Source organism: Ceratotherium simum, chromosome 10 (assembly GCF_057802395.1).
Source record: "Ceratotherium simum simum isolate JZ-2026a chromosome 10, ASM5780239v1, whole genome shotgun sequence".
NCBI lineage: Eukaryota > Metazoa > Chordata > Mammalia > Perissodactyla > Rhinocerotidae > Ceratotherium > Ceratotherium simum.
The window spans coordinates 62,737,040-62,965,903 of NC_141909.1; the positions used below are offsets into that span (position 1 = coordinate 62,737,040).

A 228,864-nucleotide genomic window follows, 5' to 3' on the forward strand; every position below is an offset into this window, starting at 1 on the left:
AACTATGTTTCTGGATATTTTAATACTTTAAAAAGTAAATGCTTTCTAAATTCATATATAAATTTAATGGTTTCCCAAAGGATTTGGGGGGGGGGCAGGACACGTGCCAAAATTAGTATAAAAATATGTGAAAGAATATATTATATATAATATAGTATAAAAAATATGTGTAAAAATTGTGAACAGTATATGCACTATTTTGGCAAAAGTCTGGAAGTAAATAAGCCACCAAGGTTTATTCTGGTGGCGGTATTATGGATAATTTTTTTTGTTTGTCCCATTTCCATTTTTCTATAATTCTGTAATAAAATGATTTTTAACAAAGAATGACAAAACTCAAAAATTGGAAAGGGAATAAATGGCGAAAAAACTATTACAAAATAAAAGAGGGGGCCGGCCCTGTGGCACAGTGGTTAAGTTCTCGTGCTCCGCTGCAGCAGCCCAGGGGTTGGCAGGTTTGGGTCTCGGGTGTGGACCGATGCACCGCTCATCAAGCCATGCTGTGGCGGCGTCCCATGTGCAAAATAGAGGAAGATGGGCACAGATGTTAGCTCAGGGCCGATCTACCTCCGCAAAAGAGAGGAAGATTGGCAACGGTTGTTAGCTCATGGCCAGTCTTCCTCAACAAAAAATAAAAATAAAAAAATGAAAGACAATCCTGAAGACAGATACTCTCTGTGACCAAATCTCTGAATATAAGTTAGGCTATATTGGTGCTATGGAAAAAACCCTCTGGACTTCACCAAATGCTGAACTGTACCTAACAAGTGGCAAAAGGGGAGAGGGGAGTCTGAATGTTCTTTGTGAAATCCTGCCTGCACAGAGCTATTTTAAAAATCTTACTAATGGTCATAAAAGGTCTTAAAAAGTGAAGGCCAGATAAATTATGATGATGGAAACGAATTAGCTGAAGGAATCTATGATCTGAGAATTGTTATATGTATGATAAATCAACTCAGCATCAAAGGCCTGTGTTTTTAGATGCAGCCACATAACCCCTGCTGGGGATTTCTTAAGGAGTGCTGCCGAACTGGCTATTTCATTTTATTACTTACTCTTCATTTCTTTCAAGAATACTTGGACTGAAATTGGACTTCCTGTTGTTATACTTCTTTAGGATACAAAAATAAATTCTAGCATAATGGGATCAAAACTTGGTTCTCTCTTGCTGTAATGCAATCAGAGATGAGTTATAACCAGCAAAGAGACTACTCCCTGTGATAGACAAAAACATGTGGCACCAAACAGACCTAAGGGAGGTTTTTCTCTTCCACAAGTGTGTGTATGATATGTGCACAGTGCATGAAACAAACCCTGGGATTGTCCAACCGTGTATTCTATACTTGGGGCATTATCCACTACATTTGCTTTTTACACTATGCCCTACCCTACACAAAATATAGAGAAATTTGCATGATTTAGTTATTTATTATTTGAATATGCTATTAATGCGATCTACTAGTGTCTTGGGTTGGGTGCCTCAGGAAACAGACTCTGTGACAGAGATTTGTGTGCAGGATGTCTATTGGGGAACCACGCCTGTAAGGGAGTGAGGGGAGCAGGACAGAGGTAGAAGTTTGGGCTCAGCTGACCTCATGGGGAGCTCAGGAGGTGGGATGGCTCATCCAAGTTGTCTCATATTGAGGCAAGAGGGCTGGATCTTTGTACTCTCTCTATTGTGCCTATCCCCCGTGGCCCCTGGAGAGGGGATCTAACCTTGGGAGAGGCTGCTTCTTTCAGGCAAGTCCTTGGGAGACTCAGTTGTATGCTGTCAGTGGCCAACACTCCAGGCACCTGGGGGTATGAGGATCTCCAACTTGAAGGGGGATCTGGGCTGGGTGCTATAGACTGAATGTTTGTGTCCCCCCAAAATTCATATTTTGAAACGCTAATCCCCAATGTGATGGCACTTGGAGGTGGGACATTTGGGAGGTAGTTAGGGTTAGATTAGGTCATGAGAGTAGAGGTGCCATGATGGGATCAGTGCCCTTATAGGAAGAGGAAGAGGGCCAGCTCTGGTGGCTTAGTGGTTAAGTTTGGTGCACTCTGCTTCAGTGGCCTGGGTTCAGTTCCCAGGTGTGGACCTACACCACTCAGGGGCCATGCTGTGGCAGTGATCCACATACAAAAAAATAGAGGAGGTTTGGCAACAGATGTTAGCTCAGGGTGAATCTTCCTCAGCAAAGAAAAAAAGAAGAGGAAGATATGCACAAGAGCTCTCTCTGTGCATCCACATACCAAGGAAAGGCCACATGAGGACATAACCAGGAAGAAGGCTCTCACCAGCATCTGGCCATGCTGGTGCCCTGATCTCAGACTTCCAACCTCCAGAACCATGAGAAATAAATGTTTGTTGTTTAAGCCACCCAGTGTATGGTAATTTGTTTTGGCAGCCCAAACTTTCTAAGACACTGGGCATTGCAGCAAACACTACGACCAGTAACACCCTGACTTATATTAGCATTGGGACATTTTCAAAGTCTGTCCTACTCAAGGTAAATGCACAGGAGACAAATTAATGGTTGAAGGTAGAATTCTTAAGAAGGCAGTTCTTCATTTTTACCAAAAAATATTTATTTAACTTCTAGAGTGGTAAAGTAGGAAATATTGTTACTCTCCACCTCCTGTCACGTTATGTATCCAGGTTAAGTAGTAAGTTATTCTGTTAATAAAGATGTGAACTCAGTGTCTAAGAGAAAAAGTTTAAATTATATTTGTTTCCCTGTGTTTCTGCCACTGCAGTATCTTATCCTACACTTTGTTCAGGATACTGAAGAGGCCACTTAAGAGTAGGCCACTTACATTTCATAGTAAATAATGAAAAAGCTTTGGTTCGAACTTTATTTTGAAAACTGAAATAAAAATCGTGAAACTATATTTATTTTACTTTATATTTAACAAAATGTAGGCTATCATGATAACTGCATGCTTACTTTTAGAACTAAAAATAAATCAGGCAATTGACTGGAATTTTTTAACATAATTTTTTCCTAACAAAATCTTGTAGTAGCACAAATGATGTTTTTCCCTTTATATTTTATTTGTGCAGCACGAAAATGAAGGCAGACATTTGTTTGAAGGTTTTATTAATTTTACCAGGGTCTTTCAGTCCTTTAATTTGCACTCATGGGGCATTGACTTCATCTTTAGAAAAATCTGTGCTGTCATCATCCTTCCAGATGTTTCTCTCTAGCTGTGGACCTCTCCACTTGGGCATGGTCTTAACCTGTCTAAAATAGAACTCTTGATTCTCTATTTTCTCTGCCCCCCCATCTTCTCTCCTCCATCCACTCAAGACATATGTCTACAAATTATCCCTGATTTCGTTTTTTTTCCTTCTCTCACACACTACATCTAATACATCAGCAAGTCCAATTGTCTCTACACACCTGAACCGACTACTACTCGCTACCTCCACTGCTACCTTCCAGTGCCAGCCACCATCAGCCCTTGCCTGAACTACTCCAGGAGCTTCCTAAATGGTCTCCCAGCTTCTTCCCTCATGTCCCTACAACCACTCTCGACAGAGCAGCTGGAGGGATTTTTGAATGTATTTATTAGGTACTACATTTATGTGGTTCAAAATTTAACACACTACAAAAAAGATATGCCCAGAGAAGTCTCGCACCCACTCCTGCTTTCCTTATCCCAACCAAATGATAATTACTTCCAATGGTATCTTTTTTTTTAATTCTTCTTGGTTTTTTACAGTCAATGCAAGCATATGCAAATATATCTCCCACCTTATTACACAAAAGGTAGCTACCATATACACTGTTCAATACTGTACTATATCTTGCTTATTTCACTTACCAATATGTTCTAAAGCTCTTTCCATATCAGTACATTGAGATCTTCCTTGTTCATTTTTAACAGCTGCATGTCATACCATCGTTTATTGAACCTGGCCCCTTTTACTGAACATCACAATTGGGTCCACTTTTTGCTCTTACAAATAATGCAACAATGAATACCTTACACATGTGTCATTTCATACATATGGAGATGCATCTGTGGGATAAAATCACAGAAATACAATTGCAAGATCGTATATTTTAGTGTACTTACCAGTTTCAAAATAAAATTTTAGAGAGAGATCTGATTGTCACTTCCGCTAATTAAAGGCCTCCAAAAATTCCCCATCCCAACCAGAATGAAAACCACTGAGACCCAGAAGGCCCACCCTAATCTGGCCTTTGCCTACCTCTTCAATATCACCCACATCTTTCCTTCTCTTCCAGTATAGACTATTCACATTGGCCTTCTTTCACCCACCTCATAAAATTCTGTATCTTTTGCAAAATGTGCAATTTCACCTTGTAGTTTGTGTTGTATTTGTACACTATGTATAGTCAAATATGTATAAAAATCCAGTCATCAGCTAGAGACCTGACAAAGAAGTTGATCCTAGAAGGGGAGAATCGATGCTCATATTTAATGGAGGTGGATATTTGAGTGGGTTTTATAAGCAGTCATTTGATACGTAAACATTTCTGGGTTCTGATAACTCTCACTCTCCTACACAACTTCAAACTTCAGGGATTCAGATAACGAATGCTGAGATAATGACCATGTTCCATCTTTCTGTGGCTTTGTGACCACGGATCCCAGACACATAAAGGTAAAAGCCTAACCTTGTACAGAAATGCAACATGGCTGGGAAAGAGCACTGGGCTGGAAATTGCAAGTGCTATGTTCTGCTGCTGACTCTGCCACCGAGTCAGCTGTGAGGGCTTAAGCAAGCCATTTAACCTTTCCCTGCCTGATTTTATTTATGGGAAAAGGAAGAAAATGGAATACTTCATCATTCTCAACCTTTTCACTCCCCAGGAATTCCTTTTGTTACCCGCCCATTTTCATAGTATGTTGAGAAATTTTGCCTACTAAAAATTATTTGTTAGTAATTTCTTTATGTTACCATATTCATTGTTAACATGTTCATGTTCATTGTTAGTTTATCAAAGATATATATAGTTTCCAATTCTGCTTAGCATTAAATAATCAATTGACATTGGTTGAGTTGATGTAATGCCATCCAAAGCAAGGAAACTTCATATTTTAGTTTGCCTTGTTTAATTCCTAAGAATTAAGAGGCTGCAGGTTGGGACTCTCTGGTCCCAGTCAACAATAAGTTTCCTTGCAAGTCTGGGAGTCTATGTTATGTATAGGATCATCTAGTCCAGTGGCTTTTTAGATGGTGCCTTGCAGAGCCCTGGGGCTCAGCAGTGTGGCTCAGAGCAGAAATGAGGTCGGGGAAGGAGAAGGCAAAGCCAGGGGTCTTAGGGCCCCCACACCTATTTTATCCAGATTAGATCCATTTTTTTCCTGTTCTATATATTGGGTTCTGCCTAACACTTTGTTTGAAGAAAGACTTTAAACTATTAAAAAATAATTTGAAAAATACGACAATCAAACTTGATTGCATAGATGAAGACAATGAGGCTTAGAAAAGTTAAACAAAGTTTGCCCAAGGTCACAGGGCTAATTAATGGCAAAATATTCATTCAATCAACAAATATTTATTGAACACTATGGAAATAAAAATTACAAACATAAAATTTTGATTTGGTCTTGGTCTAAAAACAATCTGTGGGTCACCATGGTATGCTCAGAAGCATTAGGATGGAAGAATCTTATTTTCGTAGACTGATGGTGAAATGACATTATCGTGTATGATACTACTGTTCAGTAAGACAAGGAAGAGAGCGCAGGAGAATATTTGCATTCTGGTGACCACAGGAGGGCAATGAACAAAGAGCGCTGTTAGGAGACAGGCCAGGTGGGGTCAAGGTCTATTTCAGTTTAAATCCATAGGGGCCCTGTCTCTGATTGTCACACTATTGCTCTCTTCACTGTTCACAATGGAGGAGCCAAGAGCCCCTCCTCCCCAAGATTATCTATCAGGTTTTTGTTTCATTTCCCAGATTAAGCATGTGATTACCACTAAGCTTGGGAAAACCTGTGGCTATGGGAAATGTGTTAATTTAATCTATAAAATACATTTGTAAAAGTCAATTGGTTGAATTTGTTCAACTTAAGCTGTTAATAAATCCACTGGCCCTACGATAACTTACACATAACTGGGTACTGGGTATGTTCTCTTGTTAGTCCCAAAGCTATAGATCCTCTGGTTCTAGCTTTCTGCTTGCAGACTGTTTGAAATAAATGATGTCTTTAGCAGATTCAAATACAAACATGACGCAAAGCCTCATTCTTTCTCAGCACCAATAAAGAGTCAGCCATTCTTCTAGGCATTGAGGATACAGCAATGAACATGTGGGAAAAGTTTCCTTCTTCCACGGACCAGAGCTGGTTCTCTTGATTTCTGGCCCAATGCTGTTTGTGCTACACTATGCAAAGTTGAAGACTCGTTCAACTGTTTTGCAAATACTTGTCATTACAGAGTATGCTTACATATCCTCCATATTATTTATTCATTTATTCAACAAATATTTGTTGAGTAGCTTCAATTACCAGAATCTCTATGCTAAGTGCTGGGCATTCTGATGTGAATTAGCTCTCCAGGTGCTCACAGATTTATGGGAACATAAACTTGTAAACAAATTTCAAACCAGCATAATAAGTACAATGGTGGGAGAGGAACAAGGTACAGACATACTACACAGCAGCAACTGATTAACTCCCTGTGGCTTGATATCCAAACTTGGATTTGAAAGGTTAATAGAGGTTTCCCAGGCAAACCAAGGATGTTGGGAGTGGGAAGGGCATATAGAAAGGTACAGAGACTAGAGAGAACATGTACATCCTGTGAACTAGACACTGTTTGGTATTTAAGGAGTCTGAAGTATAAGGTGAATGGAAGGCAGGAAATTGATGGAATCTATCTAGTGGCCTCTGTTTCCTCTGTGAGTTAAGACAGGCAGCATTTTTTGAGAATGAAGAAGGCAGAGGCTAGGTAGGCAGTTTGAAAGGAGGTTTAAAAGAGCTGCTGAAATCTTTATAAAATAGAAAGGATTGGAAAAAACACCAGAAGGTCCATTAATAGTGGACTGGCTTAATAGATGACAGTTGACCCATGCAATGAAATACCATGCAGGCAGGAAAAAAGATATGTACTGATGTGAAAAGATCTACAAGATATATTATTTAGTGGAAAAAAGCAAGATGCGGAACTGTGTGTACTAATTTAACTTCTGTGTAAAAGACAGTAAGCGATTAAAAAATATTTTATCATATGCAAATATCTCTGGAAGAATGCGTAGGAAAGTAATAGCTCTTGCTGCCTATGGGAAGAGAAAGTGCATGGCTAGGGTACAAGGTGGGGGGGACACTTTATACTGTGTACTTTTGAATTTTGGATCACAGGAATGTATTATCTATTCAAAAATCTCTAAAATTTTTTAAATAATTTCTGAGGGCAATGGAAGATAAAACTAAATTTTGGCCTCATAGCTATGTTCCTCTGGAACCTGGTGCTTAAGCCTAATGTGGGGACATGCAAAAGGAAATATTTATTTTCATGAGGAGTCCTATTTGGAAAAGGTGAGTTGGTTGAATCATGGACATCAGAGCTAGAAAGCCTCTAGAGAAAAACCTAACCAAGGCCCCTGGCTTGGCCCCTTGTAGTCAGGGTCTCCAACATGGCTTCTTCAAGATACTAGCAACATTGAATCAAAGCAGCACCTCAAAAAGGATTCCAATTCCTTTATTGCACCCACTGGCGCAAAACCCTGTTGGTACAAAGTGAGTTAAAACAGAACCCTGCCCTTTAGGAGCTAGGAAGTTAAAAGGACGCTAATCGTTAGTTAACACATAAACAAACAATGAACAAGACTGACTTTTGTGTGTGGATAATTGAATCAAGTTTGTTATCTTATCATTTTATTTCATTTTATCTCTAACCAAACATATGAAAAAATGTGCTAGGTAGTCAACAATGAGCCTGTGAAGTACTGTCTACACACCAGATAATGTCAGGCAATGATGATCCAAGGTTAACCAAACCATATTTCCTGTGTCTAGGACCACACAGGACAAAGAAGGAGAGACATAAGGAAGACGTTAGAATAAAATGTGGTACGTTCTATCAGGGAGGCGTGAACAGAATTCTGTGGAAGCCCAGAGGGAGGAGTGAGTAACTGCCTGGAAGAAGTTAGGAAGGGCTTCATTGAGGAGAAAATATGTAACCCAAGTCTTAAATGAGGAGTTGAGTTGAGGAAGGACGAGGACATTCCAGGAAAAGAGAATACGTGTACAAAGGCGACGAAGCCCAGAATGATGTGGTGTGTTCGTGGGACACAAAGCCGCTGGATCTGACTGCTGCATCAGGCGCTTTTCAGGGAGCGGCAAGCATCGGGGCTGGAAAGGCGGGTTCGGACAGGGTTATGAAGTGCCTGATGTGCCAGGCTAACAAGTTTGGACGTTGTCGTGTCAGTGAAATACCATGTTCTCAGTCGACCTGAGAGGTCGGTACTTTGTTGCTACTGTTTCACCGCCTTTTAAGCAGGTCGTCCTTCTGTTGGCTTCCATAATCTTGTTAGGGGTAGAACAAGGATGTGGAAGGCAGGTTTGTAAACTTAGCGTTACCTTCCACATTCTTCCTTTTTATTCTTCCCCCACATCTAATTAGTTATCAAAGTCTGTGTCTATTCTGTCACTAATGCTTTCTCTGTTTTTTCTTAGATGAACCGTTAGTAAGCATTTGCTTGTGGCAGCTACAGGGCTAAGGGCTTATATACACCATCTTATACAATCCTCAAAATTGAATGTGGGGTCATGTTCTAGTCAGGATTCTTGGTAGCAAATAGCAGGTAACTTAAGCAGAAAAAAAATTTAACTGGAAAGCTATCAGGCAACTCATAGAATCCATAGGAAGCTGGAGGACCAGGTTCAGAGGAGAGCCAAGGGAAGAAGCAGAGCACAAAGTTGGGATCCTACCTCAATTCCAATTTCCCAGGACATGCCCTACCAGACCTCTGGATTCTAATCTCACCACAGAGGCCCCAAGAGTCTCAAACTGACCACAGTGCCTTTGCATCACTACCCTCCAGTACAGAGAGGCAGGTGAACATCAACTGGCCCTGCTCAGAACACATGTCTATTCCTTGGCTGCCAGGGGCTGGCAGAGGAACAGCTTCCCCTTTATGGCTTCCCACTTACATTGGGATTCATTCAAATTAGGAAGGGTGTTCAGATATTGGACAGTAAAAAGGACAAATGCCCATTAGTGCATTTTGTACATAAGGGAATAGACTTAGAGCAGGTAGATTAGTTACCCAAGTAACACAGCTAGTCAGTGGTGGGGCCAGGATTGGAGCCCAAGTCGGTTTGTGTGCAAAGCCCACGCTGTTATGCAATCCTCTGCATTGCCTTCTCTAAACACTTCCAGCTCTATTTCACAGCCCACACACCAGTCCAGGCTCCTACCACCTCATTTGTGTTACTGCCTCCTACCTGGTCTTCCTGCCTTGTGCTCCCCTATCTTAGTTTATTCTCTACACAGTTGCTAAGATAATATTTTTTGAGTGCCATCTACATCGTGTCAGCCTCTTGTTCAAAAACCTGTGACTCACGCCTTCAAGAGCCTTTCCTGACTAATACCATTCCACACTGATCACTCCCTCAGCAACCAGTCAAATAACACTGCTATAGTGCCGTTGCAGATGTATAATTCATACTACACTATCTTATACTGACTAATAGTCTCTAGCTGTTACATTTATATGGGACTTCATAAGGTAATAAAGCCTATCTTCTGCTGTTTTTGCGACTCTACTGACAGATATTAGCATCTAACACGGTGAACCTCTTCTCTTCTTTGAATCCCAGAGCCCTCCACGATATTTGCATTACTATCATCTACGTTATTTGTAGAGCACTTGTCATTTGCTAATTCACTATTAGCTTCCCTGAAATTTCCCCATTGCTTCCTACGTTTCCCTGCCACACATACTGTGCCCCATCGAGAGTAAGTGTGTTAAAAAATTGCTGATGATGACAATAATTTGATTTCATTTTTCAGAAATGTTTAATTCTTCACTCCACCTCACATAATGTAAGTTGACGAAAGGTAAAAAAGTAGTATGCTTTTCTCAGAGCTGTGAGGCAAAAGGAAACAGTATTTAGAGCATGATCCTCCCTTTCCAATTAGGAACAATAAAGGTAACACAAGCATGGAGCATGTCATGCAATTAGGTAATCTGGTTTGCCCAGTTAGCAGCTTTAGGTTTCTATAGGAAAGCCTCTTGCCTGGTTCCTGAATTGCTTTCATATGTCAGAGGGCATCATTAGCACATAATAATGCCCTGGACCCTCGAAAACCTCTAGATCCCTCTAAATCCAGACCAAGAAGGCCAAGAACCAGAGCAATGCAGGCGTTTCACCTTCCATCTGCCTGTGCTCCAGACTCCAGCTGCTTCCTTTGAGGATCTGTCTCTTTCTAGAGTTTATGACATCAGAGGAGGTCACACGTATACACAGAGCATACAACTTGACGATCAATGCCCCCAGCAGAATTAACAAAACTCAGAATTTATCTAAAGGATCCTCATGTATGCTCTGGTCATTTCATAGATGTTAAGAGTTAAGGGCAAAAAAAATAGGATTTCTGTCCTCAAGGAGTTAACCTTCTGTCTAGGGAGACAAACCTATTAAACAAATAATTGATGAATAATGAGATAAGGCAATAAATTAAGTCTGTACTGGGTATAAGAATGGCACACAGAAGAGAGTAATCTACTCTGTTTGGGGTGAGGATCCCAAAAGGCCTTACAGAGGATGAAATGCTTAAGCTGGGGTTGAGGGCAGAGTAGGAGTTTGTCAGACAGATGAACTAGGGTGGAACATTCCAGGAAGAGGGCAGAGAGGTATACCATGGGATGAAAGGCTTAGACAACTGTAAGTAGTTTGAATTCTGAAGATGCTTATTCAGCACCCATTCTTTCATTCCCTGCAAATCTCCCAGCTGTGATGTTGAGTATAATTGATCTCACTCCCAGCTCCAGGGATGGGTCGTGATTGGCCTTAGCCAGTCAGCATAACCCATTCCTTTGTCATAGTTGGTTCCCAGAAAGGCATGTCCTCCAGGCCTAAGCAAATCAGCCACGGCATGCCTCAGGAATATTAGTCCAGGTCTGGATATGTCCAATCAGAAAGAAGTCCAAGACTTTGGTATGATGGTTGGGTGAAGAGATGCACTCACATGGAAGAGGAAGCATGTAAACCTGAGAGCTGCTGGTTTCCATTTTGTTACCTCAAGGGGAGCCGACCAGAGGATAAAGATGGCACATAGAGCTAAGGGAATTGCGGAAAAATGGAGCCAATGACCTGGCCAAACTCTGACCAGAGATTAAGTGCATGCCGGTATTCCCTTTGTTGTTTAAAAGATCAAATAGAATTTTTTGTTACTTGCAGCTAGAATCTTTCTACCTGATGCAATGTCACTGGATTTGAGGTTTGAGGGGGTAGAAGGTGGGATATGAATCGTCAAGTTAGGCCTGGACCAGATGTTTCAGTTCTAGAGACATTGAAAGCTCTTGCAGGTTTTAGGCCATATTAGGGAATAACAAGATCCGATATAAGTTTTAGAAAGATGACTCTAGCAGGAATGAGAAAGATGGCATGGGGGTAGCAAGGCTCGGGCAGCGAGACCAGTGCGGAAACCACATCACACTTCTGCTTCGTTCATCACGCCATTCAAGGGGGCAGGTTCCAGCTCCTTTTTGCACCAACCTCAAAAGGGAATCCGATTTTTGAAAACACTTAATCTGTGAACATGTGATATAGGATATATATTCTTTAGGATTTTATACCCTAGAAGTAAAGATGTATGTTTTAGAAGCCCACGAAATTCTTCAGGGCTTTAATGTAAGAGATCAAAGTTTGAGTTGTACTATTTGGGCTATCAATATTTTGGTCACTTTTTGTTTCTCTTTAGGACTTCCAACGTGTTCTATACTCCCTCTGAACTCTTTTTATTTATTTGTCAATGTAGTCTTTTTTTTCTCATTGTTTGAGGAGTTTTTTGTTTTTGCTTTTTTCCCCTAGAGACAGAACAGCAGTTGAAGAAAAAGAATAACGTTGACTCGATTGGCACAAAAGCCCTTTTCCCATGGTATCTGTTGCTCTTGAGGGAAATTAACCCAATCCTAACCAATTTGACTCAAGAGGAGGCATCTTTGGTAACAAACACTTGTCCTGCTCTCTTTAGCCTTTAGTATTAACTGCCAAGTAAATTCTATTGGTAGGAGAAATACGGGTTTTTGACTCTTCTCTGCTCCATTTCATTGGAAACTGTTTTGCAAAGATATGTAGATTCAATTAATCTTTCTATTTACTTGTCATTACTGAGCTCTCTCTTCATGCCTTGCACTGTGCTTGATACTAGGGACAGTACAACAGGAAAGGAAAGCTGGGTCTCTTCTTTTTTTGGGGGGGGTGAGGAAGATCAGCCCTGAGCTAACATCCATGCTAATCCTCTTTTTGCTGAGGAAGACCGGCTCTGAGCTAACATCTGTTGCCAATCCTCCTCCTTTTTTTTTTCTCCCCTAAAGCCCCAGTAGATAGTTGTATGTCGTAGTTGCACATCCTTCTAGTTGCTGTACGTGGGATGCGGCCTCAGCATGGCCGGAGAAGCGGTGCATCGGTGCGCGCCCGGGGCCTGGGCCGCCAGCAGCGGAGCGCACGCACTTAACCACTAAGCCACGGGGCCGGCCCGCTGGGTCTCTTCTTAAAAAGGACTTACAGCATAGATTCTGGGGATAGGAGGTGCTTTTCCTAAAACCGTGCCAATGAGGCCTAAGCATATACTCCCACAGCTGGTTCATATGTAAGATGTCTGTGCTGTGTTGATCTTTGAAGCTTACAAAAACTTTTTAAAAGCCTCATCAGATATACTCAAAGAGTTTCAAATGCCATTCAGCCAGGACTCCAGTGACAACATTAAAATTTTGGTCATTAACCACTGACCTTCAGTCAAGGTCCTTGAGATAAAGATGATCTCATTCTTTGTTAACAGAATAATTCATCTTCCTCATGTGTATAATTTTAGGTGGAAAATGAAACCAAAAGCAGGCACATGTAGAAAAATGTGTTATCCCCCAAAGCTGCCACAAAATACAAAATGCCCATTCCTTAGTAAAGAACTGTAGTTATATATGAGAGTCAGAGACTGATTCCTTCCAAGGAAATAAATCATTTTGCCTAAATGGCAATATATTTCACATCTCCCCCCACTTTTTCACTGTTTCATTCCCATAGGTCCCATGTAACTCCTTCATATATTCCATTAAATGTTGTTTGATGCAGGAGATTTACAGCAGAACTGACCATATAGTTGTGCACCAGAACCCAAGCCTAGTCCTGACCTTTATTTTTAAACCAAAATCTTATCACACCAGCTCCTCTTTTCTACTTGCTCATTGTGCCCTAGAGCCAGAGGCTCTCTAATTATAAAATCAAGATACGGGCAGAAGCGAGCTCTGCCCTTGACTTCACGAGAGAGTTAATCATATCTAGCCTCTAGCTCACTCCTGGCACATGGCAGGCACTGAACAAATATTTGCCGGAAGAGGGAATGAATGAAGATAGTGTCTATGGAATTGTGTGTTAGTCTGAATTTCCTTGAACTAAACCAAGGAGTCTAATAGATTTAAGACCCTTGAATGGCAAACTGGGAAGGAGTTTATGTTTTCATTTATGCTTTCAGTCAACAAACATTTTTTTGAGAGCCATCATGTTCTAGGAATAGTAGATCCACTTCCTCTTTTTTTTTGTATGTGTGAGGAAGATCAGCTCTGAGATAACATCCATGCCAATCCTCCTCTTTTTGCTGAGGAAGACCGGCCCTGGGCCAACATCTGTGCCCATCCTCTTCCACTCTACACGGGACAGCATGGCCGGACAAGCGGTGCATTGGTGCGCGCCCGGGGTCTGAACCTGTGCCGCCAGCAGCGGAGCGTGCGCACTCAACTGCTACGCCACAGGGCCAGCCCCCCTACTTCCTCTTGACCAAATGCACTTGGGGTTCCTCTACTCTTGGTCTTCTAGGGAGCAGACCTCACCTTCTAAGGAGCAGTCACAATTTCTGCCGCTCATTCCTGCCCAGTTCAGAGCTAGTGTGTGTGTGGGGGGGTCTGTGGTAGCATGAAACTTAATAGTAAAGAGAAAACGAAGAAGGAACAGAAGTGTCAACTCCCTTCCGCCTTCTCTCTTTCCTTTCACTATTTCACCCTGTTGCTATTTCCCTAAGGCTGGTTCCTACTCCCACTTCGTTCTACCCTGCCCTCTTCCTCTGCAGAAAATTCCAGGAGAGTTGGTTTTCCTCTGAAATATAGATAAACCTAACTCCTGTGCATTGCTGGTGGGAATGCAAAATGGTACAGCCACTTTGGAAGGCAGTTTGGCAGTTTCTTGTAAGAATAAAGATATTCTTACCATACGATCCAGCAATCAGCCTCCTTGGTATTTACCCAAATGCACTGAAAACTTATGTCCGCACAAAAAACTGAACACAGATGTTTACAGCACCTTTATTTACAATTGTCAAAACTTGGAAGTAACCAAGATTTCCTTCAGTAGGTGAATGGATAAACAAACTATGGTACATTTAGACAATGGAATAATATTCAGTGCTAAAAAGAAACGAGCTATTAAGCCATGAAAAGACATGGAGGAAACTTAAAAGGATATTACCAAGTAAAAGAAGCGAATCTGAGAAGGCTACATACTGTATGATTCCAACTGTATAACATTCTGGAAAGGCAAAGCTATGAAGACAATAAAAAGATCAGTGGTTGCCAAGGGTTAGAGGTGAGGGAGGGATGAATAGGCAGAGCACAGAGGATTATTAGGGCAGTGAAATCATTCTGTATGATATTATTATGGTGGATAGATATTGTACATTTGTCCAAACCCATATAATGTACAACATCAAGAGTGAACACTAAGGTAAACCCATGGACTTTGGGTGATAATGATGTGTCAATACACGTTCATTTTTTGTAAAAAATATATCACTCTGGTAGGAAGTCTTGATAGTGGGGGAGGCTGTGCATGAGTGGGCACAGGGAGGTATATGGGAACTATATGTACTTTCTACTCAATTTCACTGTGAATTAAGTAGGGGGGCTGGCCCAGTGGCGTAGTGGTTAAGTTCATGTGCTCCGCTTCAGCGGCCTGGGTTCTCGAGTTCAGATCCTGGGTGCGGACCTACACTCTGCTCATCAAGCCATGCTGTGGCAGCATCCCACATACAAAAATAGAGGAATATTGGCACAGAGGTTAGCTCAGAGCCAATCTTCCTCACCAAAAAAATAAATAAATAAATAAAACTGCTCTAAAATAATAAAGTCTATTTAAAATATAGACATAGATATAGATAAAGATGTATAGGTGAATCTTACTTTAGCCCTTTGAGTACAGAAAACCTATTGTAAACCTATTGTTAGCCCAAGGTTGCCTGGGCTAGAGAGGAGCGGGAAGGACTGGAGAAGTAGATTAAGGGAAAAGCCTTGCAAAAGCCTTGTGCTTTCTCCCAGCACGGGTGAGTAGGGGAAAAACCACAGGCTGTCTTCTGTTACTCAATGGGCCACAAAAAAAAGACACCAGTCTGATCAGAAACACTAGATGCTACTAGGGGAAGAGCAAGCAGGCTGGGTAGTCTCTCATACAGGGAAAGAAAAGGAAGTGGGAGATGTGCCCCATGGTTGGAGGCCCAGCCCTCTGTATCGCTGATCACTTTTCCTGCACCCTTTCATTGGATTCCCAGGTCTGTGGTTCCAAGATTAGATTAGACACCGAGGGCCACTTGCGTTAGAAACCTGAAATGCTTTATAAAGATTCAGATTCTCAGGCCAAACTCCCAGAAAACCAAATTCAGTTGTTCAGGGATAGGGTCCAGGAATCTGCATTTTCAAAAAGTTCCCAAGGCATTCTGATGTTCAGCCAGGCTTCAGAACCACAAACTCTTGCTGCTGAGGACTTCCTTGTGCCTGCTGCAAGGAAGGGAATGGGGAAAGGAGGAGGAAGACAAATGAAGGGATGTTTATCTGATGTTCCTGGATGTAACGTAAAAGATATTCTTCTGGAGAAGCATTATTCATCATGGTAGTTCTATGCCAAGGGACCATTTGTTTTACACCCTAGGGAGTTTGTGAGCATACCTGGGACCCACCAGTGCATATTTGAGTCAGCAAGAAAATTCAGAGCTCAAAACAACAAATTCTAAACAACTGACTTCCAATAAGGGTGCAAGTTATCTTTGATTCTCTATTCTCAGGTTTTTGCCCTCTCAAGTTAGGACTTCTGCTGCAAGATGGTCTGGCCCTGATTTGTGACTCAGTTCTGATAATTAGATTTTCCCTTGTTTTGAGACCAAGTTGTCATCTCCACCCCTTTTCTTCTCTCTATCTGTCTTTGCTACGGTGCCCTTCCAACTCCATCTCATCTTGCCCCTCTTCCTTTAGAGGAGCTACTTGCCTGACACTGGTCTGGTCTTTCAAATGAATGATCTTATTCATGTTTCACAACAACTCTGTAAGATTGATGCTGTAATTATCCACATGTTACAGATGGAGAAAGCGGGCTCCAATAGATTGAGTGATTTGCTAAAGAACACCCTGAAAAGTGGCTCAGCTCCAACCCTGTTTCCCAGTTCTGACATCTAAGACCCTGTCTAGGCCTCCTGATCAGAACACCAGTCCTCCAGACCCAAGCCCTGCATTGCTTTCCTATGTTGTCACCACTGATTTGAAGCCCCTGCTCTTGAACCCGAGCCTGGAGGTTGGTGCATAGCTGCCTATCAGATGTCCCTGTTGCTGACTGCCTACCTCTCTGGCTCTCAGACTAGTGTCCTAGTCCTCTCCCTATGTGTGTGTTTCATCTGATGAAGCCAGGATCCCCAGATCCCTGCTGTATTAGAGAAAAATCCAGCCCTCCTCCTGTGTTTCTCCTTTACTCTCACACTACCCCCACACTCACAATGCTTCTGACACCAGATGTGCGGGGTTTTTCCCCTACCAAGCAATTCTCTGACACCAGCTGGGTGCCTACAACCTAACTCAATTCTGATACTATCTGGAGACAGTGTCAGATCCCACAGGTTAAGGGCTCAGTCCCACAAAACTGTCCCCTACCCCACTTCAGATGCCAATCGCAAGTAGTAGGTCCTCAGGTGATCCACAACTTCTGTCCGACTTGGCTACAAATAGGAGGTTCCCATGACCCCCTCCTCAGGTTTGAATCATTTGCTAGAGAGGCTCACAGAACTTAGGGAAACCCTTATGTTTACCGGTTTATTAAAGGATGTGATAAAGGACAGAGATGAACAGCTAGACGAAGAGATACATTTGGTGAGGTCTGGGAAGATCACAAGGGCAGGAGCGTCTGTCGCCGTGGAATTTGGGTGTGGCACCCTTCCGGTGTGGATGTGTTCACCCACCTGGAAGCTCTCTGAACCCCCTACTATTGGGATTTTATAGAGGCTTCCTCACGTAGGCATGATCAATTATTAACTCCATTTCCAGCCCCTTTCCACTCTCTGGAGAAGTGGGGGGGTCGCGGAGGTGGGGGAGGGGAGGGGAGGGCTGAAAATTCCAAGCTTCTACTCATGGCTTGGTCTTTCTGGTGACCAGTCCCCATCCAGGAGCCATCCAGGAGCCAACAGAACAAAAGATGCTCCTAGTGCTCTTATCACTTAGGAATTTACAAGGTTTTAGGAGCTCTGTGCCAGGAACCAGAGGCAGAGACCAACATATATATTTCTTATTATTTCACACTTGCCCAGCCTTCTACTGCTGGGCTAGGTTGCTGAGGATGAGCCAGAAAAATGCTTGCTGTTCACTACTAGCAAGGGCTTTAGACTCTGCTCTGAGCCTTCTTTTCCCTGGTCTCACCCTGTTTCCTAATTGGCCTTCCCAGAGTGAGGAGTTAATCCAAAAGAAGTTGCCTTGGTCCAATTATTAAGCATAATTCCTTTCCTTTAATCCTCCCCCTTCCTGAAAGCTCCATGCCCTGCTACAGCAGCAGCCCTGCTTTGTTTCCTAGATCAGTTTTGTCCAAATTGTGGCCCTCAGAGCTCCGCTCTGTGAAAACTTTCACGTGGTAACATGGACACGCATCATTTTAAGGGCATCCATTTCCAGAGCCTCTACTTTTATAGGTACTTTTTCTGAAAGTCAATTTGCCTGAGGATGTGCCTGCATTTATATCAGATGTTCTCCCATTTCCTCTCCTTTATCCACCCCAAATCTTACTGTGGTGCTTTGCCCTGGGGTAAAAGAAAAAACAACAGCAAAAAAATACTACAAAATAGGGATTTGCAAGAAGAGAAGAAAAGGATATTTTGGCTCCTCTTGAGAGGTTCTGAATTCTAATATAAGGTAGAGTAGGGTGGTGGGAGTAACGGCATTTTTTTGTCTAATGACTTTGCCTCTTCCATCTATTGTCAAAGAACGCATCATTCTTTCTGTTTTTTTCTGTGTGTGTGTGAGGAAGATCAGCCCTGAGCTAGCATCCATGCCAATCCTCCTCTTTTTTGCTGAGGAAGACCAGCTCTGAGCTAACATCTATTGCCAATCCTCCTCCTTTTTTTCCCTTTTTCTCCCCAAAGCCCCAGTAGATAGTTCTATGTCATAGCTGCACATCCTTCTAGTTACTGTATGTGGGACGCGGCCTCAGCATGGCTGGAGAAGCGGTGCGTCGGTGCGCGCCCGGGATCCGAACCCGGGCCGCCAGTAGCGGAGCGCGCGCACTTAACGGCTAAGCCACCGGGCCGGCCCCCAGAATGTGTCATTCTTGAAGGAAAGCACTGTGAGAACAAATCTAAGAGACCTGCAGGAAGAAAAAGTGAAAGCTCCAAACACCTTTTCTCATGTATTTTAAACATAGCAGTTCTTTTCAGCCCTTCTCAATACTCATCCCTGGCATGAGTCATCAATTAGAAAGAAAAAGACTTTAGAGAAGCCAAAGTAGACAAAATTAGTGATGCTGATTCTTTTCCATGCAACTGGAGTATTTTTCAATACTACCAAGTTTTCAAAACACTTTGGAAAAAATCCACCATCAAACTTATTTTTTCAGCTTCAGTTACTGTTATTCAATAAGGTAGTTAGAACACATTTATCAGATCATATGAAGTATTTATTTCATTTATGATCAACACCAGCTTATTTTATTTTATAAAATTATTATTTCTACTTCTTATTAACAAAATATGAAATTATATACTAGTCCTAGACCAATTACTTTTTTCATTGATGTCATAATAGTTTAAACATTGTGAACTTCTGGTTGTACATTATTGTTTGTCAGTCACCATATAAATGCACCCCTTCACCCCTTGTGCCCACCCTTCAACCTCCTTCCCCCTGGTAACCACCAAATTGTTCTGTGTGTTAGTTTATGTTCCACATATGAGTGAAATCATGTGGTATTTGTCAGACCAATTACTTTTAAGTATATATCTTTCACTTTCATTAAATACATAAGAAATTTTGATTATGATTTTAACCAAACTAATGTAGTCATTTATGATTTTTATATTTGGTTCTTATTTAATTATTCTCAAAAGTTCAACACCAGAGTTCAACATACACACAAACACACAATTATTGAAAGAATATCATATCACATCTTTTATCACTTTTCTTCCTTCGCCAAAATTTATAACTCAAGCCACACATTACATTACACTAAGCAATAAGAAAAGCATATTGGCTTACTATTTGTTTTCATAAGTTATTAACAATTGATAAATTAATTATATTAGAACTACATCATTGAACTCGCCTACATGTAATAATCCATCTTACATGATGCATCCCATTATATTTTAATAATATCCTAAAAATGCATATTAATATTTATTTTAATAGAAAAATGAAGTCAGAATTTTTCTAACAGAAAGTAAGTCTGGGGGCCGGCCCTGTGGCTTGGTGGTTAAGTGCGCGCGCTGCAATGCTAGTGGCCCGGGTTCGGATCCCGGGTGCGCATCGAGGCACCACTTCTCCGTCCATCCTGAGGCCGAGTCCCACATACAGCAACTAGAAGGATGTGCAGCTATGACATACAACTATCTACTGGGGCTTTGGGGGGAAAAAATAAAATAAATAAAATCTTTAAAAAAAAAAAAAAAAAAAAAAGAAAGTAAGTCTGATTTCCCTGATTGGTTTAACAATAGGACTTTGATAATTAGGCTACAGGATGGACTTTTTCTTTTTTTTTTTTTAGCATTTATTTATTTATTTATTTATTTATTTATTTATTTATTTTGTGAGGAAGATTAGCCCTGAGCTAACATCCATGCTAATCCTCCTCTTTTTGCTGAGGAAGACTGGCTCTGAGCTAACATCTATCGCCAATCCTCCTCCTTTTTTTTTTTTTTTCCCCCAAAGCCCCAGTAGATAGTTGTATGTCAAAGTTGCACATCCTTCTAGTTGCTGGATGTGGGATGCGGCCTCAGCATGGCCGGAGAAGCAGTGCGTCAGTGCGCGCCCGGGATCTGAACCTGGGCTGCCAGTAGCAGAGCGCACGCACTTAACCACTAAGCCATGGGGCCGGCCCCAGGGTGGACTTTTTCCATAAAAGTCTGCAGCTCTAAGATTTGGAGAAAAATATATGTAAGCCTGTGATGAAATAAAAGCATCTTATAAAAAAAAAATTAAATTGGCAAAGGTATATTGGATTTAAAACATTCTAAATTTTCCCAATTTCTTTTTAGTATATGGGATCAGACAAAGTGCCTTTCAGTGAAAAAGTAACAGATAAATGTAATAGTCATATAATATGTTTTTGAATACTTCATAGAAATTGCAAAAATAAATTAACGAATATGTAAAAAATTCTCGCACAAGTCAGGCGGTTTCCAATACTTTGCTTTCAACAGAATAGATGGAGACACAATTTGTCATTGAGTCATCAAAACTAAGTTTAGGTAATAGACAACTGCAATTCACACAGCATAAAATACACCATTTTAAAGTGTACAATTCAGGGCCTGCCCGGTGGCGCAAGCTGTTAAGTGCGCGCACTCCACTGCAGTGGCCCGGGGTTTGCCGGTTCGGATCCCGGGCACGCATGGACGCACCGCTTCGCAAGCCATGCTGTGGCAGCGTCCCATATAAAGTGGAGGAAGATGGGCACGGATGTTAGCTCAGGGCCAGTCTTCCTCAGCAAAAAAAAAAAAAAGAAGAAGAGGAGAATTGGCAGATGTTAGCACAGGGCTGATCTTCATCACAAAAAATAAAAATAAAAAAAAATAAAGTGTACGATTCAATGACTTTTAGTATATTCACAAAGTTGTGCAACCACCATGATAATGAATTTTAGAACATTTTCATCATCTCAAAAAGATACCCTGTGCATTCCTTAGCCGGTACCCTCAGCCCTCTTTTCTCCTCCCTCCCCTCATTCTACTGGCAATCACTAATCTGTTTTCTATTCCTGTAGATTTGCTTATTCTAGACAAATTCTAGACTGGCTAAATGAAAAAGCTGGTCATGAAGTCTCATATATTGTAAGATTTCATTTAGCCATTTCAAGGCTCATCCGTGTTGTAGCATGTATCAGTATTTCATTTCTTTTTATTGGTGAATATCCCATTGTATGGATATACTACATTTCATCCATTTATCAGTTGGACATCTGGATCATTTCCACTTTTTAGCTATTATGAATAATGCTGCTATGGACAGTCATGTACAAGTTTTTGTAGACCTAAGTTTTCCTTTCTCTTGAATATATACCTAAGAGTGGAATTGCTGGGTCATATGGTACCTCTATGTTTCACCTTTTGAGGAAATGCCAGACTGTTTTCTAGGAGGCTGCACCTTTTTACATTCCTACTAGCAGTGTACGAGGAGGTTCCAAATTCTCCATATCTTTGCCAACATTTGCTATTTTCTGTTTTTTTATTATAGCCATTCTAGTAGTTGTGAGGTAGTATCTTATTGTGGTTTTGATTTACATTTCCTTGATGGCTAACGATGTTGAGAATCTTTTCACGTGCTCATTGGCCATTTGTATACCTTCTTTGAAGAAATGTCTATTCAGCTTCTTTGCCAATTTAAAAAATTGTGTTCTCTTTTTGCTATTGACTTTTTTTTTCCCTGTCTCTATGTGTTTGTTTATTGTTGTTGTTATCTACTACTTAATGAAGGAAATCATACGGTATTTGACCTTCTCCCTCTGACTTATTTCACTTTGCATAATACCCTCAATGTCCATCCATGTTGTCACAAATGGCTGGATTTCATTGTTTCTTATGGCTGAGTAGTATTCCATTGTGTATATATACCACATCTGCTTTATCCATTCGTCCCTTGGTGGGCACTTCCAAGTCTTGGCTATTGTGAATAACGCTGCAGTGAACACAGGGGTGCATGTGTCTTTATGCATTGGTGTTTTCAAGTTCTTTGGATAAATACCCAGCAGTGGAATAGCTGGATCATATGGTAGTTCTATCCTTGATTTTTTGAGGAATCTCCATACTGTTTTCCATAGTGGCTGCACCAGTTTGCACTCCCACCAGCAGTGTATGAGAGTTCCCTTCTCTCCACATCCTCTCCAACACTTGTTGTTTCCTGTCTTGTTAATTATAGCCATTCTGACGGGCCTGAGGTGATATCTCATTGTAGTTTTGATTTGCATTTCCCTGATAGTTAATGATTTTGAACATCTTTTCATGTGCCTGTTGGCCATCTGTATATCTTCTTTGGAGAAATGTCTGTTCAGGTCTTTTGCCCATTTTTTAATTGGGTTGTTAGTTTTTTTGTTGTTGAGATGCATCAGTTCTTTGTATATTTTGGAGATTATGCCCTTATCAGAGGTATGGTTTGCAAATATCTTCTCCCAATTGTTAGGTTGTCTTTTCGTTTTGTTGATGGTTTCCTTTGCTGTGCAGAAGCTTTTTAGTTTGATGTAGTCCCATTTGTTTATTTTTTCTATTGTTTCTCTTGCCCGGTCAGACATGGTGTTTGAAAATATGTTGCTAAGACCGATGTCGAAGAGCATACTGCCTATGTTTTCTTCTAGAAGTTTCATAGTTTCAGGTCTTACATTCAAGTCTTTAATCCATTTGGAGTTAATTTTTGTGTATGGTGTAAGGTAAGGGTCTACTTTCATTTTTTTGCATGTGGCTGTCCAGTTTTCCCAACACAATTTGTTGAAGAGACTTTCTTTTCTCCATTGTATGTTCTTGGCTCCTTTGTCAAAGATTAGCTGTCCATAGATGTGTGGGTTTATTTCTGGGCTTTCGATTCTATTCCATTGATCTGTGTGTCTGTTTTTGTGCCAGTACCATGCTGTTTTGGTTACTATAGCTTTGTAGTATATTTTGAAATCAGGGAGTGTGATACCTCCAGCTTTGTTCTTTTTTCTCAGGATTCCTTTACTTATTTGGGGTCTTTTGTTGTTCCAAATAAATTTTAGGATTCTTTGTTCTATTTCTGTGAAAAATGTTGTTGGAACTTTGATAGGGATTGCATTGAATCTATAGATGGCTTTAGAAGTATGGACATCTTAACTATGTTAATTCTTCCAATCCAAGAGCATGGAATATCTTTCCATTTCTTTGTGTCTTCTTCAATTTCTTTCAGCAATGTTTTATAGTTTTCCGTGTACAGCTCTTTCACCTCTTTGGTTAAGTTTATTCCTAGGTATTTTATTCTTTTTGTTGCAATTGTAAATGGGATGGTATTCTTAATTTCTCTTCCTGCTACTTCGTTGTTAGTGTACTTAGAAAGAGTTCAAAGAATTGAGTGGCACTGATATAACAAAACTCCTTCCATTTCCATGTATTTATCTAAATGAGGTTTCTCAGCCCTTATATTTACAAATGTGTGATTAGAATTGATCTTGAATCCTGCTTAATTCTAGAAATAAGTCATTATTTATCCTCGGATAAAGGGGAATATAAAAACCTAGTCTTGTTCATCACAAATAATAATTTTCATTAAACATTTTTAGTTAAAAATTTGCTTTTTATGTTTAATGATTTTTTTTTTTTTTTGAGGAGATCAGCCCTGTGCTAACATCTGCCAATCCTCCTCATTTTTTGCTGAGGAAGACTGGCCCTGGGCTAACATCCATGCCCATCTTCCTCCACTTTATATGGGACGCCGCCACAGCATGGCTTGCCAAGCAGTGCATCAGTGTGCGCCCGGGATCCGAACTGGCGAACCCTGGGCCACTGCAGTGGAGCGCGTGCACTTAACCGCTTGCGCCACCGGGCCAGCCTCCTGTTTAATGATTTTTCTGTAAATTTCTAATATATTTGTGTTGTTTTGACCTATTGTGTACTAACAATTGTAATGATCAGTTAAGGTAGAAGAAACTTTTAAAAATTAGAGCTTTACGGCCTTAGTATATTAAACAAATTATAGAATTCTAATTTATATATATTTTTGTTTCAGATAGCATTATAGGGGGATCAATAAAAGATCCTCAAGTATAAAAATATTTACAATAAATGCTAATATTTACAAGATGCTAGAACTTAGACTCTTTGAAATACTTAAACATACTGAAATTCTTCAAAATTCTTTAAGGTGTATATGAACAAAGGAGTTTGAGAATCATTTTTCTAGCAGTCTACTCCTTTCTGTCCTTCATCCCCATCAGAATACCTTTCTTGCGGGTGGAGGAGTGGGGCTGAGCAGTCTTAAATTTCCCTAGAGCAGGCAGGAGTTCCCAACCTGGCCTTCTGGTAGTTGTATGCCTTCTGAAATTGCATGCTAGGCCTTTCCCTGGGATACCAATTACTCACCTGTTGCCTTTACCATACTGATATTATCATCCGCCTGTTGTGTGTATTCTCCCAAGGATTGCCCCATCCTAGGAATTAGGGCAAGGTCCAGATTCCAGTCTCTCCACTATGCTCTAATGGAACAGAGTTAAACAAATCTGGACCTGCCTCTTTTTTCCTAATCATTCCTTCAACAAATACTTACAGCATGCTTCCTAATGTGCCAGGTACTATTCTAGGGGCTAGGAATACAATGATGAACAGGCAGACAACATCTTTTCTTGCCTGGTGTTTCTCTTCTAGAAGAGGGAGACTAAGAAATAAATAAGAAACGAACAAGATTATTTGGGGCAGAAGTAACTACTGTGAAGAAAATAAAACAGGGTAATATGACAACGAGTGTTATGAAGAAGTGCAGTACTTTATTTTTTATTTTTTATATTTTTGGTGAGGAAGATCAGCCCTGAGCTAACATCCGTGCTAATCCTCCTCTTTTTGCTGAGGAAGACTGGCTCTGAGCTAACATCTTATTGCCAATCCTCCTCCTTTTTTTTTTCCCCAAAGCCCCAGTAGATAGTTGTATGTCATAGTTGCACATCTTTCTAGTTGCTGTATGTGGGACGCAGCCTCAGCATGGCCAGAGAAGCGGTGCATCGGTGTGCGCCCGGGATCCGAACCCGGGCCGCCAGTAGCAGGGGGCGCGCACTTAACCACCAAGCCACGGGGCCGACCCAAAGTGCAGTACTTTAGAGGTGGGAGAGTAAGACTCTTTAAGGAGCTAACATTGAAGCTGAAGCCTGAGTGGTGAGAAGAAAGTAGCCAGGAAGTGAACACATCTGGTGCAAAGGCCACCAGCAGGAAGGAGGTTGGTGTTTCAGGGGCATTTCCAGGCCAGGGCTTCGGGAGTACCGAGCAGGAGAGGTGAGCTTGGAGAGCCATTTTATCCCAAGTGCAATGGTAAGCCACTGATGAGTTTTAAGCAAGGGTTTATATTTTAAAACAAAATCCTTTGGGCCACTGAGATAAAAATGGATTGTATGGGTTTTGGGCAGAAGAGTTCAAGAGAAGAAGCAGGAAAAGCAGTTAGGCTACTATGGTAGCAGAAGCCAGACATTGTGGTAAGTTAGACTAGGGTAGAGCTGATATAAGTGCGAAAATTCAAGATGTACTTTGGAGGTGGAGCTGATAGGACTTATTAATGGTTTGGATATGAGTTGTGAAGAAAAGAGAAGAGTCAAGGATGATTCCTAGGAACTTAATTTTGAACAATTGGGTAAATGATGCAGATTTAAAGATACTGTTGGGGAATGTTTGGAACACCTATTAAATAGTAAAGTGACAGAGCAGAGTAGCATTAGATATATGAGACTGGAGTTCAGGAGTGATGTTAGGGGTAGAGATAAGACTATGGGAGTCAGTAGCATATGGGTGGTATTTAAAACCATTGTGGTGGGCTGAATAATGGCCCCCCAAATATGTCCATGTCCTAATCCCCGGAACCTTAAAGAACCTGTTGTACATGAAGGCACTTAAAATATGTTATTTGTAAGCCTCACAACCACCACCCAAGGTAGGTGTTATTATCCTCCACTTAAAAGGTGGGGAATCTGAGAGAAGTGGAATGCCTTGTTCTAGATCCCAAAGCTAGAAAATACCTCACTCCCCCTTTCAAGAATCTTACAGAATTTCTGCAAAGATGGGAGGTGGCAACGAGTTGCACTGCGCTTTGAGGCAGGCCCTCTGTAGCATACTACCTTGGCTGCCAAAAACGTGCCTTAGAAATGCATTTCCACAAGGCCTGCCCCATTCTTTGCCCAGCTCTGGCATATTATTTTTCTGACCTCCAGAGCCTTTGCCAGACCAATCACCACATAGACTATGACAACTCCTCAGCTAGCTTGTTAATTCTGGGAGGACTCTGTGGGGTTATCACCTAATGAAGGACCCCGCATGCTAGGCCTGTGCTAGGCACCTAACATTCATTTAATAATCACAATAACTCTCTCCATTGTCTCTGGAGCAAGCTAGAAAGGCTGGATTGCTGGGATATGGAAAGAAGTCGGGACCAGGAGCAGGGAGGTCTGGGTTCACGTCTGCGGGGGCTATAGCCCTAACCTGGAGCTAACGTAACCTTGGGCTAGTGACTTAGCCATCTAAGAAAACGAGGAGGTTGACACTACAGATGATCTCTAAGCTCCTTCATAGATGCATGTATGAGAGATCCTCTTCTGTCTCCAGCCCTGGCGCTCCACTCTTATGGGCAGCGGCCTGAACCAAGGGTATAGAGACCGCTTGCTCAGCCGGGGGCTGCCCCTCCGTCCCCTGCCTTAGAGACCAGTCCGGGCCGCGACTCAGCCAGTGGACCTGGAGGCCGCCGAGCTTCCCAGGCTAGAAGCGCAGATGTGGGCGATAGGTCATTCCAGGACAAGGGAGAGGAGGCTCCCAGAAACTACAACTCCCAGGAGCCCATCGGGTGTCACTTCGTGGCCTGGGCCCGGTGCATGTTGGGAGCAGTAAGCAGCCTCCCACCGCGCTTCATTGTTCTGGCTTCTCAGGACAGGTAACCCGTGCGCATGCCCAGTCACGTCCCAACTAGTTCACCTTCTTTCCTTCCTGCAGGCTTCTTCTCTTTCCGGCCTCGCCCTAGTGCGATTTTCCCCTCCTACCCTCCGCCCTCTTTTCAGGGATTTTGGAGGGGCGGGGCCTCTGGCAAGTGCGTTCCCAGGGGTGTGGACACGCGCGTTCAGGGGAGCTTGAGAGGGTGGAGACTAAACCTTGGGTGTGGAAATCGGTGAGGAGAGGAGACCGCAGAGAATGGAAGGCGCATGCGTTCTAGGGCGGTACTCCAAGGCTTTGGTAATTGCAGAGGGACGCAGCGGAAAGGCGAGGGGGTTTACGCACGCGCATTGGGCCTCCAGCTCCCCGCCTCCTTTTTCAGGTTTCCCCTCCTCCTCCACCACACTTCCGGAAGTGCAGCCGCCCTCGCGCCGACCAGCGGCCACCGCCTGCGGCAGGCCCCGCCCCCTACCGGCTCCGCCCCCTGGCTCTCCGCCCCCTTCTCTGGTGGTGGCGCCGGGTTGCAGCCCCGGTTGTGGCGGTTTCGGCACCCCAAGCCGGGAGCGCGGAGTCGTTCCCGGGAGCGGCGGCTAGGCTATGGTCGCGGGTCCCTGGCGTCCCGCTCCGGCCAACCAGAGTCCCTGCCTCAGCCTGTGCCCGTGCCCGCGCGGTCTCCTCAGCCCGACCCCGCGGCGCAGTTGGCGGCGGCGCCCCCGGCGCGCCCCCTCCCCCGATGGCGGCGGAGATCCAGCCCAAGCCGCTGACCCGCAAGCCTATCCTGCTGCAGCGGGTCGAAGGGTCCCAGGAGGTGGTGAATATGGCCGTGATCGTGCCCAAGGAGGAGGGCGTCATCAGCGTCTCGGAGGACAGGTACGGACCGCTGCCCCTCGGCCGCGAGGAGGGGCGGGACGGGCCGGCGGTCCCCGAACGCGCGTCAGGGGCTGTGCCTCCACGTCGGCGCAAGTGTGGACATGCTCCCCCAAGTTTTTATTATTATGCGCATCCTGGTGGTGCCGGTATCCAGCTGCGCGCCGCCGCCGCTGCCTGGCTCGGGGAAGCGGAGCCCGGACAGTGGCGTGCGCTCTGGCCTCGCCCGGGGCCGGTGACTCCTGCCGGGGCCAGGTTGGCCCTTGGACTAGCGGTACGCCGGCCACTGGACCTTGATCCAGCCCTGAGGGCGGGAGGGGGAGAAGGAGGTGCCGCCCGGTCCTGCAGGTGTGTGCGTGAGGAGGATGCTCCGAGCTGCCTCTGCGAGAATAACTAAGGGTTTTTGAGTACTCTGGTACAGTTCTAATAGGGCTTCAAACTGAGAAGGCAAATGCCGCTCCCTTCTCCCAGACGTTCCCACGGAATCCAGATTTCCCAGATATCTTACGCTGAATTCAATGAATATTGCAAGTTGTGAAAAGAGTAACTTTGGGCTTCTGCCCAAAAGGAGAGGTGCCTTCTCTCCCTTGCCTTCCTTTTCTTATCTCTTATCTCTCAAGGGGAAGCGCCTAGAACTTGCAGGGGATCGCTGCTGCAAATAGCTGAGTTGCTTCCCTTTGCTTCTTGCTTCCTTTCTTTTTGCTTAATTTGCAGAAGTGGAGCCAGTTGTTCTGCCATTAATATTCTCTCATTTTTCAGACGACAGCGTTTTCGCTTTAACTTAATATCCTTTAATATGCAGAAATTAGGCTGACGAAGCTAATTTCCAGAGGAATGCTGCTTGAATATAGTAGTTATAGTTTTGATCTGGAATTGTTACTTTGATAATATCAACTAGCATTCTAAAAAATGTAGCACCATAGAGGTATATGACAAAGGGCTTTAACCTTAAAACAGTAGTTAGGTTTTCTTAATGTAAATTCAAATTATGCTGAGGTAGAGAATATTTATTCTCGGCGACTCGTAAAATTTCAGGCAGAGGTACAGCAACAAAATGTTTATTACTGTCTTTATAGTCACTTCAGCACTTTGCATACAGTGTGGCCTCAAAAAATTTGCCAGATAGGTCTATTAATATCATAGGTTCTTCGGTATGACTAGGATGAGCATATTAATGACATATTCTTGTCTACATCATGCTCCATACAATTGGCCAAATGGTGCTTGATTAATTTCCTAAGCAGATCCAAATGAAAACAATGTAAACATATACCAGTGGCAAGCAGTCTGCAATGAACAGAAGAAATTCATGGCTGGAATGGAATAGATGGATGTACATACCTTTTGCAATTCGGAAAGAAGCCCTATGAGTGTTTAATTTTTCAATAGAGACAAAGTTCTATTAAAGAGATTGCTTCTGGACCTAGAAATTCTTTGTCACAGAATTGTTTTTAAAGGAATGTATTAATAGACATCACTTTCCCAGTCTATAACTGCCAAAAAATGAAACTGCTTAACCTAACTGCTGTAGGAAATTCCTAAGTAAGTTTGTTGAATCAAGTAAGAGAAGGAGAAAGGTAGTTAAAGCTAAGCTCCTTTAATATTAGTTTTGAAACTTTTGTTTTGGTTGATGGTTTGGGAGTAGAGGTAGGTTTTCATAGTTTTTTTTTTTTTTAACAATTCAGAGGGGTCTTAGAGGTTATTTACTCCAACAGCTTCATTTTACGGATGAGAAAATTTAGGCCAGAGAATTTACCTGCGCAAATTCACATAGCTGGTGATTTATCCAGGCCTAGCTCTTAAGTCTTCTGATTCCCATTTCAGTGTGTTTTTCTTGAAACAGCTTTAGTGGGGTGCATTTCAAAGTATTTGGAGAAGCTGAAGTAACACATATAAAGAAAGTGAAAGATAAATTTCATTTGATTATAGGACAAAGTGCAATGTTTAGCTATATATTAAGCTTAATTTTCACTTTCCTAGTTCACAAGGTATGTAAAAGAAATTATTTTATTATAGAGTTACTGTTAAATAAATAAGTCCCACCCATAATTCTAGGATTATTCTTTACATATATTTTATTATTACTCAGGTCGACAAGTCTGTGTTTCTGTAGGTCTATACTCATATGTGAAAATAACTATGTTATTTAGAGCTTAGTTTCGATTATGGTTTTCATTAAAAGAGAATTGATCTGTATTCTTGCTTTTCAAAATCCAGTGTCACTGTCACTTGACATAATGCTAAAGATATGAAGATAGCATATTGATTTTCATCAAAACCTACAAAGCCATTTCCATTAACTGCTTCAACTAGAAACTAGTAGTCTTCATTCCTGAACTATAAGGTTAAGTCACAAGATAATGTCCTGTTCCTGAATGGCAATGTCCCATAAGTTCTTTTGTAATCCTGGTTTCCCTTTTTGACCTCTGACACCCAATAACCTTTATCAGTATCTTTGAAAACACTTAACATTTTCTATTTTAAACAGTATTATAGATAGCTGTCCATTTATCTTCTTCTCCATGAGTTCTCTAAGGTGCTATGCGTGTCTTATTCATTGTAGTATCTTTGGGGTCTAACATAGTGCCTTGTACAGAGTAGGCCCTCAATAAACATTTATTTTATCCATGACTGATCTATTTTTGTTGTTCCTGAAAGCACAGGATCTTAACTATTGTAGGCATTTAATTGATATTTGTTGAATGAATTTTATGACAACCTGTGAAAGCCCTATGTGGACAAAGGTACACATGTGGGAAAAGGATTGGACTTGGTGGCCTTTACACTGCCTTAAAACTTTGAAAGTCTATGCATTGTTTCATTCCATGAACAAACGTTTGAGTTCCTACTCTGTTCCAAGCACATGTGCACACTACATTGGTGAAAATGACAAGATCCTTTCAAGATGCTCACAATTTAGAAGAGATTAAAACAAAACCACAACCTCTAAGATTTAATATTGGAAAGAGAATTTTCGGATGGGGAAGAGTGTATGGATTCCTCGGCCTTTGTGTCCCTTAACTTTTACCTTACTTTGGAGGACTCTCACTTGGATAGCCATTTTCACCCTATGTGTGCCATCAGTAGTGGGCTGCTAATATTCTGATCTTCAGGCCCAAAAGTGGATGAAAACCTTCACCCTCAGTTCATTTTATCTCGGTTAGGACAGGCTGGAACTTTACTGGATACCAAGGGGCGGGGGAGATAAGGGAATATAAGAAATATAAAAGCATTCTGACTTACAAGTATAGATTTCAGGTGCTATCATAATACAGAGTTTGTTCTCAGAACTCCCTGGCCTTATCTGAGTCTGTTTTCCCTTTGGTTGTAGCTGGATTCTATCTCCAAAGGACACGCCCAACTTTGGTACTTTGGGTCTTCATTTCCCAGCTTCTCTCTGGACTGTCTTTTCTGAGTGAATGCCATTCTAACATTCCTTGCTTAGGAGCTTCCTCTCAGACATCTTGTCTCTATTTTGTTTAAGACTGATGACTGGTCTGCTGCTTACCAGGGGCTCCCTTGTCTAGTGGTGGCTTCTTCTCCAAGTGTTAAAGACCAGGAGGCACCTCTGTCCAGGGTGGACCTCGCCCCATCCAGACCTTTATCTTTGTAAGTTCTTTATATGCGTACCTTAATACAAATCAACAATCTTAGAATTCATACAGAGAGTTTCAGTAACTAGGTAGTTGCTAGTAGACAGTTACAGGAAATTGATCTTTCACCGGGAGTCTATACCTGTGCAATGGGTGAAAGGGGATCAGATTTTTATCTTAATATAAGGAGATGTGCTGAAGGCAGGTACAAACAGCATCTTCCGGAGTGGCCGAGGAATCTCTGCTTGTGGTGGTTAGAGAAAAGACGAAGGAGCTCTCCTCCAGATGGGTCTTGCAGGATGAGTAGCAGTTCATGTGAAAAAGCTAGGGTAGAGGAAACAGCATTCTAGGTAGAGGGGAAAGAGAAAACTCCCATTCATTGGGCAGCACTAGAATGGACTGGTGAAGAATATAGACTCAGGAGCCAGTTTGCTTGAATTCAGAACTCAGCTCTGAGTATTACACTTTGAGGAATCTGGAAAATTAGTGTCTCCAGAGGAATAACTATGATAGCAAAAATTCCCAAAACTTTGGTTACAAGAATTTGGAATTCTTTTCTGGATAAGAAGACCTGAGGGTGTGGTGGTGGGATGTTGGAGAGGAGGCTGTGGGGGAGAGAACTGTAGGGCATGTGGGTTTTAGGGAGGGGACTGTGGGGAACTGCTGCCTTATATTCTGACTTGATTGGACCAATTTATGTGACATAGTTAGCTGTGTTCTTTGTGAGCCCTCAGGTCAGACAGAACCCCTGCATTGGGTAAAAGGGAGGCATATTTTTATCTCAGTATAAGGAGATCCCATCCCGAATGCCTAGCACAAAGGAGATACGCAGCATATGTTCTTTAAATGAATTAAACAATGGCTGATCAATCATCTGTTTGGAATGGAATGGGCCTGAGGGTGCTGTGAGTTTCCAAGAGCTAAGATATTTAAGTTGAGCCTGAGAGAAATTTAGCAGCTTGCTTTAGGCCTGGGTAACATTGCAACAAGGGAGGATGGTGGGAAGGGGCCGGGACAAGAGGGGTTGGCTTTTTTGTGTGTGTGTGAGGAAGATCAGCACTGAGCTAACATCCATGCCAATCCTCCTCTTTTTGCTGAGGAAGACCGGCCCTGAGCTAACATTTATTGCCAATCCTCCTCCTTTTTTCCCCCTTTTTCTCCCCAAAGCCCCAGTAGGTAGTTGTATGTCATAGTTGCCCATCCTTCTAGTTGCTGTATATGGGATGCCGCCTCAGCATGGCTGGGGAAGCCGTGCGTCGGTGCGCGCCTAGGATCCGAACCCCGGGCCGCCAGTAGCAGAGCGCGCGCACTTAACTGCTAAGCCACGGGGCCGGCCCTGAGGGGTTGGATTTTTTAATCTCTAAGGCCTTTTTTTCCAGTCTATGATTGAAAACTACTATGATTCTAAGTGGCCATGACTACTTGACTATTTCTTGAAAAGATATCTTAAAATTTCATCTCATTTTATAAATCTGTATCCTATTGGTTCATTTACCATTGATTCTTTTGATTGTGAAATTGCACTGTCTCAGTTCTCTGGTTGAAACCATTAGTTTCACTAATACTTAGACCTTGGTGCAGTTTGGTTGAGCTCCTGGTGGTGTTTTATGTACCATGCACTTTATAACACGTGCATCAGAAAAAATTTTTTTTTAATACACATGAAAGTTTTTCTCACAATGTAAGCATAGTTCTGAAAGCTGAGGACTTCTTAGAGTGATGGTGTAAGGTCTCTAAAATCAACAAAATTAGAACCCATCTAAACTAATTTTGGGGTGTAAGTCTCTATTTAATGGCATAAAATTAATAAACTTTCAACTATGCACTTGAGACTCATCACTTGGCAGTCATAATTGCCGATTTCAAGGTCCCAAAATGGGAATTTCCCCCATATGGTTGTTGAAAATTAGACCTTTACACTGAATTCAGAACGTGAGGCAGGCTTTATGGCAGCAGATCTGTCTGGAAACAGGCTGCCTCTGTGTCTATAAAGGTCAGAATACAGATTGACTTTTTAAGAAAAGATTGCTATGGAAAAGCTTGTTGAAGGAGGCTCACGGGAGGAGGCTTAGCTTCCAGTGACCCCAAAGCTCCTGAGGGTTCTGAATTTCTTACATAATTTATAAAGTTAAACCAGATTTTTCCAGGGCCTCAAAGATCTTAATCAGGATACATTCATCTGGATATTGCAATACAATGGAAAAGGTTAGTGTAGCAAGTCTGACATTCCTAAAATGAGTGATTCTCAGATTGTGAAATCCTGACCAGCTATCTTATACCTCAAGCATCACTAAACTTACTTTGAAAAGGAAAAATAGGTTAGTAGCCGGAAGAAACTTCAGAGGGCTGATCTTTTCCAAGCAAACAAAAATTTTAAAAACAGAAATACTACTTCTTGCATAGCGTCTTTCTCTGGCTCTGTTTTCACTTTAAATTTAGATTTAAGAGGGAGACATTTCCTGTTTGTTGTTGAGAACTCTCTTGATGTCATTAAAAAATAACAGGGGTTATAAACCAATGTTACTGCAATAAACAAAAAATTAAAAAAAAATAAGAAAATAACAGGGGCTAGGCTGGTGGCGTAGCGGTTAAGTTCACGCGCTCCACTTCGGTGGCCTGCGGTTCACAGGTTCGGATCCTGGGTGCGGACCTACACACCACTCATCAAGCCATGCTGTGGTGGCATCCCACGTACGAAACAGAGGAGGATGAGCACAGGTGTTAGCTCAGGGCCAGTCTTCCTCACCAAAAAAAAAAAAAAAAACCAAAACAGTTTTGGGGAAATTAAAACACTTAGTGGCATTTAGAAATCAATAAGTAAATTGTGATTTAAGACTATTTCAAGTAGTGATCTCTTGATATCTGTAACACTAAACTAAATTATATACAGTATATACTTACTTGAAAAGAAAATGACCACCAAGCCAAGCTTTTCTTCTCAACTACAGTATCAGAATAGAAGGAATTCAAAAGGAGACTACACTCATTTCTTTTTATATGGATAGATCTCCCAAGGAGCGTGCCACAATTAGCCTAGAAATTCCCTAACACAGAAAACATACCTTCCCTTGCGCAACTTCAGTAAGCAGTCGCATTAACTCTCTTTTTTAAAGAGCAGAGGCCTCCTCATCCAAACGCTTCATGAGTCATTAGTAAAAATTAATTCAGAGGCGTAAGAAACTAACAAATAAGACCAAAAAGAAAATAACTTGTCTCTTGGCAGGGAGTGCCGCTTTGTGCTCTCATGTGCCTTTAAGGATTCTTGGAAAAGAACTGGGACTGAGAGTCTGATCTCAGCTGTACCCTGCATTGACCTTGGGCATTTCCCAGGCATTTCATCACTCTAAGCCTCAGTTTCTCCATCTGGCAAAGGAGGGTGTAGGATTTCCTAGCTGTGACTCTGGCACTATAATGTGTCCGCATCATCTTAAAACCTCAAGTGGAGGAAAGTGTGCAGAGGGTTTTTGAAAAAGCGGTGTGCGCTCGGTGAGGGAACTGTAAAACGATGCTTTCCTAGCTCTTGGATGGCAGCGGTTATTTATTCCTGGGTGAAATATTAAAGACGTGTTTGTTTTGTATTGGTGCCTAATACTTAGATGAACTGGATTCACTGCATTCCTACATCTAGATGAATCCTTGAGTTTCAAACGCTCAGTTTAGCGCTGAGTGGTTCGTTGGCCCCCCAGTCAGGGCCTGGGTTGTCTAGAGTAATGCTTTTGAAACTTTTTTGACCACTTTTGAAACTTTTTTGACCACAAATCAGTAAGAAATATATTCAGCATTGTTACCCAAGGCTTACATACTCTGGCACATACACATACATATAACTGAAACAAAAGTTTCATTAAATGGTATCCTTTTAATGTGACATTCATGCTGATATTTTCTGTTCTGTTAGTAGCCTTTATAAAATCCTGGCTGTGACTCATTCAGTTGATTTCATGACCCGTAATGGGTTGAGAACAACTGTTTGAAATACAGTGCCTTAGAGAAGCTCTATGAAGTTTTGTACCCTTTTTCTCTCTCTGTACTTTTGGTTTTTTAGAGGATGGAAATGCAGTTCAACTGAGGGACCTTCACCACCCCACCAGCCTATCCTTGGTGGCCCTGCCCTACTGAATTCCCACTGTGATCCTAGAATTGACCTTGTCTCACGAGAAGCCTCTAAGTCAGAAGATAAGAAGATAACAATTCTAAGCCCTTTCAGCCCAGAGGCAGAGAGAGAGTTCAGAAAAAACCGGGAGTGCAGCAAATTGAGCAGCTGTTTGAGTGGCTGCATTTTGGCTTCCTGTGATGTGTTCATTTATTACTGAGTTAGGACTCAGAAATGATGCGTCTCATCTCAATTATCAATGTCAGTTGCTAACTTCTCTGTATGACTGTTTTTCTTTTTGGCTGGGCAGATTTACCTATAATGTGGAACTATTTGGGGGTTTTATGCATTTTCCATTAGTTATTAATTTTTTTATCTTTTGAATTTCTAAGGATCAAGTTATATTTTAAGTAATAATAATAATCCCTCTGGAGTATGTTTACATTTTTATTATATATATAATAATTATATATAATAATATCTTTTAAAAATATATATTAATATATAATATATAATAATATCTTTAATAAAGATAATACAACCATAATAAAGAATAATTGCTCATAAACAGTACAATGACTGTTTGTGTATTATATATTTCCTTCTAGCAGTTTTTCTAATGCAGCTTTCAAAAATATGACTGTAATCATACATTTTTATGTTCTTGCCTCCATTTAAAGTTGTGCCACCAGATACGTAGTCTTTAACCATCATTTTAAATATATTTCTCCTTTCCTTCGGTATTCACTCATATTTATCTAATGTTTGTACTATGTGAACTTGGCCCTACACCTCCCATCATGAACAAGACATCCTGCTGTCAAGGTGTACTGGTAATCTAGTGGGTACATCGTAATTTATCCATTGTGTATTGTTGGCTATTTACATTATTTTCAGTTTTATAAATGTTATGATGAAGATTGTTGTGTATATAGGTATTTTTTCTCCCAGGTTTTTGGAGTATTTCTTTAGCAAAAATCGTAAGAAGATTGCCCTATTGCTTTCAAAAGATTTGTGCCCCTTTATAATATTTACAGTGACAAATGAGAATATTGGTTTTGCTGTATCTGACCAGCCATGGATATTATTATTTTAAAATTCCTCTTCATAATTTACTTGATAAATAGTGGCACTTCATTGATGTTTAATTTGTATGTTTTGGCTGACTAGTGAATATTTTTCTATTTGTTTGTTTACTTATTTTTCCTTTTGTGAATTGTCTGTTCCTGTCCTTTGTGTCTCCATTGAAGTCTCCTAGTTCTTCTGAACAATTTTTTGCACGTATAGTAAGGATATTAATGCTATGTCTCTTATATATCCAGATATATGTCTTATACTCCATTGTTTGCCCTTTTTATTTTTTACGCAGAAAACATTTACTTTTTAATTTAACCATCTATCCTATTTTATAATTGAAATTTCTTCATTATTCCTAATTTTTGAAAGTAATTCTTTCCCCAGAGATTCATTGAATATTCATTTTTCTTTCATCCTAATTATATAATTTGGTGAAAAAATAACTTTTTGGTGTATTTTGAATGTATTTCATTGGATGGTGTAAATTGAGGAATGTAATGATTTTTCTAAAATTTGCTGTGGATTATTTCAACATCATTTATTGAATGGTCCTTATGCTTTCTTTTGTATTTATTTGTAAAATTGCCTTTATCACAAAATTAAATTCTCATAATCAGCAGGGCCTTCTACGGGCTCTGTTGTGTTTTGAGGATCTCTGCTTCTTCTTTTTTTTTTTTTGTGAAAAAGATCAGCCCTGAGCTAACATCCATGCTAATCCTCCTCTTTTTGCTGAGGAAGACTGGCTCTGAGCTAACATGTATTGCCGATCCTCCTTTTCTTTCCCCAAAGCCCCAGTAGGTAGTTGTATGTCATAGTTGCACATCCTTCTAGTTGCTGTATGTGGGACGCGGCCTCAGCATGGCCGGAGACGTGGTGTGCGCACCCGAGATCCGAACCCAGGCCGCCAGTAGCAAAGTGTGCACGCTTAACCGCTAAGCCACGGGGCCGGCCCTCTCTGCTTCCTTTAATGCCAGTTCTGCACTTTAAATTATTGTAGCTAATGAGTTGTTCTTGATTGCTTGCCATTATGTGTCTACGATAATAGCCCAGGTCTCTCTGGCCAGGTCAGTGAGTTAATGGGAAAAGAATCATTTGGCTCCAGATGATTGGCTCTTTCCCAAACTTTAGGATTTTAGAGTCTCAGTTTCCACATCTGTAAATTGGGAATAATGATTCCTCCCTAGAGTTCTTGGGAGGGAGGTTTACATGAGATGATATTCCTGCAGCACCTGGAATTGTACAGGGTGCATAGATAATGCTCAGTAAAAGTTAGTTTTATTTTTTGTTTATGATACCACCATGCCTTTAAGTAGGTAAGTTTTTTCTATTGCTATGGTTCCATTAAGCCTTGACTATTTTAAGAATCACCTTGGATACACAAAGGTGGAACTATTGAATTTTTGTTTGCTTTCATATAGTTCTGAGCCCCTTGATTTCTTCTCTAGATATGTAAGGATGGGGTTACTCTGTCATCTTTTTACTGCTACTTCTCAAACTTGTCTCTGAAAGCCAGTGGTCAGGAGAGTTGTGTGGCTGGTGGGTGCTGTGTTCTCCTTGGCAGGCTTTTCTCTCTCTCCATTTGCCATCTTGTCCTGAAATGGCGTGTCCATTGTCCCCACTGGCCTCCTGGAGGGCAAGGGCTGTATATATTCTGTGTCTTCCATTGGGAATACATTGAGGTAGGAATGAAATTCTAACTAAGTTGCCCTCATTTGGAAGCCTGGGCTGAAGTTCACCCTTGGGCAGATTTTGTCCATGCACAGTTTTTAGAAGTTTGAATTAGTAGCCAAGGTTTAAAAATCTGGATTTCACATAAAAGTCTAGATTGCTGGCTTCTCTTGACAAATGGGAAGATGTAGCCTTGCCAAGCCACAAATTCCTCTCCTGCAGGCCCCTTGCTTTGCCTGCTTTGAGCTAAGGTCATCTGAGTGAGGCCATGAGAGGCAAAGCCCATGCTGCTCCTCTTAGGCCTACTGGTGGGAAAACAGCACAGGAGACCCAGAGAGCTTTCCTGTCTTGCTCTACATCTGAAGGCACGTCTTCTTTTATGGAGTCAGTAGTTGGAACTTTTTTTGGTATTTGGAAGAATAAGAAGGAGAAGAAATCGAAAGCTATCCAAAAAGCCCATATGATCAGATCATCGCTCCGTTATCTGGAGGGATTGGTTCCAGGACCCCTGTGGACACCCAAATCTACAGATGCTCAAGTCCCTTATAGAAAATGGCCTGGTATTTGCATATGATCTGTGCACATCCTCCCATATACTTTAAATCGTCTCTAGATTACTTATAATACCTAATACAATGTAAATGCTATGTAAATAGTTATTATACTGTATTGTTTAGGGAATAATGACAAGAAAAAAGTGTATGTATTCAGTACAGAGGCAACTATCGTAGGCCTTTCCATCTGTGGTTGGTTGAATCCTCGAATGTGGAACCCATGGATACTGAGGGCTGAGTGTATTTCTTAAAAATTAGGTGAGGGTGGAGGGAGGAAGAACATACATTAAAAATTAAAACAAGAGCCGGCCTGGTGGTGTAGTGGTTAAGTTTGCATGCTCTGCTTCGTTTGTGGGTTCAGATCCTGGGCGCAGACCTACACACTGCTCATCAAGCCATGCTGTGCAGGCATCCCACATACAAAATAGAGGAAGATTGGCACGGATGTTGGCTCAGGGACAGTCTTCCTCAAGCAAAAAGGGGAGTATTGGCAGCAGATGTTAGCTCAGGGCCAATCTTCCTCACTGCCCTCCCCCCCCAAATTAAGGCTTTTTTTTTTTTTTTTTTTTTAAAGATTTTATTTATTTATTTTTTCCCCCCAAAGCCCCAGTAGATAGTTGCGTGTCACAGCTGCACATCCCTCCAGTTGCTGTATGTGGGACGCGGCCTCAGCATGGCCGGAGAAGCAGCGCGTCAGTGCGAGCCCGGGATCCGAACCCGGGTCGCCAGCAGTGGAGCGCGCTCACTCAACCACTAAGCCACGGGGCCGGCCCTTAAGGCATTTTTATAAGTGATCCTGATATTGTACACAGTAAATGTATAAATAAAGGCAGGTATTGGTAAGTTAGGTATGGCATTTACCCCTTCCTACCCCCTTGCTGGAGGCATTGTAACAGTGTCTGGGGCCAGGGACCCAAGTCATGGAAGGCTGGGTTTTGACTCTTAGCTCTGCACCTCTTAGCTGTGTGATCTTAGTCACTTCTTCTAAACCTTCTCAGCTCTAAAGTGGCAGTTCAAAGAATACCTACCTCATGGGGTTATTCTGAGGGTTAAATGATGACGTTTTGTGAAGTGTTGGCACCTAGCCATTTCTTCAAGAATGTTAGGGTTTTTGCCCCTTTCCTCCAAACTGTTTATGTAATTCTTTAATAACTATCTCATCTCTCTAACTCTTCTTTGTCCCTTCTTTGTCTTTGAATCTATCTACTCTATCTAATCTAATCAGATATCTTTCTATCTAATTTAATTTTTGAATCTATCTAATTCTTTAATTCTTTAATAACTGTCTCATCTCTCTAACTCTTCTTTGTTCCTTCTTTGTCTTTGAATCTGTCTTTCCCTTTCTCCCTTAGTTTTTTCCCCGCTCTTTCCTTATATGCCAGTGCTTCTGAAAAGAGTGCTCAAGCATCATGACACTATTTCTATGACCTTTGGAAAGTCACTAACCCTCTTCAATCCTCATCTGAAATTGATTTTTTATAGTTTTTAATTACATGATATATGTGAAAATACTTAGTATACCGTAAGGCCCTATACAAATGTTAAGAGTTGTTCTCATTTAACTGGCCATAAATACAAAACATGAGTATATACTTCTCTGAATTTAGAGAGTTTTGTGTTTCTTTATCTTCATTTTAAAGTAGATGAACGGGGGCTGGCCCCGTGGCTTAGCGGTTAAGTGTGCGCGCTTTGCTGCTGGCGGCCCGGGTTCAGATCCTGGGCGTGCACTGACGCACCGCTTCTCCGGCCATGCTGAGGCTGCGTCCCACATACAGCAACTAGAGGGATGTGCAGCTATGACATGCAACTATCTACTGGGGCTTTGGGGGGAAAAAATAAATAAATAAAATCTTTAAAGTAGATGAACGTAATCTTTAAATTCTGATTTTAGAAAAACTTAAAATTACATTATTGCGTTTTATTTTGTAGATCTGGATTAATGTTTTTCTGGAGTCAGTATCTAATAGAAAAATGGCTTAACATGCTGTTAGAATCGCAGTAATCTGTTTTAGTGTTCATTGGCACTTCTGGGACTTGGAAAATACTAGCTGTCTGATATTCTATAGGTTGATTTTGTTTGGGGGAGAAGGGGTGTTGGGAATGGCTCACTTATTTCATTGTATTTTGACTTTTGAAATATATTTGAATGGCTTAAGAAATTCTCTTTACATTTCAAAGCTTAGGTTGTTAAACAGTTTAGAAGAATGAATAATTTTTCTCCAGAAGGTAAAATTAAATTAGGTTAGTTATGCTTAATCTGAATAGTTAGCTAAATTAGCATGCTGTTTGGATGGATTAAATTGGTTTGGAATTTGGTTGCATTGTACTTCTCTGACTTATTTTTCTTGCTGAGCTTCCATTTGGGAAGTTTCTGTGTATCAGATATGCACAATATAGATCTTTGAGCTTTATCTGGATATAGGGTAGGGCAAAGGCTGAGAAAGGAAAGTTCACTCAGTAGTAGAAAAGAGTAGAAAAGGTCCATAGTAGTATATAGGAAGAGGAAGAGGTCCAGGCAAGGAGCCTTTAGGCGCCTGAGAAATGTGTGGGTTATCTGTAGGTCCGTATATGGCTGTGGGTTGTATTTCTCAGGGTGTGGTCATCCCCCCCAACCAGTTTTCTTTTCAAAAATGTCCTACCTCGCTTTTTTTTTTTTTATTTAAGATTTTATTTTTTTTTAAAGCAGTTTCAGATTTACAACAGAATTGAGAGGGAAGTACATAGATTTCCCACATACTCCCTGCCTCCACACTTGCATAGCCCCCCATAATCAGCATCACTCACCAGAATTGTGCTTTTTTTTTTTTTTTTGTGAGGAAGATCAGCCCTGAGCTAACATCTGCCAATCCTCCTCTTTTTGCTGAGGAAGACTGGCCCTGGGCTGACATTCGTGCCCATCTTCCTCCACTTTATATGGGACACCGCCACAGCATGGCTTGAAAGCAGTGCGTCGGTGTGCACCCGGGATCCGAACCTGCGAACCCCGGGCCGCCTCAACGGAGCCCGTGCGCTTAACCGCTTGCGCCACCGGGCGGCCCCCAGAATTGTGCATTTTTGACCAAGGATGAACCTACACTGACTCATCATTATTACCTAAAGTCCATAATTTACCTTAAGGTTCACTCTTGGTGTTGCACATTCTGTGGGTTTGGACAAATGTATAGTGACATATCCATCATTATAATATCATACAGAGTATTTTCACTGTCCTAAAAATCCTACGTGCTCTGCCTCTTCATCCCATCCCTCCCCCACAACCACTGATCTTTTTATTGTCTCCATAGTTTTGCTCTTTCCAGAATAGCATACACTTGAAATCAGTATGTAGCCTTTTCAGATTGGCTTCTTTCACTCAGTAATACGCTTTTAAGATCCCTCCATGTCTTTTCATGTGTTGATGGCTTGTTTCTTTTTAACACTGAATAATATTCATTTGTTGAATGTACCATAGTTTGTTTATCCATTCATTTATCTTTACTGAAGGATATTTTGGTTGCTTCCAAGTTTTGGCAGTTATGAATAAAACTGCTATAAACATCCATGTTCAGGTTTTTGGGTGAACGTGTTTTCAGCTCCTTTGGGTAAATACCAAGGAGCTTGCTTGCTGCATTGTATGGCAAGAGCATATTTAGTTTTGTAAGAAACTGCCAAACTGTCTTCCAAAGTGACTGTACCATTTTGCATTCCTACCAGCGATGGGTGAGCGTTCCTGTTGCTCTACATCCTCCACATGAAATGTACCAGCATTTCATGTTGTTAGTGTTGTGGATTTTGGCCATTCTAATAGGTATGTAGTAGTATCGCATTGTTATATTTCCCTGATGATGTGATGTGGAGTATCTTTTCATATGTTTGTCATCTGTAGATCTTCTTTGGTGAGGTATCTGTTAAGGTTTTTGGCCCATTTCTTAGTTGGATTGTTTTTGTATTGTTGAATTTTGAATATATAGTCCTTTATCAGATTTTGGATGTAATATTTTGGATAATAGTCCTTTATCAGATGTGTCTTGCAAATATTTTCTCCCAGTCTGTGACTTGTCTTCTAATTCTCTTGATACTGTCTTTTACAGAGCAGAAGTTTTTAATTTTAAAGAAGTCCAGCTTATCAATTATTTCTTTCATGTATTGTGTCTTTGGTGTTGTATCTAAAAAGGCATCCACATACCCAGGGTCATCTAGATTGTCCATGTTATCTTCTAGGAATTTGTAGTGTAAGTGCCTGACATTAAGCTTTTTGATTGTAGTGTAAGTGTAGTATAAGCCTGCCATTAAGCTTTTAATTGTTGGGGCATCCATTTCAAAAGACATCCATCTTGAATAAACATATTGCCAGCTATCTGACACAGCTATTAGCAAAATAACTAGATAAGGAACTAGGCCACCCCCATCCACGAAGGTTCCTCTTTCAGGAACCTGGATGACCTAGATAACTGACCGCTTGAGTGACCCCACTTCTCCTTTCCTAAGTCCTAATTCCCACTCTTATGCTTTAAATTAGCTAATAAAGAGTGAATCCATGAAACCCTAGATGCCCAACCCTCAGACCCTAATAAAGGCAGAGTCACAGATCCTCATGTGTGCACTCATCACTTCACCTGTGACCTTGTTGTGTGGCCCCTGGGTGTGCTGTTTACCTTCCAGGACCTGTGAGTAATAAATTTTGTTCTTCAAAGTTCCCTGGTGGTTTCTTGCTGAAATGCGACCTGAGATCATAATAAGAACCACAAGAGCCAGCTATACATAGGGGCCCTGGTGGGGGAAATGTCTGCGGAGTTCACTACAAGTGATGTGTGCCTGAGCAAGGGCTATAGGCATTCCTAACACACAGCACTACCATCAATAGGCTTGGGATTGACAGGACAGAATTTTATAGTTTTGCATTTTATATTTAGGTCTATAATCCATTTTGAGTTAATTTTTGTGAAGGGTGTGGGGTCTGTGTCTAGATTCATACTTTTGCATGTGGATATCCAATTGTTCCAGCACCATTTGTTGAAGAGACTTTCTTTGTCCCATTGTATTGCCTTTGGTCTTTTGTCAAAGATCAGTTGACTATATTGATGGTGTCTGTTTCTGGGCTCTCTATTCTGATCCATTGTTCTATTTGTCTGTTCTTTCACCTACACCACACTCTTGATTACTTTAGCTTTGTAGTAAGTCTTGAAGTCAGGTAGCGTCAGTTCTCCAACTTTGTTCTTCTCTTTTAATATGGTGTTGGCTATTCTGGGTCTTTTGCCTCTTCTTATAAACTTTATAATAAGTTTTTCAATATTTATAAAATTACTTGCTAGGATTTTGATTTGGATTGCATTGAATCTGTACATCAAGTTGGAAAGAACTGACATCTTGACAATATTGAGTCTTCTTATCCATTAACATGGAATATCTCTGTATTTATTTTGTAGTTCTTTGATTTCAATCATCACAATTTTGTAGTTTTCCTCGTGTATATCTAGTACATATTTTGCTAGATTTATACCTAAATATTTCATTTTTTGGGGTGCTAATATAAATGGTATTGCGTTTTTAATTTAAAATTCCACTTGTTCATTGCAGGTATATAGGAAAGCAATTGACTTTTGTATATTAACCTTGTGTGCTACAACCTTGTTATACTACCTTACTCTTTAATAATTTATAATTATTAAATGAATCTTTAAGAATTGTATATATCTAGAGGTTTAGATCAGTATCAGTACTGAACCCAGAAGAACTATACACACTCTAAGTTGTTGATTTGTTGATAGGTGAACAAAAGGTTAATTTCTTGAAATTACTCTGATCTGAGTAGCTTCCAGTGGTCCATTGGAACCAGTATGGCCCTTTTGTAGGTGTCTTTGACTGTAACTGACATTTTTATATTTTGGACTAAGCCCTTTTTGATGTCTTACTACTAAATAATTACTGAGAGATTCCATTCTTGAGCCTGAAGGACTGAACTTGAAGCAATGGACAGTTTTTACACTGCACAAATATCAAGTTTGTCTTTTTGGGGATGCTGTTATAATCAGTATTTTCAGTGCTTACTTCTACTTTTCCAAAACTTTTACTTAAAAAATTAATCTGTGTCTTTTGTTGCCTAGTAGCCTATGCCTATATATGTGGAAAAGTGAGGTTAAAGCTAGTGACATGGATGGATTTGCAGAGAGAATGGATCAAAATGGCAAAACATTTAGTTATTTGAAATGTAGTTTAGCTAGGAGGGTGCCACAATTTGAAAATTAAATAATCATAGTACAAAAGAAACAAGGTTTTAAGATTTAAAAATCGTTGCTTATTTGGTAGTTTACTTCCCATGGGGACTAATTAATCCATACCGTAACCAAAGTTCTGAATATTTGAACAAAAAATAGCAGGTAAAAATAGTTAGGTACTAGCAGTTACAGTTAAAAAATAATTAAATTTGTTTTTAAGGTGACAGTACATGCATAGTAAAATTCAAGAGGCAATACTCAGAAAAGTTAAGCTCCTTCCCACTTGTGGGTTTTAAGATTTTGCAAAGGAAAACTGATAGGATTTGCACATGCTCTGATATGTGCCCTGATATGGATCTCTGGGCATTTCTGCTTTAGCAGCGTTTTACAGTTTCACTTGTAAAACTGCCCTGGGGATTAGCAGTGCTTGCAGATGGCCTCCTCCTCCTCTTCCTGATCTCTTGATAGCTGCATTCCCTCAGCACACTCTTCATGTATTTGTTAAAACACCTCCTCACACGCACTGAAATTGTTTGTTTATCTTGTACTCTGGGGTCCTGGTCACTGTGTTTCTCAAGGCCTCTGGCTCAAGACTTAGAACATAGTAGGCAAAATTGGAGCAATAGAGGTTTGTGATGTCTATTAGTTCACAGTGAGGGAGGGGGTCACTCTGTAAACCACTTGTCTTCTAATAATATATAATGGTGAGATCTCTTAGGTTTCTTTGGTACTGTGAACAGAAACCAGCTCTGGCATTTCCTGGCAGGAGGCTCAAGTATTTTGCAGAATTCAAGGACAGGGATGCATTTGGGCCTTAGGAATACAACTAAAGACTGGAGCATATGGAGAACCAGGAAGTTCCCTCTCCCTGCCATTCTCTCTGTCTGCTTCATTCTTTTCTCTTGCTCACACTGGCTTCCTGTGTTTCTTACTTAGTCTACATGGCAGAACATGGCTACCAGCTGCTCCCAAATTTTACTTGTTATAGTCTAGATAAGCGGAGAGAGATGGATGTCAGGCTCCCAGTTCCAGAATTCCTTGGAAGTGGATTTATTGGTCCAGACAGGATCACTCTGGGATTGTGGCCAGAAATGGGGTCATGTTGAGGAATAGGGCAATCAGTGCTGCAGCCTGTGGATGGGGAGGGGAAGGGCAAGCCTTAGAAAAGAGATGTAAGGTCAAGAATCCAGCATGTGCCCAGTGCTGGGGTGGTGTGAGCATGAGCTGAGCCCATGCCCTTGTAGCTTGGTGTGTTGTTGGTCATTGCTCTAGTAGCAGCAGAATAGTGAACACTGACTCTTGCTTTTCTCATGACTTTCATTGCCCTGTTTTCCTTGAAATCTGCACATATAGCACTTGGCATGTTCAGGTAGCCATTTCCTCCTCATTGCTTCATTTGCTGATTTGACTTGTTGACTGCTATTTTCCTGTAGGGAATATAAGATGAGGAATTCATATTTCACTATGAATGTGTGCTGAGCAAAAGCCAGTGGTTATATGACAAATTTCAGCACTAGTGAGTAGACCCCATATGGTAACCACATTTTCTAAACTCCAAATCAAAACATATGGCGAAATAAAAGATTTTTTCCTGATGGATGAACTTATATGTATTTCATTATACATTTAACAAACTGAAATTCAAAAAATGGCATGAAACTAGTCTGTTAAGCACACATGGACACGGTATGTATCCTGTTTCAGGGAGGAGGCTGAAAAGCCTCAAGGATATTAATAGTAATTAATAGTAGCTAACATTTACTGAGTACATACCATGTGCTAGGCACTGTGTTAAGCTTTGTGTGCCTTTTCTTATTTAATCCTCAAGATGATTTTATGAAGCTAGTATTTCACTCTCATTTAAAAGATGAGAGATCAGATGCAGCCAGGAAGAGGCCGAGTGGGGGTGCACGTACACCCTGTGTCGCTGGACTCCACAGCCCTTCCATTCAGCCTCGCTCTGCTGCACCACCTCTTTGAGGATCTGTTGAGGAAGGTGTAGAAGGACCAGTATGGAGCCTCCATGGAAATCACAACAGGCTGAACTTGGTTTTTCAGAGGAAAAGCTAGCAAATCAACTAACTGCTCAACAAATGATAATACAAATTAAGTAGAAAGAAGGTAGACATTCCTTTTACACCCTTGTGATGCCCTTCTTTATTTGCTCTAAGTATTGGTATTACAAAATTGTAGATACTTCTTTGATACCGGGATTTATTGATGGACAACAGGGTCTGTGAATGAGGAGGGCCTTGTAGGCTGCGTGGGAGCATTTATCAGTTAGGCCTAACCAAGTACAGGCTTATTTTTCTCACATAAAACATCTGGAGATAGGGAGTCCTTATCTCTTTCTGTTCTGCCATCTCCAGCATGTGGCCATCATCCCTGTGGTTGCCCCATGGTTGAAGATGGCTCTTTGGCTTTCAGCTTCACCTCTCGTCATAAGTCTAAAATCTACCAGAAGATCACCTAGTTACAAGGGAGGATAGGCATTTGTTTATTCATTTATGCATTCATTTTCAGGACTTGAACGAATTTGGATGTGGGGGAGATAAATAACTGGTATGACCTCACGTGAGGTCTTTGGCTAGGGGAATTACACTATACTCTTTGGACCAATGTTGGCTTTAAGTTTGGGAATAGCTTTGTCTCCAGTGGGTTCCATTTGAATTTTGTACCCTGGAAAACTGATTATAACTTTTTTTGTCCACAACTCTGCCCCTTCTGCTAGTATTGCAGGACTGCCTTTGCTGCTTGCAGCAGATTCCCAGATTGGCCTGAATGCTCTAATCTAAGTCCTTATATCTAGGGACCTTTGGTTGCTCAAGTTCATGGATATGGGCCTGGAACTTTTATCATTAAGGTATAAGTACTTTGCCATGGACCACCCTGATGTTCAATGAATCTGGCAAATAGAAATATCAGAAAGTTTGCCAATTCTTGACAGCCTTTTAGAACCACCTGAAATCATTCATTTGCTCTTCTCATTTAGATGCTGGGTATTGAACTGCTGGAAGAATTTGTAAATGCTCAACCATTGTGTGTTTTCTAAACTTGCATTGTTGGTTTCTACTAATGTTTTTATTCCAGAATATCTGGAGCAGAAGTTCTCTTATAGTGTTTCAGTTATAGATGTGGTGAGGTAGTGATGCCTTCAGCCCTCAGGGTTACCTGGTAGGACCTGGAGCAGCTGGAGCCCCTGGGCTGTGTGCTCCTGGCTGGGAGAACCTGTCTCGTTACTCAGGGTGCTGTAAAAGTTTGGGAAGCACTTCTCTAGGGACTCTCACGGCTTTTATGTTGTACTCACAACAACCAAAGCATCAAACCTGGCCATATTTTCTCAGTGACATTTTGAGCAAGATATTGAAGCATGTTTTCTTTACATTATAATGTAAGTAATTTGCCCAAAATTTAAATCATAGAATTGTTCTTGGGCTATTGTCAAGCAATGTCCTGCGGTAGAAAGAGCATGAGAGAAGAAATTATAGGACCTAAGTTAAAACCATGCTTCTGTCACTTAGTCTTAATTTTTCTGAGGGTCAGCTTCCTAATTTATAGAACAGGGAGAATGACACTACGTTCTTCATAAGATTGTGGTAAGAATTAAATGAAATACTTTGAAGAGCTCTATTAGGGGTCACAGACTCATGTGGCCATAGGCGCAAGGCATGTAACATAAATGAGGGAAGCAGCATGCTTTGGGAATAATCATTTGCAACTGAGTCAGGCCTCAGTGTCAGCAATACATGAGGGAGTAGTGGGGATTGTGGCAAACTGCAGAGTGTTTGCCTAGTGAAGGAGGACAGCTGCTTCACAGCTCTAGCAGATGTTTGCCAAGTGGGAATGCAGGCCGAGCGTCTCCAGATCACTGGTTTTTTCAAGAAGTACTAGAAATCCAGATTTTCATGTGAAATCTTTCAATTTTCAAAGTTAGTGTAAAAATGTTTTTAAAAATTCTACAGACCAAGCAAAATATTAACATGGGCTGTAGTCTGCCCTTTGTGCTATAAAGGTTAATTTCTTTTGAAAATAATGCATGCCAATTTATATTATTTATCAACAAGGTTTCCAGTTAGAAAAAGCATTTATATTAGGGTTGCCCTCTTCATTTTGTGCCCTCATAAATTTCTGCTTCATATTCTTCACTGAAAGGTTCTTCCCTGAATATGTTGAGAGGAGCATATGACTATGATCCTGCCTCTATCAAATAGAAACTCATGAGGAGAGGCTCTTTCAGTAGTTAGGAATCAGACTAAGTCATAGCTTTTAGTTAAGCAATGGAAATGCACCCAAAAGCCTAAGGAAAGGGGAGTTTATTATGAGCCTTCAGGAAAACTCCTGGAACCCAAGGACAGAGGGAATGTGGCTGAGCCTTATGAATGTCAGGGCTTGGTAACAGGAGAGACTTGAGGACTGTGTAGAACTGTATTGTCTGATATGGTAGCCACTAGTCACATGTGGCTATTTAAGTTTAAATTTAAATTAATTAAAATTAAATAAAATTAAAAATCCTTTAGTGGCACTAGCAACATTTTAAGTACTCAGAAACCCCATATAGTTAGTGGCTACCATATTAGTACAGATTATAGAACATTTCCATCACTGTAGAAATTTCTGTTGGACAGTGTGGATAGAGGAGCAAGGGCATGAAGTGGGTAGTCTAGTTAAAGGTTAAACTAAGAGGTGGTGGTGCCTGAACTGAAGCATTGGCAGTGGGACACCTTGAGAAGGATTTCAGAGTTACTGAGGAAGGTTACTCTTGGGGAGGCAGCATTGTGTAGGGTTGAGGATTGTTGTCTGATTTGAGCCCTTGCTCTGCCATTTCTTAGCTGTATGATCATAGACAAGTTACTTAAGGCTCAGTTTCCTAGACTGAAAAAGGGATTATTGAAGCCTTGGGAATGGATGCAATAATCCAGGGAAAATAGGTAGAATGGAAAGGGAAGAGGGTGAGCAGTATGATCCCATCAAAGAAAATGCTGGGGAGGCTTGCAGTGAGAAATGTTAGTCAGGGAAGAGCTCAGAAAGAGATGGATACTAACCAAGTTTCTAAAGATGAGTGGATTCTGGATTTTGGAGTTGGTCAATGTCCACATGAGGATAGCACATTGGATTGAGAGCATAGGCATTGGAGTCAGACCTAGGTTCAGCGTCAGCACTTACTAGGTCTGTAATATTGAGCAGTTAGCACACAAGCTCTCAATTACCTGAACCTTAGCTTCCTTATGTGCAAAGTGGGCATAATAATAGAATTTATCTCAAAAGGTTGTGAGGATTAAGGGATGTAATTCATGTAAAGATTTAGTAAAGAGTCTGATATATAGTAAACATTCAGTAGATGTTAGTTCTTGTTATTATGAATCCATCCTTGAAAGGTGAAAGTTCAATATTAAAGAATAGAGAATCGTGGTGGATGTGGATTGTACAAACATGGAGAATTTTCACGAAATATGTATTATTAAAACTAAAGGGCACCCTGTTGGAAATTTAGAATGTGAAGAAAATAATTTTGGTGTAAATGAAAAAAGTTTTGCTTTTGTGTCCACAATCATTACTTGTGGAACTCATTTTACTCAGAACATTATAGAGAAATACATTTAACAAAGTTTAGAGTAGTTGAATTCATGGAGATGAATCCACACTGGATGATTGGGGAGGATGCTGGGGGTGTTTGGTGCATCAGAGAGAGCATATTAAGATGCGGGAGCCGTTTTAAATGTTCTCATTGGGGATTAATGGTCGCATGCCTTACAGGGACCAGGGAAGAGGGCTTTCCCAGCGTTTAATCATGATGAGTTACTTCCAAGATGGCTTTTTTTTCCTTGTTGCTTTATGAGTTTGTTCTTCTCTTTTATTCTAGCTAAATTGAAACAATTCCTTTCTAACTTTAAATCAAAAAGCACGAGGCCGAGACAGCACAAAGCAGTGTTGGGTGGTAAAGAAAGCCAGATATAGAGCTACCTGGATTCAATCCCAGCTCCTCTGCTTACTAGCTGTGTGACTTCTCTCAGAGAGGTCGAAGTCATTTTTAAAATGTGCCGTGATGTTTGTGAGGATTAAAGGACAGAGGTAGTTGTGTGTGAAGCTCCGGGCACACAGTATGATTTTTAGACATTAGAAAATGCATGAATTCAGTTGTTATCTTCAATTCAAAAGTTTAGGAGATTTGTTTTATGGTGGGGACTTTGTGTCTCTAGTCCCAAGTATGGTGTCAGGCACATTATAAGCACTTAATAACTGTGTGTTAAATTAATAATCCAAGAATTTATGTAATTCTTTGTGCACGTGGGAGAAAAAATTGCCGAGCAGTAAAGCTGTTATTTCTATTGCTTATTTACCTTCATCTATGCACCCAAATCAGGTATTATTATAACTAGTTATTTGGGAAACAGCCACTCTGTGGATGGTAGCTATTATAATAATCCAGAAATTGGTTTTTAAAGCAACAGTTTAGGAAATTCATCTTTCACAGTGGAGCTGTTTGACCTTTTGTTAACAAGATACATCTTGTTTATATCAGTGGGATGTGAACAAGAAGGTCATAATATGCCTGTAAATGCAGTATTGTAGTAAGAGGTAACTAGAACTTCTTTTGTATTTAGAATCATTTTGGTTAAAAAATTGCAAATGTAGCAATACTAGAACTCACGCTATACCACTGTATTTTCAATTTTTTAATAAAATTATATACCTTATATAATAAAATTGAGATATTTGCCAGCATTGTCACTCTCTCTTTTTTTTGTGTGAGAAAGATTAGCCCTGAGCTACCATCCATGCTAATCCTCCTCTTTTTGCTGAGGAAGATTGGCCCTGGGCTAACATCTGTGCCCATCTTCCTCCACTTTTATATAGGACGCTGCAACAGCATGGCCTGACAAGTGCTGCATTGGTGCGCGCCCGGGATCCGAACCTGGGCCACCAGCAGTGGAGTGCGCGCGCACTTAACTGCTACGCCACGGGGCTAGCCCCAGCATTGTCACTCTTAATTTATGATTCACAGTACCTACCTGAATGACAAAGTAATAATTTTTCACTGTTTAATTCTAGAGGTTGTTAATTTCTTCCCATTGAATGGACAGGATGACTTATCTTGCTCTAATATACTGTCAGAAAGCAGAATCTGCAATGCCAGTGATCACTTATTCAACGACTTCAACTTTATGAAATGTAACTGAAAACCAGAAAATGAGCAAAAGTAACCAGCAGCCAAAATGTGGCATAAAAACTCTGTTCACTAAAATTTGTACACCTTCCTCCTAGAAACCACCCCCTTTAGACACCTACTTCAATATATTGATATTATATTGGAATATGCCTACTGAAATATCATGTCATTGATTTGAAGATCCACATTTTTTTCACCTTTAAATTTTTCTGACGTTAGGATTAAGTGGTTTCAAACAGCAGTTATTATTTGCACAAGATTCAGTGAGTTGGCTGGGGAAGCTGGTTGACCTGCCTGGACTTGTTCACATGGCAGAAAGGCAGCAGCAAGAGAGAGGGCCAGCCCCAGTGTGCATGCACTTTTTCAGCTTCTTGTTTGAGTCCCTTTTGCTAATGTCCCATTAGCCAAAGCAAGTTATACGGCCAAGCCCAGAGTCAAGGAGTGGAGAAATAGGCTCTGCCTCTTGATGAAAGGAACAGTCAAGTCATGTTGCAAGGGAGTGGACATACTGGGATGGGAGGGATTTCTGAGGGCATTTTTGCAAACAATCTACCATGATATTGCAATGAATGTCATAGTTTAATCAGTGTGTTTTCTTTCTCAGTCATACACAAAATAATGTATCTTATGATTAATGGTATCTTAGAGTTGAGGAAATATGTTGCGTGTATTGGGTTTTTAATTAAATAACACATATTCAATTTAAGAATTTAAAATAATACAGAAGTATGCGGTAAAGTGCTTCCCCACTCCCCTCCCTGCACATCTCAGACCCTAGAGGCATCCTCCAAGAATGGTTTGGCATATACTTCTTGTGGGAGGCTGAACAGTGGCCCCCTAAAGATGTCCCCATCCTAATCCCAGATCCTGTGAGTATGTTACCTTACATGGAAAAACCTTGCAGATGTGAGTAAGTTAAGGATCTTGAGATGGGGAAATTATCCTGGATTGTTGGGGTGGGCCCAGGGTAATCACAAGGGTCTTTAAAAGAGGGAGGCAGGAGGGTTCAAGTCAGAGAAGGCAATGTGAGATGAAAGCAGAGATTAGAGTGATGCAACCACAAGTCAAGGAATGCCAGCAGCCTCTAGAAGCTGGAAGAGGCAAGGGCAGATTCTCCCTGGGGTCTCCAAAAGGAGCTAGCTCTGCTGACGTCTTGATTTTAGCCCCTTAATTAAGACTCAGTTTGAACTTCTGACCTCCAGAGCTGAAAGAGAATACATTTGTATTGTTTTAAGCCACTAAGGTTGCAGTAATTTGCTACAATAGCAGATGGAAACTAATATATTTGTTTGTTTAATTTTTTACTTTTAAACAAGTACAAGATTATTGGCTAGGAATTCAAATAGAATCAAAGGATAAGAATTAAAATCTCCTATTTTTCCTCATCAACTATTCCCATGTACTATGGAGTACCACTGTTAATAGTTTCTTACACATTTCTTCAGAAAGTCACATTCATACTCTCATTTTCTTTTTTTTTTATAATTTTATTTATTTATTTATTTTTCCCCCAAAGCCCCAGTAGATAGTTGTATGTCATAGCTGCACATCCTTCTAGTTGCTGTATGTGGGACGCGGCCTCAGCATGGCCAGAGAAGCGGTGCATCGGTGTGCACCCGGGATCCGAACCCGGGCCGCCAGCAGGGGAGCGCGCGCACTTAACCGCTAAGCCACAGGGCCGACCCTGTACTCTCATTTTCGTCCAAATAAGATATGAGACATGCATGTTTCGTTCTGGAACTTGCTTATTTAATTAAATATATTATTGGACATTTTTTCATATCTGAATAAAGTGATCTCCCTCATTTAGTACCATAATTTATTTTACCATTCACCTATTAGGGAACATTTGGGTGGTTTCCATTTTTTTCCTTCTATTTTTCTTTCTTTTCCTCTATTACAAACAATGCTGAAATTAAATATTTTCTACAAATATCATTGGCTATCATCTACAAATATAATTGCAAGCAATTGAATTACTACCTGAATGAATGTCACTGTGTGTGTGTGTGCGCGCGCGCGTGCATGCACACATGCTGGAATGAGACTGAGGAAAAGTATATCTTCCCATTCAACTCTTTGCTTGTAATACGTTATTTTAACTTTTTTTTAACATTATGAACAGCACATAAAACATAAATGTGTAGTTAAGTGCACTACTGAAAAGAAAACACCTGTGTCAAGAAATTGAACATTGCTGGGCCCTCAGAATGACCTTGTGTGCCCTTTCCTGATTACAACCGCCAAGAAGTAAACAGTATTCTGATTTTTATATACTACTATTTACTTTGGGTAGAACTCTAACAAACTCATCTGGCCCTTAAAATATTAGGATTGTGAAAAGAGCTCATTAGGGTATTCATAATAATATGATTAAGAATTGACAATTGACCTTGGAAAAATTACAGAAAGTGGATATAAGAACTAATAACAGAGTGAGAGTTTGGGACATTTAGTGTTAGCACAAGCAACCCTATGTGTAAGACTGTAGCTCCTGGGACATCTGTATTTAAGGCATAAAAAAATTAATTTATGGTTAAGAACACAGGAAAATATTTTAGAAAGAGTACCATAAAAGTGATTGAAAGAAAAAAATAGAATTTGAAAAGACAACTGCCTGTTACCTTGAAAATTGTCTCAGAGAGATTGCCTCAGTGCGCTTTGTCAAACATATGCATCCGTTATACGGTGCATTAGACAACCTGATCTTCATTTTTAAAAGCTAAATTGATTCTAAGGGAGGTTCTGAGGAGACTGGATTTACAGCAAGCCCTGAACGTCTAGTTCTTCGTCTACGCTATTTTGTAAACTCCCCACAGGAGTGCTTTCTGATCAAGGCTGATTAGTTCAAAGATGGAATTAAACCTTAGTCACGTATAATTGTCTTTTTTTTCTGACTTATACCCAGGTTCAGAGGGTAGCACTAAAAATTGCAAATACGAGTTTCTACTGTAAGAAAGGCTTGGCTCGGTTCTGTGGTTGGGGTGGTGAATGCAAGGAGATGGAAATGCATGGATAGCAAGATAATGTCCCTCATCTCAAACAGCTGATAGCTGTGAATGTCTTCTGAGTTGGGTTCGGAGTTGTATTGTCTTTGCTGTTTTGCCCCCAAACTTCTTTGGCTTTCTTTGGCCTAATAGTCAACTATCTAATTCCTTCCATTAATAATTTTTATGGATATAAAGTTTCAGGGATTTGGGAAGGAAGAAAAACGTTAAAACAAAGTTTAAGAGAAGAGTGGTAAGAGTTTGTCATTTGGTTGTCACTTTGTGTGTTGCACACACTAATGGGAACAGGGGGAGTGGCTTTAACACAAAGTAATGCTTTCACACTATCCTCTACTTAAAAACAGGTATAGGAAATCATGTATCTTTTTTAATAAAAAGAGAAAAGTTGGTATGGCCTTGAGTGAATATCTCTAAAGGAGTTAAGTACATTGAATCTTTAAAAAGCCCTGGTGAACACTCATTTGTTTAGGAAATGGGTTTTTTTCCCTCAAATGTGCATAAGTATTAAGTATTTATTGTATGAAATTACTAGAGAAAATTCTTTTAACTAGAACCCAGGTGATAAATACTTGTGTAAGTACTTAATTTTCATTTCCATTTCTAATTTGTGTGACTCCTTGGTATCATAGAACTCTGTTTCTGCATTTATGAAAAGTAAGCCCTCTTTGCATCCAATAATGTTATTTATCTTGTTTACTGAAGATTGCTTTGAATGTAACATTTGCTTGTAAGGTTCCTGGAAAAATGTATAATATCGAATCTACTGTTAACGGATGACGGTTGTGGAAAACATCCGTTGTAGGTTTATTCTTAGGATTCTCTGGTTATCTGTATTTTGTGTGTATTTGATTGTTTTTAAACTGTAGATATTGATGCTATTTTAACTCTGCCCTTTGCAAGTATGTTTTTCAGAAATGATAGCTGAAATGTGGCTCTGCTTTTTGGCGTTCATCCAGAATTGGGGGGAGAAAAGCAACAAAGTGGAATCTGGTTAACTCATCCTTTGTTCTATTAGTGAGCGCCTTTATCTTTAAGAACACAGGAAAATATTTTAGACAGAGTACCGTAAAAGTGATTGAAAGAAAAAAATACAATTTTTTTAAAACCTTCTTTTTTTTTTTTTTGAGGAAGATTTGCCCTGAGCTACCATCTGTTGCCAATCTTCCTCTTTTTTTTTTTTTGCCCCAAAGCCCCTGGTACATAGTTGTAGTCCTTCTAGTTCTTCTATGTGGGACGCTTCCTCAGCATGGCTTTTTTTTTGTGTGTGTGAGGAATATCAGCCCTGAGCTAACATCCGTGCTAATCCTCCTCTTTTTGCTGAGGAAGACCGGCTCTGAGCTAACATCTATTGCCAATCCTCCTCCTTTTTTTTTTTTGCCCCCAAAGCCCCAGTAGATAGTTTGTATGTCATAGCTGCACATCCTTCTAGTTGCTGTATGTGGGACGCGGCCTCAGCGTGGCCGGAGAAGCGGTGTGTCGGTGCGCGCCCGGGATCCGAACCCGGGGCCACCAGTAGCGGAGTGTGCGCACTTAACCACTAAGCCACAGGGCCAGCCCCTCAGCATGGCTTGATGAGCGGTGAGTAGGTCCACGCCCGGGATCTGAACCTGGGCCACGGAAGTGGAATGTGCAAACTTAACCGCTGCGCTACCGGGCCAGCCCCCCAATTTTTTTTTCTAGATACATGATTTTATTTTTGGGTGGAGTGGGAAAGTAGGAGAAGTAAACAAAAACCAAAGTTATTGTAATAAATTTAAAATTATATGTATTCTGATCCTTTGAGTTCAACGTATGTTGGTGATTAAGAGTGCTTGTCTTCAGAGGTAGTTACACAGTTAAGTGTAGTTAGCCAGTTAAGCACCAACAAGGCAGGAATTTTTGCTTAGTTCACTATGGTATCCCCAGTGCTTAGAATAGTGCCTGGTACATAGTAGGTGCTCAGAAAATATTGTTGAATGAGGAATGGAAGTATATATTGGCTGTAAAACCTATTGCTGATGCTTCATATTGTCAGTTTGCATATATTTGAAAAATGCATATATTCATAGTGGTTCAAAACCTCACATTTTATTGTTACGATTTGAATAGTGGTCATTATAGTTTGCTGCTTTGTCATTTTTTTTTAATTGATGTTTTAATAGTTTTTAACATTGTGAAATTTTGGGTTGTACATTTTTGTTTGTCCATCACCATATATATGTCTCCCTTCACCCCTTGTGCCCACCCCCCACCCCCATTATCCCTGGTAACCACAATACAGTTTTCTCTGTCCATGTGTTGGTTTATATTCCACATATGAGTGAGATAATACAGTGTTTGTCTTTCTCTTTCTGGCTTACTTCACTTAACATAATACCCTCCAGGCCCATCCATGTTGTTGCAAATGGGACGATTTTGTCTTTTTTTATGGCCGAGTAGTATTCCATTGTATATATATACCACATTTTCTTGATCCAGTCGTCAGTCGAGGGACAGTTAGGTTGCTTCCACTTCTTGGCTATAGTGAATAATGCTGCAGTGAACATAGGGGTACATAAGCCTCTTTGGATTGTTGATTTCAGGTTTGTTGGATAGATTCCCAGTAGTGGGATGGCTGGATCATAGGGTATCTCTATTTTTAATTCTTTGAGGAATCTCCATACCGTTTTCCATAGAGGCTGCACCAGTTTGCATTCCCACCAGCTGTGTATGAGGGTTCCTGTTTCTCCACATCCTCTCCAACATTTGTTGTTTTTTGTCTTGGTGATTATAGCCACTCTAACGGGCGTGAGGTGATATCTTAGTGTTGTTTTGATTTGCATTTCCCTGATGATTAGTGATGTTGAACATCTTTTCATGTGCCTATTGGCCATCTGTATATCTTCTTTGGAGAAGTGTCTGTTCATTTCCTCTGCCCATTTTTTGATTGGGTTGTTTGTTCTTTTGTTGTTCAGTTGTGTGAGTTCTTTATATATTATGGAGATCAACCGCTTGTCAGATGTATGTTTTGCAAATATTCTCTCCCAGCTGGTGGGTTGTCTGTTCATCTTGATTCTGGTTTTATTTGTCTTATAGAAGCTTTTTAATCTGATACAGTCCCACTTGTTTATTTTTTCTTTAGTTTCCCTAGTCTGGGTAGGCATGTCATCTGAAAAGATTCCTTTATGACCACTGTCAAATAGTGTGTTGCCTATATTTTCTTCTATGAGTTTTATAGTTTCAGGTCTCACCTTCAGGTCTTTGATCCATTTTGAGTTAATTTTTGTGAATGGCGATAGCAGTTGGTCCACTTTCATTCTTTTGCATGTGGCTGTCCAGTTTTCCCAACAGCATTTATTGAAGAGACTTTCCTTTCCCCATTGTATGTTCTTAGCTCCTTTGTTGAAAATTAGCTGTCCGTATATGTGTGGTTTTATTTCTGGGCTTTCAATTCTGTTCCATTGATCTGTGTGTCTGTTTTTGTACCAGTACCATGCTGTTTTGATCACTATTGCTTTGTAGTATGTTTTGAAGTCAGGGATTGTGATGGCTCCTGCTTTGTTGTTTTCTTAGGATTGCTTGAGCTATTCAGGGTCTTTTGTTGCCCCATATGAATTTTAGTATTCTTTTTTCTATTTCCATGAAGAATGTCATTGGGATTCTGATTGGGATTGCATTGAATCTGTAGATTGCTTTAGGTAATATAGACATTTTAACTATGTTTATTCTTCCAATCCACGTACATGGGATATCTTTCTGTTTCTTTATGTCATCATCGATTTCTTTCAATAATGTCTTGTACTTCTCATTGTATAGGTCTTTCACCTCCTTGGTAAGATTTATTCCTAGGTATTTTATTCTTTTTGATGCAATTGTAAATGGTATTATCTTTTTGACCTCTCTTTCTGTTAAAGACTATCCTTTATTTTCAGTGAATCTATTTCATCATTGAGATTTGGGGCAACTGTGTTTCCTCAATACACAACATTCTTCTAGAATGGGGAATAATCATCTCTTACATCTGTAAAGTATTTTATACTTTCCAGTTTTTTCATGCATTATGCTTTGATCCTCACCACAGTACTGTTAAATAAGGGATTCCCAACACTTGATTATCTGCCCAGTTGTCTGCTTCATTCTTTCTTGCTGGCTGAACTGCAGTTTTGTTCAGTTGTTCACCCCCAGCTCACATGACTCAGGACTAAATCCTGATTAGTCTGAGCCTGTTACAGTAAGTTCATTCCCTTTGCCAGGATTGGTTTAGGAATAGGCATGTGACCCAGTTCTGAGATGAGAGGGGAAGTCTGCTGGGGGTAAGGGAGGGAGGTACATCCAGGATAAGTTCCTTCCCTTTTTAGAAAGGGACACACAAGGAGGAAACAACCCCTGTTTTTTTGCTGCTGTTGTCGTGACTGGGTGGGACCACCTGGAGCTGCTTATAGCAGTCTCGTGACTATAAGGAGAGGTAGCCTGAGAATAAAGCGCCATGCTGAATATAGTGGAAGAGAAAGATGGAAAGAACCAGCTACCAAATGAAGCAACCCTGGGGCTACCCTACTGCTTGACTTTCTGTTACCAGAGAATAAATTTTCCTTATTTCAGTAGAGATAATCCTAAGTGATATTGGTATCATTATTGCCATTTACCAGCAAGGAAACTGAGGCTCTCAGAGCTTTAAATAGAATGATCATCAATAGACAATGACTTCGGTATTCAAGCCAGAATTAAAACAACATGTTCTGGTTGCTTGTCTAGTGGTCTTCCTGTTCCACTGTGTAACTTCTCTATAAACAGCCCTGCCTCCCTGCTTGGGAGAGAACTGGATTACCAAATTTAGGTATTTGTGTTTTGAAATGCATTTTAGGCAGTTCCTAATTATTTGATGGTTGATAACCTGTGACAAATACTGCTTTGAAATTCTCACTGATATTGTTATCTACTTTTCTTAACTTGGCTGACATAATTAGAACTTTATTTATAAAACAACAACTTGAAAAGAAGTCCTTTTACAAACAAAGTAATTTTTTAAACTGTTTTGTGAACCAACATTTCAAAAAGTTTGTTAAACTCTACCTAAGTTTGTGGATATATATTTCAAAAGTTGTGTTAAATTTTGAGAAGTGATATGGTTCATTTATAAAGGAATTAAAATAATAACTGACTGAATGGGAGTAGGGGCTATATGTCTGACTTGAGAAGCTGTATTGACATTTGTTAATATGAAAAGTTATACGTGATGTTCTTTGCACTGCCATTCTTTGTTGACTTTCTTCTCTGCATTCCATCCCATTCTTCTCTCATCTTCCTTTCCCCCTTACTGGTAGAGGGTGAAGAGACTGTGATCAGTAGCATGTGGTACATTCCTTCTTATTACAGAGGCAAATCAGGACAGTGTTGAATCTGAGTAAAGGAGTTTATTCATAGTTGAAGAATTCAATTAAAAAATACTTAATGCGATGTGAAAGACACTTTGAGGGGGGAGTGCTAGGTATTTTAAAAGAAAATTATTCTTGGTAGAAGCAGTGGTGGCTGATAAGAGGAACCTGCAAAGATGGCTAAGATAGTCTCCAGTCTCCTGGAAAGTACAGCTTATGTCTCCTACCTCCTGTTTTCCCAAACTGAAGTGACTGCCATGTTGGAGAGGACCTCTGTCGGGGCCAGAATCTGTTCTTCCCTGGGCTCTTTTGCCCCTTCTCCAGGCTTGGAGGGCTGGCTAGCTGAAGTGAGAGGACTAAAATAGGACCGACATTTTGAGACTGTTCTTCTGGTAGTAGAGTGGTTAAATAGTTCTCTCAGCTTCTTCTTTTCCTCCCTAATCTAGTGAAATACTTTGAAGAATAGGATCTTGGACAGTGATGGGGCTTTTACTGGGCACCTTCTGGAGTGCAGTCAGCCCTCTATATCCGCAGGTTATGCATTCATGGATCCAGGCAGCCCTAGATCTAAAGGCCTGTTGCATCTGTACTGAACATGTACAGACTTTTTTCACTTGTCATTATTCCCTAAACAATACAGTGTAACAGTTATTTACATAGCATTTACACTATATTAGGTGTTATAAGTAACCTAGAGATGATTTAAAGTATATGGGAGGATGTGCGTAGGTTATATCCATTTTATATAAGGGACTTGAGCATCATGGATTTTGGTATCCATGAGGGATCCTGGAACTAACCCTCTGAGGATACAGAGGGCCGGCTGTATTTTCTTCATTCTTACTTTCATTTAAAACTACAAGTGAGCCTGAATTCTTGGGAATTGATTAATGACAAAAATAAAGATTCAATCTTGTATAATTACCGAGAGTCCCTCCAATGCTGTGATTTTATTTTTATTGAAAAATCTTTTGTCTCTAAAATTTTATTTCACAATGAAAATGAGCGGTGTGGTGTCCTGATAAGGGTAATTTAACCCCAAGATTAGCACAGGTATTACCATATGTTGCTGGTGACACCATATGTTGCTGATTACTGACTTCTCCTTAAGGGTACTTTGGATTTCTATTTGAAGTGCTTAATGATTGGATTTCTCCTTTTTTGATTAAATATATCTGTGACTGGAGAACTTGCCCTTCAAACCAGCATAGCTTTTCTTCAAGAGACCATTTCAAGCCATGAAAATGGAAAGTGTTTTAAAATCTATATTTGGGTGAACCATGACATGTAGTTTAGATATTACATTCTGCTGCAATTAACAGAAAACCTGACTCATTAATAATGTCTCAGACAAATAAAAGGGTTATTTTCCTCTTGTAATAAGAAGTCCAGAGGTGGGCATTCCAGGGCTGGTCAAATCCATCAAAGACCCTGCTTCTGCCTCTCCATTCAGCCGTCCTTAGTGATCTTGTCACTTTGATGTCTCAAGATGGCTGCTCTTCAGCCAGCATTGCATCTGCCTTCCAGGCAGGAAGAAAGAGCAGGGTGGATGGCAAAAGGCAGGTACGAGCTGTGTCTGTTCTGTTTCAAAGAGCTTCCTGGAAGCTCAGTTTGGCGACTTCCACTTAGATCTCATTAACCAGAACTGTGTAATAATGCCACCCTAGCTGTACACAAGGCTGGGAAATGTAGTTGTTTTGGCGGGGTATGTTGTCAACCTGAACACAATTGAAATTCTGTTGTTTCTAAACTAATGGGACTCAGGAGGAATAAAATAAATGAACATCTATTGAAAACCTACTGCATACTGGATGCTGTGCCAATTGCTTTGGAGGGGCATTATCTTATTTTAAGCCTTAGCACTCAGAGAAATAGGTAATATACACATTTATATTAAAGAATAAAGTAAGTTCAGAGTGGATTTAAAGAGCTAAAAAAGCAGGATTAATTGGTTTCTTTGTGGAAATGTTCTCACAGTAGATCTGTTATGCTTGGAATTAATTTAAAGGACTATATCTTGAAACCCAGATGTTATAATGGGAAATTTTGGCAAATTTAACCATATTAATTTAAAAAATCTGTGTGTTGAAACCAGCATTCATAAATGAAGGCTTGAAGAAACTATTTACAACATAGATTAAAAAGTCTCAATATTCATAATAGATAAAAAAGTAATTAAAAACCTAACCCTATTAAAAAAAACAGAAAATATGGGCAGGCGGACATTTCTCTGAAAAAAATATACAAGTAGTCAAAAAAAGTTGGAACAAAATAATTAAAACAATACAAATTAAAAGAAACACTGAAACACCTTTTTTTTTTTTGATTCTCAGCTTGACAAATATTTTTAAAAATCGATACTGTCAAGTTTTGTAAGGATCTAGGGAGAAAAGGCACTTTCATATACTATTGGTAGTCCTGTTAGATTGATACCATCATTTTGGAGATTAGTTTGACAGGCAGTACTTGTCAAAATGTGAAACGTACATCCCTTTGGACTCAGCAGGCCCACTTCTTGAGATAAATTTTACAGAAATATTAGCATGATTTTACAGGAATGTTTATTATAGCATTGCAATTAAATAAAAATGTGGAACAAGCCAAAATATCTATCACTAGGGCCATGGTTAAATAAATTATGTTATGGCCATCCAATGCAGTTATTAACTGGGAAGCTGTCTAATGGACTGTTAAGTGGGCAAGTTGCAAAGTAATATGTATATTGTTTTTGTGATATCTCTCCCTCTTAAAAAAAAGAATTTATGTATGTATATAGAAGAATTGGGTAAGAGATCTGATGATTTTTCTTATTTTTTAAATTTAATTTATTTATTTATTATTTTTTTTGGTGAGGAAGATTGGCCCTGAGCTAACATCCATTGCCAATCTTCCTCTTTTTGCTTGAGGAAGATTGTCCCTGAGCTAACATTTGTGCCAATTTTCCTGTATTTTGTATGTGGGTTGCTACCACAGCATGGCTTTGATGAGCAGTGTGTAGGTCCGCACCCCGGATCTGAACTGTGAACCCTGGGCTGCCAAAGTGGAGTGCGCAAACTTAACCACTGTGCTACTGGCTGGCCCCAGTGATGATTTTTCTTTATATGTGTAGGTATTATTTGACTTTTTTGCAAGGGTGAATTACTTGCGTGTGTGTGTGTGTTTTGCAAGGATGAATTACCTTTTTTTTTTTTTAAACCAGTAATCACTTTTTTTAAAAGCAGAATCCTTTAAAATTAAAGGAATGTAAAAGTTTTTTATTCTATAAAAATGCTAAAATGCTGATAGTGATTTTTATGACTTGTTTCCCGGGAGTGGTGGTGGGGCAAATGATGTGATAGGGAGAAAACAGTCTGGATTAATGAAGAATCTAAATAATAGAATATTGGAGGGGCCGGCCCCGTGGCATAGTGGTTAAGTGTGTGCGCTCCGCTGCTGGCGGCCCAGGTTCAGATCCTGGGCGTGCACCAAGGCACCACTTGTCAGGCCATGCTGTGGCGGCGTCCCATATAAAGTGGAGGAAGATAGGCACAGATGTTAGCCCAGGGCCAGTCTTCCTCAGCAAAAAGAGGAGGATTGGCATGGATGTTAGCTCAGGGCTGATCTTCCTCACACACACACAAAAATACTAGAATATTGGAAAAGAAATGCTATTTTTCTTTCAACTACTTTGTATGAGTCAGGGTACATGATATTGCAATGATAGACAATCTCCAAATCTCAGAGGCTTACACCACAAAAATTTTTTTTTCATTCGTGGTTCCTGACTATTGAGAGTTGTCTGTGGGCTCTGCTAACAGAGCTGGTGGGCTAACAGAGGCCCCACCAACTTGAGCATTGCCACTCACCATGACGGAGAAGGGGCTTTGCAGATCCTGTGCTAGCTTTTAAAGACTTCTTCCCAGCAGTGACGCACATCACTTCTGCTTATACTTCATCAGTCAAGGCAAGTCCCGTGGTCATGCCTAAATTTAAGGAGCTGGGGAGTGCCATGCTACCATGTGCTGGAAAGGAGGAGAATCAGAGTATTTGTGAACACCCTAATGGCTATCAGAGCACTTGAAAAGGATACTGTGACATGAGCTTCTGGAGCATTCATAGGCAGTTAGTTACTAAGTGTTTTCATTTTTATAGATACAGTAATTTACACTAAGCTGGATGAATTTCTTAAGAAATATGTAAGAAATGATTTGCGTATTTGTTGAATCAGCAGGCATTTGTTGAGTCCATGTCATTGTACTAAACCTGTGAAAGATGAAAAAGGTTTGTTCTCATCACAAGAAAAAAAAATTCTGTAATAATGTATAGTGATGGGTGTTAACCAGACTTATGTGGTGATCATTTTGCAAATATATAAATATCGAATCATTATGTTGTACACCTGAAACTAATATAATGTTGTATGTCAATTATACCTCAATTTAAAAAAATAGAAAAAAAAAGAATTTCAGTCTGGTATCTTAACATGTTATCAGTCAATTCTCTAGTCTGAGGTCATGAACAGCCAAGAAGTGGAGATGGTGCCCTTAGCACTTTTTCTGAAATTGTCTAAGGGAGAGTAAATGTCATGCCCACTGTTCCTTGTACAAAAGGTATGGTGACTTTTATGTAAATATTGTCTTTGACTTGTACAATTAATCTGCATATGAGTGGAAATGCTGTCTTCCCTGCAATAGATGAGTGATGGACTTTGATGGTATCATGGCATACAGGTCCTGCCTAGAGAATTTAAATAACGGAAGCAAGCACCTCATGAGTCACCACTTCAATAAATTTCTATAGAGCAGGTCACCAAATGTGTATCCTCTACTTTTATATTTATTTCAGAAGAGGAGGGTTATTAACATTTGTTGAACAATTCTTATGGGTCAAGCTTTGTATAGGGCTTTAATATCATTATATCATTGACTCTTCAACAACACTGAATGAGGTTTGATTGTCCTCACTTATACAAGAGGAAAATGCAGCACAGAGAGGTTAAGTAACTTGCTCAGGCTACACACTCATGTGTGTGAGTCTTAGGATTTGAATCCAAATCTATCTTAAAGCAGAGCCCACGATGTTTATCCTTCTTTGTTTCCCATTAAAAATACAGATTTTTAATTTTCTGCAGTTCTACCACTAATTACATCAGCTTTTTATATTTATAGAACTAACACTTACTGTGTGTTGACTACATTCCATAGCTTCATGTGCTAAGTGCTTGAAATTTATTCTTTTTAAATCTTCATAACAACCTTGCACAGTAGGTATGATTATTATAAATCCTTTATTATAATGTGGAAACCAAGATGTAGGAATGCTATCTAAATTGCTTAAGGTCACATGACTAATAAGTGGCAAACCAGGATTTGAACCAGGGCAGTGTGGCTCCAGAGCCACACTTGTAATCTGTCCTTGTAATCACTGTCCTCAGTTGATAGACTCTTTATGCCTTACCATCTTAAACATAAGCACAGATTTAGCTTCGACCTTGAAATGTGCCATTTAGTGTGTTGATATGTAATTACCTAATAGGGACTCAAAATAGAGCTTCTCTGGTGTCTCACTTCAGAATGTTTTATGGACTAGCTGAATCAGACTGAATAAATAACATTTTACTCTGCCATGAGTTTGACATGTTCAGAAGTCCATTTTTCCTATGTAGTAACATTGTACCTCTGAAAGACCAATTTTATTTGTTGTGTTAAAAACACAAGTGATTCTTCAATAAAAATACAATACTTAAAAAAAAAGATTTGGTTGTAGATAGGTGCTTTTAAGAAAGATTTTGTGAAAACTTTTCTTAAATATTTTTAAAATCTCCCCCTGTAAAATTGTTCATTCTAACTGTCGGAAGAAAGTATTTATTATAAAGGAAATTTCTGTGGGGCTTTTGGTATATTTTTACAAAACTCTACGTTAGTGAGGTTTTAATCTATTTAATAATAAATTCCTATTTATGGTAGCTATCAGGGATGCATTTTATAGCAGTAACTCTAGCTATGCTTGTTGGGTTTGGCTGAGTGGAAGGAACATTCCTTTAACAGAAAGGACATCGTTTTAGACAATCCCCGTGTCGTGTCCCCCTCCCGCACATGAAGTCCAAGTGCAGAGTTCTTTACTATTGTGATGTCCATCATTTAGTACGAAGTGTTCTCTTCTGAGCATCATGAATTTCCTCCTTTAATCTTTCTTTCATTTCCCCATAATCCTCTGTCTTTGTATCCTTACTTCCCCCAGGGACTTAGTTCTTGACCACAAGTTCCATCCTGTTTTCTCATAAGTAAGCAGACGTTTCAGTTTCTTAGATTCCTTAGGATGGAACATCTCTACAAGACAGACAAACCTTTCTCCTAGGATCCAGGAGGAGGGAGAAAAATCCCTCGTGCCACTTTAATAAAATGATGGGTTGAACCTCGAAATTTCAAGAAATGTGTCCATAGCCTGATTTATTTGAGATGTAGGCTGACTTTCTAGGCCTTGAGTTTTCCATGCTAACTTGTTTGATTTATTGGTTTTATTTTTCTTCTCTAGCTATAAAGTAGGAAAAGCTTTTAAGTCTTTATAATACTTAAAGAAGCTTGATTATAAAAGATGAAGCTGCCCATGTGTTTCTATTTACTGTTAATTTCACTGCCATTATTCAGCAGCCTTGGAATGACTGTAGAACTAGACTCCTATGAAGAGAGCAATCACACCTTAGCTGATGTAGAAATACACTTTGATGCCAAAATTTGGGATGCCTCTTAAGTACAAATGACAAGCCCTCTACAAATTCAATAGAATTTTGTCTTACTATTCTCGGTCCACCTGGTTTTTTTGCTATATTTTGACAGCGCTTCCTTAAGAGTATCAGTAAAGAGAGGATATGAAAGATAATTAACGTTTTTTTGAGCACTGACTATATGCCAGCACTGTGTTATTACACATGTTACTTCATTAGAACTTTGCCCTAGGCTAACAGATGGCCTGTCTCTGGACACCAGTACCAGTGACATTGATAATAAACTAAGAATTAACAGTATGGTGCTTTCCTAGTCTGTCTCTGCTACTAGCTTCTGAGCTTCTTGCGGGCAGGGACTGTGTCATGTTTTACTGTGGATCCACAGTGGTGTCCCAAAATGTGTATCAATAAAGTTAATGAATGCCTGTGTAAGTGGATGGATGAGTGAGTGGACTCAGATGTACCACCTGGTCACTAATCTAGATAACTTTATGATTTACAGATAATTAATAGATCTTGAAATGATCAATGGATATTTGAAAGGTTTCCTATGGTAGAGTATATGCAGCCTGTCTACCTTGTGTAAAGCAAACCTACCTGTTCCTGTCACTCATGACAGACCCCAAACCCTCACTGTTAGTATATAGCATCAGCCTGTGACTAATTAACCCATATTCTCATAGAATGTTGCTGGAATTTCCCTGAACAGAGAACATCACAGTTCTAGAAGATGGGAGGCTTGCCAGAGCAGAACAATAAAGGCTTGGAGTGCCTCCTCCCTGCCTGTCGCCATTGTGAATACTGGAGGAGGGCGTGTTGAAGAGGGAGTGAGCAGTGCCACATACCTTTCATCAAGCACCAGTCACAAGACTGCTGGAGCTTGTCCACCTTGGGTAAGGCTAGAGAAGGGAACAAAATACATGTTGCCTTTTGCCTCTCTGAAAATGTATCGTAATGGTGAGTTGCAGAGCTCAAAGTAGGAAAAAGCAAATGGTACTTCACTTTCTTTTTTGACTTCCCTTTCTCTCTCAACTTTATCTGTTCTCTCATTCCTCACAAGACCTACTTCTTCCACCTCCAAAAAGCAGGCAAATGAAGAACTCCAGAAGGTGTTTAGTAGAGATTCTCCCCCTGACCCTTCTGAAAGTAAGTAATGGAACTGAGGTCCTTCAAATAGGATTGGGGACTATTTTCTTCATTCTGCCTCATATTGTGGGCAATCAAAATAAGGGTAAGAAGAAACACTGGTTACTTACGGAACACACAGGCAGAGAGAATGATTCCTTATTTTCTAATAATCTAGGCTGATCTTCCTTAGAAACTCCTTCCCAGTACAGAAATGGTGGGGGAGTGGCTAAAATATGGCTCAAGCTAATAAAATTAATCTGATGCAAATTTAAACAGCTTTTAGGTAAATGCTCATTTTTAAACAGGTAAAATGCTCTGGTTCTCATATTTCCTCTCCCTGACTATGATGGCATCTGGGTGGGGGGGGGGGCGGGGAGTGGATGGGATCCATAGACCCACCTGGTGACCTCTGGATCCTTTTGGCTCTGCCAGGAAGCAGCTGCTCTGGCCTGTTGCCTGCACTGGCAATCACTGACCGATGACATACCTCCCTGGAGTTCACTGCTGAAAACTCTTGCTGGTAGAACTCTTGTTTTGCTTGTCATACTCGGTCATGCCTGGTGGTGCTCCTGGTGGGCTCCACTTCACTTGGGCTGTTAGAGACGTGCTTCCCTTCTTGGTCTTTGCCATATCCTTCATCCAGCTCTTGGCTAGTACTGTGGTCCCCTGCAGTCTTTGTAGTGGTTTCACCTCACCCATTATCAGGCACTCCTGCAGCTCTCAACCCACCCCACCCATCTGCATCTGCCCACTTCCATCCTATTCCTGTGTAGGCAGGATTTTCTGGGTCTTGTGGAAACAAAACAAAAGTCAGGGCCACAGAGGTAAAAGAAAAATTACAGCCATTGTTCTGTCTGACTTTGCTGTAGCAGAGTTTACGTTGATATGACTGACCCAGACCTGGGTTGGTGTGGTGTGGCCTGTGGGGCAGTCTTTTCCAGAATCCGAAGGGAAAGCATGGCAGAGGCCGTCCTGCCTTTGGTATTTCTTTCACTGTGTGAATACACCTTCCAAGAGGGGAGGTTGGAACACACCTCACCTGCTTCCTCTCCTGGCTCCAGCTCTTCTCTTTTCCTCTTTTCCTCCTTTCCTCTGGTCCGGGCCTCCTCCCCTTCCTCATCTTGTCAGGTGAAAACTTCCCTTCCATGTAAAACTCGAATCCTGTTGGCTTTAATATGTTTACTGATGTTAAAGGGATTTAGAAAAATACGTTTTCTCTGGCCAAAGCCTGAGATTCCTGCTGCAGAATCATGTCTCTCTCCTCTCGTCCGGTCCCCTCTTCTCAGGTTTCTGCAGTAACAGCAGCCTGGCCTAGGCAAACAGATGCCTTTGATAGACTGGGTGTGGTCATGGTCAGTGCAAGTACATTAATAGTTCAAAAATACTCTCTTCATTAAATCTGTAAGAGTTAAAGGGACCTTGTTCCCTGGGAAACAGCAGACCTTAAAGCAGTTAAGACTATTTTGAACTGAAGATTCTTATGGACTTCACATCTTAAAGAGAGTTGCAAATAATCAAGTGGCAGCTGCCTCAGCTCGCTGAGGGAGAGTTTTAAAGTATGCAGTATAGTGGCTGGCCAGATTGGTCCTTTTGGGTTCCCTCAAGCACAAATGGCTATTGCCATCAGGAAAAATACAGAGAAGATTAGATTGGTTCTGGAGCAGCCATGTGTTACTGATGACTCAAAAACTTGGGTGGAGGGGAAAAAAAGAGAACTTCAATATTAATATGATGATGATGAAACTGTTCCAGTTAGTAATACAGTGGGATTTTCTGATTTTGAATCAACTAAAAACCACATTTCCTTTGATCTTTTTTTCTTAATTTCATTTTATCTTGTTGCTCAATTTAATTTGATGTAGAAAGTTTGAGGTGTACGTGTGAGAGAGAGAAGTGAAGAGGGAGGGAGAGAAAGATCGGTTGTTTAGCTTCATAATAAACATTGCATTTTAGGTTTTTAAAATTGTACTGAAATTGGAGGTTGTTGTTATTTCTCTTTTCTCGAAGGTACAGGATTAACCTAAAGCGCATTTGTGTTGTAATTCACTCCAGGAGGCCCTAGGCCCACAGTGTGGAGCTTTGCAGTATTTGCATCCCTAAAGATAATATTTGAATTTTAAGAGAATGTTTTTTTTTTTTAAAGATTTTATTTATTTTATTTTTTCCCCCCAAAGCCCCAGTGGATATTTGTATGTCGTAGCTGCACATCCTTCTAGTTGCTGTATGCGGGACTCGGCCTCAGGATGAACGGAGAAGTGGTGCCTCGATGCGCACCCGGGATCCGAACCCGGGCCACCAGCATTGCAGCGCGCGCACTTAACCACCAAGCCACAGGGCCGGCCCTTTAAGAGAATGTTTAAGTGGAGCACTTGACATTCCTCACTGTGTTTTGAGTCCCTTCCTCTTTAGGTAGTTTCTTTGTTTTTATTATCATTCTTAATTCCAGTCTTGTGAATCTGTCCAAATATTTATAAGCCCACGCACATTTTCTTGCAGCCACTGTCTCCTTCGGCGGCCCACTGGTGGGTAAATGACTGCTTTTACTTGCGCAGCAACACACATTTACATCGTTCTTTAGACCGCTGGCTCTTTCTTTGGTTGGTCTCGGATACGGCTGGAGCAGTTTAAAAGTTTCAAATTCTGAACCTGGTGGAGGGCAGCCTCCCTCTGTAAAATGAAAATTAACCAGTAGGGATTTTAGGATAACATGTACTCATTTGTTCACTTATTAAACATTTACTAACAATATGCCCGACACGGTGCTGGGTCGTAGGCGTAAAAACACAGGACACACAGTTCTGTTCTCCAAAAGCTTACAGTTGGGTCAGGGTGGCTGGTAAGTAAATAGTTACAGTAGGGAAGTTAAAGTGGAGAAGGGTGATCATATAATTTATAGTCCAAACCGGGACACTGTTAAAAGTAAAGTAGGTTGAACTGTACACTTAAAAATGGTTAAGGTGGTAATTTTATGTTATGTGTTTTTTCCGACAATTAAAAAAAATTCGAAGGTAGGTGTTGTTAGTATTTAGGCCAGGACAACAGACACAAACCAGGGCAGTCCTGGGCAAACCAGATGAACGGGCAACCTAAGGAAGAGCTAGCTGTACTAGAAAGCTGAAGGGGATCCCGGAGGAGGAGCGGGGAGAATGACAGGGAGGTGAAAGAACACAGCACCTTACTGTCCTCATTTCAAAGATGGGGATGATTACAGCCCCTGATTCATAGCGGTTATTATGAGGATTCAGTGAGTTAATTCAAGCTCCTGGAATACTGCCTAAGAGTTCAGTACTTTTTTTAGTCTCTTCACCCAGTTTTCAGTAGTCACCTGTGAATTTCCTTGGTTGTAGATGTTGACGTTTTTTGTGTTTATTACACAGTAGCCTCTCAACAGACGTTTGTGGTTTAATCTTTCAGACCTCATCATATTCTCATCAGTGACTACCACTGATTTTTCTAGCATGCCACATGTCAGAATGCACATCCTGCAAACATTTGGAAGCTACCTTATTTCTAGCTTTTTCTCGTTCCCTCTAGAAATTCTGGATGTTCTGTGCCTCCTGCCCTCCCAGTCTTGTGGTTGTGTCTGTGTTTCTACAATAGGCAGTTACTACTAGCAGCTCTTTTCAAAGGTATGGGCCCTTTTTTAATCTCTGAAAGTAATTTCTTCACTGTCTCTTCCCTTGACCCCCAGCTTTTAAAATAAAAGGGCAGAATAAAGAGACATAATTAAATGATTATGCTCCCCCTGTTGCCTAATATTCCTTTCAAGAGCTGTCTTTGAAATGATTGAACCCTGTTTTGAGATAATGTGATAAAGGATGGAAGATTAGAGAAAAGATCAAGTTGGGAGAAACCAATATATGGTGAAATGGATTTATTTAATCAGAGGCTGCTCCAGGCACACACTTTTCTTGGAGTGGGGTTGTGGACAGATTACTGCTGGAGTCTGATAGAATGAATTTGCTAAAAGCAGGAGTTCAGATTTCATCCGAGATACTCTAACCCCATGTCTTAGGCCTTGCCTGATTATTTATAGTTCCGTTCCCAAGAACTGTGGTGTGAGCCATCGCTCTTGCACTTTTGTGACTCCTGATTTGCTTTTCCTGGTTCCATTCATCATTGGGAGTGGCAAGAATCTTGTGTGTTGGGATCTTGATGTGACCGCATTAGGCCACCTAAACTCTGCTTATTTTACTCTAATTCAGCATGTGCTCAACAAATATTAGTTGAGTTCCTGACTCTGTATCAGGCGCTCTTCCTAGAAACAAAGATCCCTGCCATTGTGGAGCTTATATTCTTGTGGGGAGAAATAAACAGTAATTATAATGGGTAAGTAAAGAGTGTGTTAGAAGGTGGTAAGCACCGCGGGAAAAAACACAGAGCAGGGTAAAAGGACTGGGAATGCAGGTATGGGAACGGAGAGGTGATGTTTCCACTTTTTAAAAAGAAATGGCCAGGCTGGTCCTCACTGAGAAGGCGATATTTGAATCCATTTTGGAAGGGTGAAGGGGTTAGCCATGGTGCTATCTGGGCATGAGTCTTCTTGGTGAAGGGAACAGCCGGTGCAAAGGCCCTATTGCAAGAATGTCCCTGGTGTTCAGCAGGGAAGCCAGTATGGCTGGGAGGAGAGTCCTAGGAGATGAGGTCAGGGGGATTGTCACAAGATGAAAGATTGCATTGTAGACCATGGTGAAGATGTTGGCTTTTACTCTGGTAAAATGGAGAGCCATTGCAGAGTTTCGATTAGAGGAGTGACAAGATTTAACTTGTTTTAAAAGTATCAACTGACTATTGTGTGAGAGTCAACCAGGTGCAGGGTGGGGTGAATGAGGACAGAAGCTGGAGGACCAATTAGGAGGCTGTCTCAGTGGGAGAGGTGACGGTGGCTTTGACCAAGATGGTGGTGGTGGAGGTAGTGAGAGTGGTGGGGTCCTGGGTATATACTTTGATAATTCAAACTTAGCCGTTTCTGGTCAAGTACATTATGATTAAATAGTACTTTAGCCACACACATTCCTAGTATTGGTGTGATAGTTTTCTTGTCTGTTAAGCATGGATGTGTATAGAATTTGTTTGTGTAAATATTTGGAGTGCAAAACATATTTCTTGAGTTTAATCTTGTTTTGATGCTGGAAAGAATGTAGTCATCATCCAGTTATTGAATAAAAGAGGAAAAATGTATCTGTTTACCTTAAAAGTAATAATCCTTTAAAAAAACAAATATTTATAATATACAAAGCAAAATTATTCCATCGCATGGCAACCACCACTAAAATTTGGTACCTATTCTTAATGAGTCAATTAAAATATTCCTCAATTTGGAGGGTTTCAGAAGTTCACTACAAAAATGGTAGTCATTTATAGAATAAGTATCTCTGGACTTGAGAGTTAAGCAAAAATATTACTGAGGCCTACTAAAATCATGTGGAATTCAGCGAAGATTAGCCAGCTCAGAGTGCAGCCAGCGCTGACTGAGGGCAGAATGCTGACAGGGTAGGGATGAGATGCATCCAGGCCTTCGAAAGGGAAAGTGGTATCAACGGAAGGAATTTTCGCCTGATATAGCATTTAATACTTAGCACTCCAGTGAGTTACTTCTTTTTGTTTTAATATTGTCATATATCGCTCATATATTTATGAATAAGTCTGGCTAAGAATTTTTAGTAAACTCTTCACTCGTAGTTTGGTGGCCCAGAGCCCCCTGGCAGCCATGCATGGCCTCGGGGTGAGGATCTGAGGGAGGAGAGATGTTGAAGGGGAAAGATTTTTAAAATCTATTTAAAATTTTAAAAGATATTTTAAAATTTCACTTGAAATTTTGAACTCTTAAATAAGTGAAGGAATGAGGCCCAAGTTTGTTTTTAGAACATAAATTCTTCAACAGCGAAACCTAGATCTTTTCTCGTTCTTCATAAGTGCTTGTGGTAGCATTTACACGGTGGAGGGAAGACAGGGTTTGGAGTGAGACTAGTCTGGTTCAAATTCCAGCTTCCCTTCCTCTTGTCTGTGAGGCTCAGTCAAGTTAAATTACCTCTTCAAGCCTCAGTTTCCTTCTCTGTACAATAGGGTTTTTTTCATATCTACTTGCTAGAGGTGTTGTAAGGATCATACCAGGCAAGATACGCAAAAATCCAGGAAGCATCTTCTACCATGCAAGGCTTATTAAAGAGCTCCTTTGTCTTTCTCCACCGATGGCTCAAACTGTTAATTTTGATTAATGATTAAATCGTAGATGTTTATAGTTTGTTTAATTTTGTATAATGAAGTATATTACACTTCATAATTTATGTGATTAGTGTTGGTAGAGCCTAAAACAAAATGAAACCAGCCTAACAAAAATTTTTATTTTAGTGAATTTTTTGTTTGCAATTTGGTGTTTACAAATTCCTCTCTTCAGTGCCTCCTGTCACATTATTGAAGACAGCAATAACCAAAAAGGCAGAGATTAATTTCCATTCCTTGTGGATGGAGAAGAGGAGGCAAGATGACCTAATAGGGCACTTGATGCACCACAGATGCAACTTAGCTGCTTTAGTCTGCACGTCATGTGTAACTGAATGGAATTTCCTTACTTGAGGATTTGTAATATCTAAAAAGGGCCTTAGAGACTGATTGTCCAGCATTTTAAAAATAGGATCCTAAACAGGATGGAGCAGCAGGATAAATTCTTGCAGGGTTTAGACCTTTTCTGAAGACATCTTTGCGTGCTCAGTGGAACATTTCTGTGATCTGTTTGTTGGTTTTAAACTGTGTATTGACAGTTTCTTTGTATATGAAATGAGAAGTTTGACTAAATTATTTCTCAGATGTCCTTCAGTTTTCAAATTGAAATTCTGTGACCCAAATTTTTAGTTCTAAGCTGTGGAGAAGACTGTCTTGGAAGATACCCCTGAAATTAGTGGATGAGGGATACTCTACATGTGGGAAGTCCCTTAAGCTGTTCGGACTGCCTCATAACATGGGGAAAGTTAACAGAAGGAAGTTGCTGAAGCACCCCAAATGGATAGTGTAGGTTTCTCCTAGCCAGCTTTGGTCTCTAAACATTCATTTCATCTGCAGTAGATTTAGGAGCACAGATGGTTACTGAATTAAATATCTAGAAGAATTTGAGCCCCTTGGAAATTGATGCAATATAACCATGAATTTGTTTTAATAATGTCTTGATGAAATATGGTGCATGAAAAGAGAATGCTATTAGAGTAGATTGTATTTAGGTTTCCCAATTTAATGTGATTTTGGGAAAGGCTCTTGAATGATTAAAGCTTCAAGTTCCTCACAGCAAAATGCTCTCTACATCTATTTTTCTTTTTATAAGAGTTGTAGTCAGTAATAAAGACTCGTGAAAGGGAACTGTTGAGTTGTATACAAGTGTTGTACTCTGCATAGATGATAATCATTAACAACAGCATAAACTTACTTTTTATACAAAACTACTGTGCCTGTGGTGGAGAATTAGAAAACTCATACACGCAAGAAATCAATTTATAAGAATTCAATTGGAAAACAAGGGGAAAGTACCTATGTCATTATGGCCAAGGGGTAATTGAGCCTCTTTCTTTGGTAGCACTTCTCTTTTATATATATATTTTTTCTATTTTCAGTTTATACACGTATTACATTCTTATAAAAGATATGGAAAGTACAAAAAAATACATGAAACAGGAGGTAAGAAACCACCCATGATCCCACCAGCTTGGAGCAACCACAGTTAACAAATGTGCTTTAACTCTTTTTTTCTCTGATTGTGGTATTTAAGATCATTTTATATGATTCTAACATGATGGCAGTAGCACACTGAAGGTGATAGGGTGGGCATATGGAACCTTGGCCATATATATATTTGAGTTACTGAATCAACCTGAAAGTGCCTGCCTTCTAGTCCTTTTGTTTAAATTAGACCCTTTTTGTTTAAATCACTTTAGTTGGGTATTCTGTTATTTGCAGCTTAAATTATCCTAAACTGAGAAAACTGTCTTGAATTTATTAATTCTTTCTATGTGTGATTTCTTACTTTTATTACATGTGAGTGTAGAATAAATTTCTACAAGTGGAATTTCTGGATCAAAGATTATATACACTTTATTAAGTTTTTGACCTCTGAGTTTCTTTCATTTTCTTGCCAGGTCATCATGAGACTTAAAAATTTTTTTTTTATTTTAATGAATTTTTTCCAGTGTTTTATTTATTTATTTATTTATTTTTAATTTTTTATTTATTTATTTTTCCCTCAAAGCCCCAGGAGATAGTTGTATGTCATAGTTGCACATTCTTCCAGTTGCTGTATGTGGGACGCGGCCTCAGCATGGCCAGAGAAGTGGTGCGTCGGTGTGCGCCCGGGATCCGAACCCAGGCCGCCTGCATCGGAGCGCACGCACTTAACCGCTAAGCCACGGGGCCGGCCCTTTTCCAGTGTTTTAAACTGATAAAGTTTCCTCCTCTTTTTTCTTCTTTTTTAAATTTTTGGTTCACCACAGTGCCTGCAAATATTATTTCTTTCTTTATATACACTTTTTTGAGAAACTACTCTATGCCTGGCACTTTTGCCCACATTGCCTCATTTAATAACCCGGGAAGTGAGTGGTATCTCGCTCTTTTCACCCGGTTTGTGTGTGTTCCTCTTTTATCGGGGTACTTAACCTACTAGTGTTTACTGAATCTTTGGTCTTACCCTTGGCATCTTGTGTTAGGTTTTCAAGTTATTATGCTTTTATTGTTTACCTTTTTCTGAGTTTTGTCTTGTTTTATTTATCAAGTTTTCTTTTAAAGAAGAAAAACACTTCTTTGTGACTTGGGAGTTATATGTCTAATTTTTATTCTAATGGTAGGTACATTTAAAATTTGAACTTATTTATCATTGAAACAGTGTCTCTGGAGTTCCCTAAGCAATACGAGTATGTGAGTCCTTCAGCATATTCTTTCTTCCTTCGTTCCTTCCTTCCCCTTACTGCCTAAATTTTGTTAAATAATTAGTAATGTTTGTTCATAGTTTTTTTTTTACATTTTGCTCCTTCAAGCATATATGCTGAATATTTGTATGATGATTTCAACACCACTAGCACATAATTTAGATCACTCTAGTTTTGTTAGCTTTATTGCTCACTGATTTTTTTTTTTATACCTCTAGATATCTTCTACTTTCTTGAGTTCTTTATCGTGTTTTTTCAATTGATTGTATATCTTCACTTGCTTAAGAATTTTTTTCTGGAAAGGATAGGTGCAAAGTATATTTTTGAGTCCTTCTATGTCCATTAATGTATTTCTTTTGCTTTATAATAATGATAATTATAGTATTGATAATTTAGCTAAATTTAGGATTCTTAGGCCACAGTCTTTTCCTATAAATCTTACTCCATTGTCTTTTTCCAGTTAGTATGGCAGATGAGAAGCCTTATGTCATCTCATTCATATTCTTTTTCTTTTTTTTTAAGGCTTGGTGGAGGTTCAGATGTCTATTGGATTTTTTCCCCCCCTGATATTCAGAAATTCTGGAATGTGTGAATTTTTTCATTATTAATTCTGCCAAGCTCTGAATAAATAATTTAAGTTTGAAAAACTCATTTTTAAGTCCCCCCCATTATTTACTTAATAATTACTTCTCCTTTACTTAATTATTATTTCTCCCTTTTGTTTCATTTTCTCTTTCCAAAATTCCTACCGTAACATATTTGATCTTCTGGATCTGTTGTTCAGATTATCTTTTTCACTGATAATTTTCAGTTTTTCATGATTTTCCTGTGAGTCCTGGGAGATGTCATTGAGCAGATCTTCTCAGGCACAGTTTGGTTTTCTGCAGTAGCCAGTCTGCATTTCACTGCCTCTATTCTTTAGGCCGCCAGTTTCACTTTTACCTTTAAAATCCTGTTGCTGCTTTCTCAGCTTTCATTGTAGTAACACTTCTTTCAGTGATTCCCTGTTCTTCTGAAGCTCACTGGGAATGTAAATTTTAAAATTTGTAAACTTGTCTTGTTTCTTGCAGTTACCCCAATTATTTAGATTATTCTACTTCTCTTAAAAATATCTGTCTTTTCTCCTGTCAGTTTGCTCTCTTCTGTTTGCTCATCTGCCAAGTGAGGTCTAGTTTGTTCAATATTAGTAACTGAAATATGCTTTGTCAAAAATTGTGTAGGTAGTTGTTCAGTTCTTTTTATTACAGGCAAAAATAGGGGAAAAGTTAGATTTATTGTAATTTGTCATCAGCAGCTTAGAGTTCCAGTAGTTTGTGTGGGTTAGGGATGGAGCTGTAGGCAGTGAGAGACTGCTGCAGGGCAGAGTTCCCCTTTGTCGCAGAACAGTCTTCCTTTTGTGTTGCCTTGGCAGCTCTGAGCCTCCTAGAGTAGTTTCCCTTCCCCCTGCATAGCTGCCTGGCCTGGCTTGCAGGCAGAAGCTCCAGCACGGCTCTTTGTCCAGCACTGTCTTGCTTCCAGCCTTTGCTCCAATCCAGGAACTGTCCGCTTGCTCTGAAGAGAGGATCCTGGTGGACCTGGCCCCTCTATAAGTAGTAGAGTGATTAAGAGTTCAAGCTTGAGTCTGATAGCCATTCTGTTCCAACCCTGGCTTTGTTACTTATTAGCTATTTAACATTGTGCATCTTATTTAACCCTCTCAGCACTAGATTACTTGTTTGTATAATAATACTGAAATTTGTTAACAGCTTAAGGCACTTAGTAGGGTGTCTGCTGCCAATAAATGATTTTTTAAAAATTTTTTTTAATTTTTTGTTTATTGCAGTAACATTGGTTTATAACATTGTAAAAATTTCAGGTGTACATCATTGTACTTCTATTTCTGCATGGACCACATCATGTTCACCACCAAAATACCAATTACAACCCATCATGCCAGTAAATGATTAATGGCAGTTTTATTGTTGATATTCTGGGGACTGGCTCCTAATTGGGCTCTTCACTCACGGTGCTCTTTCCTAAACCATCTCCTGCTGACTCTCCTTAAGGGTTCAGGTTTGTAGACGGGGCTCTTGTTAAATGGCCGGTTGGTGGTGAAGATTTTCCCTGTCGAGTTAGTTGGATCATTTTAGCAAGAAATGATGAGGAAAGGGAGTCATGTGCATCATTTTGGTTCCAGATACTCACATGTAATTCTTTAACCCAGTGAAATTTATTTTATTTTTTATTTATTTTTGTTTGTTTTTGGTTTTTTATTTTTTTTAAATATTTTGTTTATTGCAGTAACATTGGTTTATAACATTGTATAAATCTCAGGTGTACATCATTCTACCTCTATCTCTGCACAGATTACATCATGTTCACCACCCAAATACTAATTACAACGCATGCCACACACATGTGCCGAATTATCCCTTTCGCCCTCCTCCCTCCCCCCTTCCCCTCTGGTAACCACCAATCCAATCTCTGTCTCTATGTGTTTGTTTATTGTTGTTATTATCTACTACTTAATGAAGGAAATCATACGGTATTTGACCTTCTCCCTCTGACTTATTTCACTTTGCATAATACCCTCAATGTCCATCCATGTTGTCACAAATGGCTGGATTTCATCGTGAAATTTATTTTAATAAATGGTGTGAGGTAAGGGTTCACTGTTTTTGGAACCAAATAATTAAATAATTAGGGCAGCACCTTTTATTGTGTAATTCATCTTTCTCCCATGATTTGTAATAACTTTTTAGTTAATCAGTATATATGCTTGAGTCTGTTTTTAGGCTTTTAGTTCTTTCCATTGGTCGATCTGTTTAATCTGGTACAGTACTATGGTATTTGAGTCTTTCTTCAGTGGCAGGGATAGTTGTTAAGAGCATAGGGTTTGGAGACAGGCTGCCTGGGTTTCAATTCTGGCTCCTTTAATTCCTGTACCTCAGTTTCATCATCTTAAAAATGGACATTGTGATAGTGCCAATCTGTAGGACCCCTGTAAAGATTAAATCAAATAATTCTCATAAAGTAATTAAAACTTGAATTTGGCTCAATTTAAGTGCTCACTAAATGTTAGTTATTATTACATCTTAAAATCTCTTGCCACATGTAACACAGAGTTTTTTTTAACTTTTTTTTTTTCTTTTTGCTGAGGAAGATTTGCCCTGAGCTAACATCTGTTGCCAATCTTCCTCTTTTTGTATGTGAGCTGCTGCCACAGCGTGGCCACTGATAGATGAGTGGTGTAGGTCCATGCCCAGGAACCAAACCTGGACAGCCAAAGTGGAGCACGCTGAACTTAACCACTAGGCCACCAGTGCTGGCCTTCTAACACAGACTTTTTAATTTTTGAATCCTGCTTCTAAAACTAGAGATCAAAAAACTGTAAAGATTCTCCTCCTCCTCCATGAGCTTTCTTCCTTATTTCCCAGCAGACACGGCTTTAATTCTGTAAAAAACAACACCTAAACTAATAGTGTAGTCTTGCAAAGCCCTAGAGGTGTGTTTTTGAGAAGAAATGGATGAAAACCCTACTCGGCTCTGTGAGGGCTGGGACCCCATTTTTACTCTCTTTGTGTCTCTAGTACTAGTCCTGGTTTGTGATAAGTACTCAATATACGCTTTTCAAAATGAAGGAAAAGTAATACTTCAGCTGTTTAATAAACAAAGATTTTTAAAATACCATAAATATCCAGATTAGGGTCAATTAAAACTTTTATAAATTTATAATACCTAATAGCACCGTAAGAGTGTAATAGGCTGATTTGTCTCACATATTCGGTACCAGGAAATAACTTTAGTAGAGCAAGGAGGACTTTTTTGCTAAAACGTTTATGTACTGATCAAAGAAATTGGATCTGTTATGGTTGGATTAAATGGATTTCATCTGCACTAACAAAGCTCAGAGTCGGAGAAGGTAGAGAATTTTACATAGTTGCCCCATAAGGAAGCCCTAATCCTTTTAAATGGCATAAGAAGAGTTCATCATTTTCCATGCCTTGTGAAGAACAGCAGCGTTGTGTAACTGAGAGAATTTCACAGAGCAGCATGTCTTTTGTCTCCTATAGCTCTAGGCATATTAGAAGTGATCAAATCCAGACCTAACTAATGCACTGGGCAAGGTGCTCTAAATGCCTGGAAGCTATTTTCTTTGGTTCCTGTCTTCTGTTACCTAAATAGTGAAAACTTCACAGCCTTCCTCCATTTTACCCTGTCCCCATGGTCTGATTTATTCCTGTCTCTGAGCAGTCAGCAACTTCAGAAATTGTATGGTGGTAAGTAAGACAGGCTTTAGAGTCAGACTTTGTTGTTAGTGCAGTCTAGTCAGTTCCGACTCCTAGCAACCCTGTGTACAGCAGAACGGAACCCTGCCCGGTCCTTTTGCGCCATCCTCTCACCTTCCAGCGCTGTATCAGACAATACTCTGCTGCTGTTCACAGGGTTTTCATGGCCGGTTTTTTTCTGGCAGTGGGTGGCTGGATACTTCCTCCTAGTCTGTCTTAGCCTGGAAGCTCTGCTGAAACCTGTCCACCATGGGTGACCCTGCTGGTATTTGAAATACCAGTGGCATAGCTTTCAGCATCACAGCAACATGCAGCTGCCACAGTATGACAACCAACAGATGGGTGGTGTGGTTCCCTGAAGGGGAAATGAACCTGGCAACAGCAGCACTGAGAGCACAGAATCTTAACCTCTAGACCACCAGAGTGAGACTGCCTGGGGCTAATTCCTGATTCTTCCTCTTACTGGCCTGGGGACCACAGGCGGATTAGAGTCTGTACACCTTAGTTCCTCACTTCTAAAATGGAAATGAAAACAGGATCTCCTTCCTAGAACTTTTGTGAGGATTAAATGAAGGAAAGGAAGTAAAACACAATATGTCTTATATAACAAATGCTCAAAATGTTGTTGTCTTAGTTTGTGGTGCTCTAACAAATTACTATAGATTGGATGGTTTTCTCATAGTTCGGGAGGCTGGAAGTCTGACATCTAGGTGCCAGCATTGTCTGGTTCTTGGTGAGAGCCCTCTTCCTGGTTTACAGATGGCAGTCTTCTCGTTGTATCCCCACATGGCAGAGAGAGGGAGCATCTCTCTGGTGTTTCTTTTTTTTTTTTTTTTTCTACATTCCATAAATATTTGTTGAATGAATGAGTGATTAAGTTCTTTGTCTAAAGCGAAGAAGACACATGCTTGAAGAGAGGGTCAGGGAGAGAGGAGCAAACATCACCTTAGATGTGGCCCTCCAGATATGTTAGGTTGATAGAGCTGGAAAGGCACATTTCCCTTTTCCAAAAGTTCATAGGAGGACTCCTTGGGTATTACATTTCTCCACCTCCGTTCTCTTCTTACCATATCTAGAAGCTGGGTGGAGTGGGAGTTATCCAATTAGGATTTCAGGAGTAAGATCACCTATACTTTAGCTAGAAGAGTCTCTTTTTTTTTTTTTTTTTTTTCTTTTTTTTTTTATTGCAGTAACATTGGTTTATAACATTGTAAAAATTTCAGGTGTACATCATTGTACTTCTATTTCTGCGTAGATTACATCATGTTCACCACCAAAATACTAATTACAACCCATCACCACACACATGTACCGAATTATCCCTTTCACCCTCCTCCCTCCCCCCTTCCCCTCTGGTAACCACCAATCCAATCTCTGTCCCTATGTGTTTGTTTATTGTTGTTATTATCTACTACTTAATGAAGGAAATCATGCGGTATTTGACCTTCTCCCTCTGACTTATTTCACTTTGCATTATACCCTCAATGTCCATCCATGATGTCACAAATGGCTGGATTTCATCATTTCTTATGGCTGAGTAGTATTCCATTGTGTATATATACCACAGCTTCTTTATCCATTCGTCCCTTGATGGGCACTTAGGTTGCTTCCAAGTCTTGGCTATTGTGAATAACGCTGCAATGAACACAGGGGTGCATGTGCCTTTACAAATTGGTGTTTTCAAGTTCTTTGGGTAAATACCCAGCAGTGGGATGGCTGGATCATATGGTAGTTCTATCCTTGATTTTTTGAGGAATCTCCATACTGTTTTCCATAGTGGCTGCACCAGTTTGCACTCCCACCAGCAGTGTATGAGAGTTCCCTTCTCTCCACATCCTCTCCAACACATGTTGTTTCCTGTCTTGTTAATTATAGCCATTCTGACGGGCGTCAGGTGATATCTCATTGTAGTTTTGATTTGCATTTCCCTGATAGTTAATGATTTTGAACATCTTTTCATGTGTCTGTTGGCCATCTGTATATCTTCTTTGGAGAAATGTCTGTTCAGGTCCTTTGCCCATTTTTTAATTGAGTTGGTAGTTTTTTTGTTGGTAAGATGCATGAGTTCTTTATATATTTTGGAGATTAAGCCCTTATCAGAAGTATGGTTTGCAAATATCTTCTCCCAATTGTTAGGTTGTCTTTTCGTTTTGTTGATGGTTTCCTTTGCTGTGCAGAAGCTTTTTAGTTTGATGTAGTCCCATTTGTTTATTTTTTCTATTGTTTCTCTTGCCCGGTCAGACGTGGTGTTTGAGAAGATGTTGCTAAGACTGATGTCGAAGAGCGTACTGCCTATGTTTTCTTCTAGAAGTTTCACAGTTTCAGGTCTTACATTCAAGTCTTTAATCCATTTGGAGTTAATTTTTGTGTATGGTGTAAGGTAAGGGTCTACTTTCATTTTTTTGCATGTGGCTATCCAGTTTTCCCAACACCATTTGTTGAAGAGACTTTCTTTTCCCCATTGTATGCTCTTGGCTCCTTTGTCAAATATTAGCTGTCCAAGATGTGTGGGTTTATTTCTGGGCTTTCGATTCTATTCCATTGATCTGTGTGTCTGTTTTTGTGCCAGTACCATGCTGTTTTGGTTACTATAGCTTTGTAGTATATTTTGAAATCAGGGAGTGTGATACCTCCAGCTTTGTTCTTTTTTCTTAGGATTCCTTTAGCTATTCGGGGTCTTTTGTTGTTCCATATAAATTTTAGGATTCTTTGTTCTATTTCTGTGAAAAATGTTGTTGGAACTTTGATAGGGATTGCATTGAATCTATAGATGGCTTTAGAAAGTATGGACGTCTTAACTATGTTAATTCTTCCAATCCAAGAGCACGGAATATCTTTCCATTTCTTTGTGTCTTCTTCAGTTTCTTTCAGAAATGTTTTATAGTTTTCGGTGTACAGATCTTTCACCTCTTTGGTTAAGTTTATTCCTAGGTATTTTATTCTTTTTGTTGCAATTGTAAATGGGATGGTATTCTTAATTTCTCTTTCTGCTGCTTCGTTGTTAGTGTACAGAAATGCAACTGATTTTTGTATGTTGATTTTGTATCCTGCAACTTTACCATATTCGTTTATTACTTCTAAAAGTTGTCTGGTGGATTCTTTGGGGTTTTCTATATATAAAATCATGTCATCTGCAAATAGTGACAGTTTCACTTCTTCCTTTCCAATTTGGATCCCTTTTATTTCTTTCTCTTGCCTGATTGCTCTGGCTAGGACTTCCAGTACTATATGTTAAATAGGAGTGGTGACAGTGGGCATCCTTGTCTGGTTCCTGTTCTTAGAGGGATGGCTTTCAGTTTTTCACCATTGAGGATGATATTAGCTGTGGGTTTCTCATATATGGTCTTTATTATGTTGAGGTGCTTTCCTTCTATACCCATTTTATTCAGAGTTTTTATCATAAATGGATGCTGTATCTTGTCAAATGCTTTCTCTGCATCTATTGAGATGATCATGTGATTTTTATTCTTCATTTTATTAATGTGGTGTATCACGTTGATTGATTTGCGAATGTTAAACCATCCCTGCATCCCTGGAATAAATCCCACTTGATCATGGTGTATAATCTTTTTAACGTATTGTTGTATGTGATTTGCTAGTATTTTATTGAGGATTTTTGCATCGATGTTCATCAGTGATATTGGCCTGTAATTTTCTTTTTTTGTGTTGTCCTTGTCTGGTTTTGGTATCAGGGTAATGTCAGCTTCAGAGAATGAGTTAGGAGCTTCCCCCTCCTCAATTTTTTGGAAGAGTTTGAGAAGGATAGGTATTAAGTCTTCTTTGAATGTTTGGTAGAATTCACCAGGGAAGCCGTCTGGTCCTGGACTTTTATTTTTGGGGAGGTTTGTGATTACTGTTTCGATCTCCTTACTGGTGATTGGTCTATTCAAATTCTCTACTTCTTCTTGATTCAGTTTTGGAAGGTTGTATGATTCTAAGAATTTATCCATTTCTTTCAGATTGTCGAATTGGTTGGCATATAGCTTTTCATAGTATTCTCTTATAATCTTTTGTATTTCTGAGGTGTCTGTTGTAACCTCTCCTCTTTCATTTCTCATTTTACTTATTTGTGCCTTCTCTCTTTTTTTCTTGGTGAGTCTAGCTAAAGGTTTGTCAATTTTGTTGATCTTTTCAAAGAACCAGCTCTTGGTTTTATTAATTTTTTCTATTGTTTTTTTGGTCTCTATTTCATTTATTTCTGCTCTGATTTTTATTATTTCCCTTCTACTGATTTTGGGCCTTGTTTGTTCTTCTTTTTCCAGTTCCTTCAGGTGCATTGTTAGATTGTTTATTTGAGATTTTTCTTGTTTGTTGAGATAGGCCTGTATCGCTATAAACTTCCCTCTTAGAACTGCTTTTGCTGTATCCCATAAATTCTGGCATGTCGTATCTTCATTTTCATTTGTCTCCAGGTATTTTTTGATTTCTTCTTTGATTTCTTCGTTAACCCAGTCGTTGTTCAGTAGCATTTTGTTTAATCTCCACGTATTTGTGGCTTTTCTGATTTTCTTCCTATAGTTGATTTCTAGTTTCATACCGTTGTGGTCAGAAAAGATGCTTGGTATTATTTCAGTCTTCTTAAATTTATGGAGACTTGTTTTGTGGCCTAATATGTGATCACTCCTGGAGAATGTTCCATGTGCATTTGAAAAGAACGTGTATTCTTCGGTTTTTGGATGGAATGCTCTGTATATATCTACTAGGTCCATCTGTTCTAGTGTGTCGTTTAAGGCCAATGTTTCCTTATTGATCTTCTGTTTGGATGATCTATCCGTTGGTGTAAGTAGAGTGTTAAAGTCCCCTACTATTATTGTGTTACTGTCTATTTCTGTTTTTATGTCTGTTAATAATTGCTTTATATATTTAGGTGCACCTACATTGGGTGCGTAGATATTTACAAGTGTTATATCCTCTTGTTGGATTGTTCCCTTGATCATTATGTAATGCCCTTCTTTGTCTCTTTTTACAGTTTTTGTTTTAAAGTCTATTTTGTCTGATATGAGTACTGCTACCCCAGCTTTCTTTTCATTGCCATTTGCATGGAGTATCTTTTTCCATCCCTTCACTTTCAGTTTGTGAGTGTCTTTAGGTCTGAAGTGCGTCTCTTGTATGCAGCATATATATGGGTCTTGTTTTTTTATCCAGTCAGCCACCCTATGCCTTTTAATTGGAGCATTTAGTCCATTGACGTTTAAAGTAGCTATTGATAAGTATGTACTTACTGCCATTTTTTAACTTTTTTTTTTTTTTCTCAGTGTTTTAGTAGTCCTTCTCTGTTCCTTTCTTCTTCTATACAGAATTGATGGTCACTTTAGTTTGACCTCTGTCTGAAAGCTGTACTCTTTAACTCCCCTCCTCCCTCATGTTTTTGATATCATATCTAACCTCTTTGTTGTGCATTTGTATCCATTACGTTCTAATCATGGAAATAGATAATTTTTCCTATTTGTGGTCTTTTTTTTTCCCCTTAAATCAGTCCCTTTAACATTTCTTGTAGCACTGGTTTCTTGGTGACAAACTCCTTTAATTTTTGCTTATCTGGGAAAATTTTGATCTCTCCTTCCATTTTGAATGATAACCTTGCTGGGTAGAGTATTCTTGGCTAAGTTTTTTCCTTTTAGCACTTTAAATATATCGTGCCATTCTCTTCTAGCCTGTAAGGTTTCTGCAGAGAAGTCAGCTGATAGCCTTATGGGGTTTCCTTTGTAAGTAACTTGACATTCTCTTGCGGCTTTTAGGATTCTCTCTTTATCTTTAATTCTGGACATTTTGATTATGATGTGTCTTGGTGTGGGCCTCTTTGGGTTTATCTTGTTTGGGGCTCTCTGTGCTTCCTGTACCTGGATGTCTGTTTCCTTCCTTAGGTTAGGGAAGTTTTCATCTATTATTTCTTGAAATAGATTCTCTGACCCCTTGTCTCGCTCTTCTCCTTCCAGGACACCTATAACACGGATGTTAGTGCGCTTGATGTTGTCCCAGAGGTCCCTTAGACTGTCCTCAGTCTTTTTAATTCTTTTCTCTTTTACCTGTTCACCTCGGGTAATTTCTTCTAGTCTTTCGTCCAGCTCACAGATCCGTTCTTCTGTATCCTCTACTCTGCTTTTGAGTCCCTCTAATGAATTTTTCATTTCCAGTATTGTATTCTTCATTTCTGATTGGTTCTTTTTTATATCTTCCATTTCTTTGTTGACATTCTCACTGAGTTCATCTATTCTTCTCCCCAGATCTGTGAGCATCCTTAACACTCTTAGTTTGAACTCTCTGTCAGGTAGGTTGCTCATTTCTGTTTCACTTGGTTCCTTTTCTGGGGTTTTGTCCTGTTCCCTTACTTGTAATGTATTCTTTTGCCTCTTCATTTTGCCTCTTTCCCTGTGCTTGTGACTACGTATTAGGTAGGTCAGCTACGTCTCCTGCTCTTGGATAGGTGACCTTATGTAAGTGATGGCTTAGGAGGCTTCCAGTGTGCTTCCCTCAGTTCTCAAAGTTCCAGGGGTGACACCTATGTGGGCCACGTGTGTCCTTCTGCTGTGGCCTGTTTGCTCTCCCTGTAGGCGCCCAGGGAGGCTGAGTTATGCTCCTGGCCAGCTGTTGTAATGCTCAGCTGCTTGTAGTTGTTGTGGGCCCTTCAGTCTCTTTATCAGGTGTGGGGATCCCCAGCACAGTTGGCTGCAAGTTCTAATACCACATTTGTGTTGCAGTATTTCTTTTAAGTGAGTAGGCCCCCACCGTGGCAGGTTGTTAGGCTCAGGGCCTTACAATTGCTGTAAGCCTCTAGCCTATTAGGTCTCTTGTCAGCTCTCTGAGGATTGCAGCTGGGTGGGGCTGGCCTCAGGCACAGGAGCACCCAATTGTTTCAGGTTTTGGAAGGTGGAGCAAACCTCCTATGTGGGTCTTTGAGAAGTACAAGTCTTCTGCGGCTGAGAAGCCCTGCCGCCCACAGGTCCACACACACAGTCAACACAGTCCTGCCCCGTGTGAGTGCCCCGACCTCCCCAAGCGGACCCAGTCTCTCCACGGCGGGAGCCCCACACACTCTGCCACCACCCCACACTCTCCACCCCCTCCTTGTGCACAACCTGCTCTGCTCAAGTAGGCTCAGTTCCCAGGCTGCAGAGAATCCAGTCACCAATCTATGCAGGCCCACAAGTTGGCTGAGGGCTTGTTGTTGAGTGGGGCCAGTCTCTAGGGTGGGCTGCCTGCCCTGGCTGAGCTGGATTAAATCGGTGCTCTAGTGGGTGGGGCAGACCCTGGGCTAGCAGGCCTCAGGGAGAACTCCAATGGTGTCTGTGTCAGCACGCCCACACCAGGCCACAACAATGGCCGCCACCAATGTCCCAGTCCCTGGAGAGGTCTCACCCCTCACCGAGATGCACTCAGGGCCTATTAGGTGAGTCTCTTGTCACCAAAGCACTGTACACCTTTCTTTCTGGTGATTTTAGGGTGCTTCCTGAAATGGGTGAGTTTGCGTGCGGACCCTTTAAGAGCCAGTTTTAGTTTCTTTGTGAACCGGGTTTTCTGGGGGTGCTCCCCAATGCTTTAGTTGCAGGCACAGTCAGATATTATGCCGCTGGTCTCGATTGTGCTGGGTCCACAATATGCCCACAGCAGGGGCGCTCCCCGGCTCAGGGCCCCGCGTCTCCAGGGAGGCTGCGTACCTGTGCGCTGCTCCCTGCGGCCGTGACGCTGGCGGCTTGTGAAGGCAGCGTTTTTCCTCTCCAGAAGGGAGTCTCTGCCTCTCCTACCTCAGTTAGGACTGTCTGTTGTTGCAGGAGTTCCTCTTATCCAGTTTTCAGTTCTGTCTCAGGGGTAATTTTTCCACGAGTAGTTGTAAATTGGCTGTGTCCACGGGAGGAGGTGAGTTCAGAGTCTGCCTATGCCGCCATCTTGACTCCTCTCCTCTGGTGTTTCTTCTTGTAAGGGCACTAATCCCATTCATGAGGGCTCCACTTTCATGACCTAATTACATCCCAAAGGCCCCACTTCCTAATACCATCACATTGGGGATTAGGATTTCAATCTATGAATTTTGAGGGCACATAAACATTCAGTCCTTAACAGTTATTATTCCTTCTACTACTATTATTTAACTTTCTCAACTAATAGAAGGAGAGATGGAAGCTTTATTCTAACCATACCACCACTCTGTATGTCTCTTCTGGTGTCCCCAAAGCTGGGCAGTGCCAGAATGTAACTCCCTTCTCATATTCTGGAAGCACCTGCATACACTTTGATCTTGCTTAACTCTCTTAATGGTAGATATGCCTACCAGAAGTTTCTTCTTTTTTATAATGTGCTGGATGCCCACCTTTGTCTTCTTTTGTATATCAGGAAGCCCGACAATTGTCTGTTGGGCAGTTGGTGATATTGCTTTAAAGATTTTAGCTTTGCTGGGTTTTGCTCATTTTCAGGTCAGTGTGTCAGTTAGCGTCAGCTACCTTCGGTAGCTCCCATTCATGCATGCGCACTTGAACTCACATACTCTGATTTGTAAACATGCTTTAGACTAAAAAATTCCCCACATTACAATTATCTTAGTGATCTTGGCCTTGGTTAACTGGTTATTATCAAAACAGACCCGTAGGCCATGATCAGTATAATTTGGGAAGTGCCAATCCTAGCGAGAGCGCAAAGAGGGAATTGACCTTGATCCATTTAGGCAGGATGGAAAACAGCCAGTTCTTTGGCTTTGTGTTCTGTCTTTTTAATCACAGAAAGCAAAATCATTGCAGTAGTTACCCAGGGTCAGTTAATTGAGGGGATTCACAAGACTTCACAAAGTGTACTTACCTAAGGCTTTAGTAAAGACATTGGATACAATACAACAGGAGGAAGCAAACATAGGCAAACATCAAAGAGGTCTGGAACATTCCAGATTCTTTCTCATTTGCTCAGATTACTTTTTGTCTTTGGATCATGAGCCTTCAAGATATGTGTGAGATAGCTTGGCCTAGACAAATAGATCAATGGAACAGAATAGAGTCCAGAAAGAGACCCACACATATATATGGTCAACTGATTTTCACCAAGGAACAAAGGCAGTTCGGTGGAAAAAGGATTGTCTTTTCAACAAATGGTGCTGGAACAATTGGATATCCACATATAAAAAAATGAATTTCAGTCCCTGCCTCATACATATACAAAAATGAATACAAAATGGATCATGGACTTAAATATAAAACTTAAAATGATAAAGCTTCTGGAAGAAACATAGGAGAAAAATCTTTGTGACCAGAATCTGCATTTTACAAAATCCCCAGGTTGTTCTTACACACATTAAAATTTGAAAAGGCCTGCCCTGTACAAAGGGGTTCCTGGATTCAATTCCAACTTCCCCACACCAACAGGCAGTTCTCAGACACCAGCAGGGTGTCTGAGAATTCAACTCAATTCTGACACTGTCTACCTGGAGATAGAATCATATTTCACAAGTAAAGAGCTCAGTCGCACAAGACCACCCTCCACTCCAGACACCAGCTGCATGGCCAGGTTGTTACCTATGCTTCTGACTGACTAATTTGCTAGAATGGCTCACAGAACTCAAGAAACATTTTAGTTACTAGATTACTGATTTATTACAAAGGATAGGAATCAACAACCAGATGAAGAGATACATAGGGCGAGATCCCAAACAAAGGCGCTTCTGTCCTCGTGGAGCTTGTGGCAGCATGGTGGCACTTGGAAGCATTCTGGTTCCCCACTGTGGAAGCTCTCCAAAAAAGGGGCCTACAAGCTGTCCTTTTTTGGTTTTTATGGAGGCTTCATTACACAGTCCTGATTGACTAAATCATTGGCCTTTGGCAATCAATTCAACCTCAAGTCCCACTCCCCTCCCTGGAAATCGGGATGGGACTGAAAGTTCCAATACTCTGATCCCATGGCGGGTTCTCCCGAAAAGCAGCCCCCACCCTCAGGTGCTTTCCAAAAGTCACCTCATTAACATAATAAAAGAATGTATTACTCTCAACACTCAGGAAATTCCAAGGGTTTCAGAAGCTCTGTGCCAGGACCCAGGTTGAAGACCAAATATGTATTTCTTGTTATAAATCACCATATTACACCCTACAAGGTGAATGTTGAAGGATGAGTGCTAGTTATGCGGGTGAAAAGAGAGGTAGGAGAGAAACAGATGCTTCAGCAGAGGGTCAGCACGTGCAGTGGCGTAAAAGTATGATGAGTGAGGGCAATGGTTTCATTGAACAAGTTCATGCAAGAGTTTTCACCAATGTGCAGTGAAGTAAAAAAAAAAAAAGAGAACAATATAATTTGTATATTTTATGTATATTTATTTTTATACTTGTATATATTTTATAGCTTTTATATCTAAAATTAAATTAATTCAAGTTGTAGAATTCTAAGATCATGTCCTTGTTAACTTTTTGTAAAATGAACTTGCTAGCAAATTGTAGATTTTGTTTTTGTTGGAAATATTTTTTTTTCTTGGCAAGATAAAAAACTGGCAACTCTATGTTTAACTCACCACCCGTTTAGTTTTTGTTTTTGATTTTTTCCTGACCTGTGAAATCCAGCCAAAAGTTTGGCTGTTCCTGAGTTAGAGAACTAAGAGTAGTTTGGTAGACTATTGGGCAGCTGGGATGGGTGGGGCCAGAGAAGCAGGCAGGAGTCAGATCCTGGAGGACCTGCTAGACCGTGGGCTTGGACTTGATCCCCACATCTTTAAAGGTCGTGACATAATCGGATTTGCATTTGAGAAAGATGACTTCAGTGGCTGGATGAAGGGATCAGAGAAGGGTGAAATAGGAGGCAGGAGACCAGCTAGGAGGCTCTGGCGGGTATCAATGAGAGTGACTAAGGCGGTGTAGACAGCAGAGATTTTAGTTGTGTTAAGGAGGTAGGATTGACAGGGTTTAGCAACCTATTGGATGGAAGAGGTAACTTTACATTATTTAAATTATTCTCCAACCTTAAATTTTGGCGAATTTAGTCTGCCCAAATAAGTGCAAGTCAGCACAGTTCTCAAAGCTCTTAAATGGATTGATTTAAATGACTATAGAGTAGAGTGATTGAGCATCTGTGCAGTGTAGTCCCTCAAAGACAAAGAGAAACTCATTAAAATGAGATCAGAGAGTTAATCCATCTTCATACTTAAGTACCCATTCATGAAAAGCTACACTGTGTGAGTCAGAAAATGGTGATTTCATTCATTTTATGACATATATAACTCCTTGGGAGAATGCTGGCTAGTAAAAATATTGGGTACTGCCAAGCTTCTTGGATTTTTATTTTTGCAGGGATTAACTCAATGCTGCTGCATATTGTGTAGAGCAGTAATTTATATACTTGCTTTACAGAATGGCTTTTGATGGAGAGGCTGTGTGGTATGTCAGCCTTAGCTCAAGATTCTTATGAATTTCAGAATCTTTTTGCAAGTTAATGAATTCTTGAAAAGAATTTTAAAAATAATTTAGTTTCAGCTATTACTTGTACCTGATTTCTCCCACAAAAACATAAATGAAGGTTGATTAATAAGCAGCAGTTTCTCTGGCTTCTCTGTGCATTTTGAGTTTACGTGTAAGTTTTTCTGTTGGCATGGCTTAAATCAAGCATGTTTTCCAAAGGAGGTCAAGATATAGTAAATTATTTCTAGTAATAGGCTTTTCTTCAACCAGCATATAAAAAAATTTTGCTGTTGTAGGTTCATCTGCACTTTTTTACGCCATGTACTTTGATACATCAAGAAAATTCTATGGAAGCTTATGGGGAGGCTTCGATATGGAAGGAAAGTTAATGTGATTTTGATTTATGGGATTTATTAGCTTCATGAGTATGTATTATGTGTCTCAAAAACGGGCAGGAAGAAAGGTTGATTATAAGAGGAGAGGATATTTGTATACTGTCATTTTTCAAGATAACATGAGATTTTTCAACCATTCATGCTAAATCATCACTTTATATCAAGCAAAATTATAAAGGCAGTAGCTACTGTTATATGTTTATTTGACCTGGCAGAGTAAAGATGTAGTATCATTGTCTTTTTGATTTTCCTGTTTTATACCTCTTTGTACTACTACAAAGCATGTCAGATGCATTTAAAATTTGTGAGAAATATGATCAGTCTTAGTTACTTTATAAAATAGGCTGGATTATAAGGGCTTTTTTAAAATTTTTTTTAAAATTTATTTATTTTTCCCCCAAAGCCCCAGTAGATAGTTGTATGTCACAGCTGCACATCCTTCTAGTTGCTGTATGTGGGACGCGGCCTCATCATGGCCAGAGAAGCAGTGAGTCAGTGCGCGCCCGGGATCCGAACCCGGGCCGCCAGCAGCGGAGCACGTGCACTTAACCGCTAAGCCACGGGGCCGGCCCTGTAAGGGCTTTTATGATTCCATCTAGAAACTCAACACTTGTCTCTTTGTCATAAAAGAGAGCAGATGGATGGATATTTGAGATAATGTAGATTATTTAATGTGGAATCTGAATTCTTTTATGTCATTTAGTGTTTTCCAGTAGTGAAGAGAATTTAATGTCCTAATGAAATACATTTAAGCACTGCAAAAAACATTTTCATCCACTCTGCTAACTTCAAATCAGCCCATATGCTATTGTCTTCTTTATCATTGACATATGCTACTGTAATTTATATATTGAGACTATTTAACACGAAAACTTTAAGAAATTTTCTAGCAGGGTTACTATGATAATTTGTGCCACTTTTTTTTTTTCCCCAGAAGCCCCAGTAGATAGTTGTATGTCATAGTTGCACATTCTTCTAGTTGCTGTGCCACTTTCTTTTGGGTGTATATCCTAGATACTTCGCCTCAACTCTTTACACCTTTTGAAGCATAACTTTTTCAAGGTTGTTCATTCATTTTAGAGACCCAGAAATTGTTATCTATTCTCTCGAAATAAAGAGTGTTTCTTCTGTGAACTGTTAATATTGTCAAGCTGCAAAAACAGAAACCAGCTTAAGAGGCAAAGTGTTTATTTGGGATCAAAGAACTGCAATCCAGGGAGCACAGATTCGGATAGAAACCCAAATAGTATCCCAATTACAGGAGAAAGGCTCAGGGTTTTTATGGGGAAAAGGAAGATGAGGTGAGTTGTATTAAAGAAGAGTTCATTGGTGCTAGGTGAAGTAAGGCTAGGTTTGTACTTCATAGATTGGCTTGAGATTAGGTCATCAGGCAAAAGGCTAGACATGTACTTCATTGATTGGTTAGCAGTGTGGTCTTCAGCAAAGTCCAATTTTATCAGTCCTTACAACCAGGATTTTCTTGTCCTTACTGACTTCTTGGAATGTTGGCAGTTTGGTCATTTGGAAGATAAAGAAAACAAGATGTGCAAGGCAATTGCTCTGACATGGCTGCTCCGGCTCTATTTTAGTATGGCTCCACTCATGTCTTCTTTCGCGATACCAACAACGGATATTAAACCAATTCAGATTGCCAGATGGATGACAAAAGTGTTTAGTACTATTTGAATTAATATCCATTAGTATTTCTCTATTCATAATCTCTCTGTACTCCCAAAGGAGGCAGTGCCTTTCTGTTATATAGAGTTATATATAGTTGTTGGTATGAGTCAAGACCACAAGATTTTTAAAAACAATTTACTGTGGACAATTTCAGACATATCAACACACGAAAATAGGGATGTACCCGTTACCCAGCTTCAGTGATCAACCTTTTTCCAATTTTGTTTCATGTATCTCCCCACTCCATCCTTTGTTGGGTTGGTATGCTAGGATTCACTTTAAATGAATTTTAGATTACTATATCATTTCACCTGTTAATACTATAAATAATAATTTGTTCTGCATTCCACAATGCTATTATCATGCAGAATTAAATTAACAATAATTTCTTAATATTGTGTAGCATGTTCAAATTTCTGTAATTTGAACATATATTTTTTATGGTTGGTTTATTCAGAGCAGTATCAGACAAAGTTCGCACACTCTACTTAAGAGAATAGGGTTTTGATGTGAATTTTCACACCATCTTTAACTTTCGTCAAATCATTTAATTCCTCTAGAGTCCTTGCACCTTCACACATCCACTGGGAATGATTATGTCTTTGCTTTACTCACTTTAGGGTGTTTTATAAAGGACAAAGAATTAGAGGAGGGCAGGCAAAATGGATGGACTTGATATTTTCTGCCCTACTCTATTTAATTTCGTTAGTGGAAGTTATTTCCCAAAATAATGTTCTGGCTAACTGCGTTGTTAGTGACCTTGAGTCGATTCCAACTCCTAGTGACCCTGAGTACAGCAGAGTGGAACCCTGCCTGGTCTTTTCGTGCTATCCTCTCACCTTCTGGTCCTGTATCAGACAATGCTCCACTGTGTTTCACAGGGTTTTCATGGCCAATTTTTTCAGAAGTGGGTGGCCAGGTCCTTCTTCTTAGTCTGTCTTAGTCTGGAAGCTCTGCTGAAACCTGTCCACCATGGGTGACCCTGCTGGTATTTGAAATATCGATGGGTCTACGGCCATACCACCCTGAGTGTGCCTGGTATTGTCTGAAATATCGATGGCATAGCTTTCAGTATCACAGCAACATGCAGCTGCCCCAGTGTGAAACCAACAGACGAGTGGTGTGGTTCCCTGACTGGGATATGAACCTGGGCTGAGGCAGTGAGAGTGCCGAATCTTAACCACTAGACAACTAGGGCTGGCCTAACTTGGGTCCATCTTATTCATGGAGCATTTCTAGTCATCATTGAAATATAAGAGGTGGTAATGAAAAATATATATGACATATTTCTTATGAGAACATGGACAGCAAAGAAAAGTGGTTATGATCTAATGATGCATGACCGGATTCCTATTATCTCTAACAAGGCCCACATGCATTCTTAGAGAATATTTTCTTTGAGCTTCTAGGATATCAGGAAAATATGAGTGTAGCTGAGTTACAGTCACCATCATAGTATGATCAGTTTATCTAGGAAAGGAAATGATAACTTTTGATCTGTTCTGGCCTGATTTCTTGTTATTGATTGTCTTCATCTTAGAACTGGCATCTTTCAAAATTTCTATAACAGTGAGCCATTATCTCTCGACTATTGCCTCCTTCCCCATTCTCTCTATTATTCTTAACAATTATACATATCTTAGACCTTCTCATTCTAATCTTTTTTGCTCAGTCTTTCATATTTTCTAACTTTTAATGTTTTCCATATCTTTGTGAGGACTGTATTGTAGATTGTTTTTCATTTATCTTCTAGTTTATAAATCTTCACTTCAGTTGTGTCTAATCTGTTCTGTTTGTCCATTGAAATTTTAATTGCAGTAATATTGTATTTTTCGTTTTGAGAAGTTCTGTTTGGTTCTTTTTCCAATCTGCTTACTCTCTGTTCATTTTTAAGCCTTCTCTTTTATTCTTGAACCACATTAAATGTAGTTATTTTATATTCTATTTCTGATGATTTTAGTATCTGAACTCTTTGTTGGTCTCTTTTTGCTCTTTTGTTTTTGCTGGTTCTCACTCTGTGATACCTAGTTTCCTTGTGGGATTTGTCATTTGTTTTACTGTGATCCACTCATTTTCCTTAGAACTTCATCTGGGGAAATTTTTTAAGGTCTTGAAGTTGAGCTTCTCCATAAGATTGGGTTTGCTTTTGCTTTTACTGGTTGCCTGAGGACGTTATAAATCTAGAACCACTTAAAATTAAATTCTCCACTTGAAGTTTTTCAGATGACACAAGTAGATTAAAGTTGTACTGAATCTCTCATGAGGGTCAGCTTGATTTAAAAAATTTTTTTTTCCTTTTATCCAGACAAGCTTCCTTGCTGTCTCATATCTGCATGGGAGGGATTTATTTCTTATAAACTCTTACACTAAGGGTGTAGCATTTGGAATCCCAGCTTAAATAGGATCTCTGATTGGACTCCCCATGTTGGTCAGGCCCTAGGCCTTTTCTCCTATATCCCATGCCCCATGTGGCATTAAAATGGATACTTAAGATCTCCAGGGTCCAACAGAAGCTCTTAAGGTTAAAAACTGTTAAAAACTCCCTTATTACTTAGAGTTTTGGGGATCTGCAGATTCCTCACTTTCAAACAAGTTGGCAATGTTTTAAAATAACAATTAAAAAAAAGCCAAATTCTACTAAATTTTACCTAGTGTTTTGATTTTTTTTAATCCAGAAAGTCTTTCAGAGTGTCTGTTCTGTCACACTGCTGGAAATCAGTGAGATTTTCCAGTTTGTCTCTCTGGGAAACCTGATTTGACTTTGTGAGGCCTTGTCTTGTTTTTAAAACATGGGCTAATGGCCTCTGTCACAATCTGCCTTCATCATCAGTATGGCTCTCCAGACTAGCAATGTTGTAGCCGCCTTTGGCTCCTTCTCCTTCCCGATTCCTTCTTAAAAATGTATCTACGAGGGGCTGGCCTGGTGGCGCGGTGGTTCAGTGCACGTGCTCCGTTTCGGTGGTCCGGGGTTCACAGGTTCGGATCCTGGGTGTGGACCGTCGTACCGCTTGTCAAGCCATGCTGTGGCGGTGTCGCATATAAAGTAGAGGAAGATGGGCATGGATGTTAGCCCAGGGCCAGTCTTCTTTAGCGACAAAGAGGAGGATTGGCATTGGATGTTAGCTCAGAGCTGATCTTCCTCACACACACAAAAAAATGTATCTACGGTTTGATTCTTCCTCCTTATTCACCTGCTTCTACTGTATTCTAACATGTTGATCACTGTAGTAGGCTCTCAACTAGTCTTGCAGCCTTTAAGTTTACTCCTGTCTAATCCAAGTTGCTCACTACTGCCAAAGTAGTCTTTAAAATATCCTCTTTCATTATGTAACCTTACCGGCTTACACATGGTTTAGAAACTCTCCTTTGTTCCTGTTTCCATAGGCTATCAAGTCTAATTCCTCCAAACTCTTAAATTCAAGTTGGATTTGAGTGCTGTATTGGTACCCTGCTGCCCTACCGTGCTGCAGTGGGCAAGTGAATTCTTTTACACATTCTCAGCCAGGATGCCCTTTACTGACCTGATCCAGGGCCAGTATATCCACAGCTATCTTCTAATTGCTGCGTTTTGGGCAACTCTATGAAGATTACAGTTTTAGAGAGAGAGTCATTCTGCTGTTTCTTTTTTAATTTTTTTTTATTTTGGTAAAATAGACATAACAAAATTTACCATTGTAACCATTTTTAAGTGTATAATTCAGTGGCATTAAGTATATTCACAATGTTGTGCAACCAACACCACCATCCGTTTCCCAAACGGAAACTCCATGCCCACTAAACAATAACTCCCCATTCTTGCCTCCTCCCGTCTCTACTGTGTTTGTTTTTTTTGTTTTTTTGTGAGGAAGACTAGCCCTGAGCTAACAAACGTTGCCAGTCCTCCTCTTTTTGCTGAAGAAGATCAGCCCTGGGCCAACATCCATACCTATCTTCCTCTACTTTATATGGGACGCTGCCACAGCATGGCTTGACAAGCGGTGTGTCGGTGCGCACCTGGGATCCGAACCTGCGAACCCCGGGCCGCTGAAGCGGAGCTTGCGAACTTAACTGCTATGCTACTGGGCCGACCCCCTCTACTGTGTTTTTAAGGTGTAAAATTCTTGGCCATTTTGTTACACGTGGCTAACCTAGAAGAGAGCAGTTCATCTATCTACAGATTCAGAACAGTGGCAGCCAGGGGCATCATCTGAATCACTGCTCTTTCAGTTTATTATTTCATTAAGTCCCTGTTGAGCATTTATCATGTGTTTGTGACTGCAGCAGGCTGTAGGAATATAGTGGTGAGTGGGATGACACAGACCATGCCTTCCCACTGTGGACAGAGCCAAGAACTATGTTTAAATCTATGTTGTTCCTCTAGTGGTTCCGTCCATATTCCTCCTAATGGGTGATATTGATGAACACTCTCATATTGTTGAATTGCTCAGACTGACAGTTCAAGCCTTGTAGTCACATTTCTCTTGCCTGTGAGGGACTCTGGCTGAAGAGCAGATGGCATTGCTGATGCTAGTAACCCGGTGCTGATCTGGTGCATTCCTAGTGCTTCCCCATGGGTTACTCTTCACTGTTGCACTAGAAATGTGTTCATTTTTCTCTTCTCTTTTCTCTTTCATTTCTCGTTCTTTTTTGTTTCTTTTATGTATTTATATGACCTTTTTCAATCACCTCCTCTATGCTACAGAGACTGTAGCATTATTCAGAGTAAAAGTATTGCAGGTATTAAACAAATCAAGGATAAAAATATTCAAAGATAAAAATTTTAAAAGTCCTCAAGGAATTCATCATTTGTTGGGTATATGGACTTGCTAACTAGCATTGACAGCTAATGTGACTGTCCTAACATGTGCAAGATACACTGTGATCCTGGAGCTTAATTTTGCCTGGGAAGTCCCGAAGGCTTCTAAGGGAGTTATGCTAATATGGGACAGCAGATATGTAGGTAACACTGGTGAGAGGGAGGGAGTCTGGGAACTCCAAAGCCCACAACTGTGCAAGGACAGGAAGCTGTGCTTAAACAACCTCTAAGAGTTAAATCACAAAGAAAACAAAGTATACAAAAGAAGTCTAGAATACAAGGAAACTATTTGCAGACACAGAATAGTGCTTATTAGTAATAAAACTTCTCAGAATTAAGGCCTTGTGGGGGCTTCTTTCTCTCAAAGCCCTTACTTCTGACTGAGAAAGACAACAATTCCATATACTTGTGTGTGTTTATAATTTCTCACCAGACATACAGGTCCATTTAACCTCATTTTGAGACTTCATTTTATAGATTTAAAAAGCAGTGAAGATATTGCCATTTGATTATGATTTAAAAAATTCTAAATGGCAAAGACTTCCACAGCCGTTGATTTGAGAGAAATGACCCTGCTGGTTAAAATGGCAAGAGGAGTGACAAGGGCTGTAATAAGCACACCTCACTGAAGCACATGATTGCAAATGACCAGAATGGCTGTTGTTTTTAAAGCAAGAATGCCATTAAAAGCTCAGGTGTTGAAGCAGCCACACCTCTTCTCCAGCCAGCTGCTGAGTGTTAGGTTGCTACAGCTAGGAGGAAAAAAATCCAGGTGTCTGTGATTCAGCAAAGTTGTTTAGGTCTGATGTAGCGGGATGGTTAATGCTTGGAACTGAGCTGCTTGGCAGAGGGGTCTAGAAGCTGGACAGCACCCAGCGTGAGCCCCTGCATCTTAAACCCTTGGCCGCCTTAGTTCACTCCACATAGCAGCCTTTGTGTATCCGTGGAGAAAACCTCAGTACAGAGATACACAGTATTTTGTAGAAGACTGGGTTTAGTTTATTTTACTACATGTGATCTGAATGCATATAATGAGAATGTGACAGTTTGTTCTTATTACAAATAATCATAGAGAAATAGGCCTTTTTTTTAATCTTCCAGGTATGTTTTCCAAGAATTTCTGCAACATTTTCTGCATTAGAGGCATTTTTTCCCTTTTAAACAAGTCACTCTAAAAACTACAAGAAGACATTGACTGACATCCTGTGCTCAAAGTTTTTCTATTAGTTTGCAGATCGCTAGGGGCTGCCTTCTGTTTGTATTGCGGTTGCAGTGTGGGATCTATTAGAAAAGTATTCTCTGAAAATTCAGGGTCTTCAAAACACAGTAGGATTCACTACCCCCCCCCCCCCCAGTTACTTCAGTGGTGGCAAAAATAACAATTGTCCCCTGGGAAATGAAGCTCATTGCTATGGTAACTAATGAAGGTTGCATCATTCTAGGGCACATTTTAAAAGCCTGGATTTCAACATGGGTAGACGCCCCATCTTATTTTATTCAGTAGCTTAGCAACCTGTGGTATACTGTTTGTCACCACCCCCAATCTTCCCTCTTCTCTCAGAAAAGTGACCTATATAGATAGTTTTTTATTGTGGGCACATTTTCACTGTGAATTTGGTTCAGTTCTTAGGTCTGTTTATAATGACCTTAATTTCTGGATCAAAAATTAGGATGCGTGCTGTGTCTGAGAAGTAAAGGATGTTTCTTCCACTTTCTTGGCGGTCCACACTACGGTCTTCACAGATCTTTTTTGTTCTGTACTCTTTAACTGTTAGTATTATTCAGGGATTTGTCTTTGGCCCTCTTTTCTTCTTATTCACCAGTGGCTTTGCTACTCCTATGTGCTGGTGACTCCCAAATCTTAATTTTAGCTCATGTCTTGTCCCTGAACTCCAAGTAGGCAGGCAGTTCACTCCTCGACAGCCCTATCTGGATTGTCCCAAAACTCAGCAAGTTCAAGATGAAGTTAGCGTTGGCATCTACAAAAAGGACTTACTAATGAATGGCATCACCATTCTCACAGCACCCCACATCCAGTCAGCCCCCAAGTCCGGATGCTTCTACTTCTTAAATGCTCTAAAATCTGTCCTCTTCTCTCTTCTAGGGCCTCATCTTTTTTTGCCTGGTTTATTGCCCATATCCTCCAAACTGATTACTTCAGGGAAACTAGACTTCTTCGAGGCTTCCCTCAAACAAACAAAAAAATTATGATTTTGTGACTGGCTGCTTATCCTCCAGTGGCTCCCCATTGTCTTCGAAGTAAAACCCAGACTCTTCAGCATGGCATACAAAGCCCTTGGTGTCCTCCTGCCTGCTCTTTGTCCAGGCTTGTTTCTCATTACTCCCACCTTGCCCACTCCCCTGCCTGCTCTTGCATCCCTGTGCTCATGCGCTGTTGCCCCTGCCAGGAACATGCTCCCACTCCCCCTTCCCTTTTCCTTTGGCAAATGCCTCCTCAGCCTGCATTTCAGACACCATCATCTCTGGGAAGCTCTCTCTAACATCACCTAACCCGGGCTCCGTTGTCAGAGTTAGATGCCCCCACATGCTCTTATAATAGCATGGGCTTGTTTCTACCTTAGCTCTTACCTGCTGTGTTGTAATGCTCTATGACCTGTCCCCCACAGCGCATGGTGAGCTTCTGAGACTAGAAGTGGCGCTTGTTTGTCTTTGTGCTTTTCACGTACTAGTACCTATTAGGTGTTTAATAAATGTTAGTCAACTGAATTAATGATCAACAAGTCAGTGATTGAATATATATGTGCACTTGTGGGGCAGTGGGGCAGAATTCCTAACTTCTAGATTTTTTTTTTTTTTTTTTTTAAAGATTTTATTTATTCAGTTTTTCCCCCCAAAGCCCCAGTAGATAGTTGTACGTCATAGGTTCACATCCTTCTAGTTGCTGTACGTGGGACTCGGCCTCGCGTTGGACGGAGAAGTGGTGCCTCGGGGCACTCCCGGGATCCGAACCCGGGCCGCCAGCATCAGAGCGCGCGCACTTAACCGCCAAGCCACGGGGCCGGCCCTTAACTTCTAGATTTTAATAGTCTTGGAAAATCCAAGTTCCAGTCCCTGTAGTTTATTGTCCCCATCAGTATAAGCAGACTAGAGATTCCTAGAATATAGAACAAAGAGTATATTTTTCCTGGATAGGATGGGGGGGCTGGACCTGGTGTGGTGCTTGGCCATATATGTTTGTATATATGCGTACACACATAGAGACACACGCATACACACAGTTCAGCAACTGTGTTCAACTGAACTACTGCCAGCTTATGTGTGTCAGCACAGTTCAAAACAAACTAACATTCAGGGGATCTCACAAAGGGAGCATTTGACTCCCTTGCTTGACTGAATGTTTGAGTCCAGACCCCTGTTTGAGTCACACCCCTGTGTGTGATCATATTGGCTACTGAGCTGAGGGCTGCCCTTGAGGAGGTCATACCCATCCTGGTTAAGGTTGTAGCTGAGGCACGCACTGGCTTTGGTTCTTTGGAGGGAGTTGGAGTGGAATGGGAGACAGGATGGGAATGCTCTTCCTTTTCTTATTTGTTTAGAGTATTAGTAGACACTGGACTATAAAATTAAGGATTTATAGTTCCTTCCCATCATCTCACCCAGCACAGTGTACAGATTTCTCTGTGTCAGCCCAGCTGCTTTGCATCCATTCTGCGCAGGTGCTCTGTGCAGGTGCTCTGTGCAGGTGTAATGACAGAGCTTCCTGATGGTGGACAGGTGGGGGCTGTTGGGAGGAATTTTTGATCTGTCGCAACAATGAGCACCAGTTTTGGACCTGGTGTGAGGCTTGGCCCTGGGGTAGAGGCCAAGTATGATAAAATGTGGTTCCTTCTCTGGTTGTATTTAGAGCTCAGTCAAGGAGCAAACCAGCACTGATCACAGTGGAGTTTTGATAAATGCTACAATTTATCTAACATCTGTTTTAACCTTAACCAAAAAAAGGAAAAACTTTTTTAGGTTTAAGTAATAATATTTAAGGCTAATAGTTAAAAGTAATTTTTACCTGTTGAAGTGTGGTCAGTGTGTCCAGCATAGAATAAAATTATGCTGTTTTCAAAATAGCCCAGCAGCTGAACTGACTGAGGCCCACTGAGGGTACCTTGTCTTTCTATTTTTGAGATGAGCATTGCTTCTCTCTCCCACCTCTCCCAGTGCCTGTTTCTGCGTGGGGCTGAGAGCTTGGGGGAGAGGAAGAGGTAGGGAGAGAAGAAAACAGGATGCAGCAAGGTGGACGGTGCAGTGCATGTGGCCCTGTGGGCTTTCTGCCTCCCAGGGCTCTGTGTGCTGGGTGAATGCAGTTTCCCTGCATTTCAGCAGGGTCATGCGTTTTTCTTCTCTAATACACTGACCTCTACTGGCTTAACTATGACTCTTAATCACAGCTGGGTTTTTTCTTAGATTTTTTTTCAAGGAAAAAGATTTTCACTTACTATTAAAAGCTGTTTGTGTTACTTTTAAAATATAATTTGCATAACAATACTAACTTATGGACTTTGTGTAGTGGAATTTACATTTATGTAGAGAATTCCTAGCCGTCCAAATTGTACATTTGACCTCTAGGATGCAGTACTTTTTTTCTTTTTTAAACTGCTGTTATACCTCTGAAGATAAGGGAACAAATATTTTTATATAATTTTATTGTTAGATTGTAAAATTTGTCAGTTGCCCTTAATACATGTTGGTGTAAGGAAGGCAGTATGTTTAGTGAAGAGAGCACAGAATTTAAAATAACTGCATCCACTTATTAGTTCAGGCAAATCGCTTAAGCTCTCTGGGCCTTAGATTTTCATCTCTAAAGCATGGTTTCTGTTTCATAGGCCTGTTGTAAGGATTAAATGTATATGCAAAGTATCCCGGGGGCTGTTATTTCTGTAGAAATGTTTGTTACTATTATTAAAATTAAAACTAATATTATCCTGCCACCCTTTTGACTGTGTAGGTACTTAAAAAAATAGCAAGTCTTGGGGCCAGCCGGTGGCGCAGCGGTTAAGTGCGCGCACTCTGCTGCGGTGGCCCTGGGTTTGCAGGTTTGGATCCTGAGCACGGACCGACGCACCGCTTGTCAAGCCATGCTGTGGCGGCGTCCCATATAAAGTAGAGGAAGATGGGCACGGACGTTAGCCTGGGGCCAGTCTTCCTCAGCAAAAAGAGGAGGATTGGCAACAGATGTTAGCTCAGGGCTGATCTTCCTCACACACACACACAGAAAAAGTAGAAAGTCTTAAAACAAACCTGTACTAGCTGTACAGGTATGTGCCTTTTTTACTGGGATTTTTAGAAACACTATTACTTAACTATATATATCACTTTATAATTTATGCCTCTGAAAGAAAAGCGTTGATTCAGCTGACATTCCAGTAGTAATGACAACCCGTGTGCACAGGGCTCAAGTGCCACCGTTAGCCCTCAACCCTCTCGTAAGAAGTTGCTCCACAGGTAATTGCCATTCAGTTGATCTACAGTGATTTTAAACTCAGCATGTCGAAAATGAAACCCACTGTGCTTTCCTGCCTTTCTCTCCCTCCCATATTAGGGAAGCAGTTCTGCAGAGTGTACTGGTTGAGAGAGAAAGCTCTGAAGTTAGATTGTCTGGGCTCAAATTGTGGCTCTGCATAACCTGGGCCCTGTCTGTGCCTCAGAGCCCTCATCTGTAATGTGAGATTAATAGTCATACCTGCCTTGTGGGATTGTTGGGTGGCCACATTTGGGATTTTGTTGGCAAAACAGTTCCCTCAAAAGCCCAGTAGACTTCTTTTTGTTCGCTTGTAGTAGTATCCATAAGCAAATGAACTCTGCCAAGCATCTAGTCTTCCTTGAAGTCTGTTGTCTTCTATTTATTGGGCTTTGTGCTCTGCCCTTCCCTCTCAGGTCAGTATAACTGCTGCTAAGAAGAGAAGAATGAATCTAGCGTAGGCACCTAGCAGTTTCTGCCACATAGGACTAATGCATACTTTCATTCATCTAACAGATATTTATCATATATTTGCCGTGTGCCATGCATTCCGCCAGGCTCTGGGTAGACAGTAGTGAGCAAGAAAAGAGTGTTCTTTATCCTCATGAAGCTTATTTTCTAGTGGGAGAATCAGATAATAAATACATTCACAAGTAGGTAGATCAAATAACAGATTGTGTCCGATGCCATGAAAGAAATAAATGAAGTAATAGATAATACCATCTTTCTACAATCAACACTTCCTGAACCTGTCACCCTTCCCTACATGGATTAGATACCTTTCCTACACCTTACGTAGATAGAAAATAGCTCACAGCTCTTATTACATGCCGTTTTAATGGTGTATTTACTTGTCTGTCCACATGGAGCTCCTGCACAATGCCTGGTACATGGCAAATTCTCACTACATGTTAAAGAAATGCATAAAGGAACTGATAAATCACTGACAGAACACCTTTGTAGATGGACTGTGAAGTCCCTTACATCAAGGATTAAAGTGTTTGATATTGGCAAGGCAGGAAAGGTTTTGGATCTTGAACTCTCCCAAGCTGTGGTTGATTAATGCAGTTTTAAATAATAGTGATGATGGTGACAATAATAATAATTGTTGGCAATTATTGAGTGCTTGCTTATGTGCCAAGCACTGTGTCAAGAACTTTACAGTTAATCTTCACAACAACTTCGTGCAATAGGGTCTAATTATAATTCTCATTTTTCACTAATTAGGAACTCTTGGCTAACTGACTCAAAATAGTCTAAACTGATCTCATGATTCTCACCCCAAATCTGGTCCTTTTCTGGTATTCCTCATCCCAGTGCATGACAGCATCATCCATGCAGTTTGACAAACCAAAATCTAAGGAAAGACGTTCCTTTCCTTCATCTTCTCTGTCAGTTAACATGTGTTCAGATCCTGGTAACAAAATCCGTCTAACAGTAGCTTAAGGTAAAAAGAGAGTAAATCATCTCACAAACAAGTGTGAAGTTAGTCTAGAGGGTTGGTGGATCAACAGGTTTATTGAGGCTCCAGGCTCTTTCTGGCCTTCATCTCTGTGGTCCTAAGTATGTCAGCTTTTGTCCTCAGACTTATTATCTCATGATCAAAGATGATTGCCTCAACTCCAGGCCAAGTCTGTATTGTTTCTTCTTCTTTTTTTATTTTTATTGTGGTGAAATTCACATACAATTAGCCACTTTAAAGTGCACAGTTCAATGGCATTTAGTGCTTTCACAGTGTTGTGCAACCACCACCTCTCTCTAGTTTCAGAACTTTTTCATCACTCCAGAAGAGCACTCCATCACCCATTAAGTAATCACTCCCCCATTCTCCTCTACCCTCATCCCTTGGCAACCTCTAATTTGCTTTCTATCCCTATGGGTTTATCTATTCTGGACATTTCATATCAGTGGAGTCATACAATATGTGACCATTTTTGTCTGGCTTTTTTTTACTTAGCATAGTGTTTTTGAGGTTCATTCAAGTTTGGTATGTATCAGTACTTTATTCCTTTTGATGGCTGAATAATATTCCATTGTATATAATATACCACAATTTGTTTATCCAGTCATCTGCTGATAGACATTTGGATTGTTTCCACCTTTTGGCTGTTGTGAATTGTGCTGTTATGAACATACATGAACAAGTATCTGTTTGAATACTGGTTTTCAGTTCTTTTGGACAGATACCTAGGAGTGGAATTGATGGGTCATATAGTATTCTGTTTAACTTTTTGAGGAACTGTCAAACTATTTTCAAGAGTGGCTGCACCTTTTACATTCCTACCAGCAACGTACAAGTGTTCCCATTTCTCTACAGCCTCTACAACACTTGTTATTTTTCTTCTTAAAAAAATTACTATTATACATGGGCGCAGAACCACACCACTCATCTGTCAGTAGCCATGCTGTGGCGGTGGCTCACGTAGAAGAACTAGAAGGACTTACAACTAGAATATACGACTATGTGCTGGGACTTTGGGGAGGAAAAGAAAAAAAGAAGAAGATTGGCAACAGATATTAGCTCAGGGTGAATCTTTCCTAGCAATAAATAAATAAATATTAAGAAAAAATTATTATTATAGCCTTTCTAGTGAGTGTGAAATGGTATCTCTTTGTGGTTTTGATTTGCATTTCTTCATTGACCAGTGATGTTGAACATCTGTTCACGTGCTTGTTGGCCATTTGGTTTATCTTCTTTGGAGAAATGTCCACTCAAGTCCTCTGCCCCTCTTTGATAATAGGGTTGTCCTTATGTGTTGCGTCGCAAGAGTCCCTTATAATGTTATGGGCACTAAACCCCCATCAGATGTAATTTGCAAACATGTTCTCCCATTCTGTAGGTTGTCCTCTCACTCTCTTGATGATGTTCCTTATTGTACAAAAGATTTTAGTTTTTATGAAGTCCAATTTATTTTTTCATTTGTGGTTGTGTTTTGATATCAAAGCCAAGAATCCACTGCTGAATCAAGGTCATGAAGATTTACCTCTATGTTCTCCTCTAATAGTTTATAGTTTTAGCTGTAATATTTAGGTCTTGATTCATTCTGAGTTAATTTTTGTCTGTGAAGTGAGGTTGGGGTCCAAGATCATTCTTCTGTATGTGCTTATCCAATTGTCCCAGCACCATTTATTGACGAGACTATTCTTTTCCCATTGAAGTGTCCTGGCACTCTTGTCAAAAATTTATTGGCCATAAATGTTGGGGCCTATCCCTGGTTCTCAACTCTGTTGGTTCACATGTCTATCGTTAAGCTAGTACTATACTCTTTTGATTACTGTAGCTTTGTAGTAAGTTTTGAAATAAGGAAATGGGAGTCCTCCACCTTGTTTTTCTTTTTCAATATTGTTTGTGGCTATTTGGGGCCCTTTGCAATTCCATATGAATTTGAAGATTGATATTTCCATTTCTGCAACAAAGGCCACTGGAATTTTCATAGAGATTACGTTGAATCTGTAGTTCGCTTTGGGGAGTATTGTCATCTTAATATTAAATCTCCCAGTTGATGAGCATGGGATGTCTTTCCATTTATTTGTGTCGTCTTTAATTTCTTTCAGCAATGTTTTGTAGTTGTCAGTGTACAAATCTTTCACTTCCTTGGTTAAATTTGTTCTTAAATGTTTTATTCTTTTGGATGCTGTTATAAATGGACTTGTTTTCTTAATTTCCTTTTCACATTGTTCATAGCTGATATATAGAAACACAACTGATTTTTGTGTGTTGATCTTGTACTTTGCAATTTTGCTTAATTTGTGTTTTAGTTTTAGTACTGTTTTTGTGGATTCTTTGGGATTTTCTATGTGTAGAATCATGTTATTTGCAAATAGAGATTGTTTTACTTCTTGTTTTCTAATTTGAATGCCTTTTATTTCTTCTATTTGCCTAATTACTCTGTCCAGGACTTCCAGCAATGTTTAATAGCAGTGTGAAAGTGGGCATCCTTGTCTTGTACTTGACTTTAGGAGAAAGCTTCAGTCTTTTGCCATTGAGTATGATGTTAGCTGTGAGTTTTTTAACACCTTTTATCAGGTTAAGAAAATTTTCTTCTCTTCCTAGTTTGCTGAGTGTTATTTATCATGAAAGGTTATTGCATTTTGTCAGATGCTTTTCTGTGTTTATTGAAATGATCATGTGTGTTTTTTTCCTTCATTCTATTGATGTGTGTTGTGTTACATTGATTGATTTTCTTATGTTGAACCACCCTTGCATTCCTGTGACAAATTCCCCTTGGTCATGGTGTGTAATCCTTTTAGTGTGCTGTTGGATTTGGTTTGCTAGAATTTTCTTGAGGAATTTTTTCATCTGTATTCATAAGGGATATCAGTATAATTTTCCTGTGGTATCTTTGTCTGACTTTGGTGTCAGATAACGCTGGCCTCATAAAATATGTTAGGAAGTAGTCCTTCTATTTTTTGGAAGGTTAAATTGGATTGTTGTTCATTCTTCTTTAAATGTTTAGTTGAATTTAGTGAAGGCTCCTGGTCTTGCACTTTTGTTTTTGAGGACGTTTTTGATGCTGATTCAGTCTCTTTACTTGTTATAAATCTGTTGAGATTATCTATTTCTTTTTGAGTCAGTTTTGATAGATTGTATGTTTCTGAGGATTTTCCCATTTAATCTAGATTATCAAATTTGCTGGCATACAATTGTTCATGGTATTCTCTCGTAATCCTTTTAATTTCTTTAAGGTAGGTAGTAATGTTTCCATGTTCATTTCTGATTTTAATTATTTACATTCTCTTTTTGTTTTTTGTAATCAGTTTAGCTAAAGGTTTGTTGATTTTGGTGATCTTTTCAAAGAACCAACTTTTGGTTTCACTGATTATTGGTTTTCTATTCTCTATTTTGTTTTTCTCTGCTCAAATCTTTATTATTTTCTTCCTTCTGCTGGCTTTGGGTTTAGTTTGCTTTTCTTTTTCCAGTTCCATAAAGTGTGAAGTTAAGTTGTTGATTTGAGATCTCTCTTCTGTTTTTTGTTTTTTTTTAAATTGATATCTTAATAGTTTATAACATTGTGAAATTTTGGTTGTACATAATTTTGTCAGTCACTATTTAAGTGCCTCCCTTCACCCTTTGTGCCTACCCCCAAACCCCCTTGCCCCTGGTAACCACCATACAGTTCTCTCTATCCGTGTGTTGGTTTATATTCCACGTGTGAGTGAAATCATGTGGTGTTTGTCTTTCTCTCTCTGGCTTATTTTGCTTAACATAATATCCTCCAGGTCCATCCATGTTGTTGCAAATGGGACAATATTGTCTTTGGCTGAGTAGTATTCCATTGTGTTTGTATATATATATATGCCACATCTTCTGTATCCAGTCATCAATCGAGGGACACTTGAGTTGCTTCCACTTCCTGGCTATAGTGAATAATGCTGCAATGAACATAGGGGTGCATCTCTTCTGTTTTAATGTAGGCATTTACAGCTATAAATTTTCCTCTGAGTACTGTTTTCACTGTCCCTCATAAGTTTTGGTATGTTGTGTTTTTATTTTCACTCATCTCAAAGTATTTTCTGATTTTCCTAGTGATTTCTTCTTTGAGCCATTGGTTGTTTAAGGTTATGTTGTTTAATTTCCACATACTTGCGATTTTTCCAGTTTTTCTTCTGTTATTGATTTTAGTTTCATTTCATTGTGGTTGGAGAAAATAGTTTGTATGATTTCAGTCTATTAAAATATATTGAGAATTGTCTTATGGCCTAACATATGGTCTATCTTGGAGAATGTTCCATGTGCACTTCCGAAGAAAGTGTGTTCTGCTGTTGAGTAGAGGGTTCTCTAAATATCTGTTAGGTCTAGTTGGTTTATAGTGTTCAAGTCTTCTATTTTCTTTTTGATCTTCTGTCTAGATATTCTACCCATTATTGAAAGTAGTGTATTGAAGTCTCTAATTATTATTGTAGAACTTTTCTCCTTTCGACTCTGTCAATGTTTACTTGATATATCTTTCGAGGATCTGTTATTTGGTGCATATATATTCAAAATTGTTTTATCTTGGTGATTTGACCCTTTTGTCAATACATAGTGTCCTTCTTTGTCTCTTGCAAAAATTTCGACTTAAAAATCAATTTTGTCTGTTATTAGTATAGCTGCCCCAGCTCTCTTTTGGTTACTGTTTCTTTGGAATATCTTTTTTCCATCCTTTCACTCTCAACTTAATTGTGTTTGAAGATCTAAAGAGAGTCTCTTTTAAGCAACATAAATTTGAATGTTTTTTTAATCCATTCTGCCAGTACTTGTCTTTTAATTTGTTAATCTATTTACATTTAAAGTAATTACTAGTAAGTAAAGTACTTCTACCATTTTGCTGTTTTTTTTGTATGTCATATCTTTTTTGTTCCTCAATTCTCCCACTATTGCCTTCTTTTATGTTTGATTTTTTTCTTGCGTACTATTTTGATTCTTTCCTTTTCTCTGCTGTATATTTTTTAGTTATTTTCTTACTGGTTACCAAGGGGTAACAATTTTTAACATCCTAAACTTATAGCAATCTAGTTTGAATTGATACCTACTTAGTTTCAATAGCATACATTAACTCTGCTCCTATTTAGCTCTGTCCCCCCCCCCTTTTGTTGTTATTGTTGCAAATTATACCCTTACATGTTGTGTGCCTGTTAACATAGGCTTAAAATTCTTATTTATGCATATGCCTTTTAATTCACATAGGAAACAAAAAGAGGAGTTACAAACAAAACACACAATAATACTGGCTTTTATATTTACCTCTGTAATTGCCTTACCAATGATCTTAATTTCTTTGTATGGCTTCAAGTACTGTCCTCTTGTTTCAGCCTGAACAATTCTTTTTAGCATTTCTTGTAGAAAAGGTTTACTAGCAATGAACTTCATTAGCTTTTGTTTATCTAGAAATGTCTTAATTTCTTCTTCATTTTTGAAGAATAGTTCAGCCAGATATAGAAGTCTTTGTGCGTAGTTCAGCCAGATATAGAATTCTTGGTTGACGGTTTTTTTCTTTTAACACATTATCATCTCACTGCCTTCTAGCCTCCAAGGCTTCTGAGGAAAAATTTGCTGCTTTCAGGATTTTCTCTTTGGCTTTGAACAGTTAGATTATGATGTGTTTCTTATAAATCTCTTTGAATTCATCCTCCTTGGAGGTCATTGAGTTTCTTGGATGTATAGATTCTTACCTTTCATCAGATTTGGGAAGTTTTCAGCCATTTTTCTTCAAATATTTTTCTGCCTCTTTCTCTCTCTCTTCTCCATATGTTGGTACTCTTAATGGTGTCCCATAGGTCCCTTAGGCTCTGTCTATTTTTCTTCATTCTTTTTTCTTTCTTCTACTCAGACTAGGTAATTTCAGTTGTCCTATCTTGAGGTTTGCTGATTCATCTGTCTTCTCTAACTTGCTGTTGAACCTCTCTAATGAATTTATTTCAGCTATTGTACTTTTCAGCTCCAGAATGTCTATTTGATTCCCTTTTATAATTTCTGTCTCTATATTTATATTCCCTACTTGTTCATACTTCCTTGTCCTGATTTCCTTTAGTTCTTTGTCTATGTTTCCATTCAGCTCTTGGAGCATATTTAGACAGTTAATTTAAAGTCTTTGTTTAGTGAGGGCAATCAATGTTTGGGCTTCTTCATCAGTGGTTTCTGTCACTTTCTTTTTTTTGTACGAATGGGTCATTTCCTGTTTATTTGTATACTTTGTAACTTTTTGTTTAAATCTGGATATTTTATTTTATTTTATTTTGTGGGGAAGATCAGCCCTGAGCTAACATCCATGCTAATCCTCCTCTTTTTGCTGAGGAAGACTGGCTCTGAGCTAACATCTATTGCCAATCCTCCTCCTTTTTTTTCCCCACAGCCCCAGTAGATAGTTGTATGTCAGAGTTGCACATGCTTCTAGTTGCTGTATGTGGGACGCAGCCTCAGCATGGCCGGAGAAGCGGTGCATCGGTGCGCACCCAGGATCCGAACCCTGGCCGTCAGTAGCAGAGCACGCGCACTTAACCACTAAGCCACGGGGCCGGCCCTAAATCTGGATATTTTAAATATTGTAATGCAATAACTCTGAAAAACACTTTCTTCTTCCTCTTCAGCAGCTGCCGTTGTTACTTGCTGAATGCTGCAGTTGTCTGTTTAGTGACTTTTCCAAACTATTTTTGTAAAGACTATATTCCTTGTTGTATGTGATCACTGAAGTCTCTGTTCTGTTATCCTTGAGGTCCACCAGTGATTTCTTTTAATGCCTGAATTTAATAAAGGAAAAAAAGGTCTTCTGTCTCTTTAAATTCTTTTGACAGACATTTCCATGGAAGCCCTAGAGCCCTAGGGATTGAAAAATGGCCAGTCTTTTCGCTAGTCTTTCAGTGAAGTGCCAGGCAAATCAAAATACACATCCCCAAATTTTGGAGGATGAGGTTCTCGCCGTGGTACCAGCAAGCCACTCCATGAACATGGGCCACTGTCCTCATAGCTGCCTGCTACGAGGTTGGGGCATGCATAATGGTAGCTGTTAGCAAAATGTGAAATTCACTGACATATACCAGCTTCTGTCTTCATCAAGCACTCCCGTGGATGCTGCAAGTGTCCAACTAGACTTTAGAGTTCTGAAATAGTGGTTCTGACAGTTCTTGCCAGCTCAATAATTGATTCGGTATAGGGATTGATTCTGGAGCTTCCTACGTTGCCATTTTTTGTGATGTCACTCCTGTGTTTATTCTTGTTGAGATAATCTCCATATTAAAATGTTGTACTGCCATATATTTTAAAAGAATTTGGTTAGGTGACGGTTAATATGTGTATAAATAGTGTGTGTATCGAATTACTTCTTAGAAATTATTTACCATTGTACTTATCCATCTCACAAATTAGGATAGTTGACCAAAAAGATGGAATTTTGCATGTATATGTAGTGGTGTCACTATATATCACTACATTGTATCTGTGGCTGTGCAGAGAAAATGGTATTTCTTTACTGTGTCTGTAGTTGGTCTAGTCTTTTTCCTGCTACTCCATGTGGGAGACCCACTGATTAGCTGGGGAAAAAAGTTAACACAATTTAAAACTTAGTCTAGTATGATGACTTAAATAGTCTGTTTAGGTGGTGTCCAACTCCCATTGAGATAAAAATGCTCAGTCTTTGTCTACTTTTTACCCTGGGATTGTTAAAGGGTATGGAGTGAGAGGTATGGCATATATGATCTCCTAGCAGTGGAGACCTGCTCATTCCCCTTGGTTTGATGTCCACTACTTCCTCTGGTCCCTGGGGCAATGTCCCATAACCTCCTGCTTGTGTTTTCCTTGCTGGCATGTGCAGATGATGTCATGGCTGGTGTAACTCATAGTGGGTCCTTTCTGGTTGGTAAGAACATAGTGGTGCGCCTGGACTAGTTTATTCTCTCTTTGGCTCCTCCTCTCTGAGCTCTCCTGAGTATCTGCCACATCTCTATCGGGCCTGCTGGCCCAGAACTTCACTCATAGCCTTTGCTGCAGTATTACCCTGTTCCATAGTCTATGTGCCCCAGGGCCAACCCTCTAACTCAGGAAATCTGAGTCTGGGAGCTTACCATTGCCTGACCACGTTTGGAAAAACTCTCTCAAGACAATGGCATAGCCTGTAAAACTATGGACTTACTATGTAATCCTTCTGTGCGTGTCAGATGCTGCGTATTGCTTCATTTTATCTCTTAACACTTCCTTTACTAGTAAAGCCAAATAACCCCCCAGGCAGATGAATGCTTCTAGCAGACTAGGGCACAGTCATATACTTGGAGAGGCAAAATAACAACGAAAATAATAATTTTCAAACACTATCACTATTATACTTGTGTATATAGACATATATAATGATAATATTTAAAGAGTCATATGTAATTCTAAATGTACATAAACCTTAAATTTAAGGAATACAGGATCTTTAGAGAGACATAAGTGATGTGTGTATATATGTATATGTAATATATATAGTTAAGATATATATATTATATGTAATTAATATATGTGATATATAAACATAAAGACATATATCATTAACAGGTTTGGTTTCTTTTTATTAACATTTTCCCGTGACTAGAATTACTGTGATTTAACACAAACCTTTTTTTCTGTTGTAGGACAGTTCGTGTATGGTTAAAGAGAGATAGCGGACAATATTGGCCAAGCATATACCATGCGATGCCTTGTAAGTATCTGGATCTCTGTCTTTAAAAATCAGACATGGACCCCAACTCCCCTTTCTTCCCAGATTGCCTTCTCTGTATTTCCTTCTTGAGTAGGGATGCCTGAGGATTGGGATTATCATTATAATGGGAAGTACCATATTAAGTCATTTTAGCTCTCAGTATGTAAAATAAGAAAATTGTTCCCAAATTGGCTATATATTCAGTTTCTGAATAAGATTAATGGAAGAAGAACTATAGCACATAAACTCTCTGATTACAGCAGTCTCTCTCTCTCTTTTTTTTTTTTTTTTTTTGGTGAGGACGATCAGCCCTGAGCTAACATCCATGCCAATCCTTCTCTTTTTGCTGAGGAAGACCAGCCCTGAGCCACCATCCACCACCAATCCTCCTCCTTTTTTTTCCCCTTTTTCTCCCCAAAGCCCCAGCAGACAGCCGTATGTCATAGTTGCACCACCCCTCTTAGCTGCTGTGTGTGGGACGCCGCCTCAGCATGGCCGGACAAGTGGTGCGTCGGTGCACGCCCGGGATCCGAACCCGGGCGGCCAGCAGCGGAGCACAAGCACTCAACCACCAAGCCATGTTGCTGGCCCCAATCTCTCTTTCTTTTCCAACTTTTTGTTTAACTTTTCTGTCAAGTACTTCCTTAGATAATTCAAAATTTTGTCTAGTGATTACATTTGTGAAGTAAATTTGTTCTTGCATTATTATTATATTATTTATTCAAATTCAAGACATTCAATGTTGAACATTCAGTTCTCAAAAGGATTTGCTTAGGATTGAAACATTCTAATTGGAAGTCAGTCTCATTTCCCCAAGATCTTATGTGAGAAATACATGCTTGCACTGATAGTGAATCTTTCAAATAATTTTTTAAAAAATGACGTGACTGATTCTTAGACTCTGGCACTGGCAGAAGTTCCCCTGCAGGGAGAGAAGAGCTGGCTCTCCAAAATAGGAAATTTCTTTTTAGTCTACTGTTTTTATCTTTAAAATTAATGAAGTTTGGGCATCCAATTCCATGTTTATTTTAGTATAAAATAATTATTTAAATTCATTATAAGTTATATTATTAAACATTTCCTTTACTCCCCTTCCTTCAAATCTTAATTAAAATTGACACCCTAGAAAAATCCCTCAGGTTTGTTGTTTGGGCTCACATACCCTCTGGCTTCCTGCAATGTATACCTCTTCCCTTGATACAACTATCCCGGTTTGAGAAATATTGCCACAATGTACGACCAAAATAAATTCATGCTAAATTGTAGATGTGATTAAGTTTATGCCTCTGGCAAAGAATACTGTACTAACTTAAACAACAATTTTGCCTGTTTATGAAAAAATGAATTATTAAGGATGTAATGGTTTTCTGTGATTTTCAAATTATCTTTGAGGTTTTGCATGTCTTTAGAATTTTGTGGTAAATAGATAACCACGAAGCTGAACCAAGTATTCAACCCTACATTAAGGAAGAAGAAACTTCTTGTAATTCTGAGTACTTATATTCTCCCCTTATGTGTTGTGTCTCCAGCAGACACCATTATACAGCAAAGGCCCTAGGTGAACTTTCTTTTTAAGCTGTGGCAGTGATAAGGGCTTAGGTAAATGGAAAGGGAAAGGAATTCTCTGATTGATTTTCTTCCTGATTTTTAAGTGGTCTAGCCAGTCTTACCTATGGTCTTGCTTTTTCATCAAACTTGACACAATATCCAGCTAGAAGAGATGGGGAACGTCTGTAGCCCAGCAAGTTAAAGTTGACCCCAGAGACCTGTAACTCCCATGACTGTGAAGATGGAGGAGAGGCAGACCTGGCCAGCATGATGAGGGCTTGAGGATGGTGGGCAAGGAATCATCTTGAGATGAACATTAATAATAAATATCACTGAGAATACAGAAAAGCCTGTAGTTTCATTTTCATCAGTTATTAATCTGTAGGCAAAAGTGACTAAAGGCTGCCGTAGCTCCTGCACCTGGCATTGGTGCTCAATAAATAAATACTTATTGAAGACTTTGAATCCGATAATAAAGATGAGTTTCTCTAAGAACATTATCATCCATTTTCCTAATGACTGAACACAACTTTGAGAAGGAGGACCCTCTAATTATTTGCATACTTTGCCTTTGGCCTTCTACTAAAGGGAGTAAAAAGGGATTACTTTGCTATTAAAATGTGGTCTGTGGATCAGCAGCATCAGAGACGCCTGAGAACTTATTAGAAATGCAAATATTGGGTTCTACCCCAGATCTACTGAATCAGAATCTGCATTTTAATAAGATCCCTAGATGATTTGAATGTGCTTTAAAGTTTGAGAAAATTGTCTTGTGGCATTATAGGCAACATGCCAATCTATTTACACATGCTTATATGAATACATGCAAAGCCTCATGCATATATAGTATTTATTTGTAAATACATAGATATAAGTACACATTCTAGTCAGTCAAACATTTACTGTGCACCTGCTGTGTACAGGCCATTGAGCTAGGTGCCGGCATTTGCAGATGAACAAGGTGCATAAGTCAAGAGGGTTTCTGTACTCTTTCATTGTTGGATTATTCCATCACCATGGAGAGGTAAAAGAACAAAAGGCTATGTTTGTCATAATTGGTTAGAAATTGGCTTTTGTGTTCCTAGGAATTGTATGCATTCGGGTGATATATTAACTGATCTCTGAGCAAGAATTTAAGTTTTGTTTAATTTGAGAAAGGCAGAGTCTTATTGCATAAGGAAATAAGCTACATTTTTGGTCAGTTAGATAACCTGAAGTAGATGTGAGTTTCCAAGGAGATGTTTTCCAGTCCTTTCTATTGAAAAGTGTTTTGTTAAGAGGTTACTAGTATTATCCTTAAATAACTGTTATGTGGTATTAGTTACAAAATAAGTGAAAAGGTGCAGTATATCTGGAGGCTATAATGTCGACACCACAAGACAGACATGACTATATTGTGTATTTATAGTGGTATATAATAAGTAGTATTCCAAATCTAGAAGAAAATATCTTGTACATGTAATATTTGGCTTATTTGTTTATTTTGTCAATTAAAATACCTTTTAATATAGTATTTGTCATGTTCTGGGTAGGATAGTAATGTTCTGTAATATTGAGAAGAATTTGAAGTTTAATGGAGGGAAGTGAGTGGAAGGCATTAGATGAGAAAGAATAAATAGTGAAGGCTAAGTTTGAAGGCAGGGAGTGAGCCTGAAAGGCAGAGTGTGGTGAGGCTGTGTGAGCTTGGGGGAGTGGCAGACGAGAGAGAGATGAGGAGCAGACACATCATGATCAAAAACATGACCGCTGCTTTGGGGGTGTGCTCATACTCTGTCTTTTCTGAGAAGCTCCTGCTTCCCCTCTAGGAGGGAGCCAGGAGAAACCAGACTTTCCTGGTTAAGGCTGTTTGCCCCTGAGCCAACCTGATTCTCCCAGGAATGTAGAATTTGGAGTAGGAAATGCGAGGCTGGTCCCTTGAGCTGGGAACATGTAAACCCTACAGCTGTGAGGCATTCCTGCGCATAAAGAAACAGTGAAAGCTGATCCACTTAAAAGGAAGTGTGAATCAGGGAGGAAGGACCACTTCTTTCCAGAGGGAGAGAAGTCTGAGCAAGTGATGCCTGAATGTTGTCCTCCCCTTCCTCCTGACACCCAGAAGCCTGGCTGTGATCTTGCCTTTGAGTTCAGGAGATACCCCCTCTTGTACTGGATATGTCCATTGGTGCTGAAGTTCACTCCAGTGGGTTGCTGTTACTGATAACTGCAAGTATCTGACTCAGCCTAGCCCTGATTGTACACCTCCTGATTCCTCTCTGTTTAGTTTCTCCTGGATATCTGTGATCTTTAAAGAAAAAGAACTGAGCCTTGTCCCTATTGGTGCCACTGGGGTGTTGAGCCGAAAATAGTCTGGAAAAGTGAGAGCAAGTAAAGAAGGAAAGCGGCAAGACATATTTATCCTGTTTTCTTTAATTTCTTTTGACAGTTCAACAAATTTTAAGTGTTTCTTCTGTACCAAACACTGTGCAATGTGCTAAGGATATACTGGTTAAATATGGCAGTTGATTCCTGGCTGCATGGTGTGTACAGTCTGGTGGGGAAGACAGACCTAAATAAGTACCGCTCATGATGTGTGGGGAGTGTTATAACATGGGAAGTAGGCATAATGGGAACATGGTCACAAAGGCTCCCGGAGGAAAGCCCATTTTAAACCCCTACTGTCTATAGAGAATGTGAGGTGACTGATGACTTGTTTTGTAGTTTCCTATAGGCTGATTTTTATGGATGAGTGAGAAATAAGAGCATTTTCTTATCAAATATTCTTTTAAAAAATAATACCCTCTTGACTTATCTTACGTAGTGGCTGCTTATTGTCTATGACAAGATCAAGTTACAACCTACCCCACTGAGACCTGCCTGAACTTGAAACCAGAGAGCTGCCTTCCTGAGAGTACAGAGTTGAGGTTTCAGTTGTAGCCATAAATGTGATTATTTGTTCCAGGCTTCTAATAGATACCATTTCAACCACCACATTTGCATTATATTACAGAGAAAGAAAAAACACACACATGAAAAGCACAGGCATTCCTATGTTCATGGTTGAGTTATTTTAGATTTACTTTACCAACTAGGCTTGCCATTCATGGCATCAGATAAAGGAATGGAGGAGAGAGATCTCAAGCAGGAGCCAGGGTAGCAGGTGTTGGAGATTTTTATTACTCTATTAATGTATTGGGTATCATGTCTGGGCCTTTATTGCCAACTTTTCCTCTTGAGTGTGGAGAATAGGTAAAACAACTTGGCTGCCAAAGATGAAGTGAATAGGAGGCTGAGAGATCCAGAGCCTCAGGATTGAGGGTGTGTTAGACAATTGGAAAACCTCTGTGGGTTCTCTTGTTGCAGGGCAGGCGGGTGGAATTTACTTTGGCTGCTAGGTGTTTATGAATTTGTCCTTAAAGCAAAACAGAAGACAGTTTTTCAGAGATAATTACAAATAAAAAGCACACTAACATAGTAATAAAATGACCTATTTTGTCATATTTCCAGCTCTCTGCTTTGGCCTTGTGGGATGGCATTTGCCCACTCTGACGTTGTGGTTGGGCCGCTCAGTTTTCATACAAGTGTGGCCACTTTACCATCTGCTTAGCTGACTTTTAAAGCACAGGAACTCTAGCCCTCACTGAAAAACGTAGCTTTGAACTGTCTGCTTCCCGGTTTTTATCAAAAGCCTATTTGAGAGAAAGGCTGTTTATAGTGGGCAGCGTGAAGGATATGCAATCCAATTATTCATCTGTATTCTGAGTTTTCCCACTTTGTGTTAGCCCTCTGCAGAAAGCCTTCACTCATTGTGCCCTCAGCTCATACCGACGTGTACCAATGTGAAATAGTTTATGGCTGGTTTTGAAGTAATTGTCTACCATAATGCTCACTGCCCCTTTGAAGAGGCACTAAGGGGGAATATTTTTAAGATCTGAGGGCCAGAAACCCTTGGCTTTCTCTAAGGCAGAACTGCCCAACCTTTGTGCCTACAGTATACTGGGATGATCCAAATGGATTACAGGCCCCGAGAACTGATCCCTGTAGCTGGGCTGGGGAGATCCAGTCATCTGGGCCCTAGCAATCTCTTCCATTTACTCCAGGCGCTGTTCAAATCAAATTTTCTATATGTATCATGAGACGAATAAGGTTGGGAGGAACAGCCCTAAGGACCTAGGACTTGGTCCTTATGGATAACGTGAAACATGGAAACTATTACATTTCCCAACAAATCTTTATTCTAGTTTTCTCTCTGTTCTTATATATATTTTTCTTAGTCGTGACTTTTTGTTTATTTCTGTTGTTTGGTTTTATTGTATCTGCTTTTTAGCCATTACAAATTCTTTGTGAAATGAGGTAGGGAATGCATTAAATAAATTATCTTAGTTAAGACAAATAGAGATGAAATTTGAACATAATCTTACTGTTTACATTAGAGTCACCCAAAAATATGCATTGTTTAAGATTGGAGTTCTCAAAATTGTAGATTAGAATCTGTGCCTGGGTGGGAAACTGGATTTTGATTTTCATTTTTGCTACCAATTTGCTGAATCTCTTCGGGCAAGTCCTTTACATTTCCCTGCTCTGAATCCTGACAGATAAACTGTTCATTCTCTTTGATCTCAAATTTGCAAAAATATTTTGGTCATGAGATGTATCAAATAAGTATTTGTAAAGTACTCTCAGGTTCTTGGTGTTTAGCAATATATACTGTCATTGCTGATCCTAACCCAGAGGGATTAGGAAAGATTGGCTAATTTCTAAGGTTGTGGCTGGATTGATTTCCTTTTCCGATTTTGGGGGACTGTTATCTTACAGCAACAGATAACTTGAAATTGAGGATTTAGAAAATTAAAATGATTAATAAAGAGGCCGGCCTGGTGGCGTAGTGGTTAAGTTCACATGCTCTGCTTCGGTGGCCCAGAGTTCTCTGGTTTGGATCCCAGGCGCGGACCTACGCACCGCTTATCAAGCCGTGCTGTGGCAGGCGCTCCACATATAAAGTAGAGGAAGATGGGCACGGATGTTGGCCCAGGGCCAATCTTCCTCAGCAAAAAGAGGATGATTGGCAACAGATGTTAGCTCAGGGCTAATCTTCCTCATACACACACACAAAAATGATTAATATGTTCATATGCTTTATATCTGGGATGGAAATGAGTTATTTTGTATGCAAATTACAAACATTAATTTTCCTATTAGTGAGGTCAAAGGAGACCTTTCGATAATCTAAGACTGTGGAGCTGCTTCTTGTGTTCTCACCTCTTCTGCTGGGTTTATTGAAGTTTGGGGGGAAATTCCTGTGAATAGATTAGTGATAGAAAGATATTTAAAATAATGAATTTGGCAGTTCTGTTTTCATGAGGTAGTGATTGTTTTGGTGACTTTTAGACAACATCAATTGGGAGAGTTTCTTGGCATACTGGGGGATATGTGTATAATTGGGAAATGCTTATCTTATTGTTTTAATTTATACCTTATTTCAAATAACTCCTTGTTCCTAATTGTGAAGTATATTGCTCCTTTGTTGGTTTCTTTTTGGTATAGGTTATTTTATGGAACCATTATAAAAACAATTTGTTTTTACTGTTTACATTTTCAAAAATAATAACATAATCTGATCTTCTGTATTTACTAAGAGGAAAAGATGGCAAGAAACTTTTGATTTTTGACAGAAATGAAGGAAAATATAGATTATCCAAACTAAAGGTAACAGATATTAATTATTCTGAGTAATTACAGGATTTCCTTAGCATACTCATGTTTGATTTTCATATGACAGAGTATTTTAAAATTTACTGTTCTTTTTTTTTTGTTAATTTATTTATTTTTTCCCCCAAAGCCCCAGTAGATAGTTGTATGTCATAGTTGCGCAGCCTATGTTGCTGTATGTGGGACGCGGCCTCAGCATGGCCGGAGAAGTGGCGCGTCGGTGCGCGCCCGGGATCCGAACCGGGGCCGCCAGCAGCGGAGCGCGCGCACTTAACCGCTAAGCCATGGGCCGGCCCTAAAATTTACTGTTCTTAGATCTGAAACTTGTAGTTATAACTTAAAATTTGTCTGGGAGAAAAAGTGACCACTGCTAATTCACTGTAATTTTGCTGCTGTTACTCAGACTAGAGTAAAAGAAAACAAATGATTAGTAGAATACATAAAATGTTTTATTTAAACAAAAAATGTTTTTTAACGCTAGACAATTGAAGTCCTAAATATAAGTGTTCTTAATAAGTAAAGCATGGGTTGAATATTGTAAACCTAATAAATATTATCTTGTGACAAACAGGGCTGAATGAAATAGCGTCCATGAAGTAAATGAATTAAATCTTTGCTTTGTGGTGCACCTTGAAGCACTATTCAAGGAGCTCTATTCAAGGCCCTTTTATCATAGGATCCTACATTTAACTTTACCAGGATGCCTTTAACACCTGAAATTTTATTCACAGAAGTACCATTGTTTACGTAGTTTTAAAGTTCCCACCAGAACATCTTACAAAGATTAGCGTCTCCTGCCAATTAATGCCTTTAACATTGTAAAGCAGTCAGTGTGATTGAAATCCATGGCTTAATGTTCAATGAAAGTCGTGTTTATTTGAGCAAAGTTTAACCGTTCAGCAAAGGACAGAAAATAAATTAGTCATAAAATGAAAGAGTTATAGATGTAAATAATAGAAATGAGGAAACTTTCCCCCAAATAGAAGTATTTTGAGAATGCCTCCTCTCAGCTACATTTTTTAAAAAAGCAAGAGCAATATTTTTTTGACTACCTATGGACAAAGAAATACAAGTAGCCAATTTCCTTCTAATCCATTTAATTATTGACTCTTGAGGTTGGTGTTGTCTCTTGAGTTTCCTTTGTCTGGGGCTTATATCTCTTGAGCTTTTCCTCCTTTACATTATATGGTCATTAATATAATCACCCAGACTGGGGCTTCTCTTTATTTTAGTTTTTCCTAAACTTTAAGGTGAATACCTGGCTGAAACTACAAAGATTTCATTAAAAAAAAAACAAAACAAAAAAAACCCCAATGTTATGAAAGTGTTTAATTTTAAAAATAAAATTTTGACAGGGCCTAAAGTTCTAAAGTCCTGATACTAATATAAGAGAATATTATTTGCCATTACCCATACTAGCACAAATTTCTTTTCTGAGTTGTACCTTTTGTTATCTTGCTTCCTAAAATTTTGCCAAATACACTTCTTTTGACTGTCATGAGACTGAGACAGAAAAGGGAGATGGAAAATTTTAATCAGATAGTATGGAAAATGAGTTTTTATACTATTTTATTGAGAAAATGTGGTCAGGTTTTTTCCAGGTTTTAATAAACATGTTGGGAAGAAAAAAATAGAAAGCTAGGATATAACATCAATAAGACTAGTTGAAAGACCTTGAATTTCAGTTATTGGGTTTGTCTAGGAGCCGACTCAGGCAAGTTACATATAATGTAATATATGTGGGAGGCCTTAGCAGTGGGGGGTCACCCCACCAAGCTTACTTGGTGTGCTTATCCTTTCTCATGGGAAAGAGTTAAATGTGAGGGGAATAAATATATCTTTAGGTTTTGTATCTTGCTGTATTTATTTCATCTATAGTTCAGGGATGCAGTTTTGATAGAGGAAGTCAGTAGAGGGGAGCTGTATTGTAATTTTATAGTTCTGGTCAGCCGCTTCGCTCGGCCTTTGGAGAAAGCAATTTTAAGGTAGAAGAATAGAACGGTCTCTCAGCCAGTTTATCTCTAACCTGAACTTTCAGCCGTCAGAGAGACCAATATTCTTTATTGACTTGTGAATTATTAGTTTTACAGCATTTGAAAGCTGAATTCTTGTGAAACGTCACATTTTTGCAACCTAGCTACAAATATTGCTCTTGTCATATTTTGTTTGTTTCCTCCTTTATTCTTCTTGCCAAAGGATCCCTTTTACCATTTGGCCAGAATTACCATTAATTTACTGTGTCTTATTACCCTTCCCTGACAGTTTTGCCCCTTCGATACTTTCTCGCATGGCTAGGAGCCCATTTTGTATGTGCCACGACACTAGGCTTTAAGAGGTTGCTTTTTTGTTAATTTCTGGTGCGTTAAGGTTAGAAGGATCTCTGTTGTCAGTCTGTATACTCCCCCGAACCCCAAGAAGAAAGACATTTACTACAACAACAAATATGGACATCAATATTCTTCTCAGTTCACTCTCTGCCTCCTTGGCCCTGCAGGGCCTGTTCCTATGGGAATGTCACAGTTGGGAAATGGTTTGAGGAGCATCATAAGGCTCACCTACCAAAAGTCTTTCCCTACACACATACACACACACACACACACACACACACACACACACACAGGTTTGCTTGAGGTTTTACCATAATGCCTCTTTGAAGGGGTGGTTGTGCCTTTGGGGGCACCTGGGAGCTAATGCTCTCTAGCTCTGGCATTCCTCTATCTAGAATCATCTTAGGTTCAAGCATATGGGTTCTAGAACAACAGAATTTCTGTTCAAATTTCTTTTGTTTGTGGTCCTTTATAGGAAAGGTCTTTTCTTCTTGAATTCTGGTGGTGTTTCTTACTATCAACATAACGTGATTTGAACTAGGGAGGTGACATTGGGGACGAGTCCTATAGTTCCTATATATAGTTGGTGTCACAATCTATAAATTCCTTAATGGCAGCTATAATACTTTATATATCATTGTATCACATGCCTGGAACATAGAGGGCATTCTAAATTTTCGTTGAAAGAATAACAAGAAATTTAGTAAATGAAGGAAAAAGCAAGGAATAAAGAAATAGCAATGTAGATTTAAGGGTAGCCTATATAGTATTGTAAAAAAGTCTTTTAAATCATTCAAAGATCAGTGGGTTTTGTAACTATTACATAACCAGATATGAACTTTGAAGGAAAACAGAAAATACTATTATGTGGTCAGGCAGGGAGCTCAGTGATAAGGTTATTCTTGACAAGTCTGTAGCCCTTTGGGCTGCAATCAAGTTTTGCTTCACATGCTCATGCTTATATCTTAATAAATCATTAGATATTTACACTTTTTAACAGGAATAGCAAGATAATAAGAGTAAAGACAATGTTATAGAAATAATCTTGTCACTTGAACACAAGAACTGTGGTTAGATTTTCCATGTATATTTTTATGTGTATGTACTTTATGTAGTTGTAATTACAATGTATTTTTTTCTTTTGCTTTTTTCAGCTGACCTGATAATTTTCCATGAAATCATCAGATTTTAATTCTGCACATGTTAAGGGATTATGAAAGCCGGCATCTTAGCATCTGTGTAGAAAGTGTGCCAACATAGTGTATAAACCAAGGGCGAGCAAGACTGACTTTCTTAGGGCACTGCATTAAATATCGTTTGACTGCTTTTTTCATCAGTGTACTTTTGGGAATCTAGTTTAATTTTGTGGCTAAACTGAAAGAAGATATTCTGCTGTACTGGTGGAAGTTATAGGGAAAAATTATTTTTTGTATGTTTCTATTTTCTGAATATATCATGATTGAAAATTAGAAACAAGTAAATACTTTATGCAGTTCAGAAGGTCTTTTTGTTGTTGTTGTTCAGGGCCCTTTATAGAGAATGAAAAAATGTTACTAAATGATGTGTTTTTGCAATGATTCTCTTAGTAGAACTTGAAGTTATTTTAGAGTTTAAAGATAATCTATGTTGGATGTTTGAAAATAGGACTGTGTATTTGAATTATGTCTTTGAACTTTCTCCAACTCTTTTTCCCTGTGTGACCTTGTGTAAGACGTCTAATCATAACTGTGAAAAGTAAGAATAAAAATACTTGATACTGATTGTGATTATGATGATGGGTAGTTTGTGATCTATAGGGCTACTGTGAAGATGGGGGGAGAAATTTAAAAATTGTGTTGGACTCTTTAGAACAGCTATTTCAGTACAGGATAAATTGTCAAAAGGCCCCCATTCCTACAAGCAAGCATAGATAGAGAAGGCAGGGACTCAGAAGCTGACTGTTTAGCAAGCACTTCTTGGCCATACGTGGCTTCCAAGCACGCTGAATTTACTTAGGCTCAGGTGAACTCAGGTAGTAGCCAGTCTTGCAGATAGGGAGGCCCTGTCCAGGACTGGGTGAACTGACTCACCTGATTCTTTCCAGTAGAGCCTGGCCCTGTGTCAAGTTGGTTCTCTTCAGATAGAGACAAATCCTCTGTCTTTTTTCAATCAGCAGCCTGAGAGTAAAAGACTTCTCATAGTCTACATGCCCCAAATCAATTCTGAATCAAAAAATAGATTTCTATACTGGTGTGTATTTGTGTGTGGGAGGAGAGAAGGGGTAATAAGATCTTTCTTTTGTTTCCCTAGTTCAGAAAAGATAGTTATTTCTACTAAAGATGGGGTTTGCGTGGAAGAAAGAGATTGGTGATGGAAGGATTACACAGCACAAAGTATTGTTAATCTAGTCAAGCAAATTTAGACTCAATACTGACAGAACAGCTGAGACCAAGCCCCTTGGAACTTGTCCAGTTTGAGAATATCTTATTTGTTATATTCCTTAAAAGGATAACTGAAAAACTAGGGGTTAGTTGTAAAATTACTGTTTTTATTTTTTGGTGAGTGGGAGTTGAACTGTTTTTTCAGGAAATGGTGGGGAAAAAATAGCCACACGCTTTTAGCTAGTTATCATCGTTTTGTTAATTTCATCAACATGTTCATTTCTTTCAGCTCCATGTTCATGCATGTCTTTTAACCCGGAAACAAGAAGACTGTCCATAGGTCTAGACAATGGTACAATCTCAGTAAGTACACATAAATAAGATTTCCAGTTGAAATACTTCCCTTCCTGTGGAGTATGTATATATGTATTGTGATGAGAATTATTGATTAGTTTTTTTCAAATTAACAAATTAATTTTATTACTAAATAAAGTGGAAATTGGAGTGCAGCAAATTATGGTGAGGTGTAGGACGAAGTATCATCAGTCTCAACATAAATGCTGACACGATTCAGCTTGACTTACCATGTACACAGTTGCTAGAATAGGGCCATTATGAGGCCAATGAGTGAACTACATGAATCTGTGCATTAGTGAGAGCAAGCTGTGATACTAGCAGCTTTGATCAGATGGTTAGTCATGGTGTCATATGCTTCCCCACACAAGTGACAGACATGAGGGAAATGTCTTCTCTTAGACCTGCATGTCTGAGCTTGTCTTTGATACTCAATGTTCTCCTCCTTCCCCCTCTTTTCTCCTCCTCGTTGTCTTCTTAATTCCCTCTAGTATAAACAGAATTCTGTAAATTCATATGAATTTGTAAAGAAAGCATAGAATCTAGATTTAGTCTGTAGGGTAGATCCAGATAATTATTAGACCCTTTGATTATAGATCTTGAGGGAACCAAAGTGATTAGAAATCGGAATTTCAGGTTTTACTACTTACTTAATCATCTTTTTACATATTTATTTTCAACTGGTATATTAACCAGTAATAAGACTGATCTGGTAAATTATCCAGTATTGCCTTTAGCCCTGGGCAAGAGAGACCCTGCTTTGGGAGCCGTGAATTAGAGAACCCTACTCTGGCCACACTTCTCCACAGGATGAAGAATCTGAGGGGCCAATGGGTGGGCCCAGCTTAAGCCCTCACTCTGCCCACCTCCATGCTCTGGGTGCTCGAGTCTGGAGTTTTCTCCCCCCAAACAGCTTAGAGCCTGCTTCCAGGGCCTGCATGGGCCTTTTCTCTGAGTCTGTCTTGAGGATGATAAAACCTGTAAATGTACCCTTAGGCCTGAGGGGTGGCTAAGGCGCAGTGGTTTGAGGTGTGCAAGGCCTCTCAAGATGTCGATGGAACTGGGGAATAGGATGGTGTGGGCTGGCCCTCTCATGTCACCACACTATGGTGTGGAACTTGAAGGAGTCTAAGCATTCTAAATTGGTGCCTGTTCCTCCAGATGGTTGAAGGTATATTTATCAAGATCAGAGGAAGAGACCCTATTTTATTTAACAGTTTAACTTGATTTATAACTTTTAAAGATTTATATATATGGAATGTGGGTCTCCATTTGTAGTCTTAACCTAACCCCTACAAATGTTAGAGGTGGGCCTGAAATTTTCCATTTGATCTTTAGTCAAAACATTTTTTTGGTGACCTTTATGGAAATTTTAACAGTATTGTTAAATACAGTCATTCATCGCTTAACGGCGGGGTTACATTCTGAAAAGTGCATTGTTAGGCGATTTCATCGTTGTGTGAACATCATAGAGCATACTTACACAAATCTAGGTGGTATAGCCTACTACACACCTATAGTATATGGTACTAATCTTATGGGACCACAGTCGTATATGCGGTCATTGACCGATCGTTGTTATACAGTGCATGACATATCAATCAGCCTATTGACAAATCTTTATGGAGTTTCTATAATATCCAGTGCATTTAGTAGGTCTGTACACTCTTTTCCTTAGGAGGACAAAAGGGAAGTTTATGATATAGATCTTTGTCTACTTTAAGGAAAGCTGTTTTAAAAAAGGAGTGTGTGTGGGAGATAAATTTATTTTTGAAAGATAAAGGGAAATAATTGGATTGTTCAGTGAACTGAGGTCTTCATTACAAAGGAAATCTGAAAAGATGAGCTGAGATCCATATATTACCCAACAGTTCATGGAATAGTATGTATAACACTCACTGTTCATGAAAAGACTTATGTGTATATAACATATGGGTGATGCTTTGCATTTTTAAAATCAACGTAGGTTGTTAATGGGTGCTGATAAATTTGGCTTTGAAGACAAGAAAGGTGAGCAAAGTAAGTTATGGAGAGTTCTGGCTATTTATTATGTATAAGAGGAGAAACTATCTTAGCCATTATTCCTCTAATAAATGAAACTGCCGGAGAACTGGAACATAAAATCAGGGACTGGACTGAGATGCTTCTCTAGGTATGTCATTACAGTGTGGCGATATCAAACCTTACCTTACCCTGATCTTCTAAAAAAGATGAAGGACCTGGCTTGTATGAAATAATTTCCTTAAAATTTCCTCTTTTTTGTTGCTGAAGAAAATGAATTGTATACTCCACCCGTTCTCATCTGAAGAATTATAAAGAGCTCTGAGTTAGGGAAAGATACATTGAGAGAACAGCATGTTTAAGGTTCAGAATTTTCATTGATCACTACAATAACAAGCTCTTTACTGAGAATACTTAGAGTCTCAGCTGTTTAATAGTTTCCTTTCTGGACATGAGAAATCCTGTTCAGAGACTATACAGTCTCTGTTCCCCGAATATAGCAAATAAATTTTAAAAAGAAATACTGGTTAACTTATTTTAAAACAAAGGATGAAATCAGAAATTATATCCTTATTTCACTTTATTTTACTGAATAAAACAGATTTAAGAGTCTGTTAACCTTATGTAACTGAGTAGTGAATTAGAGATGAAGCAGAGATAACAAATATAGACCATTCTTTCAAAAATCTGGCCTAAGGGAAGGAGAGAGAGGGTGAGCGTTGGAACAAGATGTGATAGTAGACAAGCAGCAAGAGGATTGAGAACAATTTGGAGAATTTAGCTTTGGGAAAGAATGGGGAAACTTTTGAGATAGAGGGAAAGACAGAGACAGTTTTAAGTCGTAGGAAAGGAATAGCCTTTTATTTTTCTCATGAAGTAGCAAGTTAGGTCATCTACTAAGAGAAGCTAAAATGGGGTGAGGGTATATTTTCATGTCTATATCTTTTGCTCTTTCTCATCTTATAGCTCAGAACTCCCTTCTGCCATCTTGGTCTACGAAGTCCCAAATATCTTTCAAAGCCTCCTTCGAATGTTCTCTCTCCCCTCACACACACTTTTTTTTTTTTTTTTTTTTTGGCAAGTGGTTCCTGAGCCCTACCAATAGAAATTAATCACACACAGTACTCAGTATGTTAGCTATGTTGTATTGTCTACTTTTGTTTTGTAAAAAGTTTTTAAGTCTGTCTCCTCCATTAAAGTGTTGAGTGTTGAGTGTTCAGGACTTGGCCAGTCTTTTTTCCATCTCTTCTCCCAGCAGATCTTAGTGTGGTTCCTTGTACAAATTAGGGACTCAATGAATAATTTGTTAAATAAGTTGTTGACTAAAGTACAAACACTATCATTATTTAGTATAGCTGGTTGTAATAAGGACCTGCTTAAATCCTGAGATAATTTATTTGTATAATTCTGTTGCTTTTCAAAATGTTTTTTACAATGGAATTACCTTCTGCAGGGGAGAAGTTGTGCCAATAGTTTAATTCATTTGAGTTTTCAGAAATGTGTTCTGTTTTAATATTTAAAGAAGTTAGTCAGATTGTGGTAACTGCTATTCATGCTAAAGTAGAAAATTAAAATTTTCTGTCGTAGTGCCTCATGTTTTCTAGCTAACCAACAAATATTTAAATATCAACTATGTGCAAAAGATTATGCTCAATTCTAACATGTGGTTCCTGGTTTCAAAGAGCTCAGTTGGGGAAAAATGAAAAATGAAGTTATGAAATAAGTAACACAAAGTAAAAAAAACAATAGCAGAAGGAGCAGTACACCAATGAGTGTGATGTTGGCAAGGCAGTGAGGTCAGAGGAAAGTGGGAAACAATGGCCTGGTCAGCTCTGTGGAGACTGGATGTGAGCTGGGTTTAGAGAGGGCTAGGATTTGATTAGGAAGATAATCAAGATAGGAAGGTAAAGTATTTTAGGCAAATGAATGGCATAGGAAAAAAAAGAAACATGGAGGTAAAAAAGGACAAGAAATGTTTGGAGAGAAATGAACCAGTTTGAGAAGTGGATTAATGGGATATAAAGTATAAAAGGTAGTTGGGGTTTGATTTTGAAAGGCCTGACTCAGGATGAGTAGTCAGCATTATGTAAAGGAGCTGGATCCCTAACAGGGAAAATCTCCCCCACCACCACAGGAAGACTTTCTAAGGTATTCAAAGCAGGTAATTGACTGGTGAGGAAATGTCAACATAGAAATTAAAGAATTTCCATTAAACTAATTTTCACCAACCCTACTGAATAATGGCTGTAGGACAGTTATAGAGATAGTCATAGTCATAGAGCTTAAAGATGATTTATGCTGATCTTTATAAATATATATATTTTTTCTTCTTCATCAAAACTGTTAGAGAGTCAAAGTTTTTATTAAAATCTCGTCAAGATAAATGCATAGTCATTGAAGATTTTTTGAACAAGGCCTCAAAATGATAAAATCTCTGTTCTCTGAAGATTAATTTCATGTATGTATTATGGGAAGTTTGGGATGAGAAGATTGATCTATATAATAGTAAGCATTCAGGATAGCGATTATTGTAGAAAAATAAATAGTATTGACCATGTATGGATTTTGCTGTTGTTGTTTTGGTAGGTCTTGTGGTTATTATATTCTTATAGCATATATTACTGTTAGTTCCCGTAGGTTATCCAAGCAAATGAAAAAGGAAAGAACTGAACATTCATTGAGCATCCACTATGTACCAGGCACTCTGCTTTACATACCAGCTTCTCAATAATCTTATGATGTATGTGGTGTTACTGACATTTCTGAGATAAGGAGACTAAGGTCTGGAGAGTTCACATGGCTTTTCCAGCTTATTTAGCCAGGAAGCAGCTCTCAGTGGAGAGGGGAACTCTGTCTGTGTGCCTTGAAGCCCAGGCTTTCTCCTCGCCCCATGCTGCTATCCAGGAGCCACTCCTGAGTCAGTAAAAAAATTCCTGTTCAAGACGTTCCATTGCCTACCTGTTGCCTCTTCTGATATGTGGTTATATCACTGTGCTTCTAGAGTACCCCTGGGCATGTTGCCTCATTTGTTTATGGGTCTGTCTCCTTCACTAGACTGTGAAATACTGGAGGACAGAGACGTGTCTGCTTCAGTCTGTGTCCTAACAGAGTTCCTAGACGACTGTAGAAGCTTTGATGTCTGTTGAATGAGAGACAAAAGGCATTTCAATTCATGTTATCAGGATGGTAAAACCAAAGTTGGGCGCTTAGCTGGTGGGGTAAATTGCTCTCAATGGTTGATACAATATGAGTGAATCCTATGTTTAAGTGGTTTGGGCACATAGAAGAATTTGACGTCTGTACTCTTCTTCCTGAAATTCATAAACAGAGATACATTAAGCAAGCATCTAAGAAACCTTAGAAGAAATATAATGTGTTCCTGACAGTTTGTGGGACCCTAAAATATGCTGTTAATAAGTCTTTCATTCCTCTTTTTCATCTAAGACTAGAAATCTGAGGAACATTTGGGATTATTGAAGGAATATGCCTTCTCACATCATTTATCATTATTTAGAGATTTGTATTTTGCAATTAAATTAACAACTTTACAAGAGCATCACTGTTTTCATCTGTTTCATCAGCAGTATTCCTTAGATGGTGTGTTCTGAAATTGCTTCACGTGGTGCATTTCACAATGGTGTATGTCTTGGCAGAATCTCATAGGTAGGGAATCTGTATCACAGGTCACAATAATCACTCAGGCAGAGTTCTTACTGTAACCGGGAAGCAAAAAATATCCCCCTTCCAGAAGGCCTAGCCAGCTTCAAGGGAGAGGAATGTAGTTTCCATAAGAGAGGATATTACTTTTTCAAATAAAAGGAGAAATTACCTCTTTGAAAGTATAGTACTTAGCATCCACTAGAAGGAAATTCAAGAATCATCAGAGCTGTTTTTATCACCGTAAACAGAATCTTGAACTCCAAGTGTTTTATTATATTTAGAAGGTCCCAAGATATTGTAGTATTTGTAACAGTCCTTATATATTGCCATGAGAGCAAGATAAGTCATTGCCAGTTGCAGAATATCAATACCTGGTATATTACTTTCTTAGGGCTGCCATAAAAAAGTACTACAAACTGCGTGGCTTAAAACAACAGAATTTGTTCTCTCACAGTTTTGGGGGCTCTAAGTCCGAAATCAAAGAGTCAGCAGGGCCGTGCTCCTTCTCAAGGCTCTCGGGGAGAATCTTTCTTTGCCTTTTTCTACTTTCTGGTGGTTGCTGGAAATCCTTGGCATTCCTTGGCTTGTAGATGTGTCACTCCAATCCCTGCCTCCATCTTTACATCACCTTCCTCTCTGTCTCTGTGTCTTCACATGACCTTCTTATATAAAGATGCCAGTCATTGGATCATGGACTCACCCTAATCCTAATCCTAATCTCATTTTAACTAATTACACCTGCAAAGACCTTAGTTCCAAATAAGGTCACATTCTAAGGTTCCAGGTGGACCTGAATTTTGGGAAGACACTATTCAACTTAGGATACCTGGTAGTATTTCCCTAATAGTGTTTTAACAGTTGATTAGGAAATAATTTTGTGAATGTGCAGTATGGTGCCTTCAGGAAGAGATATCCAAAGATATTAAAAGAGGATGATTCAGAATCCCTTTGGGGGAAATAAGAAAAGATTTTAATTGAAAGGGACTTTAATTCGTATACATCTAATACCACCCTCCCCTAGATTAAGTGATATGTTGGGTAGGTCACATGTCAAGATAGTGGTGGCAGAGCTAGGACTTCCCTGACCCCTGCACAGATTTTCTTCTTATAATACCAGGTTGATTTCTTCACACAACTAGGACAGCCCAATTGCAAGATATTGCCCTAGGATGGTCACTAATGAATTGGAGGCTTGTGTTATTATATGCATCTAGCTATTGCTAAAAAAATTTTCAAAAAAAGAATTTGGGCATTTAATGTAACAAGGTCTTTTGGCTGAGTTGTTTATTACCATGGATGATAATGAGCCCACAGGGACTGAACTCAAATGATGAGGTCGGGCCGGCCCCGTGGCTTAGTGGTTGGGTGCGCGTGCTCAGCTGCTGGCGGCCCGGGTTCAATCCTGGGCATGAACTGACGCACCGCCTCTCTGGCCATGCTGAGGCCGCATCCCACATACGGCAACTAGAAGGATGTGCAGCTATGACGTACAACTATCTACTGGGGCTTTGGGGAAAAAAAAAAAATGATGAGGTCACGTTCTACAGTGGTGACAAGTAACCTATGAATAAAGCACTTCAACTGGACCCAAGTTGAGTGTACGGTCAGGCCACTCCTGCTGGAGAGAAAGTCTTTTGAAAACTTTCACCCTGTTCAGCTCAGAGACAGCAGTGCTACAGCAGATTCCCACTTGTCAATCATCATGATGCATTCCAAATTTTGTTGTTATAGAAAAATTGATGTTGCTTCTGGAATTGCCCTGCTTTCCAGGATTTCTGGTGTGATACCATAATGAATAATAGTCTAATCATGAGGTCGACAGAATGGATTTGAAGAAAGTTTCAAGAGGTCCTGTGTTCAGAGAAATGTGGACCCGGAATCTATAGGGCCTCCTTCTTTAAACTGTTTCATAACCTCACTATTACTTACTCTAGCTTATGATTCTCTCATTCTACCATGGTTTCTACCACAAAATACCACCATTTCTGAGTTATTTCATCATTCTGTGGCACTGGACTTTTAGCATGAGGAGTTCTTTTTATAGACCGTTAGGTAGTTATTCTCTTCTGAGCTTGTACTAATAAGTTACAATGAACTTAAATATAAAAAAATATATATTCACACATGCATATATATATATTTATGTTTGTTTCTGTTTAGCAGAAACCCTCCTAGAATGCTCACATGCCAGTTACTTACTATTTATTCATATAGTATAATTCATTGAAGGTGGTTTCGTCAAGGAAAACATTGTTGTTGTGGGAGTTATTGTGCCTTCAATATTTGTGTGGCTCACAGACCTTCTTAGAACCTCTCATGGACAGCCCGTCTCATCCAATTATGTCATTGTACATGTAGCCCTGTTGTCTTTTATTCAGTACCTGCATGTTATCTAAAAACTTGATCAAGTAGTGGTGAATGCACATGCCATGGCCCAAGATTATTGTGTGGTATTTCCATTGCAATTATGAATTTTTGAAGGCCCTCTTTTAGACTGATTCTGGAGCATGAATAGCTGTAGAAGCACCCAGATTGCCCTGTGTTTTAAAGATTTTATTTATTTTATTTTTTCCCCCCAAAGCCCCAGTGGATAGTTGTATGTCGTAGCTGCACATCCTTCTAGTTGCTGTATGTGGGACTCGGCCTCAGGATGAATGGAGAAGTGGTGCCTCGATGCGCACCCGGGATCCGAACCCGGGCCACCAGCATCGCAGCGCGCGCACTTAACCACCAAGCCACAGGGCCGGCCCATGCCCTGTGTTTTAAATTGGGTACTGCGAAGATCCAGTTGAGTGCATGGTGGACTGAAATCATTTATACACTATCTACAGGAGTTTTCTGCCACAAAGGATGGCCCATATAGGGACATTGTATTACTATTTCAAAAGGTGGTCATCTTCTTATCTTGGCCATGTCAAGCAGCGTATCTATGCTTCAGAAAGGCAATGGCTAGGAGTTGATGAGTGTGTTATGTTCCAAGTTACTTTCCTTTTGTCCTACACCCTAATAATCTCTCCTTCCCCTCTGGATTCTTCCCATTGGCTTTTAAACATACTCAAGTTTCTTTTTATTAAAAACAAAGACTAAAACATCACAGCTCTCTTTCCTGTCTACCTAATGTTCTCTCTCTCTTCTCTCCTAGTAATTAAACTTCTCAAAAGAGTTGTCTGTAATCACTTTCTACATTCCTTACTTCCTCCTCTCTACTCAAACCACTGCCATCTATCTCGCTTCCAGTCCCATCAGGTTATCCAAACAGCTCTGGCTGTGGTCACAAAAGGTCTCCATGTGGATCTGTCCAACTGACATTGTTAAGTCCTTATTGTGTTTGATCTCCCTGCAGCATTTAGCTCTGCTATTTCTTCCTGAAATATTCTTTTTATGTACATCGATGACACAATACTCCCCTGGTTTTCCTCCTCTTCTCTGGCTGTTTTGCCTGTTTCCATTGTAGGATGTCCTCTAACCAGCTTTGGTTCAGTGTTGGAGTTTCTCAGCATTTGCTCCTGAGCCCTAACTTCTCTCTCTGGGCTGTCTCACCCATGTCATGGCTTCATTTACCACCCATATGATGGTAACTCTTAACTTTTTATCTCTATCCAAATCTTTTCTCTGAGATTCCAACTTCCTTTTTAATATTTCTTATTGAATATCTCAAAGGAACCTCAGATTCACCAGGTTAGAATCAGACTCATGTTCTTCCGCACACACCTGGTCTTTCTCGGTGTTGCCTATTTTAGTGACGGTAACTACTGTCTTCCCTGTTGCAGGAGCCAGGGCTCTTAGGAGTAATCTTCCCTCCTCTTCCCTCTACTCTATCCAGTCCATCACTTATTGATTTTTACCTCCTAAATACCCCTCTGCTTCCACCCCTCTTCATCGTCATCATCACCACCACCACTGTTACCCTGCTCCATCATCTCCTTGGACGCCTCAGTTGACCCCCTCGCTGGTCCTCCCATATGCATTCTGCCTCCTCCTTCCATATTGGAGCTAGAAGGATCTTTTCAAAATACACATTTTATCTTATTATATCCCCTGCCAAGCCTCTCCAGTGGCTTCCCCTTGCTCTTAGGACACAGGCCAAAATTCTTCACATGGCCTGTGTGACCCTGCCCTCTGCACAATACCTTTCTTCTTGGAGTTTCAGCCTTAGAAGCCCACTTTCAGTCCTTGTGTTCTCCGTGTTCCTCCCTTCACAGAGCCTCTGCCTTGAATGTGCTTCCTTCCTGTCTTCGCCAACTTAACTCTCATCCTTCAGGTCTCAGTTTAATTTTCATTTCCTTAGAGAAGTCTTCCCTGATCTTGCAACAGTTCACATCCTGGTTTATGTGTTCACAACACTGAGTGCCCCTCCTCGGTACATTTGTCATAGTTGCCATTTTATACTCATTTGTGTGATTATTTGATTAATGCATATATTCAGCATATGCTCCACAAGGCAGTGACTGTGTCTGCTTGAGTCTGTTACATCCCTGACATCCAGTACAATGCCCATGAATTGTAAGTGCTTTGTAAATATTTATAGAATGAATTATAATGAGTGAGTAAATGAATTAACATATTCTATCTAGTTGACAGTATATAGAGGTTAAGACACAGGCTCTGGAGTCTGCCTAAGTCAAATCACAGCTCTAGGCTCACAAGTTGTGTCACCCTGGACAAGTTGCTTTACTTTCTGTGCCTCAGTTTAAAGTCTGTGTTGTGTGGACTTAGTTGGCCAGTTGTGAGGGGAGGGAAGTATCTTAGTGGTGGCTTACTCCTTAGGATGGCTGAACTTACTTCTGGTCTCATCTTCGATCTTTGCTACCTCATCACAGTACTTCACCAGTGATTTGCAAAACATGGACAAATACTATTTTTTCCTCAAAAAAGTTTCTTATCCAAGTTGTTACCATTTTAATCTTCATCACCCTCAAGAAAAGGTTGAGCTCAGAGAGTTGTGCAGGTTATTGAAGATGCTCTGAGTGGACAATTGGTGAAGATGTAGCCAATTTCTCATCACAAGAGACATTCTTACTCTAGTGGATTTGAGAGTATGGGAGGAGGGAAGGTTACCAGCCATCAAGGCCTATATCACTTTTGATTCATTTAGGAATCTAGATTTTATAGGCCAATGTCCAGAGAGCTAGCTGTGGTCCTACAAATTTTTTTCAACACTAGGAATCAATCTTATATCACAAGTTTTTTCTTTTCTTTCTTTTTTTTTTTTGATGAGGAAGATTCACCCTAAGCTAACATCTGTTGCCCATCTTCCTTTTTCTTTGCTTGAGGAAGATTAGCCCTGAGCTAACATCTGTGCCAGTCTTCCTCTATTTTTTGTATGTGGGTCACACCACAGCATGGCTGATGAGTGGTGTAGGTCCGCGCCCGGAATCCAAACCTGTGAACCCCAGGCCACCGAAGCAGAGCGCGCCGAACTTAACCACTATGCCACGGGGCCAGCCCCCACAAGTCTCTTCTTAACCGTGTCCATCTAGAATTGTGAGAATAATATTTTCTGTGTGTACAAATATTTTGCTAATTTTTACTTTGAGTTCATCTTTTATACAAACTATAGAGTCAGGCCACGGTTCTCACGTCACTGTCGTTTTTTTTTTAAAAAAAGAATGGAAATTCATTTTTTTCTGTCAGTAAGATGATTAACATAGACTATGAACATACTATGAGCCATTTCTTATGAAAATTCCAAGTGGAATTTTCCAGCTCCAAGTGGAGCTGGAAATAAGCTTCCAGTGGGTTGCGTGGTATCAGGGGGGGTATTTGGCATGGTGTTTTAAATTTAGTAAACCCCAAGTTCTTTCCACATTTTCCTGCTGTTCTTCCTTCCCTGGCAGAGCTGTAAATGTTGAAGCTCCCTAATGTTCTGCCCTGTGCTGCATAGTCTTTCTTGGTGATCTCTTCCTGTGGCTTAATTATCCTACACCCACAGTGCTCAAGATTCTGGCCTGTTCTGTCCTCTGAGCCTGAACTCAGACTCCAGCTGCTTACTTGGCATTTCCTACCTGGGAGTCTCCACGGCCTCTCCAAATTAGCGTATTCTAAATAGAAATAGTTCTCTTTTCCCCAAGATATGCTTTCTCCTTATTCCTTCAGTATATGGCATCATTAAGTAGCACCAACAGAAATAGGAGTTATTGTAGATCCACATTTTCCCTCAAACCTCACAGTAGTCAGTGCCCTGGTCTACAGACTTAACCTCAGAACGGTCTCCAGACTCTCCCTTTTTGTCTGTTCCCACTAGTACTTTTAAAATTTCTGTCCTTTACAGCTTTTGCTTGGACTGTTGCAATAAGCTCCAGACTGGTCCTGCTGTCTGTTGTCGCTGGTTTTTTCCAGCTACTCTGCCACCAGACATCCAAAATTGAAGTGTAATTAGGCCACTCCTCTGTGTATAGACTCTTGACAACTTCCAGAAGGATAAAATACAGATTCCTTAATTCTTGCCCACTTTGTCAGCCTCTCATCTATCACAGTTCTCCTACCCAAATATCACACTTGTTGTTTGATTCACATATCCATGCCCATGTACATGGAGTCCCCTTGCTAAGAAGAGATGTTACCCCTTGCTGACCATCTGCTTTCTTCCCTCTGAGGAACTCACGTCCTACCTTTAAGAATTAGCCTAAAGTCCGAAACCCACTCTTATGAGAAGCCTGCACTACTCCAGGGCAGGGTTAAAAGGCTCTCCTTAAGGGTTGTCATAGCACTTAGTTCAAATTTCTACTTTAGTATTTATGTGATAATTATTAGTTTGCATGTATGTTTAATTTATATAATTGTGTATTAAATAAGATAACACATATGTAGTTCCTGAAAGTGTCTAGTAAATAGGAGACATTTAAGTCTCCTTAAATGCTAATTTCCTTGTTTTCTTGACCTCCGTTAGCCTGAGCAACTTGAAGGCAGGAAACATTTGCCATTTCTAGTACCCAGTGGAGAGCCGTGTACAAATTGGAAGCTCAATAATAGTTTTCAAATGAAAAAAAACCAAACCAGTTTCATCTGTGTTTCCATCCAGAAGTTCTTTCTCCTTTCACTTTTATTGTTGTGTTTTAGTTATCCTTATAGAAGCCCTTGTTTCCCACCGACTCTCTGATATGGAGGAAGCCATTGTTTTATTCTCTTCCCTCCCTTCATCAGGTAGAGCTTACTCACTTTGTGGAGAAATCACTGTTAACACACTTTGCCTTCATATAGCAGGGGCAGACATCCTGGTGGTTGAGGTATGAGCTTTGCTTCCAGAGAGATCTGCACGTTAATTTCAGCTCTACCACCTCTTGTAGATGGATCATCATGGACAAGTTGGTCAACTTCACATCGACCTCAATTTACTTCTTGTAGATTGGGGATAATATGTGCCTCGTGGGATTGTGTGAGGGTTACATAAGGTAGTTTATATAAAGGCTTCAATAAATGGTAATTATTATTTTTATAGCAGAGATTCTGTTCATTTCAAGAAGATGAACTGAAATTTACTTTTTGATAAGGTTAATAATTTTATCTGAAATTAAAGAGTATTATTTTTATGCAGTTATTTGCCACCTCAAGTTTAAAGATAATTTTTAAAAACTCATAATTTTTAAACCAGTTTGTTTCTTGTGAACACCAATTTGGCTTGTAAAACTGGGCCTTAAATGTAATATTTGCTTTCTATTTTTGCTCATTTCTTGCTATCTGCATATTTATTGGTTTGAATAATTTTCAGGGCTTAAAATTTGTAAATTTAGATCCAGAAAAAGATGACTTAACATTTTAGCACAGAGACCATGCTTAGAAACAGTTAACTTTGTAAAGCAACACATCCAAATATATACAAATATCGAATTATGTTGTATACCTGAAACTAATATAATGTTATATGTCAATTATATCTCAATTTAAAAAAAAGCAACACATGATTGTGTTTCCCTGTTGACCCAGGAAGTAAAACATTGATTAGTCCTGAAATTTGAGTCAAAAGTATATGTTCCTCTATTTTTGGCATTGATTACAAAAAGTAATAGCTTAGCAACTAGGCTCTCTTCCTTTTTTCTTTTATTATTTGAATGTCTGGTAATTGTACATATTTTCATTCAAACCTGTGGGTAGCATTGAACCCCCAAATTGAGAAGTCTAGTTCCTACTTCCAAGCCTACTATTGATGAGCAAATCGTTTAATCCTTTTCTAATGTTTTCTCTAAATGAAAACATAAACTAATGTCGTACTTATATACTGCAGCCATCACTGAAAAAAATATTATACTTCATATGTTTGCATAGCATATTATGTATTATTTTCACATATTTCAAAAGTATACTAATAGAGAGCTACTATATGTAAAGTAATATATTACTTAAAATAGCATTTTAATTATTTTATTCAATTCTTTTAACAAATTATGTTGAGTAGCTACTATGTGCCAGTCAGTGTTCTAGGTGCTTGAGATATATCAATGAACCCCCGTGGGCCCCCAAAAAATCCCTCTCCTTGTGTATGTCCCATTTAGTAAACAAGAAATATAATCATGTATGTTAGAAAGTAGTAGATGCTATGGGAAGAATAGAGCAGAGTAAGGAGGATTGGGAATGTACAGGTGGGGTAGAGGAGACAGACGGCGGTTTTTAAAAGGATGGACATGTTAGGCCTCTTTGTGAAGGTGTCGTTTGAGCAGAGGACTTAAAGGTTGGAGTAGTGAGTCACACTGATATCCGGGAAAAGAGTGTTTAAAACAGGCACAGACAGTGCAAAGGCCCTGAGACAGGAGTGTTTATAATATTAGGACAATTAAAATCTTAACTTCTTTTTTTTTTTTAAAAAAGGAATGATCATTCCGTTGTTTATAAATATTTATTGATTACTTCTCATACATGGTATATCGGGAAAAATGCTGAACATATGGGAGAGACACTTGTTAAGAAAACAAAAACTCCAGTCCTTTCAACTTAAAATCTATAAGGAAAGGTAAAATAATCTGATCATAGGTAGCTCTAATTTTATGCAGATTGTGATCACTAGCATAAAAGAGCTATAGAGTCTCTTGAATTTCAGCTGAGGGAAGATCCATTCTGCCTAGGTGATCATATGAATGCAGACCATTCAACCTTGCATAAAGGATAGGTTTGAAAGTGATGAATATTGGTGAAAGGGAACAGTTTCCTGGGAAAGAAGAGCCTAGTACAAAGGCTAGGTAGTGTGGGTTTGCAGGCCACTGTCAAGGACAAATGTGGTTTAGTTGGGAATGCATTGGAAGGGGCATGGGTTCAAGGATGGTAAGGATCTGATGACTAAATGTGTAGGAGAAATTGAGTGGAGAGAAAGCGTAGTTGGCAGAATAGCTCCCAGGGCAAGCTTGTGTTCAGCCAGTAGACATCAGTTGCTGCTGTCTACAGCCAGCGTCTGTCTTGATTGATCAATTTCTATACCAGTGGGTCCTGCTTCCAGGTGTCAGACTTGGGTAACAGGGATAATAACAGAGGCATTAGTGGTTGTTTGTTGTAATGTATTGTCATCTGGATTCTCTAAGAGCAGAGTGATTTCAGAATTTGCACTGTAATATTTTCCTGTGTCCGTGGAAATTCAGTGAGACATTCACTGTGGTATCAATATCCTTTTGAAGAGGCTCTGAGGTTTGTGTGAGTCAAAAGATCAGTAGATAAGAAATCAAGAGACAGACCCAAGTGTTAAGCCTGACTGTGCAACCAAGTAAGCCTGTGACCTTGGACAAGTCCCTTAGTATCTCTGGACTTCAGTGTCTCTATCTGAAGAATGAGTCATAGTGCTAGGCGATCTCTAAGACCTCTTACAAACTCTAAAATTCCAGGAAATTCAAAACTTAACAACCAAAGATCCAAACTTCTTTCACCAGGTACTTTCATACGTAGGAACAGTAGTTGCCAGCCTTGACTATCAGTCTCAATTTCATGATAGCAGCTATAAGCATGCTATTTTCAGTTTCAGCAGGCAGCTTTTTGTTCTGAATAATTTTGTCAAAAGTTTTGCTTTTTTGTTGAAAAAATAAGTATTAGCAACTAGACTTTATGTAAACTGATTTCTCATGTAATTTGCTGTTTAATATTACAGCAGAATTTTTATTATGTGTTGATGTTATTTAAAATATACGATCTCTTTCTCTAACCAAGATGGGTAACAGGGCCGCAGAATACTAGAGAGCTTTCTTTGTGTAATACATCAATAATCTGGCTTCAGATTTTGGCCTTGAGCAGGATATTCCACATTCATTGAATAACTTCCACGAGCCCTTGTCCTTAAGATTCTGAAATTTGCCAGAGGCAGTCTTGGAAGTGGTTGTATTCAAACCTGTGTATCTTGTTTCTTTTACCTTCTCTCTTCCATCCTCTTGTTAGAGATATTATTGTAAAACTAACTGCATCCGGTTACTTGCATTCAGTGTTGGGAGACTGGGGGTGGGAAAGCACAAAAATGTGTTACCATTGATGTGAAGAAAGATGATGACAGATAGACTGTTAACCACCAAGACAAACCTCGAGAGGCAGCTGTTAGACCTGAGGTTTCTGTGCAGAAAGACCTTGAAAGGGTGTTGTGTTTGTGTGCGTGTGTGGTTTTTTTTTTGCAGGGAAAGATTTGCTCTGAGCTAACATATGTTGCCAATCTTCCTCTTTTGTTTTTTTTCCTCCCCAAAGCCCCAGTGCATGGTTGTATATCCTAGTTGTAAGTCCTTCTCATTCTTCTGTGTGAGCCACGGTTGCAGCATGGCAACTGACAGACGGGTGGTATGGTTCAGCGACCGGGAAGTGAATCCGGGCTGCTGAAGCAGTGAGCGCTGAACCTTAACCACTAGGCCATCAGAGCTGGCTCTGGTATTTTCTGTTTTTTATGTATGAATCTGAATTTGAACACGAATTTATTGAAAGAATTTATAAACCTGAATTTATTTCTTTGTAGGTGATATTTTGAATTTAGAGAGGCCAACAGCTGCTGTTGTTTAAAAAAAAACCCAATTATCTTTTCCCTTGGTTCAGATACTTCCATGTATTGTGACATCTGTCAGTTTTCTTAGAAATATAACGAGGAGTTTCTTACAAAGTTCAGAGCTGAGGCTGGGGGTTTGCAGCTAAAGCATTCCTCCCATTCTTAAAATACGTGTGGTCAGAAAAGATTAGGGTCATTAGGCATTTAACAGGAGGGGGAAAAGGCACCTGCCCTCCTAGGTCCTGGGTGGAGAGAATGTTCCATTGTTTGGTAGCCAGTGAAGCCTCTTTTCATAATTTATAAACAAACAAGAATAATTTTTTGAAATCTGCAGGCACATTGGCAGAATCTAAATGAAGATTAATCAAAGCCAAAAGTCAGGTCAATCACTGAACCAGTAGTTCTCAAACTGGTCCTTGAAGTCAAAGGTATCTTCATAATAATGCTAAGATGTTAGTTGCCCTTTTTACTCTCATTTGCTAACAAGTATACAGACTACATGCAGAAGCAGATATGAACATCCACTGTTTTCTATTAAGCCAGACATTTATGAGATGTACAAAAATGGAAAACAATGCCCCTCTTCCTATTTAGTTTTTTGTTTTATAATATATATTTTTCACAAAGAATGTTATTTATATTAAGATGCAACACATTTATTATTGATATTTTAGTGACAACATTTTTAAATTTTCTCAGTTTTAATTTCTAATATGATAAATATCAATAGATACGACCCACATAAATAAAAGCTCTTTGGGGTCCTCAATAATTTTTAAGAGAAAAAAGAGCCAGAGACCAAAAAGTATGAGAAATGGCTAATTTAAACAAAAAGACAACTACGAAGTGCAAATTACAGGTCACTGATTGCTAAAGTGTGGAGACAGCTATGAGTAAGAACACAAGAATCTTTGAGGATCTTTCTTATTATCATCCTTATGGAATTTGAGGTTTTTTTGATCTTGTATAGAAAGGAAAAATGAGAGCACATATTGAAAGCAAGTCCAAAGAGAAAGCAAGACGTATTGGTAGAAAACACCAAGTGAGAACCCCATGGGTAAGACATAGACTCCTTCTTTCCTCACCCCATGACTAGTGACCTCCTTCTTTCCATGGATAGAAAGAACAGCTAGAAACCGTGGAAAGAGTGGTTCTCTTAGCCATTTCACATCTATAAAAAGGTTAGGAAATGAATGTATCCCCCCCCCCCATTTAAATAGTTAAGCAGAAGCCATTACTTTCCTAGAATTTCTTTTCAAAATTCTAAGTTTCTCAGTAATTTTAAAACTGCAATTTTATAGTATAAAAATGGCCTTCAAAATAGAATCAACTTCTGTAAAATGAAATGTTAAATTTACTTTGTCATTGTAGATTCTGTTTATTATGTTTCATCTGATTTCAGAAAGTTTTCATAGAAGCTGGCAAGAATATACATAAGAAATAAAAGTAAAAGTGAAAATTAAAGTTGGGAATCAAGGCCAGGGAAAATATTTCTGTGTGTGTGCATTAAAATGTGGAGCTAGCCATAAGTAAGGGGCATAAGGATGTTAGAGAGTGTGTGTGTGTGCTTTACATGTCATGATCAAGTAAGGATGGACCAGATATATAATACATGGTGTCTGCTTATGCTTTGCTTTTACCCTTCTGTGGTGAAAGAACGGCCCTCTGTAAGCCCTGATGAAAAGATGGAGGTGGCCATGTTGTATATCTCCTGACCCCAGTTTCTTTTAGTATCAATTAATTGAACTGGGAGTGGATACCTGGCCCAGAGATGGGCTATTGGCCTCGTGTGGTCTGGCCAGGGTCCTGGTGAGAAAAGATGTGTAGGGCTGGTCAGATTCCTGCCTTGAATTTGAACGTGGAAGTTCAAAAAGAACAAGAGAACTAAGAGAACAAGCCAGTGGGTGGAAAGTGAAGCTGAAAGGTCATGGTATAGAGAAGGGCTGGAGGAGCTGTGAAGGCCACAGGCAAGCTCCAGTTGTGAGGGAACAGAAGCTGAGTTGTCAGAAGAGACCAGTTGGTTGAGAAAGGATGATACATTGTACTTGGAGGGAAAAAACAGAGATACCGGTAGAGAGGCCCTGAGCCTGTAAGAGAGTGACCAGAGGGTGACAAGTACATCTTTATTGGCCAGTAGCTTTCCCATTATGGCCTCTGTCTCTTTGCAGTAACTCCTCTCTTCTTTAGTGGCTTGAGTTCCTGGCAACTAAAAGAGCCTGAGTAAAACCTAGAATAACACAAGTATGCAGATTATAAGGACTAATATTGTTTGTGTGATTAAGACTTGAATTTGATTCTGAACTTCCTGGTAGCCAAGGCAAAAAGGAGACACTGTTAATCTTGAAACTATAATTAAAAAGAAGGCAGTTTTAAAGGTAGTAACACTTTGGTAACACTGAATTTGAAATCAATCACCCTATTATATATGGACGTTCCTCAAAAAATTAAAAATAGAATTACCATGTGATCCAGCAATCCTACTTCTGGGTCTATATCCAAAAGAATTCAAAGAAGGATCTGAAAGAGAGATTTGCACACCCAGCCCTGTTCATTGCAGCATTATTTGTAATAGCAAAGAGGTGAAAGCAATCCAGATGTCCATTGACCAATGACTGGATAAAGAAAATGTGGTATATACATATAATGGAATATTATACAGCCTTAAAAAAGGAAATCCTGTCAAATGCTACAACATCAATGAACCTTGAGGCCACTAAGTTAAGTGAAATAAGCTAGTTATAAAAGGACAGATACTGTATGAGTCCACTTATATGAAGTATCTAAAAGAAGTCAAAATCATAGAAACAAAAAGTGGAAAAGTGGTTGCCCAAGACCTGAGAGGTCGGAGGAGGAGTTTAGTGTTTGATGGGTATAGTGTTTCAGTTTTGCAAGATGAAAAAGTTTCTAGAGATACGTTGTACAGCATTATGAATATACTTAACACTACTGAACTGTACACTAAAAATGATTAAATGGTAAATTGAATGTTATGTATTTTTTACCACAATAAAAAATCAATCACTCTCATGTAAATTAATAATTGAGACATTAAGTAATATATTTGATAATATCTTGAACATTTCTAAAGCAGGTGCAGAAATGGATTTTATATGGAAATATAAAATGAGGAATTTACTAGTATCAGGCCTCCTAACAAGATTTTGGCTTTAGATCAATTTCTCTTTTATGGAGGCAGATGCAGAGAGACACCTCTGGTTCCCAAACAGAAATGTAGTGCCTCTGTGTTCATGAAACTTTATGTGTATGTCTCCTCTCTTCAGTAATGGCTTTGCATAGGCATGCATATAAGTGTGCCTCAAAGCTGTACACTTTGTGACACTTTTACTGGGTACTTAAGCAGATGACATCATTCCTTCCTTCATTCTTTATCACATTTGGGCTGAATTAAGAGTTCCCGTTTATTTTTTGTATGACTTTGCTGGTTGGTTTGAGATGTATTTTTTCTGAGAGGAGAGGAAAACCTATACAGAGACTGTAATTCAGTTTTTGTTGTAAAAATTAGATTTATCAAGTATTAAATCAACTTATATGCTCTGATAATGAAACAAATGTGACAAAGAATCAGTAGCAAATAATCTAATTTTAGACTGTATTTCTTTTCTTTTCTTTTCTTTTTTTTTTTTAACTGAGGAAGATTCACCCTGACCTAACATCTGTTGTCAATCTTCCTCTTTTTTTTTTTCCCCCGCTTGAGGAAGATTTGCCCTGAGCTAACATCTGTGCCTGTCTTCCTCTATTTTGTGTGTGGCTTGCCACCACAGTGTGGCCATCAGCGAGTGGTGTAGGTCCGTGCCCGGGAATGGAACCCAGGCCACTGAAGCGGAGCATGCTGAACTTAACCACTAGGCCCCGGGGCCGGCCCCCTAGACTATATGTCTATTCCTTAAACTAGTGCTATATTTTAAGACGTAAGAGATCACTAACAAACTTTCAAATACAGCAAGAAACCAAAAATTGGTGTGTGTGTGTGTATATATTTTTCAATGTAAGGTACCATGGTTCTATTATTAGAATTCTTGAGGATCTATTTCACTGAACCTTAATAGGTGAGCGGGTGGGCTGTGCTTAGAACTGTGTAGCATTCCTTTACCATAAACTCAGAGTGGAGAGTCAGGGTGACCTTGGGAATAGCAAAGGAGCCAAGCTCATTGCTTTCTAATTAAATTATTATTGATTATTTAAAAGTTCTTACATTTTGCAGTGATTGAACATTACTTTGAAAAAAGAAAGAGAGACAGAGAGAAAGAGAAAGAAGAAAGAAAGAAAGGAAGGAAGCCTGTCAGGAAATGTGCTTGGCCCAGGGTGGGGGCTGCCTTGACATGTACACGACATTTGGGTGCCTTTTTGGGGGACCAGGGCCTACTGTGCTCCTGTCATGCCTGGTTCCCTGGATGGAACCAGAAGCTGCAGCACGGCACCGTGGATCCTAGTCTGCTGTTCCCTTACTTCCTGCATTTCACAGAAGAATCCAGGACATTCCTGGGAACTTGTGATGTGTAGGAGTCTAAGGATGACCAGAAAACAGTATCTTTCATTTGAGTGAATACAGAAAGTACTGCATGTTGACCGCTTATTTAGACTGAAAAAAGCTGAGTAACAGCATGACTCAGGTAAGATGACCTCTATTACCAAACATGTTATCTACTTGACATATGTATTTTTATAAACCAATAGAAAATAATTATTGTTCTTGTGAAACGTGCCACAAGAGGGTTGAGAATGGCATGTGTATACACAAGCATGGGCCTTTTTGCACATGCTTTAATGACATGTTGTGCTGGCAACTTTTTTTTTCAGTACAATGTTTCCCAAATAAAGTAATATTACCATCTGATTGACTCATTCTATAGGACCTGGTATTGTAAGAATTCAGAGAGACAAGAAAGAGTAGAAAAAATGCTGATAAATGTATCAAGAAGCTTAATAGCATTACTCCATTTTTATTCTTTACTCCTCCCCTAGCCAAAAGCACTGGCTGTTAATCACAGCTCTTAACATTGGAGCTTAACCAGTCTTGCCATTTTTTTTTTCCTTTTCCTTAATTTGATCTGAAATATGCCCTTTTCCTTTCCTTCTAAATCTTAGGAATAGACCAGTGCTTTGTTCTGCTTTTGGAGTTAAGATTGTATTAAATGTCCCATGTAACCAAGTACCCTATCCAGTACTGATCATCTCACTATAACTGCCACAAATCAAGATTTTTAGTGGGTCCATAGTGTGTCTCCCAGGAACTGTGATATCACTGTTTTTCAGTTTAGTCCCAAAGTAGACCTATAAATCTATATTTTTTTACTCAGTTTACTAAGTAATGGAAAAATGATCTTATTTACACAAGTTAACAACAACGAAAATCTAAAAGTGGTTCTGAAAAGAAATATGTAAAACTTAGTTGAAGAAAATTATAAAAATTTACTAATATACAGGGGCCAGCCCCGTGGCTTAGCGGTTAAGTGCGCGTGCTCCTCTGCTGGCGGCCTGGGTTCGGATCCTGGGCGCGCACGGACGCACTGCTTCTCCAGCCATGCTGAGGCAGCGTCCCACATACAGCAACTAGAAGGATGTGCAACTATGACATACAACTATCTACTGGGGCTTTGGGGAAAAAAAAGGAGGAGGATTGGCAATAGATGTTAGCTCAGAGCTGGTCTTCCTCAGCAAAAAGAGGAGGATTAGCATGGATGTTAGCTCAGGGCTGATCTTCCTCACACACACACAAAAATTTACTAATATACATAAAAGAAAACTTTTAAATGTCAGTTCTTCCTGAATTTAGAGATTTAGTGCAATTACAATCAAAATTCTTAATGTTATTTTTCTTTTTTGTTACAAAAAAAGATTATTATAATGATATCTAGCTGCATTTTTTTTTTTTGGTGAGGAACCTGAGCTGACATGTGTTGCCAATATTCCTCGTTTTGCTTGAGCAAGATTGTTGCTGAGCTAACATCTGTGCCAATCTTCCCCCACTTGATATGGGGGATGCTGCCACAGCATGGCTTGACAAGCGGTGGGTAGGTCTGCACCCAGGATCCGAACCTGCGAACCCTGGGCTGCTGAAGCAGAGCACATGAACTTAACCACTACACCACTGGGCCAGCCTCTAGCTGCATTTTTTTAAGAAGAGAAATTAGGAGACACATAGTCTCTATGTTAACATATATTTTATATCTGCAGTAATTAAATCATTTTATTTGACACAAGACTAGAATAGCAGATCAAAAAAGCAGAGTTAGATAACTCCCAAACAGACCCAATTATGTGTAAGAACATAAAATATGGTAAAGAAGACATCACAAGGCAGTCGTGGATGGGAAAAGTTATTAAATAAATGGTGCTGAAGCAGTTGGTTTGCTTTTAAGAAACAGATCAATTTTAATCCTCACCGCGTGTCTTATATCAAAATAAATTCCAGGAGCTTTAAGCAGCTTTAAATGTACAAAATAAAGCCTTAAAAAAGAAAAACAAAAAACTAGAAATAGAGTGGATATTTATAAACACTCTCCATCAGGAAGAATGTGTAACCTTAAAACAATGTAAATCACAAAGAAAATACAATATTTGACTGCATAAAATTCAGAACTTCCTGGTTTAAAAGAAAGCTACTTAAATACAATTTAAATGAAAACAGCAAATAGTTGCTTAAAATATAACAGAGAAATGATAATGTCCTCAAACTATGGCAAGCATATACAAACAGATAAAAACACTAAAATCCTGTAGATAGCAAAAAAGTCACAAAAGAGGAATTACTAAGGGCTAATAAACATTTCAGAGTGTTAAAATTTTTTTTTAATTCTATTTTTGCCTAAGTAATATTGATTTGAGAATGTACATGTTGGCTAGAATTGAATAAAATTGGCTCTCTTGTACACTGGTAGAGGGGACATTTAAATTGCTACAAACTATTTAGAAAAAAATATAGATAATATGTAACTAGAGCTTTAGAAGTATTTGTACTTTTATATCGATAGTTTCATTTCTGGAAAACCATCCAGAGAAAAGAATCATAAACACAGACAAAAATTATTGATAAGGATATTCTCATTTTTATAGTAATAAAAACATTGGTGTCTTAGAAATGTAATGGTCAGAGACTAATTAGATAAAATCTTATGTAGCCTTCCAATGGAATATTATGTAGCCATTAAACTTACGTTTTCAAAGAAGATTTAATGACATAGGACATGCTCATATGATAATGTTAATTTAAAAAGAGCTACAAAACAGCATCAGTAGTACTACTATTCTGATTTAATATGTTTTTATGTATACAAGAGAAAAGATTGAGGGGCCGGCCTGGTGGCGCAGGCGGTTAAGTGCACGCGCTCCGCTGTGGCAGCCCAGGGTTCGCCGGTTCGGATCCCAGGCGCGCACCGACACACTGCTTGGCAAGCCATGCTGTGGCAGTATCCCATATAAAGTGGAGGAAGATGGGCACGGATGTTAGCCCAGGGCCAGTTTTCCTCAGCAAAAAAAGAGGAGGATTGGCAGATGTTAGCACAGGGCTGATCTCACAAAAAAAAAAACCAAGAGAAAAGATTGAAAAGCAAAATAATAGTAATTATCACTATTTGGTAGAATTATAGACAATTTAAATTTCCTTTTTGATGTTGTTCGATAGTTTTGTTTATCTACAGTGAACATATTACTTTTATAATCAGAATAACGAACATTAAAAAAAAAGCACATTTCTTTAGTACGTTTATTTCTTTTTTTTTTTTTTTTTTTTTTATTTATTTATTTTTCCCCCAAAGCCCCAGTAGATAGTTGTATGTCATAGCTGCACATCCTTCCAGTTGCTGCATGTGGGACACGGCCCCAGCATGGCCGGAAAAGCGGTGCATCGGTGCGCGCCCGGGATCCGAACCCGGGCTGCCAGCATCGGAGCGCACGCACTTAACCGCTAAGCCACGGGGCCAGCCCAGTACGTTTATTTCTGAATGTGAAATTCAAGTAGACAAAAAATAAGTTAAAAATATTTGAAAACTATCATCAAGGATCATTGAATAGATATACAAATAGATCTAAAACTTTGGATAAAGTACAGTTTTTCTCATGTCTATAGAACATTTACAAAATCATTTATATCTTGACCGTGAATAAAATCTTACTAAAATTCTAAACAGTAAAAATATTGTGTTTTCTGAATATAAGTCAATAAAACTAGAAATTATCAACAAAAAAATAGCCATAACTGCTTGTAAATTAAGAATTTTGTCTAAGTAATTCCTAATTTAAAGAGGAAAACAGTATATAAATAATATAATTCTGTAACGTAAAATAATGTAGAAATTGTTTTAAAGGGGAACCACTTTGTATCAAAACCAATGAAATACAGTCAAATCTGTATTTAGAGAATTTTACTTTAAAATATTGTTACTTTAAAATAGACTTATACATGCGAACCTAAGCATTCAGCTTAAGTTATAAAAAAGTGATAAACCAAAAGAAGGTTGGAAGAGAGAGTTAAAAAAATAAATCCTGAAATTAGAGATAGAGAAAACAAAAGGACAGTAAATAAAACCAAAAGCTGGGTTTTAGCAAGTACTGATGAAATAGATAAATTCCTGGCACATCTCATTAAGGAAAAAAGATAGAAATAAGAAGCATATAATATTAAGCATAAAAAAACAGATATAACCACATTATGTATATAAGCACTTAGTTCTGATTTAACGTAGTATATGTGTTTTTTTAAATCACTGCACTATGCAGAATTGCACAGTGAAAACCATAGGGTTTATGGGTTAACAGGGTTAGGGACACAATACTGAAAAACTTTGTCAAAAAAAAAACTATGTTGGTGATACATAAAAAATAAAGATAAGACCATTCACACATGTAAAATGGTTAGGGAATACATAAACATTACAATAAATATGACACTTTACCTTGAAAAAGACCTGAAGTTTGCCTGTGGAAGTGAGCCTCAGAAGGGTTGCAGCTTGTGAGTTGTTTTGAAGTGGTGGAAGGAGGTTATCTGAAATCAGAAGGTCAAGTTTTTTTGTTTTTTTTTTTTTGAGATCATAATAGCTTATAACATTGTGAAATTTCAGTTGTACATTATTATTTGTCAATCACCATATAAATGCGCCCCTTCACCCCTTGTGCCCACTCCCCAAGCCCCTTCCCCCTGGTAACCACCAAACTGTTCTCTCTGTGTATTAGTTTATTTTCCACGTATGAGTGAAATCATATGGTGTTTATCTTACTCTTTCTGGCTTATTTCCCTTAACATAATACCCTCCAGGTCCATCCATATTGTTGCGAATGGGACGATTTTGTCTTCTTTATGGCTGAGTAGTATTCCATTGCATATATATACACCACATCTTCTTTATCCAATCATCTGTGAATGGACACTTGGGTTGCTTCCACTTCGTGGCTGTAGTGAATAATGCAGTGAACATAGGGGTGCATAAGTCTCTTTGGATTGTTGATTTCAAGTTCTTTGGGTAAATACCCAGTATTGGGATAGCTGGGTCATATGGTATTTTTATTTTTAATTTTTTGAGGAATCTCCATACTGTTTTCCATAGAGGCTGCACCAGTTTGCATTCCCACCAGCTGTGTATGAGGGTTCCCTTTTCTCCACAACCTCTCCAACACTTCTTATTTTTTGTCTTGGTGATTATAGCCATTCTAACGGGTGTAGGGTGATATCTCAGTGTAGTTTTGATTTGCATTTCCCTGATGATTAGTGATGTTGAACATCTTTTCATGTGCCTATGGCTATCTATATATCTTCTTTGGAAAAATGTCTATTCATATCCTCTGCCCATTTTTTGATCGGGTTGTTTGTTTTTTGTTGTTCAGTTGTGTGAGTTCTTTATATATTATGGAGATTAACCCCTTGTCAGATATGTGATTTGCAAATATTTTCTTTCAGCTGATGGGTTTTCTTTTCATTTTGATCCTTGTTTCCTTTGCCTTGCAGAAGCTCTTTAGTCTGATGAAGTCCCACTTGTTTATTTTTTCTTTTGTTTCCCTTGTCCATGTAGACGTGGAATGAGAAAAGATCTCTCTATGACCAATGTCAAAGAGTATACTGACTATATTTTCTTCTAGGAGTTTTATAGTTTTAGGTCTTACCTTCAAGTCTTTGATCCATTTTGAGTTAATTTTTGTGTATGGCAAAAGATAATGGTCTACTTTCATTCTTTTGCATGTGGCTGTCCAGTTTTCCCAGCACCATTTATTGAAGAGACTTTCCTTTCTTCGTTGTATGTTCTTAGCTCCTTTGTCGAAGATGAGCTGTCTTTAGATGTGTGGTTTTATTTCTGGGCTTTCAATTCTGTTCCATTGATCTGTGTGTCTGTTTTTGTACCAGTACCATGCTGTTTTGATTATTATAGCTTTGTAGTATATTTTGAAGTCAGGGATTGTGATGAAAAGACCAAGTTTTAACACCAGATGTGGATAGGCTCTCAAGGAGTAGTGCACTGAGGTAGCTGGTAGATGTTTGAGATGTGTGTGTGTGTGTGTGTGTGTGTGTGTGGTTTTTGTTGTTGTTGTTGAGGAAGATTGGCTCTGAGCTAACATCTGTGCCACTTTTCCTCTATTTTGTATGTGGGGTGCTGCTACAGCATGGCTTGATGAGCGATGTGTCGGTCCGCGCCCAGGATCCGAACCTGTGAACCTTGGGCCGCCAAAGTGGTGTGCGCAAACTTAACCACTACACCACTAGGCTGGCCCCAATATGTGTATGTTTTGTGTATTCCTACGCAGCTTGGTTCAGCTAGGTTCGGTTTTTTGTGTTCACCTAGTGTTTCTGGAGGACAAAATCATGCATAAGTAGATGTGAAATCTGAGCTATGCTCAAATTGTTCCCTAATATACCAACTGTGTTGAAACAAATTCACATTTTCAGAATAAGTGTTATAGCAGAATTGCCTGAATAAGAAAGAGAGTTAAAGAATCAGAGGACAATATTACATCAGTTCCATGGTAATATGTTTGAAAATTTAAAGGAAATGGATGATTTTATAACAAAGTATGAATTAATAAATTTGACTCAAGGAGAGGTAGAAAGCTTAGGTAGATAAATAACTGTAAGAGAAATTAGAGAAGTTGTTAAAGAGCTGGTATTTAAAAAAGGACCAGGCGTTCACGATTTTATAGCCAAATTCTACTTCTTCAATGAGAGTTGTTCTATATTCCAGAAGATTTTTTTTTTTAAAAAAGGAAAGCTCCTTAATTCATTTTACAAAGGTAGCATTTATTTAGTTTACTTAATTCTCATAGAGTACTTACTGTGTGCCAGGCACTGCTTTAAATGCTTTATGACTATTAACCAAATCCTCACCACAGTCTTAGTAAGGTTATTATTATTATGGAGAAGGAAACTGAAGTACAGAGATCTTGAGCAACTTGTTCAAGATCATATAACTAGTGTGTATTTTAGCTGGGATTTAAACCAGACAATTTGGCTCCAATGCCTGAGCTCTTAACACTTAGACCCTGTGCTTTGCTATCTTTAAACCAAAACTAATGAAAATAGCTCTCTGGTTTCTCAGCAGCTTTCTGAGTTGTATGAAGCACAGCATTTGCAAGGCTTAAGATCTGACTTCCTCACTGGCTGCTAGCAAGGCTAGGTAGTACAGGCTTCCAGAAGGAGGGGAAAGCTAAGTTCCCATGGAGTTATGATCAAAATTCAAAGCAAGGGGGGAGAGAGCTGGCAGATAAATTCTCTCTCCCTTATTTCCTCCAGTGGATTCCTCTAAAGCCTGGTGTTTAATTTCTGTCTGTCCAGAGACTTCCTGTATGCTGGAGAACTGGCTGTGCTTCCTCATAAAACACAGGCCAACTTGATGATGCACTACACATCTTTTTGTGCTTTTCTTTGCTTTTCCCTCAGTCATGCTGCTGATATTGCACCTCCAAATAAAGCAATAGCACTTAAGTTTGCCTCAGGATCTACTTTTTAGGAAACCAAGCTATGGCAGGATTTAAAGAGGAGATTCATGGAACAAGAAATGAGTATGGCAAATAAACATATAAAAAGTGCTCTAGCTCATAAGCAGTTAGGGTAATGCATATTAAATTGTACATCAATTTGGCAAAAAATTGAAAAGGTGAGTAATATCCAATGCTGATGAAATATGGGGAAATATGCTGTTGTATGAGGGCCAGACGGTGGGGAGTTGAAATGCTGCATACTTCTGGAAAGTGATCAAGCAGAGTTTCTTAAAATATTAAGTGTGCCTAATCTCTGAGCCAGAGTCTTCTCAACATATACTTTAGTTCATATGTTTATACATGCAAAGACATTTCTTGCCGTATTGTTGTAATAATAAAAAATAGGAGACAGGCAGAAGGTCTGTTTAGTGGGGGAGTACTTGAATAAAATATGGCATATCCATGTTTTGGAGCATTATACAGCCATCAGAAAGAATGAATTAGAACCATGTGTTTTGCCCTGGAAAGATAGTTCTGACATATCATAAATGAAAACAGCAAGTTATAGAGTAATGTCTATAGTATGATCCTATTTTTGTGCAACAAAACAAAAAAAATCGTTTATATGTTTATATAAGGGTAAAGAAAAAAAAAGATGTGGAAGGATATACTAGACTATTAACACTAGTTTCCTCAAAGGAGTGAGATAGAGGGCGGAGATAATTACTAACTTTTTCCTTATACATATTGAATTGTTTGATCTATTACAGTGAACATTAAAAACAATTTGATGTGATGAGAAACCAGAAGCTTTCCCACTAAAATCAGGTTCAAGGCAAGGATAACCTCCTCATCATTCCTTTTCAACATTGTACTGGAAGTACTAGTTAATACAATAAGTCAAGAAAAGGAAATAAAAGGTATGCAGGTTGGGAAGGGAGAAATAAAACTGTGTTTGCAGATGATATGATCATCTATGTAGAAAAATCTATGAGAACTGACAAAAAAATCTGGAACTAATAAGCAATTATATCAAGGTTGCAGGATACAAGGTTAATACACAAAAGTCAATGGTTTCGTATATACCAGCAGTGAACAAGTGGAATTTGAAATTAAAAAGACAATACTATTTACATCAGCACCCAAAAAAATGAAGTACTTTGGTGTAAATCTAACAAAATATGTACAAGATCTGTATGAGGAAAACTACAAAACTGCAATGAATGGAATAAAAAAAGAACTAAATAAATGGAGAGAGATTTCATGTTCATGGATAGGGAGACTCAATATTGTCAAGATATCAGTTTTCCCCTACTTGATCTATAGATTCAGTGCAATCCCAGTCAAAATCTCAGCAAGTTATTTTGTAGATATCAATGAACTTATTCTAAAGTTTATATAGCGAGGCAACAGACCCAGAATAGCCAACACAGTATTGAAGAGGAACAAAGTCGGAGAAATGACACTACCCAACTTCAAGACTTACCATAAAGCTACAGTAATCAAGACAGTGTGGTATAGGTGAAAAAACAGACAAATAGATCAGTGAAACAGAATAGAGAGCCCCAAAATAGATCCCCATAAATATAGTCAACTGATCTTTGACAGAGGAGCAAAGGCAGTACAACAGAGAAAAGATAGACTTTTAAACGGTGCTGAAACAACTGGATATTCACATGCAAAAAAATCACTCTAGACGCAGACGCCACACCTTTCACAAAAATTAACTCAAAATGGATCACAGACCTAAATGTAAAACACAAAACTATAAAACTCCTAGAAGATAACTTAGGAGAAAATTTAGATGACCTTGGGTTTGGCAATGACTTTTTAGACACAATACCAAAAAAGACCCATGAAAGCAAGAATTGATAAATTGTGCTTCATTAAGATTAAAAATTTCTGCTCTGCAAAACACACTATCAAGGGAATAAAAAGACAAGCCACACACTGAGAGAAAATATTTTTGCAAAAAGATACATCTGATAAAAGGCCTGTTAACTAAAATATACAAAGAACTCTTAAAACTCAACAATAGGAGAAAGCTGGTCTGATTAAAAATGGGCCAAAGACTTTAATAGACTCCTCACCAAAGAAGATCTACAGTTGGCAAATAAGCATATGAAAAGATGCTCCATGTCATATGTCATCAGGGAAATGCAAATTAAAACAATGAAATACCACCACACACCTATTAGAATGGCCAAAATCCAGAACACAACACCAAATGCTGGCAAGGTTGTGGAGCAACAGGAACTGTCCTACATTACTAGTGGAAATGCAAAATGGTACAACCAATTTGGAAAACAGTTTGGCAGTTCTTACAAAACTAAACATGCTCTAACCATACAACCCTCAGCAATCCTTGGGATTTACCCAAAAGAGTTGAAAACTGTGTCCACACAAAAACCTGCACACAGATGTTTATAGCAGCTCTATTGATAATTGCCAAAACTTGGAAGCAACCAAGATGTCCTTCTGTACATGAATGGATAAATAAATGATGGTACATCCAGTCAATGAAATATTATTCACTGCTAAAAAGAAATGAGCTATCGAGCCATGAAAAGACATGTAGGAAACTTAAATGCATATTACTAAGTAAAAGAAGCCAATTTGAAAAGGCTGCATACTATATGATGGTAACTACATGACAGACTTTGGAGACAGTGAAAAGATCAGTGGTGCCAGGGGTTAGGCAGGAAGAGAAAGATGAATAGACAAAGCACAGAGGATTTTTAGGGCAGTGAAAATACTCTGTATGATACTATAATGTTGGATACATGTGTGTCAAAATCCAGAGAACTTAAACCATCAAGAGTGAACCCTAGGGTAAACTATGGACTTTGGGTGATAATGATCTGTCAATGTAATTGACAGTATTACCATTGTACATCATTTGTAACAAATGTACCACTCTGGTGTGGGATGTTCATAATGGGGGAGGCTATATGCCTGTGTAGGGGTAGAGAGTATATGAGAAATCGCTGTACCTTCCTCTCAATTTTGCTGTGGATTTAAAAATGCTCTAAAAAAATGAAGTATTAAAAAAATAACAATTTGGATGACAGATATGTGGACATTTGAATGTGTATAAAGAAGGGAGGATAGAAAGATGGATAAAATAATTTAAAATGTGTACATTTTTAAATCTAATTTCTTCTGAGCTTTGATTGGCCAGTCCTAATGAAATAATCTAAGCTGCAGTCAGACTTATATTATATTGTTTGTGAGTGTTAATAGATAAAATCTTTTAAAAAGTCAATTTGGCAATATCTATCAGATTTTGAATAGTGATATCCTCTGATCCAACAATTCTACTTCTAGAACTTTATTTTATTGAAATATTGCTAGAGATATAAAAAGATACAATACATTTAATGAAATATTTTTTTAATAAAGAAAACTGGAAACAATATAAACACTCACCAATAGAAGAACATTACAATACATCCTAGGCAGTCATTAAAAAGAATCAAGTTGGTAAGCCTGTACTCATGTGGAATGATATGCATGCTTTGTTAACAGAAAAAATGCGTTGTCAAATAGTATTATGTTTTATTGTATATTATTCCAATAATACTTTCCATAATAGTTATCTCTGAGAAACGGTATCACAAGGGACTTTTTAATTTTATTTATTTATTTATTTATTTTTCCCCCAAAGCCCCAGCAGATAGTTGTATGTCATAGCTGCACATTCTTCTAGTTGCTGTATGTGGGACGCGGCCTCAGCATGGCGGGAGAAGCAGTGCGTCGTTGTGCGCGCGGGATCTGAACCCTGGCCGCCAGCAGCGGAGCGCGCGCACTTAACCGCTAAGGCACGGGGCTGGCCCGACAAGGGACTTTTTAATGTTTATCTGTCATGCATTTCTTAGAATAGCATATTGTTCCTTGATCAAAAATATAATAATGAAGAAAATGCTGACAAAATCTCCCAAATTTTCTCCATGATTGTGTGTTTTTATTCTCATAGGAAAAACGAACAAAAATTGTTTACCAATGCAATAAACTGGTAATTTTATTGTGTGTGTATATGTTAATTCTTTAAGTGCAGGTCTGCATCAGATTTTATTCTATACCCTGCTTGTTTCCAAAAGGAATCAAGGTACCTTTTGCCCAACCTAGAGAACCATTTCAGTAAATGCAAAATAACATATGAACTATATGAACTCAGTAAATATTTGCCTAAATAACAATTCTCTTTGATAAATTTATTTTGCATGTGTGTTAGGAAATTTGAGGTGCTCTAAAGTATGGGGCTCAGTGTCGAGCTACCCTTGCCGGGGATTAAGGGTGGTAGTGAATTGTTGCTTAGACATGTGCGTGGCCTCCTTACCCACACCATAAGCTCCCTTGGGGAAACGATTTCTTTAAAAATTAGTCTGCTCTCTATAATTGTGAGTCTAACTCTTCGGAAACGAGAAGTGGATATAGTGCCACTCCTTGAAGGAATAATGATACAAATTTAAAAAGGGACAAGTTGAATGATGTTTTTACTGAGAAAATCATGGTGAAGAAAATCCATTTGTAGATAACTTTCTTAAGGAGGGATGGGGTAGAAAAGTGAATAACTCAAAGGAACTTGGTTACCATGTACCTTTTCTCACATCACTTCGTACATTACCTGTGTGGCGTTTATCACAGAAACAATGAAATAATTATTTTTTTCTAAAAAATTATACTAAGTATATGAACTCAGTAAATACCTAGATACCAAGTAAGGACTTTATGCATCTGTCCTCCCACCTACCTTTCTTTAAGTCATCAAGGAAGAATTCTGGAAGCCTCCAAATGTTTTGAAAAGATTCATTGTTTCGTTTTTAAGCTCAGATGAAGGTATCAATTTATTATGCTTTGCGGCTTTCCTTATGTTTGACAACTTACTTTTTAAGAATATATGGATATTTTGCATTTGAAAAAAGCTAAAGAACTCAAAACCTGGCTGAGGCTTATAAACCCTTTTTGGCTTCTACATAGAGGTCATTGTATATGTAGATGTTTAGGTGAAGCACACACAACACACACACACAAACTCACACACTCACCTTTTATGTGTCCTCACAAAGAGTTACATAGAAACTGATATTTTTTAGTGAATTTGACGTTCAAACTAATCTCATCAGTTTGGGAGATACCTTTCGCTTATCAGTTTGATCAGTATTTATTGATTATCTACTGTGCCAAGGCACTGTGCTAGGTGCTGCAGAGATACAGGGATGAGTAAGATGCAGCCTTGAGAAGCTTGTCGTAAGGGGAAATAAGCTACTGATATTGGAAACAGAATCCTAATATCTAATTTAATTTAATCCAAATATCTAATTTATTTCTGTAGTAGAGGGTTGCCATCCATTTGCTCACTGGCCAAAGCCTTGCAAATTTTCAGCTGTGGCACTGTTGAGAGAAAAGTAATTTGAATTGGGTTTATCTTCAGAATTGACCTTGGATCAGAACTTGATCTAGTTTTCTTCTCACACATAATCAAAAAAAAAATCAACTTCAGAGTTATAAGGTAAAAATTATAATTGCATGGGATCATAATCATAATTGTTACTTTTAAAGAGGTACAAAAATGCTGAGTTGATTGGCAAAATACTAATGTTAGATGTAATTCTGTGATGATGTTTGCTTTATACAGTCTGGTTTTACCAAAACATAATTATTCACTTAGAGAACTTCTTTTTGCTTAATATCTTTCTTCTCTCCTACAGGAGTTTATTTTATCAGAAGATTATAACAAGATGACTCCTGTGAAAGACTATCAAGGTAGGAATGAGAGCACTGTTTTCATTTACCTAGACTGAATGTTTCTTGATGGCTTCCACTGTCACGAGAGAGGACTTACTTGACAATGGTCAGGGGGAGCAAAACCGAGCAGTCCTGTGAGGTGACTGTTATCCCAGTTTCAAAATTAAGAAGCTGAGGCCCAAAGAGACTGAGTGACGTGCCTTTGGTCCTGTAGCTGGTAAAGTGCAGAGCTAGACCAGGTCAGTGTGACTCCAGAACCCACAGCCTTCGTCCTTTGTCTTCCTGCTGCACCACACTGCCTCCAAACAGTGCAGCGGGCACGGAGAGTGGGGCCAGTGTTAGGAGTGAGCTGCTTTACATGGGGCTTGTTTCATTTTGGTTGAATGTTTAAAAGGCTCAGAGTGTTCATATTGTCTAAGGGAAGGAATTATGGTTCTGTTGTGTTTACAACATGGACAGTATACCGTAGGCCATTCCCATGTATACATCAGGAGCAATTTTCGGTAAGGATTTCTTTATGCAGTCCAACAGTGTCATGAGATTAGAACACTATAGGTGGACCTTTTAGCACTTAGATGTCATTTCATCCAGATCTCTTGACCTCATTCACCCTGCATGATCATCCAGCCTCTCCTCTGATATCTCCGCAGACATAGCAACTCATCTTGATTTTGGAAAATTCTAAGCATTAAGTTCTTTATTTCTAGATTTTGAGCCAAAATTCATTTCCCTATGGATTTATTCTTTAATTTTTTTCACATATCACTTACCAAATATTTATTAACTACTGTGTTCCAATAACTGAGGATTATAATAGTGAACAAGACATGTATAGTAACTGCTAATAAGCACTTTATAATCATGTGGAGGATACAGACAAGTAAACAGGCCATTAGAATGTTGTGTGATAAGTACTAGAATGTTCTTCTGTTGATCTTTGTTTAGCCCGTTGGAGCTACAGAAACTAAATACAGTCTCTCTTATACATGACAGCTTTTCAGTAAATCAGCCGTGAAAGTTCTCGCTGCTGTTCCTTCGTCCTCTTCTCTTTTTATCCCTTTTTGTTTCTAGCCTAAACATTTACATCCTTCTTTACATGACCTGAGTTTTTGTTCTTTAAAAGAATTTTTTTAATTGTCTTGGTCACAGATCTTGGGATATCGTGTGTACCTTTGGGGCTATTTAAAAATGTGACACGTTGTGGTAGGCAGCCTCTAAGATGGTTCCTAATGATCCTCGCCTCCTGGTATTCATGCCCCTCCTCTTGAGTGTAGACTGGGTCTAAAATATGGCAACTGATGGATGTCACTTCTCAGATTAGGTTAAAAAGAGACTAGGGCTTCCATCTTGCTTGCCCTCTCCTGCTCTCTTGCTTGTTCTGATGGAAGCCAGCTACCATGTTGTGAGCTGCCTTGTGGAGAAGCCCATGTGGTGAGGAACTGAGGGAGGCTATGTTAACAGCCAGTAAGGAACTGAAGCCCTCAGTTAAACAGCCTATGAGGAACTGAATCCAGTCAACAACAACGTGAGAGAGCTTGGAAGCAGATCCTCCCTCCGTCAAGCTTTCAGATGGGACCATAGTTCCATCCCACACCTTGATTTCATTCTGTAAGACACCTTTCAGCAGAGGCACGAAGCTAAGCTGTACCAAGGTCTCTGACCTACAGAAACTCTGAGATAATGTTTACTGTTTTAAGCTACTAAGTTTTGGGGTAATTTGTTATATAATAGATAACTAATGCACACATGTAATATGGTAAGTACAAAATCATATTTCCTTCCTCTCCTAGGCACTGTTCTTCTAGTGAACTTTCTGGCAGCCACTTTACAGTGGTGATTTATGTGGGACATTCAGCTCAAACCCCTCAAGAGTTCTCTCTTGAGTTGTTATTAGGCTATATCTCCTGTAGTTTTGAAGTATAACTTGTTTTTTGTTTTTTGTTTTTTTAATTTTTTAGCCTAAATGCCAGACTTCACATTCTGTTATTCATCATCTCAGTTTATCAGGATATTTTGAAGTCCCAGTTGTCATTAAATATATTAATTCCCACTTAGTTTTGTGTTTTCCTTAAATGTATTATTATAAAATATGTCATCCCGCAGTCTTCGTTAAAATTAATGGTTGGCCTCACAGATGCATAAATGATGAGCATGTAGCTAAAAACCATGCTTCATATGCCATTATTCTTTGGATCTCTTATATCCAACCAGTTTTATATACATCTTAGCTGTATCAAAATATAACTCATATTTATATTTTGTCTATAAGGGGATTATTAAAAATTGATAACTAGGCTACTATAGAAACCCTTTACCACAAACACCTAGAGATAATGGTAAAATGACACTTTTTGTTGTTGTTGTTTTTGTTGCTTTTTTAAACACAAGCTCATGAGAGCTAAGCTCATGCTAAGCTCATAAGAGAAACAAAAGGAAGAGTCCCATGTGCCAGAAGCAAACAGAAAACTAAAACTGAAACTAAGTGATATGCATATGACCTGACATTGCAGCTGTCCTGCTGGGGAGATAAGTAGAACCACTAATAGCTAGAAGCTTTTGTATGAACATTCAGTTGGGGACAGAAGATGAGGCCTGAGTGAGATGGGAAATTGCAACTGAGATTTCCATGTAAAAGTGAAATCCATAAAGGGCTATAATTGCATGAAGAGGAGAGGACCAAAACTCTCCACTCATTGGCCCAGAAGACTACATGGAAATTTATTCCTGATCTCAAATCTGGATAAAGGAGAAAGTCTCCCAGATAAATGAAAATCCCAACCTAAAACTTTTGGATTTGGACTACAAATTTAAACCAATAATATGGTGCTGGAAGCTTCAACCTAAGAATTTAACATAAAAATTGGTCCTTGGCCAATGACACCCCTGGGGTAGGTACCTGCTAGAAATAAATGCAAAAGCTCTTTTCAACAAGACAAATTACACAAAGGTCCCACAGCAAAAACAATCCCTGCTTAAGATGAGTTCATAATAATAAAAATAAAATTACAAAAGTAAAAAGGAATCAATGTACTATGAATAAGTGTTATCAGCTATCACAAACTGGAGGGTTAGAATGCCAAAAATCTTAGATAATGATCAGCAATCTGAAAGAGACTGTACCATGTTTTAAGTCATTAAAGAAATCAAAGGAGGTGTAGAAACCAGGGGAAATAAAAAGCATATAAAAAAAGAACCAGATTTTTTAAAAGAATCAAACAGAACTTTTAGATATGAAAAACAGTCATTGAAATAAAAAAATCAGTAGGTAGATTGTTAGACACAGAATAAATTAGTGAAATGGTAGATGGATTTGATATCAGTGGAACATCTTTAAAGTACTGAAAGAAAAAAACTGCCAACATAGAATTCTACACCCAGGGAAAATATATTTCAAAAATGGAGATGAAATAAAAATATTTTCAGATATATGAAAACTGAAATAACTTATCACCCACAGACCTGCGCTAAAAGAAATGTTAAAGAAAGTCTTTCAGGAAGGAGGAAAATGATGGCAAAGGAAAGTAGGGATCGACACAAAAGAATGAAGAACACCAGACATGATTACTATAAGATTTTTTTTATTATTTAAATCTCTTTAAAAAATAATTGGCTGTTTAACTAAAATTAATAACAAAGTAGCTTGATGTTCATAACATATTTAAAATTAAAATTTATGACAACATTAGCACAAAGGCCAGGAGGTGGGGAGAAATGGAAGTATACTATTGTAAGATTCTCATGCTGTGCATAAGTGGTATAATATTACTTGAAGGAAGACTGTAAGTTAAAGATGTATGCTACTAGCCCTAAAGCAACCATTAAAATAACAAATCAAAAAGTTACAACTAATAAGCCAACTAAGGAGATATAATGGAATCATAAAATTGTTCTCAATTAACCCCCCCCCCCCAAAAAAAAAAGTAAGAGGGAAAGGGAAAAAAGACACCTGGGAAAATAGAAAACAAATAGCAAGATGAGAGATTTAAACCTAACAAGTTATCAATAATTACATTAAATATATATGGTCTAAAGTCAGTTAAAAGGCAGGGACCATCAGATTGAGTGAAAAGGGAGACCCAAATATAAACTACCCATAAGAAGTACTCTTTAAATATGAAGACATAAGTAGGTTAAAAGTAAAAGGATAGAAGAAGATATACCATGCAAATACTAGTCAAGAGAAAGTTGGAGTGGCTGTGTTAATATTAGTCAAAGTAGATTTCAGAGCAAAGAATATTACCAGGAATAAAGAAAATCATTTCATAATGATAAAGGGGTCAATCCTTCAGGAGGGCATAGCAATCCTAAATGTTTATGCACTTAATAACATAGTTTGAAATACATGAGGTAAAACCTGATGAAACTTTAGGAGGAAAAATAGACACATCCACAATTATAGTCAGAAATTTTAATCTTCCTCTCTAATAATTGATCAAACCATCAATAATTGATAGAATAAGTATACAGAAAATCGATAAGGTATAAAAGACTTGAACAGTACACAGCCAGTTTTCTCTAACTGATGTCTGTGTAACATTCCTTTCAACTAAAGCAGAATATACATTCTTTTCAAATGCACCCATAACATTTATCAAGGTAGACCATATTCTGGGCCATAAAACAAGTCTCAGTAAATTTGGGAGAATTCAAGTCATGCAAGGTATTACAGTCAATAACAGAAAGATCTCTGGAAAATCCCCAAATATTAGGAAGCTAAATAACCTACATCTAAATAATCCATGGGTCAAAGAAGAAAGCAAAAGAAAAATTAGAAAATATTTTAAACTGAATGAAAATGAAGACACAACATATCAGAATTTATGGAATACTGCTAAAGCAGTACTTCAGGGGAAATTTATAGCACTAAACACCTATGTTAGAAGAGAAGAAAGGTCTCAAATCAGTGACCTGACTTCTATGTCAAGAAACCAAAAAGAGAAGAACAAATGAAACCTAAGCTAAGCAGAAGAGAGATCATAACAGAAGTTCATGAAATAGAAAAGAAAAAATAGAGAATGACACAAAAATCTGGGTTTTCATCATTGAGCACACACACACAATGGAATACTACTCTGCCATAAAAAAGGCAATCTTGCCTTTTGCAACAACATGGATAGACCTTGAGTACATCATGCTAAGTGAAATAAGTCAGATAGAGAAAGACAGATACCATGTGATATCACTTAGACGTGTAATCTAAAAAACAAAACAAACGAACAAAACAAAACAAAAACAAATTCATAAATACAGAGAACAGATTGATGGTTACTAGAGGGGAAAGGGTTGCGGGGTGGGCAACATGGGCGAAATCAGCTGTATGGTGATGGATGGTAAGTACACTTATGGTGATGATCACTTTGTATTGTGTACAAATATCAAATTATAATGTTGTACACCTGAAACTTATACAATGTTAAATACCAATTTTACCTCAATAAAAAAACAAACTAAAAGATGTGACTTCTTGAAGAAACTCCTAAAGATCTTGTTATGTCTGTGTCATTAAACATATAATATTAGCTGTGGGTTTGTCATATATGGCCTTTATTATATTGAGGTACATTCCCTCTATACCCAATTTATTGAGAGTTTTTATCATAAATGGATGTTAAATTTTGTCAAATGCTTTTTCTGCATCTATGTAGATGATCATATGATTATTATCCTTCATTTTGTTAATGTGGTGTATCACAGTGATTTGTGGATATTGAACCATCTTTGCATCCCTGGAATAAATCCCACTTGATCATGGTGTATGATCTTTTTAATGTATTGTTGAAGTCAGTTTGCCAATATTTTCTTGAGGATTTTTGCATCTTTGTTCATCAGGGATATTGGCTGGTAGTTTTCTTTTTTTGTGCTATCTTTGTCTGGTTTTGGTGTCAGGGTAATGCTGGCCTTGTAAAGACAACGTTTTGATCTTTAATAGTGGCTGATAACTCTGAAAGGCAGGTATTTACTGTAGAGAAGTCATAGTATTATTGCTTCTATACCCCTTCTATATCCCTTTAGATTCTCCATGCTTCAAATATCAGATTTTAAAACATCAGGCATTGGTCAAATGACTGTCCTGTGGGTACTCACTATGGTTCTGACTGTATTGTTTGGTAGCCAATCTAAAAGGGCTGTCTTGCCAAGGCCAGGTTGTGTCTATAAAATGAGGAAACCACCCAACTTTGCAGGGTCATTGCAATGACTAAGTAAGAGATTGTATTTAAGTACCTGGCACTTGTTAGAAATTCAAAAATTGGCAGGTGATATTGTTATTGCCAGTAGAGCTGCATTGATCCATCCGTACTGTCTAACTCTGTTTTCATGATCAAGATGGGGAACTGATGTCTTCTCTATCACCTCATCACATTCGTGATAAGTCTATTCTCGCCCACCAGATTGCCAGCTCCTGGGCACAGGGCCCAGTGATGTCCAGGTTCCAAGATATCAGTCTTTGTTTATTCCAGTCAGCTCTGTTTAGTGGCCACAGATCTCCTCTACCTCACCCCCTAGAATTGCATAATAAGAAGAAAGCAAATTATTTTATTGATTTTATTTGGTAATTGAGAAACCATGAGACTTAGCCAAACTACTCAACTTCATTGTGCCTCAGCTTGCCTATATGTAAAACAGGGAGATGTGATAGATGACATGAATTATTTCTTCTAACTCTGAAATCGTGTGATTCAATAATTCTATAATTATATAAGCAACCCTGGGAAATTTGCTCTCATTATCACATACATGTATACTTTGACATAAGGGATATTTCATTCTCTTTTATATGGCACTTGGAGATAATTCTGCCCTCCTTTCCAAGCATTCAATTTCTTATAGAAAGTTCATCTAGAACTTTGTTGTGGGTTTATAAGTCAGATTTCATCAAAAAGAGAACAGGAATGCTGTTTACTTTTCTTTTTTTTTTTTTTGGCTGAGGAAGCTTCACCCTGAGCTAACATCTGTCACCAATCTTCCTCTTTTTGCTTGAGGAAGATTTGCCCTGAGCTACCATCTGTGGCCAGTCTGCTTCTCTTTTGTATATAGGCCGCTGCAAAAGCATGGCCACTGACGAGTGGTGTAGGTCCATGCCCAGGAACTGAACTCAGGCCACTGAAGTGGAGTGTGCCAAACTTAACCCATAGGCCACTGGGCCAGCCCCCTGTTTACTTTTTTTTTAAGCTTACAGAAACTGACCCCAGTGACTTTATTATAAGAACATCATTCCTAATGTGTTTTGTGGTCACACTGAATCTTGCATTCTGTAGTCTAGCAGCTCTAACATGTCTGAGAGAGGCAGGCCCTTTGGTAATGGGAGCTCTCTGTGGTAGTAATCTTTGAATTGGTGCTGGCGGGAAAGAAAGAGAGCAGTGGGAGGAAATGGATAGTTTTTAAAAAAATCATATAGAAACTTAGACATGCCGTCCCACAGTGGCATACCTCTACCCCTGATGAGAACCACTGTGCTAGCCTGTGTTTGTAGTGGTTGTCATACTATTCAGCTTATTCTGGGGTGGGGAGAAGAGAATGATGCATCTCTGTGGATCATGCTTTACCAACCTCCTTTAGGATGCTTTATGGGTTGTTTTCTTGTCTCTTGGTTTTTAGCGCATCAGAGCAGAGTGACGATGATCCTGTTTGTCCTGGAACTGGAGTGGGTGCTGAGCACGGGACAGGACAAGCAGTTTGCCTGGCACTGCTCCGAGAGTGGGCATCGCCTCGGAGGTTATCGCACCAGTGCTGTGGCCTCAGGCCTGCAGTATCCTTTGCTGGACAAAATCCCTTGGTGGGAACTTAGCTGTTGACTTCTTTCTTTCATGAAAATTTTGGGTATGTGCAACTTGAAAATTTTTTGTTTTATTTGCTGAATTGCCCTACTGATTAAGATGCTCATAGACTTTCTTAACCTTCAAATCATCAAGCGTACTCATGTAGGTGGAGTAAAGTGAGGTAATTTCACCTAACATAACAGACCATGCCGAGCAGGTTATGGGTCTACTGTGGCACAGGTCTGACATCTAGACAAGACACAGCCCAGATTTGTGAGCCTCCGCTGTCAGAAGGAATTATGGAACATGAAGATAAAACCACCACCAAAATACAATCTTTTATTTTTGTATAGAAGTAATTTACACATAGATATTAAGATTGTGAACACTCCCATTGGTGCCTGGCAGAAGAACCACAGGATTCCTATTCATTTTAAAAACATTCATTGAGAGGCTCCCATGCCAGAACCAGAGTAGGTTAGGTGATGTCTACATGGTAATGCTATAGACTTTGTTCCAACTATAAGACTTTTCTAAGATATGTAGAATGATATTAATTCTTATCTCTCAAGTCTCCAGGGCCCGTGTGCTCAGTGTGAAAACCCAGTGATGCTGGGTAATCCTCACATCTGGCCCACTGGGCTTCAGCGAGCACAGGCTTGACGAGTGTGAAGCCTGTGTAGATGATCTTAAGGAATAAAGGCCCTGGGCTTTCAGTTTAAAAATCATAGACTGACTCTCCACCTTTTGACACATGAGGAAATAGGTGGAAACAGATCACTTGTCAGCAAAAGCAGGAAGAAATAGTAAGACTTGCTTTCAGATTTTCATCTCATATTTATAAAATGCCTATTCAGTGATTCTCAACAATCTGACAAAGTGCTTTGCTCTTTCCTTGCAGACGTGTGGCAGGAGCTATATTTTTGTGTGTGTATAGGCTAATGTCGCTCTTATTTTCCACTTTTATTTTCCTCACTGGAAGGGCAAGATGAAGAAACTAAGAATATCCATCGTGGAAGGTTCTGAAAGTGGCAAGTTACCAAGAAGACCAGAAGCAAGGGCCATAAGGAATGGAAAGCAGGATCAACTTATCTTTGAGAGGGTGGTACCACCTGTGAAGAAGAGAAACTCCAACGTTTACTAAAAGCCACTTCAGATGAGCATGATGCTTGAATTGAAATACATGAACTCTCTTGCCAATAGATTAATGATTTCTTATAGTGTTAGGATTGGAAGGGTCCTTAGGGATCATCTAGTCCAACTCCTCATTTTACAGATGAGCCAGCTGAAACCCAGAAAGGGTCATGGGCCTTATCTGCTGCCACCCATCTGGTATATAGGAAAATCACCACCAGAACCCAGGTCTTCTGCCTTGGGCTGCTGTTTTTTCCCATTATACTACATTACCGCTTTGAGAACAGAACTAATGGCACCCATACAGTTTGTTCAAAATATGCTGCCTTCTCTATCACTTAACCAAGCCAAGGAGTATAGAAAAAATATAGGTCTTGCCCTTAAGAAGTTTACTTTTTAAACTATCTGAAAATGAAAAACAAAACAGAAGTACACAGAATTAAACTTGTCTTGAATGTGGTAGTTTTTGACTCCTCTCTTCAGGCATCTCCAGAAGTCATCTTCATTTTTCAACTGTTTCCTTTGGCCATACCATGTGGTTTCCCAGTGTAAATGACCACCCAGTCCAACTTTGCTATTAAGGTGGAGGGGATCTGCAATACTACAGACAGACAGGCTCTTCTAGAAGATTCCTTCATTTCCATCAGCTCTGCCTCTCTAGCTCCAATTTTGGAGCCACGGTGCCAGCCCTTGCTCCAGGAAGCATATAGATCCCTGGCGTTTTTCCAGTGTTGCACACTGATGGCGTAACAGTGCTGCTTTTGCCAGAGGGTTTCAGCAAGAACCGTGTGACTTTCCCAAGGCTGGAGGGTTTTTTCTGGGAGCTGCCTGGTGCACAGAATGTTAACAGGCAACCCATACAGCGTGGGGGTTCACATTAAAATCTAGTTTTTAAAAACATATTTTCATAGGAACCCTCCACCCCCACTTCTCTCCTGCTTTTCTTTCTGCCACCTTCCATACTTACAGGAGTTTTTTTTAGGGATAAGGGAAGGAAGAAGAAGATCTGTTGAAACAACATAAAATGTTCAGAATAATGGCATTACCCCTATTTCTCTTCATAGTGGACACTGGTGACGTATGTAGATAGGAGACTTCTACAGATGAACTAATTCTCTCCCATCTCCACCTCAAGCAGTCATTCTTCCAAGCCTTCAAATGATGGAATAAGTCAGATTGAATTCAGCCTTTTTTCTCTTCTTTCAGGCCTCTTAGTGAAGAAGTAAATATGCAATGAAAATAACCAAAATTCAAGTAGAGAAATAAAGGAAGACAAAGGGACTGTGACCAGTTCACAAATTGAATTATCAACTTCTGAATAACCTGAGTCTTTGATTGCTTTCACTAAAGATCTGAAGCTTCAAATGTTAAGTGAACTATAATACTAACAACAACAATAATAATAAGGAAGAGAGGAGAGAGAAAAGGAGAGGAAAAAGATTTTCTTACATTTGCAATCCCTGAGAGTTTACATGGTGCTTCTACGTAATGTTACTTTGTTCAGTATCAAAACAATAATGTGAAGTAAAAACAAAAAGACGTAATTCTCAATTTTCACAGTGTGGAAACCAAGGTTCAGAGAGGCTCAGACAGGTTAAGGGCCTTAACCTACCTGGGCCTGTGACTGGCAGAACCAGGATTAGAACTTGGGTGTTATAATCTTTCAGCTAGTCTTCTGCACCACTAGATACAGCAGAATGGAGGTATTTCCCAAAGGTCCCATGGCAGGTTGATGTTAGGAAATAGAACTGTTTTCCTTCCCCACTTCACTTGCCAGTCTTTAAGTTTGTGAATACTTTATCTAGGCTCACCTTTCAGTCTTGTCATTTGACCATGTTTTGATCACATTTTTCATGCTTTCACTAAATAATTCAGGTACTCTTCATTTTAAGATTTTATTCATGTTGGAGATATTGCCAAGGTGTCACACTATACAGTGGAATGTCTTTCCATCAAGTGGTTTCTTAGATCTATTCCTATTCAGGGAAAGAGTACTGAAAAGCTATTAAGATTATCTTGGCTTTCATATTTCCTTATATCATACTTAATGCCAATCACTCTGTCTTTGAGGTTGTACTGTAATTTTATCTCAGCCCTCTTCTAAATAGCCTTTGTTGCATTTGTATATTTTTTAGTGAATGCTGTTATTTACCTACAATTGTAAAGAATGTTGGGTATTAGATTGTTTTTTTGTCTGTGTTCTTATAATTTATCAAGATAAATTTAAGGTGATCTTATTCCATATAAATCTTAATATCATTTTACATATATCTGATAACTTGTTAGGAGAGTATAACTTTTCTCCCTTGTTCTTGACACTGGAAGAATTTGTTATGACTTGTTCTCTTTTACTTGTTTTTGTTTAATGTTTTATTCTAAAAATTTTCAAAACAGGCACCAATTGGAGAAAAGAGTGAAATGGACACTCATATACTCATTACTCAGGTCCACTGTTGATTCTTCTATCCCTTTTTGCTTTCTCTCTCTTTTTGCTGGAGTATTTTAAAGCAAATTTTAGACTTTATGTCATTTCATTTTTACGTATTTCATTGTGCAACTGTAAAAATGATGGACCTTTTTAAAATAATCACAATGCCATTATTACTCCTAAAAATGTGTAGTCACTCTTTGATATTGTTGAATAATCGATCCATTTTCAAATTCACTTATTGTGTCAAAAATGGCTTTTTGCAGTGGATATGTTTGAAACTGGGTCCAGACAAGCTCTACACATTGGATATGTTTGTCATATCTCCTTAATCTCTCAATCTAGAGCAGTGACCCCCCTTCACTGTTTTTTTTTTTTGTGCCACTGTGACTAGTTGGAGGTACTGAGTCAGTTCTAAAGTGATCTCTGCTTTCTTATAATGTCGTTTAAGTTGTTTGTCTACCTACCCTTCTCCCGAATTCTTCTGTAAACTGAAAGTTGCCTCTAAAATCTTGATTCAGTTCAGATTCAACTTTTGGTAAGAACGCTTGGTAGTTGTGCTGTGTGGTTCGTGGTGCTTCATGGCAGGAAGCACGTAGTGTCACGTTGTCGCGCTTCTAGTGGTTGAGGAGGTTGATCGGTGGTTCAGGTGGTGACAGCCAGGTCCCTGCAGTCCAGTCTTCCCCATCAGCTTTTCATTTAATGGTTTCATCCATTGCTGATCCTCGCCTGAACCAGTTCTTTCATTAGGGTTGCAAAATGGTGATTTTGTTATCCTATCCTTTTTTCCACATGTATTAGTTGGAATTCTTCTATAAAGTAGAACTCTGTCATTAAGTAGGGCTGGTTGGTTACCCTGAAATATAGTGAGTACTGGAAAAGCAACATAAATTCTTAATTATTTCTCTTTAATTGCTCATTTTCAGAGTAGAGCTTTAGTGCCCTGGTTAACTCCAATAGGGATCTTTTTTTTTTTTTTTTTTTGAGCATTATTGTAAACTCTTAGAATTTGTTTGGTTTTTTTTGTTGTTCATGTTTTAATAGTTTTTAACATTGTGAAATTTTGGGTTGTACATTTTTGTTTGTCCATCACCATATATGTGACTCCCTTCACCCCTTGTGCCCACCCCCACCCCCATTGCCCCTGGTAACCACAATACAGTTTTCTCTGTCCATGTGTTGGCTTATATTCCACATATGAGTGAGATTGTAGTGTTTGTCTTTCTCCTTCTGCCTTACTTCACTTAACATAATACCCTCCAGGCCCATCCATGTTGTTGCAAATGGGACGATTTTGTCTTTTTTTTTTTTTTTTATGGCTGAATAGTATTCCATTATATATATACCACATCTTCTTGATCCAGTCGTCAGTCGAGGGACACTTAGGTTGCTTCCACTTCTTGGCTATGGTGAATAGTGCTGCAATGAACATAGGGCTGCATAAGCCTCTTTGGATTGTTGATTTCAGGTTTGTTGGATAGATTCCCAGTAGTGGGATGGCTGGATCATAGGGCATCTCTATTTTTAATTCTTTGAGGAATCTCCATACCGCTTTCCATAGAGGCTGCACCAGTTTGCATTCCCACCAGCTGTGTATGAGGGTTCCTGTTTCTCCACATCCTCTCCGACATTTGTTGTTTTTTTGTCTTGGTGATTATAGCCATTCTAAGGGGCATGAGGTGATATCTTAGTGTTGTTTTGATTTGCATTTCCCTGATGATTAATGATGTTGAACATCTTTTCATGTGCCTGTTGGCCATCTGTATATCTTCTTTGGAGAAGTGTCCGTTCATTTCCTCTGCCCATTTTTTGATCGGGTTGTTTGTTTTTTTTGTTGTTCAGTTGTGTGAGTTCTTTATATATTATGGAGATCAACCCCTTGTCAGATGTATGTTTTGCAAATATTCTCTCCCAAAAAATATTCAGTATATTTCAATAAATTGCCACTTTTTTTTAAGGCTCATGTTGTCCCATCTTTGGCCAGTAAGAGCCCCATCCTATTGGCTTCTATGTCTTTTTGGTACAACCCACTAGCCTTTGAGAGCTCCCTTGCTTTTTGTCATGTCTTAAGCTCATCTTGCACCTGGAATCAGCCATTTCTTTAATGAGGAATAGTATTCAGACATAGCTATGTGTATTTTTAAAAAGAAAATAAATCAACAGTTCATATAATATTTCTAATTCAAATTTAACATTTTAGGGTTTTTACTTCATTTTTGTGTTTGGTTTCTTTTATCTTGGGCTGAAAATCTTGGTTCTTAAAACATTAACATAATTTCTTATTTGCTTTAGCCTACGGTGTATTGAAGTGGTTTCAAAATAATAATAGCAATATTATAATAAGACCGCTGAATGAGGTTTTAGATTTCTTCATAGTTTTCTTTGTCCTTTCATATATTCTACCAAGGATGTACAGCCAAAATGCTGTGCTTTATTTATTTATTTTTTTAAAGATTTTATTTATTTTATTTTTTCCCCCCAAAGCCCCAGTAGATAGTTGTATGTCATAGCTGCACATCCTTCTAGTTGCTGTATGTGGGACTCGGCCTCAGGATGGACGGAGAAGTGGTGCCTCGATGTGCACCCGGGATCCGAACCCGGGCCACCAGCATTGCAGCGCGCGCACTTAACCACCAAGCCACAGGGCCGGCCCAAATGCTGTGCTTTAAAGTCACTTGAAATAATTCTGTTAACTGTGTGGTTATATCACCAATGTAATAGTTAGGTTCATTCATTTTACTTGGTTGTTAATTTGGGAGATTTTTTCTTTTAATTTTATAAATATTTTTAATATGTAAAATAATTACAAGATTCCAAAATAGAAACTATATAACAAGAGAGAAGTCTCACAACCATCCCTGTCCCCTCAGCTGGTTTCTCCCTTCTCCCTAGGCAGCCATTTTGTTAGCTCTTGATTTGTCCTTCCAGTGCTTCCCTTTGTATATACAAGCACACACACACACACACTTATATTTATATTCCCCTCCCTTCCTTACACAAAGATAGTATAGCATATAAATTCTTATATACCTTGGCTTTTTTTCCCACTTAATAATATATCCTGGAAATTACTCCATTCAGTTTGCTATGGTATGGAGATCTTCATTTTTTTTTCCCCAGCTGTATAGTATTCTGTTGCATGGACGTATCATAGGTAATTCAGTAAGTCCCCTTGTGATGGACTTTGGGTTGTTTTCAAACTTTAGCTATTAAAATAATAGAGTAAATAGCCTCAAGCGTGTGTCATTTTGTAGTTTTGCTGGTGTATCTCTGGGATAGATCTCTAGGAGTAGGGTTCCTGGTCATTATCAATCAGGAAAGCTCACTAGAGACTCAGGGCCTTGGGTTACTGGAGACTGGTCACGTAGGCAGCCTCTTCCTGGAATGTACCAAAATTCCATAAACCATATTGTTTGTACAGTTAAGGCACAGTGAGCCACTCTTGTCTGCTAATGGTGGGAACCCTCCTGAAATCCAAGTTCCCAGATGCCACACCAGCCTGGAAGCAGCCTTTCAAAGGACGACAGTCAGGCCTAATTCTTTTTTGCACAGCACCATTTTCATTTCTTCTTGAACTATCCATTCATATATTTTACCTATTTTTCTGTTAGGTTTGTGGTCTTTTTCTTCTTGATTGTTCTTTTTATATTAGGGATTTGGGCCTTTTGTGACATAAGTTGCATATATTTTTTCCAGTTTGTCTTTTGGCTTTTCTTATGGTATTTGTTGTTTATGATTTGGAGTAATAGCTTTTTCCACTCCAAGTTATAAAGGAACTTTCCCATCTAGAACTTATATTTTTCATTTTTTACATTTAGATCCCTAATTCGTTTGGAATTTATCCTGGAATATAATGTGAACTTCAGATTCTATTTTATTTTTCCAAATGAGTATCTAGTTCGTGCCAACATCTTTTTTTTTAATCCATCTTTTCCATATTCATTTGAAGAGCTACCTTTAGCAGACATGAACTAAATTTCTGTATGCTTTTGGGTCTATTTCTAGACCTTCTATCCTGTTCCATTGTTCCATTTGTCTATTTATGCACCGATACCACACTTTTAATTAAAGCAACTTTATAACATGTTTTACTATCTGGTAGAACTAACCTCCCCCATCACATACCATATTACTCTTACTTTCCGAGTATTCTTGGCTCTTCTTGCTTATTTATTTTTCTATATGATCTTTGGAATTAACATATCTAGCTCTAGGAAAAAACATATGTTGATATTTTTATAGGGATTATGTTAAATTTATAAATTCATGTTGTGAGAATTGACATCTTTATCCTGTTGAGTCTTACTGTCCAGTAATACTGTGTGTCTTTCATTTTGTTATGTCAACTTTTGTGTCTTTCAGCACTGTGTCCGAGTTTTCCTCATCTGGGATCTGCACATTTCTTGTTACATTTATTTATTTATTTATTTTTGTGACTCCCTCTGCTGAATTTTGAGAAACAATCCTTAATGCTTACATGATAGATTTGATGTTGAAACCCGGCATGTGTTTATTGGTGACCACTCAGGCCAAGTAACCATCCTCAAACTGGAGCAAGAAAACTGCACTCTGGTCACAACATTCAGAGGACATACAGGTGGGACTGAACGCAGAGTCTCCCTGTGCTGCTCCACAGTGAGAACACCTGCTGCATGTTCCGATGTTCAGATGATATGCTGTGAACGTGGCAAAGCACAGGCTGGGCTCGTGCAGAGATGCACATGTTACGCTTAACTGATTTCAGAATGGTTCAGTAAGATATAATGTCAAAAATTTTCTACATCAATCCAAACAAAAGAGGAACCAATCTATTCGAAATGTCAGTGATTTGGTTCTTTGTCACGTGGCACTGGAGAAGGCCAGTGTTGGCACACGTCAATGAGACATTGTTTGAGACTATGTGGCAACTGCACAAACCCTGGAAGGCCAAAAGGACAGCTGCCTCAGTCTGTCCTTGCCATCCTTGGAGCAAGAAGATGGTGTGCAAGACAGACTCCCACTTCCAAAACAAATGAAATGAAAACTGTGTTCACCCTGGGTAGCTGGGCTACAGAAAAGGCAGAAGTTCCTCTTTAACTTTCCTTCCTTTTGGCCTCTTTTCAGTTTAAACCCGAGGCCCCCTTTATGTTACTGGTCTGCTCGGGGTTATTTAAGCAAGATAATATAAATATCCACACTTAGCCTTTGAAAGACTTGAATAGATGATGAGCACTAATTTTTTACTAGTATTTTTAATATGTGATGTTGACCCTGGAAAATGAGTCACTGCCTGTTTTCATGGATCTTAATGGGCTTTTGTGTCTTCTGCAGATTACCAACCCATGATTTAGTACAGAACAAGGTTAATATTGAGTTTAGACATCATATAAGAACAAAAGTAGGTAAATGAGGATGTAATATGGGATAGTACCTAGATCATAAGAGATTTCCTAAAGGGAAAAAAAGGAATGCAGTAAAGAGAAAATTGAATCCAGGGAAAAAGATTCATAAAAGATCATTTTAATTATCTATGCCTTTGGGAGGAAGAACACATAGAAACATCCCCTGTGGATAGGACCTAGGTCTTTCCTGATTGGATTTCTCTTTTTAGCCACCTACACCCTGGCCAAGCCTGGCCTGGCAGGGACCCAGAACCTGCCCCACAGCAGGAATCTTAAACTTCTGTGTTTCACTGCTGACTTCAGTCTCCTAATCTGTCACTTCCCTATACCCTTACTCCAACTCCACCTGCTCTTGCCCTTGTTGAGGAGTCTGGTCCTTGATCCCTCATTCCCCGGTGTCTCCGCCCCATCTTCCCTTCCTTCCCACTGGTGTGTCACTTCAGCCACATGCTGCCCAACATTCTCAGTTCAGGGCTCCCTTGTTCTTCCTCTGGGTAACACTTGTCCATGATTCAGACTTACTATCCACACCCTTTCCTTGTGCACTCGCCTCCTGGATCTGCCACAAGTCACACCGTGAACCTTAGACCATCATTATCATTGCAAATTCATTCCAGTCCAGACTCACGGAGTTGCCTCACACTGCCTCCACAGAATCCCTCTGCAAGTCCTCGGTACACTCCTTCTCCCGTTCCCCTCACCAGCTTTCTCAGACCTTCACTACTCTCCCCCAGCCCTCTTCCCCTTCCCGTTCCCCAGCCGCTTCCTTCAAAGAAAAAGAGAAGTTATCAGATAGAAGCTTTTTAAAAGTTTCTATTTCTTGCCCATCCCATATTCCCTTCCCAACAAACAAACTTTTCCTCTACACCCCTCTTCATCACTTGCCCTCCTGCCTAGGTAGGAGTCTCCTGTCCTCTGGTCCCAGGCTAATTCTCCTCAGGGTCTCCACACCAAAAGTTATTCCCTTTGTCTCTCTTTTGACGAACTCACTCTTGTCAGTTTATTGACATGCTTAAGTTTCTTGCCTCTCTGTTAAAAAACAAACAAAAACCCTCTCAAACCCCTGTCCTGGTGTAGCAATTTCCATCTTATTTTCTTAACGGCAATGCTTTTTTTTTCTTTTTTTAAATTGTGGTAAAATATACATAATTTAAAATTTACCATTTTAATCATTTTGAAGTGTGCAGTTCAGTGGCATTAAGTACATTTACATTGTTGTGCAGCTGTCACCACCATCCATCTACAGAACATTTTCCATCTTGCAAAACTGGAGCTCTGTCCCCATTTAACACTGACTCCCCACTCCGCCTTCCCCAGCTCCTGGCAACCACCATTCTGCTTTCTGTCTCTGTGAATTTGACTGCTCTGGGTACCTCATATGAGTGGAATCATATAGTATTTGTTGTTTTGTGACTGGCTTATTTCACTTAGTATAATCTTCGTGCTGTAGCAAACAACAGCAGGATAAAGGAAATCTTAAGAGAATATAATTTTCCCAGCTGCTTCAAATTCTTCACCTCCCATTTGCTTTCCAACCACCTGCGATTTGGCTTGTCACTCCACTTAAACTGCTCTCTCCGAGGTGGCCAGTGGCCTGCTGGTTGCTAAATCCGGTGGACATGTTTTAAACCGTGCCCTACTTAACCTTTCAGCAGCATTTTACATTGTGGCCATTCCTTCCTGCTTGTAACTGCCCCGCTCTGGCTTCTATGACACATTCTCTCCCAGTTTCTTCTGCGTCTCTGACTGCTCTTTCTCATATCCTTTGGGACCTTCTTTGTGGGTTCTGTCCTGGACCCTCTTTACACTCTGTGCTCTCCCTGGTTGATCTCAGCCACTACTCCCAGTCACAGAAATAAAAGGCACGGTCATTGTCCTCAAATTCCTCACAGCCCAATGAGAGAGACAGAAGCTAAACAGTAATTATAGTGCACAGTGGCAAAAGCAGCGGGGGGAGCAGGCACCCAGCACTTCCAAGAACACAGAATGGGCACCTGTCTTGAACAGGAGTGAGAGTTAGTCAGGGAAGGCTTCCCCGGGGGAGATGTGGCTTGACCTAAGATCTTTGGGGATGAGTAAGTGTTGAGTTCGTGAAAGCAAAGTGAGAAGAGCCATCCAGGCAGAGAAAACCAGCATAGTCCAAGGCATGGTGATTTGCAAGCATGTGGCTCTCTTGGGAACTCCTAGTAATTCTCCTTGGCTGGAACACTGAGTATGAGGTGGGGGGCAGCTAGAAAGGAGGCAAGAGTTAGTTCATGTTAGTTCATCACTGAGAACATTATCCTGACACCAGTGAAAAACAATTAATTAAGGAGTTTTAAGCAACGAAGTTAACCTGATCGGATTTTAAAAGATTGTTCTGGCAATAGAGTAGAGAGTGTTCTGGCAATAGAGTAGAGAGTGTATCTGGAAAGCTAGTAGGAAGCTGTCCCTCGAAATGTGGCAGTGATAATGGGAAAGTGTAGAATGGATGGATCCAAAGTAAAATTTAGGCAGTGAGCTCACGGGCCTGGGGACAGACTGGATAGTTCCCGATTTGGTGTAGGCAGAGGTGGCTTTCAGCCTTTTGACTTTTTGACTCTAGTAGTCAGGCATTTGCCCTGTGGTGGCTGATAGGAGTGCTCTGAGTTCTGTATTATTGTCTCCAGGTCAGAAAAGAGGTAAGTAGCTCCTTCTTACTGCTGTATGGTGAGCCAGATGTGGCCCGAGGGTTTCATGTCTTCCAGGTTAGTTCTAATGTAAAATGTTGCCTTGGCATTGTGTCTTATCTTTCTCAAAGAGTTTAAAGCATTTTCACATGATTTTATCATGAAATGTCTTTGAGGAAGACAGAATGTGGCCCAGGAAGGTCACTAACTAACAGAAGGCAAATGTAGCAGATCAGAGATTTAACTTGTTGTTCGTAGACAGTAGTATCTGCCATGGCCGTTGTGGCTACAGCACAGCTCATTGACTTAAAGCTAGAGTGAGGATGTCTGAGAGATTACACAGGGATTCTAACATGTTGTTGAGCTCCTCCTATGCAATAGGTCCATTTGGACCCTGGGGTGTCCCAGACTCAGCCAGACAATGCTGGAGAAGGGGGTTTTGTAAGCATTAGTTTAATCTCCTTACTCCCCTCTGCCCCAAAGACCTTAAGATGAATCCAGATCCGTTACAGAGTGACCCTGGGAGTCTCAGCAGTCCAGATCCAAACTTGGAAGCAGACAAGTCTTCAGTATGTGTATGAAGTCAGAGCCATTCGCCAGTCGCTCCCTGTTATAGTACAGAAGATGTTATAAAAATGTGGGTTAGTGATCGGATCAACCTAATAGTCACACCCAGAGGTCAAAACATAACATTTACTAATCCATAGGGATTTAGGAAACTAGTTTTATGTGCTTCTGCTCCCTCTGCTGGTTTTATTTCTTTGCTATTTCTGCAGAAATTAGAATCTGTTGCTACCAAAAAGTAATACACTGACTTGAACAAAGGGGAAAAATATCAGATTTTGACCACTGGAAATTCATAGTGTCAATAAAGTCTTTTTTTTGTTTGTTTTACTTCTAAGAATTTTTTTGGTTAGTATGAACACATTGGAAACAGGGAGGCTTGGATGTAAATCTGCCACAGCATAGAAATCTGCTACTACTTAATGAAAAATACAGACTTGTTCATTAGCTGTTAGGAGAATTATTGAAAGTAACAGTGTGGGGCTGGCCCAGTGGCATAGCAGTTAAGTTTGTGCTCTCTGTTTTGGTGACCCTGGGTTCACCAGTTCCAATCCTGGGCCTGGACCTCCGCACCTCTCATCAACCCATGCTGAGGCAGCGTCCCACATAGAGCAACTAGAAGGATGTACAACTATGACATACAACTATCTACTGGAGCTTTGGGGAGAAAAAAAGGAAAAAAAGGAAGATTGGCAACAGATGTTAGCTTAGGGCCAATCTTCCTCACAAAAAAGAAAAAGAAACACCCTACATTGTTTAACATTAAAAAAAAAAGTAACAGTGTAACTATAACAAAAATAACTAAAACAAGGACAAGCATAGTTCAATGCAATATGAAAGTTTAAATAATTAAATTGAAAACTTAATTTTTGTTTGCAGTGGAGGCTTTCGCAACCAGTAGATGTGGATTTTCGTCAAGAGTCAGTCAAGTCATTAGCTCTCTATATGATGAGTGCTGGTTTACGTAGGTGAATAAAACAAGCGTAATGCTTGGCCTATTCATCTTCCAGTCATGGAATGCAAGTATTAAGCCAGTTATTGCAGATAATTAATCAAAATATTATGAATGTAGCTAGTGCTGTGAAGCCCCGGTGCCACACGTAGGCTGCATTGGGAGCAAAGAACAAGAGGGCCTCTTCTTGTCCAGAGAGTTAGAGAGAGGCTTCCAAGGAAGTGATGTATAAATGACACCCTAAGGAGAAAGAAGTGTTACCCAAGTGGTGAGAACGTTCCAGGCCCTGCATGTATGAAGCAGGTATGAAGCCTGGAGTGGGAAAGTGTGAGCAACTGAATGAAGTCAAATGGCCTGTGTGGAGAGCCAGGGGTGAGGAATACAGGTTGACCTTCCAGGCAGTGTTAAGAACTTCGGACATTGCTCTCAGGCAGTGGGAAACCAGTGATGAAGTTTAAGCAGTGTAGTAACATGGTTTCCATTTTAACAAATCACTGTGGCAGCAGTGGGTGGTAGACTGAGTTAGGACAAGAAGGGAGGTGAAGAGACCATTTAGAAGGAAGGCTACTGCTGAGTCCCTAGAAAAGGTGACACTTGTTTGGACTGAAGAGATAGCAGTAGGCATGGAGAGAGGAGGGATTCAAGATCTATTTGGGAGATTAGGAGTCAGCAGTCCTTGGCCATTGGGGTAGGAGAGGCTCCCAGGTTTCTGTCTGGATGCCGTTTACTGAAACCAGGAACGTTGCAGGTAGAGCAGGTTTGGGAGAGAATATCACAGTGCTTTCAACTGAACATGACCAAAAGACCTCCCTGGGGAGATGGCAAGGAGCCAGCTGGAGGTCCATTTGTGGATCTCAGGAGGAAGGTGTAGCCTAGAGGTAGAGGACATTTAGCTTTACAAAAACACTCATCACTTCAACCTAGAGCAAAATGCAGTAACCGAAAGGTCAAATATTTTATTCAGGAAGCTTCATGGTCTGAGGACTTAGTTCGATGGCCCTCCTTTAGCCACATTTTGCCTACACATCTTCACCCTGCAGCATGTGATGGAACACTTTATTGTGTGTGTGAGGAAGATTAGCCCTAAGCTAACTGACATCCATTGCCCATCCTCTTCTTTTTCTTTTTCTTTTTTTTTTTTTTTTGCTGAGGAAGATTGGCCCTGGGCTAACATCCATGCCCATCTTCCTCTGCTTTATATGGGACGCCGCCACAGCACGGCTTGAGAAGCAGTGCATTGGTCCGCACCTGAGATCTGAACCTGCAAATCCCGGGCTTCCAAAGCAGAGCATGTGAACTTAACTGTTACTCCACCGGGCAAGGCCCAGTGATGGAACACTCTTGGTGAGGTACTGACTCACGCTGGTAAAGACAGACCCAGCAGTTTCCAACCCTGACTTTGCTGCACTCCACATAGTCTTCACTTCTGCAGGAAATATTGTAAAAGTCTCCAAAAAATTATTTCACTGAGCATTTTGGTAATGTACATTAAATTTCTAAAAATGTTTATACTCTTTGATCTGGTTCCATGTTTGGGAATCTCTTCTAACTAAATAATCAGAAATGTGAACAAAGTTTTATGTATTAAAAATGTTCATCTTAGCAAAATTTATTATAGATAATGTTGAAAAAAATCTAACAGTAAGTGAAATAAGGTTCCTCCATGAGTTGTGATATCATGCAGCCATTAAAAATCACATTTATGAGAGTATATAATAGTATAGTTAAGTTCTATAATGATAAAAACCTTTCAGAATGAATTCATTTGTTAAAAATTATTCTGTCAGTCATATTGTGGAGGTCAAAGGTAGGAGGAAGCATATAGTGAAACATCGAGGGGACCAGAAAGATGGAGTAAGCTGAAGGGAAGTAAAACAAAATGGAAGAAATGATTTTTGTCATTTAAAATATCATAAACTCTGGAAACCCACAATCCTTATAGCCCCTGGCTCTTGTTTTCCCACCTAGTTATGGAGGGCAAGGAGGATGGGGGTGTGGACTGAGTGTGAGGTGTGTGTTTGCACTGCTCTGAAATGCAGGCTCACTGAAGGTGGATGCCTCCTGCTGCTGCCAAAAGCATCTGGTAGAAAGGACTGTTCATCAGGAGGCTGTCTGACGAGAGGTGCAGGAGCATCGCCTCAGAAGAAAGAGGCTGTGCGGGCAGTAGCTCTCCTCTCCACCTCTCTGCTCTTCCCTGTCTCTTAGTGCACTGCCTTCCTGCCGCCCCCACCACCCCAGGCTCTCCTCTTGAGTCAGGGTTTATTGCTGCTGTTTATTGTCTTCTTTTTTTTTTTTTTTTTTAAAGATTTTGTTTATTCATTTTTTTCCCCCCAAAGCCCCAGTAGATAGTTGTATGTCATAGGTTCACATCCTTCTAGTTGCTGTACGTGGGACTCAGCCTCGGGTTGGACGGAGAAATGGTGCCTTGGGGCGTGCCCGGGATCCGAACCCGGGCTGCCAGCATCAGAGCGCGCGCACTTAACCGCTAAGCCACGGAGCCGGCCTACTGTTTATTGTCTTCCCGTTCCTCTTGCCATCCAGTTCAACAGGCTGGTTAAGTAAATATTTATTGAGCTCCTACTATGTATCAAGCACTGTTCACTGTGCTTGAATACAACGATACTGAACCCAAAGTCTACTGTGGGGACAGATTTATAATCCAACAAAGTTTGACACAATGCGTGAGTGTGAGGATAGAGACGTGCACAGAGGTGGGAACCTCACCTAGATTGGGGGTGTTGGGAGGAAGTCTTCCTGCAGGAGGACACCTGAGCTGCACCTTGAAGAGGGAGAAAAAGTTACTTGGGTGATAAAAAGTAGAATGAGCACTCCAGGCAGAGGGAATAACCACAGGTCTCATGAGAGGATGGCTTCACCAAACACAACGTGCATGCCCTTGTTCTCAAAATTAATCCCATTGTCATCATTGTACATTTGTGTTGGCATAGCGTCTGTCTTATTTGATTTGATTATACCTGTAGAGCCTAGCATGGTACCCACCATATAGAAGATGCTCAGTAGGTACTTGTTGAACTGATTTGAAATGAATTCTGTAGTTTACAATTTATAAGCCAACCTCCAACAGACCCTATTGTTTGGACATTTACATAGCTAGAATGGGACCCCAAAGTTATTTGTTTCCTTCCCCACTCCATCTTATTTCCTGTCTTACAGCTTTTCCTTCCATCTTTTCCACTTTTACTAAAGCATGGTGTAACACTCGGAGCCTTGGGAGGGTCTGATGAATATACCCTGACTTGCTTTAACCTGGTTACCTATTTTCTCTTCCTAACTCTGTTGTCAAGAACTTGCCTTCCCAGCTCTGACCCCTTATAGCCTGATGTAATGTGGAAAAACTAGAGATTGGTCTTGTTTCTAAAACTTAATTGACCTCATGATTGTGGGATAACATGGGAACAAGCTGGACACTGCCATAAGGCTAAGTCAACAAAAGCACTGTCACAGAGATGGTATAGATGAAGTCTCCTGCACTATACTCAGAGCTCACATTTATTGATAGCTTCCCATATGCTAGGCAATATTTTATGTGCTCATATATATTAAGTCATTTAATCTTAACAAAACTATTATCATTCTTGTTTTACAGATGCGACTTCTGAGGCACAAAGACATTAAATAATTTGCCCACGGTCACATACGTAGTAAGGGTAGAGCTGGAATTTAGCCTAGAATCTGCTTCCAGAGACTGTGCGCTTATAGTACCGTATCTAAACTTCCAGTTTCTTCACCATAAACCATCCTTATCCCATAGTCACCAACAAAGAAGGCCAGAGGGCCTACTTCTCTTGGTGCTGGGTTTGTAGATGTGGGTGTGTATTGGTGAAAGTTGAAAGGTATTTATCACTTGGCACATAGCAGCCCCTATTTAAGTATTTCCATATTTATTCTGACAGGATAAACAGCCCATCCAAATAAGTCTTTAAGTCAAAGAAGCCTTTCTAACTGTTCTTTTTGCTGGTGCCTACCATAATTTGAATCTGACATGATGCTTTAAAGAACCTGAGCTACCCATTTCATATGTTGTCTTAGTCTGTTTGGGCTGGCATAACAGAATACCATAGACTGAGTGGTTTATAAACAACAGATATTTATTTATTATGGTTGTGGAGTCTGGGAAGTCCAAGATCAAGGTGCTGGTAGATTCAGTGTCTGGTGAGACCCACTTCCTGGTTTCTAGACAGCTGCCTGCCTTCGCTAGAACCTCACATGGTGGAAAGGGGTGAGGGAGCTCTCTGGGGTCTCTTTCGTAAGGGTACTAATCCCATTCATGAAGGCTCTGCCCCTGTGACCTAATAACCTCCAAATATTGGGGATTAGGTTTCAACATATGAATTTTAGGGCGGACACAAACACATGTTAAATAGGGGAAATCACATATTTGTCATCTTTCTCTTTTCTATCCCCCTAATCCTAGTGGCTTAACCAGTCAAACAAGACTATCTCCAGAGCTTCTCCTTGAGATGAGTCTTCCCTGACCTAAAAGGTGTGAGCAGTAGAATAGATGAAGGCTGTTCACACTGATCAACCAGAAAAGAGATGTCACATGCCTGTTCTATGTGCCGAGAACAAGGCACAGGACATTCATTCAGGTACTCACTCCTCCTTGCAGTCATTTGCTCATTTGTTTGTGCGTATTGAGTGCCTACTGTAAGCCAGGGAGAATTCTAGGTCCTGGGGAGACTGTGGTGAACAAGCCAAAATCCCAGCCCTCCATGAGCTTATATTCTGTTGGGGCAGTAGACAATAAATAAATATATAATATATTGTTATGCTCCGAAGAAAAATAAAACAGAATAAGGAGGAGAGTGATAAGAGTGGTCAAGGAAGGTCTCTAAAGAGGTGGCATTTGAGCAGGGACCTGCATGAAGTGGGGGAATGAGTGGAGCAAGTAAGGTGGAGGAGGGGAGGAAGGGAAGCCCCACGAGAGGGGCAGGAGCTAAATCATGAAGGGCCTTAAAAGGCCCTAGAGAGGACTTTGGGGTTTACTCTGAATGGAGTGATTTGAGCAAGGGGCATCATAATCTGCTTTGTGTTTTTCAGTGCTTACTTTGGCTGCTAGGAGGAGAATAGATAAAAGAACAGGCGTGGAGGCAAGGAAGCCTTGTAGAAGGCTGTTACAATAGTCTTAGGCTTTTTTTTTTTACTTTTCACTTTGAAATAATTTCAGACTTTAACGAAGTTGCCAGAACAGTGCAGAGTCCTATACATCGTTTACTCAGATTCCCCAAATGTTAACATCTTTGAAAACTACAGTACCAATATCAAAATCAGGACATTAACATTGATACAATACTATTCTCTAATCTACAGACCTTATTCACAGTTTTCGAGCTATCCCACTGATAACCTTTTTTGGTTCAGAATCCAACCCAGGACCACACATTCCATTTGGTTATGTCTCCTTAGTTTCCTTTAAACCTGGAACAGTTCTTCAGTCTTTCTTTGTTATTCATGACCTTGGCATTTTTGAGTACTAGCCAGAATGTCCCTCCCTTGTAGAATGTCCTTCCATTTGAGTTTGATGTTTCCTCGTGGTTAAATTCAGGTTATGCACTTTTGATAAGAATACCACAAAGGTGATGTTATGTCCTTCTCGGTGCATCATATCAGGAGGCATGATATTGATTTGTCCTGTTACTGGAGATGTTAACTTTGATCACTTGTCCAGGTAGTGTCTGCCAGGTTTCTCCACTTTAATCACCCTGTGTAATTCATAAGTATTTTATGAGGAAATACTTCAAAACTATGTAAATATTCTGTTTCTCATCATATTTCTGCCCAATAATTTTATTGATGATTCTTACCAGAAATAGTTATGACTGGTGTTTGCCAAATTGTGTTTTTTCTATTATCATTATCTCTTCTACACTTTTTGGTTGGAATTGTACTATAAGGAAAAACTTTCACTTCTCCCCCCTTTACTTATCTATTCAGTTGTTTATGGGCCCACAAGTTCTTGTTTATTTCTGTGTGAGCATTTGTTACCAGCATTTATTTATCTTGTTGCTCAAATTGTCCCCGATTTGGCCAATGGGAACCCCAATATAATTGGCTCTTGTGTCCTTTTCACATGTCCCCATCATTTTTTGAGCAGATCTTACTATTTGGTACCACATGATATTCCTGGCTTATTTTGTACATTCCTTGCCTCAGCCCTAGATTCAGCCATCCAAATAGCCCTCATTCCCTTTATTAGAGAATAGTATTTAGAAGCCAAAATCTGGGTGCCATGTATTCTCATTCTTAATGGGGGTGTCATTGCTTCTTGGCCCTCTCAGTAGACAGAGCTATAAAATATATGTGTGTACTCACACATCTGTAACTATTTCTATATCTATATCTATGATTTCCTAGGGATACTTCCAATTCCAGTCTAACACCAGAGACTTTATTCTAACCTCCCCCCCTTATTTGTAACTCCTATTATAATAGTGAGAAACTCAGCCCTTATTATCCTCAATGCATTACTCAGTTGCTCAATTCTAGAATGCACATTAGAATAGTTTCAGAATTGCTAACTTGTATAACCCATACCCCTGTGAAATACAAACCTACCAACTAGAGTACCATATTTGTGTACACATCATTTTATGTTTTGCCTTAGACTATGCAGTGAAACTACCATTTTCCAAAGTTACTTTTGTCATTTCTCCCCCTGCCCTCCTTCAGTATGGTTGTATCATTCATTTGTAACACAGCTAGGTTCACTTGTTTCTGTTTTATTGCATTTGGGGTCCACCACTACCCCATACTCCTAGTTGATTTTAATTATTTACTTGTTTTTGAGCTTGTGAAATATTAACATTGTTCCCAAACTCAGAATCAAACAAAAAAATATACTTAGAAGAGTGTTACTCTCCTCATCCCTTCTCCATTCCCATTTCCCAGCCTCTCCCCCACATCTGCTGTAGTTAACAAATCTCATTAATTTCTCATCTTCCCTTTTTCCGTAGATGAAAGGTAGCATAATGTGGTTATTCTTTTGCACTTCACCTTTTTTACTTTACAGTATATCCTGAAAATCACTTCATATCTATCCAAGAGATCTTCTTTATTCTTCATAGCTGCATAGTACTCTGTGAATGAACCATAGTTTATTTACTCGCTCTCTCATACGAGCATTTGGGTTGTTCCCAATATTTTGCGATTTCAAACAATGCTGAAATGAACAGCGTTATGCATGTGCATTTTTTTTGGAGTGGAGACAGAATCTTCAAGATAAATTTCTAGAAGTGAGATTGCTGGATTAAAAGCTAAGTGCATATGTAGTTTTGTTGGATATGGCTTTCCCCATTTTACTGGTTTGCATTCTTATCAGCAATGTATGAGTGTCTTTTTCCCCCATAGCCTTTACGACAAAACATATTTCATACTTTTTAATTTTCCAGGCAAGAATTTTGATAGTGGCTCATACAAGGATGGTAGCAGTAGAGGTGGTGAGAAGTGCTTAGATTCTAGATATATTTTGGAGGGAAAACCAATTCAGTTTATAATGGATTGCTTTGGAGGCTAATGCAACAATTTTCCAACCAGGGTTTTCTCCAATTCTATTTAAATATTAGGCATCAATATTAACAGTCTAAACTAGTAACTTCATTTGTCTGACATTTATGAAGCTTTTGATGACTCTCACCTTTGTCTTGGGCCAGCCTTATTATAATATTCTGGTAAATATACGGCATTATAATAGGTAACGCTAACTGCTCTAACAAGTAATTTTCAATATTCCAGTGGCTTAATGCTGCAGAAGTTTATTTCTCGGTCATGTAACAATCCAGTGCCGGTGTTCCTGATTTACAGGTCTTTTCCATGTGGTGATTCAGGGACCCAGGCTCCTTCTAGAATTTCTCTGTGCCCTGGGGTCTTGGAGTCCTCTAGGAAGAAGTGTAAAGAGAAAATGGAAAAGGGATATCTTAACTGCCTGCCCTGGAAGAGATGCATATTACTTCCTCGTACTTTCTAGGTTCCATGGCTGAGGACTGGTCCCATGCCCCCTAGATTCAAGAGGGCCTGGTTAATGTGGTCCCTGCAGGACAGCATTTTCCAGGGAGTGCTGTATATATGGAAGGGGGAATATGAATTTAAGTGAGCAATTAGCTAACTCTGCTACAGATATTTAACAAAGTAAGCCATTTGGGTACTGTGTGGAAATAAACATTTTGCAGGATGGAATGTATATCCTGAAGTATTACATTCTCAAATACTGAAGGAAGGTTAGAAAAAAAGGTATATGGAGTTTAATAGCAGGGGAAGAAAATGAGTTATACAGAAGGAGAAAATATTTAGTTTTGAAAAGCTAAATAAGCATAACAGAGGATTTCCAAATAACAAGATTTGTGGATGAAAGAAAGATTTTTGTATTTTCATTCATCTGCTCATTCATTCATTCAACAGACAACACCTGACCCTGTCTGCTGCTGGCTCTGTGCTTGGTGCTGTTATGGGTGTGTAGTGTGGGGGGAGGGCAGCAAGCTGAGGGAAGAGGAGATGGGAGCTGCACGGGGTGGTTACCACATGTGCATGGGGGACGTGATGTGTGTTCTTACGTGGGCAGGAATATATACAAGCAGAATGTTGTGCAGGTATAGGAAGAAGCCATTAAGCATAATCCAGAATAGTGGATTTTTTTTTCCTTTTGATCTTGAAAAAACACCTTCTCTGACAATTATATGAGAAACTTTCCTAAAAGCTTTTCAAGTGCAGCACTTCATTAGAACCAATTGATAATATGAATAGGAAAAATGTCAGATTCCAACAAATAAAAAGCTATTTTATGTTCTTTTCAGAGTCCAATATTTTTTTTTTTTTTTAAAGATTTTATTTATTTTATTTTTTCCCCCCAAAGCCCCAGTAGATAGTTGTATGTCATAGCTGCACATCCTTCTAGTTGCTGTATGTGGGACTCGGCCTCAGGATGGACGGAGAAGTGGTGCCTCGATGCACACCCGGGATCCGAACCCGGGCCACCAGCATCGCAGCGCGCGCACTTAACCACCAAGCCACAGGGCCGGCCCAACCAATATTTTTTAATAATGTAAAAAATGAGTATTTCTCACATTCTTTTTTTTTTTTTTTAAAGATTTTATTTATTTTATTTTTCCCCCCAAAGCCCCAGTGGATAGTTGTGTGTTGTAGCTGCACATCCTTCTAGTTGCTGTATGTGGGACTCGGCCTCAGGATGAACGGAGAAGTGGTGCCTCGATGCGCACCCGGGATCCGAACCCGGGCCACCAGCATCGCAGCGCGCACACTTAACCACCAAGCCACAGGGCCGGCCGATTTCTCACATTCTTAAGTATTTGTAGGCTTTGCACTCATCTTATATGGAAAAAGTTGTTATTTTTTCTCAGTACACAAGGAGTTTGGTTTATAAGAGGACTGCCAGAGAAGAAAATCTGTCATAATATTTTATAGCCACACCACTAGAGTAATGCTAATAACCAGCATCTGTACTGCACACCACAGTTTACATAGGGTCCCGCGTAATTGATGCAATCTGATTCTCACCATAAGCCTGTGAAGTAGGTCATGGCTAGGTTGATGTTATGATCGTAGTAGTCGTAGTTGTATTACCATCATCTCCATTTTACAGTTGAGGAAACTGACACTTAAGGATGTAGGTAATTTGCCTAGAATCTGTAAACTTAAATTCCCAAAGAAAGAAATTTTAAATTCTAATATTATAGTCTATTTATATCTGTGTTCAAGAATAAAAAAATCTCATTGAGCTTTTTTAAACCCCATTTACTTCTCATCTATTATTGTTGGGGTGGGAGGTAGACAGCAGTTAAGAAAATATGGTTAATATTTTCAAACAGTACAGTATTTTCCATTCTTCTTAGAATTATGTCCATTGTTTGAAGGTCAATTAATTGCCATTTTCATTTCCCTTTGGTCTTTATAGTAATTGATTTTATGGTACATTAAATTTGGGGAAAAACATGCTTAAAGGGTGGGACTTTTATTCTTGGAGCCAATTTTTTTCTCTTTTGGGACTTGTTTGTTCTTTCAACAAAAATGTATTGTATGCCAGGAACTGCACTAGATCCTAATTCCTTTGCTTACACGTTTTGTTGGTGAATAATATTGTTACTTCGTGACTAATGTCTAGCTGGGTCTGTTCTCTCAGGTGGGGTGACTGCTCTCTGTTGGGACCCCGTCCAGCGAGTGTTGTTCTCAGGCAGCTCAGATCACTCTGTAATCATGTGGGACATCGGTGGGAGAAAAGGAACAGCCATCGAGCTCCAAGGACACAAGTAAGACTGCTGGTGCTTTTGTAAAGAACTCTAAGATTCCCAGCTGAAAGCTAGAACAAAGGAGTGCAGTCCAGTCTCCATGGCAGGATCTTAGCATGGGAAGGAACATGGCAGGAATGCAAATAATGGCCACTGTGGTTTACATCTGTACATCTCTTTATTTATTTATACCCCATTTTATTCCACAGAGGATTTGAGAGTGCTTGCAAAAACCATAAAATTAAATAATGGCAGCAAATAAATAAAAGGTAAAAATTAGAACCAGGGAGAATATAAGAGTGAAAATTTGAGAATGAGAGAAAAATGAGCTTAAAAATACAAGCCAGGAAGGCCCACAGAATTTCTTAATTGAGTTTAAGATTCCTGGCAGCTTAAGGAATAGAGAGAAATAATATCCTTACACAGTACATTTTGTACTTCACCAAATATTTATTGAGTACTCGCCTTGATTCATATCAGGCTCTTCTTCCTTAAGGGACAATTTCGGGGGCCTGAGAGAAGAGCAGAGAAAGCTTTGGGTTTCCTTGGAGCAGTTCTCAAACTTTGCTGTACACAAAGAATCACCAAGGACTTTGTTAAAAAGTAGATTCCTGGGCCCTGTCTTCCGAGATCCTCCTCGCCGGGCTGGAGCTTTGGGCACCTGTGTCGTAACCAGCTTCCCAGGTAGCCTCTGCTGGTGACCCTCAGACCACGCTCTGACGTGTTCCACGTGTGCTGCCCACAGGCCCTGAGGGCAAAGCCTGATCATGTTGCAGAAAAGAATTTCAGATCTGCTTTAGAACACTAAAGCTGTTCTGAATTGTTTTAACTTGTAAAGTTTTCAAAATGATATTAAGAGTGACTCTAGACAGGCACAAACAAATGTCAGTCATGCTTCCATGGACTGGTTTTGAGCAACATTAGCTCTGCCTGTAAATCTGCCTGGAAACACTAGTTTTAAAATAGTCTCCTAAGCAGTTAAACCTACAGTTTGGGATTATTAGATATGGATGAATTTAATTTTAGAGGGTGTATGCACAAATAATTATTTTAGTTTTAGAGAAGTAGCTAGTAAGCCCTTCTTTCTTGCATTAGAGAACAGATCAGTTGTCTGGGGCTACACCTGGCTTGTGGGGCCACTCGGACCTCATCATCAGCTCACTAGAAGAATCATTCTCTTATATTTATCTCCATGACAAGGGACACACATCATGATCATGTAGGAGTTGACATCATTCATGTAAGTGATGAAAAAGAGAAGCCAAAGTCCTGTTTAATAACACTCAGTTATCTAATCTGCCAGGTAATTCCTGCCACTTCAGGCTCTCTCAGAGAAATAAAATGCAGGTTTGAATGAAGATCAGTGATATTTGTTGGACTCATTCAGATTAGCTTATAACTAGTTTTATTTTTTACACAGTGGTTAATAAAGACTGCAAGCAGTCTTGCATGACCCATCCACAGGGTGGTAAAGTGTAACCGTGCTCAGTGTTGGCATCACTGTATGCTAAGTGCCCTCATGCAAAATCTTGTTCTGGGAAACTTGCAACTACAGTTTGATAAGAAAAGAAAAGTTATCAAGTTGAGATACAGTCTCTCAGTCCCAGAAAAATGAAACCTAAACTAAATAGGTCTTCCAGTTTCTAAGAAATACAGACTTGGCCTTTTAGAAAATGGAACAGACCACACTTGGAGTCCATCCCAATAGGATCACACCCTTAGAACTTAGGACAGGCAGGTGCTGAGATCAGGAGCCACCAGTCAGAACTGGCTGTAGACAGGAATAATGGCAGAAGGCCTTCGTCTAGTGCTTTATTTAAGTCAAGCTTAGTAATAAAGTGAACTCTCTGGGAGGCTCCTTGTCACCAGGTCTCAGCCTGAGATGGGTTGCCCTGGTGTCACAGAGCTAGGAGAAATAAACTTCCTCAGCATCAGCTGGTGTCACTCTGTTAGAGTGGGTTTGAATGTCCCACGTAAGGAGAGGGAAGACACTGGAGCTGCTGAAAGTGAGAGGATGGGATTCACAAAGAAAGTGCAGGAAGGAAGGGGCAAGGGCAGCAGGCAGGAGAGGAGGAGTCATTGGCCATTTTCACAGCAGTCATTCCTTTGCCCTGAAAATTGGCCCTGGACTAGTGTTCAGTGATCCCTGTATTTGAATAGCACCTAATATTTTGTCAAAGAGCTTTCAAAACACACAGACACCTCAGTGTAATCTTACGATAACCCTGTGAAAGAGAGAAGCTAGATACCATTTTTCAGATGAGCATACTAGACTGCCATCCTCCAAGACCCCAGCTGGTAGCTTAGGTCTCCCAAACCTTAGTTCAGTTTGAACTAAGAAGGCTATTTGGAACCTTCCTCGTATCCAGAGCTGTGCTAGGCACTGGGGATACAAACATGAACAAATGGTACCCCCTGTGCCCCATGATGTTTTCTGTCTCTTTTCATCTTTAGAGGCCAAGGAGTTTCTGTTTGGGGCCCAAGGCTGCCCCTTGCTCTGAACAATTGTGCATTTTCCCACCTTCCCCTAGGGTGACTAATGGTGTCAGAGTTCCAAATCAAGGACCAAATTAGTGAGCTTGGGAACTGGGGAGAGCAGACTGGACCAGAGATCCCCGCCCCATGGGACGGGGAGACTGCCTTCCCCTCTTGTGGAAACGTCCAACCGCAGTGTGGAGGGACAGCTCCACGTGTCTTCTGTCCTGGGTTCTGCGGTTTCATACCATCCTTCAGCAGCAGAAATACAACATTTTTGCAACTAATTTGATTTGGTGTGTAAAACTCCCATCAAAGCAGAGAGAGCTTTAGCAGTAGACTAAGTGATGGATGACAGCAAAAACGTTTCCAAGTCCAAGGGAAAAAAGCTAAGAAAGTACACTTCTATACAATATTATCTGCATTTGAAGCATTTTGGTGTTTTTATTCCCTGCAGCAAGTGGAACGTGATCATATGTTAGCTCTGTGGAAGCAAAGGCAAAGAAAAGGTTCCAGTTTCAGGGACCAGTTATGTTTTTCAAGTATTAGTTACCAGTTGGATGGATATTATAGAGGCATAGACCTGGACATTTATTGTCCCATGCCCTCCTTGTCAAATCTGATAATAGTACTTGGGCTTTCTAGATCCTTTTTTATTCTTAGGTAATATCTTTCATTTCATGACCAACTTTTTGACCATAATTTTTCTTTCTAGTAGTGTTTTCTTAGGCTTCTAAGACTTTTTAGCAACTTAATTTAATGGTAGCTTGATTTAAAGCACAGGTAAAGGTGTGTGTGGTCCCTTGTGATGGGACCCTCCACCAAGACTGGGATCCACATGTTGCATGAGGCTGGGTCACGGCCATGACCCTGGGCATGCACGGCCTGTGTATTTGCTTCCTCTTTCCACAATCCCAGCTCTTGGTTTCTCTGTCCCTACTCTTACCATGTGTAAGACTTGTGTTATAAGCATCCTCCAAGCCTTTTGGTAAAGAAATAGGCTATTCATAAGTAAATATAGATTGGAAGAATTTGTGCTTTTCCCTCTTGTATCAAGTAAATTGCATGTAAAGTTATGAAAGAAGTAGAATTCTCGCATTCAGCTTCTTCTGGATTTTGAAGAGGTAGGGCAAAGATCAATAGGTATGAAAGCTTTCTTTCCTTCCGAATCTGAGATTTAGGAGCATTTCTCACTGTAGCACTAGAGAATTATTAGGATAGAGAAGAGATGTCTTTTCTAGTTCTAATTTAGCTAAATACATAATAGATCACAGTATAAGAAATCAGAGTTCTCGTAGAGGGTAGAATCTGGTTAAGGAGAGAGGGACTCTGAGTCAGGCCAAGCTGTATTTGAGCCAGGCCTTCTGCAGGCTTAGGCAAGGCACTTCATCTCTCCGATCTCAGTTTCCTTATCTCTAAAATAAGGGTAATATTGAAAAGAAAAACCCTTAAAGGTTATCAAAAAACATAAATTATATAATGCATGCAAAATAATCAGCACAAGAGTAAGGGCTATTAAGTGGCAGTTGTTAAAATTGTTAATAAAAATTACAGTAATTCAAAATCAAGCTCTTGGATATGATTAGTTTCTGATTGTAGCATTTCCAGTGGAAATAGGGCCACATATACCTTCTCCCTCTATTCATAATACAGTCAACAAATGTTTACTGAGCTCCAGCTACATACCAGACTTTGTGTTAGGCACTTAGGACACAAAGGTGACCAAGAAAACAGTCCCTGCTTGCATGGAGCTGTGCTAGAAGTACAAAAATGAGGTAAAGGTGGGACAGTTGGCCATTTTTACTAGAAAGTGGGAAGCCTCAGGGAGGGAGTCACTCTTGATTTGGATCTTAGGAGATGAAGAGATTCTCATGGTTGTCAGGATTAGGTGGTTACCCAAAACAGAACCACATGAAAACACTAAATACAGTGTTTTCAGGAAATTGCAAGTGGGGGCAGTGGCTAAGCTGAACTTCCACCCTAGCCAGTAAACAGCAAAATGTTGCTAATCTCAAACCAGTGCACCCAGACAGGGGTCCCTGAGCTCAGATTCAGACTGGCTGTGGTCCAAAGATTCCTGGGGAGCCAAATCCCTCTACGGTCCCTTTGGCATTGGATGACCCTTGCTATCAGTTATCCGGGAGACCTCACACATGTGGATTGCTCATGAGCCTTCTCTGGTCCTTGAAGACTTATGAATATGGGAGTTCTGAATATAAGAGAGCGAGACCTCTGGTAGCAGATGCATAACTGATTAGATTTACACAAGGTAACCTAGGACTTTTCGTCAAAGAAATGAAAGATACTATACATTTAAGTCCCTCCTACTCTTAGAGGATGGAAGAGGGCCTAAACTGACATTTGGGAGGATGTTGGCCTATGTCTGAAAATCTGTTTCTATAAAGAGGATAAGGCTTCCCTACCCTTTCTCCTTAAGAAGTATCAGATGCAGGACCAGCTTCCTGGGCGTGATTCCCGTGCAGTTGCTTCAAGGCCCTGTGCTGAGAAGGGCCTCATGCTTGGTTTAAATCTCTGCTCTCACTATCTTGTAATTCTTAATAAATTTTTAACAAAGGGCCCTGTATTTTCATTTTGCATTGGGCTCCCCAAATTATGTAGCTGGGCCTGATCAGACATGTTGCCCCTAGGGCTAGTGAGAAAGGAAGTAAGGCCATCCCACTAAGTGTAGTCTTTGTAGATGGCAGATCCTGGTGGTTGTGAAAAGTGAGGTTTTTGTGCACTTGTAAGAATGTTTGCAGTGCAGTACCTGGAGCACTCATCCATGAAATAATAACCAGTTTTGAAATGCTACCTACAGTGATGTCAGATGAAACATGAATGCAAGAAGAAGGTATCTTTTATTCTTTGTAACCCTCAATCTGTGAACTGGGGGTTGTTCCCTCACCTAGCTGTTAACTGCAAGGTGGTCCTATTTTGAAGCTTTAAATCAAGAAGTCCCCGAGCAGCTTTATTACAAAGCTTGGAATCCAGCATTCATCACTGTGTCCCACTCTTCTGGGTTGGAATATTAACAGTACTAGAGTCCCATAAATTATGTATTTGTTGCTGAATGTTGCTGCCAGCTATGAGTGGCAAAGCAGTTCCTTCTGTAGCTTATTTTGGTTTTACAACATCACTGATATGTATCAAGATGCCTTAACAAATGAAATGTAGTTCAAATCACAGCATCTGTTCAACTAGTTAGATTTTCCTTCTTGCCCTTGAATGTCAGAGTGGTGGCACTCCATGGTTTAAAATGTATGAAATAACAACAGGAGAGAGGGCAAACAATTGACTTTTTTTTCTAAATGAATACGTCAAAGATTTTATATAAGTCATTAATTAATACAGGATCTAGTAAGATGTTATAACCAGTTCAAAGGAAAATCCAAAGAGTAGACACATGCGTAGGCAATGGGGAACGCTGAGTAGATTCACAATTGGCTTCTTCCATGGGAGGGGTGGGCCATGGAGATTAGTTGCATCTTCACTGGACAAGATGCATTTGCAATAATACCAGTTTTCTATAATTTACATAGTTATAAAATAGCTCAGTTAAAGATACCGAAGGTGCAGACCCCTATAGAATCAGATAACCCAGAAGGGTATGCTAAACACCACCTGATATTCCACTGAAAAGACACCCAGTAATTTCTTTTTTTTTTTTATGAGGCAGATTGGCCCTGAGCTAACATCTGCTCCTTTTGCTTGAGGAAGATTGTCCCTGAGCTAACATCTGTGTCCATCTTTCCTTTATTTTGTATGTGGGTCACCACCACAGCATGGCTTGATAAGTGGTGTAGGTCCACACCCAGGATCCAAACCCGTGAACCTGGGCCGCCAAAGCAGAGCATGCTGAACTTAACCACTATGCCACCGGGCCAGCCCCTGACACCCAGTAATTTCTTTTTGTCCATTTCAAAGTCTTTCACAGTCTACCTGACAGTTCTTCTCCCCTCCTCTCCTGTAATCATCATAATCTCAAAGATTATTCTTGATCACAAAAAAAGGCTGGTCTCATGAGATTTGGCCCAATTATTTCCATTGGTGTGGTAAGAGTGTTAATCAACCATATATTGCTTTGCAAATATAGAGCCATACAGTATTAAACAGCTATTAAGCCCACAACATTAACTTCTGCCTGTAAGGTTTTTTTTTTTTGAGGAAGATTAGCCCTGAGATAATATCTGTTGCTAATCCTCCTCTCTTTTGCTGAGGAAGGCTGGCCCTGGGCTAACATCCGTGCCCACCTTCCTCTGCTTTATATAGGATGCTGCCACAGTATGGCTCAATAAGTGGTGCGTAGGTCCATGCCTGGGATCTGAACCTGCAAACCCCGGCTGCCGCAGCAGAGCATGCGAACTTAACCGCTATGCCACCAGGCCAGCCCCTGCTTGTAAGTTTTTATAAAGAATCTTGGATTGGGCTTTTCAAAGCCTCTATTATTTGCTATCCAAAGGCTAGGAAACCGAGCCTAAGAAACTCTCTGCCATATTTCACTTATAGTACCTATAACCTTGGTTGAATTTCTCAACGTTTCCAACATTTGCTAGGTTCCTGGCCTGGTAGCTTCCTTGCCACCTGTGAGGCCAGGACCCTGCAAACCAGGTACCAGGCCAGTTTTCCTGAGAGGGCTTTGTAGGCATTGGCTCCGTAAGTTCTTAAAGTTGCTAGTCATATCTGATTCAATGAGCATCATTCTCTGATATGACACTCTAGGTAAGAGCTTGATTGTCTAACTATATCCTGTGGATACATTCTCATTGAACCTATGAAGTAACTATATTACCATGAAAATTAAGGGGACTCAGTAACAGTTTGTGAATTCTGGAGGATCAGTGAGAATTGGATATCATTTTTAAATGTTTCAATTTAGCCTATGAACGCAGAGTTTACTAAATTGTAGGTTAGAGATAGGTTAAAAAGTAAGAGAAAAGGCATCCTCATATTTCCAGAAAGTAGAGCATTAAAATAACATCAACCAAATAACCACAATAAAATTTTCCTCTTCAGTTTATTCAGTCCTGTATAATTAATTCTTGTTCTGCTGGTTCTTGGTTTAGCGGTCTGCATTCATGAAGCCATCTGCATCCAGACCAAAAAGAGTCCAGAAATCCAAGGAAATTCTGACTCAGTCCACTAACAGCTTAAAAATTGTCTAAGCAATGTCAACTCAGTAGCCTTTCCCAAGAGTCTAGTCTTTGAAATATCAATATTTTAAAATACCTGGTACATACAGTCCTTTTCCACAAAACTTTGAGATTGTCGTTTCTGGCCTGTAGCTTTTATAGCAGAGCCTTCAGGCAAGCATCAGGGTAATACAAAAGTTACCTGTAGATTATAGAGACTTAATGGTTAATTTTTTATTCTGACAATGTCAGAAGGGAAGAGAGTACAATTCTCTATTGAGATACCCTACATGACTATTTCCTAAGAGTTTTGATCAATATTTTCCTTGAAGGTAAAAACATATTATAGACAATGAGAACACTGATAAATCTCTAGGGTCTTCCCATAAATATACAATTTCAGAAATATTTATGTTAATAACATTTTACTGAGCATCTCTTCTGATCTGACAGCTCTTCGTATGTAACTCTTAACATAGTAACACATCAAACAAATGCACTTATTTCTAGCATCTCTCTTTTTATAAGGCAAAGGAACAAATCTTTATGATTTTCCAGAACCCCTCTAGGAAATCTCAAAGATAGTTTTAGGTGTAAAAAATATCCTAAAGTTTTTATTTCATTTTTTCAAAATACAGGATACAGTCTGGGAAGGCAAAACCAAAGAATTGTCAGAGGAGTTTTAGGTACTTGATTAAAATAAGACAGGTGCCCAAAAAGTAATACTTGGTTATCTATATAATCTAAGTAACAATAACACATTTGAAAATAAATAGAGAAAGTAACACAATTTTAAAGAATTTAGCTCTTTTCACAAGTGAGGGCCGTTCTTTGTTTTTTCCTTAAATAATCAAGTCAACCTAAAGCTCTGAAAATAATTCTAGTGAGACACAGAATCTCTGCTAGTTAGGCAGATTCCATAGAAGGTAAAGAAGATCCTTTTGCATTGTGGTCAAAGGCATTAATCAGTAAACCAAGGAAGCAAGCCATCAAAACTGAGGGAACTATGCCAAAACTATGCATTTTATAGCCTTTTTTTTTTCAGACTTGAGTATTATAAAGCAAAGCAAATAAAATTTACTTTCCAAGTTTTGGCCTTCATTTTTCTCTTCCATATTCTGGAACAAATTTGTACTTTACTGTAGAATTGCCTTTTCTCTTAAAAGTATACAATGGAGTTTTCCAGAGGCTGCATGACGAGCGATAACGTAACAGATGCAGAAAGAGATAAGTATCTGGCTCTCTCCTATTAAGCCAGACGTTGGAAAGACTTGCAAAAATGTTAAACGGTGCCATTTTTGTCATCAAAATTTTTCATTTTGAGAAATATAGTTTTTTTCACAAAATATGTTATGTTAAAATAGAATGGATCCATCATTGCTATTTTCAAATGAATCAGTATTTTTTTTAATTTCTCAGTTTTGATTTCAAATACAATAAATATTGATAATTGTCACTCATTTAAACTAAAGCTCTTCAGTGTCCTCACATAAGTTTTAAGAGTGTCAAGTGGTCCTGAGACCAGAAAGTTTGAGAACCACTGCTTTAAGACACAACTACTCCCTTTTTCTTTCAAAAACAAAAGCACATACACAGCTATATTTCTTTTTCATTATTGCACCTGGCATAGTCTCAACCACCCATTTGAATGATAATAATTAACCAAAGTAACTAACTTATATTTCATAGAGAAAATTGGGAGGAGGGAGGATGTGGATAATTGAGAACTGTCTGTCACATACAACCATTTTAGCAGACTGGCAAAGCTCATGAACACACATAACACAAATTTCTACTGCGACATATATCACTTTTATATCTTCTTAAAGTGACAAAAATGAACACATTCATTGCCGGGAGCCTAAGGTATAGTGTCTTTATAGCATATGAAAATAAGAAGCAAACATATATAAACTTAATATTCTTTGTAATCAAAGTTTCAGTATTCTAACTTAGAAATTATCTAGGTATCCAATGATTATCTATTGATTAGCTCAACTTTAAATATAAGTTACCTAAAGATCTTAGGAATTATCTTTAAGTTGATTTGCTACAAAACATAATTGCTCTTTATATAAAGTTTATCAGAACAATTATTCAAGTTAGTTGAACATAAATTTATATTTTTCATAATCTTAAATATTATATAGGCCTAATATTAGCTTATTGACCAGTAATTCTATATAAATTTAGGAGAAATCAACCCATATAAAGTGTACACTTGCATTACACTTAACACTGATAAATCAAAGACACAGCTGTGTTTTAAAACATATCATACTAGTCTCATTTGCCAAAGAGTTACCTTAATTTTGTGAACTTGGATTCTGAAGATGTTACTGAATTAGATAGCATTTTCTGTAAAATAATTTTCTTTAAGTCTAGTAAATTTAAAGTTTTAGAGGTTCAATTTCCTTATTTTCTGTGAATTTTAGGAAAATTTAATTTACATAAGCACTTGTTTATCTTCATAAGCCAAACAGAACAAGTTCTTATAATTTAAAAGCTGCTATAATCTAATTAATTGATAGCTCTGGAAATAGGAAAGCATTCCATATACAAGAGGTAAAGCCCTTTCTGAACTGTAGACACAGGCCCACAGAGCTAGGCCCACAGAGCTGAATAGCTTCAGTTCTACAACTTCAGCTACAGGTCAAAGTAAACACAAAAACGGACCAAAAAATCACCAGTCCAGATTTCAAAGAGCTCTTCTCCTTCCCACTGGGCACAGAATTCTTAATTGATTTGAGCTCAAATTAGAAAAATATTCAGGGGCCGGCCCGGTGGCATAGCGGTTAAGTTCACACACTCTGCTTCGGTGGCCCAGGGTTCACAGCTTCAGATCCCGGGCACTGACCAATGCACGGCTTGTCTAGCCATGCTGTGGCAGCGTCGCATATAAAGTAGAGGAAGATGGGCATGGATGTTAGCCCAGGGCCAGTCCTCCTCAGCAAAAAGAAGAGAAGGATTGGCAACAGATGTTAGCTCAGGGCTAATCTTCCTCACCAAAAAAAAGAAAAATAGTCAAACAAAAACAACCAAGAAATCAGATTCCCTGTTCTCTCTCACCCAATGGAGAATAGATCTCTATAATCTTGTAAGTCATCACCAAATTGTCAGACTGTAAAACTGAATTCTCCATCGTGGCTGCCACCAAGAGGGACTAACTTGTCAGCCATGGACAAACTAGAAAGAAAAATAAAAGACACAATCAGTAGAGAGGGATTATTAAAACTAGAGAAATAGAGAGTCAGCAAAACTCAAGTTTATTGCTGCTTTGGATTCACCCCGGAAGCCAAGAAGTGGCATGCTTGGGCTTAAGTCACCCATGATGTGCTTCACACCTCAGGCAACACAGTTTACCTGGCTCTGTCAGGTAAATCCAGTGGGCGTCTCGATGATCTCCAGAACTCTTAAAGGACACTTGTTTTAAAAGGTAAAATCATGACTCTTGAACAAACAAAAACATGTGGCACAGATTTTATTTAATTAATCAATTAAGGAAGGAACCAGTAAGATGTTACAATCAGTTCAGCAATCAGTTTTTTTCTTTAAGTGTTGGTAATGAACAAAGAGTACCTCTTCCTGGGGCCTCAGCATCTTCAATGAGCATTTTGGCTTATTTTAAATCTTGAGTACTCTCCCGATGGTTAGCATGGTGACAGTTCCATCTGATTTCCGGGATCTGCACTTGGGGCACAGGGGTGAGCATGAGCATTGACTGACTACTGGGCATCCTTCCCTTGGGCGTTCCCTTCCTCTCCTGAACTGTCGCTAACTTTTCTTTCGCAGTGACAAAGTCCAGGCCCTGTCCTATGCACAGCACACGCGGCAGCTCATCTCCTGTGGTGGTGACGGTGGAATTGTCGTCTGGAACATGGACGTGGAGAGGCAGGAGGTGGGTGTCACAGCAGGCTGGGGGCCTCTCCCTCCACAGCCACTGGGCTGGGCTCTGTAGCTCTGGCCCCTCCTGCTCATTTCTTACTTCTTTTATGATTAAACCATGAAATAAGACATGTTATATGTCAGAGAAGAAAAAATTCTAGTATAAAAGGAGCTTCCTTTTTTTTTTTTTACCCCTCACAAATTGGCATGTAACCTTCATGTAATGGAGATTTCATAAGAATTTCGACTGAGACTAAGCTGTTGAGACTTAAAATCTGTTACACCATTCACAACAAAAGTTCAGGTGAGAAAAAGGAACCATCTATTTTCAAGCAATTAGCCCTTCAGTATAAAGTGCCCGACGAAAACAGAAAACTCATGTGCTTTATGTGATTGAGTGAAATGGTGGCTAGTGTATGAGAAGTGGTATTTGATGAAGTAAGAATCCTTAGTTTGGTATTAATAGAAATATTAGAAATAATTATTTTTGTACTTCTTTATGAGTCATGTTCTAAACAGTTCTCCAGATGTAAATGTATACTTTGTCATTTTTAAGCATATATTTAAGTTTTATCATAACATTCTTTTTTTTGTTTTCTTTTTCATCTTTGAGCATCTTAACAACTGAATCCGTTTTGACAAGTACTTTGAAGTTAACCATTTTCTCATTTCCCTAGAATTATGCTGGGTAAACTTTTCCTTTGACAGTATATATTCTTCTAATTTATTTCCTTGCAGGATGCAAAAATTAGGCAGAAAAGCAACACTTTCAAAAGACAAAAGCAATTACCCAACTTCTTTCCATGACCTCACCCAATCTCATTTCAGAGTAGTTGCTGTTACCCTCAATGTAATGCCTTTTAAATGCCAGTAATTAAATGCTTAAGAAGATTAAAGCTTGACTTGCTTAAACCATAAATCCACGGGAGTTCTATTAGTAACTAATTAAAATGATCGTTACTGTTAGGAAGTGGGAAATTGTAGAATATTGCTTTTGAAAGTACCACTTGGCCCCATCAGTATGAAGGCAGGGAAATCGGTACAATGTGCGCTAGCCATGCTGGCCAGGCTCTCTCCGTTTGACTGGTGAGTCTGCATGGGTGAGGTAACCTGCTTTGGGTGAAGGACGTCACACCTTGTCTGTCCTGGCTTCTTCCCAGACCTAACTGACCAGACCAGGGGAGAGGGAACTGCTGGGCTCTTTTCCCTCACTGCGCACTACCTCCACCCTTGATGGACAGAGACCCAAAGAAGGATAATGTTGTGGTTTCCAAAGACAAAACCAGGTGGTTGACGGACAGTCCTTTGAGCCATCTTGCTTAAAAATGATGCCTTTTGACATGTAGATAAATGGGCTCTCGGTACTTGTTGACTGTTTTAAATCTTATTGAGTGATTCAGAGCTCTAAGTGAGTAGTGGAGATGGTTCCATCCATTTTTCACAAGCGTCAAATTTTATAAACACGTATCCCGAGATGTGTCTGTGGAGCTACACTCTGGTTATGGCAAGTGTCGTGCAGTGCTCACCTCAGGAGGTCTGAGACGTGTAATGAAGCAGTCCCTGCCCTGAAGTGCTGGCAGACTTTCTGGAAGAAAAGACATGTGGGAGAAAACTATTAAATGGTGAAAATGATTCTGTTATGGTCAATGTAGGAGACAGCATTAGTGCTGGGTATTTAGGAAGGAGCCTTATCATTGACGGCTGACGTTCTCAGCAAAGGTTTTGTGGAAGGATATAGTGCTCAAAGACTGATGAGGCCTGGACATGCTCTGACCAGGACAAGAAACACGAAGGGTAAAGACAGGGTGAACGCGAGAGGTCACATGCAGAGCGTTAGTGCTCATGAGGGCTAGAAGCAGTCAGAGATGACAGGCTGGCAGCAGAGCAGGTGAGGCAGGTGATGGAAGACCTGAGTGGCTGAACGAGGATGGGGTTGACATCCCATAAACATGTTAAATGTGTCTATACAGTTAATAAAATCCATTTTTTTTAAACTTTTACCATTTTTTTAAAGTATATATAATACATGTTCTTTGTAGAAAAGTTACAAAGTGCCTGTTAACAAATAGAAAACGTCAATTACTCATAATACCACCACCTGAAATATCACCCTTAACATGTTGGCAGACATCCTCCCTACATTTTTCTCTGCATATACACATATATAAGATTTTTTTTGACAAAAAATGGAATCATACTGATTTTTTTTCCCATTCCTGATCGTTACTCACAATTCCCTCCTCATAGACAGCCACTGTGATGCATTTGATCTGTATTAAACCTGCACGCTTCCTTGTAAAAGACGGTGTGTGTGTGTGTGTGTGCACGCAAGTTTTTTGTAAATCTTCCTGATTTTCCTGCACTAAGTGTTCTGAAAAGTGACAACATAGGTAAGTCTTTTAGGGGGTAAAATGTTGTCTTTAGCTAAAAACTTTGTATTATTTTACAAAATCTGTCTTTAAACTGATTAGGGCATAAAAATTACAAAGCAAATGAAGGCTTATTTCTTTAGTTTTAATAAAATAAATAGACCAACAATTATAACTCTTAAGATGTCACCTTTTTACTTTTTCTTTTTGAGACAGTATATAGCTTTAGGTTCATTTCTTCTTAAAGGTAGGAGAGTAGGCTAAATCCGAAAATCTGTTCTGTAACAGGTTTTCCTCAGAAAAAGATTACACCAATAGAAAAAGGCCTCCCCGTGCCTTTACTATGCTGCTGTCCACTATGAATCTCGTAGAGGGGGCGGGCTATTGTTTACCACGTTTCTCAAACTTGTTTGATCTCAGGCCTCCTTTACAGTAAGTGTCCTGTGAGTCAAATCAGAGTTCCCTGGAATTCACTTTTGGGAAACCCTGGGGTTGGATATATTTCTCAAGGTTCCTTGGGTTTGGTGATATGTGGAAAGAGATCAGTCCTCTGCCAGACGATGAATTTACAGAGCTGAACATGGAACTCTAGAAGCCAATGCAGAGTCACTATGTGCATAACCTATGAAGATTTGCTAAAAAAATAGCTTTAAGCCTAACACGTCTTTTAAACCTGTTTGACCTAGTTTGGAGTACTCATGATGAGTTGGGAATTAGTGAACAGAACCAGAGTATTGTATGACCCAAGCTCTGCTGGGCCTGCCATGACTGGACAGTGGACAGGTAGCTTCCCTGAGTGCCCACTGTGGTGAAGTGGTATCCCTCCAACACGGGTAGCTGTGTGTGTGTGTAGTGTGGAGTTATATATAAGTGTACACGACCAGAGAAAATATAATTGCATACGATCAGAGAATATGAGATAAAGTCTTGAATCTTCAACATGGCTATCAAGACTATGTGATATGGCCCCAGCCATCCCTGGACACCCCTGAACCCCAGCCCCGGTCACACCACTCTCACAGTATTCTGTGCTTCTCCTTATCAGGACTTTGCACTTCTACTTACTTAAATAATCATTATTACTAATATCTCATGTTTAGTCTTCCCTGATAAATTATAAGCTCCATAATGGTAGAAATTCTTTTTATTCACCTCTACATCCCCAGGGCCTGATACATATAGGCATTCAGTAAATATTTTTTAAGTGATTGAGAAATCTCACCTCCGTTTCTTATAAACACATGCTTATTTTCTGTGAGTTTCATCATTGTCAATGGCTCCCTTGTCCTCACTGCTTCTCACTGTGACCTGTTGTGTGCTTTATTTGACAAGACTCCTGAATGGTTGGACAGTGATTCCTGCCAAAAGTGTAATCAGCCTTTCTTTTGGAACTTCAAGCAAATGTGGGACAGTAAGAAGATTGGCCTAAGACAGGTGGGTGGTATGGCTGCTTCATCAAAATGTAATAGTGTGGAAATAACTTCACCCTGTGATCTGAGAAGTAGCGGGAGTTGTGGTGGGGTAAATTATCAGGGAGTCGCTTTGTGACTGCACGTTAATTTATTCTCTTTATCTACTGTAGTTCATTCCTACTGGATTCGGTTTTGTAGTGACTTGTTCCCAGTAAGTAGTTAAGGGACATGATATTAAAATTCTAGTGGCTTCTATTGAAATATACCTTAAAATTAGAGGGGTCATGCTTAGCTCATGCTGATACCAAACCATGAAATTATAGAAGTGCTATTTATTTCTTCTTAATAATTTTACTTTGCCTTCTTCCATCTTTTAGTTATTTAGATCTACTTATAATACAGCATTTTCTATCTAATTCCATGGTTGGGTTTGGTCCTCCCCAAGGAAATCAAATATTAGTCACCTAGCTTGAACGTGGCCAAAGTGTAGACAATGGATTCAATCAGGTTTCCTCCTTGTTCTTATAATCTCTGGAGATGGCACTTCCTCAGTACACCCAGCTTTAAGATAACGTGACCACTGGGTGGTTCCTGTAGAGTTGATACTGATGATAATTGGAAAGGTCCAAGAATGGGGAAAAGGAGGCAGTGGAGAGGTGGCACAGTCAGATGTGTTTCCCACCAGTCCTCATTGTGAATAAAGAGTGCCAAAGAGAACACACCTGGTGTGTCCTTCAGTTTTCTGGGGCACCCTTGTTTAGCATCCCCACCTGAATGCTGTTGATCACACTTGAGCCTGCCTGGAGAGGCTGAGGCGCAGGAGCCGTGGCAAGTGTCTGTTTTCTCTCCCTCCAGCACCATTGCCGCAAGTGCGGGAAGGCTGTCTGCGGCAAGTGCAGCTCCAAGCGCTCCTCCATCCCTCTGATGGGCTTTGAGTTTGAAGTGAGAGTCTGTGACAGCTGCCACGAGGCCATCACAGATGAAGAGTAAGTTCCAGCAGTCTGCAGAATTGTCAAGGTTAAGGAGAGAATGTGATCTGAGAGCTGCACCCAGCGCTACCGACATGACTAAGAGTGCCCTAGTTCCTGCCGGTTTAGAATACAGACCATGACAAGTGGGCAGAGCCCTCTTCTCTGGTGAGATAGGAGAAGAGGAAGGACACGCAAAGAATGCATCTTTGTGCTCTTCTCAATCCCAGGGGCGTGTGCATTGCAAATAGATGTTCTTCGAGCGGACCCTTCTGTCTGCTCATTTCCTTGAGTTGCCCGGCAGTGCAGGAACCCAGGGTTCCTTTTCTAGCCCAAGCTGGTATCTTACTACAGGAGCCGAGTCAGCCCACAGGCTGCAAAGGTTTCATTTTCCAGGAAGAGCTAAGCCACTTCACCTAAGAAGCAAATAGTGCCAGTTGCCCAGCTACTCAGTCTTGCTGGTCGGTGTTGCCCAATCACCCAGACCTTAGGTTACTGCGCCTCAGTGTGCTTGCAGGGGTGGGACAAATCGGTGGTGTTTCTTTAATGTCGGCTCATTGAAAACTGCCCCAGGTGTGAACAGAATGCTCTGCAACAAGTTTCCCTTTTAGTGACTTACAGCAGGATCTCCAAGGAGACTTGTCTGCCCAATCCTCCCTCCCCCTCCTCCCCCCAGCACCTTGGATATAGTAAAATCATTTTAAGTACTAGATGGGTGTCTTAAAAGCTGCATGTAAATAGAAACATATTTAAAATGCACCAGAGGAGGTCAGCATTTAAAGGAAGTTCTTGGAAAATTAATACACCAAAGCATTCTCTTACAGATAACCCTAATTTATGTGTTTTTTCATTCTTGTTTATTCATATCAAAAAAAGTTAAGATGCCCTTGCATAAGTAAGCATTTATGTTCATTGATTATTTTCCACTCATTGTATGTGATGAAATTAATAAGAGAGTTATCATTAAATTAGAGAGCTGCAGGAGACTTTGGGGATATCTAGTTTAATTCTTAATTTTATAAAGACAGACCCAGAGAGTCTAAATGACTACAAATTAAACCCAAATCTTTAATTCTAAATATTTTACAGTGATCATTTTTAGTATACCAAAGATCTCTTCTCCAGATTTAACTATAGATAAAAAGAAGAAAACAGCCGCTTCAGAGAGTCCACTGCAGAGGAATAGGAACTCCTGAAACATGATTAGAGAACAGCTGCCTCCTTCCCCATGTCCCTGTCCCCCTTCCCATGTCCCTGGTTCTTCTGCCTCTTCTCCGTGGAAGCGTTTGCATTGCCTCTAGAGCACCCCGGCAGCTGACAAGCCTTCTTACTAAAAAAAATGCATAGATTAAAAAATATAAAACAAATAACAATGTTTATATATTGTTTTACTTGTTAAAGTATTAGAATACTACAGAGGGCCGGCTCCGTGGCTTAGCGGTTAAGTGCGCGCGCTCTGATGCTGGCGGCCCAGGTTCGGATCCCGGGAGCGCCCCGAGGCACCACTTCTCCGTCCAACGCGAGGCCGAGTCCCACGTACAGCAACTAGAAGGATGTGAACCTATGACATACAACTATCTACTGGGGCTTTGGGGGGAAAAACTGAATAAATAAAATCTTTAAAAAAAAAAAAAAAAAAAAAAAAAAGAATACTACAGAAAAACTAAGCCTGCAGTTATACCAGTGAAAAGAGGAAAAAGAATGGATAGCCCTTCCATTAGAACGATAGTAGTATCTTAGGCATTTTAACAAGGATGCTTTTTTTTTTTTTCAATTAAATAGGCAAAGGTAGACTATTTTACCGGCAAGTCTGAGATTAAACTTGGCAAAGGCACTGCGGGTTTTTTTAGATTTGTCAAAAGTACAGGTAGAGATTTTCGGATTCTATCAGAGCAGCAATTTCTCCAGAAGGACTTTTGGAAATTTCATCATCAGCTTCCCATTTTGGAGAATATAAGAATCCTTTTACCTTTTTTAAAAAATCAGAACAGGTCACCAGGGAATAAAGGTAGCTCTAAGGAGTATTTCTAACAGTGAAGCAGTTTTAGCCATTTGGCTAAAAATTAGAGCTTCATGTCACCTTAGATCTCCTTCATTCATATGTCACGACTTTTCACTCTTGAAAACTTTCTTTGCTCCTTCCAGACGTGCGCCCACAGCTACCTTCCATGACAGTAAACATAACATTGTGCATGTGCATTTTGATGCAACCAGAGGGTGGTTACTGACTTCTGGAACTGACAAGGTTATTAAGGTAGGACGCCATCTTATTTTAGAAGCTTTCCGTCTTTGGCCCTATGTAAATATACAGGACCACCAAGGCTATGTGAGGTCTGCTCAGAAGGTTACCCTTGGCAGTAAGCGTTTTTGAGAACCCATTACATGCAAGGCCCCACACCAGGCACTGGCTGTACACACCAAAATAAGACATGGCTCTTGCCTGCAAGGAATGGCTAGTCTACTGGGGACATACTCTTAAAAAGACAGTTAATAATAAGTGACATGTTCAGCGGCCAAGAGAGTAATACAGACCAGAATTACTCTACGAGTTCGGTAGCGGGTGATGGTGCTGCTGGAGATGGCTTCATGAAGGAGGTGGGATTTGAGCTGAGCATTGAATGAAAGGCAGGACTTGAATAAGCCAACAAGTAATAAACAAGATCTTTTCCCAGTGAGATCAATTAATCCAGAAGCATTCCTCCATGGCCTCTCTGAGGACTGTGGTAGGCCAAATGGATTCAGTGCCACAGCAGAGGCCCAGGACAGAGGGGGCCACACCTGCGTTATTCCCTGAGAAACCCAGAGGCACAGGCTCACCCAGCATACTGAGCTCTACTTCCCGGGCCGGTGCTGGTCCATTGTTGGAGGCAGCAGCAGGATGAGGTGGTTAAAATAACCCCCTTTGGAAGCTCCCAGGCCTCTGTGACTTTGAGCAAGTTTAAAGTAAACTCTGGGAGCCTCAGTTCCTTTACTTTTGAAAATGAGACATCTTGTAGAACTATTTGGAAGATTAAATAAGATAGGGAAAGGACACGGCACATCACTAGTACCCATTTGGTGCCTAATACTTGTTAGTTCCCTTCCCCCTTAAATGAATCTAATCTGCCTTTATTCTCCATTTGCTGGATTAAAATTCCCAGGTGCCATTGTCATGTTTTTGAGATTTATCTTGAACTTTTTGATGGAAAAATTCTATTTTATGGATTTAGAAATCATCTTAGTATTTAGTTGCCTGCTAAATTAAAAAGTTCTCTTGAATTTAGTTATAAGAATTGTTTATCCTCAACATCATTTAATTTTAGTTCATCATGTATCTTCTTTTTCTTTTCACAGTTGTGGGATATGACCCCAGTAGTGTCTTGATGACACTGCCAGGCATCAGAAAGAGAGTATTTACTTAAGAAGCGGTTGTTCTAATCCCAATCATTACTGGAGCTGTAAAGCAGATGTGGGAGAAGAGAGAAACTAGAACCAGGCTGAGTTTGCATACTTCCCGCACACACAGTGGTGAGCTAGCGAGTGAACATTGGCAAGGGGACTCTTTCCACTTGTTCATACAATATAAAAGAAGATATTTTTTTAACAAATGGTTTATACAGTCTGGCTGTGCTACATTGTTTTGAGTATACTGAAAACTCTTTGTGGGGTGTTTAATTTTTATATTTCTCAACACTTCATTTTACTTGTTGCTTTGTGTGTGGGAGAAATGAGGAAAGTATCTGTTCAGGGTATTTGGGGTCATTATAAAGTAGTTTCCATGTTTTCTTCACTTTGGTACATATTATGTGGTCAGCATCTTTTTCTTCTCTTCTCTGTTTGTCTACCCCCACCTTCATCTGCTGCTTACCAGAGTGTATGTATTTACACTGTTTATTTGCAGTTTCTGCTTTCATAGAAATCCTCTTCACTTGAGAGATTTGGAAAACCATAGATTTACCAACTGACTGCTTGAATCAATCACCTGATCCATTTGTAATATCTAACTCATTCATGTTCTTATTGAGTAGAAGCAACCTTGTGTTTCTGCCTCAGTTTCGTTTTTCCCACGTTAAAAAATGTGAGAAAGCTGCTGCCAACCATTGTCATCACAGAAGTAGATTATTGTAACTCAGAGCTTCAGCTATCAGTGCCTGGATCATTTCTAATTCCGTTGGAGCCTTCTGAGTCTTATGTTTTAGTTTTGTTGACACAGCTCTCCCTCGCTCAGAATATTAAAAAAACAAAACAAAACCCTATGTTCTTCAAAAACAAATGTGTTTAGGATGTGTTTTTCCATGTGACGTCACCTCTGAACTTGAACGTGTTCATCACTGCGAGATTGTATCCTGCTCTATTCCTCACCATCTGTATCTTCTTCCCCTTTAAAAACTAGATATTTAAAGATTTTTATCTTAATGTATTTTATCAGAACACTTGGCACAGTTTCATATTAAATCGTGTGATCTGAGACATAAAAGGTACTGAATCCTGCAGCTCATGCTGTGATCCTGTTGGGAATGTAAAAAAAGGGCTTTAGAAAATGAACCTGAAGAACCTGAATTTTAAGGGAATTCAATCAAACTTGATACAGGGAAATATTCTTGTCTGTAGTGACTCAACTTGGGATATTGAAGTCCTTTTTAAAAATCTTATTTTCACCTATAAAAATAGAAAAATTAGCAGCAGGCATGTGCTATGCACCTGCCCCATTCTAAGCACTTTACATCTTCCACCTCATTCAGCCCTTACCTGTTGGGAGCATTGGGGGATCTCTGAGTCTCTTGGGGATCGCCAGGTTAAATAAAGCCTTGCAGATCAACAGGCCAATTACTTGCCCTTCCCTATCCAAGCCCTACCTCCTCAGTGTCTTGTTCACTTCTGATTTGACAATTTTTGGTGGTAATATTTGAAATCCGCCCTATTTTTTTCTCTCTTCCTGGAAAGCAGTTGTTTTCCCTCGTGATCATTAATTACTTTTCTTTCTAACCGGGAGAAGTACTACCAACCACACCCCTAACACTGACCACGTATGCTTCCTGGGGATGGGGCTTCCCAGAGATTGTTCTGCTGCTGCAGCTCTGGGAAGCAGGACCAGTGGGTGTGCCCTGTGCAGCCACGGTACACGACAGCCATCACCCGAGACTTCAGACCAGATCAGCCCGTGTAACCAGACTCTAAGGTTGTGTGTGTGCGCACACGTGTGGAAGCAATTACCACTTGTCACTTCACTGCCCCTTCCACACTACCCTTGCTTGCCGTCAGTCAAAGCTACTACAACTAATCTGAGTCTGTTCTGCATGATTGCTCTGTGAGAGAGCATTAAAAAGGGAATTAAATTTAAAATATTCAAATATCTATATTGTAGTTTACTACTAGAACCTGGAGCCACTTAGTGAGTTGTACCTAGTAGAGAGCTCTGTGTTGGAAATGAGTAATAGAAACGAATCGCTCTGTTTTCCCTTCCTGAACTTTGGAGCGGCCTGTACACAGAGAGGGGAACACAGTGTTACGGAGTCGGTAGATCAGGCACCCAGCAGCCTGACATGGGTCTGAGTTGGGTCTAGATGAGCTCAGACCCCATCAGGGAAGTTGACTGTCCCCGTTGGATCACATGTGTACACCACAGTCGCTCTGGTCTGGGACCCTGCACGTCACTCCAGCCGTCTCCCTCCCAGCACGGCTCCCAGCCCACAGAGGCACTTAGAGGTTGAAACCACTTGACACCTCACTGGTGATGGGAGTCATGATCAAAAAACCACAGATATGTCGAGGTATCCATGGCGCTGCCCTTTTCTTTCTCCTCCTCTGTGGGGGTGCTTGAATTTGGTGAGAACCGCTTGGCAAACCAACTGTGTTTGTAATACTGTGAATTCTTGAGTTTTACATTGAGTGTCTCCAGCATTTTTGTAACTCACAGAGACATATGTGCTGATGTTGGAATTGCACTTTACATAAATTTTTGCTCTATTACTTCAACATGCAGCAGCTCTGGCAAGTAATGCCTAACATGGCAATGTTGGGAAAGTGGAAAAACTGCACATATCATGCACATGGTTATTCTTTATTTGGTAGGATAAGACCAATCACATGCTCTCAGTTTCTCCAAAGAAATGATGTTGCTAGAACTTTTAACTGCCTGGGTATGTCTCCACAGTAGCCAGTGTGGTTTTAGATAAACTACTTGGAATCATGTGTCTTTTTATATGTGGTCAATCAACCATAATGTATTTCTCATTTGATTGTTTGAATTATTCAAAGAATCTTAAAATCACAAAACTGGAAGGGATCTTCAGAGATCTAGAACATTCCAAGCACAAAACACACTTTAGTCATACCAGGCAGTTAGATATAGCTGAGGTGTAAACAAGAGAATCTAAAAGAAGAATTTTCAAGGAACAATTGTTTTTGAACATTAGCTGGTAATGGCATGAGTGGGAGGAGTGACTTCCAGCGCCTTGAGACAGGGAGCTCTCAGGAACCAGGTTTGCTCCTCTTATCATAAGCGAATTTGACACTTCTTTTGGCCCCAGCCCTATGGTTATGAGTGGGTGGGTACTCCACAATGAGGCAATTATTGCAGGTCTTCAGCATAAACTCACTCATATAGTCTTCCCCAGAGACCATCCCAGTGGCAACAAATAAGTGGAAATCCAGGGACACTGAATGCACCTTACCCTGTTGTCTGAAGGCTGGCCTGGAGCGAGTCCCTGTGCCTACAGCACTTGCCCTTCTTGGGAACATCACTTGTTCATGTTTTGAGATCCATTTTTTTAAAGTATAATTTATTTTTGCTTAACAATCAACTGATTTAAACAATCAGTTTTGACTTTTAAGCAAAGGGATAGCTCTAAAACTCTGTATCAAAGTTACTGGACATAAGTATTCATTAAATGAGATTCCTTTGGTTTGCCTTTTCATAGTAGTTTAATTGTATGTAAGTGACCTTGTTCACTAAGATTTATATTTTAAAGTGAAAGCAATCATTTTGCCAAAACATTCTTCTTTTTCTCTCCTTTAAAATAATGTTAAATTTTTCCTGATATGAAAGTGAATATCCAGTGACTCAATTGGAAAAAACAGAAATTAAGTCCATTTTGAACACTGAGTTATCTAGATGATCCTTCAGATTCTAGTCCAGTTCAGCCATTTGTTGAGTGCCCACCATATGCCAGGCTTTGAACTAGGCCCTGGGAGGACGAGGTCCATTCCCTGGTATGGGCAGAAGCCACACGGAGGAGTAGAAGATCATTTCAGTACGATGTGGTAAATTCAGTGATAGAGGTGTGTGTGGGGTCCTGCCCCAGGAGCTGCACAGGATGCCTCTACGCCCAGGTGGGGCTGGAGGGACTTCACAGAGGAAAGGACTTCTGAGCTGAGGTGGAGTGAGTCGGGTAAGGAAATGATTTTCCAGGTTGCAGAAACAGCGTAAACAAAGGCCCAAGATCTGGCATCAGCCTGGTGCTCGGGGACCACAAGTGGTCTGGAGTTGCCAGAGGATATCAAGTGCTCAGCTGCAGTCCTGGAGCCTGAGCTCGTCACTATGAGAGGCAGATGCTCATGACAACAGAGAGGGAGGCAGCACACAGTTTGCCATGAGGGGTTTCCTCAGAGGCTCATTAGTTTGAGAGTCAGGTTTTCCCACAGCTAAGGCTAGAATCAGTTTCTTTTTCTTTGGAAATACCTGGAACTGTTATCTTAAAATGATCCATAGTAACTAACCTTTGAACTTTCTGGGGGCACAGCCCCTCACTGGAGGCCGTGAGGTGGAGCTGGAGACCACTGCATGCACGGACTTGGCCTGGAAGAACTTACATAATAATTCCATAATTACACAGGTGAGCCGGGCTTAAGACCTTGACCTATGGCAGGAGGAGATTGTTCTGGACAACTGTGGCATTATACTAATACGCAGCATCAACCTTTTGGCACATAAGCAGGCAGCTGCTGCCCTCCATTTCTCTCTCGGCTTTAAATCGTTCTTGCCGGTAATGGGTCATCTCAGTACAAAGTGGTCACTGTGATAAATCCTCATCGCAGTGGCGCTCACCAAGTGGAAGCGAACGTTTTTCTCAATTCAGTGTCAGTAAAAAGGGCTCAGGCAGCCACTGCCTCAGAGACCTGGCTCTGCCAAGGCAGGGGCAGCCCAGCACCCCCCTCAGGGCTTGGACTTTCTAGTTCTTGCTATTCCCTCCGTTTGCCTTTGTCTTTGACTACCAAGTATCATATGTGGATAACTTAATTCAGGAACATCCATGTTCATTTTTAAACTTTAGCTCAACTTTACAACCAAGAAGTATATACATACCAGCCCTCAGGGTTTTTAGTTTGTATTTTTGCCTTGAAACATTACCATTTTCCACCGAGAGGCCTAACACACGAAAGCAGTGTCTAAAAATTAGATCTGTCCAAAATTGGAACGGGATTCCTCCTCTGTTTCCCATGCCAGGCAACTTTTGAACAGACAATAGATAGCCCCTTGTCCGAGATGTGGAAAGGAGGTGAAAGCCTTGAGTAAGGGTTGAATTCAGTGATCATTCTTAAGATCCCTTCCAATCCTGCAATCCTATGATTCCATGAATGTTGTTTATTATCGGACTGGCCTAAACCATTACCAGTGAGCAACCTGCATGTGGCTGACTTACTCAGATAAATGAGAACATACCGCAATGCCTTTGTCGTCTGTCATATCTAGTAAATTGCTTTCTGTGTTTTTCCATCTAAAGCCTAGCAGGTTTGAAAAGATGGTGAAGGTGGAAGTTCATCATGGTACCATCTCTTTAAAAATAGATACCTCAAAATGTTCACCTTTGTGAGTCAAAAAGTATATCTGACTTTCTTGGGAGAGAAAGTATCAGAGAACTGCACATTGGTTTAAAGGTTAGATTTAGAATTTAACCTTGATCTTTATGATTCTTTCCTCCTTTTTTCCCCTTGGTTCTCTGGGAAGCACAAGAGGGTGAACTATTACAAAAAAAGTGAAAATGGTTTGAAAAAAAGTATTTCACTTATATATACTTTTTCCCCCCGTTTAAATGGATGTCAGCCTTATGTCAGTAGCATATGCCCATATGAAGGATGGACCAAGACACTTGTGTCACTGGTAACCATTGTACTCTTGTATATTTATGTTTTATGGCATTTGCTTTGCTTTTTAAATGACTTCTTTTCAATGTACTGTCATTTTGCAAAAGAAACTCTTTATATGAAAAGTACAAAAACTGTTATTAACTGGACAACAGGGAGGGTGCTAGCCCCACGTTCGTGCCTGCCTACCACTATATCCATAACCAGGGACGTGGACTCTTCCATTCTGCACGCCATCAGTCTGTGGCCACATCGGAGCCTGGCTGCAGCAGGCATGCTACTTCATGGATATCTTTTTCTTTCTTTTTGAAATGAGGAGATTCCCCAAGGGGTCAGGCTGAGACTGTAATAAGCCCGAAGCTGGAACAGATTTCTCAAATGTGGTTCTAGCTGAACTCTTCTGGCATTGCCATGCTCTCTGCCACTACAGTCCACCAACCAGACCCAGTGGTCTGGACACTGACTTCCTGAATGTGATTAGGTGGGGTTGAGCAAGAACTTCCCACAATGTTAAACTGTCTATATCCGGTTCTACATTCAAATGCTGCTGAATGTTGTGAATGTTTTTAAACTGCTCACTCTCCCACTGTGCTTCCCCCTAACTGAAAACATATGTAGCCATTACCAATGTAAAGACTCCCAATGCAAAGTTCCCTCCATGGTTTAAAATAAATCTCTGTGGAAACCTGCAACTGTGGTCCCATCGTTGTTGTCGAGCTGTAACATGTGAGCACATGCGCCCCAACAGCCCTGCTTTGGTGTTAACCGTGGGAGGGGAGGTAAGTCTCTCGGCCACTCCTGCACCTGGCTGTCTAGACCCCAAGGAAAGCCACAGTCTGGAGACAAAGGTGAGCCACCATTCACCGCAGACTCGAAGCACAGCAGATGGGCTGTGGCCTTCTGGTCCTTTTTATTTTCTTTATCTTTCACAACTGTCTGCTTTAACTGTGGTTATTAAATTTCCCAAGTGAGGAGAAAGAGGACTTCAGGGCAAATACAGCCAGGAAAAGCCTCTCTAAAAACCCAGGAGGCCCATTTTATGGATAAGAAAATAAGCGGGAAGAAATCAGCAGCCTGCACAATGTGGAACAGCCAGTGAGCGGGGTGGTGGGTTGCCCTTCACCTTGAGGCCCCTATCCCTGGTGGCCCCCCTCCCTCACAGCCCACCTGTGCCAGCCTCACCGACACCCAGCACCCCAGAGTCCCCTGCTTTCCTCGTTGAGAGAAGGAGAGAGGCAGTCAAGTGGAGCCAGTGCTCACTGACCTTCCAGGCACGTGCACCCAGAAAAACCCCTTCTTTGGGGCTCCTTGGCTGGAAGCCCGGCTCTGAGCCCCTCTGAGGAACCGCAACGTGTGACTGACCGAGCTGTGTGCACCTGGGTTTTCCTCCGCTGTGGGTGACGAGTTAGGTTTATTTCACCTTGAACACCAAGAATGCACGAAGATATATTCTAAATCTGTTCGTTGACTTTGTTACAACTTTCCCTAGAGTCACTAGGAGGTAAAATGGTGTAACTTAAAAGTTTTTTAAACTGTAGCACCAGAATGCCAGGTGCATTATTGAAGCCACTCTTAAGCAAATGTAAACTAGGCCTCATGTCATTTGTTTATGTCAATATGCACTGTCCCTTGGTTATGCTTTGCTCCCGGGGACATGGCAGAGGCAGTGTACAGCCCGCTCTCAGCGACAGAGATGCACGGCGCTGTCGGCACAATCATCCCTCCTCCCACCACTGCTTCCCTCAAACTGACCATGTGCGGTAATCTTAAACACAGACTTTTTAAGAAAACCACATTCTCAAATAAAGGAGAGATTTACAGAGGAAAAGACATGCTACAGAAGATGAAGGTTAGCTTGTTCCCAGCCCCAGTCATATTTATTTTAAAATAAAGCTCCCATCCTGCATAGGTTCCTCATTGCTACAGTGGCATCTTTAGGTAAGGGAAGAGGTGGAGTCTGCTCACTGGCCCCTAGTCCACACCTTCTCGTCTTTTCTAAGGTGATTCTGGCCCTGGGTAGGGTCTGGCTGGTCTATTTAAATCTCTGAGCCAGCTCTTCCAAGATTTCTATTAGTTTATCTTCAGCCGGTGAGGAAGATGTTCTAACAAGAGGCATGTGTGTGGGAAGTGGTTTCTGATTTAAAAGTGACAGGGCCAAGACAGGAGAACTGCCGAGCGTCCTCTGCCTGCCGCTGCTCAGGCCCGAGGTCCGTCATTTCGCTGACACCCATAGGGAGGCCGAGGAGGGACCCACACAGGAGTTAGAGGATGTCCCTCTCCTCAGGGTCCATACAGATGAGTATCATGATGAGCTACAGAAGGGAGACTGAGAGGGGAAGAACGGGAGTCAAGCTGAGAACTCACAGATGTTCTCCAGGTGGCTGAGGGCAGGGTCTTCAGGCATGCGCGCTAGCTGGGTGGGGCTTGGGGACAGGAGAGTGGTGTGTTTGGCAACCGGCAGGTGGTAGCCAGGGGAGGAGGTGCGACCATCCTAACCATTGCAGGGTCCCTAGAGCTTCACTACAGCTCAAGCAAGGGTGGTTATCCACAATGGGGAAAGAGAACCAAAGAGAAGACTCTGGCTTCTGCCCTCTTCTGATGCCATCTTCTCCCAGCCTGCCTCCTCTCTCGGAGCTTGCCCCTCAGGATCCTGCCCAGATAGAGAACAAAACTTTAACAGATAACTGCCTCCAGAAATAGAAACACAGAATCACAGTTAATCGCTTCGCATTGCTGCTCTGGACAGCTCCCATCCCCCTGAGGCTTGGTTAGCTTCCCAGATCCTTCATCTCCCAGGTGGGAATCGCCTCTACTCGGCAGCCACGGGGCGTGGCCTTGCCCGAGACTTTGATGACAGGGATCACAACCTGAGACTTCTGTCCTCAAGGGACCCATTGAGTTCAAAAAGACAGATGGAAAAAAAGTGGGGATGCAAAATCAGAGGTGAGGCACTTCACAAAATTCATCCCAACAAGCCAAGGAACCATCTCGCCCTGAAACCTGGGCACAATCGTGGGGAAGGGGGGACAATGCCACCCCACCCCAAGTTTCATGGAGAGGAGGGCCCACCTCGAGAGGCCCCAGCCTGTGGTTAAGGGAAAGGGTGTCGGTGGCCTTCACAGACAGGGAGGAAGTCACTTTGAAAGAACCAGCCACAGCACAGTACCCGCCCCATGGGCCACAGAGTGCAGCCCATCCTTGAGCATGGAGCTCCTCTCACAGCTGCGAGAAGAAAGGGACAGAGACCCAGACAGGTTGATTAGGACAGCATTCTCGAGTGAAGGGATTGTGTGTGGTTGGCCTCTTTTTAATACCAACACCAACAATAATAATAAAAATGGGATGGTAAACTGCTCTCTTTCTTCTTCAAAATAACATTTACCCAAGCTGTTCAGATTCCAGAGAGCCTTGTTACAAAGCCTGCGGTCTGGGTAGAAAGTGCTGCTCACCAGAGCCTGCGAGTGTGTTGGGTCCTATGTCCCCAAGGCTCTGGGCCCCGGGCCCCCAGCCCATCCCCTGAGAGCAAAACCACCTGCAGAGAGAGCCCCCTTGCACCTTCTTTCCTAAGAAACAGGGTCTCTGCAGTGAGGCGTGGGCCGCACTGAGGCTGAGAAGGGATTAAACGCTCAGACTCCTGCCTCCTGGGTTAGCAATCTCTCAAATGACTCTAACCTCTGAGGATCCTGGCTGACAGTTTCTTGGACTGCTGTAGTGTTTTCCTCTTTTTAGGGAGGAGTATAGTAAGAAGGGAAAGAACTTTACTTCCTCTGCCAGTCTCCTCTGCCTCGCCCCCCCCAACCCTGCACCCCGAGAGCTACGTGGAGGTTCCTCACCTAGTGTCCCCACCAAACCCCGGCCGTCCGCCCGCAGCCTGCCCCTCACCGCAGGCGGCCCAGGGCTGGCTGCAGGCTACACCCCCATTGCCCACAGACCTCGGGGAACACAGCATCTCTAGAGTGAGCACAGTGGGAAACAAAATCGTTCTCTTGTAAAGCCAGGAAAGAAAAGAAACCAGAGAAAACAACATTTGAGAGCCATAATGAGATCACAGGATTTTAGAGATAGAAAGGATCATCTAATCAAAGGCCCTCAGTTTTTAAATAAATTTTTTTTTTTTTTTTACAAAAGCAATATTTGTTTACTGTGGAAAAATTAGGAACTACTGATGAGCAAAACGAAGCAATTTGAAACCTGTCATACCACTCTGAGAGGACAAGCATCCACACGCTCAGGCCCCTGCCCAGCTCTCCCTCTGGCCTCCAGGTCCACAGACAGGCTGTGTGCACCCGAGAGGCCTGGTCCTTGCTCTGTGACCTGTGGACAGCAGATGGCAAACTGCACCTTGACCCAGATGTTAGATCCAGGCGGTGGGCTTGCTAGCACGGATTTTGGAAGCATACAAGTTGGTGCTGGAGTTGTCAGGGTAACGTACATGGGAATGTAAGAGGCTGGGGGCTGTCCGCCGCCCGATGGAGCTCACCCTGGGCAGGCAGAGCTGAGCATGTCGCCCGTTAGGAAGTGAGAAGAATGGAGAAGCCACCCTTTCCCAAGACCCCCAGGCTGTCTCTCCTGGTGTGCTTGGCTGAGAACATCCCCTTTGCATTTGCAAGAGGAGACTGCAAACTTCCTTACACCTGTGCATCAGAGGACTAGTCTGTGCCAGGTCTCCAGGCCAGGTCTCCGTGGGCTGCTACACAGCACCAACACACGCCTCTTTCAATGGGCGTGTGGGGTAGCAAAAATTAGATCATACGGTGTGTACCATTTTGGAATCTGATATCTTCATTTAATGATATACTGCAGACAGTTTTCCTCTCCCATAGACATTTATCAACAGCAGGGTTTTCAGGTCTGAACAGATTTCTTTTGTACAGGTGACCCATAATTTATTAACTCACTCTCATATCACCAGTGCTGCGATGAACAAACTCCTTCTCCATGTCTTTATTATTTCTTAGGATGAATTCCAAGGATGTATATACAACTGTTACGACTTCTAATAAACCAGCTTTCAGAAAGGTGACAGCAGTGTACGGAGAGCCTGCCTCCCAAAACCGGGAGGGCTTAGCCTCTCTGTGCCTCAGTTTCCTCGTTTGTAAATGGGTGTGATAGTAGTGCCCACATCGTAGGGGCCGTGAGGACACACTCATTAGGATCCAGATAGCACTGAGAACAGCCCCTGGACCTGGGGTGTACTGTGCCCTGTCTGCTGGGGCTGCTGCTATTTTTAGTTCCCTTGTTTGGGGTGGAGAGAGCAAGTGACCTGCTGGAGGTCACCGAGTTGGGAGGGGCAGATTCCCAAGACAGCTCTGCTCTCCTTCCCTGCTGCTCCAACAGGCTTCCAGATAATTCCAGTTCTCTCCTTAGTGATTATTATGCACCTTTGTGCACTCATTATTTCCAGAAACCTGGCTAGGGGTGAGGTGGCCCTGGACTGTCTGCAGTGGTCTGCTGCTGACTTCTCTGGGCCCCTGTTCATTCCCCTCTCACACGGGAACGCGGTGTTCACCAGCTCCCTCTGTCCTGGGGCGCTGTAGTTGGAGGGTGGGGGGCGAACACCCCCGCCTCCCTCGGACGTGGACAAGGAAACAAGAGCTCTGCCTGGGAGGACCGGGCAGCTCTCTTTCTAGTCCCAACGTGCCCCTCTCACATGGAAATGAAGCAATCCCTTAGTCCTCATTACACTGGTTTTAGGTCATTCCTGGGGAGATTCAGTCCTGCGGCTGCTCAGATATTTTTAGATGAAATAAGCGGCATGGAAATTAAAGGCTATGACCTACCTGGGTGTCGACGCAGCCGGGATGCATTCGTGAGAAATGGACGGTGCCCGCGGGCCCCGCGATCTCAGGACCCCGCTCCCTCTGGGCAGGGGGTGAAGGATGAACAAACGAGGGAGAAGGCGCCCCTTAGTTGGGAGGCAAGGGAGCCCGCTGCGGGCGCCCATGACAAGCCCCTCCCCAGCCTGTCTGGGACTCTGCCATGTGCACAGACTTCACCCTTCATTTCACCTTACTCCGAATCGGGTCTTCACCGACGAGGTCTGACTAGAACCTGGTGCTGCGTTCTGGCGCGCCCCTCCCCACCCCCGCCCCGCCTGCGTAGATGAGCAGAGACAGCAGAACGTGAGAACAAACTGCACGCTGCCTGGGACTTCCCTAACCTCCTCCCCCCATGAAATTAAGTCCCCTCAACACCCAGATCTTCCTCTTGCACAATCACTTGTGCGACTCTATTCTTTGCTATACCCAAGCTCAGGCCCCCAGCGCAGGCCGGCACTGAGTGGGTGTCCATTAATATGTGAATTAACTCCTAGAGATGCTTAGAGAACATATCAGTTGCAAATTTTTTAAAAATATCATTAAATACCCCGCTTAACCCTCAGCTGTGTTGAGGCTGCTGCCCAATCCCAGGGCGGTTTGATCACCCTTTGTAAAGACCTCCATCTAGGCCTCATTTATGATGGGTGTGTGGTTTATTCCCATGTCCCCTGGGAAAGTTATAAAGCAGTATGGCTCTTTGAAATGTCAGGATTTTGAGTCATGAGAAGTAATCCACCAGGATTTGGTCTGGAGTCAGTGAGCAAAAGCGGGGCACACCCAGGGTGCACAGTGGGCAGAGGCTGAGGCGGGGAGAGCACCGGACAGGGCTACCTGCGGAGGCAGACAACACCAACAGGGAAAGCTTCACCGTGAGGGAGCCCCACCAGCTGGATTTAAGGGCAAGAACTGTCGGTGTGGAAGTTACATAGCAGGCTTTTAAAAATAGCTGTAACAAGCTGAGATATGGCAGCACGACTACATGTTCTGTTAAGACCAGGCATGAGAGCTGGACCCTTGCCCTTTTATTTCTGCAGAATTGAAGGTGCATGCCCTTCACAGTGAGCCCAGGGAACCCCGAGTTGTTCCTGTGGCATCTGTTTAGCCGGTGAGCAGGGGGCTGCCCAGAGGAGAGAGGAGTGGGTCCCACCATCCTTCCTCTGTCTGCACTGTGCAGGGCACCGATACCTCTGCTGGGCTCCTGTTTCGGTGGTCACTGGCTCTCACTATTTTCTTGGTGGGTCTGAGAAACACCGAGAAGAGAGGTGGCAGCTTTTGTGGCTTCTCCCAGGAGCGTGCTGAAGGCCCACCCTGGTCTGAGCAGAGCTATGCTCTACTACTGATGGAGAAGAGGATTCCTTCTTAGCCAGGGAACATTTGCAGGTGCTGCTGTGAATTACTAAGATCCAAATTAATGTGTATCCCAGAATAAGCCTTCCTTGGATAAGAGCACACGTGGCACATTAATAAAATGCAGTCTTGAGAAAACCACCTCACTTACTGTTTTGTGCAGAGACCATAGTTCCACTAAACACTGTCCTTTCTGACGGTAGATCATTGGTGTTCAATTTCTGAACCAACGTTCCTCCTGAGGAGACTGTTATCTGCAATAAATATAATGGAAATTTATAAACAAAAGTTTGGAATACCCTCCCAGTCCCCTTCTCTGTCAAGCAGTATATTAGTTTTCTTGTTGCTGTTGCAACAAATGACCACAAACTTATTAGCTTAAAACAACACAGATGTGTTCTCTTACAGCTCTGGAAGTCAGAAGTCTGAAATGGGTCTCATGGGACTAAAATCAAGGTGTCAGCAGAGCAGCATTCCTTCTGGAGGTTTTACGGAGGAATCCCTTCCCTACCTTCTCCATCTTCCAGAGGCCGCTGGCATTCCTTGGTTTGCGGCTGACCACTCTGACCCCTGCTTTCATCATCACATCTCCTTCTCTGACTCCAGCCCTCCTGCCTCCCTCTTTTAAGGACTCTTGTGACTACATTGGGCCCACCTGGATAATCCAGGATCCTCTCCCCATCTCAAGATCCTTAATTTAATAACTTCTGCAAAGTCCCTTTTTGCCATGTAAAGGTGACATATTCACAGGTTCCAGGAATTAGGACATGGACAGCTTGTGGGAGGGTGGGTCATTATTCTGCCCACCACAGCAGAGAGAAGGCAGCCGACGTAAATTGCCTTCTTCCTGATTTCTCTGATTTGTGTCACTTTCATCCATTAGGAGAGAACTGGCTCCATTAGCCTGTCCCCTCCCATGTGAGCAGCATGTTCTCCAGGAAATGCACTCACCCACTCCTGACCTGCTCGCCTCCCACAGCTGCCCCTGCTCTTCAGAAGCCTTCCTTTCCAAGGCTTTGCCAACTCGCAGATGACTTCCGGGGAAAAGCCTTCTGTGAGGGCTGGAGTCTTTAACGTGGCTCTTTGCACGGTTCTTCCTCCCTTTTCACAGGGAATTCGTGGGCCAAGTGTGGGCAGCAGCCACCCAGCCATGACAAGAGGCAGGAGCAGGGGAGGTGGAGGTCCCCCTGAGAGCAGGGGAGGCAGGATTTGGGGTGGCTCCCAGGAAGTCTCCACGGCCAGAAGGAGCATTCGGGCTCCCCGTCAGGAGCTCCTCAAAAGCACGTCCCTGGGAAGCAGCACAGGCTGACCCTCATCTTGACCTGGACCCCTCCTAGTCTTCATCGGCTCCTCTCTAGACCTACTGGACGCTGTCCAGGCTGGCGCACCGATACTTGATTTCAGGTTATTAAACCAAAGGCCTATAGGCCCATTGGACAGAATTTGGTTTTCCCTGTGGATGTGGACAGAATGGCCCCTTAGGACAGTGGGGGCAGCATATGTAGGACCCATCAGGAACAAAGTTGTTTACTTATAAACATCCCAAAAGGTCAACTCACCACTCTGGGGTCGTGTTCTTTCTCCAACACAGGGCTCAGGACAGTCTGAGGATATGCCCACCTGAAGAGGCACAGAGCATCCGTGAGGTGGGGAGCTATGGGTGCTGCGGACCCCCTTCTCTCCGTGGCCCTGAGGGGAGGCAGGGAGGTGGGACCTGGTTACCTGCATCTTCCGGAGGAGGCAAGTGGCTACCGGAGCTGCAGTCTCCTTCCTCTCGGGGAACTTTTAGTCCACATGCCGTAACTGGCTCTGCGTTGCCATTGCTTGCGCCGTTGTTCCTTCTCCAGTCTCAGGTTTTCCTCTCCCCAGAACTGGAGCAAAGATGCCTCTGAACCTCATGCACTGACTGAGAGGAAGAGATATCCACCCTACAGGGAGGGAAACTCAAACCGCAGAACAGGCTAGGGGCCCACTTTGTGGGGAAAAAAAGTATATATACACATATGTTCATTATGTCTAGTCTGTGCCTAGAAAAATATGAATAGGAAATATGAAATTTAGCAACACTGCTATGTCCCAAGGGTGAGATTAAGTAAAACGTTTGCTTCCTTTGCTATGCATTTCTGTACTGTTGAATTTGAGTATTTTTACAATGAGCATGTAATTTTATGATTTCTGCAATCATAAAACATATATATAACATTTTTAACAAAATGAGAAGAATACTGTTCAAGTGTATTTGACGTGGAAAGATATTCACAGTATATGGAATGAGAAGTTACAAAATGACAGGAACAACACAATTCCAGTTTTGTGAGGAAAGATGTGTCAAAACAAAGAGAAAATATTTGCAAGGATAAAATTTTGGTGCACTAAAGTGTTAAAAATGCTTATCTCTGAGTGGTGGAATTATTTCTACGTTCTTATGCCTACCTGTATTGTTTTAAACAATGAACATATATTACCTGTTTTAAGGTGAGGGGCAGGTAAATTAAAGCACCTTACCCCAACATGAGGTGAGAAACAAGGTTTCCAAGTGGTGGGCCCCTGGCTCTTTTCTGGGCCATTCCTCAAAGCTTTTGCCTGATGAACTCCGCCCACCGCTGTGTGCCCTGCACCCAAGCTCACAGAGGCAGCCTGGCGTCATGGACAGGGCACTAGGGGAAATCCTGAATTTGAGCCCTGGCAATGGCACCTACAGCGGTGTGACCTTGTGCAAGTGGATATGGCAGTTGTGGCCTTGGTTTCTTTACTTGTCAGAGGGAGATAATAGCCGGCCAGCCCACCTCTTAGGATCAGAGAGTTTTGTGGTGAAATAAAAACGTGTGTGTGGACTGGAAAGCTCTCTGTGCACACTGGTTGTTGTCATTTTATTTCTGTATTATTATTACTATTATTATAATTCAGTAATTAATAATAATAATATAATTCAGAGTTGTGACTTGCATCCCAGACAGCATTCTTAGTTGTCCACAGCCCAATTTGTTTTTGGAGGGGCCTGCCTTGTTAGTATTTGTGGATGTTTAACAGCTGTTCCCCTCCATCCAGTGGCCTTGAACACTTTTTTTGTATTCATTG

General features: G+C 40.0%; 1 protein-coding gene across 2 annotated transcripts; it reads left to right on the forward strand.

The window, feature by feature from the left end:
- The first annotated feature begins 27,820 nt into the window (after positions 1–27,820).
- Positions 27,821–219,312, forward strand: WDFY2 (WD repeat and FYVE domain containing 2). Of its 2 annotated transcripts, XM_004433681.3 has the most exons (12): positions 27,824–28,126; positions 115,597–115,664; positions 127,874–127,947; positions 162,163–162,217; positions 169,796–169,946; positions 178,003–178,115; positions 193,214–193,340; positions 204,716–204,821; positions 208,510–208,611; positions 209,445–209,575; positions 211,703–211,811; positions 212,891–219,312. In XM_004433681.3, the coding sequence occupies exons 1-12, from the start codon at positions 27,990–27,992 to the stop codon at positions 212,918–212,920; spliced, it is 1,203 nt and encodes a 400-aa protein (XP_004433738.1). In that variant the 5' UTR covers positions 27,824–27,989; the 3' UTR covers positions 212,921–219,312. The 2 variants fall into 2 exon arrangements, with proteins under 2 accessions (XP_087292224.1, XP_004433738.1); XM_087436098.1 differs by lacking the exons at positions 211,703–211,811; positions 212,891–219,312 and adding an exon at positions 210,683–210,931 and having other exon boundaries at positions 27,821–28,126.
- The last annotated feature ends 9,552 nt before the right edge of the window (positions 219,313–228,864 follow it).

What these genes read in the sequence shown, in the direction of transcription:
- WDFY2 (XM_004433681.3), top strand. Translation starts at nt 27,990, where the DNA reads ATGGCGGCGGAGATCCAGCCCAAGCCGCTGACCCGCAAGCCTATCCTG. An exon ending in CATATACCATGCGATGCCTT is followed by an intron (nt 115,665 to 127,873) that starts GTAAGTATCTGG and finishes CATTTCTTTCAG; the next exon opens with CTCCATGTTCATGCATGTCT. An exon ending in TAGACAATGGTACAATCTCA is followed by an intron (nt 127,948 to 162,162) that starts GTAAGTACACAT and finishes TCTCTCCTACAG; the next exon opens with GAGTTTATTTTATCAGAAGA.